The sequence below is a fragment of the Lygodium microphyllum genome, chromosome 15 (genome assembly GCF_053477565.2).
Source record: "Lygodium microphyllum isolate KBCC chromosome 15, Lygodium_microphyllum_v1.1.10, whole genome shotgun sequence".
In the NCBI taxonomy this organism is placed as follows: domain Eukaryota; kingdom Viridiplantae; phylum Streptophyta; class Polypodiopsida; order Schizaeales; family Lygodiaceae; genus Lygodium; species Lygodium microphyllum.
The window spans coordinates 144,714,651-144,988,349 of NC_141149.1; the positions used below are offsets into that span (position 1 = coordinate 144,714,651).

Consider the following 273,699-nt stretch of genomic DNA (forward strand, 5'->3'; position numbering starts at 1 on the left):
TAAGGAATATGGTATTTGTAGATGTGGCATATGGTCAAGTTGCTCTATCCCAATAGTCCCCTAGACTTAGCTAGGATAAGTGCATTGCTTAACTAGCTAGCTTATCTTTGTATTATTGAATCTTTTGAACTAATATATTTCTATCTTTTCGCGTTTAAGACTAGGTTGAAAATCAAAATCATATACTCTTTATATAGCTAATGCATCCAACAGTTCATATTATATATCTATACGTATGAAATTATTTATCAGACTAATAAATTATAGAAAGGAAACGAATACTATAAGATTTATGTGCTTTACAATATATAAAAATTATAGATGATACTTATTTAATAGCAATGCACTAGATCTTCTATGTAGCTCTTATTCTTACAAGAAACAAGGGATTTCGTAAAAGCTTTCTTAATATTTTTAAAGTTGGAAAAGTCTCAATATTTTCAAAAATATAAACTTTAAAATCTTACATCACACAAAAGGATCCAATTTGTTTTGAATTTAATTGTTGCATCAATATTAGACCAACAAACATTGCAAAAATTGGATGAAGTTGCAACCTTTACTATTTATTATTCAAAGGTTTGCTTGCCTATGTAGCACAAGGAGAAGAGGTTTGATATTCAAGAAATAAAGAGGTTTTCTTAAAAGGGTGATTTAATTTAAAAAAAGGAAAGGTGAGTCTTTGAAAAGTTAATATGTGGCTCTCTCTCTCTCTTGAGACAGAGAGATGATTAATTTTTTTTTGAAGATATAAGATGAAATGATATTGTAATGGTTGAATACATGCATGGAATGTATGTATACTCTAAAAACACTCACAAATATACATATTATAAAAATGTAAATTTTTTGATGAAATGATATTTTAATGGTTGTACATATATATAAACACACACACACACACACACACACACACACCCCATATATACACATGTATATATACATATGCACACATGTGCAAACACATACTCATGTATGTACATATGCACACATGCTTATACTCACATAAGATATGAGTGAGAAAAAAATAGAGAGAGCAAGATAGATGAGGGGAGACATACTAGAAAAATCTAGAAAGAGAGAACTATGAAAGAGAGAATATAGAAAATAGAGGACAGAGAATGGATACAAACTTATGAAACATGCACATACACATGCAAACACATACATTCATGCAAAAATCCACAATTGCACACATATTTTTGTGTACACACACGAGGCGAAAAAAAATGAGACATGGGACTCCAGAAAAACATAGGAGATGAGAGAAAAATGATGAGAGGGAGACAACGGAGATACACTTATAAGACTATATGAAAGGAAATATATGCATTGAATACACACATATATATATATCCATATACATATATGCATACATACACACATGTGTATATATATGCACACATATGAGAAGTACAAAGATGATAGAAAAGGGATTTGGGAAAAAAAATGAAAGGAGACAAGATAAAAATGATGCGGGGGAGAGAGTATATATACACTTATAAGACTACACAAATGAAAATAAATATATTAAATACACGTGTATATTTACACACATGCATGCACATATACACATATATAAAGACGTGTGTATGTGCATGTGTGTATGTGGTAAGAGAGAAGAAGAAGAAGCAAAAGAAGAGAGGATGGACATGAGAGCTCATGAGACCAGACAAATGGATACACGCATATAAGTCATATCTATATACATATATGGTTGGTTTCTTTCTCTCAACCACCCATGAACCTTCTTGCCCTATGAAATGTATACTATGACACAAAGTTTCCTAATTGTTATTAACACTAGTTTTTTAAACCCGATGCGAAGCACCAAAGGAACAATGGTGCAAAGCACCGAGAGAATCTAGGCATGGAGGGCCTAGTCTTTTGTATTGAGGAGTAAAAATCATATGTACAATAAATAAAATTTAAGTTATGTGTGTCATCTAAAATCTTATTTCATTATTAAAATTAACAATTACCAATTAGCGATAACTAATTTTATCCATGTTCTAAAAAATGAAAATGTAGACATGGCAAGCTCATTATCTAAAAAATGAAAAAGTAGACTTTGATCAAATGAATAATCACACAAAAATAAATTGTGAAGATTGTTTGCCTTTGTTGTAGATATAATGAAGTCGTAAGGAGAATAAAATAAACATATAGTATTATGTTTCATTTGAATTAATGACTTTTTTGAGCCTACTTTGTAGCTACATACCTTGTAAGCCTCGATCCTTCATTGTCACATCTGTCTTTACATTCACTGATGAACCTCCATTAATCAATGCATTCACTATAAAGCATCATTCAATCCAAACGCCGATCTCTAGAATACTGGGATCTAGAAAGGCATTAGTCACATCTACTTCTTTTATAGGTTCTGGAGCCTTATTGGACTTAGGGACTTGGCTTAAAGGTGTCTAGGTCTTTGACCAAGTCATACTCTTTAATAGGATTCACGAGCTTCTCCAATTGGCTAGCGAATGGGGCAACACTCACTTTTATCTTTCCTCTTTTATCTAAAAGTGGCAATATTTGCCCTTCTTTTCTCACTGGGATAGTTTTGTGTCCTCTATCTCTTGGACCTCTGGTTCTATCTCTGTACCTGCCTTTGTATCATTTTGTACTACTGGACTTCTCTATACTATACCATTATGTTCTTTATTGTTCTGTTTCTTCTTGGGCAAATTGAACAGTGGATTCTCTTTTCTTGGCACATGTTATTGTGACAAATTTCAATTCTACCAAATTGGAGGCAAGTTCTTGGGTCTTTTGTTGAGTATTAGGGGTAATTTTCACAAGAGCTGGTTTGGGACATTTTCTTGCAGTGTGGCCTTCTCCTTTGTATCGATTGCATAAGGGTCTGTAGTCCATGGAACTTCTAGGGTTTAGGCAATTTGGTAAGATATGTCTATTTTCTTTATATTTGTAACACTCGCGTCTTCTAATCTCTGGCCATTGCTAAACTATCGTTCTTCGTTACTTGAGAGAGAAACCTTCTTGGGTCAAAATTAGGACCGAACTCTCTAGGCTTTGGTCTAATATCTTGGGTGGTCATCTTGGATTCCAACAAGTTGAATCTTGCTTCATCTTTCTTCCTTCTTTCATGCATCTCCTTCAAAGAGGAAATATCCTCTATATGATTCAATATGAATAGAAGGCTCCGAGGGGGATAGTTGGTTTTCAAGTATATTTAGTAGCTAATGGTCCTGCTTGATGGCACTTTCTGCACCAAGTATTAGATCACATCACATCTCTTTCATCTCCTATAGGACTAGATAGGTCATCATATTCCTATAGAATTGGATATGACACTCTTCCTTAAAGATGGGCAATGTAACTACATTCGCTGGCGTGTCACATCAATATTTTTAGGATGGATCTGACTAGGAAGGAGACCTTGAGTCGCCATGGGGACTTCTGTAAACAGTGCCACAAGGGTGTCAAAGGAGGCTTCTGTTGTTAGCTTATTCTCAGCTTTGGTTTTTGACTTCTCTCTTCTCATTTACCTATGGACTAGTTCTAGTGTTTGTCTCTTAATCATGTCATTTATCAGGGAGTTAGCTCCACAGAATAGAATTAGAAGGGCTTCAGTCTCTGGAGGTCTCTCTTGCCAACATTTTTACTTTTTTCTTTTCAATGTCTGAATTTAGCTTTCATTTCACTATAGAGGGGAATATATTCAGTTTTGAAGGTATCAAAACTCATTCTTCTAAGAATGTCCATAATGCCATTGACTTCGGAGGGTTTCAATAGCACAGATTGTGAAGAACACTCTCTCTACTAGCTTCTAGTGGGTTGCCAATTGGACAAACAGAAGGTTGTCAGTGCACCAAGCATCCCACATATCTTGGTGTTGAGCATCCGCAAATAGATTCCAACTCATTTTCTTCTTGTCCTTGTTAACTTCAATGGAGCACGACTCCTGAAGCTTCTTCATGATCTTCCACTTAATGATGCCAGGAAATTTTTCAATGAAGGCCAAATCTCCCATGGGTGGTCATTCTCTCTGTTTTGTTTCTCTTTTTAATTTTGTGGGAAACAATTGGTTATTGTGATACAATTTTTTGTAGCTTCAGAGGACAGTGGGATAAGTCTATCACATAGAGCCGGTATCAAGATAGTAACATGCTTCCGATATTAAGGGACACTTATTATAGAAAGTGCATTTGGCAATGCATGTCTTTAATTCTTCAACATTTATAGGGACTCTCCAATCTTCCATTACTTTTCTTCATTTTCAACAGTGCCACTTTTTTCAATTTTCAGTCTCTTTTGATACTTATTGATGACAGTTTTTTCCAACCTCGCACAAAAAGCATGGAGCCCCAAGAGAGACACCAAGAAAATGGATAATCTACTGAAAGAAAATCTATATTGTATCATCAAGCATGTTTTTCATATTTGAATCAACCACAAGGAAAAGAATACCAATATTCTCAAATTTTCACGCAACATCAAATAATAATTCTCCCACAGATTTATTACAACAAAATTTTAACACATTTTTCATAAAGTCCATGAAAAGAACAAGAGAACACACAGAAATGTTTCACTTTAAATGAGAATTATCACATAGTATTTATTTTCAATGTCTTCATAGTCTCTCTCATGATCTCTCACTCATAGATACATTGTTTTACATGAAAAATTGGCTCTCTATCACTCTTACTCACTCTCTCTCACATACTCTCTCAATAGTACATTGAAATAATGAGGAATAATAATCCATAATCCCTCTTTGTTGGTTGTGGATACCCCTCCCAAGAGTTATGTTTGATATAAAGGGTCACCATAGCCATTACAATGTTCTTTTGTAGCTCAACAATATCATTGTCACTTCAATCTTCACTTGAGCCTTCAACAGCTACTTCTTCCTCTTCTTTGAGCTATTTTGAACTTGTATTCATCTCTTCCCAAGATTAGAAAACTTCCCTAAGCTATATATTCATCCCACAGAACACTTACAAAGATATGCAGAGCAAAAATAAAACATAGACAGAGGTTCTATAGAAGCTGTACAAACGGTCTATAGTATCATATAAAAGGTCATTAGAAAGCATTTAGCTTAACTAAAACCATTCAGAACCATCAAGAATCATTCAATAAGCTTTTAAACACTCTTAATATCCATCGATCATCATTTCAACCTCGCATACAAAAGAAAAATCAAAAGAAAACAGAAGCTAAACAGAACCAATTATAACATATCAAGCACTCAGCATAACCTTTTAGCACATAATGTCTCCATTGAAAAACATCATGAGCTTCTCAAACCTATTCAACCTTATCTAAAACTCTCTCAAACACTTTCAAACCAATCAATCATTATTCAAATCATACAAAAATTACCAAAAACTCCAACAAAAAACGACAAAAAACAGAGTCATATCAACCGTCAACACTTGCCTTTAGGCTTGTGGATCACTTTAGAGTTAGTTTAATAGATTATAGTCAATCTTTAGAGGTCATGGTTGGCCCTCTTGATGTTGTCATAAACTTTAGTTTTGAGTAGAATTTACTTACTCTCTTCAATCAAGGGATATCTCATAACGATTTGTGATCAGTAAAGAGCCGAAAGAGATAATTTTGGGCCAATTTAGAGGTAGTAGAATGCTTGAAAGGGGATAAGAACTAATAAATGGGAGAAATTTTTTTGTTGCAATTTTGGGTTGCAAGAGCCTCATCTTCATAACAATTTGTGATCAGTAGAGCCGAAAGAGATAATTTTGGGCCAATTTAGAGGTAGTAGAATGCTTGAAAGGGGATGAGAAGTAATAAATGAGAGAAATTTTTTTGTTGCAATTGTGGGTTGCAAGAGCCTCGTCTTCATGCTGCAAAACTAATTTTTGGTCATTATTAAGTCTCCCCTTGTAAGCCATGATTGCTTTTTAATACTTTACTCTCAAAATTTTAATATTTTACATTTTTTTTTCAAAACTAAGAATAAACATGATCCCATCTTCAAGCTTCATTTTTTGTCTAGACATCATTATTTAATGTAGAACTTCTTGCAACATGATTATTTAATGCCAAAAGCACATAATGTATGGGTTTATGGATCGATCACTTGTAAATTATTGTAACAATCAAAGTAAATTATTCTAATGGAGTCATGTAGATATTGTAATAAAGTTTACATGACAAGTGAAAAGTTCAAGATAATCTCACAAAAATATTCTTGTCACACATTCTAAATGTGTTGCAAATTTCCAATAAAATAGAATAAAACTAACATAATGAAGCAATAAGTAGAATAAAATAAACATATAGTATTATGTTTCATTTGAATGAATGACTCTTTTGAGCCTACTTTGTAATTCAAAAATCATTAAAGCAAACTTCTCTTGCAAATAAAATATTTGAACTAGTTTTTGCAAATGATTATCCGAAATCATGTAACACCTAATGTTTAGTCAAATTCTTACTTCAATGCCCCAAATCTTGCAAATCAACTCCAACTTCACGAGGAGATATTCCTTTTAAAGTAGATTAAACCTCCCAAATTTGATAGAAAGGGTAAAGATGTGATGGAGTCAAAGATATAGATAGAATATACAAAAGATTACTTTGTGGTAGTTAAGACTAGAATTGCCAAAATGGAGAAATGATAGCAAGTGAAAGTTTATAAAAGAGGCATAACTTTGGTGAAAGCAATGGTATAGGAACATTAGTACCTTTGAGGCCAATGTTACTTGAAAAAAGATAAAAAAGCCCATAAGATGACACTACTTGCTTGATATATATAAGCCCATTGGAATAAATGACTTTTTCAACCTCAAACAATAGTATTTGTCCCTAGAAGTGTAATATTCATGCTTGTCATGATTATTGTCTATGCAATGAAGTGACCCACATGATACACTTGTCCAAGTAAAACCTGTGGCAAAAAACTCTAACAAGAAGCCTAACCTCCAATATTATTAGGGGAAAAACAATCAATACAATGAGGGAAATCCCTTTCTCAAGAGCCAATCAAATTAGCAAATTGGCCAAAAGAAAAAGAGATGAGTAAATATTACAAACACTCACAAAATTCAACAAAAGTAATGACAACCTTGGGGATGCTGCAATTGTCACAAGACAGGCCATTTGAAGGCTCAGTGCCCAAAGCTAAATAATGGCAATGGATAAAGATATAATTAGATTGCAAAGATAGAATTAAAAATAGAGATGCATTTGGTCAACACAAAGGTTGTGTTGCTACAATCCAAAACTATGTTGACAAATAAGAAGAGAAGGGCCTATCTTAGAAGCAATGTAGAAATGAACTTGAAATGATACTTTCAATCTTAGATGCTTGATATTACAACAATATAGTTGGCCTCAAATCATATACATTACCAAGATATCTAGATGCTTAGGTATATTTAGAATGCATTGCAAAAATAATGGGCACTAGCTTATTGGTCTTAGAACGTAACAACAATAACCCCATGTTCTCTCTAGATAAAAACATCTTGATACAAGCAAAGAGGATGTAATGCGCCTATTCATAAGCCTATTTTACTTAATGAATGTTGGATAGTCACCCAATGACATTAAAATAATGACTTTTTCAACCTCAAACAATAGAAATTGTCCATAGAAGTATACTACTCATGCTTTGTTACAATTATTGTCTATGCAATGAAGTGACCCACATGATGCACTTGTTGAAGCAAAGACCCTAATAGAAAACTCTAAGAATTCCAACATCTAGTACTATCAAGGGAAAAACAATCAATACAATTAGTAGAAACCCTTTGTCAAGAGAAGCCAATCAAATTAGCAAATTGGCCAAAACGAAGAGACAAGTAACCCTTGCAAACACTTCGACAAAATTCAATAAAAATAACCACCGAAGATATTACAATTGTGACAAGATAGGCCATTTCAAGGCACAATGCCCAAAGCTAAATAATAACAATGGGCAAAGACAATTACATTGCAAAGATACTATAAAAAATGGAGACGCATTTGGTCAACACAAAGGTCGTATTGCTACAATCCAAAGTTACGTTGATGAATAATAACAAAACGATCTATCTTTGAAGCAATGCAAAAATGATCTTGAAATGATACCTTCAAATCTAAGATCCTTGATATTACAATAATACATTCTGCCTTGGATCATTTACATTATCATGATATCTAGATGCTTAGATGTATTTAGTATGCATAACAAACATAATGGGTCCTAACTCACAAGTCTTAGAACCTAATAACAATAATCCCATATTTTCTCTAGATAAGGATATCTCGATGCCTCTAAGCATATTTTACTAAATGAAACCAACTTATTTTAAAACTCACCTAGAAAAAACAAAGAGTAATGTTGGATAGCCACCCAATCACTTATGCATCACCACCCAAATCCCATGGAACACATGCTTAAATGGTAGACTATTATTGAGTCTACCTTGTAAGGAAAGTGATTAGGTTGATCCAAAAGGATCCAGTTGGGTTACTTTTAATTCAACTTTGATCTCCTAAATAGTATTTGATATACCCAAGGCATTTCTTAGATTGCTAATTATCCTAACACATTTAGCATGCACATATATAACTAGCTTTCTTAATTAGCCCTAAGCACTAGTTCATTTCGCATATTTAGTATACATACACGAAAACAATAGCAAACAATTTCAAAATAATGCTTTAGCAAAGTAAATATAGAGGTCATCAATCTATAGTTATATCTTAATCCTCAATTGGTCACAAAACTAGTTATAGGGGAAAACCTCCTTATACCGAGTTAAAATCTACCTTGGATAGAGTGCCTGATACCATGTAAAAATTACTATAGATTGGAACTATTGGTAACAATCTCCATTTATCCTTTGCCTAGTATGGGGATCTTTTGGATCTTTTCTAGGCTCCCAAGTCATCGTTTCTATCCTAGATTCGGTGAAAGTTTGCCTAGAGTTCTACAAGTTATTACAAATCTCCAATAATCAATTACATATTGTAAAGAGACCTCTTGTTAACTGGGCCGATCCAAGCACTAAGACAACATTCCTCTAGGTGGAAGACCTAGCTTGGTTGCCAAGCAAACTTTGAATTTCATTTCCTAGACATTGCAAATAACTAATTGAACATTGATTTTTGAAAATGGCCCCACATTGATGCATTTCCATAGCATCATTGTCATATGCTTCAATTCTTATGCTAGATTGGGGCTTTGTTACGTCCCACCTTATTAGAAATGCTTTTACATTTGACTCCACATCTTGAATTCATGGTCACTTTGGTCAAATTAGAGGCTTATTATTGTGGTAGTTGGCTGCTATGATATCAACAAGGTTTTTTTATCACTGTGACTACTTCATGGCCACAGGTTCGCATGACTTTGATCACTTTATGCAATGGTGCAAGACACTCTTAGTGTTCAAGGGCTTCAACAAACTTCCTTTTCTTGCAAGTTATCTTTTTAGTTGTGCACATGACTTTTGGGTTTTGGATAAATGACATGGAGTTCAACCACCTTTACTAGAAATGAAATGAAATAATTTTTTTGTCGTTTGCAAAAGGTCATATAAGACCATACGTTACAACCATTGCTAAAATGATACCACCGTTTGATAAATAAATAGTATGTGAAACGAATCCTAATTGCTGATTATAGAAGACCTAACTGGTACTATCATGAATGATGGAGGTATCCAACTATCCAGACACTATATGAAGATAAAAAATATATGAAGTGGACCCAAGAAGGTCACGAGGGTACATACCATCTCAAGAAATGTACATGGCTCCTGCTTCCATACAAGTGTTGGCAGCTTTGCATAACTTCCCAACATCCTCTGCTTGACAAACTCTCGACAGAGGAAGAGCTGCATGTTGCTAACAGGCTTGGCCAAGGTGATACCATCAAAGGCATAATCAATCTCCTCAACATTGAGTGCACAGAATGTACTCCAACCCTATAATGTTAACTTTCAAGCTGAATAACTTTGTACCACCCATTCAACAAATTTAATGGCCTGAAGTTTTCAATCTTGATCGAGATGCTTAATGCTCTGAGATTCCCATTGTTGAAATATGTGTTTTCCTATAGCAATCTTGAAGATTTTGTTCTAACTTTGGTGTTTAACTCAACCAAATCAAAGGTAACATTCAGTATAATGCACTGCCAGATTGATGGACCCAGATACGAATCAAGGATATACAGTACAATGGGAGCAATTATCTCTTAGATAATATTACTTACATATCTATGTATTGAACCTGAACATGTGTCCAAACCATGTGCTGGTGGAACTGATGAAGAAATGGCCACTATTAACTTCTGGTAAAAAGGTCTGCCTTCACAACATCCCCAGCTGCCATGAAAGGATAGTCAAGCTGTGGGTACAGACATTTGAACACTTGTAAGAGGGTTGCACACAGTTCACGTGTCCATCGACCTGGAGATATGCTATTCTGTTCAGTGCATCAGGCTTGATTCACCATACCCATCCTTGGGAGATCTCAACCTCTCACGGATTTTGGAGGAAGGGTCTTACCAGCTCTCTTTCAGTAGTGATATGCATTTTGCAATATAAACCTACCCTTGTTACTGAGGAACTTAAGGGTATTGCAAGAAAACTTTGACAGAGCAAATATGTTACGAGTCTCCACAGTGCTGATATCCTCCATAGGTCTTTTAGGAAGTACACTGAGCAATGTTTAAACTGTCTTTGTACAGGCATGATATCCGAGCAACCACCCTCAGATGACTATATATTTGTTTCTAGGATCAACCCAAGCAAAAATATGGCCAAGTTCTAATCAAACTTGAAACCATTCTAGGTCAAGGTGGGGTATGCCAAGCCCAAAATGCTTTTTAAAGCCTTTGAAGGTCTATCAAGAAACTGGTGTCCCTTAATTGCTGAGAAACAAATGAAGACAAATGGGTCAGCAAAGTTAATAATGATCACATACAGTCAGTAATGAATCTCACAAGCAAACCAAAAACAAAATTCTGTTTGCAAATAAGCTACAATTCACAAAGAACATATTTTCACCTCAGCTATGTGCAGTTACACATGTTTTCGTACACTTTTGTTTTTTTTTGCAAATAAAATGTGGCTGATTATATTACTCAAAAGACTGATTACAATGGAGTGCTCATGCTCAACAAACTAGCTGGGGCTAATGCAAAGTCACAAATACATCATGTATACAAGCCTCTCAAGGCAGTCTGGGGGGGATGGGGGGAAGAAGCCATGGAAAGGGGGGGGGGGGGGGGGGGGGGGGTGTATATCACCATCTCAGGCTGCTTGCCTGCATCACGAAAAACAGGTCTTGGCCACCCCAAGTGTGCATGAAATGACAACGGAGCTCCTGACGAGCCCTGGACTCGCCCTGCACCTGATCCCATCGGCTGCGGCGGGAGTGGATGAAGGAGGTCTAGAGCTATGCTAAGGTCACCTGTGCTGAAAGTCTCTCCACTGAAAGCCTCCTGACACCGCGCCTTCCAGATATGCCAGCCAATAAGACTCCCTATCATCTCCCATACCTCCGAGCGGTCTTCTGTGGGCTCTAGTACCTGGTGGATGAGTAGAGCCTCCAAACCGACCACTGCGCACATACAGAAGTTGACAGCTTTGGTTGACTGCCTGTCAGCAGAAAGCTCCCCATGAGATACATCCAAGGTTATGTGATATATAGCGAAGGATGGGGCATGCTCCTCTCCACACGAACTGCGCCTCCTCACACGACCAAAGGCAATGCTTTGGGGTTTCCAAAGGCTGCTGTATGCAATCCTTGCAACCTCCCTAATGCATCTGGGCAAGCCAACTTCTCACCGCCAAGCCTCCATGTGCCACAAGCCATAAGAAGTACGACACCCTCCTTGGTCTCTAGCTATCCCATAGGCGGCGCCGGAAGGCCCGTTAGAAAGGCTCCGTGATGCTGTGTTCTTCTAGATCCAAAGGCACCACTCCTTGAGCTCCATCCAGAAAACATAGGGGTCCAATCGCCATGTCTTTCCTTGAAGGTCCACCACCCAAATCCTCCTCTACGAAAGGGTAGCTATCCCCTTATCCTGCTGCCCTCTGTCAAGGGCCAGACGCCCCCCTCTCTTGGACGGTGAAGAAAGTCCCCTGCGGGGAGCCGCCCACTCTACTTGCCACCTGTAAGGGGATGCTTGTTGGTGAAAACCTAGCGGCCCATACCTCCTCGGGCTCTATCGGCTCTTGTATCGGGGGAGCAAGCCACTCCAGAGGTATTGCTGCGTCTATCTCCCTTCTCCTCAATTCCACTCCTCATTGGCAACCTGATACTTGCTGCAATACCTCCTCTTCCGCCATCTTGTATACTTCCCGCCATGTCCTGATGGTTCGAGCCAGGCCGGCCTCTCAACCAGCCCATTGGATGTGGGGGCGTTCGCCAATCTGTGCCCCTTCCCGATCTTTGACCTAGGGGTTCCATATCACCGGCTGACGGTCTATATCCTCCTGGCAACCTAGGGGGCTCTGAATTAGGGCCTTACGGAGGCCCTACCACATGCCGAGTAAGCTGCGTAGGTAAGGTGATCTGGGCTGATATGAAGATCCATCTCAAGGACGGCCTCCACTCACCGCCAAGCCTTGGTCTACAGTCCTGAAGAACCTCCTACAATAAGACCTTCTAGGTCTGCCCGCCTAGTGTGATACTCTGGGTCTATGATCCCAAGCCCTCCCTTTGACCAATGCCATATTATGGTCACCCACCCTACCTTGGCCTTGGAATCCTTGGAGCCATCTGATCCTGACCAAAGAAAGTTCCACACTAGGCAACGAAGTTGCAGTACGCAGGATAAGGAGAAGCACCAATACGAGGTGCTGTACCAGGCCGTCGCTAGGAGGACCCGGTTAACCACCAGGGCTCAGCCGGCTAGTGAGAGGCAAGCCGTGCTCCAGTAGGTCAGTTTTCTCCGAATAGAATCAAGGATAGGAAGAAACTACGGGGCAGAAGTGATGTCGAGTCCCACTTGGAACCCTAGGTACTAGACGGTTTGCCCTTTGCTTATCCATCTAAATCCTAGGTGGACGCCCCACTCCGTGCTAGAGTCCGGGTCTGTGAGAAAACCAACCGACTTTCGCCAATTGATTTTCGCTCCCGCTGCAAAACAGAACACGTCAAGATCCAGCCTCACTCTCTCCAGCATCAACTCATCGTCCTCTATATAGAGAGCTGTATCATCTGCATACTCTGAGTCTAACAACTCGGTCTTCTTTCTCACTGGAAGTCGGAGGCTGCGTAATTTGCTCACACGTGATCTAAGGAAGTGGGACATCGCCTCTGCAAAGGGTAGAAACAGGTATGGGGCCGGGGGCAGCCTTGTTGAACCGATCTCTCTAGTCGAAACTCCTCCCCTCGCCTTCCGCCTATGAGAACCCTGCTGGTGGCCGATTTGTAAAGTGTGGAGACCCTGCGAATCCAAATCTGGGGGAAACCCAACCTGATGATAGTGCCCTCTAGGAAATCCCAGTCCACCCTGTCATAAGCTTTCTCGAAATCCAAGAGTAGTACGGTCAGTCTCTGCGCACTCTGTCACCTCAAAGAAGGTGAATACATTGTCTAGGATGCTCCTATCCTGGACAAAGCTTGTCTGTGTGTCATGGATGATGTCTGGAAGCACGGGGCATAGTCGCCTACCAATCATCTTTGCCAGTGCCTTATAGGCCACTGACAATAAGGTGATCGGTCTCCATTGGGAAAGCTCCAACCAATCTCCCCCTTTGGGAAGAAGATTGATAAGGCATGCCGAAAGACTTCCTGGTATCTGTCCTGAAGTGGAAATCTCTTGGAAAGCCATTAGTAGGCGGTCCTTCACCAGTTCCCAGTAGGTAGTGAAAAAGGCCTTAGAGAGGCCATCCTCTCCTGAGCATTTCTACCCATCCTGTGTATGGAATGCCTCCTCTAGTTCCTTCTCTGTGAAGGGGGCTAGGAGGGAGTGTCCCATCTCCTCTCTGACGAGGGACGGAATGTGATCCCAGACCTGCTGTCTACATCTCTGTCCTCTAGCTGAAGTTGTCTCCTGTTGGAAAAGGTCCGTGTAATAGTCGGTGCCAATCTCCATCACCTCATCTGGGCTAGAACGAGTCCTCCCATATTGATCCTGAAGGATGTGAATCTGCTCTCTTGCAATGTGAGGCTGGTGCACCTAGAAGAACTCCCTGCACATTGTGTCCCCCTTCCGCGCCCAGAAGGCTGTTAAGGTGCAAAAAGAAAACTCCGAGCGCTTGTTCTCTAGGCCAGCCATGGTTGCTTGCGCGCGCACCTCCTGTGCATGGAGGGTGGGATCCCCTGGTGTGTCCTGCAATAATCTCTGCGTGGCTGCAAGGTCCCGCAAGAGTGCTCTCTCCTCCTCCCATCGGCTCTGCTGATTGGCTTGCATGGCTCCCTCTTAGCAGATTTTGCTGGACTCAGCTAGGACCTCTGCAACCTCCTTTGCAATCCGATCCCTCCTGCCCCACTCTCTAGTCTAAATCTGCTCTATCTTGTCACCTCCTCCCTCCTATAGATCGAGTTAGGGATCCGACAAGATCGTCTGTCTAGGGCGAATGCTGGGGGATCAAGTATCAGGACAACCGGGCAATGATCGCGGACAACGTGGTACCTTCCAACTGCTCAATCTGGCCTCCATGAGAGCCTCCCCACTCTCCCACATAAAAATCCAACCACTCCAGCAAGACTCCACCTAGCTGCTTGTATTCTCAAGAGAAGTCCAGTGATCTTTCCCTCTTGTGGAAGGCAAGGTCTCTCCAAGCATCGCGTGCTCCTACTGCCAGTAGCAAAACCTCCCATACCTCCTGCTCCTTCCAAACCATGCCTTGGTAGTTTCTACCTCTGCCCTGTTGGTCCTCCAAAGTCTCCAGGTTGTTGAAGTCTCCTCCAACGATCCAGAAGTCCATCCGTGATCTCCACCTTAAACCTGTTGCGTGCCCTAACCTCTGTAGAGGCATAGACATTGAGGACTCCAAGGAATGAGTCCCAAATATCCAGTCTGATCCATAGAACCCTCCCTGCCACTATCGTTCCGTGGTCTCGTACACAGGCGGTGAGATTCGGGCCAATAGAGGTGTATACATCTCCACTCCTGTCATGGGCACCTATGGCGTGCACCCAGTAAGTGTACGTGCTGCCCGGGAGTACCTTCCCAAGCCGCTGAGCCTGGGTGGGAGTGAGCTTGTGCTCCTGTAGAAGTAAGATGTCGATCCATCTGGCAAGGGCAGGCTGCAACTCTTGCCGAACAATCAACTTCTTGGAACCACGTGCCCCATTGTAGTGAAGACTATTCACATTTCAGGATGCAAGGTGTAGGCTCATGGGGAAACCTGTGACTGACCGAACAAGCATCTGTTTGGTGTTGGAGGCTGCTGATGAAGAGAAAGAACTATAGGACATACAAGTACGTTTTGCCGCCGGTCTATACGGCGAACTCTAATCTCCCATGGTGGCCCTCGGCTGGACCATAGGAGTGATAGATGCTCCAGGTGATACTATCAATGCATCTATCAACCAAGCTGAGAGTTGTGCCTCTATACACTGGTTGAAAAGGGCCGCCAGTGCCAGGGGCCACTCGATCACATCCTGCGGAGCTAACCACTGCGGAGGGGCTCGAAAAATAATGCTCAAGTTTGGGACCTCGGCACCAGCCCACCAGTTGATGTCCATTATCAATGCATCTATCAACCAAGCTGAGAGTTGTGACTCTATACACTGGTTGAAAAGGGCCGCCAGTGCCAGGGGCCACTCGATCACATCCCGCGGAGCTAACCACTGCGGAGGGGCTCGAAAAATAATGCTCAAGTTTGGGACCTCGGCACCAGCCCACCAGTTGATGTCCATCATGCAAGCAAGCCACTGCTCTGCAAATAGTGCTAATCCTTCTTCTCCCATCCACTGGGAGGTGTGGTCCGCCACCTAACTCTTCAGCTTCTCCTCTATTTGTGTCGATGTCCAATTCTCTGAGTGAGAGGACTGAAGGAAAAAAACATAGTTTGGTCCATCCGGTGGTGCTAGTAGATGGACCTTGCCCCTCCTTGATTTACAAACCACGAAGATTCCCACCTCAAGAGGTAGTGGAAACTCTCCACGCTCCGCAACTCTCAGGTAGAACCATGGGCCACTGTCTGCAGAAGAACTCCTGTGGCAGCAGCTGTGCATGTTTCGAGAAAGTGTGATGGGCGGTAGGGGTACATGAGCTGGTGGTTGTGTGGGAGGGAGAGCACTGTTGGCACGAGGAGGATGTAGGCGCGTGGCTCATCATCACCACCTGTGCGAGGAGGGGCGGTAGGTCTGGGGGGGGATCACCTGAATCGGGTGCGGATCTTGGGGGGGGATGCTCGATAGGGGAGGTGGTGGTGGGGAAGAGGGGGATCGAGGGATGGTCGGAGGTATGTATCAGATGTGGGGAGGGGCTGGTGGCCCTCACAGGGGGGGTTGTGGGCCACGGTTAGTGGGAGGGCAGGGGAAACGGAGGGGGAGGGATGTGGGGGCTGTGGGATCTCAGGTGAGGTGGTCTCTGGTGCAGGAGATGGATATGGGGGATTGCGGTCTTGTCGGGTGGGGCGGACAAGGGGGGATTACGGAGTACATTGCGGAGGGAGCGTTGCTTGCCCTCTTGCTCCTTGCTCACGAGGCTGGGTCTGAGGAGCTGTCTGCGGCCCCCCCTCCCGCCTCCCTCTCTATCTTCTCTGGACCCGTGTGAAGCCGTCAACGTCTACCTATGGGCCTGTCGACGGAACTGCCTTGGCCCCAAAACGCGTTCAATCTGCCGCATGATGCCCAAAGTTGTGGCACACATGCACTGCCCTGGTTGCCCAGTCACAATGACCTGTTGCCTAAAGGAGTGACCTCCAGCCTCAATCTCCAGGAACTTTAGTATGCTCTTTGTGTCTTTCACGGCCACTCGTACCTTTGGGACTCTTGCAGCTGTCATTGCATCCGCAAAGGAAGTAGGAAGAACTATGCCAAAGAGCCGTCCAAAGTCCTCCACTAACTGGCGGCACTCTACTGCTAGTCCCGAGAAAAGTAGGGTGACTGGGTGTCTGAGAAAACTGCTGTGAAGCGCAAATGACTCCACTGTGAAGCCGCTATACCAGGGAACATGTAGATGACCTCCTTCGTGGAGGCATAGGGCAAGCTCTCCACTAACTCACGGGCTACGTCCGTAGAGGTGAGTCGAGCCATGAAGATCCCTCGGCCCATGAGCACTGCCTCCCTGATCTGCGCTGTACCAATGCGCAGCGTGGAGTGGAGCCAATCCCATAGTTGGGCCCTCCATGGGGAGTGTCCAACAACTTGACCAAAGATCATTGTTTCTTTCAGCTCTAACTTTGTGGCCCAGATGTTCAAGAGCTGTTTCTCAGAAAGGATGATGTGCAAGGTGTTTGACTAGGGGGACACTCGTAGAATGCACTGGCATCTGACCAGAGGTTTCCATTGCACGTCCCTACTGAGAACGTGCCAGTCACACTGCTGAACTGCAGCGCGGGGGGGGGGGGGGGGGGGGGGGGGGGGGGGGGGTGGGGGGGTGGTAGGCCTGGAGCGATAAATAGAAACCGCAAGCTGGGGGAAGACAGCGCGTGGGCAGGGGGGTGCAGCGCGAAGGGGTTGTTGATGGGGGGAACCACAGGGCGGGGGGCGTGAAGCAGCGCTAGGGGGGGCAGCTCGGAGGCGCTAGTGTTTGGTGGGGAGGAGAGGTGCAATGCGACGCGGAAGGGACAGGCGGGCGAAACGGGTGGGTTGCGGGGGGCGGGGTGGCTGGTCAACGTTGACCGGCAGGAGAGGCGGGGCAGGTAGTGGGGCGCACATGGGGCAGGACAGCGGTGACGGGCAACGAGCTCCTCTCAAAAAAAAAGGAACATCCCTTTAGTTCTGTTTTCGTACACTTCTAGGGGACATTCTTACACTTTTAAGGGACATTGTAAATAGAAATGTCAATGCCATGAATACGAGTTCTTTCCAATCTGAATATGCAAGGTCCCATTTTCTTAATTGTTATCGAAAAAATATAGATTTTTTCAATGCTTGGATTGTGACCAGTTTTTGCATAATAATAATGAGGAATTCATACTATCCTGCTTATTAAATAGTAATGATTGCAGTTTCAACGAAAGTATAGATTGATTTCACATCGGCTTACCAGAAAGAAAGTTCTTGAATTCCTTTATAAAATCTTCGGACCTCATAGACGAGGGAAAAATCCCGCACATGCGTGCAACACAAACCTCTAGAAACACGGTCTTTTCCATTATGCTGAACAACACACAGCATATTTGTTTAGCCTCTTCCTCGATAGGTCTGTTTAGTCCTTGTGAGCAAACTTCTGAGATAATAGACATTGCTTGATCCTGTACGTATACAAAAATCATAACCATCAATTATTCTGAGATTGAACATTGCAATGCTTGTAGAGGTATGAAAATAGCAGAATGTTAGCAAAAACTAGAAATTCAAGACCCAGGAACTCATAAAATTAAATAATGATGCTTGATGGACATAGAAATGAGAGGCACCTGCAAGCCATAAAGAATTTCAGGTGCTGCAAACTCTGGAAGAATATGTAAGCTTGATAAACCTCCTTCACATAGAGATTTGACTGTATGCTGTGCTTGTTTGCACAAAAATTCCAACATTAGAAGGGCTACCTTGTAAACATCAGAAGCAACTGCATCTGAGTACTTTGTTGCAGTCATATGGTCTATCTCAGTTCTGTCACTAGCCATACAAGGAGGAAGTAGTTGATTGGGCTTTTGGCTGCTGGTATTTGGAGTGGTATTCCTGAGAAAGGAAGCACCCCTAGCTGTGATAGCAAACCAGCCACAAAAGCATCTTATTGAAGATGGCATATTGTGACTGTTTATTTCTTCACTTGTAGTTGGAGGACACAGTAGCTGATTCCCAATTACATTGTTTACATTCCGCAGGAGGCCTTCTCTTGCAATATAAGCTAGAAGATGAATGCACTTCTGACAGAAATCCATCTCTGTTTTTCCAACAACATGAAACCACTGTGCATTATGGCGTCTCAGTTCAATTAGTAAGTGAAGGACTTGCTGTGTTCTTTGCAGGGCTATAATGGAGGTCTGCGGATGTAGTAGTTTGGCTCTTTTGTTTCCTTCCATATCAAAAGAAAAGCTTGGCGATTGCAGAGTCTGTAGCAGCTGCTCCTTTTGTGACTCAAAAAAAATAAATGCATTCTCAATTGTTGGCCCATCATTATGACACACTGTCCGTGCAGAAGCTGCAATGATTGCCACACACAGGCTCCACAGCTCGTTTCGCTTTGCCCTCTTCCTTGACACATGAAATGGGCCTTCCATCAAAAGTTCCTCCTTCAGCTGTTCTGAGAACAGTAAGATGTGTGACAATAATGAAGCCACATCAAGAATCTTCACACCACCTTTGACATGCAAAAGAGAGAGAAAAAAGCTCAGAAGCTGATAGGATGTATCCATGTCTTCTGTCATCCTCAGTAATGATAAAGAAAACTCAATCCGAAAATGTGTCTGCAAGACTGGAAGCCACGCTTGGGGTGATAGGAAATGCCTGATGAGAAGTGTCATAGCTGCTGTGGCAAGTTTAGCATAGGCCTTAATTTCAACAAATGAGCACAGTACTGGAAGAAATTCCATATTAATTAGTGAATCTTCATTGCTCCATTGGTTGAGATTAGATTTGTGCTCAGATAACCGAAGCCTGTGATTGTCTAGCTGCATTACCTCTAAGCATAATAGGTAAGCACCAAGGAGGCTTCCTATCAACAATTTTGGGGCAAGAATAATGGTAGACAATGAACCCAAAATTGATTGCAAAGATTGAATTACTGTCCTTATGACTTTTGCAGAAGTTTCTTCAGTGTGTATGTTTGGCTGGTTATCTGCCCCACAGCTACAAAACCATTCAACCAACAGTAGAAGAAGACGTGACTGTGCAGCAATAAATTTGAGTATGTATTCAGCAGAATCCTGATCAGGAGTTAACAACTGTACTGAGATATCAAGTGCCATGCAAAGCTCCTGAATACAAGAACCTGCCCACATGCCCTTCAGTGATGCCAGTTCTCCATCCTATCCATGACACAAAATAGCTTAGAAGCTTAGAAACTGCACATAAAACCCAGATGCCAAATTGCCAAAGAGACCAAAATGCAGGCATACCGGTTGCTTCTTGTCGTCTGAAATGCTGAGCAGATTGTGCAAAGACTCCAAAGCAGAAATCTGTGCAAAAGTGAGGCAAGATATCCCATTTGCATGCTGCAAAGCATCAAGAGTACTTTCTGCTGCTATGTAAACAATGGATGTAGGTAAAGGACACCATTCCAATCCTAGATGCTGCCGCAAAGATGTGGTGTCATAGATATAATGATCAATATGCTCAATTGGAAGTTCTTGAACTTTTGTTTTCTTCCGTTGATGAAGTAATGGAATTAAGCTAAAGCTACCTACAAAATCTACCAAATTCTTAAAACATCCACCCGGAATTTGCCTGCCTGCCTCTAGCTCTCCTTGTAAATGAAAGTAGAGATCATTCAGGATCAGTGCTTGCAAGTCCTTGCCAGATCTACAATAGAACCAGTAAATACTATCATACTCTTGAAAGGTTTTGAAAAATCATGGATGTATATACTAGTAGAAGTCATACACATGCTCTCGCAACACACCTATGCCATTTTGTGTCCATGGATCTATGTAATACAGATGGTCATGCAGAAGTGCATATATATAAACCAAAAGCTTACCCATAGCCATGATATAAATATGTGCTCAGTATTTCTTGAAAGGAGGAATGGTTCAGAACCTGCCAAAGCTAGCAAAACTTAGTTACATGCAAAAAATATTGAAACCTAACACCATTTCCAAAACTTGGAAACATGTTTCATGATAGATCCCTTTTTTTTTTGTTTTGTGTTGGGGGGGGGGGTTCTTTTTTTAAATGTGTTGGTTTTTGGCTGACAGGCAATGTGTTTTAGTTCTCAGCTTTCAATTCCAGCCTTAAAAGAATACTTTTATTGCACATTGTAACTGATCATTAGTGATGTGGCTGCTCCACAGTTAGAGATTAATTGCACGACTTTGATCACTACTCATATGTGATGTTGTAGGTTATTGTCACCATTCTCAACAAGTTTTCTCTTTTGTGGTTTCACACTATCAACTTTAATTGGGTATCGTTTTTGCTAGTGGTGAATATGGCTTTCCCGTGCCGGCTTGACAGCCTCTTGTACATTTGATTGTTCTGTATTTCAGCAAACCTCCACAAGAGAGAGAGACAGGAGATTTGGCAGCCAGCTCTGAGAGAGGCCACAACAGCAGGATAGCACAGGTCATGCTTGCATCTAGCACTCAGAGGGGTCATGCCTGCATCATCACGACAACACAGCAGGACAAGTGCAGGCTGTCTTTTGTTTCCTGCAAACAGGTGCAGACTATGAACCCTAAACAGGCATGTAGCAAACAGACGTAGCCCAAACAAGTCTTCTGAAGGTATGCACAGACCTGGCAGATCGTGATACAACCTGGGGGCAGAAGCAAGCCATGACCTAGGGGCAAACGGCCTGGGAGCAGAAGTAGTCACGACTGCTGGTGACAGTCATGTGCAATCTGTGTAGCTGAGAAGTAGCCAGGCAGACCTGTGTTCAGACCTGCGTGATGTCTTGCTGATAGATGTGCACCACATACATAGAAGGGCGGCGCTCTCCATCCTGTGAAGTGTCAGCTCCTGGAGTTAGTGTTTTTCTGTGTGGCTGTGTTCTCCCCCTCAGGCCTCCTGCACAGGCTCCCTTCTGCCCTTCATGAACAGCCACCATGGGCTTGATGCAGTAAAGCTTGGCCAGAAGATTCAATGATCATTTAATTTGTCATTGTGGACTATATATCTTGGCTTTAGTACTCCACATGAATTATGAATGAAAGATTAATTTTTGAAATTAATTTTAAATTTTTAATGCTGTTCCTGTTCCCACGTCCCCGTTCCCTAGGTTTGGCATCCCCATCACCATTTCCCATTTCCGTTCCCCGTTTCATGTTTCTATGACTGCAAATGCTCTAGTCCTTATAGTACCACACACATCAGAGTGTTTGAGTTGCAAGTTCCGGACAGCATGCATTGCATTGTCCTTGAGAGTAAATCTGTGCATTTTCCCAAGAATAGAACCCTCACAAGCATAGGGAGGTGGAGTATCCAAAGTAGACAAAGCATCAACCATTTGATATCTCTAAAGAGTCATGAGACTGGCAAAGCTCATGTGACCATAGCAAGCATGCCAAAGCTCCACATTCTGCATAGTGGGTGTAAGAGTGTTTACTCCTGAAGCATTATAAGAACTCTCCTCTGTGTCCAGAAAAATAGACCCTTAAACATGGTACCTAACAATTGAAGAGCATAGTCCATCCCTCTGTCTCTGACAATACATTTATTAAGAAGCATGAAATCTGAATCATTTGCAAAGCAATGTTCAATAGTGAACCATTGCCACATACATCATAGTTGTTATTATTAGCACATGTAACACACTTCCCTGTAGGGGCTGAATGCAAAGATGTGAATAAACACTTCGATGAAGTGATGTGCCGAGATGCCCCACTGTCAAAATACTAGGTCTGATGTGTTTTAACAACACTAAATGCACTATCAACCATGGATGTGTCATAATTGCATATCCAAAATGCATAGTTCTCCTCTATAAAATTGGATGTAGTATCCCTATCCAAAGACCTAGTGGCCGATGTCTCCTGGACGGCCAAACCAAAGTCCTTTCTCTTCTCCTCCGCCAACCTCTTACAACATTCATCAATTCCATGTCCTTGTTTCTTATAGTCGTGGCATTTCCCCTTCTTCTTTGTCTTCTCTTTGTCTTGAGCAGCTTGTTTGATTGCTGTCCCTAATCAGCCTTTTGCTGCTAGCTTCATTATGAGCTGCAAACATGTATTCAAAGACATCCCAAGCTCCTTTGAAGGTCCTACATGACCGTATATGAGGTGTAATCGCTCTCTTAACTGCAAGGAAATCAGTGACAAAGCCTATGCATCTTTCGAGTCCCATCTTTTCCGATTTGCTATAGCACGAGGAGAAGTAGCAGTAGAAGCAACTAACTGTACTCAAGCACCATGCTTAGGTGTTTGAGGTGCAAGCTCACTTGCTCTTGATAATCACCTATGACATAATCCCACATATCCTTTGAAACGCGTAGATTGTGCTCCATAAAACTCCATAGAGGATAGTTGGTGCCATCTAGCTTCTCCTCCTAAGTAAGGACTCCCGAAATGTTGCTTTGATCTCGGGTTTTGTGATTTGACATTAATGCGATTTATGCACAAACTAAACACCAATGGAGTACCAAAATCCCAAGATGGAATACTAAAGCAAGTGCAAAACTATCAAAATTATCTCTCTTCTTGAGAAATGTGCCCAAGTTGCATAAACAACACCAAAACTGAAATTTACAACAATTCAATGTCATACAACTGCATATGCCTCAATATGCGTGCCCAACATTAATGTAGCAACTTCAAGGTTGTCATACCCGATGGCGTCCAATTAGTACCGTCCGATACTAGTACAATACTAATCCGGCTAATAAATATTGCACCTACGTCCGCTGACAAATTTTTAACATATATTTCAAAGTCTATACTTAAGGTTTGGACTTAAAACATATATTTAGAGACTTTACTCAAAACTAAGTGCAAAAGAGAGTAGAAACAAAACTTAACTTTGAAGACTCAAGAGTATAGTATGAAACAGTAAACCAACAACTTTATTATGAGCCAAATGGCAATCTCATACAAAAAATATCATTTTGGACATCGGAGCTAGAAGCATCCTCACCAGTACTTGAGGAGTCATTTCCCTCAATAAAATCACCTTCGCTAAGTACCACTCAGGCTCTCTAAGCTTTACACAGAAGGTAGTGATAGGTGTATCCTCGTGTGCCGCACTAGGAGTGCCTCTCAAGCCACTCCTACACCTCATATAGCACCTAAGGGCCCCACGATCACCACGGGTAGCTAGTGTCAATGTCAAAGTAGAAGCTCCACCACTAGCGGCACAAGAGCAAATGACACACCAGCGTGTACAAATGCGAGAGACCGACCAATCAATCTCCTCCAGCTCCAAATAAAGTGCACTAAATATTTGCTCCTCCTCCAAGCCCCTCTCACAAGTCATACTTTTAAGTGTGCTTGTGGAGAGCTTGAGCACAACATACTTTTAAGGATAAATAACTTGGAGTTAGACTTAATATATAAAACATATCTCAATATGTTATATGATTCAATTTCATATGGTATAGCTAACTTGCCATAGACATCTCGTGCATACTATGTGGCATGTGTGAATTGGAGTGACAATAAATTAGCTGCTCCATTGTTACGTACTAAGATTGTTGCGAATTTTTGTGTGCACAAGAGAATAGGAAAATCAATTCCTCTCTCATGCACCCGATGACTAATCCTTAACGCGCATAGAAAAACAAAATAGATTTAAACTTCAAAAATCAAAGTTACAACTAAAATCAAATTAAAAAAACTAAAATTTAAGAACTTAAAGATATTGTTGCAAACATGTGCAAGGATGCGTAAAGCACATTTTTTAAGGGGCAATTGGTAGCCAAACAACTCTCACAAAACAAGAGACTTCACCAATGAATCCCTCTTTCAACAAATCGTGGAAGCAAAAGTATTATCCTTTGATCACTATAGTTTATGAGCTTGAAGCAAGTCACCATAGCGCTCTTTTAGCAAAGCCTTTCGAAGAAAGGCATCACGACCCGCAAGGACATTGACGTAAATAAATAGGGAGGGCTTCTTGTTGGGTATTTTACTCACGCCTTACTTACGCCTACGCTCATATGGGAGTGTTGGTGATCAGTAGGACACTGGGGCACTTTTTACTCTCGGTAGGAGAGGTTTTTTCCCCCAGACTTATGGTCTTATTATCGTATGTACTTATGTGCTTATGTTACACACATTTAGGCACTTAGTGTGTGTCGGGTGTGAATACCCCCCTACAACCCTAAGGTTTAAGGGTTGTACTTTGTACTTTCAGATTACACTCATTCAGTCTATTCTCTTGGGTGTCATGCTTCAACTCTGTCTCTCACTCTCACACTGTCTACTGAATCCGAGCTGTACCTTGATCCTCTGTTCTCACATTTGGTATCAGAGCTCAGCTCTGAACTCAACTTCTGCAGCACACGCCAGTCCTGCTCCAGCGTCAGACGTCACGTCAACACAGGTACATCCTGTCGTCAGTCCTGTCAGCAGTCAGGCGCTGTTCCTCAGCGCTGCCTCAGCACAGTACAGCTCGTCGTCAGCCTCCACCAGTACCCTGCCCGTCAGCAGTCGTCCACGTCAGCAGTCGTCCGTCAGCAGTCGCTCGTCAGCTCGCGAGCAGCACCAGCAATCCGCCAGGGCCCGTTTCCTGCAAACGAGTTTGCCCTGCGCTCGTGACCACGAACTGCTCTCCGACCTACGTCAGAGTCGCAGCCCGCCTACACGCGTCAGATTCGCGACCTGCCCTGTCCACGCGCAGCCGGTCTGCCCATCGTGACTGGTCAGCCCGTCTGACGACCTGCTCCCGCCTGCCCGCCTGTCTACGTCACGTCAACAGCTCGCGACGTGCTTCACGCCCAGGTAAAATTTTCAAAATTATTGTTATTCCAGCCCAGAATAAAATTCTGGAAGCGGCGGTTCACACGCGGTTTGCACAGATCTACTGGAAAATAAATTTCATGCAAATTTCTGGACTGAATGGTCAGAAATTTTGGGGCTTTTGTGTATTTGGAGGACAGATGCATTTAAACTGTTGATACAGTCAGAACGACTGTTTTTGACAGAGATTTTGGCAAAAATTTTGGGGATTTATTCATAACAGTGTTGCACTGCACTGTTTGCACCTTGGGAAGCGTGCACTAACGGACAGTTTTCTGACAGAGTACGCCCTTGCACATCAATTGCAGAAAAGTATTTGCTGCAATTTCTAGAAATTTACAGATTTCCAGTTCAAACTGCTTTGACATTGCTCATATTGTCTTTGGAAATTTGTCATCATGGCAAATCAGGGAGGTGATGTTTTTACGTATGTATCCAAAGAGGACAGACTGGACGGAAACAACTATTCCCTTTGGTCATTTATGATGAAAAATGTATTAGTGGCCAAGAATTTATGGGATTATGTCAGTGGAGAGGAAACTCGGCCGGGAGTTGTAGCTCCCGCTACTCCTCCTCCCCATGGCGCACGTGGACAACGGGGACCTCAGCCCGCTCCACCTCAGCCACTTCCTCCAAGAACTGCAGCTCAAAAAGCTTGGGATACCCGTGATGCACAGGCCTTGTCGCTGATTGCTTTGGCAGTTCAGCGGTCCATCATACCTCATATCCGGTCGGCATCTTCTTCACATGATGCATGGTTGACTTTGGAGCATATGTTTGCAGGAAAAAATGAGACACGGATCTCTTTCTTGAAGAAAGAGTTGGAAACTCTGAAGATGCATGAAGGTGATTCTATGCAGGATCACTTAAACAAGATTCAGGACTTGAGGGAGCAGCTCATGAATGTAGATGAGTATTTTTCGGATGCACAGTTGATATCCACCACCTTGAATTCCCTACCTCCTTCGTACTTGTCTTTTCATACTGCATTGAACCTCACAATGAGGATTGCTGAGCACCCACTCACTTTTATTTAGCTCGTTAGCTTGCTTCTAGAGGAGGAGCAAACACGGAAAAATAGTGGTGTGGATGCTATAGTCTCAGAGCAGGCTTTTGTGGCATGACAGAAAGGCAAGAACAGCAAGGTGAAAAATGCTCCATAGAGTTCTGGCACTTCGGGCATATCGCAGAATCAGTCACAAGGGGGGATGCAAGCAAAGAAAGGAAAATGTCATTATTGTAAGAAGCCCGGCCACTATATCACTGAGTGCAGAAAGCGCATTGCCAAAGAGAAGAAGCTGGAGTCAGGAATGTCTGCTTCTACTACTCCTTCCACTGCTAGTGAGTCCGCGTCCTTTGTTGTGGACAGGGACTATTGTTTTTACACTTGCAGTTATGACATCTCTTGGGCCGATAGAGCACTTAGCTCTACAGAGGATGCTGACACTTGGTTCTTTGACAGTGGTGCTTCTAGACATATCACATCTCGCAGAGATATGTTTGCTTCAGTTAGTGCACCTCCCGTTAGGAAAACGGTACAGTGTGCCAATAATGCATCATACCCTGTTCGTGGTATTGGGGAGATTCAGCTCACAGCCATTGATGGCTCTATTCTCCGCCTGCAGGATGCTTTGTTTGTGCCTGGAATAAAGAAGAATTTGCTTTCTATTTCTTCTTTGGCACGTTGTGGTATGCAGGGCACTTTTGATGATGACCGTTGCATGGTTCGAGAAAAAGAATGCATGACATTGGTCTTGACAGGATCTTTGTGTCATGGTTTATATGAGTTGGATGGTCTTTCAGTAGATCAGTCAGCATACTTGACATCCACTCTTACTCCTGCTATGATACAGGCGGAGTTATGGCATGCTCGTTTAGGGCATGTAAACTTTGGCAGCTTGATGCTTTTACAGCGTACTCAGATGCTGGATGTCTTATCTCTCTTGGAGAGACCTCCTGAGCACTTATGCGAGGGATGCATTTTGGGGAAAATGCATCGTTTCTCATTTCCTCGTGATGTTGCTTTCAGGGCAACAACCAGATTGGAGTTGGTGCATTCAGATGTTTGTGGGCCTATGCAGACCATGTCATTGGGTGGTTGTTATTATTTTGTGACATTCATTGATGACTTCACACGTTTTTGTTGGGTCTATTGTTTGAAAAAGAAGTCAGAAGTGTATGATGCATTTTTTGGCTTTCAGTGCACTTGTTGAAAACCAATCTGGATGCCACATTAAGACTCTCCGTTCGGACCGAGGGGGGGAATACATGTCCTCTATGCTGAATTCTTTTTTGCAGCAGAAGGGCATAGTACATCAGTATACTACAGCTTATACTCCACAGCAGAATGGGGTAGCAGAGAGGAAAAATCGGTCACTCATGGAGATGGCCAGATGTATGCTGAAGGCAAAGAGCTTGCCTCATAGTTTTTGGATGGAAGCAGTCATGTGTGCTTGCCATATTTTGAACAGATGCCCTACCAAAGCCTTGAAGACCATCACACCATTTGAGGCTTGGAACAGACGTAAACCTTCTGTTGGTCACTTTCGTACCTTTGGGTGTCTTGCCTATGCCCATATTCCACAGGTACTTAGAAGAAAATTGGACAACAAGGCTGTTAAGTGCATTTTTATGGGATATAGCAATGAGAGCAAAGGCTACAAACTCTATGATCCCGTTACTAAGAAGGTTTTTGTCAGCAGGGATGTTTTTGATGAAAAATCAGAATTATCCTTGGCTGGTTTGGACACATATCAGGCTGCCCGTGATGTTTTTGAAGGCTTGCTGCCCATTACTTTTGGTGACTCAGCTGGAGGTTCACAAAATGAACCTAATGTTGAGCCAGCTGCTCCTATGGAAAGTGCAGAAATTCAGCCATTGGCTGATCGGAATACTCAGCATAATGCTGAAACAGAAATTCAGCAAGAGCTTGCACACAGTCAGGATGCTAGACAGCTACCTAGATGGTATTTGCAGACTATGCAAGATAGTCCTTTGGATGCACCCATGGCTGGTCGTACTAGAAGGCAAACTCGTTTGCATGATTCAGCACATACTATGGAGTTTATTATGGCAGCAAGTACTTTTGATAATGAAGAGCCTGAATGTTATGAGGATGCACAACACAGTGTGCATTGGAAGGCAGCCATGCAAGTTGAATTAGATTCTATTACTAAGAATCACACTTGGGATTTGGTGTCCTTGCCATTTGGGAAGAAAGCCATTGGAACAAAATGGGTCTACAAATTGAAAAGAAAAGCAGATGGATCCATAGATAAATACAAGGCACGGCTGGTAGCTAAAGGCTACGCACAGAAAAAGGGCATTGATTATGAGGAGACATTTGCTCCTACTTCCCGTATAACGACCATCAGGTCTATGATTGCTTTGGCTGCACATTATGGTTGGACAATTCATCAGCTAGATATCAAGACTGCATTTTTGCATGGGGAACTTCAGGAGGAAGTTTATGTACAGCAGCCCATTGGTTTTGCAGTTGAAGGCTCAGAACATTTGGTATGCAAGCTAAAAAAGGCACTATATGGTTTAAAACAAGCTCCTAGAGCTTGGTATGAAAAGATAGATGCTTTCTTGCTTGGTCAGGGGTTTCTAAACAGTTCATCTGAGTCTACCCTTTACGTATGTAAAGAAGGGGGATCTATGCTGATTTTATGTCTTTATGTTGATGACCTTTTGCTCACTGGAACACATGCTGATCAGATTTCAGCATTCAAACAAAATTTGCAGCAAACTTTTGACATGTCTGACTTGGGAGTTTTGCATTACTACTTGGGCATCCAGTTCATACATACTGCTCGAGGTATTGGGTTATCACAGTCGAGGTATATTGGGCAGCTTCTTGAGAAATTTGGCTTACAGGATTGCAAGCCAGTTTGTACTCCCATGGAACCTGGACTGAAACTGTCATTACATGATGACAGTGATTTGTTTGATATACATACATATGCTCCTGCAGTTGGATGCCTTATCTATCTATGCAATACTAGGCCGGACATACAGTTTGCAGTTTCAGCCTTGAGCAGGTATATGCATCAGCCACGTATGTCACATTGGCAAGCTGTCAAGCGTGTTTTCCGCTACTTGCAGGGTACTCGTTCTCTTGGGTTGCTTTATGCCAAAGGGGGACCACTGCATTTACATGCTTACAGTGATTCTGATTGGGCTGGTGATTATGATACATGTCACTCTACTAGTGGCAATTGTTTCTTTCTTGGCACTTCTTGCATTTCTTGGCTTAGCAAGAAACAATCCACTGTTGCCACATCGTCATGTGAAGCTGAATACAAGGCAGCTTTCACCACCACAGTTGAATGCGTATGGCTTAGACGCTTGCTAGCTGATTTGGATGTATCTGTTACTGAGCCTACTACTTTGTTCACTGACAGTCAGAGTGCCATTGCAGTGGCACGGAACCCAGTGTTTCATGCTCGCGCGAAACACATTGAGATTCACTATCACTTTGTCAGAGAGAGGCTACATGCAGGTGATATCAGCCTTGTCTATTGTCCTACCACCAGTAATGTGGCAGACATCTTCACCAAAGCTCTTCCTCATGACAAATTTGAAGCATTTCGCGATGCTTTAAATTTGATATCCTTTGGTGGCGGATGATCCTTGTACTCTTGATCACTCTTCACTCCAGGGGGGTTTGTTGGGTATTTTACTCACGCCTTACTTACGCCTACGCTCATATGGGAGTGTCGGTGATCAGTAGGACACTGGGGCACTTTTTACTCTCGGTAGGAGAGGTTTTTTCCCCCAGACTTATGGTCTTATTATCGTATGTACTTATGTGCTTATGTTACACACATTTAGGCACTTAGTGTGTGTCGGGTGTGAACACCCCCCTACAACCCTAAGGTTTAAGGGTTGTACTTTGTACTTTCAGATTACACTCATTCAGTCTATTCTCTTGGGTGTCGTGCTTCAACTCTGTCTCTCACTCTCACACTGTCTACTGAATCCCAGCTGTACCTTGATCCTCTGTTCTCACACTTCTTAAATGTAGGATGCAAGAGTATCACGAAACCATAGGTGTATCACTTCATCCATTCCCATCTCTTTTTTATCAAAAAGAGCCTATCATCTCTTTTTGGTGTGATGTCCAAGATGTCACTACAAAGGGATAAAAGAGAAATTTAGAGAAAGAGAGAGGATACAACATTCTTGAGACTTCGATGGTGGAAAGAGAAAAAGATAATGTGAATTCTAAAAATGAAAAGAAATTTGAATCATGATTTTTAAAAAATTTCTAAAAAAGAGATTACCACAAAGAAGCAACCTTCTTATCCAAGATGGTCAATGTTTCTATCTCTGCTATTGCCTCTACCATAAGATGATAGAGGAGGCCAATAGTGAATCTCGCCATGTCACTCGTGTGAAGCATCTTGTATATGCGTGTGACGGAAATGACAATGCCCATCATATCCATCCAAAATTCCTCCTTCAAGCAAAGCTGTTGAACGACCTTCAATTCTACTTGACTCTATCAAGACTCTCCTTCAAGCCACTCCTTGAACTTGTTGAACACAACTATCTCTTGGAGCTTGTTGCGAACGTGGTAGAGGTGCTCGAGGAGGAGCCACATGACCACAAAGCGCGTTTTTGAAGGCTTCTTAAACTCCAAGTTCAAGTACGAGCAATAAATCGCAAGAGCTCGGACCTTGTCATTGATGAAAGTGATGATTGTGCAAGCATCATCCATAATCCTCTTCACCCACTTCAACTTGCCTAAATCTTTCATAAGAAAATCTAGGCAATATATGGCGCATGCTATCCATACTATGAATGGAAACTTGGCCTCAAGTTTCCGTCCCATAGAGGCACAATTAGAGGTGTCGTTTGTGACAACTTGCACAATGTTTTGTGCACCAACCTACAAAAATCAAGAACATGCATAATGAAGTTAAAATCAATGTATTTGGGAATTTTCACGTAAATATATTAATAAATTTAAAAGTTGTAATAAATCAATTACCTTGATGATGGCTTGTCGTATGTGCCAATACAAAAATGAGCATGTGGTTCTCCTTCTGCTTGTGCCGATATCCATCGCTTGTAAAAGGTACATACCAAGCGAGCAAGAGACAAGGATATTGACAATCCCTCTTTGTTAACCGTTGCTTCATCCATCGCATAGGATAGAGGATCTGCCATACTTTGCCCAACCAACACACACGGGCTCAAGTGACTTATCAATTCTCTCTCCTCATCAAGCTTCCTTGTATGCATGTCATGGTATGTGACACCATACCATCCACTTTGGAATGTGGAAAGAGAGATTGCACTCAATTATGGTGCGCGCAATCTCTATTTCGGCTTGCCTTTGCCTCTTTTTGAGAAAAGAGAAAGGATAGGATACTTGGGCAGTTGCTTGGGCAAGTTTGGCTTGCCTCTTCGACATAGGTGCCCTACTTGAATGGCTCCTTGTTAATCGGATAGAGGAGGCCCCACCAACGGACAAAACGGAGATGGTTAGAGAGGGATCTTCTCTATGATCTAAGGCCCCATGATTGGGAGACACCACCTCCTCGCTTGCCCTTGAAATGCCTTTGCGGTGCTTCAATGGCAAGTATTTTCAACCACATTCTATGTGGACATCATCAAGAATAGCGGGGCATGGTAATAATGCCTTCCCTCACAATTTACATATGTGAATGAAGAGGCAGGTGATGGATGAGGTTTGGATCTTGGGGCAATACTTGCATTGCTACTTGCAAGTGTTGGATTACTCTTTCAATCGATCGAAATAGGCACAATGCAAGTGAAAGGCCCCATGAAGAGAACGTGCCATTGATGATTAGGGGGAAGTGAGAGAGAGAGAGAGAGAGGGAGGGAGAGACAGAGAGCTTCATAATAGAGGATGGAGACTCAAGAAGATGAATTTGGAGACTCGAGGGTGGAGTGATTGAGGGAGTAGGAAGGGTAGAAAGGTTGAGGAAGTAGAGATAGCTTGAGGGAGTAGAGAGCTTGAGATGGGGGAGAGGGAGAGATTTTTATACAGAGGGAGAGTGTTTTAGGATTTAGAGTTGGTGAGGAAGGAGAAGAGAAAAGGAGAGAATGGTAGAGAGAGAATGAGTGTATGTACTATGTACTACATGCAAAAGGTAAGGGCGATGGCCCTTCATGATTAATCCATGCCACATGACCATGTTTCCTTGAATCTTGACGATTGCGGGGGGGGGGGGGGGGGGGGGGGGGGGGGTGGTTTGGGAGTGGCTGTCGCATGCAAGATTTTGTGTCATGACACATCAACATGTGTGAAAGAAAAGGGGAGAAGAAAGAGAGCGAATGAGAGAGAGAATGTGATGGATAGTTAGTGATAAAGTTGTTGGAGAGTGGTGGTTGCAGCCTGCAAAAAACGTGCAGGGAAACGGGCCGTAGACGTGCAGGAAAACCGGCACAGTTTCCGGGCAGATGCACAACAGGGAACCCATTGGATGTATCGTACCGGAAAATACCAACCTGACAAATCGATATGTCCATTGAATGTAGACAATCTGGAGCAACTTAATGCTGAAAATCCCCAAATTTTCACTGTAATTTCCAAATTTACAAGAATTTCTTTGCCTAATGTCACATAACAACAAGATAGTGTCATTGTAGCACCTCTCTAGTGCTTTGGGATGCGTGCCACGCAAGGGTCCCAAATCTCGATGAAGAAACTTTGAGAAGTTTCAAATATTTATACTTGCAACCTAAAAAATTGATGGAATATCGCCTTGAGATACATGTCGACGGCAATCAAAAACTTTAGGATACCTTGGGATGCATGCCTGATGTGGGAATCACAAAAGCCCCAAATTCGTTGCGCAAATCTCGAGGAAATTGTGCAATGTTGACACTCCGGGTATTGAAAATCGCGTAAGACTTTGATTCTGGAAGAAGCCTCAAATTTCTGACTACATCCATCTCCTCAAGTTGCATGTTAGGTCATGGGGCAGAGCTATCTGCAAGAGCATGGGCCGAAGATAGCTAGCACAGGCTCTACAGTTGGCAGTGGTGTTGGAGAGAAGCGGAGAGGTCACGAAGGGCAGCGGCAATAGTGCACTTGGTGGACAAGGTGGAAAGCCTTGGATACTTCAGCCCACCCCCTTTTCCAGCTATGCACTCCTTCCCTAGCCCCCCTTGGATTCCATGTAGTTGGCAGCTTTGTTTGACTGTTTGATTCTTCTCTCATCTACAAAAGTTGCTCCTCTCCTCCATGCTTCCACACCAATTCAGCAAGCATTTGCTATTACCATCCCCCTCTCTTGAATCTTGAATCTTGGCGGTGATTTGTGATTCATGAAGCTCTAGCCTCTCACTTTTGCTCTTTCAACTTTACCCCAACCCTCTCCCTCTTTTTCAACTTTCAAGAGTCAAGACTCATGCATCTCACTTTCCTTCTCTCTTACTCTCCCTCGGGCCTCTCCATCCGACATCAGCATCTTGACTTCAGAGAAGCACAAGGCCTTCAATCTGCATGCCATCCATGTGGAGAGGGACACAGAGAAGTCCAACTTCGACCATTGGATGTGCAAGTATTGCAAGAAGCACTCTACAAGTGGTGCAACCTAGCTTCTCCAAGATCTTTCCAAGACAAGGGGGCAAGTTGCTCCATGCAAGAAAATCTCTCAAAACATTGTAGATGAGATTCTCACCAAGATGAGAGGGAGATCCCAAAAGAGGAGCAAGTGGTGAGTCAGCACCAACACCTATGCCCACTAATGAGGAAGCATCGAATGTGGGTATATCTTCAACCGATGCAAGAAACACCTCCACCATTAGTAGTGGGGGCTCCACATCCGCATCGAGCTCTAGCAAAAGACAAGGTGCAGCCTCATGCAGCAGCGAAGAGGCAATCCTCTCTCTATCAAGCTCCCCGTCATGTGCATGGATCGGTTGCCTTTCTTAGAGGAAGGCAATGACTTGCAGATGTTGAAATTGCACACATGGTGATCGAGTGCAATCTTGAATTCAATGTCCTAAAGTAAGAGCAATGAAATATGGTAAAAGCCATTGCCAATGTTGGTCCATGTGAAGGATGGACCGGTGTCACATACAATGGCATGAGGATGAAGAAGATTGATAAAGAGAAAGAGATGATTGATAGAGCCCCTAATTTCATTCGGGCCGCATCGATAAAATATGGTTGTTGCATTCTCACCGACGGATGGAGCGATTGTAAGAAACAGAGTATCATCAACATACTCGTCTCATATCCACTCAGCACATATATTCTACGAGTCCTAGATACTAGCAACAAGGGGAGAAAAGCAACGGATGCATTCATTTACCGCCATTCAACAAGCTATCACTAAGATATACATTGTCTTTGAAATTTGTTTCACTTTCTCTCTTATAATTTATGCACAACTATCTATCTCCCTATTCTCTCTAATATCTAACTCGATTGCTTCTTTCCTCCAAACTTCTATCTCTCTTGATTCTTGAACCTTCAAAGTTGAATCTTTCAAGGCTCAAGCCTCTCTTTCTCTCTCTGAAACCAACCTTCCTTCTCAAATAGGGTGGTTTAACCTGATTAAGCACTTAATTACAGCAATTAGCAAATGAACATAAATTGAAATGCTCACTTTACCTTCATAAACTTGGACAGTGGACACCCTGTTGGCCCCAAAACTGGCGCCCCTTTCGGTATTTCTTTAATTTCAATTGTTGATGGATAAATTACAAGCCGAGATTTCACAATCTCCTTGGCTGATTCAAAAGCCCCTTGCTGTTCCAATAATCAGCAAAGCATTCGGGCAAATTGCCCCTTGATTTTCACCCAAGACTTGCTCTAATGGAACCCCAATTGGTCAAATGTTGCCCCAGACTCACAATAGATGGACTCGCATCTAAAATCCTCACAATTCCATGAATTTCCGGTGCTGATTTCAGTGTACAATGCCTTTGACTGATGGCACGGGTCCCAAGATGGATATGCGCAAAACTTGGCCACTGTTGTCAAACCGTTGCATATGCGCAAAACTTATTGAAAATTTCCAGCCAGCAAAACATAATAGAAAACTGAAAAACAGTCCAAAACTGTTGCTAGAAACCATTGGATGCATCCATAACTCATGTTTCTCAACCCTTCCAACTTCAGAACCACAGTAAAGCATATTCTCAGCATAAACCATGGCTGAAACTCTCAATGACATTCGTTTACATGCGGCTGTCCATGGAATCAGCTGTAAACCATTAAAAACTGAGCATGACCTGATCATAAACTGATCATGGACTGATATGAGAACTGATCACAAATGGCTGCAAATGTAACTCCAACCTGATCAAAAGCTGATGGTGAAAAAAACTGATCAAAAACTGATCTCAAACTGATAAAAAATTGAGCTGAAACTAATCAGAAATTGATCTCAAAATTGAGGCAAAAATTCATGCCCAACTGGTCCAAAAATTCATGCATAAGTATAGTCTCAGAGCCGCGGTGACAACCATACTCATATATATGTATTTCACAGTGACTAGTACACGGAGTAGTGACAGACATACTGTCAGCACAGTACCTTGGATGCATGCTGAATACATCCGAGATCCACTACATACGAGAGCTGTCCAAAACCGGTGGAGTGGAAGTGCTACCTCCCCCTTGAGCATCAGGCAATTCTCCGAACGCCCGCTTTTCTGAACCTGAGTAAGCCCGATCCAAAGTCGGCTCTAACTGAAAGGCATCGAGATAAAGTTGCAACAACTGAGGAATATATTCTGGAAACTTTACCTCTGACCTTCCTTTCCTTATGTGCCAAAATCTGCTCGGGTACCAAAATCTCATCTAGTTCCTCAACCTCTGGCTGAATTTCAGCAGATACATCTTCTGGCACATCACCACGAAAAGATCTCAACAAACTGACATGAAAGGCATTGTGTATCCGCCAATGTGGAGGTAATTTCATGTCCATAGTATCTCATGCTTAACTTCGGATACAACCTCTCTCTTCCCTTCATCTTTTTCAGCCTTGCCTTTTCGAAACGCAGCAATACATAATCGCCCTTTGCAAACTACAAAGCACGTCGATGGCGATCAGCTGCCCGCTTTTGCTTGTCCTGTGACCTCTGAAGTGCATACTTTATCTTTGCATAGGCTGCATCCAAGCTTTCCACAAAGCATTCAGCCTCAAAGATCTTATCCTTAGTGTGCGAAATAGGTGGAACCTTCTTGCCATCCTCAACCACCTCAAATGGAGCCTTGCCAGTGGAACTATGCACCGTATTATTGTATGCAAACTCAACCAAGGGCAAATACTGCTCCCACTGTGTCTTGTGGTCTAAAACATAGCACCTCAAAAGATCCAACACTGTGGAATTTGCTTCCTCAGACTGATCATCTGTCTGCCAATGGAAGGATGATGAGAATTTCAGCGTGGTACCCATATTTTCAAACAACCCCTTCCAGAATAGACTGGTCATCCAAGGGTCTCGATCACTGATGATCGACTCAGGCATACCATGATACTTTAAAATGTGCTGCATAAATAATCATGCCATATGATCAGCCTTTATCTTCTTCCTCACCGGAATGAAATGGGCTTGTTTGGTAAACCTGCAAATAATAGTCTATATCCCATCATTGCCTGTAGGTGTTCTAGGAAGCTCAAAGATAAAGTCCATAGTAATGCTCTACCAAGGCCTATCTGAAATAGACAAGGGCTGCAACAAGCCTGGCATCTTTTGCCTATCATGCTTTAACTTCTGACATATAATGCATGCCTTAACAAATTGCTCCACATCATGCCTCAAAGCTGGCCAATAAAAGAAATGCTCCACTGCCTTGACTGTGGCATCAATACCTCTGTGTCTTGCATACGGAGGAGCATGACTTTCAATGATCACTCTAGGCCTCAACTGCTTTGTGATACACAATCATCCATGCATCAACAGAAATCCATCTCTTAGCATAAAATGCTCATGCCTTTGGCCATTGCAAGGCTGATCATAAACATTAGCAAAGTCCGAATCAGCAACATATTGCTCTTTCATGGCATCCAACTCAATGTGATAAACCATAGTGACGGCTGAAATTTGTGGCTTACGTGACAGTGCATCAGCCACAACATTCTTTTTACCACAAATGTGCACAATCTGAAAATGAAACATAGAGAGAAAATTTGCCCATCTCATATACTTCTCTTACAACTTTGTTTGCGTAAGAAAGTATCTCAAAGTCTGATGGTTTGTCTGCACTGTAAAATCAGCCCCCAACAAATAATGTTTCCACGTAGACAGTGCATGAATAACAGCCAAGAGCTCTTTCTCATAAACCTGTAAATTCCTCTCTGCACCGTGGAGAATCCGGCTCTCATAAGCTACAACTTGACCATCTTGCATAAGGACAGCCCCAATGTTGTTACCACATGCATCACACTGAACCACAAATGACTTCGTTAGATCAGGCAACACAAGCACAGGATCTGAAGTCATCTTTTCCTTCAACTTTTCAAATGCTGAAATTTCCACTGCTGTCTATCTAAATGGCACATCTTTCTTTTGCAAAAGCATGCAATGAAGATGCAATTTCAAACCCAAGAAAACTGCAGATCTCATGAACATTCTTCAAAGCTGGCCATGAACGTATTGCTTTAACCTTAGCAAGGTCCATACGAATAGCATCAGCCGATACAATATGTCCCAAGAAGTGGATTTCATGCAAAAAGAATTCACTCTTCTTGTCATTGATAACTAGTCTATGCTTACGTAGCTCATTGAAAACAATGTCCAAGTGCTTTCTATGCTCCGTCTCATTCTTTGAATAGACAATCATGTCATCAAAGAAAGTACCCGCAAATCCTCTATGTGGCCGAAAGAGAGGATCCATCATCCGATTAAAAGTGACAGGAGCATTCGTAAGTCCAAAAGCCATGACAAGAAATTCATATAACCCAAAAGATGTCATAAAAGCTATCTTAGGCACATCCTCCGGTCTAATGAGTATCTCATGATATCCACTTTTCCAATCTATACGTCTGAATATTGCTACCCCCTGCAATCTATCCACAACATCATCGATCCAAGGGATCAGAAAGCGATTCTTTATCGTGATCTTGTTCAGAGCACGATAGTCAATGCATATACGCCATGAACCATCTTTTTTCTGCACCAAAAGCACTGGAGAATAGAAAGGAGATGAGCTCGGCTGAATCAGCTCTTTTTCTAAAAGCTCATTTACCTGGCTCATAATCTCCTCTTGTTGGGCTGCACTGACTCTATAGGGTGGTTTATTAGGAGGGCTACTTCCACGCACAAGATCTATGCCATGATCTTCGGGTCTTTTAGGTGGTAACTGCCTGGAAGTGACTGAGAGAAGCAATCAGCATACATTTTCAGAAATGACATGCGATCCTTCTCTAATTTAGACATATTCCCAACACTCTCACTACCATCCTTATCCTTAGCAAAAACTAAATACGCTGAAAGATGAGTTTTCATTACTTTAGAAATAGCAACTGCAGATACAACAGGGACAGATTCCCCTTTCAACTTTACATCAAGTGTGACTGTCTTTTGGGCCTTTTACCCTGAGGATCTCCCTGATTTTCTGATTTTGCGGCTTGCTGCCTATTGGGACAGTTCTTTGCAATATGACCCTCCTGTTCACAAATAAAGCATTTATTTGCAGCCATCAATTCCCTACGTTGTACCAATGTTTTTTAGCCCTTTTTTTGCTGTTTTGGCCTCTTTTCAGGCTGGTTTTCAAATATGCCCCTTTTCTCAATCTTAAATAACTTTTTATTCGGCTTCTCCCCGCTCTCTTGGAAGCCCGAATCCATTCCACGTAGCAAAAGCATCGATTGTAGCAGCAGTCTCTATAAGCTGAAACATGCTAGACATGGTGGATTTTATGCAAAAATCCCTGATTCCTTTGGGCAGCCCACATACATATTTTTCCACTTGCTCATGAAGGGATACGGCACGATAAGAAGTGACGGGCAGCAATGCATCCCAAAACTTCTTATTGTATTGCTCTAAATTCTTGCATTCCTTAGCATGAAGCTTGTTCCAAGCTGTCATGATGTCCACCTCAAAGGTACTAGTCAACCAATTCGATGCAAACATTTGCTTGAATTGTACCCACCACTGCAATGCATTCCCCTTCAAGAAAGTGGCTGCCTTTCGAATCTTAGAGGATTCGGTGAAGTTTTCCCCTGAATAGGCTCCATCAAACTGCTGAATGATGGTCAAATCTTTTAGTCTATCTTGTGCACCACCGAAGGACTCAAACTTCACTGCTTTTCCACCCTCATTATAGTCTTTTGCTTCCCCTTTGGGAGTCAAGTTGTCATACACTGGCTGCTGCAAAAAGTGTGCATTTGCTGTATTTACATCATGACCAAGCCCAAATGAAGCATTTGGATGACCAACAGTCATTCCTTGAGCCCCGTAAGCATTCGGGGGTGCAGATGCATTGCCAAACATTCCACTTTGTGCCCCAGGCATCAAGCCAATGCTACCATACATAGGGTTTTGCACATTTCCAGCCATAACCGAAAACAATGGTCCTTGCACACCATGCATTGGCTGCTGCATACCATAGGGATTTGTGCCATATATTCCCATATGCGGCCCTTGGCCAACCATTGCATGAAAAATTGTGTTACCACCAAAGTATTCTGGCTGCCCCATCATAGCATGCATGCCCGGCTGTCCAAAATCCATTGGATTGCCACTTCCATAATGGCCTTGCATTTGCGTTTCTCGCCCCATATGTACCAACTGTTTAGCTTCATTGGCCTCTTTAGCAGCTTCAAGTGAAGGATTTGGCACTTCCTACGGTGCATCTTACTATCCCGAAGGTGTAGAAGTTGACTTCTTCTTCTTCTTGCCCTTGCTGTCCTTCTTCCGAGCATTCAAAAATCGGGTGAACTGAGGATCCTTTGCCAATTTAGCAAAGAGATTTGCTGCTGTCCTCATCCGATTCTTGAACTAGTCATCAAATTCCTCTTCACTTTGCTGGTCATCTACCTCATGACCGCTTGAAGGCCCTGCATCTTGCCCAACAGCAACATTTTCAGCTTGTTGTTCATCATGAGAGCCTTGTCCAAGATTAGGTATTGCATTTCCTTCATTCCCATGACAATGTCCATACTAAGAGGCATCATCACTGCTTGATTCCATCTCACTGTATGAAGACATGTTGTTGTAATTTCTCAGCTGAGCACAAAAATCAGCACTAGCACAAAGCTTTGGCTTGCAATCAGGTGCCTCGAGCTCACCAAATCAAGAGATTAAGTGATTATCCCGGCAATGGAACCATGAAACCAGCCTTCCTTCTCACATAGGGTGGTTTAACATTTGGTTGCTAACTCTTTCTAGATTGAATTGTTGTTGCCGGTGTCAAGACTGCTCTCTTGGGATGGGTAACATCAGGACCGAACCAAATTTAATCACATGGCACATCTTGGTTTCAATTTTGTTATTGATCCCACCCTGGTGAGGTGTAGCATGTCGATGTCCTTTCACACAGCCAAGAGGCTCTATAAGATCTCATGGGGATATTGTTACTTATGGGGCTAGATTCTGATGGTATTGCAACATAGGCAGCCCTTTCCTACCCTTGATGTTCATCATTCTTGGCAAGATTGGGACCTTGCGGGATAGCTAAATCTTGAAATGCCTCGCTCAATTAGGTGTATCATCTCATGATCAAAGATCATCATTGGCGCAAAACTAAGGCTTGGTGGAAAATCACATTGATGGCAAGCTCGCTCAACAAGAATCCATTCAAATGTAAGAAAATCTTTCTTTGGAGGGTGATGACTGGTAGACTTACCCTTGCCTCAGCTGTTTCCAAGAACAGAATCTCCAATGGCACCTGTTTCTATTGCACTACCAATGTGGAATCCCCTCATGACAGATTGATTCCCTACCCTGTGGCCAAAAAAATCTGGTCCTTCTTGTCTGATATTTGGAGAGCAGTAGTTGGGACCATCTCTACACTCCTCTAACGAGGTCTTTGCTAAGAATAAATTCCCCACTCCCGTGCAGCCACAAGTGAAGCTATTGTTCCACAGTCTCAAATTTCAGGGCTATTGATAAAACAGAGTCATCCAAAATGCGTTTGTTTTTTATTCAGCCTCTAGTGTTCAGGGACACATATGCAGGCTCAAGGGTCTTCTGCATTGGCAGTTATATCTCATTTGGCATGCTGATACCCTCCCTAGGGAAGACTTGGTTTCTTGGCACACGGAAATTTATTCTATTCATTTTCCATGACCTTTTGTATTCCTTATGTGATTTGATATAATATAAATATCCATTATGAGAGAGAGAGAGAGAGAGAGAGAGAGAGAGGCTATGTTGATCTTTGGGGCAGAGTATCTGATCTTTTGCAAGATCGGCAAACCTTTCCTATCCTCAATCCTAATTGTCCCTAGTAGGATTGGGATCTTGCAGGGTGCTGACCCTTCAGTCTTCTTCAATTAATCAAATCTGTCATTTCATGATCCAGGATTGCACATGGTTGGCCACCAAAGCCAATTCAATTTGGGGATTGCACAAATCTAAAGCCTAGTGGAAAGTGACGATAATGGAGGGATCTAACAATAAGATGTAAGCTGTTCATTTGGAGAATGTTGGTGGGGGACCTTCCCCTTGCATTGGCTCTTCACCGCAAGGGTATTTCTAGTGGGAATTGTTTCTTCTGTACCACTATGGTCGACTCTCCCAGCCACAGATTCATCTCCTGTCCTTTTGCTGACAAGGTTTAGGCCCTCCTCTCGAACATTTGGCACATTGTGGTAGACTAGGATGTGGGCACCTGATTGGGTGTTTGGTAAAGCTAAATATCATGGTCTGGTGCAGCCTCATACAAAGATTATGTTTCACTTTTTCAGATTTTGGGGTTGCTGAAGCTTAAGAGACTTCTTCAGCGGCAATTTGATCTTATACAACATGCTCATATCTTGACCAAAGATGGCTTAGTTTCTTGTCAGGGGGCGAGTGTGTACATCATTCAGAGCTTGTTGTAAGTATTCAACAAGTGTATTGCTAAGGCCAACATCATCACCCATAAAGATCTTCAACAACAATGCTACAAATAGTGCCCGCATTTCAGCCTGTACGCACAGATCACCACAGACTTGGTTAGTAATATTATAATTACTAGCTTTCAGCTTTGCATTTATGACCAAAGGACAATATCTTAAAACATGTTTTGTGTGCTTTCATGAGATAATCTTATTGTGGAACACTGCTCACCTTCGCCTTTAAAATACCCTTGCTGTCATACAGTGGCGTTACAAATGAAGAAATTATTCTTGAAGGGTGGATGACTTTGCACCAGTGTGCCAAAGGAAGTTCACTGGTCAATTTACTGTCTGTGTTATACAGAAAGCATTTCCTGGCTTGGGAATACATCTGATTTGTACCTTCTTTGACTAATTTGAACTGACGCAGGAATGTTTCATAAGCCATGATCTTCAGTGCTGCTGTTTGGCACTGAAACTTGAAAGCAGCAACCAGTATTTGTTCATCATCGTTAGGCTTTTGAGTAATGCTTCTTGACACATACCCTGTTAAAATATTCCAGAAACCATCATGATTTCGCATGTCCTCCAGAATTCCATGATATTCTGCACCTCCTTCCCAAAGACTCGCCAACAATGAAAGGATACCACATACTGTGTGCGGTTGACTGCAACCATCAGATCTTTCATGTTATCCACAGAAGAGCATTCAGCTACAGATTGCCAACATCCAAAAATGAACAACTGTACTCCTTACTACTCAGACATGCAGTTAAAGTCCAAAGATTCGACTGTTGCATTTAGCAAATTCCTTTGCCTTCATTAATACCATTTAGCTGTAGACAACATTTGAAATGTTTGTATCTTATATACTTACAGTCATGTAAATACAACCGTCATGTGGCATGGGGTTTCCACACCATAAATTTCCACATGGAGAACACACTCTGTTCTAACCAATCTTTTATGACATTGGATACTCTGCCATTACCACTATTTATCAATGCACACATGGAGTCATACCTCTCAAAGAGCGAAACCCCTTGCTTCATCATCTCCCTAATTGAGTCAAGTGGCCCATGATTGTTTTCCTTTTCTCCTGCCTGTTGCTTTTCTGTATGAGGTAGTGATTGAACTGCATCTTTTGTGTTGCTATTGTATGTCCGCAAAACTTCAGAGTTGATTGGAGAGAACAGCAGCTCTATCAGGGACGGCTACAAAGAACAAACCATTGAGAAACTACAATAACTTTCCTACACATCATAATTAGAACAACCTTTAATATCATACACTCTCTGTGGACCCATATGCATGTGTCTGTATTTTTCTGGATTGACAGTAAACACTCATCGAAATTACATTAAAAAGTGTAAATGGTACAACAGACTCAAAAGCACCTTATCGAACTATAAATTTGTCTGCTGCTCAAGTCATTGCTGATATTCAAGGGTACAGACTAAGCAACATGCATTTCTAATTGCCCAAATTTATTCAACTTCACAGTATTAAGAACGATACAAATTTCAAACATCTACTGTCTTCAAGATACAACCACCTCAGCTTGAAGACTTTATCAAATATGGGTGGAAATACCAGCAAAGGAGATCAGATTTTAATCCACCTCACAAAGGCATGAATAATAAATGGATTTATAGCAATGTCATCTTCTTAACTCGAAGTCCTGGAAAGGCATTCTTTCAGGTTCAATGTTGACTTAGGTATTATCTAGCCAAGGCATCAAAAACATTTTGAAGAACAGTTTACACTGGACCCATCATGGTTTTGCCCATAAGGAGAATCATCCATTATCATTGCAATGCGCATATGAGTGTAGAAAATGCCAAATGTAGGAACACTTGATACATATATGACGAATCCTGTACTCCTTTCATGTCTTATGGCTGCAAACAAATGTGTGATATATATCCTACAATGTGTATGGGTTACATAGCAGCATTTATTTCTGGATTCAGCTTTGAACATAGAAGACAGCATGTTCATTATTTAACGGATCAAGGTTCTGGGATAGAGATTAGTGACATCATGGAGATGGGAAACAAACCAGAACCAAAGTAGCCTAGTCAATGATTATGTGATACCACAAGGGGGAAGCATCAATGTTCAGCATAATTGTGCAAATTTGGTTTTAGAGCATTCAAGCTGCTCGTATCAAGCCTTCGATTCCCACCAATCATGCATACCAAAATTGAAAAATCGGGCATCTAGATAAGGCAAAGATAAGAGCTAGAGGTCATAGCACCAGCTTCCACGATCATTCACTCTTGCACAAAAAGAATTAGAGCCAATGTATGAGGTGCAAGAAACAATAGCCCTAAACCCACAAAACAATGCCCGGGTTGATGTTGAATTGTTTACATAGCTTAGAATACAAACTGTATTAGCATCTAAACCTTGAGTTAATACATGAAAGTTAGCAGCTGAAAAGTATCTCTGACTTAGTGGTAATCTAGACATCAAAAGGATGTTAGCAAATGTAACATGCTACAATGCTAGAAATGAGATCCCATCTATGGCTCAATCCTGCAGTCCACCAAGTCCTCTGGTAGTGAGAAATCTCAATCGCCTGCATCACATGGTCAAAGCTGTAGGAATTGCTCCCCTAAAATTCCACAGAGCCACAAGCTGGCCCTCTATCAAGTGCCCCAAAACAAGTGCACCACAGTTGGCTATCACTTCCTCCTAACTGCCCACTACCCCTAAACCATACTTATGGGAACTGGGAAGACAAATGAAAACGAGAATCAAAAATTAAAAAAGTGAAAATTTGGAGTTTCAGGAAATCTGCACTACATATGCCCTAAACACCATCTTCAAGGCTATCCTCATAGATCCCGTCCACTACAGGCCAATCATACACACATTGTCTTTAAGTCTCTCTTAATATCCCACTTTAACAAGAGACTTGAATAGTGCCATATCCAACCCAAGTCCCAACAACTAGAATGCCCTGAGCCAATAATCACAAAATCAAGATATCTTTGAGGATCAAAAAGTGTCATAAAATTTCTTCTCAAAATCCGTAAAGAATTGTTCTATGCTTTATCCATATCAATGAAGATCTGAAATTGAACAAGTGTCAAACATTCTTAGAAGGATGAAGCTAGGACCATGTATCTTGCTTAAGCTAGGTAAAAATCAACACATCCAATGACTAGCTGAGACGCTTGCAACTATTATAAGTCACTCACTACAAATCTCAAACAAACCATCCAAAGGCACTGCACATCTTCCCATAGTTGAAGATAGTCCGTGTATACATACAAGGCACCAGTCATTCTACATTCTATTGCTACAAAGCACATTCCTATTTCCAATGAAGACTATATGCCACACCTTGTAGTGCTTACTAAAGGGCTGAAACTCCCTTTAAATTATTTTGAACTATCTTCATATTCACCGAGGGAAGAAAAGCTATTCCTACCATGCCTTGCCCTTTGAAGTAGTATTTTTGCATGCTTACAATTCATAAACCTTGATTCTAATCCATCTGCAAGATCATCCCTTGGCAAACCAATAATGGTCACACTCAAAATTCGAATCTAGTCAAATTTGCAAGATCATCCCTTGGCAAACCAATAATGGTCCTGATCAAACCTTGAATCAAGTCAAATTTGCAAGGTCAGCCCTTCATAAACCAACAACCGTCGTCCACAAAGAAAAGAGGGTTGCGGGTCATCTATAGTTATCTCTTGGTGAGCCTTGGTCATAGTTGTCATCGTACAATGTACAGTACTGTTTGTACCGTACCGTACATATCCATATCGATTCGTAAGTTATTTTAGCCCCTTTCTGGCCACCTTGTCTGCGCGTCCCATGTCTCAAGTCCCGCATTCCCTACGGCCGTGCCTTTACTCTTGCACGTTCCACCTGCCTCCGTGGCACTTTTTTTTTTTTTTTTTTTTTGGGGGGGGGGGGGGGGGGTTTGTTTTGTGGTAAGTCTGGTATACCTCATCCCACCTCCTTTTCCAACCATCCACTCCCCCCCCATCACAAACTCATTGCAAAAATTGATGCACAACTAATCCAAAAAGTGACCATCAACAGTTCTCAAGTTGATCAAAAATTGAACTAAAACTGATCAATTTCTTTGTCTCAAAATTGAGGCAAAATTTATGCCAAATTAATCACAAGCTGATGCAAAAGTATAGTTCCACTGCCCAAGTGAAACTCATACTTATCTGCATACATCTCACTGTGACTAGTACACTAAGTAGTGATCTCATGGCCAACATACTGTTAGCGCAATACCTTGGATGCATGCTGAACACATCCGAGATCCACTACATACGAGAGCTGTCCATAACTGGAGGACCGAAAGTGCTTCCTCCCCCTTGAGCATCAGGCAATACTCCGAACCCTTGCTCCGCTGCACCTGATGGAGCCCGAACTAAAGTCGGCTCTAATTGAAAGGCCTCTAGGTAAAGCTACAACAACTGAGATGGTCTACCAAGTCATCCTCTTCCATCCATTTGGCATCCATTGGTGAATAATTCTGAAATTTCACCAAGTATCTCCTGAAAACTTTACCTTTGACCGTTTTTTTCCGTGTGTGCCAAAATTTGCTCAGGTACCAAAATCTCAATTAGCTTCTCAACCTCAGGCTGAATTTCAGCAGGCATATCCTCTGGCACATCACCATGAAAAGACCTCAACAAACTGGCATGAAAGGCATTATGTATCCGCCATTGCGTAGGTAACATCAGCCGATATGCCACATTCTTAATCTTCTGCAATACCTGGAAGGGCCCATAGTATCTCATACTCAACTTCTGATACAATTCTTCTCTTCCTTTCATCTTTTTCAGCCTTACCTTTTCAAAACACAGCAATACATAATCACCCTTTGCAAACTACAAAGGGAAGCACGTTTGTGGCGATCAGTTGCCCTCTCTTGCTTTTCTTGAGATCTTTCAAGTGCATATTTTATCTTTGCATAGGCTACATCCAAGTTTTCCACATAAGAATCAGCCTCAAAGATCTTATCCAGTTTGCAGAATAGGTGGTACCTTTTTGCCACCCTCAATCACCTCAAATGGAGCTTTGCCCATAGAACTATACACTATGTTGTTGTAAGATAACTCAACCCAGGGCAAATACAGCTGCCACTGTGTCTTGTGGTATGAAACATAGAACCTCAAAAGATCTAACACTGTAAAATTTCCTTCCTCAGACTCACCATCTGTCTCCGAATGGAAGGATGATGAGAATTTCAGCGTGCTACCCATATTCTCAAATAAGCCCTTCCAAAATAAACTAGTCATTCGCGGGGGACTCGATCACTAATGATCGACTTTGGCATACCATGATATTTGAAGATGTGTTGCAAAAACAATGGTGACATATAATTAGCCTTTATTTTCTTCCTCATCGGAATGAAATGGGCTTGTTTGCTAAACGTGCAAATGATAGTCCATATCCCATCATTCCATGTAGGTGTCTTACGAAGCTCAAAAATAAAGTCCATTGCAATGCTTTGCCAAGGCCGATCTAGAATAGGCAAGGGCTGCAATAAACCCGACAACTTTTTGTGAGGTGGGAGGATCGAGGTGCAGCTGAGAGTGCAGTAAACAGTGTGAGAGTGAGAGAGACAGAGTGAAGCACGACACCCAATCCAATAGACTGAAAGAGTGTAGAATGAAAGTACAAACTACAACCCTTAAACCTTAGGCTTGTAGGGGGTGTTCACACCCGAACACGGTAAATGCCCATAAGTGTGTAACATAAGCACATAAGCATATACAAAAATAAGACTATAAGTCTGGGGGAAAAAACCTCTCCTACCGAGAGTAAAAAGTACCCCAGTGTCCTACTGATCACCGACACTCCCATATGAGCGTAGGCGTAAGTGAGACGTGAGTCAAATACCCAACAAACCCCATTGGCCACAGGATGCGAGCACTGGTCCAAACGGGGTCTGCTGGTGGCGTGTTGGGACAGGTGGCGTTGAGGGCGTCTGGAGCTGCGCGCTGGCGAACTGACACGCGGTGGCGAGCTGCAGGAGGACACGCTGGTGATGAGCAGGAGTAGGCGGTGCTGGCGGGCAGACTAGCTGGAGGAGGAGCAGGTCGTCTCCTTCTGAAGGTTGAGGCTGGACCTGAGCAGACATTCCTGAATGCTGAATGGAGCTAAGCTGAACAGGGCCTTAGCTGAACAGAGCCTGCCCATAAGTGTGTAACATAAGCACATAAGCACATACGAAAATAAGACTATAAGTCTGGGGGAAAAAACCTCTCCTACCGAGAGTAAAAAGTGCCCCAGTGTCCTACTGATCACCGACACTCCCATATGAGCGTAGGCGTAAGTGAGGCGTGAGTCAAATACCCAACACTTTTTCCTATCATGCTTTACCTTCTGGCATACGATCCATGTGCTAACAAACTGTTCTACATCATGCCTCAAAGCTGGCCAATAAAAGAAATGCTCCACTGCCTTGACCATGGCATCAATACCTCCTGTGTCTTGCATACGGAGAGACATGACTTTCAATGATAACTCCAGGCCTTAACTGCTTTGTGACACATAGTCGTCCATGCATCATCAGAAATCCATCTCTTAGCACAAAGTGTTCATGCCTTTGGCCATTGCAAAGCTGATCATAAACATTAACAAAGTCCGAATCAGCAACATATTGCTCTTTTATAGCATCCAACTCAGTGTCATAAACCATGCTCACAACTGAAATTTGTGGCTTACGTAACAGTACATCAGCCACAACATTCTTTTTACCATAAATATGTACAATCTGAAAATGAAACATAGAGAGAAAATTTGCCCATTTTATATGCTTCTCTGACAACTTTGTTTGCGTCAAAAAGTACCTCAAAGTTTGATGGTTTGTTTCCACTGTAAAATCAATCCCCTAACAAATAATGTTTCCACGTAGACAGTTCATGAATTACAGCCAATAGCTCTTTCTCATAGACTTGCAAATTCTTCTCTGCACCGTGGAGAATTCGGCTCTTATAAGTCACAACTCGGTCGTCCTACATAAGAACAACTCCAATGCTATTACCACATGCATCACTTTGAACTATGAATGACTTCCGTAGATCGGGCAACACAAGCACAAGATCTGAAGTCATCTTTTCCTTCAACTTTTCAAATGTTGAAATTTCCACTACTGTCTATCTAAATGGCACATCCTTCTTCTGCAAGACATGCAATGGAGATGCAATTTCAGCAAACCCGCATAAATACTTCCTGTAGTAAGAACATAAACCCAAGAAGCTGTGGATCTCATGCACATTCCTCAAAGGTGGCCATGATCGTATTGCTTCAACCTTTACAAGGTCCATGCGAATACCATCAACCGATACAATATGCCCCAAAATGTGGATTTCATGCAAGAAGAATTCACTTTTCTTGTCATTGATAACCAGCCTATGGTCACGCAGTTCATTAAAACCATATCAAAGTGTTTTCTATGCTCTACCTTGTTCTTTGAATAGACAATCATGTCATCAAAAAAAGTACCCACAAATCCTCTATGTGGCCTGAAGATACAATCCATCATCCAATTAAAAGTGGCAAGAGCATTCATAAGTCCAACAGCCATGACAAGAAATTCATATAGCCCAAAAGATGTCCTGAAAGCTGTCCTCCGGTCTAATACGTATCTGATGATACCCACTTTTCAAATCTATACGGCTGTATATTGCTGCCCCCTGCAATCTATCCATAACATCATCGATCCGAGGGATCGGAAAGCGGTTCTTTATCGTGATCTTGTTTAGAGCACGATAGTCAATGCATATATGCCATGAACCATCCTTTTTCTGCACCAAAAGCACTAGAGAATAAAAAGGAGATGAGTTGGGCTGAATCAACCCTTTTTCTAACAGCTCATTTACGTGACTCATAATCTCCTCCTATTGGGCTGCACTGACTCTATAAGGTGGTTTATTAGGAGGGCTAATTCCAAGGATAAGGTCTATGCCATGATCTTCGGGTCTTTCAGGTGGTAGCTGCCCTGGAAGTGACTAAGAGAAGCAATCAACATACATTTTCAAGAAATGACATGCGATCCTTCTCTAATTTAGACATTTTTCCCAACATTCTCACTATCATCCTTATCCTTAGCAAAAACGAAATAGGCTGAAAGATGATTTTTCATTACTTTAGAAATAGCAACTACAGATACAACAGGGACAGATTCCCCTTTCAACTTTATATCAAGTGTGAGTGTCTTTCCCTTATGTTGAATAGTGATCTCTTTTGCATATGAATCAATCACTGCATGCTACGGTGGCACCATGGCATACCAAACAACACATCACAACCCTCAAGTAGAGCAATGTAAAACTCTTCACTGCCCACATATCCCTATATGTGCAACCGAAGCTTTCCAATGAGTGGTGTGACAGGTTTTGCATGACCCTTACATGCCATTCCAACTTCCCCCATGGCTCCCATCTCATCCTCTTTGATGCCTAGACGGGCTGCCATGTCAGTAAAGATGAAGTTGGCCCATGCTCTGCACAACTCAGTAGCATCATCATTGGGATGATCACTAACAACATCGGGCGCCAATCCCACTGATGTTTCGGGCTTCTTTCCTTAAGAATCTCCCTGATTTTCTGATTTTTCAGCTTGCTACCTATTGGGACAGTCCCTTGTTATATGACCCTCCTATTCACAAATAAAACATTTATTTGCAGCCATCAGTTCCCTACGTTGTGCCAATGTTTTCGAGCCCTGTCTTTCTTGTTTTCGCCTCTTTTAAGGTTGATTTTCAGATCTTCCCCTTTTCTCTGCCTAAACAACTTTTTATTCGCCTTCTCTCCACTCTCTAGATAGCCTGAATCCTTCCCACGCAGCAAAGCATCGGCTGTAGTAGCTGTCTCTATAAGTTGAGACATGGTAGACACCGTGGATTTAATACAAAAATCCTTGATTCCTTTGGGCAGCCCACAAACATATTTTTCCACTTGCTCATGAAGGGGTACGGGGCAATAAGAAGTAATAGGCAGCAATGAATCCCAAAACTTATTATTATATTGCTTCAAATTCTTACATTCCTTTAAATAGAACTTATTCCAAGCTGTCATGATGTCCTTCTCAAAGGTACTTGTGGTCCAATTCGATGCAAACATTTGCTTGAATTGTACCCACCTTGACGGTGCTCTACCTTGCATCAAAAAAGTGGACCACCACTATAATGCATTCCCTTTCAAGAAAGTGGTTGCCTTTCGAATCTTTTAGGACTCCGTGAAGTTCCCTCCTGACTAGGCTGCATCAAACTGCTGAATGAAAGTCAAAGCTTTCAACCAATCTTGTACACCACTAGAGGACTCAAACTTCACTCCTTTTCCACCCTCATCATGCTCTTTTGCTGCCCCTTTGGGTGTCAGGAGATCCATTGGATTGGCACTTCTGTGATAGCCTTGCATTTGCATTCCTTGACCCATAGATACTAACTATTTTATTTCATTAGAATCTTTGGGAGCTTCAAATGAAGGGTTTGGCATTCTCTTCGGTGCATCTTGCTGTCCCGAAGGTGTAGAGGACGTCTTCTTCTTCTTGCCTTGGCTGTCCTTCTTTGGAGCATTCAAAAATCGGGTAAATTGAGGATCCTTTGCCAATTCAGCAAAGAGATTTGCTGCTGTCCTCATCCAATTCCTGAACTGGTCATCAAATTCCTCTTCACTTTGCTAGTCATCAGCCTCCTTATGCCCTAAAGGCAATGCATCTTGCCCAATAGCAACATTTTCAGCTTGTTGTCCATAATCTAAGCCTTGTCCAAGGTCAAGCATTGCATTTCCTTCATTCCCATGTGAACGTTCATACTGAGAGGCATCATCACTGCTTGAGTCCATCTCACTGTATGTAGACATATTGCTGTAATTTCCCAGCTGAGAGTAAAAATCAGCACTAGCACAAAGCTTTGTCTTGCAATGAGGTGCCTCTGGCCCACCAAATCAAGGGATTGAGTGGCACCCGACAATGGAACCATGAAATCAGCCTTTCTTCCATGGATGGGTGGTAAATCCCTGATTACAACGAAATTACAGCAGTAAACAATCAATGCAAATCTGAAAATACAAATTTACCTATTAATCTTGGACAATGCGCACCCAATTCGCCTCAAAATTGGCATCCCTTTCCGTATTTCTTTAGCTTTATTGAAGAATAAGTTGAATTACAATGGGGTTCTCACAATCCCTTTCAGCCTTGCTGTGATGAATCACCTAATGGGCTATGAAAAAGGATAGTGACAGTGTTCAAAGGTGGAATATCCCCTAATGAGGCACCGTGATGTGAATATGGAATAGAGAATGAGAATGTGCTAGGATCAGAGACAAAAAGTAAGCTCCCAATGTGGTAGAGCCGGATGTGGATGTGAGGGGATAAGAGGATCGAGGTAGAGCTAAGAGTGCAGTAGACAGTGTGGGAGTGAGAGAGAAAGAGTGAAGCACGACACCCAAGAGAATAGACTGAAAGAGTGTGATGTGAAAGTACAAAGTACAACCCTTAAACCTTAGGGTTGTAGGGGGTGTTCACACCCGAACACAGTAAGTGCCCATAAGTGTGTAACATAAGCATATAAGCACATACGAAAATAAGACTATAAATCTGGGGAAAAAAGCCTCTCCTACCGAGAGTAAAAAGTGCCCCAGTGTCCTACTGATCACCGACACTCCCAACAAACCCCACTGGAGTGAAGAGTGATCAAGAGTACAAGGATCATCCGCCACCAAAGGATATCAAATTTAAAGCATCGCGAAATGCTTCAAATTTGTCACGAGGAAGAGCTTTGGTGAAGATGTCTGCCACATTACTGGTGGTAGGACAATAGACAAGGCTGATATCACCTGCATGTAGCCTCTCTCTGACAAAGTGATAATGGATCTCAATGTGTTTCGTGCGGGTATGAAACACTGGGTTCCGTACCACTGCAATGGCACTCTGACTGTCAGTGAAGAAAGGAGTAGGCTCCGTAACAGATACATCCAGATCAGCTAGCAAGTGTTTAAGCCATACGCATTCAACTGTGGTAGTCAAAATTGCCTTGTATTCAGCTTCACACGACGATGTGGCAACAGTGGATAGTTTCTTGCTAAGCCAAGAAATGCAAGAAAAGCCAAGAAAGAAACAATTGCCACTAGTGGAGTGACGTGTATCATAATCACCTGTCAGATGGGAGAGGATCGAGGTGTAGCTGAAGTGCAGTAGACAGTGTGAGAGTGAGAGACAGAGTTGAGCACGACACCCAATGCAATAGTACTGAATAGAGTGTTAGACTGAAAGTACAAATGATAACCCTTATACCTTAGAGTTATAAGGGGCTGTTCACACCCGAACACAGTAAGTGCCCGTAAGTGTGCACCACAAGCACATACAAAATAGTACACATAATCTGGGGGAAAAAACCTCTCCTACCGAGAGTAAAAAGTGCCCCAGTGTCCTAGTGATCACCCGCACACTCCCATATGAGCGTAGGCGTAAGTAAGGCGTGTGAGATACCCAACAAACCCCCCTGGAGTGAAGAGTGATCAAGTGTACAAGGATCATCCGCCACCAAAGGGCGTCAAATTCAAAGCATCGCGAAATGCTTCAAATTTGTCTCGTGGAAGAGCTTTGGTGAAGATGTCTGCCACATTGCTGGTGGTAGGACAGTAGACAAGGCTGATATCTCCTGCATGTAGCCTCTCTCTGACAAAGTGGTAGTGAATCTCTATGTGTTTCGTGCGAGCATGAAACACAGGGTTCCGTGCCACTGCAATGGCACTCTGACTGTCAGTATATAAAGGAGTAGGCTCCGTAACAGATACATCCAAATCAGCAAGTAAGCGTCTAAGCCATACGCACTCAACTGCAGTAGTGAAGGCTGCCTTGTACTCAGCTTCACATGACGACGTGGCAACAGTGGATTGTTTCTTGCTAAGCCAAGAAATGCATGACGAGCCAAGAAAGAAACAATTGCCACTAGTGGAGTGACGAGTATCAAAATCACCAGCCCAATCAGAGTCACTGTAAGCATGTAACTGCAGTGGTCCCCCCTTGGCATAAAGCAATCCAAGAGTTCTAGTACCCTGCAAGTAACGAAACACACGCTTCACAGCTTGCCAATGCGACATACGAGGCTGATGCATGTACCTGCTCAAAACTGAAACGGCAAACTGTATGTCTGGCCGAGTGTGGCATAGATAGATGAGACATCCCACTGCTGGAGCATAAGTATGGATATCAAACAAATCACTGTCATCATGTAATGACAGTTTGAGCCCAGGTTCCATGGGTGTACAAACTGGCTTGCAATCCTGTAAGCCAAACTTCTCAAGAAGTTGCCCAATGGTCGCCGCCGCCGCCGCCGCCGCCGCCGCCGTCGTCGTCGTCGTCGTCCTCGTCCCGCCGCCGCCGCCGCCGCCGCCGCCGCCGCCGCCGCCGCCGCCGTCGTCGTCGTCGCCGCCGCCGCCGCCGCCTCGCCGCCGCCGCCTCCTGAGCAAAAGGTCATCTACATATAGACACAAAATCAGCATGGATCCCCCCTCTTTATGTACATAAAGGGTAGACTCAGATGGGCTGTTTACAAACCCCTGACTAAGCAAGAAAGCATCTATCTTTGCGTACCAAGCTCGTGGAGCTTGTTTCAAACCATATAGAGCTTTTTTCAGCTTGCATACTAAATTTTCTGAGCCTTCAACTGCAAAACCAATGGGCTGCTGTACATACACTTCTTCCTGAAGTTCCCCATGTAAGAATGCAGTCTTTATATCCAACTGATGCACTTTCCAACCAAAATGTGCAGCCAAGGCAATCATAGACCGAATGGTCGTCATACGGGAGGTAGGAGCAAAGGTCTCCTCATAGTCAATGCCCTTTTTCTGTGCGTAGCCTTTAGCTACCAGCCGTGCCTTGTACTTATCTATGGATCCATCTGCATTCCTTTTCAATTTGTAGACCCATTTCGTACCAATGGCACGCTTGCCAACTGGCAAAGACACCAAATCCCAAGTATGATTCTTATGAATAGAATCCAATTCAGCTTGCATGGCTGCCATCCAATGCACACTATGTCGTGCATCCTCAAAACATTCAGGCTCCTCATTATCATGAGTACATGCTGCCATAACAAACTCCATGGAATGTGCTGAATCATGCAGTCGAGTTTGCCTTCGAGTACGACCAGCCAAGGGTGTTTCCAAATGACTATCTCTCATAGTCTGCGTGTACCATCTAGGCACCTGTCTTGCTTCCTGACTGTGTACAAGTTCCTGCTGAATTTCAGTTTCAGCAATGTGCTGATTTACTGCATGTTCCATAGGAGCAGCTGGCTGAACATTAGGTTCATTTGCTGAAGTACCAGCTGAATCACCAAATGTGATGGGCAGCAGCCCTTCAAAGACATCACGGGCAGCCTGATATGTATCAAAACCAGCCAAGGATAATTCTGATTTTTCATCAAATACAACATCCCTGCTGACAAAAACCTTCTTGGTCACGGGATCATAGAGTCTGTAGCCTTTGCTTTCGCTGCTATATCCCATAAAGATGCATTTTACAGCCTTGTTGTCCAACTTCTTTCGAAGTACCTGTGGAATATGGGCATATGCAAGACACCCAAAAGTACGGAAGTGGCCAACAGAAGGTTTGCGGCTGTGCCAAGCCTCAAAAGGTGTGACGGTTTTCAAGGCCTTGGTAGGGCATCTGTTCAAAATGTGGCAAGCGCACATGACGGCTTCCATCCAAAAACTATGAGGCAAACTCTTTGCCTTCAGCATACATCTGGCCATCTCCATGAGTGACCGATTTTTCCTCTCTGCTACCCCATTCTGCTGTGGAGTATATGCAGTAGTGTACTGATGGATAATGCCCTTCTGCTGCAAATAAGAATTCAGCATAGAGGACATGTATTCCCCCCCTCGGTCCGAACGGAGAGTCTTAATCTTGCAACTAGACTGAGTTTCCACAAGTGCACTGAAAGCCAAAAATGCATCATACACTTCTGACTTCTTTTTCAAGCAGTAGACCCAGCAAAAACGTGTAAAGTCATCAATAAATGTTACAAAATAGTAACAACCACCCAATGACTGTGTCTGCATGGGCCCACAAACATCCGAATGCACAAGTTGCAATCTGGCTGTTGCTCTAAAAGCAACATCACGGGGAAAAGAGAAACGATGCATTTTCCCCAAAATGCAACCTTCGCATAAATGCTCAGGAGGTCTCTCCAACAGAGGTAATCCATCCAACATCTGAGTACGCTGTAATAGCATCAAGCTGCCATAGTTTACATGCCCCAAACGAGCATGCCATAACTCTGCCTCTAACATAGCAGGAGTAAGAGTGGATGTCAAATATGCAGACTGATCTACCGAAAGAGCATCCAACTCATATAACCCATGACACAGAGAACCTGTCAAGACCAATGTCATGTGTTCCTTGTCACGGACCATGCAACGGTCATCATCAAAGGTTACCTGCAAACCACAACGTGCCATAGAAGAAATGGAAAGCAGATTCTTCTTAATGCCAGGCACATACAAAGCATCCTGTAAGCGGAGAATAGAGCCATCAATGGCTGTAAGCTGAATCTCCCCAATACCACGAACAGGGTATGATGCATTATTAGCACACTGAACAGACTTCCCAACGGGAGATGCACCAAGAGAAGCAAACAAATCTCTACGAGATGTGATATGCCGTGAAGCACCACTGTCAAAGAACCAAGTGTCAGCATCTTCTGTAGAGCTAAATGCTCTATCAGCCCAAGAGACATCATAACTGCAAGTGTAAAAACAATAGTCCCTGTCTGCAACAAAGGACGCGGACTCACTGGCAGTGGAAGGAGCTGCAGAAACAGACATCCCTGACTCCTTCTTCTCTTTGGCGATGCGCTTCCTGCACTCAGTGATGTAGTGGCCAGGCTTCTTGCAGTAATGGCATTTTCCTTTCTTGGCTTGCGTGCCCCCCTGTTTCTGACTTGTCTGTGAAGTGTTACTACTACCAGAACTCTGCGAAGCATTTTTCCCTTGGCTGTTTTTACCCTTCTGCCTTGACATAAAAGCCTGCTCAGAGGCTATACTATCCACACCACTGTTCCGTCTAGTTTGCTCTTCCTCTAGAAGCAAACTGACAAGCTGAATGAAAGTGATGGGCTCTTTCGAAATCCTCATAGTGAGGTTCAAGGCAGTATGAAAAGCCAAGTAAGAGGGAGCAAGTGAATTCAATGTCGTAGAAATCAGCTGCGCATCTGAGTAGTACTCATCCACATTCATGAGTTGCTCCCGCAAGTCTTGAATTTTGTTGAGATGATCCTGCATAGAATCACCCTCATTCATCTTTAGAGTCTCTAGCTCTTTCTTCAAGAAAGAGATGCGAGTCTCATTCTTTCCTGCAAACATCTGCTCCAATATCAACCAAGCTTCTTGTGAAGAAGCTGCTGAACGAATATGAGGAATGATAGAACGCTGAACTGCCAATGCAATCAGCGACATAGCCTGTGCATCCCGTGTATCCCAAGTTTTCTGAGCTGCAGTTCTTGGGGGAAGTGGCTGAGCGGGGTGAGGTGGAGGGGGCTGAGGTTGCCCTCTTGCACGTCCTCCTGGTTGAGGAGTAGCCGGAGCCACAACTCCCGGTCGTGCTTCCTCTCCACTGACATAATCCCACAAATTTTTGGCCACTAATACATTCTTCATTATGAAAGACCAAAGGGAATAATTGTTCCCATCCAATCGGTCTTCCTTGGACACATAGGTGAATACATCTCCTCCCTGATTTGCCATTATTTCCCAAAAGGTAATAGAGCAATGTCAATGCAGTACGGGCTGGAAATCTGCAAATTTCCAGAAATTGCAGCAAACACAAGTCTGCAATTAATGTGCAAAGGGTACTCTGTCACAAAAACTGTCACTGATGCACGCTTTCCAAGGTGCAATTAGTGCTCAGCAGCACTAAAACATCAAAAGCCCCAAAATTTTCTGCCCAAAATTTCTGTCACAAATGTCCAGAAATCTGCATGAAATTTATCCCCCCACTTGTTCTGTGCTTGCCGCGTGTGAACCTCCGCTTCCAGAACTGTGTTCTGGGCTGAAATTAAAAAAATTTGTTGAAAATTTTACCTGACGTGGAGCAGACTTGCGTGTGCTGGTCGACGGGCAGTTTGGCGCAGGACAGGCTGACGTGGTCGTCAGACGAGCTGGCTGCGCGTGGTCAAAACAGCGGGCAGGACGGGCTGATGTCAGACTTGCGGGCTGCACGTGACGTTGACGGGCGGGCGCAGGTCAGTCGCGTGTGACGGGTGGACTGACGGTGGTCTGACGGAAGTCGTATGGGCTAACAGACGACTTAGGCGGCGCCTGGGCTGACGAGGACTGCACTGTTGGACAGCGCGCTGGCATACGTCAGCGCCTGCAGCTGACGTGAAGCAGACTGATGTCAGACGTGACTGACGAGACTAACGTTGACGTGGACCTGGTGCTGCTCGCGAGCTGCTGACGGACAGGGTACTGGTGGAGGCTGGCGACGACTTGTACTGTGCTGAGGCAGCTCTGTGGAACAGCGCCTCACTGCTGACAGAACTGACGACAGGTTGTACCTGTGCTGAGGTGACGTCTGACGCTGGAGAAGGACCGGCGTGTGCTGCAGAAGCTGAGTTCAGAGCTGAGCTCTGATACCAAATGTCAGATGGGAGAGGATCGAGGTGCAGCTGAAGTGCAGTAGACAGTGTGAGAGTGAGAGACAGAGTTGAGCACGACACCCAATGCAATAGTACTGAATAGAGTGTTAGACTGAAAGTACAAATGATAACCCTTATACCTTAGAGTTATAAGGGGCTGTTCACACCCGAACACAGTAAGTGCCCGTAAGTGTGCACCACAAGCACATACAAAATAGTACACATAATCTGGGGGAAAAAACCTCTCCTACCGAGAGTAAAAAGTGCCCCAGTGTCCTAGTGATCACCCGCACACTCCCATATGAGCGTAGGCGTAAGTAAGGCGTGTGAGATACCCAACATCACCAGCCAAATCAAAATCACTGTAAGCATGTAACTGCAGTGGTCCCCCCTTGGCATAAAGCAACCCAAGAGATCGAGTACCTTGCAAGTAACGAAAAACACGCTTGACAGCTTGCCAATGTTACATACGTGGCTGATGCATATACCTGCTCAAAGCTGAAACTGCAAACTGTATGTCCGGCCTAGTGTTGCATAGGTAGATAAGACATCCAACTGCAGGAGCATATGTATGTATATCAAACAAATCACTGTCATCATGTAATGACAGTTTCAGTCCAGGTTCCATGGGGGTACAAGCTGGCTTGCAATCCTGTAAGCCAAACTTCTCAAGAAGCTGTCCAATATACCTTGACTGTGATAGCCGAATACCTCGAGCAGTATGTATGAACTGGATGCCCAAGTAGTAATGCAAAACTCCCAAGTCAGACATGTCAAAAGTTTGCTGCAAATTTTGTTTGAATGCTGAAATCTGATCAGCATGTATTCCAGTGAGCAAAAGGTCATCAACATAAAGACATAAAATCAGCATAGATCCCCCTTCTTTACATACGTAAAGGGTAGACTCAGATGAACTGTTTAGAAACCCCTGACCAAGCAAGAAAGCATCTATCTTTTCATACCAAGCTCTAGGAGCTTGTTTTAAACCATATAGTGCCTTTTTTAGCTTGCATACCAAATGTTCTGAGCCTTCAACTGCAAAACCAATGGGCTGCTGTACATAAACTTCCTCCTGAAGTTCCCCATGCAAAAATGCAGTCTTGATATCTAGCTGATGAATTGTCCAACCATAATGTGCAGCCAAAGCAATCATAGACCTGATGGTCGTTATACGGGAAGTAGGAGCAAATGTCTCCTCATAATCAATGCCCTTTATCTGTGCGTAGCCTTTAGCTACAAGCCGTGCCTTGTATTTATCAATGGATCCATCTGCTTTCCTTTTCAGTTTGTAGACCCATTTCGTTCCAATGGCTTTCTTCCCAAATGGCAAAGACACCAAATCCCAAGTTTGATTCTTAGTGATAGAATCTAATTCAGCTTGCATTGCTGCCCTCCAATGCACACTATGTTGTGCATCCTCAAAACATTCAGGCTCTTCATTATCAAAAGTACTTGCTACCATAACAAACTCCATGGTATGTGCTGAATCATGCAAACGAGTTTGCCTTCTAGTACGACCAGCCATGGGTGCATCCAAAGGACTATCTTGCATAGTCTGCAAATACCATCTAAGTAACTGTCTAGCTTCCTGACTGTATGCAAGCTCTTGTTGAATTTCAGTTTCAGCATTATGCTGAATATTCTAATCAGCCAATGGCTGAATTTCTGCAGTTTCCATAGGAGCAGCTGGCTGAACATTAGGTTCATTTTCTGAAGCTCCAGCTGAATCACCAAAAGTAATGGACAGCAGCCCTTCAAAAACATCACGGGCAGCCTGATATGTGTCCAAACCAGCCAAGGATAATTCTGATTTTTCATCAAAAACCACATCCCTGCTGACAAAAACCTTCTTTGTAACGGGATCATAGAGCCTGTAGCCTTTGCTCTCACTGCTATATCCCATTAAAATGCACTTAACAGCCTTGTTGTCCAACTTTTTCCTAAGTACCTGTGGAATATGGGCATAGGCAAAACACCCAAACGTACGGAAGTGGCTAACAGAAGGTTTACGGCTGTTCCAAGCCTCAAAAGATGTGATGGTCTTCAAGACTTTGGTAAGGCATCTGTTCAAAATATCACAAGCACACATGACTGCTTCCATCCAAAAACTATGAGGCAAGCTCTTTGCCTTCAGCATACATCTGGCCATCTCCATGAGTGACCGATTCTTCCTCTCTGCTACCCCATTCTGCTGTGGAGTATAGGCAATAGAGTACTGATGGACTATGCCTTTCTGCTTCAAAAAAGAATTCAGCATAGAGGACATGTATTCCCCTCCTCGGTCTGAACGGAGAGTCTTAATTTTTCATCCAGATTGATTTTCAACAAGTGCACTGAAAGCCAAAAATGCATCATACACTTCTAACTTCCTTTTCAAACAGTAGACCCAGCAAAAACGTGTAAAGTCATCAATGAATGTCACAAAATAATAACAACCGCCCAATGACATGGTTTGCATAGGCCCACAGACATCTGAATGCACCAACCGCAATCTGGTTGTTGCTCTGAAAGCAACATCACGGGGAAATGAGAAACGATGCATTTTCCCCAAAATGCATCCCTCGCATAAGTACTCAGGAGGTCTCTCCAAGAGAGGTAAGCCATTCAGCATCTGACTACGCTGCAAAAGCATCAAGCTACCAAAGTTTACATGCCCCAAACGAGCATGCCATAACTTCGCCTGTATCATAGCAGGAGTAAGAGTGGATGTCAAGTATGCCGACTGATCTACTGAAAGAGCATCCAACTCATATAAACCATGACACAAAGATCCTGTCAAGACCAAAGTCATGCGTTCTTTATCTCTAACCATGCAACGGTCATCATCAAATGTGACCTGCAAACCACAACGTGCCAAACAAGAAATAGATAGCAAATTCTTCTTCATCTCAGGCACAAACAAAGCATCCTGCAGTCGGAGAATAGAGCCATCAATGGCTGTGAGCTGAATCTCCCCAATACCACGAACAGGGTATGATGCATTATTGGCACACTGTACAGATTTCCCAATGGGAGGTGCACTAACTGAAGCAAACAAATCTCTGCGAGATGTAATATGCCTAGAAGCACCATTGTCAAAGAACCAAGTGTCAGCATCCTCTGTAGAGCTAAGTGCTCTATCAGCCCAAGAGATGTCCTAACTGCAAGTGTAAAAACAATAGTCCCTATCTGCAACAAACGACGCGGACTCACTAGCAGTGGAAGGAGTAGTAGAAACAGACATTCCTGACTCCTTCTTCTTCTCTTTGGCGACGCGCTTCCTGCACTCAGTGATATAGTGGCCTGGCTTCTTACAATAATGACATTTTCCCTTTTTAGCTTGCATGCCCCCTTGTGTCTGATTCTGTGATGTGCCAGAAGTACCAGAACTCTGTGGAGCATTTTTCACCTTGCTATTTTTGCCTTTCTGTCTTGCCACAAAAGCCTGCTCAGAGACTATAGCATCCACACTACTATTTTTCCTTGTTTCCTCCTCCTCTAGAAGCAAACTAACCAGCTGAATAAAAGTGAGTGGGTGCTCGGCAATCCTCATGGTGAGGTTCAAGGCAGTATGAAAAGACAAGTACGAAGGAGGTAAGGAATTCAAGGTGGTGGATATGAACTGCGCATCCGAAAAGTACTCATCTACATTCATGAGCTGCTCCTGCAAGTCCTGAATCTTGTTCAGGTGATCCTGCATAGAGTCACCCTCATTCATCTTCAAAGTCTCTAACTCTTTCTTCAAGAAAGAGATTCGAGTCTCATTCTTTCCTGCAAACATATGCTCCAAAGTTAGCCATGCATCTCGTGAAGAAGATCCTGAATGAATGTGAGGGATGATGGACCGTTGAACTGCCAAAGCAATCAGCGACAAAGCCTGTGCATCACATGTATCCCAAGCTTTTTGAGCTGTTAGAGGAAGTGGCTGAGGTGGAGTGGGCTGAGGTCCCCGTTGTCCACGTGCCCCTTGAGGAGGAGGAGTCACGGGAGCTACAACTCCCGGTCTAGTTTCCTCTCCACTGACATAATCCCATAAATTCTTAGCCACTAATACATTCTTCATCATGAATGACCATAGCGAATAATTGTTTCCATCCAATCTGTCTTCCTTGGATACATAGGTAAATACATCACCTCCCTGATTTGCCATGATGACAAATTTCCAAAGACAAATGAGCAATGTCAAAGCAGTAAGGGCTGGAAATCTGCAAATTTCCAGAAATTGCAGCAAGCACACTTCTGCAATTAATGTGCAAGGGTGTACTCTGTCAAAAACTGTCTCTAATGCACGCTGCCCAAGGTGCAAACAGTGCTCAGCAACACTGCAATGTCAAAATCCCCAAAATTTCTGCGAAAATTTCTGTTACAAATACCCCAGAATGTGCATTTAATGTGTCTCTGTCACAGATACAAGCACGTGTCCCAATGCAGAAAATTGACCCTGATGCTGCACGAACTCCTGTGTTTGAATTAAAAAATAAAAAATGTTACCTCTGCAGAATGATTGCAGCTGACTGATGACAACGTCTGCGCACAGGAACAGGTTGGTGAACCTAGTGGCGGGCTGCTGCACGTTCACGAGGCGGCGCCTGCAGACAAATGTCTCGTGCAGGCCAGTGGCGCACTGGGCAGGGTGGGTGGAGCTGTGCAGGCGGCTGGAGCTTCGGCACCTGCAAACTAGGCGGCACCTCCAGCTGACAGGTGGCGTGCTGGGCAGGGCGCGCGCAGGTACAGGTGGCGCGTTGACGGCGCCTGCAAGGTGGCGTGCTGGGACATGTGGCGCTGAGGGCGTCTGTAAGTGGCGCGCAGGGCAGAGAAGACTGCGCCTGCAGCTGGAGGGTGGCGCGCTGGGGGCTGGAGCTGCGCGCTGGCGGACTGACAGACGCAGGGGCACGCTGGGTAGACGCAGGGCAGAGGCCACGCTGGGCTGAGGTGGCAGCGCCTGCAGGTGCAGCGGCAGCACGCAGGTACAGGGCGCTGGTACAGGTGGCTCGGGTGGGGTCAGGACTGCACACTGCACACAGAAGCTGAGCTCTGATACCAAATGTGAGGGGGTAAGAGGATCGAGGTACAGCTGAGAGTGCAGTAGACATTGTGAGAGTGAGAGAGACAAAGTGAAGCACGACACCCAAGAGAATAGACTGAAAGAGTGTGATGTGAAAGTACAAAATACAACCCTTAAACCTTAGGGTTGTAGGGGGTGTTCACATCCAAACACAGTAAGTGTCCATAAGTGTGTAACATAAGCACATAAGCACATACGAAAATAAGACTATAAGTCTGGGGGAAAAAACCTCTCCTACCGAGAGTAAAAAGTGCCCCAGTGTCCTACTGATCACTGACACTCCCATATGAGCGTAAGCGTAAGTGAGGCGAGAGTCAAATACCCAACAGTGGAATGTAAGCCGAGGTTTTTTTAAATGAGTGTGATATGGATTCAAGAGAAGAGGGTAGGATGGAAGGGAGAAAAGAAGAGTAATTGACACGCTCAAATGAAACAGAAGATGCAGGTATACCTAATTATCAATGTCTGCTTCTTGAGCCCCTCTATTAAGATTTACATACATTTCACCATCTAGATCCTGCACACCAAAAGGTGAAATAGGAGAACCTAACATAGGGCTTGGCAAAGATGATGAAGATGGATCGACAACGCCCCAAATATCATATTACCTCCATGATCAGAAAGGTGGCCAACCTCACCAACCAGTCTAGAAGTAGCAGCCTTATCACGTGACATAGAAAAACAATATCAAGCAAGTATTTTTTTTTTTAACATTTCATCATTTTATCTTTCAAATACAAGGAGTTCCGCCCGTAGGCTTGTCCATAATCCGCCCGAAGACTATCCAGTAATCCCCAGGGATCACTATTCCAAGCTTCCACATGGGTGTAAACATAAAGGGTGATGGTGAGGGTGAATATGGAGTGTCGTCTTTCTCGTTGAGTCCATAATGCCTCCTCAAGGCCTCGAGTGATGGAGAAGCCTGATAAGGCATCACAGGATCACAAGAAGAAGGTGTCAGGGACATTATGATTCAGTTGCGACTCACATTGTGAATTTGTATGCCTCATGCAAAGACTAGCACTCCACAATATCCGCAAGATAATTTTTATAAGAGCACCAACTCTGATACCATGTGAAGAAGAGTGTGAAGGCACTGCTAGGGTTTGCACTGAGAAAACACATAGTGTACGACCAAGACAGAAGCACAATGAGACAAATATAGACAGAAAACAAAACTCAAACCCTAAACGCAAAAGTCAACACTTCAACACAAAAACTCAAAGATAAACAGACGCAAGGATGGAAAGAATACAACTTTGAAGTGAATAAACGTTGTAAATCAATGTAAGAGTCTACAGTGTGCCCAACGGAAGAGCAGTGTGTCGGAGAGTGGCCTCCACCCGAGACGGATCCCAAGTGTTCTGACCACCAATCGAAGTGACAGAGTTAGAGAAACACCAAATGTTGATCACTAGAGTGTGAGGAGACTGAGGCAACTACAAAGGATGATGCCTAATGATGTGGACGAAGCAGCAAAACGTAGCAGTAAAATGCCGCAATAGAATGTCGCAGTAGAACACCACAGTAGAACGAGGTGATGGCAACAATCGTGAAGGTTGGATCGCTGTGTAGTGGAAACTGATAGCTGAGATCTACACACAAGCATAAGAAACCTGCACGGAAGAGATGGGACTAAATGGGAGCGGCCTATCTATTTATAGATAAGGATGGATCCTCCCAAACTAGGGTTTCACTGAACTCTCTTGAGCCACTCCCTGTTTTATTAAATTAAGCTTGTCAGACTGGCCAGCAAGGTATATTTAGCATATTTCTCCTCTTAAAGAGCTTGGACTTTGCATTTCAATCACTCAGAACATGTGATCAACTCACCAAAGGTATCGCTTGCTTGTTGGATATATATCAATTGTTTCAACAAAGATTGCAAATGTTGCAATTCAGCTCGAACAGTAGATGCATGCTGAAGACCATATTGTCAACTGCATTATCCCTAAAAATAGGCCATGCATCAATACCTACAAAAAAACCTATGAACTGCATTATCCCTAAAAAAAGGCCATGCATCAATACCTGCAAAAAAGCCTATGAACTAAATCAAGCAATCAATTGTTGCTACACATAGCCCATAAATTGATCATGCAACAAAGAAGACTAATTAAAATGTAGAGGCAAGTGAGCAAGCCAAGCCTTGGAGACATGAACCAGCTGATATGTCATATACAAAACCAATCACTTCCACCAAATAGCAGATAACATAGAACAAATTATCCTTGCCAAAGGGCATGAAAGAAAACAGTGGTGAGACGTTTCCTTTGTGTGTGTGTGTGTGTGTGTGTGTGTGTGTGTGTGCGCGCACGCGCGCACACGTGCACGCGTGTGTGCACGGGCATGTGCACACACCCACACTTGCCTCTCAAGGATTGAGGGAGAGCAAGAATAAGAACAAATAGGATCCAAAGAAAAGCAACAAGTGGACAGCTATAATGACAAGAGTCACTATGAAGGAAGTGTTGTGCTAAGAAATGCACTTAGACACTTAAACAGCCCCAAAACATAGTTATTTTAGGCTTATTTTAGCCAAAACCCTAAAACGAGGAGCGGATCGAGAAAGTTAAGTGGGAGAGGATCTAGAATCCTAATTTTCTATAAATTGGCAGCCAGTCCTCTACTCTTTCACAATCTCGTTTTTCCAAGTTTCAGGTGTCACCAACTTGCTGCCTACACCCCGGTCACGGAGTACATCTCAGCCCTTGCTGTGTATCATTGTTCCCTACAGTCTGGCACTCATTTCCAACCCTCCACACGTTGATTGCTGCTATTTCTACCTGGCTACTGACTGTTGTTCATCTGCACTGCTGTCATACAGCCTGCCACTCCAACAAACTGCTACATTTGCAGGCTCCACCTTCCGCCCTGACAGTTCTCTCTATCCTGCCTGCAGTTGCTGTAGTTTTTCTCTCTCCTGCAAGCTGTCCTGCCTGCATTTTCAGTCTTTCTCTCTCCTATAGGCTCCGTTTTTAGTGTTTCTCTCCTGCAAGCTGTCATGCCTGCGTTTTCAATCTTTCTCTCTCCTGCAAGCTCCGTTTTTAGTCTTTCTCTCCTGCAAGCTGTCCTGTCTGCGTTGTTAGTCTTTCTCTCTCCTGCAAGCTCCGTTTTAGTCTTTCTCTCTCCTCACTACTGTCTGCATCAGATCCAGCTTCTCACTACTGCGTTTGTTGATGTTCGACATCCGAAGGCTGCCTTGCTGCAATTCCGGATCCGTTCGGAGTACAACACACTTTTCAACTCATTACCCCTGCCCTGATCCTAGAGATACAAGAGTTTGAGGTTCAGTATTCATTCACTGCATAGTGTGTTTGCTGCATGAGCATCGTACTATTAGTATTCATATCATTTCATTTATTCACTGTGTTCATTGTCTCTGAGTTACTCTAACCCTAACCTTAACTGTGTTCTTTTTATCAGTCTGTGCTTTGTCGTATGGTTTCTGTTTATGTTTCTGTGTTAGGGTATTTTTCTTTATATGGTACTGGTACTCTTTGAGAAACCTAGGCCTTTGATCTGAAAGCTCTTTGCAAGGAGCAAGAACAACAGTAGGTTCAAATGACTTCGAACACATCAACATCGATTCAATCTCCAGATCAGCCTATGCCGAGAACCGAGCGACAGTGGGCCGATCAGCTTGCTCCACAAAGTTCCAACACGGTGGGAGAAACATATGAGTACATGGAAGAAAAGATAGACAAGCTGACCTCTGAGGAATATAAACTAATCATAGCCTATCGACAAAAGAAGATTGAGGAGCTCGACCGAAGGATTGCCCTTCAAGAAAAGCTTCTAAATGAAGGTATGCATGGATTTCACTCTTCAGACGTTGCGTCTAAGTCTGATGATGTTGCAGGGCCGTTGAGACCTCTATCGGGGATGGGCCCATCCACATCTTTGAGTTGCCTCCCAACGAGGTTACTGCAGAGGCCCACTCGTCACAGCCGAGCACTTCAGCTCCAACTTGGATTGTAGGTGGAGCTACACATCACATGACTCCTATAGAGAACATTTTCCGTACCCGAGCCCCTGCAGTCAGGTGGGTCCGTGTAGGAAACAACTCCTCGATCAAGATTCAGGCTCAGGGTTGCGTCAGTTTTGCCACTAACAAGGGTTAGGATCTGGCTTCGCTGGACAATGTATATCATGTTTCTCAGCTTGGGGTGAACTTATTATCTGTTCAGCAGCTTTACCAATTGGGGCGAGCAATTTTCTTTACAGCAACCACAATCGAGGTCCTTGACTCTCTGACTGGTTTAGTGATTGCTCGCAGTAAGGCACAGCCTAATGGCCTATACCACATGACACACTTTCTGACCGAGCCGACCACCGAAGGCTCCGTGTTCCATAGCTTCCAAGCCTTAACCACATCTCGGGAGCCTACGCACAATGAGCATCTTTGGCATTTTCGCTTAGGGCATCTTGGTTATGACTCACTTTATGAGTTGTCACGCCGTGAGCTGGTTGAGGGCCTTCCACGCCTGAAGCTAGCTCGAGATGTCTATAAAGCCTGTCAGCTCGGAAAGCAGCACCGTACGCCATTTCATCAGCAGTCTACACATAGAGCTGAGAAGCCTCTTAGATTGATTCACGTTGACCTTTGTGGGCCAACATCCACTGTTGCTTTGAACGGTACGTTGTACTTCTTTTTTATAGTGGATGATCATTCTCGATACATGTGGGTGTCTTTTCTCAAGCATAAGTCAAATGCTTTCACTTGGGTGCCGCTGGTTCATAACGAGACTGGTCGTCATGTTAGGTACATGAGAAGTAATAGTGGTGGTGAGTTTATCTCCCACGAGTTTTCCGAGTTTCTACAAAAGCATGGCATTTCTCGCTAGCTTACCTCTACCAACTTCCCCTCTCAGAATGGAGTCATAGAGCGTAGGAACCGCACAGTCATGGAAATGGCACGCTCTATGCTGTTTGCAACCGAGCTTCCTGAGCACCTTTGGGTCGAGGCCGTTAACACTTCGGTTTATATCCTCAACCGGTGCCCAACTGCGACTCTTCCTCAAAAGACCCCATATGAGGCATTTTTTCGCTCTCGGCCTGTTATTTTCCATTTCAGAGTCTTGAGGTGTCGTGCGTACACATACACGCCTGATTCCACTTATCGAAGGATACCCTAGGACAACCCTTCGATGCACACACCTATCGTTCTGTTGTAGGAAAACTTCTTTGGTTAATTCACACTAGGCCAGATTTAGCTTACTCAGTTAGAATACTCACTCAGTATTTCACAGCACCTAGGATGTCACATTGGATTGCATGGCTTCGTGTGTTGCGTTATTTGCGGTGTACTTTTTCTTATGGCTTAACATATGGTTCTAGTTTATGTTTGCAGGGGTACACTAATTCTGATTGGGCAGGAGATCCTGACACCCCGTGTTTCCATGGCGTCTACCTCCTTACCTTGGGCACGTCTCCCATTCTTGGTCCAGCCGTAAGCAAGAGACGGTGGCAGCTTCCACGGCCGAGGCTGAGTACGGGGCTCTCTTCGATGCCACCACCGATGCCATCTATCTGAGGAATTTACTGGCAGCGCTTCATTTTCCATGTGACTCTCCCACAGTTGTCTACTGCGACAACCAGAGTATCATTGCCCTTCCGGGCAATCCGATCATCACACCACAGATATGACATGTGGGAGTCCACTTTCACTTTTCCAGAGAGCAGGTTGAGCTAGGCACTATTCGCCTAGAGTTTGTGCCTTCATCAGATAATTTTGCAGATATCTTGACAAAAGTGGTCAACTGGCCGGTTCTTCAGTACCTGCTACCCAGGATCAGCTTGAGACACCCTCCCCTACTTCTTCAGCTTGACGGGGAGAGGGTGCTTCCCTCTTGCTTTCCCTTCCAGTTTAAGAGGGGGCCGCTTCTACTGTTGATCGTGACAGTGATGATGCTTACAGTTTTTCAGACATTACATTCACTTATTCTTTTATATTGTATTATGGGCATTTGTAACTTCATCCACACTATCAGGATGACCTGATTGTAAAAGGGCACTTGGACAAGTGAACACTTCCCCTGCGAGGGCACTGTCCCATGGCACTGTTGCATAGCATATTGCATGAGCATCAAATCTTGCATCTCCCTTTGCATTACCCTTTGCATTGGCATTCTGTTCATGTCAACATGCATCTGTGCGCATTTATCCCTTTTCGGTCTTTTGGAGTGATCGACTCTAGGATCCACCATATTCATAGCATAACATATAGCAGTTCTCCTAAAGACAGTTTCCCTACCCTTGCTTGCTTCCTTGCTTTGCTTGTCTTGCTAAGCCCATCGCTTTTTTTAACCTCTCACATATTCAACACATGATTGACACATATACTCACTTTTATTATCCTTAGGCACTTATCATCGTCAATGCGAGGGATTGGCTTGCTAGTTTTGTGAATAACTTGGGTTTAAAACTCTCTTTATCTTTTTCTATTTGTCACTTAATCGGCCGCTGCCCCTATATTACTTATGTATTTTCAAAACACTTTTCAAAAAAAACAACCAAAAAAACAAAAAAAAAAAACAAAACAAAACAAAACAAGCAAGTCCATTGTTGACTCCATCCACCTTTGTAGGCCTTGGTAGGCCCTTGGGCAGCCGATGAGCACCCTTGGTCCGATGCCCTGACCTCTTTGGGGTGATCACTTAGGCTTCCTTGGTAAGATATCCATCGCCTCTGTAGTTTTGGTAGGCCACTGGGCAGCCGACGTGCAACTTTTGTCCAATGCCCTAGCAACTTTGGGATGGGCCGCCTTGACGTAAATCAAAATTTAGGCTGGCCTACTTTTCTCGCCCTATTTTGGGCCTGAGAGGGGGTGTTGTGCGAAGAAATGCACTTAGCCACCTAAACAGCCCCAAAACATACTTATTTTAGGCTTATTTTAGCCAAAATCCTAAAACGGGAAGCGGATCAAGAAAGTTAAGTGGGAGAGGATCTAGAACCCTAATTTTCTATAGATTGGAAGCCAGCCCTCCACTCTTTCACAATCTCGTTTTTGCAGGTATCAGGTGTTACCAGCTTGCTGCCCACACCCCAGTCACGGAGGATATCTCAACCCTTGCTGTCTATCACTGTTCCCTCCAGTCTGGCGCCTGTTTCCAGCCCTCCACACGTTGATTGCTGTTGTTTTTGCATGGCTACTGACTGCTGTTCATCTGCACTGCTGTCGTACAGCCTGCCACGCCAGCAAACTGCTGCGTTTGCAGGCTCCAATTGCCGCCCTGACAGTTTTCTATCTCCTGTCTGAAGTCGCTCTAGTCTTTCTCTCTCCTGCAGGCTGTCCTGCCTGCGTTTTTAGTCTTTCTCTCTCTTGCAGGCTCCGTTCTTAGTTTTCTCTCTCCTCACTGCTGTCTGCATCAGATCCAACTTCTCACTGTTGCGTTTGCTGGTGTTGGACATCCGGAGGCTGCCTTGCTGCGATTCGAGATCCATTCGGAGTATGACATACTCTCCAGCTCATTACCCCTGCCCTAATCCTAGAGATACAGGAGTTCGAGGTTCAGTATTCATTCACTCCATAGTGTGTTTGCTACATGAGCATCGTATTATTAGTAGTCATATCATTTCATTTATTCACTGTGTTCATTGTCTCTGAGTTACTCTGACCCTAACCCTAACTGTGTTCTTTTTATCAGTCTGTGCTTTGTCGTACAGTTTCTATTTATGTTTCTGTGTTAGGGTATTTTTCTTTACAAGGAGGAAAGTACATAATAAAAATTGGGGATTAGGAGGTGCGTGAAAGTTGAGGAATCTGCATGGTCGTGAATACTACTCCGAGGTGAACCATACTGCTGGATGCACCATGCCTTCGACGAAGAAGAACAAGTGGGAAGATATCATAGTAGCATACTTTTACTCCACAGCATATTCAAACCTTTTACATTGGAAAGAGCCAACGTTCGTGTAACAAAAATTATCCAAATGAATTCCTAATATTACTCTTTCTAGCACACCGTTATTCTTAAAACAAAGCAGAGTACTTAGTGTGACAAGTGCCAGCTTCCTTTGAGATGCCACTACTCTTACAGCACAGCTGACTACCTAGTGTAAGAAGTGCCATATACAATTGTGCAAAAAAAGGACAAACAAGTTTTAAGTATAGTCATTGAAGAACCTGACATTTTGCTGCACTTTTACTCAAGTCTATGGTAGCATCGAAGAGCTGCCCATTTGAGCATGATGATTCTTCCGAATACAGCCGCCCAATTGCCAATCTGAGTAGTCGTCTCTGTAAAATACCGCAGCCATAACTTGGATCAAACAGATATACTGAGGAGACCTCCATGATATCATGATATAACTCAACTCAATACAACACCCACCCCTCCAAACACAGAGAGAGAGAGAGAGAGAGAGAGAGAGAGAGACACACACAGCCATCCTGCATCTTGTAATCTTGCAATCTTATTTTTTTTAAAAATCGTAATTAATACAATTACCTATCGTGAAATCACAGCAATCATGGCCATCATATCAATCATCACCTTCATCCTAACACAAATCCTTACACTTATACACATGCCTTAACTCTCGGACATTTACCAAACCTTAATCATCTGTCTCTGTCATGTCTATTCAAGATCTGGAGGTATGCTATTCCACAAGAGTGCTTCAAATACATCTTTAACAGGTTCAGTTGAAACAATTATCCTCATTCCAGAGCATGAGTCAGTCAACCAGGCAAAGTTTAATTGATGATTCCTACCTGATCAGCATCTTGCAGATAGCTAGAAATGCTTATAGAATGTGGCTTCACTTGAGCAGCAACAACACACAAAACCATAAACAACCTGACAGCAGCCAGTTGTATATCCTATCAAACAGAGAAAATCTAATGAGGTCAAAAATCATCTCTATCAGAGTGCTCAGAAACCAATTAACATTTGCACTCACCGGATTTCGAAAAAACCCTACAAGGGATGCAATGCAACCTATAAATGACATTGTTCCAACTGCATGGTGCAACACGGCATGTTCTATTGGAGTCATGACACCTCCATCCTAGCAAACAGAGCAAACTGTTAGAACATAGAGATTCAAATTTGTTAACCACAGAATTAGGGTTGAAATTGATGCTAAATTCTGTCACACATTGCTATGACACAAAAAGTAGCTCTAAAATGCTGAAGATATATTACTTAACAGTCCAGTCTTTTAAGTATAAACTATGCACAAGCTCCCTAAGCTTTTGATCTCATCATGGCCAACTTCCCTTATAAACGCACTTGCATCTGCACAACGTCCCTAACCTTTTGATCTAACGAAAGCTCAGGCTTTGCATAACATTCCAGAATAAAGTTTCAGGCAATGTCCATTCTATGCTAAAGTCAGTTTCAGGAAAGAACAGATCTCATTGATTTTGACTCAGAACACTTAGATACACATGTTATTTCAGTTGCGAAAGCCTTGCATGCACATGCCTAAGTATATAAAACTGGCATTATACTAAATGCGCAATTTATTGTTAAATTCAGTTCACCCTCACACAACCAAGTAGGAACATACATAAATCAGTCATCACTTGTTCAATTTTATCCTGACCCATCCTGTAAAGAATATAGCATACATTCCATGAATGCATTCACATAAACACGCTCCTTCATGATGGATGAATTATACTGTTCCTAGTCAGGATGCCTCCCCCATTTTATGTTAATCAGTTGGCTCATCTATTCACTGACATAGGGTACAAATTACTCCATAAAACGTAATCTGCTTACAGCCGAATTTCATCTTGTTTGGCAACTGAAAATGAAGGATTAGCATCTTAAATAATTTTCAGTCACAACTGTTTTCAACTAATAACTCACGGTGATAGTAGAGAAATTTCATAGAGACAGCTTCCGTGTTAGAACTTTGCAACCCTCCTGCAAAAGAATTTATTTTTGCTCAAGGCTAACTCCCTTAGCGCCAAGCTTAGTTAGAACCAACATGATAGTGAAAGAAATAATGTTTCATGCAAAGTCTATTTACTAGGGGCCACGCTTAGTTAGGATTGACCTAGCAATCAAACATAGTTCCCCGAAACAGCATTTCGAGATGCCTGAAATGGCATTTTGGGCTGCTCGAAATGGAAATGGAAATTCAAAAAGCCCAAAACATTTCCTATCCAAATCCCAATTTTCAGTCATTTTGGTCATTTTGCCTCCTTGCATGCACTTTGCACTTGTTTTCCTCTACTCTTCACCCTCTTTTACTACTGCTTACTCTCCTGAGCTGTTGCTGCTATTCGCTTCCCCCCTTGCAGATCTATTGCTGTACATCCATCATCCTTCAGCTGCCTAATGCTTTTCCTTTCCTGTCAAGACTATTTGCAACTGCTTTCCCTCAGATTTCTAGTTGTTTTCCCTCAAATTTGGAAGAGGCAGAGTGACTCTTTGGATTATAGATGATAATAGATACATCATGATTCATACTAGATAGATCTGAGAATCGAGATCATGATCGTTTCTGCAGTACATTCTACACTGTACTTTGTAGACTTATTGATCATGTTCATGGCTCATTGGCATTTGGATGATGTTGCATGCATTTATTTTTTGTGTCGTTGTTTAATGACTACTCTCTCTTTTGAGTTTATATGAAATATATGATAATATGATTCTATGACTGTTCATTGTTGACTTCATCACTCATGCATGGCCTACTACAATCCTTTATATTGAGTTTTGAGTGCTAATCTTCAAAGTTTTTGAAACTCATGGACTGTGATTTTATGGACTTTGGTAGAATCATGTATAGTCATCAAATGTCTTCTAATGTACATGTATACTCTATATTGTAAAGGAATTCAAGTAGTTTGGTGTAAAGGCTCAAGTTACAAATCATATATGTCCAATATTAAAATATTCTTACAAATAGACATAAAATCCGCTTCCCCATTTCATTGTTTCGGACTCGGTTCGAAACTCCATTTCATGACTCCAACACATGTTTCCATTTTCTCATTTCTGAAACTCCAAGCAATTATATAATGAAAGAAATAAATTTTCATGCAAAGTTTGTTTAAAGCCCTACACAATCATCAAGTAGCATGCATATACACAAGAATAATTGAGAGTCAAAAAAGTAATTGAGAGCCAAACAAGAAGAATTAATCAGCCTCCTAGATGTTGTGAGCTTATTCATGTGCAGTTACTTACAAACAATGTTGAAATTGGAGCCTCGGAGAATGAGCAGCACAGTCGAATATAAAGGATGCAGCTCTATTGAGAGAGAGAGAGAGAGAGAGAGAGAGAGAGAGAGAGAGAGAGAGAGAGAATGGTAGAGTCCTTATCAGGGAAAAGTTTCTGTCTAGAGGTTGCATATCGGTGGTCTTCCTACTAGGGATGTCATACGTGCCCGCATGTCCTCTAGTGAGACAGATTTGGAGCTTTGTTTCCCATTTATGGATGTCCGCAAATCATCAGCAGCAAACGCCCATCCATTCTTGGGTCTTCGGCAAGATGCCTTCATTGTCTTCTTTGCACTTGAATTATGCCTGCCTTTTCCAATGTCTCACAATGACAGCTCTCTTGCACATTTGGCATATCATAATGCCTTCATGTTCGACTCTGCCTCAAGTACTCTTAGTCATGTGGCCTCAAGATAACCGCAAAACATTTCACCCATAAGGTTGCATTTCACCCCAAGACATTTCACCTTTGGGCAATTCCCAAGCGAAACACCATGTGAAATGGTTAAACAATATATGTGATATAGTTTTCCTTATAAATGATGAGTCGCAACTTACGCATTTATACCATGCAAACCTTTCATGTCAATAAATTATGTCTATTGTATATGCGGAGTGTTTAAAGACACTCAAAAAAGCACAAAAAAACAATTGGTTTTCATTTAAAAAATCATGTTTCATTCAACTAGTTGTTTCACTTTGGCCGTTTTGCGTTTCAGTGAAACGTTTCAAGCATTTCAGCCATTTCGTGTTTCAGTACCAATGAAACGCATTTCACAATTGCCACGTGTGGCCCATTGCTCTTTTGGCAAATATCTTTCATGATTTCAACAAATGTGGTCCTCCCTAATGTGGTTGCTCCTTGGCTAGATATTGTTCACTCTACCCCAATTCTAGAGCCAGCTTGATATTTATGTGTTATTTCATAGTAGCCTTTTGGCTTTGACTGATGCTTGACAAGATTTTCATGCCTGGCGCAGAAGACCTTATGTGAGACTTGTATCCTTTCTATTTGGATGGCATGAAGGCCAGATATAAATATTCCAACATTAATATACACTTATTCACGAAAAAAAACAAAAGAGAAAGAGAGAATGGATGGTTGAGCGTGTGACATGAAACAATAAAGCAAATGGGAAGGTCTTACCTCACAAGTGGCAGTGTTTGATCCCATACATGAGATTATTGATAAGAGATATACAAAGTAGAAAGCATATTTATAATTGGAGCTAGAAGTTTGCAAGTTCTACCAACGAGCTTACGAACTCAAAGTTGGGCATGAAACAAAGCTGAATGTACATGGCTCAGAGGCTGTTCATAGAGGCAAAGCGCACATGAGCAAGGGCCTAAAACCCAAGTATGGCATTTGGACTCAACTCAAAGGCAATGGGAACTAGTTACAAACCCCCAAAAAAGATGTAACTGCTTAGAATCCGCATTCTAGGGTCACCTAAGTGATACCTCTAAGAAAGAATGCTTTAGGCTCCAATATAGTTCACCAAAATAGATGAAGGGGACATTTGCACCATGACATCTAGCACACACAAAACAACCCAAGACACAACAACAACATGTCTCCTTTTGAGATGACGGAGGTGGCAGACCCCTGCCTCAATGGAGAAGCAAAGCAAAGTGCCATAGAAAATGCACTGCTACATCGAGGAGGAGACAACACCAATCATAGCAAGACTGCACATGTGATGGATACAAAATGGTGGAAAGAGACCCAAAGCAACCAAGAGTGACCAGCTGCCTCAAACCAGCAACCCACATGGATCCACAGCCCTAATAAATAGTCACACCTCATACAGAGGTGGAGCAACCAAATGACTTACAGACTGCCCAAACACTGACAGGTCACATGGTGCTACTACACTAGCCTCTCTCACATCCTCTAGTCACCAGGATAAGGCCTCAAAGCTACTTCCATCATAGGCCCCCAACACCCAGGAGGCCGTGGAAGTTGATGTCACGTAATAAACCAAACTGCAATCCAATGTTTCAGATACATAAACTGGAGATTTTCCTTCCTAAAGTAGAACATTGTCGAAGCACCCGCAAGGGCTAGCTATATCACTTGTCAAACAATCATCTTCTTGGGAATCTGAGCTCCACTTACGTGAAAGCTATTCACGTTACAACATGCTAGATGTATGCTCTTTGAGAAACTCTAGGGTTTGCCAAAGGGCTCTTGCTCCACATGGTCAGATGAGAGGAAAAAAAGGGAGAATTAAGTGCCATGTTGTGGAATTTGTCAAGCACCCTAAGAAGCAAGCTCCACTTCCCCATATTCTTCCGTAGTCATAGTAGGAGAGAGATGTTCACCCCTTGAACTACAGACTATGTGGTCCCTCCCAAGGTGGCCTCTCATGCCTTGGGCTGCTAGAAAGTTGTCTCACCCTTACACGATGATACTAAATCCTGGTCAATCCATCGTTAACAACTATAGGGTGAGGCTCCATCTCAGGATCAATCTCCTATTGAGCAGCCTTACATGAGAAATGAGTGCACAGTGCACTTGTGATGAGAACCAAAGGTGGAGATTGTGCAGCCGTGTAGATGACACGCTTCACGGATACCACATGAGAACTATCCATGTGCCCCTATGCCGCATGTGCAGAGGGAAGGTGAGTGATGAAAATCCCTTGGCCCATCAACACCATCTCCGCTATGCACGAGGTGCTGATGCTCAAGCTTGAACGAAGCCAATCACATAGTTGTGTTGGGAAGGGGAGGTGCACTCCTAGCTTGCACTAGGTGAACATTGTGAAGCGATTCTACCATGAGACCACATAGATAGCTCCCTTCGTGGACACCATATGAGAACTGCCCATCGGCTCCTATGCCACATTTGCTGAATGATGAAAATCCCTTGCCCCATCAACACCACCTCCACTATGTGTGAAGTGCTCATGCACAAGCTTGAATGGAGCCAGTCACATAGCTGTGCACGGGAAGGGGAGTGGACTAGAACTTGTGCAAAGCTTAGACTGTTTGAAGTGGTTCCACAGATACGATCGCATGCAAGGCATAAACCTAGGGGATGGCATGCACTAATGTCCAACCAAAGATGGCCATTGCAATGTTTTTCTTCTCAGACCATCTGTGTGAGCTTCTGGCTGGCCAACTCTGGCTGAATCCTGCTGCAGTGGAAGGAAGCAGCAGACCAGACTGAAAAAAACGGGAGGTGCAGGTAAGAAAAGAGGCTGCCGTGACTCAAAGGATGGGAGTGCCAACTGCTGACAGCAGATCCTGCATGGGTCACAGCAGATCTGGTGCAGTGAGTGCAGGCAGGCAGCAGTGAGGTAGGCAGATAGCCGTGAAAGGCAGACAGCCAGCGGCACAGTCAGACTGGGGCAAGCAGGCAGTGCACAGGCAGGTGGTGGCCAGGTAGGCAGGCAGCAGCGAGCCGCAAAACGCAGAGAGCCAACAGCACAGGCAACAGTCAGGCTGGCAACAGGCAGGCAGTGCACAGGTGGCAGCAGGGCAACTCAGAAAAAAGGAGGCGGGCAGGGCACTCTTTTTTATTCTTATCACTGTTTATCCTACAATCAGACTTCAGTCCCTATTGTGAAATAGTTTTTCTAAACTCTAAAGAACAAGTGTGGTATTGTTAACCAAACCACCTCTTTGAATGTTCGTGCAGAACTGGTTACAACTGACAATAGTTTCAGTCCACATGTAGAGATAATGTGCTAGTAACAGGTTCTGCCTGCTTAAGACAGACCAACTTTTTCACCTCATAAACATGTTTGAGTCGTTCGATTTACATGTTTGAACCATAAATAAATCCCCATACGCCTAACAGACTTTGTAATGTGGATTTTCGGGCTATAATGCTTACTCTGAAATGCAACCAACCAGGTAGGTTTAAGAGCACTAGATGAAGAAGAGTCGTGCCATAAGTAAGTGCCTTTTGAAACCATTCAATCTCTTTGGGGCTGGCATAATGATTGTTACACAAGTCCTGCACAAAATAAGAGTAGGATAATCAATAAACTGATATGATGGACCAAACAGAGGATTCAACAAATACGTGGACCAAACACTTTTGAAAGAGAATAGATGATGAATTTACCTCTAAATCATGAGCACTAACAGACAAAATTTTAAGAATAACGTCATGAAAAGATCCATCAACCACCATAATTTCTAGAACTCTGGACCTTAAATGTGCAGTTTTGGGCTCAGCAACATACAGGACTCTGCAAGCCAGCTGGAAAATCTGCACTGGTACAACCTTCACAATTAGGAGGCTTTAAAAAATTATTCCACACTACAGACCAGAATACATTTGCATTTTAGTCTATCTTTCTTTGAGCTGAGCAGCATTCAGCAAGTTCCACTCATAAAGTTCAACAAACAAATATATCTTCAACAATCGGATACTTTTATGTGATTTGTGTAAATGACAGCATTATTCTTGTGCCTACATCTTAGCATTCAAAAAACAAACCAGAAACAGCATAAGCTAGATTATATCACTAACCTTTGCTGTCATTCTCCAGCATTCAAATTTCTCAGCATACCTCCAGCTCAAGTGATTTACGAAACAGGTACCAACAATGTGAACCACTATATTGTTTAAAGCTTCAGATTGGACTCCTTTTTCAACTAGTTCTATTGATAACTCAACCACTGCAAAAGAAGAAACAAGAAGTGGTAGCTGGAATGTAGATGCAGTCTTGTTTAATGTATTTGATTAAACCTCTTTTTGTAAACAAAACAAAAGCCAAGTTACTAATCAACTTAAAAGTTCAAAGTCTCTATGCATACTACCTTTGCTCATACTATAGCAGCAGGCTACTACTAACTCTGCCCATACTTTTACTAGGCCAAAATTCAGAGCTTGTGAAAACAACAAAGTAGATCTTCTTCAAGGATGCTGGATTAGCTCCTTCCAAAAGACTATGAGATAAATCAAACCTCTGAAGATAGCAATCTTCATGTAGCCAACCATTGCCAGGTGGAGCTCCTTGCTTTCAGTCATGGTATGGAATGATATACAACGGCAGGCCATGGAAGAGGTTACCATGCGGATCTATGGCAGGGCCCCATCTGTGTATATTGAACAAGTATTATTTTCATGTATGTGACAAACGAAGCTCTTGCATGTTCTCCGAGAGAACAACCATCACAATCCAGATGGACAACAGGGTGGCTAGCAACTGTACACTTAATTTCTGGAATGACCCCGAAACCATCGAGAGTGCCATTGACAATTGGCATGAACCCCCCAACCTGGAGTATCTGATATGCCCTACACTTGTGTACTACTTGTGAGGGAGAGAACCCAATGAACTGATCCTCTGAAGGGGGAGACACAAAGGATGTGAAACACTCTATTAACAATTTGCAAAGGTACTCTCCAGAGAATCCAGGCAAAGTAGCAGCCCCACATAGTATGTTAGTGCTCTCCAAGGAATCCAGGCAAAGTAAACCCTACATAATATATTGGTGTGCCTCCATGGCAAATTTAGCATCACTGCCCATGTCAGGAGCTACCAACCAGACAACCACCAAAAGCCACTTCTAGAGCCAACAAGAAATGATGTGAGGTTGCCAACTGCTCTATAATCCACTTAAGGTCTATTCAAACTTCATTCTTAATCTGGTACTTTCAGACTGCCTCTCCTGTGTGGAAGTTCATCTCTGCTAGCAAGTGAGATCTGTCAGAGCTAAAGATGTGTCACTGCCAACTCCTTGAGTAACAGAGCTCCAGATCCATCCTCTCTAGACCAAGGAACCACCAAGGCACACAAATGGACTTACTAACACCAAACTCTTAAGGTCTTTCCAATCTACAAGGATCACCTTTCAATCTCTGCTCTTTTGTCTCTTTGGCTTGACATGACACCCACTTGCTTCAAGGCACATAAAAACAAGAGGAAGGCATCTGATGATCCTCATATTGCATTGTCATGATCTAAAATGATAGGGTTCCTTCCTATTGATCTCCTTGCTATCAAAAGATGCTCTCTAAGTCAACATGCGCATGAAATATCTTTGACTGCCCATCGAATTGCAACATACAGAGGCTCACAAGCAATGCAGAAGGCATCAAGTAATTAATATCTAAGCACAGGTAATTAAAAACCTCTGAACAACCTAAGACCTGTCAAAACAACTATTCCCAAGTCTGAGCTGTGAGCAAAGCCTCCCACAACCAGCTTGCCCAAAAAGGGCCTGGCCTTGCCGCTGAATCTAAAACAAACAATCCCACATTGGCCCTCAAGCCAGTTTCAATGTAATATCCTGACGACCTACCATCCCAGCCCACAAGAAGGCTGAAATAGGCCTTCCCAAGTGTCCTTTATCATTTAGAGAAAATGTAATATATAAATGATGCCTTTATGGATCTAAAATAAACACAATTTGCCCCGCAAGCCACTACGATTCTAATATCTCTCTGAGTCAACATGGGGAGGAAATATCTTTGACTGCCCATCAAATTGTGACATACAGAGGATCACAAGCAACGCAGAAGGCATCAAGTAATTAATATCTAGGCACAGATATTAAAAACCTCTGAACAACCTAAGACCTGTCAAAACAACTATTCCCAAGTCTAAGCTGGGAGCAAAGCCTCCCACAACCAGCTTGTCCAAAAAGGGCCTGGCCTTGCCTCTGAATCTAAAACAAACAATCCCACCTTGGCCCTCAAGCCAGTTTCAATAACGACTACCATCCCAACCCACAAGACGACTGAAATAGGCCTTCCCAAGTGTCCCTTATCATTTAGAGAAAACGCAATACATAAATGATGCCTTTGTGGATCTAAAACAAACACATATTAGCCCCTCAAGCCACTCCGATTCTAATACCTTGAACCCCATTATTCAGCCATAAGGAACTCCATATACATCCACAGCTACCTTAAATCACAACAACAAAGCATAGTGTGTCCAATCAGTGCCCAGAAGCACCTAGTACACCACCAACGTTCTTTGAACTAGTGAGAGGGGCCCCACTCCAAAAGTGAAGGATTTCTAGCTTCTACCAATAACCTTGCAAAGCATGAACACCTTTACAAAGGTGGATAACCCTGGATCCCTTGGTGAGGCAGTGCAATAAAATCCATGCTCTTCCATAACTGTAGAAGCCCCATCATTGTGAAACCACGGTAAATCCTGAATAAGTCACTCAATCCAAATGGATGTCCCATGGTGTCTAAGCAGGTACATTGAAGCAAGTGGTGGAGCTTGCAACCACATACAAGAAAAGGCAGAAGCAGCAAAAGGGTAAACCTGGTGAACATGACTACTCTCCCACAACAAAGACAAAGACAATGCAAGTAACTTTAGAGAACACTCCCAAATAGCCAGCTGCCTATTAGGAGATAAGACTGATGGAGGAAAACATGTTTCTCTGTGCGAGCAAGAAGTTCATCCATTGTTGTTGCATTGGTGATGGAATGCAATCAACTGTCAAACCAAATATCCCAAATTATTTTCCATTATTGTGGATTGGAAACAGATTCACCACTATTTACAATAAGCAAGTTCACCAGCATTGAGCTTTGGTCCAAAGTAAATCTTTGTGCATTACCACGGAACAGGGTTTAGAGACATGAGGGGCACCACCATGTGAGTACTGGTATTGTTGGATCTCCATAGAAAATTGTGAGACTGTTATTCATAGTTCTTTCTATAGTCGTATGGTTCATGAATCAAATGTTTGCAAATGTTTGAAAAAAAGACGTATGAAAAAATTAGCACACTTGACGCCAGGAAAAAATAAACTTTTAATGCTGAGTGTTTTGCAATTTGTTGTTGTAAACCTCATTGATCCTAATGAAACACCAATACATTGTTTCTAGATCTGTTGCATAGAAAATGAGGCAAGATTGCCACAGAAGAAGACAACTGCCACAAACAGCCACGAACATGCATCAACTAGTCATCTTGAAGTTGGTTCAAATTAGTGCTGCATGTGCACTTATAAAGAAAGGTTCAACTAGCCATTGTGGTCCATTTTGCGCTGCACATGAACTTGTAAAAAAAGGTTTGGAATATGTTCTTGCAATGCTTAAGTAGTTGAAAGTATGAAAAAGTTTAGGGCCATGCATGGTTCAAGGGGTAGCAAACCATACTTATTTCATGCTTCCATACCTACATATGTTCACCATATGGAAAAGTATGGGAAAAAACTATGCTGTCATTCATGGCAATCTAAACTTGCTTTCAAGAAAACTAATTTCCTGATGTACAGATGCAACCTTCTTGTGCAATACTTCACATTGCAACACCAGCTCCTTGTATAAAACGACCATGGTGTCCATTGTCCTTGCATGAACAGTTGCAGAAATCATGAAATAATACTTACCATGTCTTCAAATATCTAACTATTCACTAACCCATCCAGACTAACTACAGTCAGCTACTAGGGCCCTAATTACTACATTTAAAGAAATAAAAAAAGGAGTCATGGCAGAAATGATCATCATATTCCCTAATATGCAGAAGTAAACCATGTACAAGGGGGGTAGAAACTGAGCCCAAATCACCAGCAATGCTTGACAGAACAATCTAAATCCGGCAAGATTTGGTAGAATTAATACACCTGTCCAAACCAAAACCACACCTAAGCAATCTCATCCTCTGTGTCCACTTCAGATCTCAACATGGCAGCTAGGAACACTGCTCTCAAAACACTGAATGGCTAAAACCAGCCTGCCACAGAGGTCAGCAAGGAAGACGGACCCACCCCTGTCACACTACTACATGCACCTGAAACAACTGCAGTAAGACAACCTTAAATAAGCTAGGCAGCTCAGGTTGCATCCAATCCTAACTGTGAGCCCAATGTATTCACATCACTACCTAGCACTTCAGTACCTTGCTCACTAACACCACCAGTACTGCTTGGTACCTATCTGTCACCCATCCTGGTAGCCTGTCAACAACCAGGATTGATCCATGTCATTTTTACACATTTGGTTGGACATTAAGATAGTTGACGCCCATAAGTCTTTTAAGACAGCCAGCATAGGGTTGCCAAGGGTTTTAGAAAAAAGAGGTACGAAAAGGGTTTCCAAAGTTTCATAAATGTTTCCTAAAACGTAACAAACAGGCTGCTTTCAAGATGAAAGTTATTGAAATTTTATGTACATATTAATATATTTGAAGTCCCATGGGCTACAACAAAACATATATTGAACATGATTCAGCATTGTATTCAAAATCCAAGTGAACAAATCAACAGACCAACAATTTACATAACAGATAGATGGTAGATTGTATTCCACAATTCATTATCACAAGCCTCCAGGTAGGCCTTTGTACCATCCATGAATCACAAGCCCAAAGAGTTTCGCCTAGTCGATAGAGAGAGGGGTCAAGACCAAATGCAAGAGCAACTGCACGTAATTTCACTAATTGATAACGTCATGACCAAAAAGCACCAATCATGGACAGTACAAAGGGTAAGGAGGCTGCTTAAAATAGACCAAAATGTAGGATTAGATCTAACTCAAAAAAAGCATTAAATGAGAATCGGCCGACTAAAAATATGTGAGCACAAACATCGATGTGGATGTTTCCTACATTTCTGAAACGCCTACTTATTTCCTATGCTTCCTATGCATATGAAACATGTTTCCTGCCAACCTGCCTGCAAAACCAGAGGAAAGACCTTTAGGCTTCAGCCCTCAGCCGCATTTGTCACACTCATTGCAGCAGAAAAACATATTTCTCTCATTTAGCAACTTCAGAAATGTTTCTAGAAGTAAGAAACATTTCTATGAGTAAAACCTGTGGGGTTTTGTTTCTTTCTTCAGAAAGTGAAGCCCTCACTGAAACATTGCACGATGTTGCTAGACCTTAATCCCGACTTTCTATATCTTTTTTTTAATTCCAAGCTTCTGTGCTATTGTCTTCTTCCCTCTCCTCTAAGTTCTTCCCTCTTCTTTCATCTAATTTTTTCCCTCTCTTCTTCCTTCTTATTCTCTCTCTTCTTCTCTTTCTTCTTCCCTAAGTCCTAATTCTAGCTTGATCCATTCCACATTCCACATGATGTTTTGGAATGAGAATCATCATCTTTCAGCTTGACCCATTCCACATTGCACATGGGCTATGTAACATGCTTATTTCAATTTTCTTTGCGTAACATGTATGAATCATGATATTCAAGATCTGAATCATAGCACATCTTATCTAAAGACTACACTTCGACACAAGTCAATAATGGATGTGTAACATATTATGCTCAATCGACTTTCATGTATTATCACTTATGCTCAATTATCCTTTTTGTTAAAGGAAAGTTCCCTGGAGGTTTAAATCCTCTTTCTGTAGTTTAGAACAATTAAAAGTCCCCTTATGAAACAACCCAAGTTCCTTCTTTTACCTGCTGTTGAGAGAAAATTACAAAACATGTTTTTCACATTTCATTTCTAAATGTTTCTGATATTTCTAGCTGTGATGGCCACACCCCATTCCCACTTACAAGCTTCATCTATGAGTGGAGCAAACATTGTAACTTGTACACACAAAGAGGATCTATGTCCCTAGGCAAAGGTTAAAGTTCACTCAACAGCCTTCATTCAAGTAATTACTTACAAGGTCAGAAGAGAGTTCAGCATCTCCCATGCATAAGATAGAGCCTCCTCCAAGAACCTTCATTCTCTTTATTTGTGACTCACACTTTGTGTACTTCCTTCACCAAATACAAGATCATGAGTGGCTGCTATGCTGAGAGACAAGCTAATGGATATGAGATTAGCAAACCAATGTACTAGTCAAAGTTTAAGCAATTCATTCAGCAACCTTGATTGAAGTATCTTTTTAGGCACTCACAAGACAGGGGTTCAATATCTCCCACGTAGAGCTGTAGCTTGGGGGACAAACAAAGGCCTTGCATCTGGATATGAGGATGTTCAAGGAAGCTTCTCTTTTCTCATCGTTGGACAGCAGCTAAGCAAGGTTCCCACTCCAAATTACTTGCAAGCACAATGGACCAGAGGCCACTTCCAAAGATGGGAGCTATTTGCTGGTATTATTGCTTGGTGCATCTCGACCAAAAGATGCAGCCATGCCATAAACCTTTTTGGATGTATTTGCACCAAAGACACTTTCAAGGATTTGGAAAGAGTGTTGAGCTAAAATAAGCATTGCATGCTGAATTAGCCTCCTAAATAGCCCCAAAAATGCTTATTTAATGAAAAACCCTAACATTGGGAGTGGTTTGAGAGGTTTAAAATAGGTAGGCTGCCCTCCATTCAGCCCAACTTAGTTTTGCAGTTTCAAGTACTACCACCTCGCTATCCACACCCCATTCGCGGAGGGCATCTCAACTGAAGCTGGCCCACACTTTCTTCACCAACCAACGCATGTTTCCAGCCTCTATCTCGCAACTAGTCCAATCTCATTTTGCAGTTTCCAATTCTAGCACTTCACTAGCCACGTCCATTCACGGAGGACATCTCAACCGAAGCTACCCCACACTTTCTTCACCTACCCAGCGCTTGTTTCCAATCTCTACCTCACAGTCTCTGCCACTTCCTACTGTTTTACTGCAACATTTCACCACTGCATTCTATTACAGCATTTTATTGCTGCATTTTACTGCTCCGTCTATTACACATCTGGCATCTACTATTGCATTTGCTACTACCAAACATCTTCGAGGCTCCCTTGCTAAGATTCCAGTGACACCCTCTTGAGCTCATTACTTCTACCTTGGTTCTCGAGACATGAGAGTTCAGGGTATAGTTTTCATTCCTTGCACAGTTTGTTTGCTACATGAGCATTGTACATTCAATATTCATTCATTCATTCAAACCTTCATTGTGTTCATTGTTTCTAAGTTATCCTGACACTAATTGTGTTCTGTTGAGTTTATGCTTTGTCTGCTTGTATTTATGTTTCTACGTTCGAATACTTATTCACATGTTACCAAAGCAAGGTTCTCTTTGACGAAACCTCAGCCTTTGATCTAAAAGATCTTCGCAAGAAGCAAGAACAATAGGCGGGCAAGACAACTTCGAACATATATTCACCACATCATCATAACGCTCCCGAGCCTAGCACATCAAGACACGAGACGGAGTGGACCTCATAGCTTACTCCTCCAACTTCCGACATGGCCGGAGAGTCTTCAGACTACCATGGAATCCACAAACCATAGGAGATCTCATGAGCCAAATATAATCTCATCCTCATGTATCGAGTTGAACAACAAATCCCATGAGACGGATATGATCTCATCCTTATGTATCGAGTTGAACAATAGATTGAAGGTAATTTTGAGTTCTCCCCCTTAGATTCAATGCACCACTCTAATGATTCTGTAGGAAGGAAAAAAACTCCACAAAGGAGTGGCCATCTTGACGTGGAAACTCTAATGATTCTGTAGGAAGGACAAAAACTCCACAAAGGACTGGCCATCTTGACGTGGAAACTCGCATGGAATCCAAACCATTTTCTTCTCTACCACCTTCATCTCCATCTCTACTACTTTCATCACTTCCATTGACTTCCTCCTCCATTCACTCCTATGTCAAGTATGCCACATCATGGAAACATTTATATTCCAATGCCTCCACATCAATCGACACCCATTAGACAATTACAGCATATTTTTGCCTACCCACCTCCTCCTTATCCCCCCTCACCACCTCCTTCTTATCCATCTTATTCCACTAATCCGACACCTCATGGTTCTTCCTCCTCATCAACCAAATATATCTTTAATGACAAGATTTATTTTAACAAGACCAACGTCACTACTCGGTCAAACTTGATGAGACATGTCCTTGATTCACAAAACCTATGGGATATTGTGCAAGGGTTGGAACCCCAACCTGATCCCACACTTGTTCCATATGATGGTTTTTTGCTCGTGGAAGGCTAGAAATGCATCTACTATTGTCAAGCCAATGCAAGGTCTATTACCTAAATTTCATTTGCAGATTCAACATTTTGACTTATCATTCAAGTGTTTGGCACAAATGACCGACTGTTATGTGGCTCCAAGTAGAATCCATCCTATTAATTTGGATCATGAGCTCCAAAACTTTAAAATCATTGACCGGGATGACTTTAAAGTTAGGTTGACTGAGTATTGGCACCTTCTCGCTGACTTCCCTACCACAAGGGCTCCTAAGTCCTCGGACAATCAAGTCACACTGTTTCTTAACAAGCTGTTGAGGAAATGCTTCCATTTTATGCAATAGGTAATCTCACAATCCACTATGCCCACATTCTCTGAATTTGAGTGTCAGCTACTCTACTACGATCAACTGTTCGATCAATTTCATAATACGACCTCTACAAAGGGGGTTGTCGTTGCTTCTTCTCAGAAGGGGCAACAAAGGAAAGGCAAACAAAATCAAAACTCCAATCAAAATCAACAATAAACTCAAAATCAAAATCAAAATCAAGCTAGTGAGACTCCAACAAACTCCCTGTCATCTCTAAAGCACGAGTGGCCAAATGTACCAGAGAAAGATTGGTATTGTCAACATTGTCAAAAGGCTAGCCACTTTGACGTCGAGTGTCAATCAAACGCAAGAGACACAACATCAAGAGCTAAAACTCAAACCCTTGTCCCTCAGTCGGGCAATCCCCAAGAGGGGAGGCATGGTGGTAGCAACCCTCTACAGGGGCACTGGCAAGGCCAGATGCGCGCTACCACCTATCAACCATCACACTTGACAATGTTCTCAATGCCATAGGGCTTGTCTGATTGGTCTACAAATGCCTACATCATTTGTGTGAAGACATCTAAGAATACTAGTCTTGTTCACATCTGCGAGTTGCCTCCTAACAAGGTGACTATAAAGGCCCACTCTTCACAGCCAAGTACTTCAACTAGTCCTTGGATTGTGGAAAGTAGAGCCAAGTTCTTCAACTAGTTATCACATGGTTAAGTAAATGTTGCACATGTGAGATGTAACTAGGGATAGAGTAAATTTACGAGCCCGAGACCCGAGAAAATCACGGCATATCAAAGGCAAAAGTTGTTATAAGTTCTGTGCACAGGTGCTTGGTGGTATCTGGTGCCAATTGTTAGCCTAGGTCGTTCATTTGGCCATAAGTGTCAGTTGGTGACACTAAAGAAGTGGCGTTTAATGGTAGATAATACCAATCTGATGGTCAAAGATGGCGCAAAGACACTCGGGAATGGAAGTTGCCTAGCCAATTAAATTATTTTGGCCAGTAAGATTATTTTTCACGGCACCGAAATAATTATTCAAACTTTCTCGTGAGGAACTGAAGAAAGTCTATCATTTACTGCTGTTGCCCTGTCTCAACAACTTGTAGATGCAAACAACTAAAGAAAGCCAATCATTTATTGCTGTAGCTGTGTCTCAACAACTTGTAGATGCTGTCACCTGCTGTTGATTGGTATTCTCCAAGCCCTGGGTGCCTCAGAAGGTCCTCCAATGGCTGCAAATCAGACTAGCAACATCTCCTCTCTTTCTCTTGCAAGCTGAATACACTAAAAATGCCTCTCTCTAGCCTCTAAAGACGTTTTTTAGTCTTGCATGGGCATTTTTGACAAGTGGCAGCCTTTCCAAATAGTTTTGTTAGCATTATCCGTGATTAAATATTAGTTTTCAATCTTTAGGTAGTGCAACTGCATAATCGTCCTGTCCAAGGACTCACTGTAGATGATACATCATCTATTTGACCACTCATGGAAGTACTATGTGCAGGAGTATTTTCAGCACGACTCATACTGGGTGAGCCATCAGTAGGCACTACAACAGGATTCCCATGCCAGGATACTAACTCATCAAATACCACATCTCTGCTTATGAGTGTCTCATGCGTAGAAGGTACATAACACTTATAAGCTTTCCGTTCCTGTGCATATCCCACAAACACCTCTTCACTGCCTTAGGGTCCAGTTTCTTCCTCTTCTCATCCGGTATATGCACATATGCAATGCTGCCAAATACCTTCAAGTGCGAAATATCAGGTTTATGACTATACAGCCTCTCATATGGAGTGACATCATGAATCCCTACTGTAGGGGTTCGATTCAGCACATAGACAATAGTCATCACTGCTTCAGCCCAATAACCATTTGGTAGACATTTCTCATTCAGCATAGCTCTAGCTAATTCCATCAGGACCTTATTTTTCCTCTCTGCAATATCGTTTTGCTGCGGTGTATAGCTACATGTGAGCTGTCTTTTGATCCCATATTTAGTAAGATACCTGTCAAAGTAATTAGAGATAATTTTTTCTCTCCTCAACATTCTCTCTCATTTCCAAACCTCTCTACAATCTTGCTCTTAAGATTACAGCATTGAGATCACCGGACGCTAAGAAATTTCAGATTTCTCTACTATAAACCCTAATCTGCAAAGCAAAAATTAGGGTTTAGCAACAACCTCAGAAACTATGTCAAAAATTCAAAGCTCCAAGACTTGGATTCAACCGGGCTGAAGCTGTATCTTTGTATCACATCAACAATGTGTTCTTCAATAAGTGGACCAATATTGCACAAATCACACATGGCCTATAGTCACGCCTCTTGATCTTACTATCCATTTTTCTAAGGATACCCTAGGTTAATCCTACAACGAGCACAGCTATAGATCTGTGGTAGAGAAACTCCTTTGGTTAATTCGCACTAGGCTAGATTTAGCTTGCTCAGTTAGTTTGCTTACTGAATATTTCACTGCACCTAAGATATCACATTGGATCGCATCTCTTCGTGTTTTAAGATCTTTGCATATTGAATATTCTTATGGCTTGACTTATGATTTTGTTTTATGTTTGCACACGTACACTGAATCTAACTGGGCAAGTGATCCTGATACCCAATTCCCGTGACAGCTACCTATTTATCTTGGACATGGCCACCATCTCTTGGGCCAACCACCATAACCAAGAGACAATGGCAGCTTCCACGCCCAAGGCTCAAGATAGGGCTCTCTTCAATGGTACCATGGAAGCTATCTACTTAAGGAGCTTACTAGCAATGCTTCATTTCCCATGGGACTCTCCTATCATTATCTACTGCAACAACGAGAGTGCCATTGCTCTTGCGAGCAATCAAATCATTACACCACAGACACAACATGTGGGAGTCCACTTCTTCACCAGAGAGCAAGGTAAGTTAGGCACCATCCGCTTAGAGTTTGTGCTTTCATCAGACAACTTTACAAACATGTTGATCAAGGTGATCAATCACTGGTGCTTCAGTACTTGCCACCCATAAGGTTTATCCTCCTCTACTTTTTCAGATTGACGGGAAGAGGGTGATTTTCTCCAGCTTTCCCTCCTAGTTTGAGAGGGGGCAGCTTTCTTCTCTTTGAAGTGATGGGATGTTTTGAATTTCTTTTTCGGACATTATGTATATTCTACTTTTTATCTTTATTCACATCATCAAGATGATATGATTGTAAAAGGGCACTTAGGCAATTGGACAATTCCCTTGTGAGAACACTGTCCAAGTGGCACCATTGTATAGCATTATGCATGAGCATGATCATACCTACATTGTCTCTTGCATAACTCTAGTGCATTGGCATTCTCTTCCTAAAAAAATACATCTGTACACATTTATCTCTTTTTAGTTTTGTGGAGTGGTTCCACCATACTCGTGGCATTGTACATGGCAATCTCCAAGGTAGAGTGGTTCCACCATACTCGTGGCATTGTACATGGAATTCTCCAAGGTAGTCTCCCTTTCTTATTTACCTTTGCTAGCTTGCTTTTCACACACTTTCTTTTTTTGCCTCTCCACGTACCCTCCATTTTTGCTTCACACACCCCTAGCCCACTCCTTCGTCATCAACACCCAATAGTGGTAAGCATAGCTTACTTATTTTGTAAAGGTCTTGGGTCTTACCATTAGTCTCCTTTCTGCTACTTAATCGACTGCAACCCATCTTTTACACACATACTCAAAACAAGAAACAAAAAAAAGGGTCATTGTGGTTCCATCCGTCTTTTGAGGACTTGCTAGACCACTGGGCAACCGACGTGCACTCTTTGTCCCATGCCATAGTCTCTCTAGGGTGACCACCTGGACTCCCTTGGTAAGATTACCATCATCTCTATAGCTTTGTAGGCCAGTGGGCAGCCAACGTCCACCCTTTGTCCAATGTCTTGGTTGCTTTGGGTTGGGACCCCTTGGGGTTAAAACAAAAACCCATCACAATTTGGATTGGCCTTTCTTTCTAGCTCAATTTTTGGACCTAAGAGGGGGTATTGGGCTAAAATAAGCATTATATGCTGAATTATCTCTTAAACAGCCCCAAAAATGCGAAAACCCCTAAAATAGAAAGCAGGTCGAGAGAGTTTAAAACAGGCAGAGGTTCAAGGTCCCAAAACTTTCTATAAATAGATATGCTGCCCTCCATTCAACCAATCTCGTTTCAAGTGTTAGGTGCCAAAACTTCGTTGCCCCCACACCCCAATCGCAAAGGACATCTCAGTCAAAGTTGCCCACACTTTCTTCACCCATCCAGCACATGTTTCCAGCCTCTACCTTACAGCATGTGCCACTTCCTCCCATTTTACTGCAACATTATACCGCTACGTTTAATTGCTACATTTGACTATGGTGTTTTACTGCTGCGTTTTATTGCAGCATTTTACTACTCTAACTGTCACAGATCCAACATCTACTACTGCCTTTGTTGCTATCAAACATCTTGGAGGCTACCTTGCTGCAATTTGAGATCCCCATCAAGAGTACGACACACTCTCCAGCTCACTACCTTTGCCTTGAACCTCAAGGCATGAGAGTTCATGCTACAGTTTCCATTCCCTGCATAGTTTGTTTGATACATGAGCATTGTATATTCAGTACTCATTCATTCATTCAAATCTTCATTGTGCTCATTGTCTCTGAGTTATCCCAACCCTAACTTGGTTCTATTGAGTTTATGCTTTGTCTCTTGCTTTCATTTATGTTTTTGCGTTAGGATACTTCTTCCCAAAGAGGTCGTCAACACTCAGGAGGAGATGGGGAAGGACACAAGGAAGCTTTGAGAGGATGAGTACAAGAGAGACCTTCATGTGGATATGGGACTCGAGTAGCAACTCTTCACACAACCCCTCAAATGATCTCACATTACGACTCTTGACCTCAAGGGGCTTCTCTCCAAGGTGTTATTAATAGAATTCACCCTTCTTTAAAAACAAAACACCAAGGTGCCTAAAATGACTCTCATTTTGCCTGTAGTGATAAGCAACTTCCTAACTAGATAGGAGAGCATGACGGGCTCCCAATCTCCCTTAAGTTTTTGGAAGCAAAGTTTGCATATGCTACAGCCCAAGGTTGAAGTGTACGTAGTGTACTAATGTACGGTACGTATTTATACGTTGTTCCGTACAGATAAAATTTTTGTGTACGTAAAAATACGTACCATTGTAAAAGATATCAATCTATATGGCATTTCATATCAAAATAAACATAAAAAGATCCAAATACATTTTAAATTGTGAGAGAGACCTACAAGACAATCTAATAAGGTCTTAATACGCATTTCATTAGTAATCACAAAACCCTTGCCGCACGTTGTAAAACTTGTTGCTTCAGAAATCAAACATCAAATACTGAAACCAGTTTTCAATCAGAGATCAATCTTCAATCACCAATCACCACTCTTAGCTCTATATAAACTGATGAATCAGTGTTTATACAACAAAAGTTTTGACTCTCATCCATGTTAAAAGGCTGCAAATGCATCAAAGCAAACTGAATACAATGCACATACTACATAGCAAGCTGCAACACTACATCATAGCAATGTCCTCAAAAGGCCCATAAGGGCTACTCCAGATTCTAGACTCCACAATAAAACCTGATCTAAGAGTCAAAACTCCTCATCAGATGATGATGATGATGACGATGCACGAGAAGAGAGGAAGTCCCCATCTGTCAGGACATTGCCCTCGTCGTCATACTAGACTCTGCCATCACGGGCACATGTGATGATGTGAAAGATGTATCATGAGATCCTATGTGGAGGAATCACCCATCTCCCCCACAAGCGCATCATGAAGTGCATCTTGAGTAGTGTGCTGGCTGCCCCTTACCTTCTTTGAACCCTTTGTTGTTGGCGAATTCTCAGCAATGAGCTTGTCTCTGATATCCTGCGGCACATGCTTGCACCCACCACAATTGCTAGTGGTGCCAATACCTGTCGGGTGTATCACGACACGAGAAATTGTGCTCGTAAGGTCGAAGTTGCAATACTTGCACTATCATCTACGCGTGCCAAAACCAGCTTGGGTCGGCGTATTAATAACATACTTGCTTGCAATGTGCACAGTGTGCAGAGATAGAGAAACAAAGCGCTGCAGGTGAAATTCCGAAATAAGCCCAAATTCGTACGTTGAAGGTCAAAAAGGGGTTTTCAAAAAAAATAAACGTACGGATCGATCCGTAGGTACATACGGCTGCAACCTTAACCATCAACAAGTTTTTAAGATTTTTTGAATTTTATTAAGCAATCGTAGGGTTTCTCAGCAGCAATACAAAGTCCATGGCAAAACGGTGACAAAGAAAACTCAAAAACACAGAAGAATAAAGAATGATGAACACAAAGTCCTCCTAAAGAAATCATGTTGACACAATGCGGTTAAGGTCCAAGATAGCCACACTGTCCTGGTTAATCAAGCAATAAAACCTATGTTGAGCTTCAAAATGTATTATAGACTGATTAATTCTTTATTACAGCCCCAAAACTCAAAATCACCAAAGTTTTATTAAACCATGCAAGGTCCCAGTGAGCGTCTATGTTCCATAAGCTCGAACCCTAATTTGGGAGGATCCACACTTCTATAAATAGACAAGCTGCCTGCCCCTCAACCATATATCTATTTCCGAGAATGCTGCCGCTTGTCACTGTTGTCCCCACCCTATTATAGTTCAAGGAAACCGGGAAACAAAAACAAAAACAAAAAGGAAAATGGAAATGGAAACAAAAAGTTTTTTCTTTTGGGATGGAAAGGCCATGTCACAAAGGGGCAAAAGCAGGGGAGGAGGGCGAGCTTAGAGCCTAGGGTAAATGGGTGAACCCAAAACGTTACTCCAATCTTAAACTGCTTCCTTTAGTTTTTCTGAAGTTATCGTGCTTTCAGTGACTACTTGGTCTTTACACCATTGCTTCCTAGCTTCGCTGGTAAGCTTGAGCTTCGCAATCATAGCCTAGTTACAAGTGTTATTCCTGTTGCACTGAAGTAATCTTCCATAGATTCAATCCATACTTTGGCATCAACTTCAACAGTCTCCCCTTTTCTGTCAAATTCTGGTGGTTTAATTTGTTTGAGAACACCTGCTGTCCAATGCCTCTCTCCTTCCTGGTCACTGAAGGCAGCTGCTGTCCATATGAGACAACCTGTGTTTGCTGCTAATATGCCTATTCCAGCGTGCAATCTCCACTGTGCAGCTGTTGCTGAGTGCTCATGTCATCATACAGATCTGTATTTTCTATCTAGCCTTGCTGTAAAGCCTCCACGTCTGTCCTCATCTTGAAGGAATTGAGGCTGTTGTGTTTGAAGCACAATTTATTCCATCCAAACTGCATTACAATTATCTCAACATCTATTATATGATTAAGGATAGATACATTATATCAAGGAACTTTCCAAGAGTTTCAAGTTATCATGGTCTATTGCATCTTCAAAGGTTTGACCACCGGCCTCTAGTTCACCATGTATAGTTGTGGCTTGACCTATACCATGCACATAATTTCGATGACTTATTTTGTTAAGCTCCATTTTCTTGTACTTGAGCAAGGGTGGGGACATTCTAACTAGAAGTTCCCAAACTTAGTACACTAGAAGCATAAGTGAGTAGGATATGTTTCTTGAATGTGCCCTATCTCATGCCACTCAAAGCTTTGACATTTATCTTAATTGTTTTGAGCTTTAGCATCTTAATAGTTTCCATGGCCTTTCTTGGGATGAAAAACAAAAAGAAATTAATGGCTGAAATACCTTAATAGATTCAAAGGTATTTTTGTCAAAAATCAAGACAGTTAAATTTAAACACGAAAATCCCTTTGATGTTTTTAATTTTTGGTACCTTCAAACTCAAAATTGAAAGGCAATTTTCCAGAACTTGAAAGCGCATTTACATTAAACCTATCTAGCCCTCAAGATGGGCCATTTTGCAAACTCATGCACTCTCTTTGAGTTCTCTTGTGCGTACCATGTCGTGTTGAGTTGGTGACATCGCAATGCAGTGCGGCGAGACTAGTGCTCTTCAAGACTCTAGACGTGGTTATGGGAGTGACCTACAAGGGTTTCTAACCGTTGGATCATCACACTTAGTGTGACGATTATTCTAGCACCTAGAAAAATAATTCCACCAACCAATAATTGAATTGGCTAGGCCAGTTTGTCTCCCAAGTGTTCCTGAGCAATTATTGATCCCTAGACTGGCATTAATTAACTAATTAATGCCTAGTCCCTAATGTCACCACTGACATTAGATGGCCAATAAATTGGTCTAGGCCCCAATCTGATAGCAAGTACCACGTAGTACCTATCAAGCATAACTTATTACAACTTGTTCCTTTGGCACCAACTAATACCTTAAATTCATGCCTTTTTACCAACCCTTTTTATTCATGATGCTAGAGGCATTGAATTGCCATAATCCAATTATTTTGGTAAACTCCTTGAGAGATTTGGCTTCCACGATTGCAAGCCAATTAGCACACCGATGGAGACTAGACTCAAGCTATCTTTGCATAATGATAGGGTCTGTTTGACATTCATACATATGCTCCAATAGATGGATGTCTCATTTATTTATGCAACACACGGTTAGATATTCAGTTTGCAGTTTCAGTCCCTGAGCAGATATATGCATAGCCCACGCATGTCACATTGGCAAGCTATGAAGCATGTTTTCTATTACTTGCAAGGTACTAGGACTCTTGGATCGCTTTATGCCAAGAGGGAATTGCTGCAATTACATGCTTACAATGACTCACATTGGGGCGGTGATTTTGATTTACGTCACTCTACAAGTGGAAACTATTTCTTTCTTGGCTCATCTCGCATTTTTTGGCTTAGCAAGAAACAATCCACTATTGCCACATCATCTTGTGAAGCTGAATATAAGGCAACCTTCACTACTACAATCGAATGTGTATGGTGCTGAGACATTTGTTGGCTAATCTTGATATATCTATCACGGAGCCTACTCCTTTGTTTACTAATAGTCAGAGCGCCATTGCAATGGCACGGAACCCAATGTTTCATGCACACACAAAACTCATAGAGACCCCCGATCACTTTGTCAGAGAGAGGCTACATACAAGAGATATCAACATTGTCTACTGTCCTACCACTAGCAATGTGGCAAACATCTTTACCAAAGCTCTTCCTCGCAACAAATTTGAAGTATTCCGCAATGCTTTAAATTTGATCCCCTTTGGTGGATGATTCTTGTATGCTAATCACTTTTTACTCCAAGGGGGTTTGTTGGGTTTGACTCACGCTGACTCACGCCTATGCTCACAAAGGAGTGTCAATGACCCACAATAGGACACTGGGGCCCTTTCGACTCTCCTTACAAGAGGCTTTTTCCGCAACTTTTTACTTTGTTGGGTTTGACTCACGCTGACTCACGCCTATGCTCACAAAGGAGTGTCAATGACCCACAATAGGACACTGGGGCACTTTCGACTCTCCTTACAAGAGGCTTTTTCCGCAACTTACATTATTTTCTATTTTGCGTGTTTATGTTACACAATTCGGTCACTTACCGTCCTTTACACCTTTCGGATGTGAATGCACCTTAACAACCCTAAGGTCTAAGGGTTGTACTTTGTACTTTTACTTACACACTTGGGAATTGCATCATGTGTCGAGCTGTCTCTTCACTCTCACTCTCTCTACAATCTACTGTGTACTTTCAGCTGAGAGCTTCCATCTCAGATCTCACAAGAGTGGAGTAGGAGAAGGAATTAGAAGAGATGAGGTGGAGGTGGAGGTGGAGGAGGAGGAAGTGGAGTAAGAAAAGAGGGAGAAGCAAGAGGGGAAGATGCACAAGGATGAGAAGGTGATGGTGTGCACAAGGAGGGTGTGGAAAAAATGAGAGTTGAAAAACAAAAACAGCCCGAACATTCCCTTTTTTCCAAAACTCTGAAAAAACAAATCCATTTCATGAAAAAAATCATTTCATGGCAGTGTTTCATGTTTCCCATTTCATCAGAGCAAAACGGGTTTCTCGTTTACTATGTCATTGACTCAATGTAGGGCTCTCAACTGGAAATGAGTATGACAACTAACAGTACATACATATACAACATGAGATGGAAAACAATTGGCACCTAAGTAACTGTACGTTAAGCCGGGAATTGCAATAAGCCCTAAGACTGCTCTTCAGAACACACGAGGCCTATATAAACCAGGAAAATAGAAACCCTATGAGCCATGAAAATACACAATACTATGATTGGCCTGATTTAATTGTGCAATTAGACGTGCATTTGAAAATAAGGCATATAAAATACAGGTCAAAAAGTAGGGCAACATATGCCACGTGGCAGCTCACCATGCCCATTTAGCAAGAGTGCAAATGATTTTCCATTGCAATACTCCAAATAATTATTGCTAGAACTACTGCCTCTAATACGAAAACATCTACTTCAGTGGAACTTTCGGAAACTCCCCCAACAAACTGAAAGCCATGCAATTGATCTCTAAAGGATCATTGACGGGTATTGTATACCCTAACTCAATGAACTAGCTGGCCAAAAGGACGTAGAGAAAGCTTCTTCTGCCTTACAAAGAAAGAGCTAAGGGTGATTGAGGCACTTGGCTTTTCCAAGTCAGAATAGGCAGCAGAAGTTCAGCACTAAGGGGAGATGAGAGCCAATATTACCACTTAGAACATTTGGACAGGTAGATGCAGACAAGTACACCACCCAAGCCCCCAAGAGTATCACATATCACATCAGACATCCTGCATACTCTGAGAAGGTAGAAGGGAGAGATTACAAGGAGACACCAGTGATGCAAAGAGGATATGAGAGGCTTTTCTAGCTATCTGGCATACAAGCACCGTCTTCCACTGGAGGCCTCAGTTTATTTGGCATTATGCCTGCTAGATTGACCCTTTATTCATGCCACTGTACAAAACATCCCCCCTCGAGAATGGCTAGCTTACGTTAATGCTTCCTTTCCTATTTTTTATTGACAATGTTTAGATTACTCGTCCAGCTTAGCTGTTCATGGTGAAAAAAAAAGAGGCATAATATAATCTAGCATACTACCAATACAAGATTAGTATACCACCGTCTAATCCATGCTTTTTCTCAAATCTTTGCTGCTTCCCTATTAAATTGTCCTCCACCATTTTTGTAAAAAGAGAGTAGAATATCAGGTTCAGCATTCTCTTAAGTAGCTACCAAAACTTCTATAGCAACACGACTTCCAGTACCAGCTCCTACAGAACAGAAAACACTATAGAAAACTAACCACCACATGATATGCAAAGTACAAATGCAGTCCTTGTAAAACAAAGGAAAAAAGTGATCATTTTCAAACAGAAGATCATCTAAACAAATGTTTTCTTTCTAGCACTAATCGAATTAATTCACCTTCCATTGAACCTTAAACAGCACTTTCAGCTCTTAACATAGAAGGCATAAATAAACTACCACTACAGATGAGCTTCTGTCTTTGTTCTGACTGCTGCACATCCCTGGATACTTCTGCCAAAAGCTTAACCAGCAAGCCTTCACCTCTGTATCATAAATTTCAGCAACTTCACTAGATATCCTCCTACACAGAGTAAACGTTAAGACTTGCCTACAGAAAAACCAAGTTTTGGAAGTGTTACAAGTGTTTCTGTGTGCTCCATTGAGGTCCAGCTACTGTCAACTTGCTCAATTCGAACATGACTTTGGCAGGACAACTGGAAAAGTTACATTTCAAAGTGGCTCATGAGAATTGGCCTTGCAACAACTGTTTCTCATAAACCCAAAATAAAAAAGATTCAATGTAACAAAGGGGGTTAAAAATGAAGAGAGAACATAACGAAGAGGAATTTTTTATTAATCTCTAAATGCATTCCAAAAGAGAGATTGCATTTCTTCTTTTGCTTGCCAAAAAAGAGGAGTGAGCTTGATGATCTACACTATTAAAGAGGAGATGTTAATAAAATTGTAAAGAAGCATCAATCCATCTTACTACCTGGATTGATACGTCTCACACATTGGCCATAAAAATCAAGGGTGGGCGTAGTCACACAAGGGTGTATACAATTGTCCTCAAATGGAACGTGTCCATACAACAATTCTAGAATTCAAGAAATAATTCTGAGCCATCCACCTCTAATCTGAATCGGTATAGTTAATAAATTATACCAGGTATCTTCAAGAAATGTGACTCAGAATAAGCTTCGCCTTACCATAAATTGTCTGACTGATCGCACTACATTGTACATTCCGCCCAGTTCCAGAGGCTTTTCAATGCTATCACAATCAGGACAGCAGCTCCAACAAACTCACCTGAAGAACCTCATGAGCCCTCCGACAATCCATAAATTTCAAGGTAGAAGGATCCCTAGAACCTGTCAGAGAGCTTTCAAAGCCAGTTTTCCTTCTGCTTTCAACGAAACCCTAGAGAGCATACAGCCAGCACAGCATTGCAACAGGTCACCCCAAAGGGATGCAGCCCAGTTGAATGGGAGGCCATGGTGTTATTGCTGCTTGCACAAGTCTCAAGCAGGTGAAACCCTGAGGTATTGAATTTATTTGTCCTTTGTCTTTGTCTTCATGTTCCCTTTCATTGCACACTGTCACATGGTATCATTGCCAAACAAGAGGACACAGAGCTGTGTGGAGCTGCAACACTCCTATTGCTAAGGCGACCACTCCAGAGCATAGGTGACCATCCCAAACTGCTCCAGACACCTCAACAATTTGTGTTTTGCTGCCACACAGCCAATTCTCTTGCGGCCAGCCTGTTTCCTCCCCTCTTTCCTGTGTTTTGCTGTCAGCTATTGTCTACATCAGCCAACACACACTTTAGAGGAGCAGGCGACTAACCAGAACAGCAGGCAACAAGTTTCTACATCATCCTTTTCAGCAAGCGCAGCCTTTTGTGTGCACAGGACACTTATTTTCCTCCAAGCAGACCATCTACATCCAATCCTTCGTGATCCTGTAGCCGCTTTACACTATTCGAGTGCCTGTCTAGTCCAAATGCAATTTCTGTGGATGATTCTCTTGCAAGATATCAAAGAAAGATGTCTTCCAACCAGTTTCATGGCTTTGATAATACACATGAGGAGCCTTCTCAACACTCCTCCGAACGGTGACAAGATTATCACGAAGACTATCGTACAGATCATGAAGGACAAAGGTCACGTAGCGTGTTTGTTTGTGAACCCTCTCCTCCTCATTCTCTCCATGTTTCTTGGAAGGCCCGTTTTGCTAGCCTCAGGATGTCACCCATGACTCCCTTCATACAGGTACCTATACTGCCTTCTTTGCCCAAATAAGACCAGCTTGACAGTTCAAACTACTCCCTTTGGTTCTGTAAGGTGGAGTGTATCCTTAATACCTTCCATTTTGGGAGTTTGTTACCCATCCTATTCCCCTTCCGGTGGAATATCCCACCATTGGATCATCCATGGATCATGTAGCCCTATGGGATCGACTCAACTCTCAAGCTTGATAAGCTTACAAGATTCTGCCATAGTGTATGTGCACAGGTTGTGGGAAGCAGTGGAAGTGTGGGCCAAGCTTGCTTTTTTGTACCATCAAAAGACATTGCCCACCGGATTACTCTCAAGAAGAAATTACAAACACTCGTTGTTGATGATTCTCCTTCCATGAAGGATCATATCAACAAGTTGGAGAATATGAGAGATGAGTTTGCATCCCTAAGCAAGATGATCTCTTCAAAGGATATGGCCATGATTCTTTTGACTCACTTGCGATCTCCTCGGTTTGATGTCTTCTACACTCTTCTTCTTACATTGAGGACCCGTGAGAAGCTTCTATGGGAGGAGCTTGCCCTGCTTGTTTTGGAGCATGGCAAGCACGCTAAAGAGGTAGATGCTAGATCCACCTCCACCAAAGCTTTTGTTGCAGGATCAAGATGGGGGAAGAAGAAGAAAATAAAGTCAAAGACTAAAAGACATCAGAGTTTTTCAAGCTCTGACTCCAACTTGGAGAAGCCTAAATGCCCATATTGTGGAAAGGGGACACATCCAAAGGAGAAACATTAGAAGAAGTATCCTCACCTTGATCCAAGAGGGAACAATGGAGTTAAAACATCCGATTCTTCTACCTCTACTCCGACAGTTAATGATGAGTTAGTGTTTCTTTATATTGTTGCCTTAGAAAAGCCTTCTTCAGTGGTTGCAGACTTTTGTAAGGCCTTGACTAGTTGATAGTGGAGCTCCTAGTCATATGACTCCACGAGGTGATTTGTTGGAGGATGTATGCCCTTTTGAGGGTTTCATCATTGTTGGTCACATTGTATCGGTGCCTATTGGTGGCGTTGGCACTTTGCCTTTATTTTCCGACCACGCATCAACTCCCTTTCACTGGCCCTTTATGTTCCGAACTTGGGCTTTCCACTCCTCTCAATCTATGGTCTTACTAGGCTTGGTACCCAAGTTGTCTTCACTAACCAGGTCATTTGTATTGAGGATTCTTCTACAAGGGTTGTTATCACAACGATTGGCAAGACGGTGGGCTTTATAGGCTCCATCCCTCTTCTCTTATGCACGGTCCTCCGAGGTAGTTGTCTATTGCTACACTCGTTCCCGCTTCTGCACCATCTATTCCACATATTCCTTCCAATCCCCCACTCTCTCCTCGATGGTTCCCTCATACCCTCCATCCCTTTCAAAGAGGGACAATCAACATGGCTATGGATTCCTTGGCTCCTAGTGTTTTAGAGGGGCTTTTCCAAGATTGTAAGGAGCTTCTTTATCAGCAGTCTTCAAAGACACACTTCATCAACATTGGCACTTCTCTTGCTACCCGAGGGTCTCTTTCTCCCTTAGCCTTCTGCCATATCCAAGATATGAGACGAGGTGTTTGCAATCATGATTGTCATGCTTTGTTCTCTCCTGCCTGTGAGCCTTTAGTCCCAATCAAACGAGGACTTTAGGAGCTTTGACCTATTTGTCACTTGTTTTAATGGAGGAGGTAGCTCATTCTAGAGCAATCAGTTTATTGCCTCTCACTGCATTTTCCCCTCCAGCCGAGATTGTGTGTAATTCTCGAGTAGTTTCTTCATATCTTAGTTTGTCTCACATGCCAAACATTGTCCACTATTTTCAAGATTTTTCTAAGCACGTTTGGTATTTTTATCATAATGAAATGTTAGTCGGCCACTTTTGGGCCCAAATTGCTGCTCGGCTAGTTTTGGCGTTATTCGGCTATTTATAGCCTTTCCCACTCAATTGGCAAATCATCTTTCTTCTTCCTTGGCAAGTGCACACTCTGACTCTATTATCTTCCTCCATCTCTGGTGTTGTTGTCATCATCAACCTAATCTTGTCCCCTCACTAACATTGCAAGCTATGTGCAAGGAATGATCAGTCTTGTATTTTGTGCAGGTAGCTCATTCTAGAGCAATCAGTTTATTGCCTCTCAATGCATTTTCTCCTCCAGTCGGGATTTTGTGTGCATTTCCCGAGCCATTTCTACATATACGAACCTGTCTAACCCACCAAATTGTCCACTATTTTTGGGATGTTTTTGAGCACATTTTGCATTTTTACTATCATTAAATGCTGGTCGGCCACTTTTTGGGCCCAAATTGCTGGTTTGCTAGTTTTGGGGTCTTTCAGCTATTTACATCCTTCCCCACTCAGTTGGCAAATCCTCTTCCTTCTTCCTTGGCAGGTGTGCATACTCCGACTCAATCATGGTCCTCCCTCTCTAGTGCTGCCATCATCATCAACCTGATCTAGAGCCCTCACTTACACTCTAGGCTGAGTGTAGGGACTGATCAGTCCTCCTCCTATATTTAGCATTCTTTCCTTGTTCAGTGCAGATTTCTTTCTCTTCTTGCAGTCTTTCTCCATTCATTTGTCTCCATGTTTGTGTTTCCTTCTATTGCACACTCTCACAGCAACTAGCTCCACAAAATGGAGAATTGAGAGAGAACAATAAACATTCTCACCGTTCTCAAAGCCTATCACCATAGTTGCCTTCGTACGTCATACGGACAGATTCGTACGGTATGCATCCGTACGAATTCATACATTTTTTTGCACCTCTTTAGGCCACATTGCCTGTGTGTCCTATGTCCAACATCACACGTTTCCTGCGCCCCCGCTTTTACTCCGTCTGCTTGCGTGGCACTTTTTGGGGGGTGAGAAGCCTTGGATACCTCATCCCACCCCCTTTTCCAGCCATGCCCTCCCCTCCCCAGGCCTCTTTGGATTCCTTTTAGCTAGCAGCCCTCTCTTTGACCCTTGACCCCTCTTTGACTGTTTGAACTTTGACCCTTCTCTCATCTAGAAAAGATGCTCCTCTCCTCCATGCTTCTATACCAATTCAGCAAGCACTTACCATTCTCATCTTCCTCTCTTGGATCTTGATTCTTGAATGGACTTGTGATTTGTCATTCTCAAATCTCCCATCCCCTCTTTCCCACACCCTATCGAAGCATTTGCCATTCTCAAATCTCATCTCCCATCCCCTCTATCCCGCACCCTATCAAAGCATTTTCCATTCTCATCTCCCATCCCCTCTCTCTCACTCTTGCTCTTTCAACTTTACTCCAACCCTCGGGCCTCTCAAGTCTCCCTCCCTTCCAACTTTCAAGACTCAACTTTCAAGTTTCAAGAGTCGAGACTCAAGCATCTCTTTTTCATGAAGATAATTGAATTAAGTAGTAAATATTTACATCAGACCATTAGGTCAACATTCTCTCTGTATCTCTTAAATTCTATTACATCAAACCATCAGGCCAACATACTCTGTGTCTCTCACACTCACTCTATAGAATATTTACATCAGGCCTGCAGGCTCTCAGAACAACCAGAACAACCTATCACACGACCCATTATAATAAATCACGCAGAAGGAACAACTGGAGTAGAGCGAACAATCGCCAGCCAAGGAGCAGCAATATCCGAAAAAACCACGCCAGCTGACATCATAGAAGAGATTTGACATAACACCAATCCACGCGCACGGGCCACATGTCCATGGATGCCCGATACCGAATCAAAAATAAAGACATTGCGAGTACGCCATTTATGCCACAGGCCTGTCCATCTGAGGAAATGGAATAGGCAGGAACAATCTGAAGGCAAAGAGAGCATAGAGGACATATTTCCCAGAATCCATGAACGAACTGGTAAGTGGTGCTGAGCCACCGAGAACCACACACGGGAAATGAAATTCCAGATCTGTCGCGCAACAGGGCAGGAGACAAAAAGGTGAAGCAGTGTCTCATCACATGTAATACAAAAAACACAACAACCTGCAAAGATCTTTCGGGCTCAGAGCACTTCTCCTGCTGGAAGTCCCCCAATGAGCAGCCGCCACATAAACACTTTACCCTCATACGGAACCTCAGACTTCCAAAGCTGGATAAATCTTTCCCGCCACTTCTTTTTGCTATCCCTGAGATGCCAGAGCTTATTACCCTTACCCATGACCCATCTCTTAGCTTCCACCATTTGATGATATATCTGATTGGCTGACCTTTTCTCAAAGTCATCAGGTCGCACAAACATCCAATCACGCAATGGATGCAATGGCTGTAGCATAGGCAAAGAAGAGAACCTCTAAACATTGTCTTGTATGGACACCCAAATGTCCCTGTATCCACGAGGCACCCTAAAATACTGACGAATACGCCTAAAGAAATAAAGCCAGGGTTGCCCAGGGATAACAACATCACAGACTGTCTTCAACCCTAACCTAGCCATCATATTACACTTGTCTCGCTGCAAATCTTTATGTGGCCAATCCAACAACCTCGAGGAAGCAAGTATTTCTTCTTGCAGCGAATTTTCCTCCTTACAAATATCCGGAGGGCGCCAAACTGCAAAACGAAGTATCTCCTGCCAAGAAGCAATCAAATGCGAAAGCAAAAAAGACTGGGAAACCTTTATAGGCCTCGTAGAATTAAGCGCATGCCACCAGGAAGCATGAATAACTGTGCTACCATGAGAGATGCCAATCTTTTCTATGAAGAATTTGGCAATAACAAACCAAGGATGACATTGAATACATAGACTATGCAAAATGGACAACCTCAAAGCAGCAAATAGTGCAACTCGGCTTCTCCAACATCTTTCCAAGACAGGGGGGCAAGTTGCTCCGTGCAAGGAGATCCCTCAAAACATTGTGGAGGAGATTCTCGCCAAGATGAGAGGGGGATCCACAAGAGAAGGAGAAAGTGGCTTATCAGCACCAACTCCTATGCCTACTAACGAGGAAGTATCCAATGTGGGCGTATCTTCAACCGATGCAAGAGAGGCCTCTACCATTGGTGGTAGGGGCTCCACATCCGCATCTGGCTCCGGTAAAAGACAAAGTGTGGAGTCTCATGTGCTGCCGAAGAGACAATCCTCTCTCTCTCAAGCTCTCGATCATGTGCCTGGATCGGTTGCTTTTCTTAGAGCAACAACTTGCGGACATTGAAATTGCACGCACGGTGATTGAGTGCAATCTTGCATTCAATGTCCTAAAGCAAGAGCAATGGAAAAAGATCGTAAAAGTCATTTGCCAATGTGGGTCCATGTGAAGGATGGACCAGTGTTACATACAATGCATGAGGACAAAAAAGATTGATGAAGAGAAGGAGAGGATAGATAGAGCCCTTGATCCTATTCGAGCCGCATGGATAAAATGTGGTTGCTCCATTCTCACCGACGGATGGAGTGATTGTAAGAAACGTGGCATCATCAACATACTCATCTCATTTCCACTCGGCACTTACTTTTTGCGGGCAGTAGATACTGGCAAGAGGGAGACAAAAACGCCGGGTGCATTCATCTACTGCCACATTCGACAAGCTATCGTTGAGGTATACATTGCAATTTGCCTTTGAAATTTGTTTTACTTTCTTTCATTATGATAATATCATGATTCATAATTAAAATTTGATTTATGGATAATAGCATATGCATAACTATCTATCTCCCTATTCTAAAAATCAATTTTCTCTCTAGTATCTATGATCTATCTCGATTCTCTCTTTCCCCCCAAGCCGCAAGGCTCAAGTTTCAACTCTCTCTAGACTCTTTCTCTCTCTAACCTCCAATTTCCAAGTATTGTTACTCTTAAGTAATAAGTATACTTACTTGTAATTTGTAAATTGTGGTTGTAGATGGGCCCCTCAAATGTGATGCAAGTTGTTACCGACAATGCATCAAATTGTCGACGCATGGGCTGTTTGCTTGAGTCCAAGTTCGCAAATGATTGTGTGGACTCCATGTGCAAGTCATTGTTTGGACTTGCTCATGGAGCACATTGGGAAGCTCAAGTGGGTGAAGACGGTAGTCCGCAAAGCTACATCAATTGTCACATTCTTCACGGTAAGGTAAGGTGCTTGCGATATATCGTGAGCATAGCACACTGGAGTTGAAGAAGCCTTCTTCAACTCGCTTTGCTTACATGTGGTTATTGCTAGAGGGCCTTTATGAGACGCGGTTCGCCTTGTGCCAGACAGTGGTATCCACTCTATGGAATAAGTGGGATGAGCATGAGATAGAGAAGGCCAAAGCCATGCAGCGCTTGTGCCTTAATGAGCAGTTTCGGCAAAAAGTCCATGCCATTGTCATTGTCGTGACTCCCTTTTATAGGGTGTTATGTATGAGTGATTGCGAGGGGTCCACCATGGGCCTTCTCGTTGACTTCTTTAGAGCGGCATTGCTGGAGGCACGTGCTTGTACAGTGATCACAGAGACACATGTTTAAGAGATAGCAGAGAGGAGATAATCATGGATGCATAAGCCCATCCATGGTTTTGCCGCATCCGTACATCCGGCCTACAAGTCACCAGCGGTCATGGATGATAGAGAGTTCCATTCGGACCAACTTGCTTATTTGACTCGTGTGGTCCTTATGGATACCCACAATGCAATGCTGGAGGAGCTAGGATGCTACACGGATCAGAGAGGGCATGTGGCTTTTGCTTCTCCTACTTGTTGGAGGAGAGAGTCACTTGTGAAGCCTTTATTTTCGTGGCAAAACTTTGGATACGCATTGGAGACCCTTCATCCCTTAGCCCTGAGTATCCTTGCCTAGGATTGCTCTTCGGGTGCATGTGAGAGAAACTCGAGTGCCTATTCTCTCATTCACTCAAAGATTCGCAATCCGCTTAGCACACAACAATTAGAGCGGCTAGTCTATTGCCGCACTAACTTACGCATGATGAGGGCTATGATGAGCATGGGTAGTCCGAAGCAGATAAAGTTTAAACACTTAACCATAACATTTAAAATTTGTTATTTTAACTTTTAAACTTTGAACTTCGAAGTTTATACTTTACGATTTAGACTTAAACATTTACAATTATCAATCTTACATACATCACTGCATTGAATAGGTGAATGTTGATACATTGAAGTTGACAAGCGACACTCTTCAAAGTATACATAAAGAGGTGGACGAGGAGGAGATGATTTTTGCATAGCTCTATAGAGAGCTTATAGCAGCAGATACGTGTGACACTCGCAGTCAGCGTGCTCATGGGCAAGGAGTTCGAGTAGGTGGTAGCAAGGGCATGATCATTTGACGCCCTCCATCATCGAGGAGGGGTGGTTCAAGTGGCTTGCAGACACATGTAAGGCGGAGCTCTAGTAGCTCACATTGTATGCCTCATGATGGCGTCCCTCCCTTGCCTACACAACCACTACCTAGAGAGCCATCATTTGATGATGATGGTAACCTCATCAATGAGGATGAGGATGAGTATGAGTGTGTCTCATCATCAGATGTCGAGAAGTCATCTTCAAACTCTCTTGATGGGCACTCAAATGATTCTGATGATGATGATGATGATGATGATAGTGATGCCTCATCATAGATTCATATAACGTGGGTCTCTCTTTTTTTTGTATCAGATATACTAGACTGTAGTTGTATCGCATGTTTTGCGCAGCCCATGCGATCGCAATGGTCACTCCATGTATCATCTTATTCTGTAATGAAATGGCTATTTCCATTTAAACATGTATTCTATGATCTATCATTTAAAGATTTATAGTTCTTGTTATTTAAAAAATCATCTTAATTTTTTTTCGTACTAATACCATACCGTATCTTATAAAATCATAAGGTACCATTTAGTACCGTATTTTATCATACCGTACTGTATCGTACCTAACAACTATGCTTATCACTTTAGTGAAACTGAAGAGAATGAGATAAAACATTGTTGTCAAGTACAATACGATAAAATATGGTACTAAATGGTACCTTAAGATATTTTAAGGGACAATATAATAAAAGTACATTACTCCACTCTAAAAACAACTTCAAATCCAATTATATTTTACAAAATAAGGTAGAGAAATTATTTGAATCTCAAATAACCTAATCCCATGGAAGAGTTGTTAGTGTAAGGAACAATTAGCTCAACTGAGTGTTGACATATAACAAGCCACAACTCCCATTGCAAATACTATGTCATGTCAGGTGGCTATCATGGCATACATGTAGCATCAAGCTGTCCACTACTAATGTATGCGGAATATTGGCCATCCTAGCCCCACATCATCTAATTGGGGACAATCTACATGACTTACCTTCACATGGGAAGGTAAAGATTTAAGGGACACCAAGGATCTTAACATCTTGCATATGCAACTGCTCAAGTACCATGTGAATGTACTCCTGCGAAAGTAGTGGAGTCCCCTAGAGTAGTTGTCATGAGGACATGTATTTTCGCCAATGATCTTAGCATCTTGCATATGCAACTGCTCAAGTACCATGTGAATGTACTCCTGCGAAAGTAGTGGAGTCCCTTAGAGTAGTTGTCATGAGGACATGTATTTTTCAAACCTCACTTGACATGTGGATTAATTTTTAATCACATGATTAAGTAAATGTTGTACATGTGAGGTGCAACTAGGATTAGAGTAAATTTACTAGCCCGGGGCCCGAGAAAATCACGGGATATCAAAGGCAAAACTTACTATAAGTTATGCCGCACAGGTCCTTGGTGGTATCCGGTATCAGTTGTTGGCCTAGGTCATTCATTTGGCCATAAGTGTCAGTTGGTGACACTAGAGACGTGGCATTTAATGGTACCTAACATCAATCTCATGGTCAAAGATTGCACAGAGATACTCGGGAATGAAAGTTGCCTAGCCAGGGTTGTCTCCGTACATACTACGGACTGATCCGTGTGGTACGGTACGGTATGGTACGTATCAGTATGATTTAGTACGAAAAAATGGGCACTTTTTGGCACCTCTCCTTAAGTCTACAACTTTCTTTTTTTCTTTCTTTTTTTTTCTTCTTTCATTCTTATTTCTCCCCCAAGCCTCTCTCTCTCTCTCTCTCTCTCTCTCTCTCTCTCTCTCTCTCTCTAGCATCTTCCTCTCTCTAGTTGCACTAGTACCATGTACGAAAGGTTTGATACTATACCATACTTTAGGTACTGTACCTTACATATTTCTACCACAAGGTATCAACTCAATGGATACATCTTTCCCATTCGAACAGCACTCTCGGATGAGCTAAATGCTCCTTATATTAATATGATTCTCCCATGAGATTAGGTTATTTGAGATTCAAATAATTTCTCTCAACCTTCTCTCTCTCGAGCCCGCACTTCTCTTATTTTTATGATCATGCATGTATAATGTATCCACTCCCATCTATGTAGTTATAAGTCGTAGGTAGTAGTAGCACATGTTGCGCATGCAACATTAGGTTTTCGCATGTTACCCTGAACCCTCAAGTACTCATCTTATTTACTCTAATAGCATTGCTATTTAGACTTGAAATATCTATTCTATTATCTTTAGTCCAAAACAATCAAGTTATTTTTTTTCGTACTAATATCGTATCATACCTTATCGAATCTTAAGATACCATTTAGTACCGTATTTTATCGTATCGTACCTTTCGTACCTGACAACTATGTGCCTAGCCAATTTAATTATTGGCCAGTCATATTATTTTTCAGGGGCATTGAAATAATTATTAGAGTAATTTTTATTATTTAAAGACTGAAAATTAATATTTAATTATGGATAATACTAAAAAAACCATTTGCAAAGGCTGCCACTTGTCAAAAATACCCATGCAAGTCTGAAAAACGTCTTTAGAGGCTGAAGAGAGGCATTTTTAGTATATTCAGCCTGCAAGAGAGAGGGAGGAGATGTTGCTAGTCTAATTTGCAACCATTGCACGACCTTCTAAGGCAGCCAAGGGTTGGAGAAGACCAATCAACAGCAGGTGGCAACATCTACAAGCTGTTGAGACAAGGCAACAGCAATAAATGACTGATTTTCTTCAATTCTTCGCAAAGAAAGTCTGAATTTTCTCTCTCTACAGCTTTCTCTCTCATCTCCCAGCCATTTCACAACCTTGCTCCGAAGCTCTTAGCATTTGGAGCCTTGGAGACTGAGAAATTACAAATTTCTCTTCTGTAAACCCTAATTTACAGCAGAAATTAGGGTTTAGCATCAGCAGCCTTGGAAAGCATGCCAAAAATTTTTCAGGGCTGAAGGTGAATTTCAACTAAATTCAGGTGGAGGACTAGCCAACCATTGAATTTGGGGCATTTTCATTGGGTGAAGCCTAATTAAGTGCCCGAATCAAGGGGAAAACCAGATTGAAGACTTGCTGGTCACTTTGGATAGCAAGGGGAGTTTGGATTGCAAAGGGGATCGGGAGAATCCCATTGTAAATCAACTTTTTCTTCAATAAAGCTAAAGAAATACCGAATTTTGGGATCAATGGGGTGTGCATTGTCCAAGATCGGTAGGTAAATTTGTATTTTCAGATTTGCATGTATTGTTTGTTCCTAGAATTAAGTTGTAATCAAGAATGTACCACCCATCCACGGAAGGAAGGCTGGTTCCAATAGTTACGTGTAATGCGCATACCAAGTATATGACAAGCATGTCCCATTTCTTTCATCTCTAAGCTTCTCTTGAGTTGATTCTTCAAAGTATCCAACTCATCATGAGCACTCCCACCAATCACCATATCATCAACATAGAGTACCAAAATGATAAGGCTACTATCACATGCCTTCTTCATGTAAAGTCATAGATTTATAGTAGTGCAGGTATAGGACTATAAATGCATAAAGGCATCAAACTTATGGAACCATTCCCAATCCGCTTGTTTTTAGGTCCATAGAGACTCTTTCTCAACTTGCACACTAGGTGATGCCTACTCTTTTTCACAAAGGCCTTAGGATGCTATATATAGATGTCCTCATGCAAATCCCCATATAGAAAAGCGGATTCAACATCCATCTAATACAAGTCCAAATCTAACTGTGCAACCAAGGCCAAAACCAAGCAAAGGGTTGCCATTTTGACCACAAAAAAGAATATCACATCCAAGCCAACTCCCTTTTCCTATTTAAAACCCTTTGCAACTAAACGGGTCTTGTATTCTAGCTTAGAGCGACCAAGGATGCTCTTCAACTTATACACCCACTTACATGGCAATGTATATTTTCCATTAGGCAAGGAAACTAAATTCCAAGTATGTTTATTTTCAGTGAGTCAAACTCAAACTACATAGCCCTCTCCCAAGTTAAACAACATCAAAATCTCTCACCATGACGTCATAATATAAGAGGGCTCACAATGATTAGGAAAACACAAAACTCTAGTAGAGTGTTGCAAAAATGGTTGTGGAGCTAATACATCATGTCCTCTTTGTCCATCATCACCATAATCATACACAATAGGCGGATCCTAGGCTAGTAGAGCATCAACAACAACTATATGCTATCTAACTGGGCTCGGTTGTACACTAACAAGACTCAAGAGGCTCTTTCTAAAAGATCACCTTGCGCATCTTAATCACCTGCTCAGGTTGCTCATGCACCTTATCCTCATAAACCACAACACCATGGCTACAAATAACTTTCCTAGCCTGTGGATCGACAAACTTTGGATCCAACTTGTTGCACTCTTTGAGAATATGGCAGAATGCCTCATATCCAAAGACTCTTAAGTATGCATATGCGGGAGGTTTACTAGAACATATCTCCTCTACAACTCTACCAACAAGAGCAATGCATGGAGATCTATTGATCAAGTGAACTGCAATAGTAATTGCCTTAGTCCAAAAATATAGAAGGTAAGTCTACATGACTAAGCATACTACAAACCCTCTCCTATATGGTCCTATTCAAGAGCTCTACAAATACCATTTAGGGGTGGGGTATAGGGAGCAGTCAACTAACACTTAATGCCTTGATCATCACAAAATTGCCCAAAGACATGTGATACATACTCACTCCCATTATCTAATCTTAGGTATCTTAGCCTATGTCCGTATCACTTCTTAACCAAAGCAACAAAGCACTGAAAATTAACTAAAACCTCTAGCTTCTGCCTTATAGGATAAACCCACACTCTATGTGAAAAGTCATCAATAAACGTGACAAATTACTTAGCAACACCCAAAGACCGACACAGCATAGAACCACAAATATCCAAATGAACAAGAGCCAAGAGCTCACCCATGCACGTAGAACCAAACTTTTTGAGTATTAGATATCTACCAGCCACATAAGCAATGATCACAAGAACCAAAACATGGATTGTCCAAGGTCGAGAGATACTACAAACAAGTTAAAACTTTCATGGGTAAAGACTACCAATTTTGGCACCTCTACAAAAAAAGAGGTTACCATGAGTAATTTTCGATATACCGAAAGAAACATAATAACCAGCATCAACCTACTGTTCAATAGAGATAAAGCTTTTCATCAAAACCGAGGCATGAGATACATCATGCAAAACAAAAGAAGTACCAATAGGAAATGCAAGCATACATCACTGATGCCAACAATATGATATACACAATCATCTCCTAGACGTATTAAACCAAAAATGGTACGGTAAGTATGGAACCAAATGTAATGTATAGTCACATGACAGGAAGCCCCCAAATCAAGTAATCAACACTGAGAGAATGAAGACTGGCCATCAATCAGCTATGTGACACTAAGTAAAGAAGCAACCAACATATAATCATTTGAGTTGTTCTCCAATGCATAAATCTCCTCAATATTGGCATGGATTTAATGTTGCACCGATCGTCTGATGATTTAGCATTATCATTTACTTTCCCTTTGTCTTTATCGCATCTATCCCAACAAATCTTATGGCACTTTGGCCATATATATCCCTATTGCCCACAATAATGACATGTAAGAGAAGACTTAGGACTGCGAGATTTTTTGTGACCCTGCCCATGAGGTCTAGACTTAGATCTAGCATGAGAGGAGCAGAATGCATCAACATTCTTCCTATGAACTTCCTGAATGAGTAAAGCTCCCTCCATATTTGAGCATTTAAAAGACAATAATAAACCTTCCAATGGCTAAGCAAAGTGAGGTCTAATTCATCAATGGAGCATCCCCAAGCATCATACATTATCCCAACATTAAACCTTCAATGAATAAGCATCAAAGAGGCATAAACATTCAAAGATATGCTGCCCCAAACTGTGAACAACAAGTCTGTCCACAACTCTTGAGCAATGGCTGATCATTCTCTTTCCAAAAAGTGCCTGAGATGGAGTCCAATGAGCCGCAAGAAACCCCCAATACATGGGCAAAGCATGAGAGACGAGGCTGGAGGAAATGCCAGAGGCAGGAGCTGTTAGCAGTCATGTTTGTCATGACCTATCATCTCCTACCTGTGAGCCTCAGTCTGAGTCAGACGAGGACTTTAGGAGCTCTGACTTGTCTATCACTTGTTTTGACGGAGGAGGTAACTCATTCTAGAGCACTCAGTTTATTGCATTTCAGTGCATTTTCTCCTCCAGTCGGGATTTTATGTGCATTTTCCGGGACAGTTTCTGCATTCTTCAGCCTGCCTCACCTGCCGGACATTGTCCACCCTTTCCGGGATTTTTCTGAGCATTCCTGGCATTTTACCAGCATTAAATGCTGGTCGGACATATTTATGGCCTCAAATTTCAGGTCGGCCAGTTTTTGGGTTTTTTGGCTATTTATAGCCATTTCTCACTTGGCAGTCAGTTGTATTATCATCTTCCCTCCTTCTTTGGCAAGTGTACACTCCGACTCCGTCATCTTCCTCCGTCTTCGGTGCTGCCGTCATCATCAGCCTGATTTGGTGCCCTCACTGACGCTTCAGGCTGCGTACAGGGACTGATCAGTCCACAGTTTTGTATTCAGCATTCATTACAGTCAGTGCAGATTTTCTTCCTTCATTTTCTGCTTTCTCTCTCTCTCTCCCTCTGTGTTCGTGTTTCTTCTTCCGTTGCGCACTCTCACATGGTATCAGAGCCCAACTGAGAGCACATAGGAGAGCTTCCATTGCAAAGGAGGACACCATCAAGTACAGCCTTTCTTCCCTCCTTTCCAGCCCTTGGCGGTGCTGTCCAGGCTGAAACGCAGCCTTCCATACCTGCGTTTTGTTGTTTTGCAGCATCAGGAGGAGTAGGCGACAGTTTTCTAGGTGTTTGCAACCTGCGTTTCCATCAAACGCAGCAAACAGGAGGTGGTCAACATCAGTAGGGGAGAAGGCGTCATCATTTGGAGGATAGGCGGCAGTTTTTCTCTCCAGGCGGCAGCATTTTCTCTCTCCTCTTGCAGGCGGCAGCATCTTCTGGGTCTTTTCTGACATAGGCGGCTCCATCTTGACTGTCTGTTGGTTGCAGATTGTTTGGTGATTGCAGATATATATGAAGATGTCTTATCACCAGTTCTTTGCTGATTCAGAGGATGAGGTCTCTATTCCTTCCATTGAGAGACGGAGAGACTTTCGTGCTAGTTCACGCAACGACCGGAGGTCACCTAGCCCATTTGACCAAGATCCCTCTATTCCCCATTTTCCCCATGTTTCACAGAAGGCTCGTTTTCTGGCCTTCATATGCCTTCCATGGCACCCTCTATACAGGTGCGCGTACTCCCTTCTTTGCCCAAAGAAGAACGGCTTGATGGTTCCAACTACTCGCTTTGGTCGTGTAAGGTGGAGTGTATCCTTGATACCTTCGATCTTTGGGAGTTTGTTACCCACCCTATTTCCCGTCCAGTGGAGGATCCCACCGTTGAATCATCGATGGATCGTAAGGCCTTATGGGATCGGCTCAACTCATGAGCTCGATCTTTCCTCTTTATGAGCTTACAGGATTCTGTCCTAGTGCATGTGCGCAGCTTGCGGAAAGCAGTGGAAGTGTGGACAAAGCTTGCTTCTTTGTACCATCAGAAAACTTTTGCCCATTGGATTACTCTCGAGAAGAAATTACGGATGCTCGTTGTTGATAATTCTTCTTCCATGAAGGATCATATCAACAGGTTGGAGGAGATGAGGGATGAGCTTGCATCTCTTGGCAGGATGATCTCTTCCCAGGATATGGCCATGATTCTCTTGACTCAGCTGCCATCTCCCCGTTTTGATGTCTTCTACACCAGCCTTCTTACCTCGAGGACCCTTGAGAAGCTTCTATGGGAGGAGCTTGCCCCGCTTGTTTTGGAGCATGCTGAGCGCGCCAAAGAGGTAGCCAGTGGATCCACCTCCATCACAACTTTTGTTGCATGTTCAAGAGGGGGGACACAGAAGAAAGGAAAGTCACTAGCTAAAAGACACAAGAGTTCTTCAGGTCCTAACTCCGACTCGGAGAAGCCTAAATGCCCATACTGTGGAAAGGGGACACATCCAGAGGAGAAATGTTGGAAGAAGTACCCTCACCTTCGTCCAGGAGCGAAGGATGGAGCTAACACATCCGAGCCTTCTACCTCTACTCCAGCGGTTACCCATGAGTCAGTGTTCCTTCATATTGTTGACTTGGAGGAGCCTTCTTCAGTGGTTGCCTCATCTTCTGAGAGACCTTGGCTGGTTGATAGTGGAGCTTCTAGTCATATGACTCCCCGAGGTGATTTGTTGCAGGATCTATGCCCTTCTGAGGGTTCAGTCACTGCTGCTGACATTGTTTCGGTGCCTATTTGTGGTGTTGGCACTTTGCCTTTATTTCCCGACCGCGCGTCGCACTCCCTTTCCCAGGCTCTTTATGTTCCTGACTTGGGCTTTCCACTCCTCTCAATCTATGGCCTTACTAGGCTTGGTACCCGGGTTGTCTTCACCGAGCAAGCCGTTTGTATTGAGGATTCTTCTACAGGGGCTATTATTGCGACAGGTTGGCAAGAGAGCGGGCTTTATAGGCTCCATTCCCCTTCTCTTATGCAGGGACCTCCGAGGCAATTATTGCTACACCCGTTTCCACTTCTGCACCCTCTTTTTCACAGGTTCCTTCCCATCCCCCACCCTCTCCTCTGGTGGTTCCCTCGTACCCCCCATCCCTTTCAGAGGGGGACGATCTCGGTGATGCGGCTCTGGATTTCTTGGCCCCTACTGTTTTAGAGGGGGCTTCCCAAGATCCCGAGGAGTTTCTTCATCGGCACTCTTCATCGACGGACTTCATCGACCTTGGCATTCCTCTTGCCACCCAGGATCCGTTTCTCCCTTGGCCTTCCGCCACATCCAGGATCTAAGAGGGGGTGTTAGCAGTCATGTTTGTCATGACCTATCATCTCCTGCCTGTGAGCCTCTCAGTCTGAGTCAGACGAGGACTTTAGGAGCTCTGACTTGTCTATCACTTGTTTTGACGGAGGAGGTAGCTCATTCTAGAGCACTCAGTTTATTGCATTTAAGTGCATTTTCTCCTCCAGTCGGGATTTTGTGTGCATTTCCCGGGACAGTTTCTGCATTCTTCAGCTTGCCTCACCTGCCGGACATTGTCCACCCTTTCCGGGATTTTTCTGAGCATTCCTGGCATTTTACCAGCATTAAGTGCTGGTCGAATCAGCATTAAATGCTGGTCGGACATATTTATGGCCTCAAATTTCAGGTCGGCCAATTTTTGGGTTTTTTGGCTATTTATAGCCATTTCCCACTTGGCAGTCAGTTGTATTATCATCTTCCCTCCTTCTTTGGCAGGTGCACACTCCGACTCCGTCATCTTCCTCCGTCTTCGGTGCTGCCGTCATCATCAGCCTGATCTGGTGCCCTCACTGACGCTTCAGGCTGCATGCAGGGACTGATCAGTCCACAGTTTTGTATTCAGCATTCATTACAGTCAGTGCAGATTTTCTTCCTTCATCTTCTGCTTTCTCTCTCTCTCTCCCTCTGTGTTCGTGTTTCTTCTTCCGTTGCGCACTCTCACAGGAGCAGCAGCACAACCTCCTAAAATGCACCAAAAATTGTGTAGCCTGCTCTTGGGTCTTCTCTTGTTGTGGCTGACCTTGCAGAGCTGATGCTGACCTTAGATGGATGAAGACATGGCTGCCATGGAAAATTGATTGAAGGTTTCTTTCGAAGTGGAAGCAAGAGCTATGGCTATGGAAGTTTAAACTCGAGAGAAAGACCAGTGTCTGGGAACTTTAACTATCACAATGTGTGACCTGCCCTCCCTTTACTATTCTATCATAGTAAAAAATAAAGAATAAAGATGACATTGATGGGCGACTGCCACCTGTAGTGTGCAAGTGTACGGGCACTAACTACAAGGTAAATATAGGCGGTTAGGCACAGGCAGCCTTCAACCCCCACCAAAGGAGAGGTTTACTCATGAGATAAATAATGCCACCAATATATCACGAACATGAAGCTAGCCCTTCAGACCTGCTCACTTTTGTTATAGTGATACTGAGTCTTGAAATTTGCAGCTGGCTACTAATTCAATCTTCAGTATTCTGGAACTTTCCTATCATACTCCATGATATGCTTTAAACTGTTGCCAAAGGCCTATATTTTGGACATTTTCTGCAAATCTTCTATGGTTGTCCCTAATATTCAAAACGTCAATTTGCATTTCCTTGAAGTCTTCAGACATCTATTTGACTTTAGATGTGTGTTTGTTTAGCACTTGTCTAGCATTTTATATTATGGTAAATCTGAAATCAGCTGACACTTCCAAAGGAAGCATGTTCTTCTTTACCTACTTTCTTTAAAATACTTCAGTATAACAAGTTTAAAGCTGCTGAAATCATTCATTTAATATACTGTTCCACCTGCTTGTCCCACTTCCTCATTTTCTTCCATGCCCAGTCGCCAACACCACTCTCTCTCTGTCCCTTGTGGCACATTTCTATGCTTGGAATGCCGACTCCCATTTCAACCACCACTGGCAAGAACTCAGTAACATGCTGAGGAGTATAAAGCTACAACCCCAGTGAACCACTGCTTCAGAAAACCATCCTTAACATTAATGCCCGTCAAGAAATTCCAATTCCCTCTACGCAAGATTTCTAACCTCCCAGAAGATAACAAAAATCATCCCAGACACTATGCTCTTTAAAAAAGTCAGTCTGCTTGGAGTGACTGATATTAAGCATCATGGGAGAAACGTTGAGACTAATAGCCCATACCTAAAATCTTGTAGGCAGCCATAATGAGGTCATTTGTCTACAACCATATAATCTCTTATTGTCCCAATAGCTTTAGGAGTGAGGTGAAATAGTTCCTCAAACACCCTCTAAAGTATGAGTCCTAATTCCATGATCCTTAAAAGTTGATAGTGAACCCTTTACGGATGACATCCCGATGGGTCTCAAAGAATATCCTGTCTTTTCCCATCACCTCCAAGGCATTTGCCACCTTTCAAAGGTATTACAGATCTCACCAATTCCTGCTCCCGAGAAAGGAGCCAAAATAGCTGCTCCCATGCCATCTGTAACTATTTTCTTGGTGCTTTGCTAAATGGTCTGTCTGTTAGCTTCAAATCCTCCAAAATTAAGACCTGAAGACCATATGGACCAACTCATACACTGTAGCAACCTGTCCAACCTGCTAAGGCCTCTGAGCTCTTAAATTATTTCCTCTTTTGAGTCATCTTACATTATCCAAACATATGGATCGAAGTTTTCTGATTCTAATTCAAGCACAAGTATAAAAACCTACCAGCATGTGAATGCAGAAAGGATCTCGACAGAAAGGGCTGCTGCTGACATGTCCATTCCTCCATCCATGAGCTTATCAAGTAGGACACATATGACAGCCAATACGTTGATTCTGTCACCAGACACATTATATATCAGACATGAATTTTGAATAGAATCAGAATAAAGTGTTGGTCATTGCACATAACTATCCTCAAAAGAAACACAATATAACAGTACCTTGCATACTCATCCATATAGGCATCTGTATGTGCTGGAAGAGAGAGATCATCTAGTCCTAAAAGAGAGTTTGCTAACAGCTGCAAAACACAAGCATCACAACCTCTTTAAGATGTAAACAATCAATCAATACGTAAAAGTAGCATTCAAGCATGAAGCTTGAGGAGAGTATGCACATCAGATACTTTGACAAAATAAGTATTACTGATAAAAACCGTAACCTGACTCTTAACTGCACCTAGGCCCTCCCCCATTTGGCTTGGTATTTCCTATTACCAGTGGTGCAGAAAATTAGAAAGAAAACTGTTGCATTGCCTCAATGCAATGCTCCATGTGTACAAATGCTACAGACAGAATACCACATCTCCTTTCAGATTCCCTGGCCACTAAAGTATTCTCAAGACTTGGATAGACTTTCTCAAAGGTTGTATGCCAAATTTCATGTGCACTCATTTGGCTAATTCTCGTAGCTCCTAGTTGTTCAACCTGGTAAAATGTTGGGCTTTGTAGACAATTTGAAACCACAAAGGAACCATGCATTCTTGGAATTTCGGTCCTACAACCATCATCAAAGCTCGTATAATAGTTGCTATGTTGGTGATATAGAGAGTTCTTATATGAATGTGTTTTACAACTAGTGTGATCTTTTCAAAAATATGTTTGTTATGAACTCTACTCTCCTTGTATTGTAATAGCTAGTGAACAATGGTTCACAAAAGAGGACATGCGCATGCACGCATGCATGTGTCTTTGTGACATATAGCTCAACAAAATGAATGAATGGGTGATGTAAAAAATAGTGTTGAAGGTGTCTATTGGAAATTATCTACATGTTCATACCGAATAATGCAGTCCATTGTAATACATTATAATAGTTGTTTCTTCTGCTTACCATAAGGTGAACAGTGGATACAGGCTTTCATGTCCATTGCCATTGAGATATTCTGGAAAACCACATCGCGAAAATAAACTAAGCTCTCCAACCCTACACATTGGCCTTTAGTATCTTGAAGATTTATAATCATATACTAGCCAAAAAAGCTTCATTCATCATTAAAGTTGTTCAGTAAAAGCCAATATTGAAAGTGCTAGATGAGCTAACATCTAGGTAGTCAGGTACAATCTCTCCAATACATCCAATCCATGGACTTACTGCGGTACCAAACATACACAAAAAATGTTGGATAAAATCCGGTGTTTCATACGGTCATTAAGAAATACATAGGAAATTAAGGGTTAGGCTAGTAAATTTTACTTGTTTTAACATGAGAGTGGCTACCCATGGAATAGTGTCACAAGGCATTATCCATTCAATACTATTACAATTCACAAACCACATATCTCTTTGCTTTAATTTTCAACAATGAGTTATGAACATGACAAGAGGTTGAAACAAAATGTGAATCCAAGACTCTAGTTACAATGGAAAAAGGAATGCATCTAAGTGTCTCTCACCCTATCCACATTTACATCAATAGCACCCCTAGGAAGGGTACTTGAAGGTGCAATCGAGCCTCCCCAACATAGCAACAAAGAAATGCATTCTTTGCGTTCAAAACTTGCGAAACATTTCTTCAAACATTATTCTCTCAACCTTAAGGCATGCTACCTATAGGTGCAAGAATGTTGGGAATAAAGGGCCACTGTGCCTTTTGTATGTGCTCAGGTGAGAATACACCCTTAGCACTTATACTTTACATATAACTATCACAAAAACCTAAAAGAGATACAACTCATTGTACCCACACATCGTGCCTCTCTTTCACTCTTACTCTCTATCGCTGCTCATTGTTTCTCTCTCTCTCTCTTCGCCATTGCCATAGTTGAGCATCGCATCTCCACTACGCATCCATCTCTATATCATCATCATCATCATCACATTTAACATCACCTGACACTTTTTGTCAAAAAATCCATGTGCTTTTAATCCCAACCCAAAAAGTAAAGAAAAAACAAAAAAGACTCACGTGTTTTACTATAAGAAATGTTCAGCTAAGTTTAAGTATGTACAAAGGTGAAGTACATATACTATCCAACTTCCATCATCTGTCGGCAATGAGCAAACGACTCTCCTGAAAGACCCTTCATTAAAAGATCTACAAGATTATCATTTGTACGTACCTTGACAAGCTCAACACTTTTTCTATCAAGTACATCCCTGATAAAGTGATACTTCATTTGTATGTGCTTGATCCTTGCATGAAGGACGGGATTCCATGCTACCATGATAGCACTCTAACTATCACAATGGAGGACAAGGGTCTCAGTAATGCCAAGCTCTCCCACTAGACATGAAAGCCATAAAGCCTCCTTGCATGTCTTAGTGGCAACCACATACTCTACCTCTATAGTAGACAATGCAACATACTTCTATAGCCTAAAGATCTAGGAAAATGATGCCCCTGAGAAGGTGAATACATAGCTTGAAGTAGGCTTCCTGCAGTCAGCATGACTAGCATAGTCTACATCCATAAAGCCAACAATAGATGCCTTCTGCTTTACAAAGTAGATGTACAAATCCTTTGTGCCCTTAAGATATCTCATGACACCTTTCACTGCTTTCCAATGCTTTCTACCAAGATGGCCATATACCCACTAACTACTCCCACCGCAAATGCTATATCAAGACATGTAGTATAGTACAGGGGAGTTTTGGAAATGGAAAAAATGAAAACAGGAAAAACCCGACTTTCGGAGTTTTGATCAAATTTTGGAAACGAGGAAACGGCGTTTCGGATTGTACACTAAAATAAATATATTATTACATGGATATGTAAATATATAAATCCTACAACATGTATTTAAATTTTATACAAAATTTTTGAGTCTTCGTGTCATATTATCAAAATCATGATTCATTATATAAGTCACAAGTGAAGACTCAATAATTAAGCCAGATTAATATAGTTAAGACATAATTTTCAAAACTAACTTTAAACAAAAAAATATATTATAATTTATGACTCATGAACCATCTAAAGATTGATATTAAGAATGGTGGAACCAAGATGCATAATAAGTAAAATCAAGATGCATGTAAGTGTGTGATGTGAATAATGAGTGAGCATTGAGTACAACTAACTATTGAGTAATAACTATCAACAACAATAAACAATCATGATATCATCATGTACATGTGACATGTGTAATGTTATTGGTGACTGGTAACTAGCAACTGCAATGCTAAATTAACTCTTGATTCTTGAGGTATCATGAGTCTAAACTCTAGAGTCCATAAGTCATGATTCAGTAGTAGTAGAAGTAGTAGTAGTAGTAAAGAATAGTAGGAGATAATATGCTTGAGCAAGAGAAGAGGACGGTTGCATAGAAGATCGAAGCAAAACTAAAACCCGATTTGTCTGTCCACCGCAAGATACAAAAACGGCATTTTGCCGTTCTTGTTTCGGTCCGAACTGGCCGTTCCGTTTCGAAACCCCCAAAACACCGTTTCGGGGTACTATGACATATAGCAACCATAGTATACATCAAGCTACCCACAACTAAAGCATACGGAATCTTGGACATTTTAGTCTTTTCATCATCAAATATACGATTGTCCTGTGGACTGAGTTTCACATTGGAGGCAATGGGACACCAATTGCTTTTCCCTACTCCATGTTAAAACACTGCAAAATCTTGGATACACACTCTTGTTCTGACAAATTAAGAAGACCTTTCAATTTGTCCCTAAGTATACGCATGCCAAGAATGTGATTTGTCTAACCAAGATCCTTCATGTCAAAACTGTTATATAGGTTCTACTTCAATGTGTCCAAAGCATGAACATGAGATTGCATGAATATATCAAACTTATAATACCATTCATGCGATGTCTGTTTCAACCCATACAATCTTTTGCTAAGTTTAAATACCATCTTTTCCTGTCCCTTGGCCACAAAACCTTTTGGATGTTGCATATATATATCCTAATATAAATCACCATGTAAGAAAGCAATCTTGACATTCATCTATATGAGTTCCACGTAATTGTGTCCGCAGTGTTAATGGCAGCTCCTGCCTCTGCGACCTTTGTAGTTTTCTTCTTCGGAGCCATGGTCTTTAATCGCAAGATCACAAAAAGGGGAATTTGGCGAAGGAGCTTGGGGGTAATTAGATTGACGGAATTTTGATTGACCGGGGGAGGGGAGGAAGGGTGATCACCAATATTTCCCTTAGATTAGCAACACAGACTAGCTAAAAAGAACCATCAAAGAAGTTATCCTATGTGGTGGCTTGAACTATGTACCCAACTTAGGATAGCTACACCAGGAACAACTAGGCGAGGACTCCTATAGCCTGGTCGGTATATATTTTCATTTTATGATATTTTTCCTTCAAGTTTCCATACTCGAGCATGTAAAAAGAAGGGAGCTGAGCATGGTGACCCAAGGAGAATAGGGCATCCGTCTCAGGTCCTGACTCAGTACCCAAATACCCTTTTGCAACAAGTTGTACTTTGTACTTTGGCGAAGAACAAGAAGTGACCATCTTGTAAACCCATTTGCATAGCTTTATGGCATTTTTTGTTGTCTTGTCTGTCCATTGCTTCCCTGAAGCATGATGGTTCACCACAATCTGTGAACATTGTTGGGTATCTCACACGCCTTACTTACGCCTACGCTCATATGGGAGTGTGCGGGTGATCACTAGGACACTGGGGCACTTTTTACTCTCGGTAGGAGAGGTTTTTTCCCCCAGATTATGTGTACTATTTTGTATGTGCTTGTGGTGCACACTTACGGGCACTTACTGTGTTCGGGTGTGAACAGCCCCTTATAACCCTAAGGTATAAGGGTTATCATTCGTACTTTCAGCTAACACTCTATTCAGTACTATTGCATTGGGTATCATGCTCAACTCTGTCTCTCACTCTCACACTGTCTACTGCACTTCAGCTGCACCTCGATCCTCTCCCATCTGACATTTGGTATCAGAGCTGGTCAGCAGCTCTGTTCGGTTCCCGAGGACTTGCGTCAGCACTGACAGCTCGTCGGTACCTGTCTGGTACAGCTCATCGGTACCTGTCTGGTACAGCTCGTCAGTACCTGTCTGGTACAGCACGTGCAGCCTGTACCTTCGCCTGCAGCCCCGCCAACTCCGCCAGCTGCGCGCCACCTACAGAGGTCGCTGCCACCTGTGCGCAGCTCCGTCTGACACACCACCTGACAAGTGCGCCCGCCACCTGCTCCGCCTGACGCCGCCTCTGTCGCCTGCTGCGCCCCTGGACCTGCACGCCTGTACCTACACGCCACCTGTGCAGGGCCGTCGCCTCTGCACTCTGCTTCCGGCAGGCGCCAGCTCAGCCAGCGCCACCTCCCGTGGAGTCCGCCATTTGTGCAGTACCCTAAGGCGCCGCCGCCTCTGACGCGCCACCTCGAGATTCGTGCTAGTCTCGGGATCCATGCCCGTCTTCGACCTGCAAAGGTAACATTTCTGCATTTTTTATTTCCACACAGGGATTCGTGCAACAGCAGCAGGTTCAGTTTTCAGCATTGGGAAACGTGCTGTGTCTGTCTGTGACACATTGAATGCACATTTTGGGGCTTTTCTAACAGACATTTGTGACAGAAATTTTGGGCAGAAAATTTTGGGGCTTTTGATGTTTTAGTGCTGCTGAGCACTAATTGCACCTTGGGAAGCGTGCATCAGTGACAGTTTTTTGACAGAGTACCCTTTGCACATTAATTGCAGACTTGTGTTTGCTGCAATTTCTGGAAATTTGCAGATTTCCAGCCCGTACTGCATTGACATTGCTCTATTGCCTTTTGGGAAATAATGGCAAATCAGGGAGGAGATGTATTCACCTATGTGTCCAAGGAAGACCGATTGGATGGGAACAATTATTCCCTTTGGTCTTTCATGATGAAGAATGTATTAGTGGCCAAAAATTTGTGGGATTATGTCAGTGGAGAGGAAGCACGACCGGGAGTTGTGGCTCCCGCTACTCCTCCTCCAGGAGGACGTGCAAGAGGGCAACCTCAGCCCCCTCCACCTCACCCCGCTCAGCCACTTCCCCCAAGAACTGCAGCTCAGAAAGCTTGGGATACACGGGATGCACAGGCTATGTCGCTGATTGCATTGGCAGTTCAGCGTTCTATCATTCCTCATATTCGTTCAACAGCTTCTTCACAAGAAGCTTGGTTGACATTGGAGCAGATGTTTGCAGGAAAGAATGAGACTCGCATCTCTTTCTTGAAGAAAGAGCTAGAGACTCTAAAGATGAATGAGGGTGATTCTATGCAGGATCATCTCAACAAAATTCAGGACTTGCGGGAGCAACTCATGAATGTGGATGAGTACTACTCAGATGCGCAGCTGATTTCTACGACATTGAATTCACTGCCTCCCTCTTACTTGGCTTTTCATACTGCCTTGAACCTCACTATGAGGATTTCGAAAGAGCCCATCACTTTCATTCAGCTTGTCAGTTTGCTTCTAGAGGAGGAGCAAACTAGACGGAACAGTGGTGTGGATGGTATAGCCTCTGAGCAGGCTTTTATGTCAAGGCAGAAGGGTAAAAACAGCCAAGGGAAAAATGCTTCGCAGAGTTCTGGTAGTAGTAACACTTCACAGACAAGTCAAAAACAGGGGGGCACGCAAGCCAAGAAAGGAAAATGCCATTACTGCAAGAAGCCTGGCCACTATATCACTGAGTGCAGGAAGCGCATCGCCAAAGAGAAGAAGGAGTCAGGGATGTCTATTTCTGCAGCTCCTTCCACTGCTAGCGAGTCCGCGTCCTTTGTTGCAGCCAGGGACTATTGTTTTTACACTTGCAGTTATGATGTCTCTTGGGCTGATAGAGCATTTAGCTCTACAGAAGATGCTGACACTTGGTTCTTTGACAGTGGTGCTTCACGGCATATCACATCTCGTAGAGATTTGTTTGCTTCTCTTGGTGCACCTCCCGTTGGGAAGTCTGTTCAGTGTGCTAATAATGCATCATACCCTGTTCGTGGTATTGGGGAGATTCAGCTTACAGCCATTGATGGCTCTATTCTCCGCCTACAGGATGCTTTGTATGTGCCTGGCATTAAGAAGAATCTGCTTTCCATTTCTTCTATGGCACGTTGTGGTTTGCAGGTCACCTTTGATGATGACCGTTGCATGGTCCGTGACAAGGAACACATGACATTGGTCTTGACAGGTTCTCTGTGTCATGGGTTATATGAGTTGGATGCTCTTTCGGTAGATCAGTCTGCATATTTGACATCCACTCTTACTCCTGCTATGTTAGAGGCAGAGTTATGGCATGCTCGTTTGGGGCATGTAAACTATGGCAGCTTGATGCTATTACAGCATACTCAGATGTTGGATGGATTACCTCTCTTGGAGAGACCTCCTGAGCATTTATGCGAGGGTTGCATTTTGGGGAAAATGCATCGTTTCTCTTTTCCCCGTGATGTTGCTTTTAGAGCAACAGCCAGATTGCAGCTTGTGCATTCGGATGTTTCTGGGCCCATGCAGACACAGTCATTGGGTGGTTGTTACTATTTTGTAACATTTATTGATGACTTTACACGTTTTTGCTGGGTCTACTGCTTGAAAAAGAAGTCAGAAGTGTATGATGCATTTTTGGCTTTCAGTGCACTTGTGGAAACTCAGTCTGGTTGCAAGATTAAGACTCTCCGTTCGGACCGAGGGGGGGAATACATGTCCTCTATGCTGAATTCTTATTTGCAGCAGAAGGGCATTATCCATCAGTACACTACTGCATATACTCCACAGCAGAATGGGGTAGCAGAGAGGAAAAATCGGTCACTCATGGAGATGGCCAGATGTATGCTGAAGGCAAAGAGTTTGCCTCATAGTTTTTGGATGGAAGCCGTCATGTGCGCTTGCCACATTTTGAACAGATGCCCTACCAAGGCCTTGAAAACCGTCACACCTTTTGAGACTTGGCACAGCCGCAAACCTTCTGTTGGCCACTTCCGTACGTTTGGGTGTCTTGCATATGCCCATATTCCACAGGTACTTCGAAAGAAGTTGGACAACAAGGCTGTAAAATGCATCTTTATGGGATATAGCAGCGAAAGCAAAGGCTACAGACTCTATGATCCCGTGACCAAGAAGGTTTTTGTCAGCAAGGATGTTGTATTTGATGAAAAATCAGAATTATCCTTGGCTGGTTTTGATACATATCAGGCTGCCCGTGATGTCTTTGAAGGGCTGCTGCACATCACATTTGGTGATTCAGCTAGTACTTCAGCAAATGAACCTAATGTTCAGCCAGCTGCTCCTATGGAACATGCAGTAAATCAGCACATTGCTGAAACTGAAATTCAGCAGGAACTTGTACACAGTCAGGAAGCAAGACAGGTGCCTAGATGGTACACGCAGACTATGAGAGATAGTCATTTGGAAACACCCTTGACTGGTCGTACTCGAAGGCAAACTCGACTGCATGATTCAGCACATTCCATGGAGTTTGTTATGGCAGCATGTACTCATGATAATGAGGAGCCTGAATGTTTTGAGGATGCACGACATAGTGTGCATTGGATGGCAGCCATGCAAGCTGAATTGGATTCTATTCATAAGAATCATACTTGGGATTTGGTGTCTTTGCCAGTTGGCAAGCGTGCCATTGGTACGAAATGGGTCTACAAATTGAAAAGGAATGCAGATGGATCCATAGATAAGTACAAGGCACGGCTGGTAGCTAAAGGCTACGCACAGAAAAAGGGCATTGACTATGAGGAGACCTTTGCTCCTACCTCCCGTATGACGACCATTCGGTCTATGATTGCCTTGGCTGCACATTTTGGTTGGAAAGTGCATCAGCTGGATATAAAGACTGCATTCTTACATGGGGAACTTCAGGAAGAAGTGTATGTACAGCAGCCCATTGGTTTTGCAGTTGAAGGCTCAGAAAATTTAGTATGCAAGCTGAAAAAAGCTCTATATGGTTTGAAACAAGCTCCACGAGCTTGGTACGCAAAGATAGATGCTTTCTTGCTTAGTCAGGGGTTTGTAAACAGCCCATCTGAGTCTACCCTTTATGTACATAAAGAGGGGGGATCCATGCTGATTTTGTGTCTATATGTAGATGACCTTTTGCTCACTGGAACACATGCTGATCAGATTTCAGCATTCAAAAATAATTTACAGCAAACTTTTGACATGTCTGACTTGGGTATTTTGCACTATTACTTGGGCATCCAGTTTGTACATGATGCTAGAGGCATTGGATTATGTCAGTCAAGGTACATTGGGCAACTTCTTGAGAAGTTTGGCTTACAGGATTGCAAGCCAGTTTGTACACCCATGGAACCTGGGCTCAAACTGTCATTACATGATGACAGTGATTTGTTTGATATCCATACTTATGCTCCAGCAGTGGGATGTCTCATCTATCTATGCCACACTCGGCCAGACATACAGTTTGCCGTTTCAGTTTTGAGCAGGTACATGCATCAGCCTCGTATGTCGCATTGGCAAGCTGTGAAGCGTGTGTTTCGTTACTTGCAGGGTACTAGAGCTCTTGGATTGCTTTATGCCAAGGGGGGACCACTGCAGTTACATGCTTACAGTGACTCTGATTGGGCTGGTGATTTTGATACTCGTCACTCCACTAGTGGCAATTGTTTCTTTCTTGGCTCGTCATGCATTTCTTGGCTTAGCAAGAAACAATCCACTGTTGCCACGTCGTCATGTGAAGCTGAGTACAAGGCAGCCTTCACTACTGCAGTTGAGTGCGTATGGCTTAGACGCTTACTTGCTGATTTGGATGTATCTATTACGGAGCCTACTCCTTTATATACTGACAGTCAGAGTGCCATTGCAGTGGCACGGAACCCTGTGTTTCATGCTCGCACGAAACACATAGAGATTCACTACCACTTTGTCAGAGAGAGGCTACATGCAGGTGATATCAGCCTTGTCTACTGTCCTACCACCAGCAATGTGGCAGACATCTTCACCAAAGCTCTTCCCTGAGACAAATTTGAAGCATTTCGCGATGCTTTGAATTTGACGCCCTTTGGTGGCGGATGATCCTTGTACACTTGATCACTCTTCACTCCAGGGGGGTTTGTTGGGTATCTCACACGCCTTACTTACGCCTACGCTCATATGGGAGTGTGCGGGTGATCACTAGGACACTGGGGCACTTTTTACTCTCGGTAGGAGAGGTTTTTTCCCCCAGATTATGTGTACTATTTTGTATGTGCTTGTGGTGCACACTTATGAGCACTTACTGTGTTCGGGTGTGAACAGCCCCTTATAACCCTAAGGTATAAGGGTTATCATTCGTACTTTCAGCTAACACTCTATTCAGTACTATTGCATTGGGTATCGTGCTCAACTCTGTCTCTCACTCTCACACTGTCTACTGCACTTCAGCTGCACCTCGATCCTCTCCCATCTGACAAACATGACATAATGAGAAATATAATTCACATTAGGAACAACAGGTCTGGCTATTTGGTATTTCTGGTGGAGCTATGGACCCAATGATCAGCATTTGTTGACGGTTCCAGCCTGCAAATCTCATTAACAGCTTGCTGTTCAAATGGTTCAGCATGTTGTCCTACCTGTTCTGGCTATTCTAATGGCACATTTTCTTGCTAACATTGTGGTATATCATGGGAAACTTCTTACTGATCAATTTCAGCATCATTCCTTGCATTTATAGGGTCATTTACCACAAGTACTTACTGCTATACATCGAGCACTCTTTGTTGTCCTACAAGTATTTCTTCTCGAAACACAACCCTTTTGACTTCCTCAATCTTTTCAAGCTATTTATGCATGCGATTGTTGAAGGAGGAGATGGCACTATCAACTCAACACATAGTGTAGAGAGTAGAGAGATTGAGCGTGTAGACACAGCTCCACACACAATTAGATTCGAAGTGTGTAAGTCCAATACAAACTACAACCTTTAGACCTTAGGGTTATGTAAGTGCCTTGAGGTGCATTCATACCCAAAAGTGCGTAAAGTGCGGTAAGACACCAAACTGTGCCTTAGGGTTGTGTAAGTGCCTTAAGGTGTATTCACACCCAAAAATGTGAACGCACAAGTGTGTAAAGTGCGGTAAAACACCGAACTATATAACATTAACACACAAATTGAGAATAATGTGACCGGAAAAAAAAACCCTCTCTTACAAAGAGTCAAATGTATCCTAATGTTCTACTACGGATCACCATGGTTTGACACTCCTCTCTGAGCATAGGTGTGAATTAAACCCAACAAACCCTCCTAGAGTGAAAAGTGATCAACATACAAGGATAACGCACCAAAGCACATCAAATTTAAAGCATTGCAAAATGCTTTAAATTTGTCGCGAAGAAGAGCTTTGGTGAAGATGTCTGCCACATTGTTGCTGGCAAAACAATAGACAAGACTAGTATCTTCTACATGTAGCCTCTTTCTGACAAAGTGATAATGTATCTCTATGTGTTTCATGCGTGCATGAAAGACTAGGTTCCATGCCACTGCAATGGTACTCTGATTGTCAATAAACAAAAGAGTAAACTCCATGACAGATAAATCAAGATCAATCAACAAACGTCTTAACCATACACAGTCAACTATAGTAGTGAAAGCTGCCTTGTATTCAACTTTACAAGATGATGCGGCAACAATGGATTGTTTCTTGCTAAGCCAAGAAATGCAAGATGAGCCAAGAGAGAAATAGTTTCCACTTATAGAGTGACATCAATCAAAATCACTAGCCCAATATCAATCACTGTAAGCATGTAATTGCAACGGTCCCCCCTTGACATAAAGCAATCCAAGAGTCCTAGTACCTTGCAAGTAATGAAAAACATGCTCCACAACTTGCCAATCTGTCATGCACAGGCTGCGCATATATCTGCTCAGGGTTGAAACTACAAACTGATATCTGGCCTTGCGATGCATAAATAAATGAGATATCCAACTATTGGAGAATATGTATCAATGTCAATGTCACACAAACCCTATCATCATCCAAAGGCAACTTGAGTCCAATCTTCATCGGTGTGCTAACTCGCTTGCAATCTTCGAAGTCAAATCTCTCAAGGAGTTTACCAATATATCTGGACTGTGACAATCCAATGCCTCTAGCATCATGAATAAACTAAATGCCCAGATATTAATGCAAAAGCCCCAAATTTGACATTTCAAAAGTTTGCTACAATTTTTTCTTAAATGCTGAAATATGATCATCATGTATCCTTGTGAGCAGAAGATCATCCACATAAAGACAAATGGCTAGCAAGGATCCCCCCTCTTTGCAAATATAAAGAGTAGACTCTGATGGGCTGTTAATTCACAAGTGCATTAAAAGCCAAAAATGCATCATACACTTCTGACTTTTTCACCAATGAACAGACCCAACAAAAGCGAGTAAAGTCATCAACGAAGGTGACAAAATAATGGCATCCACCCAATGATTTTGTATGCAAGGATCCATATACATCCAAATGCACAATCTACAACTTGGGCGTTGCCAAAAACCATCTAACGTCTGAGTACGTTACATATGCCTTAAACTGCCATAGTTAACATGCCCCATGCCAGCATGCCATAACTCTGCCTAGACATAGCAAGAGTAATAGTAGATTCCAAAGAGACTAACTAATCAATCAAATGAGCATCTAACTCATAGAGTCCATGACATTATGTGCCAATCAATACCAAAGTCAAGAATTCTTTATCCCTAATCATGCATTTGCCATTATCAAATGTGACTTGCATTCCACACTTGCTAAAGAAGAAATCGACAACAAATTCTTCTTTATTCCTACCACGTATAATGCATCCTACAAACGGAGAGTAGAGCCATCAATGGCTTTCAAGACAATCTCTCCAACACCTCTAACAAGATAAGATGCATTGTTGGCACATTGCACAGATTTGCAAACAAGAGCTGCAACAACAGACGTAAACAAATCCCTATGGGATGTAATGTGCTTAGAAGAACCACTGTCAAAGAACCAAGTGCTAGCATCCTCTATAGAGCTGAATGCTCTATCCGCCCAAGAAGAATCATAACTCCAAGTGTAAAAACAGTAGTCACATTCAACAACAAACGATGCAGACTCTGTAGCATTAGCAGTAGAAGGTGCATCGGAAACAGATATCCCAAACTCCTTTTTCTCCTTGGCAATGAGTTTCTTGGATTCTATGATGTAGTGACCTAGCTTTTTACAATGATGGCACTTGCTCTTCTTGGCTTGCATACCCCCACTTCTTGTTGTTCCGTGAAGTGCTTGAACTTCCAAAACTCTGCAGAGCATTCCTAGACTAACTGTCCTTACCCTTCTGTCTTGTCTAAAAGCCTATTTTGGGGCTACAACATCCACCCCAATATTCTTCCTTGTTTGCTCTTCTTCCAAAGCAAACTAACCAACTCAAGAAAGGTAAGTGACTGCAGAGAAATTCTCATTGTGCGATTCAATGCCATGTGAAAGGCCAAATAAGAAGGTGGCAAGGAATTCCAAGTAGTAGAGATCATGTATGTATCAAAATAACACCGATCTACATTCATCAACTACTCACGAAAGTCCTGAATTTTGTTAAGATAATCCTACATAGCATTATCTTCGTCACATTTTCAAGCTCATCTTTCAAGAAAGAAATGTGTCTCATTTTTTCCAGCAAACATTTGCTTAAGTGTAAGCCATGCTACTCTTGAAGAAGTAGTAGATCGTCTATGCGAGATTATGGACCGCTGAACTACCAAGGCCATACATAGTGACAATGCTTGGGCATCCCGAGTGTCCCAAGCCTTCTATGCAGCTGTTCTTTGAGGTAGTGGATAAGCTAGAGCTAGTCTTTGACCACGTCTTCCTTGTGGAGGAGTTACGAGAGCCACAACTCCACGTTCGATTTCTTCATCACTAACATACACCAAAAGATTTTTTGCAATGAGCACATTCTTCATCATGAAGGACCATAGAGAATAGTTATTGTCATCCAATCTATCCTCTTTCGATACATAAGTGAGTACATCACTCTGTCCTTGATTGGCTATGATAAATGTCACTCTTCCAAAGGGCGCAAGAGTAATAACCGAAGCTGGATTAACCTAGAGATCTACAAATTTCCAGAAATTACGGCAAACATCAAGATGTAATTAACAAAACTATGACACACTTGGATCAGTATTGTCCAATGTGCTCAAATTTCCACAGATTTCAGCAAATAGCATGTTGTCCAATGCACAAGCAGTGCTCGCAACACAAAAAATGCAAAAGCCCCAAAATTTAACTCTCCAACGTGCAAAATTTCAGTCAATTTTAGATTGAATCTTCAGTACATGTGCCAATATCTACCAAACATGCACAAGCCCCAAATTTTTTGACCCAAATTCCAAGAAATTTCTGCAGTTTGTGCCCAAAAGCACTTTCCGAAGAAACCATGCACAATCCTTGCAAAAAGCCCCTTGATGTAGCTCTGATTTCTCGAATAAAATGATAAACTATACATGTCACATCCGAGACGAGCTGAAGAAAAGATCAGTGGATGCTAAAACTGCCCACACTGGTGGTAGCGACTTGGAGGAGCAGCAAAAGCTCACACTAGAGCTACTAGTGGAGCTAGTGGCATAGCTGGTGGCACATGTGGCACAAGATAGGGTCGCAAAGGTGGCTAGGATTGCCAACAGGCGGCGTTGGACTGAACAGGGAGCTACGCAAGTGGAGCACGGGACTCTGCAGCTAAACAAGGAGGCGAGAGGCGACTGTTGGGCAACGGCCACGGGGCAAGCAACGCAACAACCATTGACAGAGTAGGCTGCAAACCTATTGGGGTGGCAATGAGCTCCCTCTTAATCCCTTTGTTGTCACAAAAGGCCTCAAAGGCTTTGGACACATTCCCCACCATTGTCAGAGGAAAGACGCTTTAATGTCTTGCTGGTCATATTTTCAACAAGTGTCAAGAATTTTTTAAACTTATCCAAAGCCTCATCTCTACGATGGATTGGATAAACCCATACTTTGTGTGTGCCATCATCAATAAAAGTGATAAAATATTTTTTTCCACCCAGAGATAACCCTGGCATCTCATATACATCTAATTGTACCAACTCTAAGGATAAAGATTTTAATGAAAGAGACTTGTTATGTGATGTTTGAGCATGCTTGCCAAAATACAATGATCACAATGGTCAAGATCAGCATGCCTCAAACATGGCAAAAACCCCAAACGAGAAAGTACTTTCATTCTAGTTTGACTCATGTGTCCCAATCGGCTATGCCACAAAGACACGCTTGGTTGCTCGATTATGGCGAAAAACATGATCATACAGGTGAAGTCCATAAAGACAAAAGGGATGAAACCAGCAACCATGGATCCAAATGAGTGGGATGAGTTAGATGAGCTTGCATGCTCTATCATAGAGCTTTCACTGTTAGACACTTTGCTCTTCAACATCGAGAACTTGAAATATGCTTATGATATGTGGTAAAGACTTGAGGAATTATATGCTTAGAAAAGTGTAGCAAGCAAGGTTTATTGGTTGGAAAACCTGATGGACCTTCATATGAAGGTAGGTACAGCCATGTTTGTACATTTAAATGAATTTAACTCTATTTTCAGCCAGTTGATTGCTTTAGAGTTTCAAATTGATGAGGAGTTCAAGGCAACAGTTTTGCTATGCACTTAGCTTGAAAGTTGGGACACTTTTAGGATAGTAATGAGTAACTCCAATGCTATGCTGTTATATTCAGATGTGGAGAGTCCTTTACTTATGAAAGAGCTCAATAGGCAAAATATTTCAACAAATAAGTCTTCCAATGCACTGCATACTAGATGCAGATCCCAATAGAAGGGTAATTCTGACAACAAAGCAAGCAACAAATCTCGTGGAAAATATGTAGAGTGCTATCATTGTGCCAAGGAAGGGCATTTCAAGCAGGATTGTTTTAAGTGGAAGAAAGAGAAGGGCAAGGGAAAAAGCATTGATGATAACATAGATGAGAAAAAGGAGAACCAATGCAAAGAAGAGCAATGTGAAGATAGAGAAACTCAATGTAGTCAGTTATGAGAGTGATAGTAGTAGTGATGTACTCTTTGCTTATTCTTTTAGTGCACAATCATTGATTGCAGATTGTGATGATGACATGCACACTTGGATTCTTGATTCAGGTACTTCATTCCATGTAACACCACACTATGAGTGACTTTCTTACTATAGTGGTGGTAGACATGGTGTTGTCCACTTGGGGGACAACTATGCGCCTGACATTGGAGGGATTGGCAGTGCATAGTTGGCATTTCAGCATGGTTCAATGTTCACGTTGCATAATGTAAGGCATGTACCATAGCCTAAGAAGAGCTTGATAAGTATAGGACAGCTAGATGATGAAGACTATCATACCACTTTTGGAGATAGCAATTGGGAGATATGTAAGAGATCTAGGATTGTTGCTAAAGGCTCTAAGAGTGACATCTGTATGCATTACATGCATCTAGCATGCGTCAAGGTACAAAGCAAGTACCAACTAGCAATGAAAAAACAAGTAATTGCATAAATTTCAAATCTGCAAATTGATTTTTAGAGACATAAAATGTGTGTTATAGCACACCAGAAGTAATTGCAGCTGTTTGTTCCACGGGCTAATACATCAAATTGCATGAGAAAGCCCCAAATTATAGCTACAATTTCTGCTCCAAATGCATCCACAGGCACAAATTTAACTCTCACAGTCAAAAGCCCCAAAAATTTTCTGCTCAAATTACATCAAACATAACTCGTAAGTAGATTGCACAAGCCCATTTTGCCAAAATTTCACAAATTTTGCAAAAGCCGCAATATTGTTCGAGGTCCAATGTGCTCAATTTGCATCAAAATTGCACTGCAAGTACATACCATGACAGTTTTACAGAAGCCCCAAGTTGTGAGGGGTCCAATGTGTCAAAAATTTCAAGAAATTGTACCTCTCCCACCACTGCAATTTCCACAATTACATGAAAAGCCCCAATTTCTGAAACCCGCGAGTGTGCAAAATCAACAAATTTTAGTCAGCCAAGTAAAGCCTTCAGGCATATGTCAAAAGCCCCAATTTCTGAGAGTAGATGCATGCCCAATCTTTCAAATTTCTCAAACTATGCTTGCACACACACGACAGCCCGCAAAACTTTAACCAATGATAAACCTTTTTTTTAAAACATGATTTTCTTTTATTTTAAGGGAACGGTTGATTGTCGGTGGCTGCACACAACCTGTGCCAACCTGGCCTGATTGCCCCGTAACCTGCACCGAACTGCCCCATAACCTGTGCTGACCTGCCAAGACCTGCCGCCTGACTGCCCCGTGACCTGCACGTGACCTGCGCTCGCTGCAACTGACTAGAAGGACTGCTGCCTGTTGGACAGCTCCTCATGACCTGAGACATGCGCCTGCACCCTGCACCTGACTCAAATTGACGACCTGCTGTTGGCACAGCTTGGGCTGGCTCTGAGAAGCACATTCAGGAAGACCTTCAGTTCTAATACCAGTTTGTAGAGACAGGTGCGTAGTGGAGATGCAATGTTCAGCTATGGCAATGCCAAAGAGAGAGAGAGAAAGAGTGAGTGGTAATAGAGAGTGAGTGTGAGAGAGATGCATGATGTGTGGGTACAATGAGTTATACCTCTTTTAGGTTTTTGTGATAGTTACATGTAAAGTACAAGTGCTAAGGGTGTGGTCACACCCAAGCACAAATAAAAGGCACGGTAGCCCTTTATTCCCAATAGATGATGATGATGATGGCATTGAGTCCAAGAAGTGAAGTCATGAGGGCTCAGGATTTTGGATGAGAGACTTACTTTTTCTGGATTGTTTACTTATTGGACTCTACAATGATGATGGTGATGATGGTGATGATGTCATTGAGTCCGAGTAGTGACTCATGGGGGCTTCGGATATTGGGTGAGAGACTGACTTGTTTGGGATTTCGTTTAGATATTGGACTCTGTGACTCTAGTAGCTATTCTTGTCTTGAGAACTCATCATATGAATTTAGTCTCATTTATGAGTTCTCTACGATATATCGTGACTGATTCTGCAACTTGACATTTTGTAATTTTGTTTTCAAATGAGAATCATGATGTTGCAGCTTCATCCATTCCATATTGTACATGGGCTATGTCACATGTTTATCTCAATTTTCTTTGTGTGATATGAACGAATCATAATGTTTGAGGTCTAGATTATAGTATAGCATGTCTAAAGACTAAACTTTGACATAAGTCAAAAAAAGAATCATGGACGTGTAACATATTATTCTCAATTGACTGTCATATCTCATCACTTATGCTCAATTGGCCTCTTTTTGTTTAAGAGAAAGTTCTATACAGGTTCAAAACCTCTTTCCCTAGTTAAAACTATTAAAAATTCCTTTATTAAAAAAGCTTGTCTTTCTTATTTTACCACCTCTTGAAAGAAACTTACAAAACATGTTTCTAACATTTCCGATTGTTATGCTCCCCAAGCAATCAAAGGTGGTGCTTGCCACCATTCCATGTTCCATTGAGTCTTCAGATACCCACTTTGAGAAATTGGTCAAGGGCAAGGATGAATCCTCGCTCAGTACCATGTTATCACCATGATTTTCCCAAGGTGTCATAAGCACTTCATACCTAATATCCCAAATTCGCACCACATTGGACCACATTATCAAGAAGGATAGGACCTTTACTAATGCAGTTTCAAAGGGCTCTCTTCTATGCCCATCACTAGGGCTATCAGCCCTACTGCTTCTATCGATGCCTTCCTCCAAGTGTCAAGATTTTTTCCATCAAGAAGGATACCGCATGCAGCTAGTTCCTTACTCAAGTATCCCAAGGCAATGCTTTGTCTACAGGATGATGGGTCATCTCGCAATGAATTGTCCTAGGACATGGTAGAGAAGTTTTTAAGATTGGAAGGCTGAAGATCTCAGCTTGGCAAGAGAAGTAAGTGAATTGCAAGGCTAAGGACAAGAACACAATAGACACAAAGAATAGGCACACCATGAGCAAAGAAAAGTACAAACGAGATCGCAATAGTAGAGACAAGTTAAGGGAGATTGCTCAGGAGGAGCAAAGGAAGCTAAAGCAAGAGAACAAGTGTTTCACATGCAAATAGATGGGGAATATTTCCAAGAATTACCCAACAAGATTGACGCAAGGGACGAAACTTCCAAGACAAAAGTCAAAACCGTGAGGACGGCTGCAACCTTTCGTCATAGCTTCTCCCTTGAAGATAGCAGCCTTGGGAGATGTGGACTCTTCTTCCTTGGGGTGTCATGATCTTGTGGTCATGCAAGCAATGCTCTCAAGAACCATCCAACACTTTGCTTGGTGGATGGTGGAGCATCTAGAATTTTGATCCAAGACTAGTTGTTGAGAAATATCATCTCCACACAATACTTACCAATGTGGCACAAACTGTGGAGCAAGCTTTTCGGCATAAGAGGAAGACCAAAGCTGAGAAATACCACTTAAGGGAGGAGGTAAAGGATGTAGCTATCCATATAGAAGATCTCAAGGTGCGTGATACTTTGAAGGTGGCTCCTCTCATCAATGTCGATGTGATCTTAGGTGGCCATGGCTCTTTGACACATGGGCTTCTCTCTCACTATAAATTGATCTACCAATAAGTCTGGAAAGGCACATTATGATCATTAGCAAAGAGTCCGATAATTATTGCAAGAGAATCAACTTTTCTGAACAAGAAGAAGGAATTCTACATGATATCAGTCTCTTATTTGGGGCATGTCCTTTCAATGGGAGTGATTTCTACGAATCCTAAAAAGGTCAAGGCAATCATGGAGTGGCCTTGTCTTAGATAAGCCTCAAAGATGTGCATGTTCTTGGAAGTCACAATGTTGTATAGACTATCACAAGTTCTTAGAGCACTATGCATGGGTGACATTGCTCCTTACACATGCCACATGACAAAAGTTCCAATGGACATGGACGCAAAAGATGGACCAAGCTTTCAAGGAGTTGAAGCTATCTACTCATCGAATCTTGTGTTGAGATTGTGGAATCTCAACGGACATTTTTGTTGGGTATTTCACTTATGCCTACACTCACATAGAAGTGTCGGTGATCAATAGGACACTAGGGCACTTTTTACTCTCGGTACGAGAGGTTTTTCCCCCAAAAGTATTGTCTTATTTCGTATGTGCTTATGTCGCACACTTAGGGGCACTTATCGTGTTCGGGTGTGAACATCCCCTTAGAGCCCTAAGGTTTAATTGTTGTACCTTGTACTTTCAAACTACACTCTTTCAGTCTATTGCATTGGGTGTCATGCTTCACTCTCACACTGTCTACTGCATTCTGTGCTGAGCTTTGATCCTCTCTCACTCTGTAACGTGCCCGCCTATTGGCTATCTAAGCACGTTTTACCGATCCATCGAAAACGAATCTAAGCGTCGCCGCCCGGCACTCCCATGAAATGTTCCGAGGTTTATCGCCTAGGGTTTCCCGAGTCCGCCTCGCAACGGAACGTTCACGGCCGAACCCACTAGGATCGACCTGAAATATGGGTCAAGGTCTCCTGACAACATTCTAGCATCGGATTTTGGACATCCTACTTTACGCAGAGATATCCAATCCGAAGTAGACCCATGCCGCACTTGGTTCAAGGAGAATGGGAAAGGAGAGGAATGCGTTGCTCAGCCTCTCTACCCGTAGGGCATAGTCCCATTCCGGCCCCCTAAAACGGCATGAATCAGGTTCTAACTTAACAATACCTAAAGGTCAAACGGTGATAAATCCTTGTGAGAAGCCTCCCAGTTCTCTGGGACCACCCTGCCGTAGGACGGACCCGTCGAGGATTCCGTCCACCCGCTTCCCTTGATAGCTTTAGTTTTCTAATTAGGTCCTACCACATTTATGTGCGACATTTAAAATCAGCTTCATTAATTAAGCCTTTTAGGAAACAGGATTCGTTCGCATAATTTACAGCATAGACACAAAAACAAAACAAGCAATCCTTTTGACAAAAGTTCCTTAACTTAACTTCAAGTTAATCTTTGTCTCCTGCCCATACAAGAGAATTATGTATCCCCTCTGTCCAACAAAAGTCCCGGTCCAAATCACATGGCACCAAAATTTCCATCCTTTATCTAGAATAGGATCTTTCAATACCTCCAGACGTTGGGCTTACGGCAGTCTACAACTCTGTTCTGAACTCGATAAGGGGGTGTCCAGAGCTTCACTGACCCCAAGCGACCTAGGCGTGAGACACAACATCTGTGGTTGGCCTTTTCACCACTCGACCATCGGCTCGTGAATCGAGCAATGCCCTCTTGGGATAATCCACGGTGCGATCTTGGAGATGATCTACCCGTGCAAACATACTTTCTTAATTAACTAATTAAGAATCAAGCATAATCAAGAAAATCAGCCCTAATATCATCTTCTAGGAAAACATTCATTTATTCCCATGGCAACTTGCCATTACAAACCCCTGCCATGCATTTGCCATCAACACAAGCCTTGGAATATTTATCCAAATCACAATGCAACAATCAATTGATTGAAAGAAAAACATTTAGGATGTTGTTCAATCAACCAATAAAACTAATTGGATTTTTCCCAAACAATACAAGAATAGACGCAATAACAATTTTATCGTATATTCACTCTCCCCCTTGGGACCAAAGAGTAAAATTTACCTAACATTTCCTCCTTTTGGCTAAGGCATATACTAAGGGTTCAAATACTATACACGAGGTAAGTCCTATCATTCCAATGTGAATTAATCAATCTAGCAAGAGCATTTATGCCTCTTCTCTAAGTGACATTTATCTTTTAGCCTTTCCCTACTGTGCAACATTTTATCCTGGCTTTATCTTCCTTTCTCCTAAGGCAAGGAGTCGCATGTCATTGATATAAAGTTCACATAATTTATCCCATGTATGTACCATCTATATGCATTTGTGAACCTTAAACAATATTGTCCTCGGTAAAGATTAATCAAAGACTCATTGATGCTCAATACTTTAGAGTCCCATATGCTGCTTATGCTATGCATGGATTCATCGCATAGCAGTTAGGTGCAATTTAACTCCCCTACAAGAAATTCACAAACTTCATACTTGAATATTTGAGATGTGATTTATCCTTTTTAATGACCTATTCTAGCACAACAAAGTACGGAGCCTAACGTATCTCATGAGAGAATCAAAGCAAGCATCTATCGATTTAGAAATACCTTACTTACGACTAGTACCGCAATTGGATTGACAGTGATGCCTTCACCCGAAGCTTCGTTGTTGGTTGTAGAATTGCCATCCGCACACGACATTCTTCGCTTGGAGGCCATCGTCTGCAAGTAGACTCAAAAGATTAAGAAGACGGAATAGATTTGAGATGGGAGAGCGTAAGAGAAGATGGTTAAGTCGAGGATCGAGATAGAGGGAATTGTGCAGCCTCTCGGAGTAACCTCTCTCTCTCTCTCTCTCTCTCTCTCTCTCTCTCTCTCTCTCTCTCTCTCTCTTGGAGGGATATCCTTCTCTCTACCTCTCTCTCGCAGCCTCTTCCGATCTCTTGCTCCCTTGTGCCTCCCCATGCCTCATATTTATAATGAATTAGAGAGGAGGGGATAAGGCTGAGAACAAGAGTGGAGGGGCTCTTGGAAGACTCAATGATCTGATGCTTAGATCATAAATCTGATGGTTGCATTGGCTCCAAAAGGGGGGTAAAACCCCAAGACACTTGCTTAGAAAGCTCTCAGTTCACTCCTTTTCTTTGTTCAAAGTGCTATCTACTGCTTGTAGATTGCGATCGTAGCACGCGCAATTTTTCCAATCACTTTTCTTTATTTTTTTCTTTTTATAAAATCTCCAAAACTAACTAAAACATCACTTGTCTTTTCTTTTAAATGACTTTCAGTTCTATCTTTTTAGGATAATATCTAAAATATACTAGTTTTCTTTTTGCCCAAAAATTTAATATTTTTGGACCATCCAAACTATATACATTAATAACTAGTGATTAATATGGCTCATAAGTCTCGTTACCGTTGTAACCTCTGTGAAGGGTGGCTACAGTCATTATCAATCCGAGAAAAATGTCACATTACGACTCTCGGTTTATTTTAAAATATATTTTTAATTAAATAAAATTTATTAGCTATTAACGTTAGTTAGTTTTTACCTTACTTAGTCTTTAGTTAGTAATCTTATTTGTAACTGACTAACCAACTTTCAAACTAACCAACTAACTTTTATTGCGAGGAAATATTACGGAATCTCACATTTGGTATCAAAGCATTGGCTTTGTTTAGCTCAGCTCAAGTTCTGCTCAGTTTAGCTCAGCTCTACTCAGCATCAGAGCACAATTCTTGCTCAGTTCAACTCTGCCCCCTATCGCCACTATCCTCGCCAGATTCACCACGGCTTGCAGCCTGTACCTGCATCAGATAGCCCGTCAGTCTTGCCTACAGTACCTAGCACTTTATCTTGCACCCATCAGGCCCTGTGCTGCACCACGCTGGTCTACTGTACACGCCCCTGTGGCCCCGTCTTGGCAACGCTGCCCGCCAGACTAAACGCCCGTCATCGTCCCTATGCCCTGCACTGTGTCGCCAGATACAAGACGTCTCCCCGCTTGAATCTCAGGTGCATGCCGTCTGCGCCTGAGAACGGCCACCCGCCACACTGCCGAACGCCCCGCCAGTGCTTGTCTCCAACGCCACCGTCTGGTCCTTGAGCCGCCACCTGGTCCCTGTACTTGTGCCGCCTGTCCCTTCTTGCACCTGTACTTGCGCCTGTGGCCACCAACTTGAGTAATCAACTGATTTCACATGTTTTTTTTTTTAATTCTGCCTTTTCATTCCAGAATTCATCTCTGGACAAGAGGGCTTCAGGCATAGAATTCTGAACACGTGTCAGAGACATGATTAATGAAAACTTTTAGACAATTTTATCAAATATTTTGAAGCTTTTGACTTTTTTGCGAACATTGGCACATATATTGCAATCTCAATCAGTGATAGACTGTTTTGAACAAATTTGGGGCAATAAATTTTGGGGATTTTACTAATACAGTGTTGCTTAACACTGAATGCACCTTGGACTGTGTACAGTTTTGACATAGTGCACCTCAGTGTACTAATTGCAGCAAGTTATCTCCTGTAATTTCTGGAAATTTTGAGATTTCCAATTTAGTCCAGCTTGGATATTACTCTTTTGCTTCTTTTGGTAATTGATTATCATGGCAAATCAGGGAGGTGATGTCTTTACCTATGTATTGAAGGAGGACAAACTGGATGGTAACAACTACTCACTTTGGTCCATGATAAAGAATGTGCTTATGGCAAAAAATCTTTGGGATAATGTCAGTGGAGAAGAAGTTAGGCCCGGAGTTGTGGCTCCAACTACTCCTCCTCTAGGAGGACGTGGACAATGGGCACCTCAGCCTGCTCCACTTCAACCACTTCCCCAAAGATCAGCAGCTCAAAAAGCATGGGATACACGGGATGCACAAGCTTTGTCATTGATTGCATTGGCAGTTGAGCAGTCCTATATCCCCCATATTTGTTCAACAGCTTCTTCACGAGAAGCTTAGCTAACTTTGGAGCAGATGTTTGCAAGTAAGAATAAGACTTGCATCTCTTTCTTAAAGAAAGAGCTACAAACATTGAAAATGGATGAGGGTGATTCTATTCACGATCACTTGAACAAAATTCAAGACTTGCGTGAAACACTTATGAATGTTGATAAGTACTATTCAGATACACAAATGATATCCACTACATTGAACTCATTACCTCCTTCATACTTGGCTTTTTATATGGCCTTAAACCTCATCATGAGGATTTCCGCACAGCCGATAACTTTTCTTCAGTTAGTCAGTTTGCTTCCAAAAGAGGAGCAATAAGAAGAAATAGTGGTGTGGATGCTGTTAAAAGATAACGTACCGATGACGACAACCACGAACCACGAACCGCAATGTACTCCTGAAGGGGTGTGAGGGTAGTGGAGAGGCTGGAGAGAAGAGGTGACGGACTGAATGAATCAGCCATGAAGAATGAGTGAGAGAGTGGCCTATAAATAGACACAGTCAGTCTAGGATGGCGCCCCTTTTTGGGGTTGCAAACCCTAAATGCAAAACGCACAAACGCACAAACACAAACTGTAGGTGAAGGGTGAAGCCACGAACCACAAACCGCAATGTCCTCCTGAAGGGGTGTGAGGGTAGTGGAGAGGCTAGAGAGAAGAGGTGACGGCCTGAATGAATCAGCCGTGAAGAATGAGTGAGAGAGTGGCCTATAAATAGGCACAGTCAATCTAGGATGGCGCCCCTTTTTGGGGCTGCAAACCCTAAACGCAAAACGCAGAAACGCAAAAACACAAGCTGTGGATGAAGGGTTTCTCAACACCCCCTCTCAGGCCCAAAAAGGGAAACAAGAGAAGAGTGAGGTGGAGATGGAATGCTACAGGCTGAAAAATGCTCATGCAGCAGGTGCCACTTGGACAGTGTCTCTCGTGGAAAAATTGTTCACTTGCTGAAGTGCCCTAGTACAAAGATGATGAAAACATGCAATGCATAAGAGGTAGAGGATCCCTAAGATCCGAGATTTCCATCGGAAAGGGAACCTGTAGTAAAGAACAGTAGACAAAGTGAACTTGAGAATCCAAAACTCAACCTCGTGAGAGAAGCCACCAGCTCCGTGCATCCATGCTTGAAGGAATACGAAGGCCTCGTCACCAAGTCGCGGCTGAACGTCAGATGTCTCGATCTAGGTGGTACCTGAAGATCCTGGGTATCAAAGAAGAGATGACTGGTCAAAGACAGCCACCCCAAGAAAGTAGAGGATGGGTGAACAGCTTCATGTGGAGTAGGTTCCCCCTCTGAGGTGGGAGGTGGAGAGGCCCCCGCTGAAGTCGAAGAAGTAGATGCCCCCTCTGAGGGCAAAGAAATAGCATCCCCCTCTGAATCCCCCTCTGAAGTGGATAGAGAATCCAAAAACTCATGGATCACGGACTCCCAAATGTTTGATGACGAAGGAAGTGCCGCCGGTCGTGCCGAAAAAGATATCTGGGGTGCCGAAGAGCTCCCAGAGGTGGCCTCTCGAACCTTAGGAGTCGAATGTGGGAAAGAGTGGGGCTCAGAATGAGCAAGAGGTGGGCAACAATCGCTGTCTCTCAGTGGAGCAGACTGGGTAGCCGAAGAAAAGGAGTCGTCGAGCAACCACTCTCTCTCGAAGGAGCAGACTGACGAGGAGACAGTATCAAACAATCACTGTCTCTCGATGGAGTGGACTGTAGATCCGTAGGTTGTGGAAGCCACTGTACCTGAAAATAAGTGGGAGAAGACTGCCGCTGACATTGCGACGATCTCCAAGAGGTCATAGCGCCAATCGATCCTCCATGTGCTCGAAAGAACTTAGTGCGCATCGGATGCATCTTATTGCCTTGAGCATAGTACTCTGATAGCCCATGTAGAATGATCTATGTGGCCCAGAAAGGAGAGGTGGCACAAGGGGTGCCTGGTGGAAGACGCATATACTCCAGGGGGGTGGGGAGCAAAGGTCGAAGTCGGCAAGCATCGGTGGTGTGTCCGGTGATACCATAGTAGGAGCACCCAATAGTCTGGACATCTGTTGGTAAAGAAGCCATGGATACCAGTGTGCCTCGCTAAAGAAGGAAGAGGTCAGCCACCATAAACCACGAACCGCAATGTCCGTCTCAAGGGGTGTGAGGGCAGTATGAAGCACGAACCGCAATGTCCGCCTCAAGGGGTGGGAGGGTAATGGAAGGGCTAGAAGTGAATTGCCAATGGGAGGAGGATGTGACCAGTAGTAAGAGATTGCAACCAGTAGAAAAACGTAGGTGAGGAGAGAGAAAGACTAAAAACGCAAGCAAGACAGCCTACAATAGAGAAATACTAAAAACGCAAGCAGGACAGCTTGCAGGAGAGAGAAAGACTAAAAACGCAGGTAGGACAGCTTGCAGGAGAGAGAAATACTAAAAACGTAGACAATAGGTGAGAGAAATACTAAAAACGCAGGCAGAACAGCCTGCAGGAGAGAGAAAGACTAAAAACGCAAGAAAAAAACAGCAGCAGCAGTCAATATGCCGAAATCAGCTCCGAACTGTGTGTGATAGGTTGGAAACAGGTGCTTGACTGTTCTAGACAGCAATGGCCAGCTTGGACCGCGATGTCCTCCGCGTTTGGGGTGTGGGCAGCAAGCTGAAATACTTGAAATCTGCAAAAACGAGATTTTGATGCAACGGAAGAAGAAGAGAAGTGGATGCCGAACCCACCACCGGTCTTTGCCTTCACTGGAGTGAAGGATCTTCACTGCTAGGTGAGCAAATCCAACTCTAATACCATGTCAAAAGATGACGTACCAGCGAGAGAGTAGGGTTGGCGGAGAGGAACACGGAGTGAACTCGGCAAACATGGAGAGAAGAAGAGAAGAGAGAAGAAACTTTGATGAATGGAATGATGAAGTTCTGAATCATGGAGTGAATGTGATACAGGGAAACAACGGTGCCGTAGCACAAGGAAGATGATGAAGACAACCACGAACCACGACCCGCAATGTCCTCCTGAAGGGATGTGAGGGTAGTGGAGAGGCTAGAGAGAAGAGGTGACAGACTGAATGAATCAGCCGTGAAGAATGAGTGAGAGAGTGGCCTATTAATAGACACAGTCAGTCTAGGATGGCGCCCCTTTTTGGGGCTGCAAACCCCAAATGCAAACCCTGAACACAAAATGCAGAAACGCAAAAACACAAACTGCGGGTGAAGGGTGAAGGGTTTCTCAACAGATGCCATAGCCTCTCAGCAGTCTTTTATGGCTAGATTGAAGGGCAAAGGCAACCAAGTAAAGAATGCTCCGTAGAGCTCTGGGATTTCTAGCATCTCACAGGGAAGTAAAAAACAAGAGGGAGCGCAAGCCAAAAAGGGAAAATGCCATTATTGCAAGAAGCCAGGCCACTACATCACTGAGTGCAGAAAGCACATCGCCAAGGAGGAGTCAGAAATGTTTGTTTCTAATGCTCCTTCCACTGCTATTGAGTCCACGTCCTTTGTTCCAGACACGGACTATTGCTTTTACACATTCAGTTACAACACTTCTTGGGCTAATCCAGCATTTAGCTCTACTAAAGATGCAAGCACTTGGTTTTTTAATAGTACTGCTTCTAGGCATATTACATCTCGCTGAGATTTGTTTACTTCTATTGGTGTAGCTCCAGTTGGCAAGTCTGTACAGTGTGCCAACAATGCATCATACTCTGTTAGACGTATTGGGGAGATTGTACTCACAACCATTGATGGCTCCATTCTCCGCCTACAGGATGCTTTGTTTGTGCCAGGCATAAAGAAGAATTTGTTCTCTATTTCTTCTTTGGCACGTTGTGGATTGCTAGTCACATTTGATGATGACATATGCATGGTGAGAGACAAAGAACACGACTTTGGTCTTGACTGGCACTTTATGTCATGGGTTATATGAGTTGAATGCTCTTTCAGTTGATCAGTCAACGTACTTGGCATCCACTCTTACTCCTGCTACGATAGAGACAGAGTTATGGCATGCTCGGATGGGGCACATCAACTTTGGTAGCTTGATGCTCTGACAGCGTACACAGATACTAGATGGATTACCTCTTATGGAGACACCTCCTAAGCACTTGTACGAAGGATGTATTTTGGGAAAAATGCATCGGTTTTCATTTCCCTATGAGGTTGGTTTTAGAGCAACAACTAAATCGCACTTAGTGCATTCAGATGTCTATGGGCCTATGCAAACAAAGTCATTGGGAGAATGTTACTATTTTAAGACTTTTATTGATGACTTTACACGATTCTGCTGGGTCTATTCTTTGGTAAAAAAGTCAGAAAAGTATGATGCATCCTTGGCTTTTGTTGTACTTGTTGAGAACCAATCTGGTTGTAAAATTAAGACTCTCCCTTCGGACCGAGGGGGGAATACATGTCCTCTATGCTGAATTCTTTTTTGAAGCAAAAGGGCATTGTCCATCAGTACACTAGTGCTTATACTCCACAGCAGAATGGGATTGCAGAGGAAAAATCGGTCACTCATGGAGATGGCCAGATGTATATTGAAAGCAAAGAGATTGCCACACAATTTTCGGATGGAAACCGTCATGTGTGCTTGCCATGTTTTGAACAAATACCCCACCAAAGTGTTAAAGAAAATTACACCTTTTGAGACTTGGACCAGCCAGAAACCTTCTATTGGACACTTTGTACCTTTGGGTGTCTTGCATATGCACATATTCCACAGGTACTCCAAAAAAAGTTGGATAACAAGGCTATCAAATGCATTTTTGTGGGATATAGTAGTGAAAGCAAAGGCTATAGACTATATGATCTTGTCTCTACAAGGGTGTTTGTCAGTAGTGATGTACTATTTGATGAAAAATCAGAATTGTTCCTTGCTGGTTTAGACAAATATCACGCTGCCCGTGATGTATTTGAAGGGCTGCTGCCCATTACATTTGGTGATTCAGCTGGAGTTTCAGCAAGTGAACTCAATGTTCAGCCAGCTGCTCCTTTGGAAAATGCAGAAAATCAGCCATTGGCTGATCTGAATATTTAGCAAAGTGCTGAAACTGAAATTCAGCAAGAGCTTATGCACAATCAAGAGGCAAGACAAAAGCCTAGACGGTATTTACAGACTATGAAAGATAGTCATCTGGATGCACCCATGGCTGGTCGTACTAGAAGGCAAGCTTGTATGTATGATACTGCACATACCATGGAGTTTGTTATGGCAGCAAGCACACTTGATGATGAGGAGCCTGAATGTTTTGAGGATGCACAACAGAGTGTGCATTGGATAGCAGCAATGCAAGTTGAATTGGATTCTATCACTAAAAATCAAACATGGGATTTAGTGTCTTTGCCTTTTGGGAAGAAACCCATTGGAACAAAATAGCTCTACAAGCTGAAACGAAATGCAGATGGATCCATTGACAAATATAAGGCAAGGCTTATAGCTAAAGGCTATGCACAGAAGAAAGGCACTAACTATGAGGAGACATTTGCTCCTATCTCCCGAATGACGACCATCAGGTCTATGGTTGCTTTGGCTGCCCATTACGGATGGATTGTGCATTGGTTGGATATTAAAACTGCATTTTTACATGGGGAACTTCATGAGGAAGTATATGTACCGCAGCCCATTGGTTTTGCAATTGAGGGATCGGAACACTTGGTTTGCAAGCTAAAAAAAGCTTTATATGGTTTGAAACAAGTTCCTAGACCTTGGTATGCAAAGATAGATGCCTTCTTGCTTAGCCAAGTGTTCATAAACAGCTCATCTAAGTCTACCCTTTACGTATGTAAAGAGGGGGGACCCATGCTGATCATTTGTCTATATGTTGATGATCTCTTGCTTACAGGGACACATGCTGATCAAATTTCAGCATTCAAACAAAATTTGCAGCAAACTTTTGACAAGTTAGACTTGGGGTCTTTGAATTATTAGTTGGGCATTCAGTTCATACACAATCCTAGAGGTATTGGTTTCTCACAGTCAAGATACATTGGTAAACTTCTTGAGAAGTTTGGCTTACAGGATTGCAAGCCAGTCTGTACACCAATGGAACCTAGACTAAAGCTGTCATTACATGATGACACTGATTTGTTTGATATACACACATATGCTCCAGCGGTTGGATGTCTTATTTACCTATGCAACACTATGCCGGACATACAGTTTGCAATTTCAGCCCTAAGCAAATATATGCATCAGCCACGTATGTCACATTGGCAAGCTGTTAAGCGTGTCTTTTGTTACTTCCAGGATATTAGATCTCTTGGATTGCTATATGCCAAGGGGGGACCATTGCAGTTACATGCTTACAATGATTCTGATTGGGCTGGTGATTATGATTCATGTCACTCCACTAGTGACAATTGTTTCTTTCTTGGTTCATCTTGCATCTCCTTGCTTAGCAAGAAACAATCCACTGTTGCCACATCGTCATGTGAAGCTGAATACAACACAGCTTTCACTACCACAGTTGAATGCGTATGGATTAGACATTTGCTAGCTGCTCTGGATGTATCTGTTACGGAGCCTACTCCTTTGTTCACTGACAGTCAGAGTGCCATTGCACTGGCACAGAAACCAGTGTTTCATGCACACACAAAACACATTGAGATACATTATCACTTTGTCAGAGAGAGGCTACATGTAGGTGATATTAGCCTTGTCTATTGTCCTACCACCAGTAATGTGGCAGACATCTTCACTAAAATTTGAAGCATTTAGCAATGCTTTAAATTGTCATGTAAAGCTGAATACAACGCAGCTTTCACTACCAGAGTTGAATGCGTATGGATTAGACATTTGCTAGCTACTCTGGATGTATCTGTTACGAAGCCTACTCCTTTGTTCACTGACAGTCAGAGTGCCATTGCAGTGGCACAGAACCCAATGTTTCATGCACGCACGAAACACATTGAGATACATTATCACTTTGTCAGAGAGAGGCTACATGTAGGTGATATCAGCCTTGTCTATTATCCTATCACCAGTAATGTGGCAAACATCTTCACTTAAATTTGAAGCATTTAGCAATGCTTTAAATTTGATCTCCTTTGGTGGCGAATGATCCTTGTACTCTTGATCACTCTCCACTCCAGGGGGGTTTGTTGGGTATTTCACTTATGCCTCACTTACGTCTATGCTCACATAGGAGTGTCGATGATCAGTAGGACACTGGGGCCACACTTACGGACACTTATCGTATTCGGGTGTGAACACCCCCTATAACCCTAAGATTTAAGGGTTGTACCTTGTACTTTCAGACTACACTCTTTCAGTCTATTGCATTGGGTGTCTTGCTTCTCTCGCACCGTCTACTACATTCTATGCTGAGCTTCGATCCTCTCTCAATCTCACAATTTTGTGGTGGTTTATAATACCAAGATGTAGTGTAAGAGTGGTGCTGCAACAACAATAATTATCTAGTGGCTTACGAGAGTCAAATCCTCAAGGCAGCTTAGTTCAATTATTCCACTCTTAAAAAGAACTCTTGGCCATTGTGCATGCCTTAAAGAAATAGAGAGACTATTTGATCAGGTGAGATTTTCGTATCAAGTTTACTGAGCAAGCTCTATATTATTTTCTCACTCAATCACAACTAGATATGTATCCTCACTAATTGCATTACTGGCAAATTCTTGTCTCAATTCACTTTCAAGATTGAGGCAAGAGAATGGATTAGCAAATGCATTGAGCCATTAGGATGGTAATTACTTCCATGGAGTCAAAATTCTTCTCTCCTATGATGGAGCTCTATCAACCATATCTAGATTTTGGACAAGAGATACGCAAATGCAAGCAGAGTCCTCGTTCAAATTATGTGCTAAAGAATGGGTGGATGTATTTTTGTCACAGGCTTTATCTTGTTGCTGCACGATCTTACATGACCGTTGTACTACAGGAGGCACATGATGCACCTATTATCGAGCATGCCACACAATCCCAAATCTCAAAACCCAATCATCACAAGGTGGTAGGGAAGCTACAACCATTACCTATTCCAAATTTTCCCTAGAACGAGATTTCAAAGGATATTGTTACCAGCCTTTCAACAAGCAAGCGGTTCCAAAATGATGTCATCTCTACAATGGTGGACAGGTTCAACAAGCAATTCATGTTGATTGACACAAATCCAAGATGTGACAGAGATTGCATTGTTTTTCTTCAAAAAGATTTTTTGAGAACATGGCTTGCTAAAGAGGATCATGTTTGATTGTGATTCTAAAGTTCACTAGTGGGTTTCAAAAAGCTTTATTCTATGTCCTTGGCACAAATATAGCATTCTATACTGCTCTTTACCCACAAACTGATAGATAGGCAAAGGAAGAATTCTAATCATACCATGATTGCCATGTTTCGCTACTATTGTCACGATCATCAAGCTGCATGGAAGGAATATCTACCATTGGTCGAGTATGCAATGAATGATATGATCAACACCTCTACCAACAAGCAAACCCGATTTGAGATAGTTTATGTTCACTCCCTTAGCAATACCTTCTACCATGCTTTGGAGCTCTCTACTAAAAACTATGTGGCTTATCACATGATGGTGGATGTGGAGTAGTAAAAACAGGTTCACAAGAATACCCAATGGACGCGGCAACAACAAAAGGAGGCTAACAAACAACAACATGAGTTGATCTTTCAGGAAGGTCAATGGTGCTATCTCAAGATCTAAAAGTAGTATTTCCAATAGTTTCAAGAGTTTTCACCTAAGCTAGCACCTCAAAAGAAAGGGCCTTTTATCACTATTTAGAAGCTCAGTGATGTGATTGATCGATTGGAGCTAAACTCTAAGTGAAGGAGACATTTAATGTTTCATGTAAGTGACCTTATGGAGTATCATGGACCTAATCCTACCACAACCCCAGATGAGGAGGAACAAGAGTGTGTAGATGTCGGCTTCAAGAGTTGCTGGTGCAAGAATGTGTTGCTTCATAGGTACAAGAAGGGTACATGGAGAAAGGACTAAGGAGCTCCAAAATTTTCTCAACTTTCAAGGTTACCCCATGCATGAAGCAATATGGTTGCATGGGTCTTAGTTTGGTGAAGACTTTTAGCTATTGTTTTAGATTACCAAGAAGCTATGAGACTAGGGAAAGCTGCAATTTTAGTGGAGGAGAATACACCTAAGCACCACCCACAATCATTTGCTCATACGTCAGGCAAGCGATGGGACAATCAGAAGGCAAGATGTGTGTGAGAGTCAAGACGCGTGTGCAATCACCAACAAGTTTGTGAGGGCAGCTAATGATGGTGCAAAGTAGTGGGCAGCAGGTCATTTGTTTTCTCTTCGCAAAGGCTGATGTTGATGATGTGACAACATTAAGGCTGAATTACTCATCAATGTGATGAATCAAAAGTGTCAATTGTACATAACGGCTGAATTACTCATCAATGTGATGAATCAAAAGTGTCAGTTGTACATATCTTCCAAGACGATAAGAACAGGCTGATGACCACTTATGAAGGTCAGTTGTACATAACGGCTGACTCATCAATGTGATGAATCAAAAGTGTCAGTTGTACATATCTTCCAAGACGATAAGAACGGGCTGATGACCACTTATGAAGATCATTGCAGCGATCTTCTTCTTCCAAGACGATAAGGACGATAAGAACAGGCTGATGACCACTTATGAAGATCATCGCGCATAACGGCTGAATTACTCATCAATGTGATGAATCAAAAGTGTCAGTTGTACATATCTTCCAAGAAGATAAGAACGGGCTCATCATCATCATCATCATCATCTTCTTCTTCTTCTTCTTCTTCTTCATCAATATGGTTGGCCATATATGGTGGCTTTATATTTAAGGTTCGCCAATGCTAAATCTCAAATGCAGTTCTTCGCTTTGCTTGCTTAGCAGCAACTTTTATCTATTACATGAGCAATCCACTTTTCATGCAACTAAACAGAGTTTCACTAATAATGATCAGCAGAAGCTTAGGAAGTGGCAATCGTGCGCCACATAAAAACCCCTTCAAGATAAAGGTTCTTCATCCAAGCATTCTTCAAGAGTTTTCATACCTCTAGAAGGATGTGCCTTCTTTACTGTGTGTTACATAGGATCGTAAATTGACAGAGAATAAGCAAACAGCTTAATGATGTGGTTCACACTTATTTTACTGATTTAACTGTAGCTCCCAAACCTCCCTGCCCCCCCCCAAAAAAAAAACCCCCCTCTCCCAATGAAGTTGCAGCCTGAACTATCTTTCTCAACATTGCGCATCCTATTGCTTCTATGAATGAGGCAGCTAATTTGGAATTGCAATATGCACAGGATGAACTTGATGCTATGTTATGCAAGCTGAAACATTCTAGATCCCAAGGATGGGATGGGCTAAGAGTTGAATTCTCTGCTCAATATCGGCATCTGCCTAGTCCTATTTTATTGTGGATGATAAATGAGGCTTGGAAAACAGACCATATGCCATGTTCATGGAAGCAAGGTTTGCTGGGAATGACGTCAAAAAAGGAATTTTGTGAGAGATGATTGGATCCGCATCTCATGACACTTACACCTGTTGTCTATAAGCTGGTTTCTAAAATGTTAATCATACATATTGCTCCAAAATTATACAATGGTTTACGCCTGCGCTAATATGGTTTTATGCCTCATACACAGATCATGCATAACATTGTGAATGTTTACGTAGGCATTGAACATACCAAGTATACAGATCAAGAAGTTCTTTTACAATTGGATATTCAAAAGGCATTTGATACCATTAGATGGGACTATTGCTGATGTTATGCGTCACAAGGGATTTGACAACAATTTTGGCAAGTCCTGTATTGCATGTATAAACAAGACTCCGCACAATGTCTGCTTTCCAATGCCTTATCCTCTTCTAGGTTGATCTAATGGACAAGCATGTTCTCTTACTGCATTGTTATATGCACTACTTGAAGCTATTTACTTGGCCCTTGCATGTTCAACTGAGAGTTATGTAATCTCTCATCATGGTATGCATGGTATTTATTGCCTTCAATATTGTGGACCAAAGCTAAACGTGATACTTTCATGTCCATGACAATGGAGCTATTATGGAAAACTGAGACGTAAGAAAGTTGTTGAACTTGTGGCTATGAAAAAGCTGCACTTTCCAAATTGCATGGTGAAGATTGGAGGTTATCAACATCATATCCGCATGTTTGTCTCAAAATAGTGCAATCCAGTATAACGGTTTATATCTAATTTTTCTTCTGATTATGATTTAGAGAAAAGTGAATAGATTTGCTTTTATACTCATGGCCATTTCAAATTATTTGAAAAACTACAATGAGAAAATAGACACAAATCTGATTCACTAAATAGATTGAGCTCCACAAATCTGCATGGCAGGTCTAATATCTTGAACACCAACTACCACACGCTTGCAAGAAAAGCTTCCTTGTGGTTGAATATATTCAGCAAAGACAACCTTGGTTCCAAACTCCCCATGCAGTTTGCACAAATATACAGCCTTTAGGAATTGGATTGTCTCCCATTGGAAGGCCATTTTTTTGTTGCTTTGCAGGCAAACTACATGGGTGCCCTTCTACCCAATCAATCGACTATGAATTGAACAAATATTCTAGTGAAAATACAGGCCCATGCCAAAGCAGCAAGTTGATTCTATGTGTTGTGAAAAAATCCATTAAGCAGGTTATTTAAAACCTGTTTTCACATACAAGAACCAAGGGGAGTTTTTTTCATTGCAAAGACAGAAATTGTTTGTATATAAGATGTGGTGAATGATTGACTTTGTATGATGTCGTTTCTTGCTGCCTCTAACCAAGATGGCTTGAACATGCAATGTAAGCCATTTTGGAGGAGAATCAAAGAACTCATGTGGCATTTTGAACCAGTTCCCCATGCCGCAAAAAAAGGGAAAAACAGCAGGCACAAACATCAGGATCTCATTTATAAAAGCAATGGAAGCCAAAGTTAAAAGGAAGAAGGAATGCTGAAGCCAACTTATTGAATTTGCAATGTTGCCTATTCCATGCATGTTTCATTTAGTGTGCTTCCCCTACCCCACCCCCAAGACATTCATTCAAAAAAGAGACCATTATCTTTGTTGTTTTTCTCCTCATTGCCATACCCTTGCTTCTCTAGCCTTCATGGAACAGCTTTGAAATTCCTGGCTGCAAAGTGCACATGTACAAAGCAAAAGCTGGGTGCACAAAAATATTCGTAGTGAAGAAGCAGAGGCTAAACACATGGTCCAGTATACTCATCTCAAACTAAATCAGTTTCATTTGAAACACTAGCATGCTACTTATGTAACACTTCAATGCTTTACCTTGTTAGAGGAAAGCATCTGATGCAACAAAATAACAATTGTCTCAACCTCCGGCCATGAATTGCTCAAACAACTTGAGTCCATTAAGCAAGCCAAAAGGATCGCCAGAGCATTATATTTGCACTGCATTCATATGATAAACAACCAGAGTGAGAAAACTCGTCAGAAAGAAAAACAGCTACTCTTCCAAACCTGTGTTGCTGGGACTCTAAATGACCTCTAATGCGAAGGAGCAGAGGTTTTCACTTAAGAGCTTAGAATATATGAGCCATGGTCTCCCAAACTCTCTAATGTAGCCACAATATGATACTAGCTGTCACGGATCACTGGAAACACGTAAATAATTCAAAAGGTCACATGTAACATCCACACTATAATTCACCAATATGACACCAAACTGATTCATGTCAACGAATAAAAACCTTGAAATCTATCTCTTGAACATATTCTTCTCTAAGGAACTGTTAGTATCATATGCTAGGACAAGATGTTTGATCGTCATGTTAGCTTTCTTCTCAAATATGAAAATGTTTATTATTTCCTCAAGAGTAAATTCCTTTGGCTTGCTGTCATTAGCTAAGATCCAATGTATTACTACTTGACACTAACACAAATAGAACAAGGCTTTCCATGTAATCAATGAGAGCTTTTTGCAAACCGTTTTATACAGACTGACAAGGGTTCAGAAAAGTAGGCACAATGAGCTCTCACCATTGTCATCTCCCAATAGATCCTCATTCCCCACATATCAAGTGGGTTGCAGTGTTTCCAGGCTTAAGATCTTGTTAGTAGAAGTGTTGCAACCAAAGGGGCAGTAGATTACATGTGCAACTAAAGCAAGTTGTTGAGAAAACGCTCAGATTGAACAGGTTCCAAGGGCTCTCTAACCATAAAACTAATTCTGCAGACATTCATACATTAATGCTCACCATTGCTATCCAACTTCAATGTATCTTTAAGACTCTGCATAAAGAAAGGATATCCTTATCGAGACTCCAACGAGGGTGATTTGGCATGAACCTTTGAATCCTCCTAAGCAGTCCCCTTTTTCAGCCGTTGGCAACAGACAGCTAATGTACCTCTGGCATTTTCTAATCAGGTTTTGGCACAGGATCTGAGCCCAGGAAAGCGACCCTTTCATTAGGCAAATGACCTACAGAGCTCTGGCAGTACGCTCATGGCATAGCCAGCAAGAGGTGATCTTCTTGAACTCTGCTTTAGATCTGGCCACCATACAGAAATACAGAAACATTGCCCAAAGGATTGCACCTCAGCTTAGGAGATCTGGCCAAAATCCGTCAAAATGGTATTTGGTAAAATGACAGTAAGTTTGACAGAACTGACTACAACTGGCGACTTTGTTCTGAATATTTCTCATAAACAACAGGCAGCCCTTGAGATGCAAGCCATCTTTTAGCATTCTTGTATGGCATGTCTGGAACAGGAGAGCAAACAACTGATTAAGGAGCAGATAACTCCAGCAAAGATTATCTCGGCCATTTGTCTTGACATCATCTCTCCCTTTTAAAGGCCATTTGGGGAAGCTCCAAGGTATGACAGGATGAGGAAGAAGCAAGAGGCTTCCCTAGCCATATGACCTTGCTTTCTTCAGACAAAGAGATTAATTGGGACGACCAAATAGATGTGCGCAACTTCTGTACAAGGTAGATAACCTGCAGAGCTACTAACCTCAACACCAAGTTTTCTCCATTTATCAAATTTTCCCATGTACAATTCTACAAGAATTATTCATTTCTTTACAATTTAACTGACAACAGCATTCTTTCCTTGGGGCAAAAAATGCTTAAGCACTAAAAATCTGACTTGGCTTGACCCTTACGGAAAGAAAGCTACTAGCAGAAAGGTCAAATCTGTAGATATTTGTCTCTGTTTTTTGTAGTTGCTTTTGTAGCAATATGTTTTGATTCCACACGTTAAACAAAAAATGATATATTCAACCAAGTGCCTCGAATCATCTCAAATAGCTATTTACTAGGCCCTGCATTTCCAAAAACTTGCACAAAGTTACACTGTATCTATGAGCGCTGCTTTATCAGGGTATTAATTCTATATATGGACAAGACGTATAGACCATGGAATAAGTAATTTAATATAGACAAGTAGTTTCTGTTTTGCATACTTTTGCGAAACAATAAATAATGGCATGAATTATTTCCTCTTTAAACTCCTTGACCAGAACAATCACATGGATCATTTTCTCTTTGAATTCCTAGACCACCACAACAACTTTTCAATGTTGGCACAATGTGGAAAATGAAAACTTGGGATAATGCCACATTGAGGAGACTGTTGAGTGTATTTCAATTATTTTAAAGAACATTACCTTCCAGCGAGCTATAACAGTTTGTTTATCCATGACCTTAACAATGTGTCCATTGGTGCCTGCAGGTATGATCAGACCTGAAGCACCTGGAACTTCCAAAGGTAAGGTTGTTACTATCGACTGTCCATCTTCAATAGGTGAACCAGTCATGCAGAGTAGGTATGGTGATGCAACATCACTCATTTTATACAGGAAGCCAAACCTGCACAAACGATACATCCACCTTTAACACCTCATCCTTCAATAAAGAATTCAAGAGGGCACATGCAAAACCTCAAGAAGATGTCAAAACAGTAACAGGAGACAGTCCAGCTGCTGCAAATCCACAGTTTTGATTGCCAAATTATTTCAGGGCGCATTTACATGGACATATTACAGTCCATCATCTTGTACTGGAAATCTAAAAAGCACACCCAGAGGTGAAATGTTTACACCACTACAGCTGTCTACAATCAACTATGCTAATAACAAAGCCATATCACATCCTGCTATTATCAGCACAGCACTTGTTAGGATTTTCCTTCATGATAACTGCGTTCAATCAAAAGCCATTTGTGCACAACGAATTTAGAAAGTTCTGATGCACAAAGATTCTTTCCTTTGGCTGCATTTTGCACATCTCGGTTGCAACATGCATGTCTTGTATTATGCCAGGGAACTTACAGGAGATTTGGGTTTTGTAGGTGTATGCTCAAGAAAATTTAGTTTACCCCCCACCACAGTTGTCTTCATACGTAGTACGAACTGATCTGTATGGTACAGTATGGTACATATCCGACAATTTAGTACGAAAAAATAGAAACTTTTTCGCCACTCTCCTTCAAGCCTACAACTTTCTTTTTTTCTTTCTCAATTCTTTTTTTTTCTTCTTTCTTTTTTATTTCTCTCGCCCAAGTCTCTCTCTCTCTCTCTCTCTCTCTCAACTATAGTTGCACTAGTACCACATACGAAAGGTTTCATACTATACCATACTTAAGGTACCGTACCTTACGTATTAGTACCATAAGGTACCAACTTAATGGATACATCTTTTCCTATTCGAACTGCACTTTGGGATGAGGTAAATGCTCCTTATATTAATATGATTCTCCCATGAGATTAGGTTATTTGACATTCAAACAATTTCTCTCAACCTTCTCTCTCTCAAGCCCACACTTCTCTTATTTATATGATCATTAATGTATGATGTATCCACTCCCATCTATGTAGTTGTAAGTTGTAGGTAGTAGTAGCACATGTTGCGCATACAGCATTAGGTTTCGGCAGTTTACCCTCAAGTATTCATTTTATATACTCTAATAGCATTGCTATTTAGACTTGAAATATCTATTCTATTATCTTTAGTCCAAAATAATCAAGTCAAGTTTTATTCATACTAATATCGTACCGTACCTTATAAAATCTTAAGGTACCATTTAGTACCGTATTTTATCGTACCCTACCTTTCGTACCTGACAACTATGCCCCACACTGGGTTTGATAATTGAAGAGCAAGCACCTGAATACAGCACAACCAAATTTGGAGGGCACCTCATAGGTCTTGGTAGCTTAGAAAGCAGAAGAACTAGTCGTTGTTGGAAGTTTGAGCAAGATATTCAATTATGAGGTGAGAAACAGCACCCTGACTTTAAGTCCCATGCTAGAGTTGTGCAATGTTTATGAATGCCCTTAATACTGATCACTCGTATAAATTCCAGATGCGAGCAGCCAGGCAGCAATTTGATGTTGAAATAGGGCTGCGGATCAGCATTTGACCAAAGGAGGGCAGTGCACCACCTAGGCAGCTGAAAATGCAGCTGTCCGCAGCTGTATTAATGATGAGGCAGTCTGGACAGCAACATGCACAGTGTCAAAAACAGCACCAACAGGAGAAACAGCAGTTGTGGATGCAGCAAAATGCTGTATTTTGGTTGTCTGATCCATTACAGCAGCATTTGTCGAGGATGTGGCAGCAGCGTGAATAGCTACTACTATCGTGGGAGTCATCATGCAGCAACAATGGGCTGCTAGAGCCAGAATTTTGCTGCAGGATAGGAATGTGCAGCAGCACAGAACATTGCGAGCCAGCAAAGGAATTAAAGACTAATGAGACTGGCAATGGGTGACTGGAGCCAAACTGGCTGGAAGAAAGATCACAGGGGGACAAGGAATGGCCTGACCCTTGCTCCCTTTTTATTGAACTTCTGGGACCTTTGTCTAATTGACCCTTGTGGGAATTTTTTTCATGGAATTAAGCATGAATTCCTTTTGGGGTTATATGAGAGCCAAACAACATTAAGGCCTTGTTTTAGGTACTTTATCACTCTAATTCCATAGTTTCCTTGCCTCTCATGCCTCCAGCTGCTAATGAAGATGACTTTGAGCCCTGGAGGCAGAATCCAAGATGAAAGCATATTGGGTGACCCAATTGTGCCAACATCCCCAAAATCTCAGAAAATGAGATAATATTTTCATATGTGGCTGTGCCGCAGTAGGATATTCTGCCTTGCTGAAGAACCAATCTGATGGACAGAGGGACAGACCCACCACAGCCCTCCAAATGTCAAACAGCATAGACTAGATCTTCCTGGGCAATGGGCAGGAAATGAATCTATGATAGAAAGATTCCACACAGGTATGTTGAGAGTGTAAGCATGTGAATCCTCCTTATCCTGGAGGGGATAAGGGTAGCTGAATGTGAATGGTCCATAGAGAAAGGGGACACCCTAACCCTAGCCATTTGGGGCTATATAAACAACCCATGGATCTACATCAACTAATGAGTGAGAGTGACCCAAGTTGTACTTTCATAAGCAACTTAATAAGCAAGACTTGTTCTTGTCCTTTTGAGCTCTTCTCTCCCTCTTGTGCACATCTCAATGTTGCTTCACTCTGAATTTGCACATGGTATCAGAGTCATCTCTGATCTCCTCAACTTCCTTTAGCATCATCCATCACTAAGTGCACATGAGCCTTCATCTTCTTCATGTTATCCCTTGATCTCCTTAGCCATAGCTTGACCTCTTGACCTTGGTGGACTTGGTGCAAGCAAAGGAGGCAATATTTTGGTACACTGTCTTCTGGAAGATTGTTCCCCGTCCCTAGACACACCTAGTCATCAGCTCAAACACCAACATTGGTTACGCAGAACTGCAGCATCGCAGAGATTCCAAAACAAGGGGACATTTGAAGGCAACGACTTTCGACCTGTGACGCATGCTGATAAGGACACAATGTGGGCGGCTACCACGGGGCATCGTTAGCCCCCCTAGTGGGCTATCTTCGTATGAAAGGGCTCCCTAACTATGTACCTTGTGGCAGCCATAGCCACAAGCTTGAAAGCTTGACACTCTTGCTTTTTTCTCTTTATTATTATCATTAATAGTGATTTTAATCACTGAAGCACTTCATCCAGAGTGCATTCCATGTCTAGAGACCCTCGGCTAAGCTTCATTGATGAGGTCGAGTACATTGAGGCCGACTATTCCAGTTATGGTCAAGCATTACACTAAGCTTTCAACTAGTGTTTGTTAACACTAATACTAAAGTGTTTTGTCATATTTCTAATTGCTGATATTCTATGGTTTGATTCTCTAAATCAGCAAGCTTAAATCAGTAAACCACTTCCTATCAAGCCTCTTCCATTTTTTATGATATTTGTGTGTCCACTTATAAGCACACAAATACTTGCTCGCCTTGTCTAAAACATCTTGTATTAAACTTGCCGGCATTGAGCTATTACTAGCCTATTGTAAAGAATTAGACACTACTACTTGCACTTAGCAAGGAGTAAGACCTTTCTATGGCCTTAGCCTATGCTGACATTCGTCCACAAACCTGAAAATTTGATTGAAATGACTTCCATCCATGGCAAGTGCTTATCAAATACAATATGAAGAAAAGAGGTTACTCGCCTCTCATCACGGGGACCAGACCTGTTAATCTTTCCAACCCAAATGATGTGGAAGACGATCAATGAGCTAAGGCTATTATCATGCTCCACCTTGATGAATCTTTAATACACCATATAGATCAGCACTCTACTATCAAGGCCAAATGGGATGAGTTGGAAAAACACTATGGTGCCCATAGAAAAAATTCACAAACTTTTCCTCAAATTGAAATTTTCAGCCTAGAATATAATGAAGGGGAGGATCTAGGAAAATTTATCTCCCATATGAAGGCGCTTATGGCCCAACAAGCTTCCATACAAGTACCAATAGCAAAACCTAATGCTATTGCTATCCTCCTTTTGAAGACCGTCAAAAAGATTTTTCCTACTCTTATAACAACATTAACAAGCATACCAAATCCCAGCTTGGAAGGTACCATCCAATCATGCCTAGATGAAGAGAAGAGGAACCATAAGGAGGGCACTTCAACATCTACTTCCCCTGAGCAAGTGTTAGTTTATACAGTTTCAACAAAGTATTCTTTCTCTAATAAAAAAGGGCATATTGTAAGTAATTGCTAGAAGAAGTACCCATAAAAATTGAAATACAATAAATGCAAAAAGGCTAGGCATATTACCAGCGTCCCAGTGTTCCAAAACCACCAAAGGAATTGGAGGCTAACTTTGCCTCCCAATCAATTGAAGATCGACTCTTTTGAGTCTTGTAACCTCTCTACCTATAACCATCTTTGTAGCCTAATTTATAAAGACATCTCATTGTGTATTAAGGAGGGGCATCCTATCATGCTTTGTAATCCAATGCCATCGGGCATTGAGGGGGGCTATTGAGAGCATAAGCATGTAAATCCTCCTTATGTTGGAGGGGATAAGGGTAGCTGAGTGTGAATGATCTTGAGGGAAAGAGAAAACCCTAACCCTAGCCATCTGGGGCTATATAAACAGCCCATGGGTCTACATCAACTGATGAGTGAGAGTGACCTAACTTGTACTTTCATAAGTAACTTAATAAGCAAGACTTGTTTTTGTACTTTTGAGCTCTTCTCTCCCTCTTATGCACATCTCAATGTTGCTTCACTCTTGTGCACATCAGTTAATGTAGACCCATGGGCTGTTTATATAGCCCCAAATGGCTAGGGTTAGGGTTTTCCCTTCCCCTCAGGACCATTCATACTAAGCTATGCTTATTCCCTCCAATATAAGGAGAATTCACATGCTTACAATTTACACATGGTAGTACAAAAGAAGTACTTACCATTTGAAATACAATGCTTGAAGAGGGCGAAGGCGAGGAGCACACCACCAATCAACATTCTCCAAAGAAAGAACTTCCATTTGAACAAGGTCTTATTAAGCCACCCTTTCAATGCGGTTGATTTTCACCATCCCCTACTTTTTTGTAAGCCCCAAACAACATTGGTGGCCACCAACCAAGAGCAATCTCCGATCGAGAGATGATAGATCTAATTGACAGAAGCAACTTTGTTTCTTCCAAAAAAGCATCCTCCTTAACTCTTGTAACTTTTTGCATTTGAGCTCCAAATTCTCTCTCTTAATGAAGTACATTCAATATTTCCAAATTGGCTATAGGCATAGCTTGAGTTGCTTTTGCCTCGGAGTCCAAATTTTGGGTTTCTAGATCATCATGATTCTAGATCTTGATTGATTCTAGCTCCTAGGGCAGGGTTGAATGGGGAGTGTAGAACCTAGTACTACTAATTGATCTATAGCACATCCATGATAAATGGTTCCAAGTGGGTGTTAGCTATCAAGAATGCAGCTTCCTCATTATCATCCAGGTCATCCACTATGCTGATGATTTTTACAACTACTCGTTTGTAGGCTACTAATGGAGGTGGAATCTTCTTTAAATAGATTTGGATTTTGTTGTGACCTCAATTATCTAGGTGCAACCGACCCACAAGTCTCCAATCTTGTCAGGTATGATCCAAATCAAGAGTACGGAAGGGGTGGCAATCCTATAAATGCATGGAGATCATGGTCCACATATTACAATATCCACAAGGGATCCGGAAAACCTATTTGGCTATGCAAAAAGACATGAACAGGCTATGAGCTGATAGGGTTGCATCTGCAATAGAAATTAAGCCATAACACGCTATTCCATTGAACTTGGAATGGTCTTCCTATTTCCCTCCCCATGAGATCAAGCAAGACATAGCCAATAATTCCATCTGCAAAGAATTAGCATGCAATCTATCCACAAGTGGATGCCAAGTCACCTTCTAAAGCATTGTCTTCCTTGAGAATATCAAATGGGTCAATAAAACAAAAGATGAAATCAAGAGTGGGGAGTCATTATTGAGTATGTGCCACCATGAACCCTAAATTTTAGTATTACCACGCACAACTCCTCGATCTTCCACACAAATGCAAGCAACAAAGACCGAGGGCTGATGACAAGCACACATGGCTTGAAATAGTGACCAATGGAGAGTAATCATGTGAGTCTCAACCTCCAAGCCAACACCTCCACCCATGTTCTTTGGAGTACAAACATGGCCAAGAAATACCAATATGCACTGAATCTTTTTTCCATAGCACGAAATGGGTATGCTTGGTAGGGTCGTGCAAGCTACTCCTAGGCCAAGGTAAAAGAGGCAAATAATAAGCATGGGCAGCATAATAGCCTATGCAACTTTTGACCAGTGGGGTGGGCAGCCTGTTTCTGATTATTGCCGGCATTTTGCACTTCATCCCCATCTGGTCGGCCAGCATTAAATGCTGCCAACTGCAGCTGGTCAGTCAGTTTTGTCTGGTTCTAGCTATTTATAGCCCTCCCCCACTTTTGGCTGATTATTCTGTTTTCTGCAGGTGGACAGCACACTTCGTCTGCAACCTCTCCTCCGTCTCAGTGTTGTCATTGGCATCATTGTTTAGGCTATACATGCACAGCCAAAGGGTAGCCCAAATGTCAAGCATTATGACCACATGGGATCAGTGGCAATTTGGTGGCTTTAATTTGAAGGCCCGATACATGGCCAAACAAATCCCAAACGTCCAATGCTTTACAGGGGTTGTCCCTGCCAGCTTTCAATACCATAAATGTGTCACCAGCCAGTGCTTGCCCAATCAAATGTTGATTGAAAGGAAGGGACAAACCAGCAGTCTCAACAAGATAGGCCAACATAATGAGAATCAGATGGGTGGCAAGGGCAAAATACAAAGGGCTGAGAGGACAGCCTTATTGGCCTGACGTTGCCAAAGTAAATGGCTGAGTAAATTCAGCATGACATGCGAACAGGCATTGCTACTCAATTAGGACATACGTGGCCCAAAACCCATGGTTTGCATAAGTTTCACCAAAAAAGACCATTCCAAGTAATCAAAGGCCTACTCCAAATCTAATTGGACAAGAACCAATTAGTTGGAGTGTTGTGCATAATTGATGCCCACCCACACATTTAGAATATTATGCAAAATCTTCCTGCTCTTAATGAACCCATAATGATGGGGATGCACAACGGACAGGAGGTGCTCATGAAGACGATTAGCTAGGACCTTTGAAAAGGTCTTGTACATAGTACCCATCAAGGAAATCAGCCGCCACCAATGTTTGAGTATTGAAGGGGAAACAGTTACGTCTCTTTAACCCCACTGATAGACATTAGGTTACACTTAGAACATTAGGTTCAGGGTTTATGCATGATGTAGTGTACAATCGCAGTTTGCTAAATTTACTCAGCATCCTAGCATTTATTATTCCCCACCCTTTCAATGGAGCTTTCTTTTGACCCATTTGGCGACCTTGCAACATTTACCTTCATACAGAGAAAAACAATGACTAACTGAAATGGTTTTATAAAGAATTGTATCCACAGGATCGTTGGATGTTGCTTTCAACACCAATAAAACCAAAATATGTTCAAGCTTGAATAATTGAGAACAGAACTGCCACTCTTATCCATCTCACTTAACCACAGAGCCTCAGAAAATGCACTCCTTAACAATCAAACATACTACATGAAATCGTTTTATAAAGAATTGTATCCACAAGATCGTTGGATGTTGTTTTCAATGCCAAAAAAACAAAAATATGTTCAAGCTTAAATAATCGAGGACAACAGAACTGCCACTCTTATCCATCTCACTTAACCACAGAGCCTCAGAAAATGCTCTCCTTAACAATCAAAACATACTACATGAAATCGTTTTATAAAGAATTGTATCCACAAGATCGTTGGATGTTGCTTTCAACGCCAAAAAAAAACAAAAATATGTTCAAGTTTAAATAATCGAGGACAACAGAACTGCTACTCTTATCCATCTCACTTAACCACAGAGCCTCAAAAAATGCACTCCTTAACAATCAAAAACAAACTGTACAGCACAAATGTATCAAGTGTGACTATATACCAGGAACTAAACCAATATTTGACCTCCAACACAACCAATCTTGTAAGTAGCCAGCAGAAACTCAACAAGAAAACAGTTTGGACACTTAGTGAGCTGAAAATAACCAGAAAGGGAGACTGACACGCATTCTGCTGGCCAGGTGCCTTTTGCTAGACCCGCAAGAAGTCGAAGAAAAGGTCGCAGACGATATGGGAAATATTCTCGTAAAGCAAACAGCAGGTTTCGCACAGGACTATCAAGAGCATTATCTCGGTCCCAAAACTCAACACAAAGAATCTCCTGCAAATTCAGATCCCATTACTGGTATATTAGAAAAATGAGAACATATGAAAAAATGACTGAATTTGAATTCCTCCAAAGGCATGGTGATCTGATGCAATACAGACCTGCTCTGAGTAGATTGCATAGAAAATATCAACTAGAGTGTCCAATAATGTAGAATCGGTCTGCTGCAACAAGTCCAACAAAAAGGCACATGCCAAAAAACAAAATAAATAGTCATGAACACTGCAAACACCTATATTTATATCTAAGACTAGTTCTTGATTAAGTTGATAACTTACATGATTAACAATATCAAAGGCAGTTATAAAACATGTTAACAGGCTTTTAACCACCCCTCTGTAGCCATCAATCTGCATCAGTCAAGAAAGCATGAACATAGACATCAGGTTGCTCCCTTTATTGGGTCACATTTGTTAAGAAAGTACCAAATCACATCAGCAACAAGAAACCTACACTAGATTCTTGCATGCCTTTGTGATGCAGCATGTCAAGCAGGTATTGAAACGCCCCTGCTTCATACGCTCGTTGGATGTGGGTAGTATATTCGATTTCCTGCAGTGCAGTAACTCAGTAAATTGAGAGGGGTAATTTGCCAAGCACTGAGATTTATGAAAAAGAAACATTGTATCTAAACACATGGAATTACATCCCACGTGATTGTTTTGGTACACCAGCACCACATATTTTCAGAGGTAACATACCAGGACCTTCGTTTGATTATCAAGCACAGGGAGAGATGACACTAGGGAGCAAAAGGTACCCCAACCCAGTAACAGTGGGGCAGCTTCTGGTACATCAAAGGCCTTGAAGTTAGCAAACAAGCCATCCATCTGCTGTAACTCTTCCATAGAAAATGGGTGGTTATCATGGCTGCAGAAGTTCATCCAAGAATGAGTCAGCCCAGAGCATTTAGCAACTACAGACTCCAATTACGAAAGTTTGAATCACCTGAATGACACTTCATTAAAAACCAGAAGGAGAAGCTTGTCAAAGTCCAACGTCTCAAAAAGGATTAGAAGAGCCTGATGCTTAACATGCTTGGCTAAACCTAATGCTTCTGCTGTTAGAGAGAGTCTCTCCAGGCTTTTTCCGTTAAAGATTTGATCCTGCACAGCAGCATCTACTTGTCAGAAAGGCCAAAATTGTGACTTTCACAACCAGAGAGTTTCAAATACAAGGTGTACCATTTACAAGGTAAAACTCACAAAGACCTCAGACACATCAAATTCCATCACTCTTTGGCAATGGCATGATAGAAAAAACATACATCACATATTTAAGAGCAAGAGACAAACTAACCCACTATCCATAGGTATGGTAATTATGACCAGCATTATGACGTGATGTTATTGCAGCTGAAGTGACAACTGGACAGACAGTTGACCATCAAAAGGCTACCAGACAGGCAGACTGCAACGTGGCAATCAGACTGTCAAGAACAAACCTTGTCAGACAAGGGTAAAAAAGTAAACCAGTTGCATTTCCTAAAGGTGTGGCCTATAAAATGTTGCCAGACCTCATGTTTTCTTCGGATTGCATCAAAAATTTGCACTCCTGAGTTGGACTGTCAGATTTCGTAGTGTGCCTCCCCTCTACTATTTTGCCTGTGCGGATCATTCCTGCAATGTATTCTGAGAGGAGCCCAGATACATTTCAGCCACCGCATGCTCAAGCAAGAGTGAAAGCGTGGGCAGGCAGAACAGTTATTTTCTTCTACAATCGCATCACCTCTCACCAAGTTGTATTAGAATGTTGCTTCTGTAAGAGAACTATTGTTCCCCTGCTGTTGGTCCCCACAACTCCTAGGGTATGGTATGCATATTTGTCTCTTAGAAATGGGCATTGGTAATGACCATTGACCACCAAGGCATCATGCACTTGGGATGGGTTAAAGTCATGCTAGCCTATGGATCAAGGTTAAATGGCTTTCTTCCACATGCTTTGGGAGATACTCTAACAAGCAGAAGACAGAGAAAAAGTCAGACAGAAAACATTTGAAGGAGGTTTGGCACAAGATCTAGAACACTTTCATACCAATTTTCTGTGTAAAGCTCGAGCTTTAGGAGGTGCAGGACTGGTATAGTTCATTCCACTTATTCTCTTCCTCCTTGCGGAGCATTTGTATGGTGCTTTTGTGTAGGAATGCCTGAAAAGTGTTCACTAGGAAAAAAAGGCAGGCCTATTTGCCGCTATGTAAAAGTGTAAATATTGGATTAAATTTATCAAGCGTATTATTTGAAATTTATATATGAGACAATATCTTTAGTTATTTACTTTTTGTTGTTTGAGGACTCACCTATAGAAGCCTGATCAGAAAAATGATGAACACTAACCATATTTAATCACTCTTTGGAGTCAGCAGTCAATTTAGACAACACACAGTGTTTCTCTTCAGTGTTTGGAGATTTTTAGCACCAAAAGTGATAATTCCACTGTCTGTAGAGGCTCAAATACTACAGATAGGACTTGTAGGCTTCAGCTAAACAATCTAACCAAGAGCTTTAGATTTGTTTTCTGATAAATAGATGACAGTCACTTGGGCAAAAATAGCATGGCACATGACCTAAATCTAAGTTCGAGTTAGGAATAATGAGGACCTTCCAATCCATTTAAGTCACTAGACACAGTGTGACACTACTGGTATGGGGTAATGTCATGCCAACCTCTGGATGGAGGTTATATGGCTTTCCTCCACATGCCTTAGGAGAGACTCAAACAAGCAGAGGACAGAGACAACATTATCCAGAAGACACTTGGAGGAGGTCTGGCACAAGATCAAGAACACTTTTATACATAGAATGGTGGCCTTGATCAATTACAACCTATAGAATAGTACTGCACACAGATGAGTAGGACCACTTCTTTTTCTTAAGGATTGTTCTAAACGTGACCATGCCCTAGAGGCTCAAATACTACAGATGGAACTTGACTTCTGCTCAACAATCTAGCATAGAGCTTTAGAACAGTTTTCTTATGGATAGATGACAATTACTTGGGCTAGAATAGCATGGAGCATGACCTAAATCTAAGCTTGAGTTAGTAATAACAAGAGCCTTCCAAGACACTAAAGTTACTAGACACAGTATGAAACTACTAGTCACTCCAGGACTCCACGGCAACAAAGTGACCAACAGAAGACTTGAAGGTGGGGAAATGATAGTAAAGGTTGCAGGCAACATGCAAGTAAGAGATCAGACAACAGACTACCTTCCAATGAAGCTGATCTTATGTGATGTACCAGTTACAGTCTCTGCTTTTAAGATCTCTAACACTGATTAGACAAGCAAGCAGGGAACAGACCTTTCAAAAGAGCTGATCTCATATAACTGTTGGAGACCTCTCTTACTCTCTCCAAATTGTGAACTCAATGGTAAATTTGAAAGGACATGCTGCAAACAAACATGTACAGAACAGTACCTGGAACATGAAAAAAAGTTCATTCCACCGATTGAAACTGCATGGACAGAGTGGTTCATAATAGATGAGGAACAAGATATCCATAACAAGATTGACTTCTGTGATGATTTCCTCTGCCCATAAATGTGAGATATCCAAATCCTGCAGTCAATTTCTAAAGTTAGTAAGAATATCATCGGTCCATCCACTCATGGCAATTATAACAATTGTTGAAGTCCAATAATATTTGTTTCAACACCATACAATATCATTAACATAGATCATAGAAGTGGAAAGACGCCTCAATTCTGACATGCAAGAATCAAAGTGACACTCACATGAATCAAATTACTGAACATATAAAGTTGGATTGCCTCTTTGTTGACATAGTGAAGGGACCCTATAATGCACTATGCACCATTGTTAATCACGTGACTTCCCAAACATATCAATTAACTTGTGCACATGGTGTGCACTTGGTGCATTTCAATGGCTTATGCAGATATGATTGTTTGGGAGGTAAAACGTATAACCTACATCAGCAGTCACATGGCACTTCATCACTAGAATAAATACTAGTACAAAATCCCAACATTTGCAAAAAAATAAGGCATATAGGTCACCAACACCTTTGCAACCTGCTCACAAGAGATGTCTAATCAGAGGCTAATAGGATACTTTGTTCAGCAACCTATAATGCCAAACCATAGTGGTATCCATAAGTGGAAGAAGATGCCAAAATTCCAGATTGTAAGGACTCATGCTTCATGCTTATGCACTCTCAATCACTCTGTAATCTCTCCTATCTGCCTCTAACAGTATCAATGTTACGGCCATATATATTTTGAGAAGAGAATCCTTTAAAATGTATCTTTGACTCTATGTTTGTAGACAGTAACCCTGACCACAATAGTCCTTAATGGCAAGGACAGGATAAGGGAGTATTTGGCATGGTGGACAATGAAACCAGCTTCCTTTTTACAAAAGGGTGGTGGAACCAACTGATTTATAGTAATTCACATCAAGCAATAAATTCATTAAATATATGCAAAAACCAAAATTGAACACTTTACCAATCTGGGCTAGATTGCCCTCAAGAAAATTGAGACAAACCAACACCTTGCTGGCCCCAAAACATTGGTGCCTCTTGCGGTATTTCTTTTCACATTAATTCCAAAACACTTGTTATGCAACTAAGAATTGACAAATCCATCCAACAACATTTGGAATAATAACAATCCATCCTTTGTAATGAGCAACCACCAAGTTCAATTTGCCCTTTGATCCAATGTGCATCTGCACGCAAATTGGATCGAGAACATTTTGTGTGCATGTCTCCAATGGCCAACCACATCAGGCCCCAAATTGCCCCTAGATTACAAGCACATGTGAGCACAAATTGAGTCAAAAACACTTGCATGCAGGTCCTAAATGACCAGCAACATCAAGCCCCAAACTGCCCCTATATTCTTGCATGCAAATCAGCCAACCTCTACATCCAAAATCTTAGCTATTCCGATGTCCACAAGCTGAATTTACATCAGCAACCAACTTAAATCACTGAGGCACACATGCATGTATTCCAATCCTGCCATGTAGATCCTATTCCTCACTGGTTACAAAATCAAATCAGCAAATCAGCAACCACAACACAATCAAATTCAAATTAGAGGCTCAAATTTCCAATTTCCTTCATCAAATGACACATGCATGAACTTTTGGTCTATCACAAATGACCAGCAGCCTGAATTCCCAAATTGCCCCTTGATTACAAACACATTCAGGCACAAATTTGGTCTTGTACACTTGCATGCAAGTCATCTTGGCTGTGAATGAGCAATACTTCTCAGATCTGCTATAATTTCTCAGATTTCCAACAACTCCCCTAGTTGCATGACTGAGATTTGGTGGCACACTTCTTGAGACAGCTGATAGACCCTAAGTTTTGCAGAAATTCAAAATTGGACCAACAAATTAGAGCTGAGAAATATCAGATTTACTGATGGAGAAGAGATGAGCTGAAAATTAGAGAAATATCTCTTTCTTTCTCACAACAAAAACGCTCGCATAGCAGTTGACTTGCTGTTCCAGCCCTAGAAAGTGTCATATATCAAGTCTCTTTGATGTTCCTAATAGCTCAATTGCTCTTTCTCAGCCCACCCCTCAATTCTCCGCCATCAAATATGCCCCAAACTGCCCAAAATGGGAGAAAAACAACCCAACATGGAAGATACACTTGCATGCAACCTGAAATTGTCCCAAACATGACACTTGGCAAATTTCCATTTTCACTAGGGCTTCCACATGCAAAAACGAGTTGCCTAGCCCTTTGGCCCTACCCTCAATTTTCAAAGCATTAAATGGTGCCTAACCTCAATTTTAAAGCCTGACCTCTTTGAACTTGAAAGTGTTGAACCTTTTCACAAACCTTAGTCTAGGACATTAAAACATTTAATCTCTAACCCCCATGACATGAAAAGTCATTTCTATGGTGGTTAAAATAGTGTTGGGTTTTCGCTTGTGAATTCATCCCTTATGGCTTTGTTATTCGTTACGATTCATGTATATTGATCGTCACTAGTTTAATTGATTGAAATTTTAGACATGGAGGGGGCATGAGCATGGTTAAGCATTAGGTGCACATGTTCACTGCTACACAATCAAGGGCAATTGCAAGGATTCAAAAACAAGGTTTATCACAAGGACATGAATTTTTAACTTTTTCTTTTTTTGATAATTAAGTTATAACACTTAAGTTGTGTACATGTGAGATTAAGTTAAATATGCCTTAAGTTGACAGGTAATCCTAGCTTGGGTAGTGGAAAACATTAGTAGAAGTAGTTGTGGATAGCTGCCAGTGGAGTGTCTAGGATGGATATTAGTCAATGTGTCAAGTAAGTATAAACAATGCCATATAGCAATGATGTACCACATCATACTCAAGCAAAGCATACATAAGCTACAAATCACATGTATCTCATGCAAATGTACTTCTCTTACATAACTTGCAAATGTACATTGAATACCATCCATATGTCCCGTACATGCCTTGCAAATATACATTAAAACCAACCTTCTCCTTGGATAGGGTGGTAAATAACCTGATTAAGCACTACTTATACCAATTAACAAATTCACAAGATTAAAATGCACACCTTATCATATAATCTTGGACATTGAACACCCTATTGGCCCCAAAACTGGTGCCTCTTTTTTTGGTATTTATTTAACTTAATAGAAGAAGTAGTTGATGCGCAATGGGATTCTCCCAATCCCTTTCCGTATTCCAACTTTCCTTGCTGTCCCAAATGACCAGCAAGTCTTCAATCTAATTTGCCCAATCAATTGGACTTCACCCACTCTGATGGAGATGTGGAAAATGCCCCACATTCATTGATTTGCTGATCCCTCCACTTGAATTTGACTAAAAACAACTTCAACCCAAGTGAATCCAAGTCTTGGAGCTTCGCATTTCTGACACGCTTTTCGAGGCTGTTGTTAAACCCTAATTTCTGTTGTAGATTAGGGTTTACAACAGAGAAATCTGAAATTTCTTAATCTCTAGTGATCTCAATGTTGTAATATTTGGAGCAAGGCTGTAGAAAGGATAGGAGATGAGAGAGAATGCTGAGGGGAGAGAAAATTCAGACTTTCTTCGCAAAGAATTGAAGAAAATCTGCCATTTACTCCTCTTGCACTGTCTCAACAGATCGTAGATGCAAATAACTAAAAAAAATCAATCATTTACTGTTGCTGCCCTATCTCAACAGCCTGTAGATATTATCACCTACTGTTGATTCGTCTTCTCCTACCTCTCACTACCTCACAAGGTCCTCCAATGGTTTCAAATCAAACCAGTAGCATCTCCTTCCCCTACCTTGCAAGCTGAATACACTAAAATGCCTCTCTCCAGTCTCTAAAGACGTTTTTCAGTCTAACATGGGCATTTTTGACAAGTGGCAGCCTTCCCAAATGGTTTTTCCAACATTATCCTAATCAGATATTAATTTTCGGTCTTTAAATACTGAAAATTAATCTAATAATTATTCTTGTGCCCTGCAAAATAATCTAACTGGTCAATAATTAAATTGGCTAGACAACTTCCATTTCCGAGTGTCTCTGTGCCATCTTTGACCATCAGATTGGCGTTAAGTACTATTAAACGCCACTTCTCAAGTGTCATCAACGACACTTATGGCCAAATGAATGACCTAGCCCAACAACTGGCACCAGCTACCACCAAGTACCTATGAAACATAACTTCTAGCAACTTTTGCCTTTGACATCCTGTGATTTTCTGGAGTTCCGAGCTCGTAAATATACTCTAACCCCAGTTACGCCTCATACGTGCAACATTCACTTAACCATGTGATTAAAAATTAATCCACATATTAAGTGGGATTTCAAAAATACATGTCCTCATGACAGCCCTCCCCCTTAAAATCCTTGCAATAGTCCTCAATTGCACTGCCAGATGCATCAAAAGAAAAATAGTGAACTAGTATTTCCACAATGCATTTTTGCTTAACCATTCCATATGCCCAACACATGCTGAAAATTACCAACCAAATCATAACATAACATAAGACTCACAAAGAATCTCAAAAAACATTGCCAAATTATCATGTAACATGTGAAACCAACCTTCCTCCTTGGATAAGGTGGTAAATAACCTGATTAAGCACTATTTACAGCAATTAGCAAATTCACAAAAATGAAATGTACACTTTACCATATAATCTTGGACATTGCACAACTTGTTGGCCACAATACTGGCGCCCCTTTTTTTAGTATTTATTTAACTTAATTGAAGAAGAAGTTGATATACAATCCAACATCCATTGATGTCCAAAATGACCGGCAAATCTTCAATCTAATTTGTCCCTTGATTTGGGTAGTCAATTGGCCTTCACATGCTTTGATGGAGATGGAAAATATCCCAAATTCATTGATTTGTTGATCCCTCCACTTGAATTTTACTAAAAACAACTTCAACCCTATTGAATCCAAGTCTTGGAGCTTCTAGTTTCTAGCACGCTTCCTAAGGTTGCTGCTAAACCCTACTTTCTACTGTAGATTAGGGTTTATAAGAGAGAAATCTGAAATTTCTCAGCCTCTGGTGATCTCAATGTTGTAATCTTCCGAGAAAGGCTATAGAAAGGTTGGGAGATGAGAGAAAATGATGAGGAGAGAGAAAATTCAGACTTTCTTAGCAAAGAACTGAAGAAAATCTGTCATTTACTGCTACTGCCCTATCTCAACAGCTTGTAGATGCAAAGAACTGAAGATCGGTTGCTATTGATTCGTCTTCTCCCACCCCTCACTGCCTCAGAAGGTCCTCCAATGGCTCCAAATCAAGCCAACAGTATCTCTTCCTCCTCTCTTGTAGGCTGAATACACTAAAATGCCTCTCTCCAGCCTCTAAAGACGTTTTTCAATCTTGCATGGGCATTTTTGTTAAGTGCATCCAGCCTTCCCAAATGGCTTTTTCAGCATTACCCATAATTAAATATTAATTTTCAATCTCTAAATACTAAAAAATTTAATCTAATAATTGTTTCCGTGCTCTGAAAAATAATCTAGCTGGCCAATAATTAAATTGACTAGGCAACTTCCATTCCCGAGTGTCTCTGCGCCAGCTTTGACCATTACATTGGCAGTAAGTACCATTCAACGCCACTTCTCTAGTGTCAGCAACTAACACTTATAGCCCAATGAATGACCTAGGCCAACAACTAGTACCAAATACCACCAAGTACCTGTGCGGCATAACTTATAGCAGCTTTTGCCTTTGAAGTCCCGTGATCTCCTTGGTCCGGCCTCATAAATTTACTCTAACCCTAGTTACACCTCACATGTGTAACATTCACTTAACCATCTGATTAAAAATTAATCCACATGTTAAGTGAGGTTTCAAAAATACACGTCCTCATGACAACCCTCCCCCTTAAAATCCTTGCAATCGTCCTCAATTGCACTGCCAGATGCATCAAAAGTAAAATAGTGGGTTGGAATTTTCACAAGAGGCATCATAGTTAACACAACGTTGCACAATATTGCTCAACCATTCCATATGCCCAATACATGCTGAAAATTACCAGTCAATCATAACATAACACAAGACTCACAAAGAATCTCAAAAAACATTGCCAAATTATCAAGTGATGTGTCTATTTGTCATGAGCTCAACTCATCTAGCAAAACCAAACCACAACATAGCATAACCAAGCATAAACCATGGCTCAAACATCAATAGCAACATAACATGTGCTGTTGTCCATGGAACTAGATGTAAACCATTGAAAACTGAGCATAATCTGATCATAAACTAATCACTTACTCATCTAAGAATTGATCACAAACTGTTGCAAATGTGACCCCAAACTGATCACAAACTCACTGCAAAAATTGACATAAAACTGATCCCAAAAGTGACCATAAATGGTTCTCAAGCTGATCAAAAACCGAGTTGAAACTTATCAGAATTTTTATCTCAAAATTGAGGCAAAATTCATGCCAAATTGATCATAAGCAGATGCAAAAATATAGTTCCAGTGCCTAGGTGAAACTCATACTCATCTGCATACATCTCACAGTGAATAGTACACTAAGTAGTGATCTCATGGCAAACACATTGTAAGTGCAGTACCTTGGATGCATGCTGAATACATCCGAGATCCACTACATACGAGAGTTGCCCATAATTGGAGTGGAAGTGCTATCTCCCCCTTCAACATCAGGCAATACTCCGGACCCCTGCTTTGTTGAACCTGACAGAGCCCAAACTAAAGTCGGCTCTAACTGAAAGGCATCTAGGTAAAGCCGCAACAACTAAGTATGGTCTGCCAAGTCATCCTCTTCCATTCATTTGACATCCATTACTAAATAATTCTGAAATTTCACCAAGTATCTCCTGGAAACTTTACCTTTGACCTTTCTTTCCTTATGGGCCAAAATTTGCTCGGGTACTAAAATTTCATCCAGCTCCTCAACCTTAGGCTAAATTTCAGCAGACATATCCTCTGGCACAACATTATGAAAAGGCCTCAACAAATAGACATAAAAGGTATTGTGTATCCGCCAATGTGGAGGTAATTTCAGCAGATCTGCCATATCGTTGATCTTCTTCGATACCTAGAAGGGCCCATATGTCAGAAGTGGAGCAGCGGTGGAAGCATAAACATGTGCTGAAATAAACTGCTGAAACACAAGACAAAAAGAGAAAAGAAAGAACACGATACAGATGAGAACTCAGATGTATGCACGGGAAATGGAATCCATATATCTGAACACGAGACAGTCGCATACAACAGTGAGTCACTGGCTGCGTGGGCACTGGCACTGGCACTGGCTCCTCTCTCCACAGAGTCTGCAGATGGTGAAGATGAAGTGACTGACTGAGGAGGAGCCACTGAGTATAAATAGGCTGAAAAAGTGGGGAGCAATAATGCTGGTCGGACAGCATTAAAGCTGGCCGACTGGTGCATAAAATGCTCCACTGGCATAAAATGCCACACCAGAAAAATACCTAAAATACCTAATAAAAAATGCCCAGCCCAGATCAAGCTCAGACTCACACATGAGCTGACAAATACTCTGCTAACACCCTCTCTCAAATCATGAGTGATCTGATACAATACAATAGTACAATGAAAAGGGATCAGAAACTATATAACATAGAACCACCAAGTAGAACCATGGATACCCAAGCAGTGGGTGATCAAGCCACCACCAAGGTGCCTCGGAGAGAACCTAATGTCGATGTCGATCGTACCAAACACCTGAAAATAGAGAAGATCATAGCATGTCTCTGTGTCCATCACCAATGTCTCGCAGTACCATACAAGACCATCCTGTCAAAAACGCCCCTGAACATAGGTGACCATGGATTCCCGCCTTTGGCCAGACCGCCAAAGTGTCCCCTCATGTGAGCTCCAGACGAAAGCCTCCCGCTCTCTGTCAGATAACCAGCTCAGCATGAACCTGGATGTCAATCCCAGCTCCAGGATTTGATTCCGCCAGACTGAAGTCGATGCGTCAGGGACGTCCCTCTCTGGAACCTGTGCACCTGTATAAAAATATAGATGAGGCGCGGCTGCCCCATCTGAACACCCGCTCACACTCCCTCTCTGGCACAAGAGAGTCGTGAGGGATGACCTCATCACCACCACTAGAAAGCAGCCGAGGAAGGGGCCACCAAGCCCTTCCCGCGATCCAAAGAAGAGGATCCCTTCCGCGCCTTGGACTTCACCTTGGTCGGAGGATCGGAGTCGGAGTCTAACGAAGGAGAGGACTCATCGGTAGAGTCAGCATCCCGCTTCGTCTTCTGCTTCTTCTTCCTGGAAGCCGCTAACTTCTTGCAGTCCTTCCGCAAATGTCCCTTCTTGCCACAGTGGTAACACTGGGCCTTTGACTTCTTCTTCCCGTCACCCCTCTCTGAAGCTACATAAGCCTCACCTCCATAATGTGCCGGAAGCCGCCCCTGTAATCTCAAGGATGCCTCATGCTCAAGAAGCATCGAGGTCATATGTGTAAAACTGACAGGAGTCGATGATGTCTGCGCCCGCAAAGCATTGGCCATTCCATCAAACTCCAGGGAGAGCTTGTAGAGAACCGTCCCGACAAGATGCACCTCGGGAAGAGCAGATTGCATGTGCCGAAGCTGGTCCTGTACCTGCGTAACACGAAGAAGAAAAGACTGAATAGTATCTTTCGGCTCAAACTTCACCTGCTGGAGCTGGCCATAAAGTGTGACAGCCCGCATGGTGGAAGGTGCCTCGTACATCTGCTGCAACTTCTGCCATACTTCAGGAGATGTCCTACAGGAGGTAACCGCCGGTAAGACCGCTTTAGAAATACACCGAAGCAACGCCGAGTAAGCAGGGGCATCGTCCGAGTCCCATGTGAGCACCGCTTCCTCATGGTTGTCCTCATCAAAGTCTTCACGAAGAGGAAAAGGACGGAGAGGTCGAGCAATAGCTCCACAGACGATGTACCATAGCCGCTTCTGCACAAACCAAGCTTTCATGACAGCACTCCATGTGAGATAATCAGGTCCATGTAACTTATCATCAGTGGAAGTGCACGGAGGAGCCATATGGAGAGGATAATAAGAGAAGTAGAGAAGAGATGGAATTTAGAGAGGAAACACAGCCAAAACACAAGCACAGACTACAGAAAATGAGAGTTCACATGCAATAGAACCCAAAATCTGATCAATAGAAGACAAAATCTGCTGCAGAAAGTCAAAAAATCAGTCAAAAACTGCCAAAAATAGAGAAAACGGCTTGAAGTAACAGTCACCCAGCCACGAGAGATGCTGAATCAGCAAAAAGCAGGCTGTAAACTAGAGAAAAACAGGTAGAAAACTGTCGCCAGCAGCTGCAGATGAAAAACGCAGGCAGCAGAGGGTGCGTAGGCAGCAGAGGGTGCGGAGGCAGCAGGCGATGGCAAAACTGCAAAAAACGCAGGCTGAAAACAGCCCCAAAACAGGTCGCCTGGCTGCGACAGCAGTCGTCTGATCAGCAGGGGTACAAAACAGTCCTGAAATCAGCAAGAAAACACAGCAGAAACACAAATCCTAAAAACTGATACCATGTCAGAAGTGAAGCAGCGGTGGAAGCATAAACATGTGCTGAAATAAACTGCTGAAACACAAGACAAAAAGAGAAAAGAAAGAACACGATACAGATGAGAACTCAGATGTATGCACAGGAAATGGAATCCATATATCTGAACACGAGACAGTCGCATACAACAGTGAGTCACTGGCTGCGTGGGCACTGGCACTGGCACTGGCTCCTCTCTCCACAGAGTCTGCAGATGGTGAAGATGAAGTGACTGACTGAGGAGGAGCAACTGAGTATAAATAGGCTGAAAAAGTGGGGAGCAATAATGCTGGTCGGACAGCATTAAAGCTGGCCGACTGGTGCATAAAATGCTCCACTGGCATAAAATGCCACACCAGAAAAATACCTAAAATACCTAATAAAAAATGCCCAGCCCAGATCAAGCTCAGACTCACACATGAGCTGACAAATACTCTGCTAACACCATAGTATCTCATGCTCATCTTCTCATACAATCTTTCTCTTCTTTTCATCTTTTTCAGCCTTGCCTTTTGAAAACACAGCAATACATAATCACCCTTTGCAAACTACAAAGGGAAGCACGTACGTGGCGATCAGCTACCCTCTTTTGCTTTTCTTGTGATCTCTGAAGTGCATACTTTATCTTTGCATAGGCTACATCCAAGTTTTCCACGTAAGGATCAGCCTCAAAGATCTTATCCTTAGTTTGTAGAATAGGTGGTACCTTCTTGGCACCCTCAACCACCTCAAATGGAGCTTTGCCTGTAGAACTATGCACTGTGTTGTTGTAAGCAAACTCAACCGACGGCAAATATTGCTCCCACTCTGTCGTGTGGTTTGAAACATCCCACCTCAAAAGATCTAACACTGTGGAATTTGCTTCCTCAAACTGACCATGTGTCTGTGGATGGAAGGATGATGAGAATTTCAGCGTTGTACTTATATTCTCAAACAAGTCTCGATCACTAATGATCGACTCTGGCATACCATGATACTTAAAGATATGCTACAAAAATAATCGTGCCATATGATCAACCTTTATTTTCTTCCTCATCGGAATGAAAGGGGTTTGTTTGCCAAACCTACAAATGATAGTCCATATCCCATCATTCCCTGTAGGTGTCTTAGGAAGCTCAAAAATAAAGTCCATTGCAATGCTCTACCAAGGCCTACCCGGAATAGGCAAGGGCTGCAATAAACCCGACATCTTTTGCCTATCATGCTTTACCTTCTGGCATACGATGCATGTCTCAACAAACTGTTATACATCATGTTTCAAAGCTGGCCAATAAAAGAAATGCTCCACAACCTTGACCGTGGCATCAATACCTCTATGTCTTGCATACAAAGGAGCATGACTTTCAATGATAACTCTAGGCCTTAACTACTTTGTGACACAGCCGTCCATGCATCATCAAAAACTCATCTCTCAGCACAAAGTGTTCATGCCTTTGGCCATTGCAAAGCTGATCATAAACATTAGCAAAGTCATAATCAGCAACATATTGCTCTTTCATGGCATCCAACTCGGTGTGATAAACCATCCTAATGGCTGAAATTTGTGGCTTATATAACAGTGCATCAGCCACAATATTCTTTTTACCATCAATATATACAACTGAAAATGAAACATAGAGAGAAAATTTGCCCATCTCATATGCTTCTCTGATAACTTTGTTAGCGTCAGAAAGTACCTCAAAGTTTGATGATTTGTCTGCACTATAAAATCAGCCCCCTACAATAATGTTTTCACATAGACACTGCATGAATTACAACCAAGCGCTATTTCTCATAGACCTACAAATTATTTTTTGCACCATGGAAAATTTGGCTCTCATAAGCCACAACTTGGCCGTCCTGGACAAGAACAGCCGCAATGCTGCTACCACATGCATCACATTGAACTATGAATGACTTCCTTAGATCTAGCAACACAAGCACAGGCTCTGAAGTCATCTTTTCCTTTAACTTTTCAAATGCTGAAATTTTCACTATTATCCATCTACATGGCACATGCTTTTGCTGCAAGGCATGCAATGGAGATACAATTTCAACAAACCCGTGTAAATACTTCCTGTAGTAAAAACATAAACCCAAGAAGCTACGGATCTCATGCACATTCCTTAGCATCCAGCTTATTCCAAGCTGTCATGATGTCCACCTCAAAAGTACTTGTCAATCGATTTGATGCAAACATTTGCTTGAATTGTACTGATGTTAACGGTGCTCTACCTTGCATCAAAAAAGTGAACCACCACTGTAATGCATTCCCTTTCCAGAAAGTGACTGCCTTTCAAATCTTCAAGAACTCCGTGAAGTTCCCCCTGAATAGGCTGCATCAAACTATTGAATGAAAGGCAAAGCTTTCAACCTATTTGTACACCACTGAAAGACTTAAACTTCACTGCTTTTCCACCCTCATCATAGTCTTTTGCTGCCCCTTTGGGTGTCCAGTTGTCATACAATGGCTGATATAAAAAAGCATTTGCTGAATTAACATCAAAACCAACGCCAAACAGAGCATTTGCATGACCAGCATTCATTCCTTGAGACCCATAAGCATTCGGGGCTACAAATGCAGTATCAAACATGCTACTTTGTGCCCCAGGCATCAAGCCAATGCTACCATACGTAGAGTTTTGCATATTTCCAGCTATACACGAATACATTGGGCCTTGCACACCATTTATTGGTTATTGCATACCATGGGAATTTGTGCCATACATTCCTGTATGCGGTCCTTGTCCAACCATAGCATGAAAAATTGTACTTCCACCAAAATATCCTAGCTGCCCCATCATAGCATGCATGCCCAGCTATCCAAAATCCATTGGATTGGCACTTCTATGATGGCCTTGCATTTGCATTCCTTGCCCCGTAGGTACCAACTGTTTTATTTCATTAGCATCTTTGGGAGCTTCAAATGAACAGTTTGGCATTATCTTCAATGCATCTTGTTGTCCCGAAGGTGTAAAAGACGTCACCTTCTTCTTGCCTTTGCTATCCTTCTTTGGAGCATTCAAAAATCAGGTAAATTGAGGATCCTTTGCCAATTCAGCAAAGAGATGTGCTGCTGTCCTCATCCAATTCTTGAACTGGTCCTCAAATTCCTCTTCACTATGTTGGTCATCAGCCTCCTTATGCCTTGAAGGCCGTGCATCTTGACCAACAGCAACATTTTCAGCTTGTTGTCCATGGTCAGAGCCTTGTCCAAGGTCAAGCATTGCATTTCCTTCATTCCCATGTGAATGTTCATACTGAGAGGCATCATCACTACTTGAGTCCATGTCACTCTATGAAGACATATTGCTGTAATTTCTCAGCTAAGAGTAAAAATCAGCACTAGCATTGCAATCACATGTCTCGGGTCCACCAAATCAAGGGATTGAGTGGTATGCCAGCAATGGAAACATGAAACCAGCCTTCCTCCTCGGATAGGGTGGTAAATAACGTGAATAAGCACTATCTACAGCAATTAACAAATTCACAAGACTAAAATGCACACTTTACCATATAATCTTGAACATTGGACATCCTGTTGGCCCCAAAACTGGCACCCCTTTCATTATTTGAATAACCTGACTAAGCACTATTTACAACAATTAACAAATTCACAAGACTGAAATGCACACTTTACCATATAATCTTGGACATTGGACACCCTGTTGGCCCCAAAACCAATGCCCCTTTCAGTATTTATTTAACTTAATTGAAGAGAAATTGATGTACAATGGGATTCTCCCAATCCCTTTCGCCATTTCAACCTGCTTGTCCAAAATGACCACCAAGTCTTCAATCTGATTTGTCCCTTGATTCAGACAATCAATTGGCCTTCAGTCGCTTTGATGGAGATGGAAAATGACCCAAATTCATAGATTTTGCTAGTCCCTCCACTTAAATTTGACTAAAAACAGCTTCAGCCCTAGTGAATCCAAGTCTTGGAGCTTTCCATTTCTGGCACGCTTCCTGAGGCTGCTACTAAACCCTAATTTCTGTTGTAAATTAGGGTTTACAACAGAGAAATCTGAAATTTCTCAGCCTTGGGTAAGCTCAATACTGTAATCTTTGAAGCAAGGCTATAGAAAGGCTAGGAGATGAGAGAGAATGCTGAGGGGAGAGAAAATTCAAACTTTCTTCACAAAGAATTGAAGAAAATCTGTCATTTACTGTTGTTGCACTGTCTCAACAGATTATAAATGCAAAGAACTGAAAAAAATCAATCATTTACTACTGCTGCCTTGTCTCAACAGCCTGTAGATATTGTCACCTGCTGTTGATTCGTCTTCTCCTACCCCTCACTGCCTCAGAAGGTCCTCCACTGGCTCCAAATCAGATCAGCAGCGTCTCCTCAAGCCGAATCCACTAAAATGTCTCTCTCCAGCCTCTAAAGACGTTTTTAGATCTAGCATGGGCATTTTTGACAAGTGGCAACCTTCCCAAATGGTTTATCCAACATTATCCATAATTAAATATTACTGAAATTTAACCTAATAATTATTTCGTTGCCCTGAAAAATAATTTGACTTGCCAATAATTGAATTAGCTAGGCAACTTTCATTCGCGAGTGTCTATGTGTCATCCTTGATCATCAGATTGGCGTTAAGTACTATTAAACGCCACTACTCTAGTGTCACCAACAACTGACGCTAATGCCAAATGAATGACCTAGGCCAACAACTAGCACCAAATACCACCAAGTACCTATGCGACATAACTAACTTATAGCAGCTTTTGCCTTTGACATCCCATGATTTTCTCCGATCCTGAGCTCGTAAATTTACTCTAATCCCAATTACACCTCATATATGCAACATTCACTTAACCATGTGATTAAAAATTAATCCACATGTTAAGTGAGGTTTCAAAAATACATGTCCTCATGGCATACATCACATCCAAATGTATATTCCATGTATTCCATACATGTCAATAGCCTTGCAAATGTATAATTTCAAAGTGTAGAATCTAGATGCAAACCATATGCATTTGTAAACCAACTCACGATGACCAATATATTGAATAGTGATTCCAATGGGTGGCAGAAATAGTATCAACAAACAATACCCTAGATGCATAACCGAGTTGTGCATCACTAGGGGGGTGGAGATGTAACCTCGTCCTTGAGCATCAAGCAATACTCTTGACCTTCTCTTCTCTGCAGAGCCTCAATGAGCTTGATCCAAAGTCAACTCCAATTGAAACACATCAAGGTAAAGCGCAACACCGACAACGATCTGCTAAGTCACCCTCCTCTATCATTTTGCATCTATCCATAGATGAAACAATCCTAAAACATTACCAAGTAGCGCATGAAAACTTTACATCTAACTTTACTTGCCCCAAGTCCTACACTAGGTTCTAGGCCTTTCTCCTTTTGGATTACACAAATCCTCGAAACTTTCACATTGCTGACAAATATGGTGCTATTTTGGAGATCATGATGGCCCCAATGAGGAGGTGATCAATCTTCACCCTACGAGTCGGACAAGTAGACATTGTGGACTCATATGTCTACCTAGGGGTCACTTTCAATAAATCCACTGGAGATTCACCATAGCACACGTAGCTAGAGACCGACTCATACAAGGACATGCATCATTGGCCATAATGGAGAGAGCGCCACCAAGAAAACTTCCAAGAGCCTTGCACACGAAGGTGGCTATCTGACGCATTGGTCACACCAGTGACCAAGCATGATGTATAGTGCACCTATTTAGACCCTTGGCTTGGCTACATACCTATGGACACAAATTGAGAGACCACAAATCATCATGCTCTCACGGATGATCCGCAACAATACCACATCAGATTATCGAAGCCGAGTTTGTTGCACCCCCCATGATAATGGAGGCCCTTTTTCAAACTATCAGCTTCATACACAGAGTACATGATATGTATCCAAATAGGCTACCTAGGAGAGCTTTCAAGGCCTCTAGGCAGCTAGCTGAGGCAAGACAATAAACTTCATTGTATGCACAGGTCAACCAATGGCTTACAGGATATGGGATACAATCTCCCCTCCTTTCAGTATAACCCTGACTCCCCCTTTATACACCTCTCCTACACAAAGAGGAACTTGGTCATGTGACAGAACCTTTACAGTTGTATATACACCATACATGGATTTCACTCAAGCAGCCCCTTCTCCCAAAGATGTACTACAAAGACAACTTCATGAAGACTGCTACAGCAAATGGCTTCATTGAGAGACCTAGTTTCACGTCCCCGTGGCTCATTGAAAACAATGTCCAAGTGCTTTCTATGCTCCGTCTCATTCTTTGAATATACAATCATGTCATCAAAGAAAGTACCCACAAATGCTCTATGTGGCCGAAAAATGCAATCCATCATCTGATTAAAAGTCGCAAGAGCATTCGTAAGTCCAAAAGGCATGACAAGTAATTCATATAGCCCAAAAGATGTCCTGAAAGCTATCTTAGGCACATCCTCCGGTCTAATGCGTATCTAATGATACCCACTTTTCAAATCTATACGGCTGAATATTGCTGCCCCCTACAATCTATCCATAACATCATCGATCCGAGGGATCGGAAAGCCGTTCTTTATCGTGATCTTGTTCGGAGCACGATAGTCAATGTATATATGCCATGAACCATCCTTTTTCTGCACCAAAAGCACTGGGGAACAAAAAGGAGATGAGCTGGGCTGAATCAGCCCTTTTTCTAACAGCTCATTTACCTGACTCATGATCTCCTCCAGTTGGGCTGCACTGACTCTATAGGGTGGTTTATTAAAAGGGCTACTTCCAGGGATAAGATCTATGCCATGATCTTCGGGTCTTTTAGGTGATAGCTGCCCTGGAAGTGACTGAGAGAAGCAATCAGCATACATTTTCAGAAATGACATGCAATCCTTCTTTAATTTAGACATATTCCCAACATTCTCACTATTATCCTTATCCTTAGCAGAAACTAAATACGCTAAAAGATGATTTTTCATTACTTTAGAAATAGCAGTTGCAGATACAACACGGACAGATTCCCCTTACAACTTTACATCAAGGGTGAGTGTCTTTCCCTTATGTTGAATAGTGATCTCTTTTGCATATGAATCAATCACTGCATGCATACAGTGGCACCATGGCATACCAAGCAACACATCATAACCCTCAAGTGGAGCAATGTAAAACTCTTCACTGCCCACATATCCCTGTATGTGCAACCGAAGCTTTCCCAATAAGTGGTGTGACAGGTTCTGCATGACCCTTACATGCCATTCCAACTTCCCCCATGGCTCCCATCTCATCCTCTTTGATGCCTAGACGGGCTACCACGTCAGTAGAGATGAAGTTGGCTCGTGCACCATTATCAAAGAAGATCAATGCATGCTAATCCCTAATTTTGCGCCATGCTCTGCACAACTCAATAGTATCATCATTGGGTTGATCACTAACAACATCAGGCACCAATTCCACTAATGTTTTGGGCCTTCTACCCTTAGGATCTCCCTGATTTTCTAATTTTGCAACTTGCTGTCTATTGGAACAGTTCTTTGCAATATGACCCTCATGTTCACAAATAAAACATTTATTTGCAGACATCAATTCCCTATGTTATGCCAATGTTTTCGAGCCCTTTCTTTGCTGTTTTGGCCTCTTTTCAATCTAGTTTTCAGATATGCCCCTTTTCTCAACCTTAAACAACTTTTTATTCGACTTCTCCCCGCTCTCTTGGAAGCCCAAATCCTTTCCACGTAGCAAAGCATCGACTGTAGCAGCAGTCTCTATGAGCTGAGACATGGTAGACACATTGGATTTTATGCAAAAATCCCTAATTCCTTTGGGTAGCCCACATACGTATTTTTCCACTTGCTCATGCGCGATAAGAAGTGATGGGCAGCAATGCTTATTGAATTGCTCTAAATTCTTGCATTCCTTTGCATCAAGCTTGTTCCAAGCTATCATGATATCCACCTCAAAGGTACTAGTCGACCAATTCGATGCAAACATTTGATTGAATTGTACCCATGTTGACGGTGCTCTACCTTGCATCAAGAGCGTGGACCACCACTGCAATGCATTCCCCTTCAAGAAAGTGGTTGCCTTTCGAATCTTAGAGGATTCGATGAAGTTTCCCCCTGAATAGGCTGCATCAAACTGTTGAATGAAGATCAAAGCTTTCAACCTATCTTGTGCACCACTGAAGGACTCAAACTTCACTGCTTTTCCACCCTCATCATAGTCTTTTGCTTCCCCTTTGGGAGTCAAGTTGTCATACACTGGCTGCTGCAAAAAGGGTGCATTTGCTGTATTTACATCATGACCAAGCCCAAATGAAGCATTTGGATGACTAGCAATCATTCCTTGAGCCCCATAAGCATTCGGGGGTGCAGATGCATTGCCAAACATTCCACTTTGTGCCCCCAAGCATCAAGCCAATGCTACCATACATAGGGTCTTGCACATTTCCAGCCATACCCGAATACAATGGGCCTTGCACACCATGCATTTGCTGCTGCATACCATAGGGATTTGTGCCATACATTCCCGTATGCGGCCCTTAGCCAACCATTGCATGAAAAAATGTGCTACCACCAAAGTATCTTGGCTGCCCCATCATAGCATGCATGCCTGGCTGTCCAAAATCCATTGGATTGGCACTTCCATAATGGCCTTGCATTTGCATTCCTTGCCCCATACGTACCAATTGTTTAGCTTCATTGGCCTCTTTAGCAGCTTCAAGTGAAGGATTTGGCACTACCTTTGGTGCACCTTGCTGTCCCAAAGGTGTAGAAGTTGACTTCTTCTTCTTGCCTTTGCTGTCCTTCTTCGGAGCATTCAAAAATCGAGTGAACTGAGGATCCTTTGCCAATTCAGCAAAGAGATTTGCTGCTGTCCTCATCCGATTCTTAAACTGGTAATCAAATTCCTCTTCACTTTGCTGGTCATCTACCTCATGACAGCTTGAAGGCCCTGCATCTTGCCCAACAGCAACATTTTCAGCTTGTTGCCCATCATGAGAGCCTTGTCCAAGATTAGGCATTGCATTTCCTTCATTCCCATGAGAATGTCCATACTGATGGGCATCATCACTGCTTGATTCCATCTCACTGTATGAAGACATGTTGTTGTAATTTCTCAGTTGAGCACAAAAATCAGCACTAGCACAAAGCTTTGGCTTGCAATCAGGTGCCTCGGGCTCACCAAATCAAGACATTGAGTGATTATCCCGGCAATGGAACCATGTAACCAGCCTATCTTCTCGGATAGGGTGGTTTAACCACCAAATTTGGCTGTACTCTACTACCAATGGCTGAGAATTACTGAGAATGCTTGAGCATAGATTGGAGGAGATAAGAGAATGCTGTAGAGAGAGAGAAAATGAGCTGAAATGTATCTTTTGATTCATAGCTCTGATGACAAATCTAATGGCACCAACAGCTTCAAAAGGGGGGTAAAACACCAGCTCAACTAGCAAGCCCTCCTCTTTTCCCGCCGCCTCTCTTGATGCAAAAGAGAAAACCTGTTGCCCCTTATCCTGTCGCGGCCCGCGATCAGTCGTCGTCGCCTCTCAAAGCCAAATATGATCACCTCCTCTCCCTCCACCAAGCTCAGAATGACTGCAATTCAGCTTCCACCACCCTCCAACAGCCTTCTCCCTAGTTGCATGGGAAATTTTTGCCAAGTGGCAGCCTTCCTAATGCATTTTCAGCCATCAAATTAATTTTTCAGAACTAATTAATTCTAAAAATTAATTTCAGCCCTTTTGACCCTGCCCAAAATTAAACATACCCATCTGTAATGAAATTGGCTAGGTCATTTGCAACTTGGAGTGGTTCCCAACCTCTGTTGACCCTTAGACTAGCATTAATTAATTAATTAATACTAGTCCCTAGTGTCACCACTGACACTTAATGGCCAAACAATTGTCCTAGAATAAGGTCCAACCTGGCACCAACTGACCACCAAAACCCAGTTGGCATAACTTAACACAATTTTTGCCTTCAACACCCACTGCATCCTCAAGGTCCTTGGCCCGTTCCCATGAAATAACTGCCATGTGCATCACATATGCTAAATAACCTTGCACATTTGATTAATAACTTAGTCAAATGTTACTAGCAAGATTAAAGCATCTTAAAATTTCACTTTCCCGTGACACCTAGATACCTAGATGCATACATGCCGCATGAGAGGCAAATAGCCATTGGCCAAATAAGGATATCCTCTCACCAGTTTGAGATTGAGATCAAGAGGGCAGCCCAAATTCCCCGAGCTAAGCAGATTTACAAACTATGCCAGGAAGAGGTAGAGAGCGAGCAACACTACATCTACAGATGCATAGCCTATAGTGCAATCCGAGCCAAGTACCCCGTGCTATTTGGAGGAGACACTCCCCTTAGATTAATCATGGAGTCGCCACACCAACGCCACTTGGGCCAATTCCTCATCAAATTTCAAAGGCTTTGCACATCACTACTACAAGCTAGCACAACACACAAAGGGAGACATCAGTTACACAGCCGACCGATTTCTTCCAAACAGTGACCACATACACAATACCCACACAAAGAGGGGGTGACAGTCCAAAGAGCAGAGGAGATCAAAGTAGCACGCCGCCCACGGATACAAGGGTACCAGACATAGATGCTACATTAGAGAGAGATGAGAAAGATCCGCCAACGACACGAGCACCAGCTGACAGAATTGAGAGCCCAATCCAGATGCTACCCTCATACTATTTCATGTGGGATGTATGGCATATTCTATCCATTGATCCTAACTGGGTGGAACTAGATATAGGGATATGATTCAGCCACACAGCTAGACATGTAGTACCTCATCCTCCCATTGTATCCCTATATGAGCACTATTTTGTTTTGTACATCACCTTAGCTTCTTTTAACAGTATATCATTGACCATCTTTTAGTGTGTCACACTTTGATATCTAGTGACAATCGACATTATACATGGTTTTGTCTCATAGGCTCTGATTTTGGCCTCAACACGCACACACACACACTCTCTCTCTCTCTCTCTCTCTCTCTCTCTCTCTCTCTCTCTCTCTAGCAATTTTGAATTAAGGAATAAAAATATTTACAAAGGGCTTTTTGACCAAGACAAATGAAGGCAATACAAGAAGTCAAAAGGCTACAATGACAACAAAAGTAAATCACAAAGTGGATACAACCAGCCTAGAAAGGATCATCTCCATCCACAAAGCAGCCAACTATCTAAGGGCCACACGAACAAAAAACATGAAGCACACCTACCATAACAATAGTCCTCCAACAAGACCCACATGACCACGCACATCTACGGCCAAGTCAAAATGAATCTCAAGTATGCCACTTGCATGACCATATGTATGAAACAATTGTCTACTTGATGGTAAACTCAATAAGTGCATGCATTTGCACATCCTACCATCCCAACACAGATGCTTTGCAAAGGGAGTAGTGATTGTGAATGAGATTATGTGACATTTGATAAACTAGAAGAAGTCAATACATGATTGCTGCCTCCAAGCATGTGTCATCATGTAGCCCACATGGTAGAGTTGGTCTCATCCAACTTATCATCCAACAGACAACATGCCAAGCAAATTGTAGTTATTTTCAGCCATAATCCCAAATGTATGCGCCCAAAAGGAAATGAAATGATTTATTAACATCTACAAAAGGCCAAAGTGACCTATGAGACCATGAGTGACAACCATCTATGTGATGATACAGCTGTTTGAAAAAATAGTAAATGTAAATGAACAGTTAAATGAAAGCTAAGAGCAATAGAGCAAAAAACTAAAAGAAAGCCCTACAGCTCATACAATCATGGATGATAAAGCCTAATACACATGGACCAAGACTAGTAATATCATGGAGGTACATGGGGCATGGCTCTAGCCGAGCAATAATCTCTTGTATTCTCACATGCATGTGTCACCAATGCATGGGTCAAGATCTAAGACATCTGGATCGGCCAAGCCAGACTGCTCAATGACCTGCACACCTCCCTCCAAACAAATTGTTCTCCAAGGCTGATTTCTACCCACAAACAAGGGCATTTACTACAACACGGAGCCCTAAACACCTTTGATGAGCAGAAAAGTTGCCAAAAAGAGAAAGAGCATGGCACACAGGCCTGACCTGACGCACATCAGCAATTCAATGCAAATGGGCAAGGGGGGTGGGGGTGGGGTGTGACACTATGGACCTTCCCTAATGATCATGATGTTAGAATTGCAAGTCAAATCCTATACCTCAGCGCTCCATAGCCAGGAATCAACTATCCTACTTCAACGTGGCTCTGCTCAGCCAGCCTACAACCCAAAATGACTGCTCCAGTTTGCACGTAATCCTATATGGGAAAGATCTAATGAAAATGGCAACTTTAACTTTCCGATCAGGCATGCGAAAATCCCATGCTGATTTTTAAGGTGTTTATTTATTCTCAGGTTGCCCAAACTTTCAAATGGGCTGCCCAAACGTAAAATTTAAGGGGCTGGACTAACATAAAATTTATAGCCAAACTTCGTCATTAAGTCTATTCTCCTCATACATTGATGAGCTAATGAACATTGGTTTCTCGGCGATAAAGTGGTATGAACTGCCTAAGACATGAACAGCAACAACATGCCACACTTATCAATAACAGTGAATCAATTTGTTATGTCATATGAAATCAAACTTTAGTTGCTTATTCCACCAACAAAACAACAATTCTACTTGTACCAATTGCAAAGGTCGATCCACCTTGAGCAATCTGCTCAATATTGCATACTCTTTGTTCTCAAGGCCATCTTTGGCTAACTTTCTCGCCGTCACCTCCATCATCTCCACTCTTGTTTTGTCCATGGCTTCCGCTACTACAAATGAATCAACATTGGAAATGTTTAAAATGACACAAAAATGCTTTGTAAAATCCCACCATTAGTGATAGCTTGTGACCCAAGTAGCTTAAATTTGCAAATGACTAAAAGATAGTCTACACATAACTATGTAGGTAGCTCAAAAGAGTAGACATTATTATGACAACAATTTACATAAATGCAATTATAGACAATGAAACTTACCAATCCACACAATAATGACATTTTGTTTCAATGGATGGAAATGTATTAAAGCAATCCATACTTTTGAGATTGAGATATCAAACTAAACAATCGACATTTAAAAATGTGCAATTTTACTTAAGATTGTACTTCTAGTGTCTTAAAGAGTGGCTTGTAAAGAAATCCTAGGGAAAGCACAGATAATTGCAAATGTACGAATGCAATAAACACAGTGATGAATGCTCACATGAACCAAGGGGGCTCAAACCTCCATTCACAAGGTCCGAGGCAGAGGTGAGCTGAGAGTGGTGTCAAAGGCACTGAGAACAGCTCCAAGAGTGTTTCATACTAAAGATAGATCCCAAGATGCACCAGCAGCAGTCCATTGTGTAGACTAATGATGTGGCAGCAATGGAGTGAGTAAAACCCAGTCTTCTGGATAGCAGGATGTAGGTACAAACTCTAAGCAGCAAAAATGCATATGTCTGCTCGCTGAAATGTGGCTTCACAGGCAGCAGACGATGGCACAGATAATGAAATCAGGACCTGTCCTCTGCAGCAGCCAAATGCAGGCTGCAATGATGAAACACAAGCTGCAGCAGTCCTAAGCTGAAGCAACCGACCACAACATGGGTCTATGCATCTAGAATATGCTTGTTAAGAGCATTCAAGGTAGTGGTATTCCAAGGCAGGAGTGGCAAAAAGTAAGCAAGCACGGGTAGCATTATGGTCTGTGCAACTTTTAGACATATATGAAAGGGCCAAGCATGGGACTTCCAATAAACAAATTTAGCCCACAACTTTTGCAAGATCCATTCTAGAAAGTGCTTTGGCTAGACATTAATACCCAAGGGGTACCTAGATGTCTAGCGACATTGCCACGGGATACTAACATCCCCTGCCATTCCAAGGACTGAAAATCAAATTCAATGTAACTGATGAGGGAGGATTTCGCAGCATCTCTCTCTCTCTCTCTCTTGGACCAAGAAGTCTGTCTTGAAATTGGTGCAGCCCATCTGCATTATGTTGTGAAGAAAGAAAGGGAATCATTTGGACCAGGTGTGGATTTCTTGGCAGCATGTTACCACTCCAAAACGGTTGGGGAAGTAGCTTTGTTGGATGTTAATCTCCATATGATAGCTCTAACAATGGCGCTTTTGCAAGCTCTATGTGTGAAGAGACATCCTTGGACTAATATTGTGAAATGTTTTATTGAGGAGATTTGAGCTAGGATTCGATAGGTTTGTCTAGATAGAGGTTATCTGACTGAAACAGCAAAAAACAGAGTTTCGGAGTTTATGCCAGTTTTTGAAACAGCGGGACGAGTTTAATATATCAATGCACATAACACCACTTAAGTTTTACACAAAACTCCGAGTCTTTGTGTCACATGAACTTGTCTCCATCTCTAATATCAAAAGAACTATGACAAGTTGAGAGTTTCAAGCCTTCGTGTCACCATTTGGTAGCCACAACTAGCTAGCCAAAGTTCACAGTTAGTACTACCTTCTTAGTTATGTAGATCTTTGTCTGACCGCTTCCACCCTCTCACTATAGATGGCTTTACTAAAGAGAAATATGCATGCAAACACATGCAATAATAGTGTAATTTTAATGCTAGAATTAAAAGCTGAGAAATAAAACACATTGCCAGTTGGCCAAAAACTGAAACACAAGTGGGTAAAGTTCGAGACCTCTCCCCCCTAAACAACAACCTTCGCCTCCCCCAAGAAACCAAAAGAGGAGCTTTTCCCACTTGCATGGGCAAATTTTGCGAAGTGGCAACCTTCCAAAAATAGTTTCCAGCTTTATCCAGCTTTATTCAATTAATTTTCAGAATATTATTCCTGAAAATCAATTTAATAATTTTTTGTGGCTCAAAAGAATAATCTAACCAGCTAACAATTAAATTGGCTAGGCCAATTTATCACCCCAATGATCTGGAGCACTCATTAGCCTTGGAACTCACATTAATTAATTAATTAATTAATGGCACTTCCCTGGTGTCACCACTTACACTAATGGCTAATTAATTGTTGTAGGCCAAATTCTGACACCAGGTACCACCTAGTACCTATCCAGTATAACTTGTTACAACTTTTGACTTTGGCACTAACTAATATCTTACACTCCCAAGTCCCACATTGTGAACTAATCGACCTATACTTCACATGTGCAGGTCAGATTTGCACATTTGATTAATAAAATGCTTAAGCAAAGCATCAAGATTTCACAAGATTTCACGTCCTCGTGACATGTGGCTAGTTGGAGGAAAAAGTAATGGCTAATGGCTGAGAATAGAGGATGATATAGTGGGATAAGGATGGATGCTCACATGTCCTTATGTAGGGAATTTTTGGGCATATGTCCTGCTGTCTCAAATAAAAAAGCATTTTTCACAAATAATTCTGTTTGGGATTGTTATTGTGGAGTTAAATTAGGCAAAATTGCATGACATTTTTCTCTATTAACTGAGGAGTTTCGAAAGGCCTCAACATGGCTAATCATAAACTCAACGAACAAAAGAGAGGAAACAATGGGCTCCTGCCTTATAGCAGCATTGCAGCAGAAAAGTGAAAAGGGATACCATCCAAAAATATATCATATGTGCCCTTAGCATGGCAATCCAGGATGGCAGCAAGAAGCTGGATAAGAGGCAGTATAAATATACCAGACTTGTGCATACTGCAACAAGAAAAACATCTGAACAGGCCATGTGGGTCACAACTATTCACGAAATGGCAGCAGAGCTTCAACAATAGACAAAGGTCCTTCTAAGATTAGGATTGATCCCAATACAAGGGAGACAGCACTCAATACCTACAAAAGGTAGCAAGATATTTAGATGTGCCAACAAGTGAGACTAGCCACCATTTCCAGACTCCCACAATATGAGTTATCTAAGAATTCCAGAATGTGCATGTTCAGAATGGAACCATCTTCTAGTCCAAACAGCCCAATATCTCTGACTCGTCAATGCTAGAAACTGAGCATAATCAAGCACTCCAGGGGGAAGTGTACCCAATATCCAGCACTGTCAAGAAAATTCCTGTGTTGCAAATGTGGCTTGCAAACAGCCAGATATCTGGTCCAATTTTAAAACATGATGTAAAAAATGATCCGGTTCAATTTTCCAAATAATGTTAAAAAGGTGGGGAACCACAACCAGCTGCTGCCCATCAAAGTCAGCAGGACAGCTGATAGCAAAGCATAAACAGATTGCTGCATAGAATGTCCCAAAGAATGTTACAGCACCAAAACACTCTGTATGAAAACCTGAACAGCAGAACAAACTCGAACTGAATCTGAAAAGCCCAATCCCTTGTCCACACTACAAATTGAACATAAATGAAGCAGTGCAGGGGAAGTGTACCAAACTGTTAAGACCCCAAAGTCAAATGAAAAACATTAGAGGTGGCAGAACGAAAGCATATGAGAAACAAACCTCACAACCAAAAGTATGTCTATGAATTGCTTTACAAAGAGATCAAGCATGATGCATTGATGGCAATCCGTGTCATTCCTGTGGTGATTATGCCATGATTCTGTCCTTCCAAGTCAAAGAGTACCACCACTCCAGAGGTTTTGTGAGGCACTGCAAAGGTCGTGTCTCAAGGTTGGTGGTCTCCCTTAGTTTACTTGCCTAAATGAATGCTACTATAAGAAGTCATACCTTGGAGCAATCTCATGATAAATATCGGGCCACTGCCAGTACCACCTTGCTCAGTGATGCTGGTCTAGGTTTGAGTACAACATATTTTGTAAAGATAACAGTCTGAGGCTTCTTGTCAATGTCTGCTTTCATATTGAAGAAATGCAGCTAGGAACAGTGCAATTAATGATAAAATACCTGAATACACAGCACCTATGCATGCTAATTAAGTTAGAAAAGTGAAGCTTGGTGGTAGGGCACCATGAATAGGCTTGGCAGCTAACAGAAGTCGCCAAAGAGTGGTGTGGGAGGACATGTAACACAGCAACTATGCACCACAGGGCAAGACCTGAGGGGCATGTCAAAGCAAGCAAACACAAACTGTACCATTCAGGGCCCACATAGCCACATGGGTGTTGGTCAAGGCACTGGTTGATAGACTTACTGACCAAGGCATCAAACAAGCAAGTACAATTTCTTCTGTTAAATTTAGAAGAAGTTCCACTTCAAGCAGACAAATTCCAGAAGCTTATCCTTCTGTGCACACTCCATATATCCTCGTATCCTGTAATTGATCGTTGTCATAAGCACTTAGCCTTGAACTCCTTCCCCCTTGTACATGCCACAGTCCCTACAAGTTGGGCAGGGTTTTTCCAAAGCACTGCCTTCCTTCAGCTCTTTTCTCACTGTAGAGTCCAAACCCACTGCCTATTTGTGTCGTGTGCACATTTTTTGTGCAAAGTTCACAACAGCAATCCAAATATTAAGAAATAGGTTGTGGACCAAGATTTTGCAGTTTCTAAACCTGCAGGCATAGTAAAAATCTGGTAGTGCGCAATGCCATACTGATAGAGTCCATCTGGTACAGCTGAGGTCCTTCAAACCACATAAATCTACTATGTGCCTATTGAAATTAGAAAATCTGAATAACTTCCAGGAAGCATGAAGCATTGTACATCCAACATGCAGAACAAGTTGCTCCAAACATAATTAAAGGTCTTAAGAATCAGATTTTACAGGGAATGTTTTGATCACTAGATAGCAGTTAGAGACGGTTGTACTATCTTGTGCATTGAGCTATTATCATTGAATTTTTCAATATTGCAATATACATTCTCAAGAAACAAAAAATCAGGATCCTTTTGACAAAAAGGCTTAAGTAAAACCTACACATCTGGAACTTCGTTGAACAAAGCTAACTAAAGAGTTTTGACATAGTGGTCAAAGTGAATTAGACAAGAAGTTTGAGTAAATCAGAGTTAAGCAAGAAACTACCCAATGATGGTGGCATGGAAGACAATATACACAAACAACAATCATCACTATTACCCAAAACATCTTTGACACCACGCTTTCCATTTCTATTAATACCCACTGATGCTGAACATCAATATGTAATTGATACTGAGACGAGCAAAAAGTTGGTGGCCTTACAATGGGATAGCAATATTAGCCGGGTGCACTTGAGCAAACATTGTCGCTCCATAAAGTAATTCATTGTTATCTGCTGTAACCAAAACGAAGTTTCCATGTCAATGCGCACCACCTCACTTTAATGTAATGATCAAATCGATGTAACAACTTTGTGTGATTCGTGGAATCTATACCATGTCAGTACAGAAAATTTAAGTACTCGGTTACTTATAGTTATGACAATGGGAAGCCATGTGCAAAATGCTTTATGAAGTCGTGTTAACAAGACCCTGACCTTTTGGATAGAAATAAAGACCTAGCCAAATGCCCTCTAGGAGACCAACATAGCTTGCTTACTGCATTAAAAACTCATTCATTCTAACCTTTGTTCAACATCAACGTTCTTAAAAACTCAAAGTTGCTGGCAATATTCTTCATCACTCTTGAGGAAAGTTGAAATCACAAACACAATTAAGGTTCAGATGGCACTTATATGGCCCCTTCTTTTGCTGGGGGCATTGCTTCAACTTGAAGCAGTTGAATATCTTCACACATGTAACCTTCGATAAGGTTATTGGAAACCAAGTTTCACAGAAGTTAGAATATTACTTACAAATATGTGACTTAAGGATGTTTTCAATATGGAATTTGTCCAGGTCTAGGGCATAACTGACAAACAGCAAAAATTCTTCAATTGGTTGTGGGACTTAAGTCTCAATGCTCCATACATCCAAATGTCACTAATAAAATTACGCAAGGCTGGATATGAAAGCATTAGCAAAAACATTGCACAAAACACACATAGTGTTAATTGAAATTTGAATGTGATTTTTGCACCACGAGCAATGAAAATCCTTCTCATTTTTTTGCTTTCCTTCCCCATGGCTACACAAGTGTGGGGGTTTATTTCTGAAGTATGGACTTCGATGACATGATAGAGCACCACCACCCTTCCCAGATCTTGGGTAAGATGTCTTCAACAGCCAACTTCTAGCCAAAATATCCCCATCCCTTTCACTTTTCCCATGAGACTAGCCTTTGGGTAAGATGTCTTCAACAGCCCAAATATCCCCATCCCTTTCACTTTTCCCATGAGACTAGCCTTTGGCATGCCTGAACAACACGATATGCCATTATTTTTTATTTGACCAAAGTTATCCATGGTCATATTGGGCAGGTTCATGGATTGTTGTTGTGGCAAGTGGCTTCGATGGTTTTCTCTTGGTGTTGTACTGAGAGAGGAAGCTGATCCATGGACAGATATTATCCATTCTAGTTCAGTTGTGCCTCCTTCATTGATCTATCTTTTTTTGCTGGCAGCATTGTGGCTCCTTAGGTAGTTTTGTAGCTGTCTTTGACTATACTTGGTTGGCCACACAGCCCTTTGTAAATATCTCTATTCATTAACTCAACAACCTTTACAAAAACAAATCATGAATGATGAAAATAAAACAAGGCCTCATTGGTTTGAATCAATGTGCTAAATCACTGGCATGAAGAAATGAAAGCTAGGAGAGCAAGCTGATTGGACTTTCACACTTACAGAGGCACACCATGCGTGAATGGGGTGCAACTTCAAGGGACTCTAGGATAAGGATGTGACCCCTATGAACATGCAGCTAGCTTGGACCCTTAATTGTAGTGAGCACTTCACATGTGCATAACTTTAATGTCAATTTCACAAACTCAAGCCACATTTCACCAGAGCAAATCCACACAAAGAGCCTCAAACCTCTTAATTCACCACTCACCTCCCAAGTTGAATGCCTTCCAAAGGTTATGGGGTCTACCCTAATCACATTTCACCATAGACAACACCACACAGAGAGCCTCAAAGCTCTGACTGCACCACTCATCTCCCAAGACAAATGCCTTCCAAAGATAATGGGATGTACCCAAATCATAGGAAGACAATTAAACAAGCCAAAATTAGGAACACCTGGTCTCAAGCCTTCCTTGGGATGCAGGCGGCTTAGACGCTTGCTTCATAGTTGGTCCCCTCATCCCACCAATGTGTCTCCAAGCATCACATACAGCCATTCTGTAGACATTGAACAATGGTTTGATCAACCATAGCTGCTGGTTGGTCCAAGATTTGATAGATCTGATAAGGCAAGGGTGCCTAGAAGGTTAACAATAGGCCTAGACCTAACTTGAACAATTGATGTCATCAACGTGTGAAAGAGAGATTTGACAAAAAAATCCACTCAATCTTATTTGTATTCCTAGATTGAACATCAAGTATAATCATTTGGGTAAACAAATACAAGAAGAGTGAAGTTGCCAGAGAAATATGATGAATGCTAGGCAGCAATCACATTCGTAGACACTTTTGCACAAATCAACTACAAAAGTTACTTTCAGCAGAATTGAAGCAAATGTGCTTATGCATTTGGAAAAGAAACAGAAGAAACCTGAGGACTTTTAAGGCACCTTATCAGTTATGAATGAAAACAGCTTAGACAACATAAACTAAATGCAAGAAGCTTGATTTCCCCAAAAAATTAGTCAGATTCATGTTCAATGCCTTTGTTTTTACCCACCCCCACAAATATTGAAAGCACGAACATGATTAGGACTAGCCCTCATTAATCATCTCCAAGAACATGTATAAACATCCTGATTCCTCAGCAAACTAAGAACCAAATCTAAAAGTTTGGCAATAAGTTAATACTTTTTGAAGCAGACCAGACTTCAAGGAAACGGCGTTGTTACTGCAGAATCTGTTCACCAAGATATAAGCCTGAACTTCATCGAGCACCTGGTAATAGGGAACACCACTCTGCTTCTTATATGAAAGTAAGAAAGCTCCAAACTAATTACAAGAAAGATATTTTGCAGTTTCTATTGGCTGATCAAAGTGAGTGCATTTGTAAACTGCATCTATAAATTGAAAGCTAGAAATGAACTCGTGTATTAAACAATAGAAGGTGCATCCACACACCTACAAGATTATCCATGTACTGTTTCCATAAATGTGAAGAAACAAGTTGTGTTTACCAATTTTTTGCTCAACTCTAGAGCGATGCTCTTCATTTCTGCATTTATCTCTAAAGTGTGGTCCCCCAGAACTACAGTGCCTACATCTAAAGCTGACTGTGACTTTGGACTAGGTTCCTTGAACTGTAATAACATGTTCAAAAGCCACAAATGATTTGCCTGCAACTTCTGTACCTGCAAATATAAACAAGAGAGAACAGAATAAGCCCACAAGAAAAGTAGCCCTACTACGATCAAAACATGTTTGTTTCATTAGGGTTCAGATCAGTTACAAAAACAAAGCATCATTTGTAAGTTTGTAACAGTGGACAAGTTTAAGATGGCACTGGCTACCATACTGCCCCATCTAGGGCATATATGAAAACAGAGGCTGCTTGCTAAACCACTCACAACAACTTTCAGGAGTGAGCAGAAAATAAGTTTTTGATTTGGTACTGCAAAGTGAGTTACAACCTTCGCCAAGTGTCAAAAACTGATACAAAATACCCAGTAAACAATGCTGTTTATGGTTGCACTAGGTTGGTACAAGAAAGAACAGAAAAGAGCGCAGGTAAGACTCATTAGCAATTACCAATTAAACTTACAGCTCTCTAGAAATGTCCAAGCTCAAACTCCACCATCCAAGCCAAGCTTTGGCGTCTCATTGGTCCAATGTGACATCCATGATCTGCTCAACCCTAATTAGAACATAGAACTACATACAGACTTAATGCACAATTTAGATTGAATGCAGGGGACCACTCGTAGCCTACACCATTGTCTTTTCTCCCCAAGGATATGCTCAATCTTTAAAAAAGAATTGAGATGCCCCACTCCTTGAGCACCCTAAGTTGTATCCCTTCCCTTCATCAGCCATGCACTGCCAGCATCCATTAATTCATTCTTCAATTTCTTATTGTTCTTTTGTGTTCCTGTCTGAGTTCACTATGTGTTAGTCGTGTTCGTACACTCTTAGTGTTTTCTCCACAAACCCTAGTGTATATTCACAACTAGTACGATGATACTTTTCAAGTAACTTCAATTCTGCCAGTCCATTACTATAATTTGAAGTCCATGCTCTGAAGTCCAGTGTGCAATTCCCTATGTTAGCTTCACTAGAGCCGTAACTGCTGTGTTTTACAAGCGGCCAGTGAAACCAGCCTTCCTTCTTGGATAAGGTGGTGGTAAATAACCTAATTAAGCACTTAATTATAGCAATTAACAAATTCTCAAAACTGAAATGCACACTTTACCATACAATCTTGGACATTGGATAGCATGTTGGCCCCAAAACTGGTGCTCCTTGCAGTATTTCTTAACTTTTATTGTAAATGGATGGAATACAACCAAGATCCTTTGACCTCCTTTGCTAATCCAAGTGCCTCTTGCTGTCAAAACTGACTAGTAAGTCTCCAAACCAATTTGCCCCTTGGTTTACTTGGGGATTGGCCTTCACCATGTTCCTTGGAAGACAAATCCAACCCCAAATTTGATATTGGCTTGCTAGTTTCTTGAATCTCCCTGAAATTCCTCAAATTCAACTGCTAGAATTCAAGTCTTGAGCCCTCAATACTAAGCACGCATCCCGAGGCGGCTATGAAAACCCTAATTCTGTTGTAAATTAAGGTTTGCATAGATTGACCGAAATCTCTTCTTCTAATGGCTCAAACTGCTGGAAAATGCTGAGAGAACTTGAGAGATGGCTGGGGGATAAATCATAAGAGAAAATGTTGCCTTGCTCAAAGAGCCATGGAAACTGTCACCTACAGCTTAGAACCACCAAAAAAATTGTTACCCCCTCCTGTATGCTGTCATCTCACCAGAAGGACCTTGGCTACTGTCACCTACTCCTAAAGGGCTCCAAACTGCTATCACATGATGTAGGACTGATCCCTGGTGGCTGCAAAGCACATTAGTAGCCTCTCCTTACTCTCTAACAATCTCCTCCTCTCTCACAAAGGCTAGAATAGACTTTCACCATCCCCTAAATATGTTTTTTCTACTTGCATGGGCAAGTTTTGCCAAGTGGCAACCTTTTAATCCCATTTTCTAACAATATCCAAGCATATTCTAAAAATTCAAAATTAATTTAATAATTATTCTAGTGCTCACAAAATTAATTCCATCAACTAATAATTAAATTGGCTAGGTCAATTTGTCTTCCAAGTATCCCTAAGCAATTATTGACCCTTAGACTAATTAATTAATTAATGCCTAGTCTCTAACGTCACTACTAACATTAGTAGCTAATAAATGGGTTAGGTTCAAATCTGACATCGTGTACCACCTAGAACTTGTCAGGCATAACTTATTACAACTTTTGCCTTTGACACCCACTCTATCCTCGAGCTCCTTAGTCTATTACCATGAAATAACAACCATGTGCATCACATGTGCTAAAAAATCTTATACATTTGATTAACAATTGAATCAAATGTTATCAACAAGATTAAAGCATCTCAAAATTCACGTCCCGATGATAGCCAACCTTGGACCCCATCGGGAGTTTGATTGCAGGATCAGCACATTTCTCCAATGTACTAACCAAATAGTTTCCAATCGTGTCTTAACACTTATGCTCAAGATCAAGTGTTCAAGCAATCAACCAACTACTCCAATCATTGATCTAGATCTCCAATAGTGAATCAGGAAGCAAATACTACCTTTCCCTTTTTCTCTTTTACTTCTTTTTTGGGTGGTGGGGGCTTGGGGGGAGGGATTGAGGTTTAATCATTTTTAATCCTTCTTTGGAGTACTTAAACTTTGAAAGATGCCTCAAGGAATATATCCAAGGTGTAAGCTCACACAACCATGTACACATCCACATGCTCAAGCCACTTGAGTTACAATCCCATTGGCGCTTCCATCGAATATAGAGACCCCATGCAATGTTATGAGTACTCTCTCTCAACCTACACTATTTCATTTCAGCTCATTATTTTGAACTGTCATTGGAAGCAAAGTTGATTATGTTCACTAAGGGGACCGTAATTGCCTATCAAGCTTTTGCATGTGACACCTACAATTCTAGTGGGAGGGATTGTGATATGCCATAAGTGCTTGCATCAGATCCAAGCATGTCGAACATATATAGAAGAGGCAGGCATAGGGGGCCATGGGTACGAGCTCAAGACCCGAGAAAATCGCAGGATGTCAAAGGCAAAGGTTGCTGTAAGTTATGTTACACAAGTACTTGGTGGTATCTAGTGTCAATTGTTGGCCTAGGTCATTCATTTGGCCATAAGTGTCAATTGGTGACACTAGAGATGCGGCGTTTAATGGTACCTAACACCGATCTAATGGTCAAAGATGGCATAGAGAGACTCGGGAGTGGAAGATACCTATTGGCCAATTAGATTATTTTTCTGAGCATCAAAATAATTATTAGATTAATTTTCAATAATTAAAGACTGAAAATTAATATTTAATGTTGGATAATATTGAAAAAACCATTTGGGAAGGCTGCTACTTGCCAAACTTGCCCATCCAGGCTGGTAAAAGGCTGAAGAAGAGGAAAAACGAGATCATTCTTACTGTAGCAAATGTGGGAGAGTTGTGAGCAGCCATGGCCAACCTATTTTCAGTCATTGCAGCCAGCCACAAGTGAGTTCTAAGGAGGCGATCACAGTTTCGGACTCTCCATAGTTAGGCGATTGCATCTAGGTACAAGGTGACAGCTGATTCGAATGTCTCAGCTGTAGGCGACAACATAAAATGCTGTTGTGGCAAGGCAGCAACTGCATTTGACTGATTTTTCAGTCATTCTTCGCGACAAAACTCTGAATTTTCTCTCTCTACAGTTTTCTCTCTCATCTCCCAGCCATTTCACAACCTTGCTCCGAAGATCTCAGTATTTGGACCCTTGGAGACTGAGAAATTGCAAATTTCTCTACTGTAAACCCTAATTTACAGCAGAAATTAGGATTTAGCAACAACCTCAAGAAGCGTGCCAAAAATTGAAAGCTCCAAGACTTGGATTTTTCACGGCTAAAGGTGAATTTGAGCTAAATTCAGGTGGAGGACTAACCAGCCATTGAATTTGGGACATTTCCATCGTCTATGAAGTGGGTAAAGGCCAATTAAGTGCTTAAATCAAGGGGCAAAACAAATTGAAGACTTGCTGGTCACTTTGGACAGCAAGGGAAGTTTGAATTGCGAAAAGGATCGGGAGAATCCCATTGTATATCAACTTCTTCTTCAATAAAGCTAAAGAAATACCGAAAGGGGCGCCAATTTTGGGGCCAATCGGATGTGTTTGCATTTATTGTTTACTACTGTAATCAAGTTGCAATCAAGGATTTACCACCAATCCACGAAAGGAAGGCCGGTTTCACCTTCAGCTAGGGTGCTTCATCCACATCCTTCTTCATGGTTTTCAATACCACATGATGACCAACATCAGGTTCCTCTTTCTTATTCAGCATTGGCATCCATGGTTGAGAGGGTTCCTACCCTTCCTTGGTATTCTACAAGCTTCAGCATTTGTCCTCGACATCGACCTTCCTTCCCTATTGTACCTACCCTTCACATTGCATAATCATCATCATCTTTGTAAAAGGACACTTGGCAAGTGAACAATTTTCCCACGAGGGATACTACCCAAGTTGCACTTGTTGCATTTGCATTCTCATCATGTAGCATTACTCTTTCCATCTCATTGTACAAAGCACCCTTGAGACCACATTCTAAGTTGTCTCCATTGGCCGTTCTCCTACCACCTTACCACCACACCTCCATACTTCACCCTTTACTTCTTCATCTTTGTACTTCTTCACTGACACCCATGGATAGTTGGGACAACTTGTCTGTTTTGTGATGTGGTGGATCTAACCATCCCTTTTCATTCTCCCCCTCAAGTAAGGTTACTTAATAGGATGAAAACTTTATTTTAAAACCCTCCAAAAAAAAAAAAAAGATTCAATGTGGTTCCATTCACTTTACCAAGTCTTAATAGGCCACTAGGTAGTCAACAAGCACCCTTTGTTCGATGCCTTGGCCTCTCTAGGGTGATCACTTGGGCTCCCTTGGTAAGATAACCATCGCCTCTATAATCTCAATAGGCCACTGGGCAACCGACATGCACCCATCGTCCGATGCCCTAGTTGCTTTGGGATGGGACGCCTTGGGTTTTTGGACTTGAAGGGGGGGGGGGGGGGGGTTGTATTGAGCTAAAAATACATTACAAATTGATTAGCTCTTTTAAACAGCCCCAAAACTTAATGTTACTAGACTTTCATTAAAAAGAAATGCGTTTCTAGAGAGTTTCTATGTCCCATAAGCAAAACCTACCATTCAGCCCATCCTTGGCTTGCAAGTTACATCAGTCCACACACACATCATTGCTATTGGCACCTTGTTTCCAACCTTCAGCCCTCACCTATCTGCTTTCCAACCATCATCACCTACAACCATGATTGTTCCAACCCCTAGCACCTGTTTTTCAGCTATCACCCAGCTGTCAAGAGGTCCCAAACTGCTGCGATGCTGCCAGCTCATCATCGCGCATCTAACATCAGTTCAACCTGAGTTTTTGTTGTTGTGCAGACGCCCTGCATCAACACACCTTCAGCCTACTATCACCTGCTGCTTAAAACCTTGATGATCAGGTTTCCAGTCTCCGGTGTGTGTACACTGCTGTGTTTGCCAGATTCAACCTCCAAACTACTGTGTTTTTATAACCAGCCTACTGTCCTTCCACATTCAACACTCTTTGAGCTCCGACTAGTGGTTATAGCACTTGGGATCTCTCTCTAATGGACGTCACACTCCGACTACATTCACTGCTCTGCCTTTAAGCATTTTGTACACTCTTTCCATCATTTATAGCATTGATTCATTCACTTCAAAGTTCTCTTTATTCCTCTATTTGTGTTTGTGTTTCTGTGCTTTGCATTTAGTGTTTTTGCGTTTATTGCACCTCTATCTAAGTTATTGTGTTTTAGACGTGTTCGTAAATTCAATGTTTTCTTACTACAAACCCTAGCATATCTTCACCCTAACCTTATGAAACGAGTTTCTTGGCAACTGTGTGCATGACACCAAATGTAATCCAAGGAAAAATTCAATGTCCTTGACTAAGATCTGACTTAGGCACCCCACTAGCACTAATCCATCACAACTTCTGCCAATGTCCCCCATTGCCAAATCAAGGATTGTCTATCACTATGACACATATCTAACTTAACCTCATATGTGCGTCTTACATGTGCAAAACTTAAGTATCGCGTTTTAAGTTTCTAAGGACAATTAAGTTAAACATTCACGTCCTCGTGACATGTGAACCATATGTAATGTTGCGTTAAAATGTGCTTTACAACTTATTAGCATTTTTAAACAGCCCCAAAACACGCTTAATTAATGAAAAACACAGATTTGGTGTGTGGTTCAAGAGAGATTCAGTGGTCCCCCAAAACCCTAAATTTTTGAGACACTCTTCAACATCTATAAATAGACGGGCTACCTACCATTCAGCCTCATCCTTATGTGCAAGTTTCTCACTCTATTGTGTAGATTTCAGCCATCAACCACCTACCATTTGCTGTCCAACCATCACCGACTACAACCCATCACTATCCAGCCCTAAGCGGCCTGTTTTCAACCATCACCCTACTGTTTGGAGGTCTCCATCTACTGCATCATTATAGCACCTAATCAGCCTGCGTTTTCAACATCTACTGCCAAGCAACATCCTACTGCGATCTCTCCCACCAGGAGACTACTACAATACCTACGTTTTTGCTATCCACTAGGCCGTCTACATCAGCCAACACCTCTCCTATTGTTGCCTCAGTTCCCTGACACTCTAGTGATTACTGTTTGGTGTTTCCCGCACTCCCACACTCTGACTAGTGGTCATAGCACTTGGGATCCGCCTCCGATGGATGTCACTCTCTAAAAATGAATTGCTGTCCACTAGGCCGTCTACATCAGCCAACACCTCTCCTACTGTTGCCTCAGTTCCCTGACACTCTAGTGATTACCGTTTGGTGTTTCCCGCACTCCCACACTCTGACTGGTGGTCATAGCACTTGGGATCCGCCTCCAATGAATGTCACTCTCTAAACATGATTTGCTATGTCCTTTGGCATTCTGTACACTCTTACATTCATTTACAGCATTCATTCACTTTAGAGTTTCTTCTCTCTGTGTTTATCTCTATGTTTGAGTTTTGAGTTTTTGCATTTTGCATTTAGGGTTTGAGTTTTTCTTGTCTCTATCTAAGTCTTTGAATTTCAATCTTGGTCATACATGTTGTGTTTCCTCAGTGCACACCCTAGCATATCTTCACATGGTACCAGAGCTGGTGCTCTTCTAAAGAGTATCTTGCAAGGATTGTGGAGGCTAGTCTTTGTGCAAGACTCACACGCAACTCAATTCTAACTCATAATGTCTCAGGCACCTTCTTCTTCGGATCGTATGATACCCTATCACGCTTCTCCATCATTGGAGGCTCTAAGAAGACATTATGATCTCGAGAAGGAGATAGACACACCTTCACCTTTACCATCTTCTTCTTCTCGTTTTGATCATCTTACAAATGAAGAGTTTTCAGTTTACACTTCCCCAACGAGTGCTACAACTCCGTCTAAATCAACAAACTCGCCATCTCTCTAATCTTGGAGGGACCACAACATTCGGCACGTCTGGCAATCCATCTCCTTTATCTTAGCCAAGCCTTATGTCAAGTTCGTATAACCCCTTTGAGTTGTATGAACCAAAACCCTCTTTTGTTTCTCCTTTTGGTGTATAGGAACCAGATAGTTTTCAATATGTTCACTTTAATAGAGGAGGCTCTCGAAGTAGGTACCCTTTATCAAGTATATCTCTATCATCTGTTTCATTTGAGCAAGTAAACTACACTTCTCGACTCCCTCCCATCCCACCACTATCTTCTCCACATTCTGATCTACTCACATCTTCATTCCCAAATCTTGAATTACATTTCACTGCTGCTCAAAGCACACTAGGGGTTGGATCTTCCATCTCTGCTCCTTGGGCTCCATAGGCGGTTACCATGACTATACCCAATCCGCCCTTGCCCACATTTGGATCCGCAATGCATACTTCTCATATGCATGGTGGACACTCTGGGATTACTTCCCAAGTGTACTCCACTCCACCTCCCTATCCACCCTACCCCCATTACACACCTCCATCTCTTAATACTACCACTCCTATTGCAATGGCCAAGAATGTATTCACGGATAAGACTCGTTTTAACGGGTTAAATTTCACTACTTGGTTGAACTTTATGCAATAAGCACTCAAACTTTAGGGACTTTAAGACCTCATCGTCGATACCAAGCCTATATCAAACCCTCAATTAGCCCATCATGACCACATCCGTTAATGGAGAACCCGCAATGCCACAACCAATGTTGAGTTTATACAGGGGTTGCTTCCAAAGTTCCACTCTCAATTACAAATTTTCCCCTTGCATTTAAGCGTCGGAGTCATCTCATTGATCACTATGCGGCTCAAGATCGCACTCGACATATCAATCTCGATTTTGAGCTACAGGAGTTTTCCATTAAGCCAGGGAATGATCTAAAAGTCAAGTTGGACGAGTATCAATGTTTACTAGTCATGTTTACTACTACTAGCTCCCTGAAGTCAACAATTAGGTCACGTTCTTCTTGAACAAGTTGCTCAATAAATACTTTCATTTTATCCAACACATTATCTCACTACGTAGATTGTTGACCTTCTACGAGTTGGAGTGTCAAATCTAGCATTCCGTGAGGTTGCATGATCAATTCTATAAGAAGTCCTCCACACACATCCATTCAAAGGGATAAGGGTTGGTTGCCTCTTCGAGAGAGGGAAAACCAACAGTGGCAAGAACTCGCAAGATGCGAAGGCAAGCCAAAACGAAGGTGACACCACTTCCTCTAACAAAAACAAAGAAACACGACCCCTTTGACAACAAATTCTTAAGAAAATTAGATTTTGCACACATTGCCAGAGGTCAAGCCATGTGGATGAGGAGTGTCATACCAAGACCCAAGGTCTTCCTCCTAGAAAACCACTGCAGACTGCTATGATTGCCTCCACTTCGACTGGCCAGTCCAATGGGCGCTACGCCTCCCACTGCTACACCATCTACTTCATCTATCCCAGTGGCTACTAGACATGTGACACGTGGACAACCTTAACAGCATATCTCCTTCACTACTCCTAAAGGATTGGCTGAATGGTCTCCTAGTAGCTCACCTGTTGTACTTTACGCATCCATTCCTAGGGTATCACTGCACCTTATAGGACTACTTCCCTACCTCGCCGTATGCAATGGTAGCCACACACTTGGCCTTTTTCTTTTTAGACTTCCACTGCATACTTCCATACTCATTGCATTGCCCTTAGCTCTACTTTCTTCTATTTTATTTTCAATTTTGTTTTTTGAAGCATCTGACTACTCACATCTGTGCTTGCAAATTTTGATCTCTTTTGCAAGGTTTTGTATTTCAATGTAGGGCTAACATGCAAGCTTACATTAGTCCTTTCTAAGCTGAAGACAAGAGATGCACGTCGTTCCTTTCATGGTTCCATCTACTTGGAGTTTCGCTCTCCTACCAGCATGGAGGCTTTCCCTCTCGCGGCTGATCATGCAACATCTCTCTTGATACTATCATGGCGGTGACTTCTATCCTTGCTCTTCCAATAGGGATGCTTCATCATCTTCCTCCACATGGTTCTTGGCACCACATGAAGACCGGACATCCTCAAGAGCATCCGTTGGTAATTTTGTACTGCTATTTTGGTAATATTCCAAGTTGCACTGCTATTTTGTCAAGAGCATCCGTTGCCACTACGAGAAATATATGATGGCATTGTAGTCAAACATGTGCACCTATTGCTTAACCATGCTCATGTTGGGATAAAGGCCCTTCTTCACCTCCGTATATAATACACGTGCATTATTTAGTTGTACATATGAATGCACCCTTACGTGCCCTAAGTATAAATCCATTTTATTCTTTGTGTACCAAAACATTTTGTTGGTACACCTAAAATCGAATCGTACTTTCACACACACACACACACACTTTTTTTTTTTCGTAAACACACACACACACACACACACACACTCTCTCTCTCTCTCTCTCTCTCTCTCTCTCTCTCTCTCGTAAAAGGTAATTGTATTAATTACGAAAAAATACAAGATTACTTGATTACAAGATACACGATGACACTAAGCCATCATGTGAAGAGGTTCTCTCTGTCTCTCTCTCTCTCTCTCTGATTACAAGAGACACGAGGGCCCTAGGCCAACGTGTGGGAAATCCCCATAGTAATGCACTAAAAAGGTTACACCAATCATGGCAACGACCCAGAGGCAATTGCCATATGCCAAGGATGCAAATCCTCCCGAGGGAGCAAGTCGGAGTGTCGGATGAGATCTAGCTGCCAATGCAAGAGCCCTTTAAGCCTGGCAATATGTCTCGGTACATTAAAGGCCGAATCAAAGAGAAAAGCATTGCGCGTGGTCCAAATGTGCCAGCATCCCCAGTATCTGAAAAAGTGAAATAAGATCTTCATATGCAACTGTGGCGGTGTGGGATACTTCGGGCGCACAAAAACCCAGTCGAAAGGAGTTAGTGAGGACCCCACCACAGCGCGCCAAATTTGCGACAAGAGTGACCAGATATTCTTGGCCAGCGGGCAAGAAAGAAAACGATGCCGAGCCGATTCCGCCGTAGTGGTACAGAAGAAACAATTGCCATGCGAGATTCGATGCTTGGCAAGGGCCAAGGCAAGAGGAAGACCACCAATCATTCTCTCTCTCTCTCTCTCTCTCTCTCTCTCTCTCTCTCTCTCTCTCTCTCTCTCTCTCTCTCTCTCTCTCTCTCTCTCTCTCTCTCTCTCTCTCTCTCTCTCTCTCTCTCTCTCTCTCTCTCTCTCTCTCTCTCTCTCTCTCTCTCTCTCTCTCTCTCTCTCTCTCTCACCCCTACTCACTCGTTAAGCTATGGCTTCACACTATCAACGACTGGTATAAGAGCAAAGATTGTGTGCGCTTCTCGAAACCACACGCATTAGTTGCCAATTGCAAGACTGACTGACACAGTCGGCTCGCAAGCAGGTCGAGCAAAGAATGGCTCGAGGCAAAAGGTCGATCAGGTCCAACTGACCAGGCAACAGGCATGACCTACAACCAGCGCGGGACAGACGAGCAGGCGGCGTCACGCAATGCGCCTGACGGGACATTCGTGTCAAAAATTGCAGACATTGTGCATGTTGACCTCAATCAAATTGGGGATTTTGCCAACTTTGTTGGAATTTCGCTCTTTCAAGTAAAATTTCTTGACATTGGACCCTGAAAAATTGGGGCTTTCAATATTTTGATGAAATTTTGCTCATCTAGGTCAGATTGGCTAACATTTATGCACTGTTGGACCTGGAATTTTGGGATTTTGTGCAGAATTTGGTAAATTTCTGCAGTATTTGCCCGTTTGGTGGCTTGTGTATGTATAAACAGCAGAGATTTATTATTGTTTGAGGAAGAACAGCAGTGTATTTGCTGGTTCAACTTGTGCTTCTGCAGTTCAGTGCATTTACTCTTGTGTTCGTGATAAAAATGGCTGCAACTTCTTCCAATTCAGACATTAAGAGTTTGATGGTCATGGCTTTGACCTTTGGAAAGCCCCTACAAGGCATATTGTTCTTAAAGGATTGTGAGGATACTTTTTGGAGGAAGATAAACCCACACAAATGCCTAATGCAGATTGAGCCAGAGTTAACAAAAAGGTTGTGGCTTATATAAAGATGGGTGTCACTGATGACATTTTGACAGACATTAAAGGTTTAGATGTAAGTTATGCAATATGGGAGAAGCTGAAAACTACCTATGAGATCACCACACTTGTTAATCAGGTGCATTTAATGCGCAATGTGGTGAATATGCGACTTGGATGAGTCAAAGCCTATAGCTGAGCACTTGAGTGCATTTACTGGTATCTTAAATCAACTCAAGGATGCAAATTTGGATTTTGATAATAAGTTGAAGGCAATCTTTCTAATCATGACACTACCTGATTCTTGGGAGACCTTGGTAGTTTCTCTAAGTAATAACCCCAATCTCTCATATGATGGTGTGAGGGGTTCAATCTTAAATGAAGAAATTAGACGTATGTCTAGTGGAGAAGGCAGCAACTCAGATTATAATGTAAGAGACACGGCTGAAAAGAAAAATGCAAATGCTAGACAAAGAAATAGAAGCAAGAGCAAAGAAAAGAAAAAGAGTGACATTACTTGCTATCACTGTGGTCAAAAGGGCCACAAGAAGCCTGATTGCAAGTACTACAAGAATGAACAAGAGAGAAAGAAGAATACAGAAGACAAAAAGAAGAAAGAGGATAAGATAGATGCATCTGAGGGAGCCAAAGGCAAGGAAAAGGCCAATGTGGTCTCCAGTGTGGTCATATAGGAGCTTTCGCTTACAAAGGCTGATGTATTATGTGCAGTTGATTATGACACCCTTGTATGTCACATGCAGGATATGCAAATTACCAAGGCTGATGCGATTGATGCACTTTTGTTAGTTGATGATGGTGTCACTCAGACTTGGATTGTAGACTCTGGTGCCTCTTTCCATGTAACTCCTTGCTTGGAGTAATTCGCTATGTTCAATGTAGGTAGTTATGGAAAGTATACCTTGGAAATAACCATGATTGCAGCATTGATGGGATTGGCATTGTACACTTGTCTTTAGACAATGGGCAAGAGCTTGTATTGAAAGATGTCAGATATATGCCTGCATCAAAAAGAGTTTACTATCTGTTGGTCAGCTTGACTTGCATGGTTACACTACACTGTTTGGTGGTGGTTTGTGGAAATTGAAAAAGGGTTCCATGCTGATTGCAAAAGGAACCAAGAAGAGCACTTTGTATTGTTTGCACTGTAAAGCTTTGAATGGCAAGTTTCTTGCACTTGCTGAAATTGGTTGTCATTTGGAGTTGTGGCATAAGAGAGTAGGCCATATGAGCCAAAAAGTACTTGATGCCCTTACCTCTTTGAAGAGGGTTGATGGAAAAGACTCTAAACTTGACTTTTGTAATGAGTGTCAGTTTGGAAAGCAAATGAAAAATTCATTTTACTCCGGTGTCTTTCGTAAGTCCAATGTCTTGGACTTAGTGCATTCTGATGTATATAGTATGCCCGTGAAATCATTGGGTGGTGCTGCATATTTTGTCTCTTTTATTGATGATTGTTCCAGGAAGATTTGGGTTTATCTACTGAAAAAGAAAAGTGAAGTGTTTGCTGTTTTTAAAACTTTTCATGCATTTGTGACCACTCAGAAGGTAGAAAGCTGAAATGCTTGAGAACTGATCATGGGGGTGAGTTCACATCTGCTGAGTTTAAGTCCTTTTGTGACTTGCATGGAATTACGAGAGAGCTTACAGCTCCTTACATCCCTTCTTCAAATGGGGTGGCTGAAAGATATAATAGGACTTTATGTGAAAGAGTGCGGTGCATACTGTCCACTGCTAATCTCCCTCATGAATTTTGGGGAGAGGTACTTAAAACCGCAATTCACATTTGCGACCGCTCTCCAAACAAATCCTTAAAAAATAGCATTCCTGAGGAGATTTGGTCTGGCAAATCGGCCTCATATGACCATTTACCAATTTTCGATTGTGATGCCTTTGTGCATGTTAGAGATGAGCTGAGGAACAAACTTGACCCAAAATCCACCAAAGGCATTTTCATGGGCTATGGTGATGAGGGTGAATTTGGTTACAAAGTGTGGCTACCTCAGTCTAAGAAAATTATTCGTAGCCGTAATGTTGTGTTTAATGAGCCAAAAATTCAAAATTGTTGAAAGGAACTTTAGCCTCCAATGAAGACATGAAAATGTCAAATTTCAGAATTTGCAGCCACCTATTACTTCAAATGATGAGCCTCATGGTGCTGTACCACAAGCTGAAACTGATGATCAGCCGGTTACTTTTGAGCCAGATGAAGATGAACAGCAAGTAGAAGCACAAGGAGGTCATGGACAGCAAGATAGACTTGCTAATTATGAAAATGTAGGTGCTGGTAATGAAAATGAAGGTGCTGTACAGCATGAACAGCATGCTCGAAATGGCTTACAACAGCCAATAAATGCTGAAAATAACATACCTCTAGATATAGACCCAATTCCTGAAAATGTATATCATTGGGTACGCAGGTCTACATGTTTAAGAAGGCAGCCACATAGGTATGACCCCTCCTTGCATTATGTGATGCTTACAAATGAGGGTGAGCCTCTTACATATAAAGAGGCCAAGTGATGCAAATTCAGCAATAAGTGGAAGCTAGCTATGCAGGAAGAGATTAAATCTCTGTATGCTAATGATACTTGGGATCTTGTGTCATTGCCCAAAGGAAGAAAGCCTCTTCCAAACAAATGGGTTTACAAAGTATAGATAGTTGATGGGAAACCCAAGTACAAGGCAAGACTAGATGCCAAAGGGTATGCACAAAAGAAAGGGATTGACTTCCAAGAGGTCTTCTCACCTGTTGTGAAGATGACCACTCTAAGTGTACTTTTTGCTCTCACTGCTGTATTGGACTTAGAGCTGCACCAAATGGATGTAAAAACACCTTTTCTTCATGGTGACATTGATGAGGAAATCTACATGAAACAGCCTGAGGGCTTTGTAGTTCCTAGAAAAGAGCAGATGGTGTGCAAACTAAAACGCAGCTTATATGGGCTGAAGCAAGCACCACGGCCGCAGCCATACAGATCATTGTTTGTACATGAAAAAGGATACAAATGGCAGCCCCATCATACTTGTTTTATATGTGGATGATATATTGCTAGCTAGGAAAAGAAAGACTAGCTTGGATGCTCTCAAAGATCAGCTGAAATCAGCATTCTCCATGAAAGATTTGGGGAATGCAAAGCATATTTTGGGTAAGCCTTCTCCATGAAAGATTTGGGGAATGCAAAGCATATTTTGGGTATGAGGATTCGCAAGGATAGAATGAAGAAATTGCTGTTTTTATCTCAAGAAAAGTACATTGAAAATATTGGAGAGATTTAACATGGCTGAAGCTAAGTCTTTTGGGGTGCCCTTACCTCCATATCTTAAGCGTAGTAAAGCCAACAGCCCAAAAGATGGCGTGGAAGCAAATGCTATGAAGGGAGTCCCTTATGCATCAGCTTGTGGCTCTCTTTTGTATGCTATGGTTGCTACTCGTCCACACATTGCTCATGCAGTGGGAGTTATTAGCAAGTTTATGTCAAATCCTGGCAAACCACATTGGGAAGCTATCAAGCGTATTCTTCGATACCTAAAGGGTACACAAAGAAAGTGTATTTGCTATGGGCAGGGTGCACTCAATTTGCAGGGTTATTGTGATCCAAACATGGCAGGTGACTTGGACACTCATAGATCCACTAGCAAGTATGTCTTTACAATTGTTGGTGGGGCCGTTTCTTGGTGTTCCAGGTTGCAGAATATCGTAGCACTGAGTACTACTGAAGCTGAATACATATCAGCTACTGAAGCTTCTAAGAAAACTATATGGTTGAGCAGACTTGCAGAGGATCTCGGCATGTCTATGAGTACTACAGTATTGGGATGTGATAGCCAGAGTGCTGTGTATCTAGCTAAAAATGCCATGTATCATTTACGCACAAAGCATATAGATGTGCAATATCACTTTATCAAACAAATTCTGGAAGATGGTCTAATTACATTGACCAAGATCAAAACACAAGACAACCCTGCAGATGTTCTCGCTAAAAGTCTAAGCAAAGCTCAACATGAGCATTGCATACAACTAGTGGGAGTTGGTTAGAGGTTCACTTTGGGCCTTTAAGTGGGAGGTTGTTGGGATAAAGGCCCTTCTTCACCTCCGTGTATAGTACACGTGCATTATTTAGTTGTACATGTGAATACACCCTTACATGCCCTAAGTATAAATACATTTTATTCTTTGTGTACCAACACATTTTGTTGGTACACCTAAAATCGAATCGCACTTTCACTCTCTCTCTCTCAGTTACTCTCACTCACCTGTTCACTCGTTAAGCTGTGGCTCACACTATCAACAGCTCATGCCCTCTGCATGTCTGAAATTCCAATTACCTAAACCAGTCACATGATACACACATGAATCATAACCATTGTCAAAACCATAAGGGATACATCCACATGTCAAAACCCAACACTTTTTTACCACCAAGGCAAAGTAATGCATAAACTAAGTATAAATAGTGCCTCATAGCAACATGATACTAATGAAAAGCATATATCAACTACAAAACCATGTAACTCATGCAAATGTACTTCTCTTGCATCACTTGCAAATATACATTGCGTACTATCTATGTGTCCAATACATGCCTTGCTAATATACATCACATTCAAATGTATATTCCATGTATTCCATATATGCCAATAGCCTTGTAAATGTATAGTTTCAAAACCTAGGTGCAAACAATAAACATTTGTATACAAATTCACAATGACTAGTACACTAAATAGTGATCCCAATGGCGGAAATACTGTCAACATACAATACATTGGATGCAAACCAAGTATATTCAAGATCCACTATATAAATGAGCTATCCATCACTAGGGGAGTGGAGGTGCAACCTCCCCCTTGAGCATCAAGCAATGCTCTAGACCTTCTATGCTCTGGTAAACCTAAATAAGCCCAATCCAAAGTTAACTCTAACTAAAATAGATCAAGGTAAAGTGCAACACTAAGAATACTCTACCAAGGCACCCTTCTCTATCCATTTTCATCTATCAATAGATGAAACAATACTAAAAATTCACCAAAAAGCACATGGAAACTTTATCTCTAACTCTTCATGCCCTAAAACCTGCACTAGGCTCTAGGCCTTTTTGCCTCTAGAGCATGGAGATCCTTTGTACTTTGATATTACTGCAATTTTATCTTAACCTACATGAAACCTCGCATCCAATTGACTAGCCCCTCATGCATAGCTAAGATGCTAGGAGCACCATACTTTGGAACATTGCAATGTGACTATGCATGGGAATTTGCATACCACTATCCATACCAAGATATTTTCCCATACATACCAAGCATTAGTAGCTGCATTTTTCTCACAACCAACACTATCTAAAGCATTTGCATGACTAGCATTAATACAATGAGTCCCAAACACAGTAGATTGCATATATACATTGCCAAATATGCTAGCTTATGACCCATGTATTAAGCCAACATTAGTATATATAGGATTTTGTATTCTACTTGCCATACCCAAAAAGTGCTTAGATCCTATTACACTAGCTCAACTACTCTATCTCAATCCACCACTTAATTTCCCACCCTCAAATATGTCCCCAAACAGCCTAGAATGCGAGAAAAATAGCCCAGCAGGGAAGATAGAGTTGCATGTAACCTAAAACTATTCGAAACTTGACATTTCACAATATCCTATTTTCAATGGGGCTTTGACATGCAAAAACGAGGTGCCTAGCCCTTAGGCCCTATCCTCATATTTAATAACATTTAATGCCAAATACTGTCATGATCTTCTTCACCGAATAATTCTACCATGTTTTACACACCACCTGATGCCAAAAGGTACAAGCTATCGTGTACCCTAGCAGTAAGGGCAATCACATGTGATTTTCGTGCCTCTATATACGTACGTTCATCGCCTAGTATCTACGTAACTATTATCAATTGCACACAAATAGAAAGGAGGATCGCTGTCACTTACCAAGTTGTCATGGGGGACCTTCCGGCTCTCCGAGACGAAGTCGTCTAAGTCGTGGAAGAGACGTTCGTGAGAATCCCACCAGAGGCTCTCGTCGACTGCGCAAGAGGCAGCTTGTTCGATCGCCCTCGCCACGCTAGCCATGCAAGCAAGCGAGCCCGCGCGGGCGAGAGAGAGTGTGTGTGTGTGTGTGTGTGTGCGTGCGCGCGCGCGCGCTTCCTATTCCCGCCGTTCCCCCACTGCCTTGTTCAATTGTTCGATTGCTCGTTACTAACACTGTGATTTACAAAGTTACTAGGGGTTTTTTCGTCGTACAAATGGCCACCAAAACTACGATAGTTTAGGAGCTGTTCCTATGAGAAAGAAAGGCAGAAATGAGTTCACGTGGCTAGGTTTTGGAAACCAATTATATTGTCAAATAAATAGTCCTTCGAGTTCACTCTATCCAGAATTAGGTAATATGTGCATCAGTTTTGAAATGTCATTACCTTCCTTCGTCAAATTTAATGCTCTATCTCTTTTTTTCGTGAAGATAATTGAATTAAGTAGCAATATTTACATCAGACCATCAGGTCAGCTAAGAAAAATAGAGCAAACACAAATCACCAAGACTCTATTAGAACACACAAATATCACACAGAAAGGATAGTTGGTGTGAAGCGAACAATATCCAGCCAGGGAGCAGCAATGTCAAAAACCATAGAGGATATCTACCATAACACTAAACCACAAACACAGGCCACATGACCATGGATGCCCGAGGCAAAGTAAAAAATAAAAGCATTCCAAGTACACCAAATACGCCAGACTTCATTAGGGAGAGAGAGAGAGAGAGAGAGTCTCTCTCTCTCTCTCTCTCTCTCTCTCTCTCTCTCTCTCTCTCTCTCTCTCTCTCTCTCTACCACAGCTCTTACTTGTGCTCGTGTGCTTCCCACTCCGGGATCACTCCCTTCATCCGGTATCAAAGCTATCTTCCCCCGAGAGCTCAAGCCCGGACCCAACATTGCTTCAGCTTCCATTCGAATAACAGTTAACAATTTGGATATCGATTAAGAATCCTTATGACAATTAGAGTCCTACATCTCAAATGTATTGGCTAAAATAATTGATGGACCTTCTCATGAAAAAAATAAACTTCTATGTCTATACACTTGAATGAGTTTCACTGCATCATCAACCATTTTGCTTGACAAAAGATTGAGTTCAAGGACACTTTGCATCCTTTATTTATGCTTAGTACTCTACTTGAGTCGTAGGACACTTTTCATACGACTCTCTATGCTAAGGATGGGAGTTGAAATTGCAAGATGTTGAGAGTGCCCTCTTGATAAAAGAGGCGAATAAAAAGAATGTGGATGCTTCCCATAAATGAAATTGGATTGCCTTTCATTATTAAATGAATGTAAAACTTTGATAAACTAAGAAGACCATTGACAATGATCTATACAAGTGAATAATTTGGCAAAATCTCACTTGCAATAATTAATTACTCCGTAATAACTTTGGTCTTTGTTAAAACATCATCCATGTTTTCACTCTGTACTTTCTTGCAAATGGTGAGCAAACATGAACCTCATTTCTTTGTGCATTCCATGCTTCTTTACTTGTCTTACATGAGTGAATTTGTGGGTTCATAGTACGTCTAACAAGTTATGCAACCAAGGAATGAGATTATGCATCTCTACAACTACTAAATTTTCTCAATAGTAGGTAGTGGTGCTCTAACATTAATTGGAGTAGAATTGGGACCTACAACTTTCTTAATGGCACTTGTAGCTTCTATATAGTTAACAAGAAACAAAACCTCCTAGCAATGGATAAGAGTGTCTAGATGTTCATAAGTGTTGCATCTCATTATCAAAATATGGTAATAGAAATTGCCACTCACACCTTTATTTTACCAACTTGCAGAAGCAAGCATTTGTCTCAAATCTTGACTTTCATTATGAGCTCTAATTACTATGAGCTCTTATCAAGCCACAACCACACTTGATAGCAAAACAAGTACAAAACTTCTATTGTTTTAAGAGCTCGAACCCCATCCAAGGTTAACTAGCTCTCACCCAATCACTCACCTCCCTTCTCTTAACCATTAGTTGCTCTCATAGTCAAGCAAAAGTAGCTAGAGATTCCGAGATTGTACTAGATGCACCTTGACCTTGCTTATCATTCCAATCTTGTTGAGATGATGATAGTGGACTCACAATCCTTGTGCCACCACCCCAACCTCCAAGCTCTCGATCTGTACATCTCAACCTCATCCAAGCTTGTTACCATAATGAGAAGGTTATCAAGAAAGGAAGAAAATAATGGACTTGTTGAGCACTTCACCTATCATACCTCATGTTCTCACTATAGCACTCAATCCCTCTCTCCCGCTATCAATAGCAATCAATAACCAAGAAGCAAGAAGCGAAGAGTGGAGATAGAGAACTTAATCATAAGTTGGCACACACACTAGAATAAGGTCATCTATTCACTTTTTAACTTTTATAGATTGGTTTCAAATTTAGGGATTCCATCAAAAGTTGGACACCTTGCCCATCTTATTGACATTTGATTAGTCCTCTTTTGATTTATGTATGCATCTTTGGCCAGTTGGACCTGTTCTAGCCTAAAGCAAGTAGAAATCTTATGCTCACAAACTCACATCCATTGTAGGTCTTCCTAACTGACTCTAGGGGATGTTACAAATTGCACGAGTGAGCCCAACTCTCGAATAATATTACAAAATAATAATGCAACCATAAGAAACATTTGAAATATATTGTAGTTACATGTTATAATTGACAGTGTGCCTAAATTAATGTAATGCAACTTGAACAAATAATCCTTTCCAAAATGATTCTAGCATTTTGATTCATATGCTTCTACTTTGACTTGACATGACTTTTACATCCTTTTTCATTTAGGGTTAGCTTTGCACCCCCTCCCCTTGACGAATGTCAATCCCATAACACTCACCATTGTAAGTAGCATACTTACGTGCACACCAAAAATGGAGAATTCTTGAAATGTTGGGATGTTGACCTTGGAGGAGTGGTGGTATTTAGGTTGATCATGAATGCTACTTGGTTTGTGGTGGTTAGTGTTCGAAAGTGTTGGCGATGATGAAGTTGTTGAAGAGACTATGGTCATCAGTGGTACCTTTGACTAATGGTTCCTTTTGGTGGCTAAGTCTTGCATGGGTATAATAGTGTAGATTGTAGCTGGTGGATGAGTTAATGTTGATGGCTTAGGAGTTATCATGGTCTTCCATACTTACAATTAAAAACCTATTGTCTCACTAAGGAGAATGCTAGTCTTTTGTTTATGTATAGGACATAATTTGTTGGTCTGGGAGATGGATTGAACTCCAAGCAAGCTTGGAGTATTTGTTATAGTGATTGTGTTTCTCCTAAGTTTTGGTGTGAATACTCCCTTATCCACGAGCACTTTTTACCTTCTAGCCAGAGAAGGGTTTTTCCCCTATGTGAACACCCGTTAGTGGATGTGGTACTTAGTACTTTAGGATTGTACTTTCATATCATTCTCATGTAGTGGATGCGATCTTTTAGCACTCTCTTCTCTCTTGTTGTTCACTTGTTTATTACGAGTGTGTGAGTGTGCATGTGTTGTTGAACCCTAACCTAAGAGTGGTATCAGAGCCGTACCTCTTCTCAGTCTCACCACTTTGCTCATGTGCCGCTAAAGTCATTGTTGGGCCCAGAGTTCAATTACTCTCATTCTTCTTAGTTTGAGTGGCATGTGCTACAAACAATCTCTTGTGTGACAAGTCATCTCAGCTTGCTTCTCTCTTGACTAAATTTTGCTTTGTTTCGAATGCTAACTATTGGTACCATGTTACTTGTTTGTGAGGTCACCTGTTGTGAGAACTCTTAGCATAGTCGATGCACAACTTGTCCAAGTTACCAACAACCCATTTCTCCATGCGCAACCCATCCAGGTTGCCACCAACTCTTTCCCCACGTGTAGCCTAACTACACCGCATCACACAAATGTATGCATGCCATGCTAACATGCAACCCAAATAGGCTTTGTCATGTCTGCTCATCAAAATTTCCACCTAATGCCACATAGTCCAATAGCCCACCTGCCATGTACGATTGCCACATTAAAGGCCCTGATAGCTTGTGCAAGTCCTTCACTACATACCCAATAGTCAACTATTAAATTATTACTCTTCCCAAGTCTTAGGTGGCATCAAGCCACATAAAATAGCTCTTGTTTGCGTGTAGTTCTCCTAACAAGAACAAATTTTGGGGATTTCACAACAAGCCTCAATTTTTGCAATTTCTTAAAGAATTATGGGGCTTTTACTTGAAAATCCCACATCTCACCAAAATTTTGGGGATTTCACATACGGTGCAAGCTTCTAGTAGAGTTGACACACAACTCATCCAAGTCACCAATAGCCCATTTCTCCACGTGCAACCCATCCAAGTTGCTGATAGCCCTTTCCCCACATGCAGTCTGACTATGCCACATCAACACAAATATGTGCATGCCATAGTGACATGCAACCTAGATAGCCATCACCACATATGCCCATCAAATCTTTCGCCTGATGCCATGCAATTCAATAGCACCTACCATGTTGTGACTGCCACATTAAAGGCCCCAACAACCTATACAAGTCCTTAGTGCACACCTAACAATCAACTATTCAATTATTACTCTTCCTAAGCCTTAATCAACATTAAGCCACATAAAAGAGCTCCTGTTTGTGCACAATTCTCCTAACAATCACAAATTTCAGGATTTCACAGCAAACATAAATTTTTTTCCAATTTCATTGAGAATTTTGGGGCTTGTGCCTAAAAATCCCAAATCTCACCAAAATTGTGGGAATTTAGCTTGTGATGCATTAAAATTCCTCAAATTTGCGCAAAAATTTGGGAATTTTTACATTCAAGCTCAAATTTCAGTAAAGTTTAATAACCAAATTTAGGGAAATTGTGAAAATTTCCCAAATTCATCAACATTGAGACCAATTACACCTTCTACATTGACATTCACACACATGGGAGCCCTTTCATGCTAGAAATTCTTCATCAACACCATCAATTTTCTTTTAAAATGTAAGTTTTTAAATATTTTATTTGCTCTATTTTTATGCTGGTAAGTTTTTAAATATTTTATTTGCTCTATTTTTATGCTGCCCCCACATTTGTCGTTTGGACAATCAATGGTCAAAATACCAGTAATTTCAATAAACAAGCAATGACAAAGCAAAATGATTTTCTCAACATGTTTGGGGACTTAGATAAATTAGATGGTACTAATTAACCCATGTGGCTATACATGATAAAGCGTGTTATTGTTACCAAGTAGCTTTGGGATTATGTATGTGGTTTAGAAGTTAGGCATGCAAGCTTTGGCTACATAAAATGCTACAGTTTCTAGCTCATCCACTATCACCAGTGAATTTTCCACACCAACTCCTCATGTACCTCCCATAATAGATCAATTGAGATGGAATGGGTGTGATGCCCAAGTTCATGCTTTGATTGCATTTTCGTATAAGAGATAGGTTAGCCTTCATATTTGGTCATGCACAATGGCCAAGGATGTTTCAGATAAGCTTGCTTCGTTGTACTGGGTGCCCAATGAGGCTTATGTAGTCTATTTCCATAAGCTGTTTGAGATAGAGCACATGGTAGAGGGTGATTTTGTGGATGCATATATTACACATGTCAAGGACATCATGGAGCACCTTGCTAATATTGATGAAATAACTTTTGATGCCTCTTTTGTATTTATAGTCTTGGTTGGTCTACTTGATACTTATCAAAGATTTGCCATTACACTTTACTTATTATAAACAGAGATTCTAATGCATACGCATTTGATGCATTGGTATCACCATTCTTTCAAGAAGAGTGATCAAGACTGAATTACTCTAACATTAAGTATGGACAATCAAGCATTTGCAGTTGGCCATCGAAACAAAGGGAAGTCATGGCAACCTTCAAACTCAAAGGATAAAAGTAAACTAACTTCTTCTATGAACTCTTCAAGCACCAAGGATGACGATGCTAAGAAAAAGAGATGCAATTGGCTATCTTGTTAAAGTTAGCAAATCTTGCAATGGTTCTTTTTAGCCAAGACTCTCTAGCTCAAGTTGATATTTCAGTTGCTTCAATGATGTACTGTTAACTGTCTATTGTAGGAAAAGGGGCATGTTATTGAAGAATGTAGAAAGAGGATGGCAAGTGAAAAGAAGAAACAATTGGGCATGAATGTTCCTAAAAATTCAGCAAATGCAAATGATACAACTGCACATTTGGCAAGCTTGGACATTGGTCACTCCTTTGCTTTTATTGTGTGTTGTTTGTACGATCCTTATTCGCATGAGCATGGTCTTTCAATTGTTGAAAATTATAGCACATGGTATTTTGACAATGGAGCTTCCAAGCACATAATGCCCTTTCTTGACTTGTTTGTATCGTATGTAAATGTACAAAAGGGGGGGGATTTGTTGTATGTGCAAACACTCCTTCATATGTAATCCAAGGCATTAGTTAGATTCCCATTATTGCACTAGATGGAAAAACTACGTTACTTGAAAAGGTCTTGTATGTGCCATGCACAAAGAAAAATTAGATTTCAGTTTTAGCCATTATATGTGCTAATTTTGTGGTTAAACTCCACATGGACCAATGCCGTGTCTATGATTGTAGTGATGGGGATGCCCTCATTGTCACTAATACATTGTACAATGGAATCTATTAACTTGATTGATATGAGAGAAGAGCATTAGAGGATGCGCTACGGGTTGATGCCATCATTGTGGATGACACTGAGTTATGACATGCTTGGTTTGGCCATCTTAACTATCCTTGATCTCCCTCCGTTGTTGAAAGCACTTACTCACAATATATGTGAAAGTTATGTACTTTGCAAAATGCATTTGCTTCATTTCCCAAAGGTCGATCTATGCATGCTAATAAAAAATTACAAATTGTGCATTGTGATGTTTGTGGGCCCAAGCATGTCAAATCTATTGAGGGATACTTGTACTTTATTACCTTCATTGATAACATGACCCATCATTGTTGGGTATATGCTTTGAGGCACAAATCAGAAGTGTTTGCATGCTTAAGAACCTTCTTAGCCTAGCAAAAAATGGTAGGGGATGCAAGCTCACTAGACTATGTACCGAGTGAGGGGGGGAAATCTATTTCATGGGAGTTTAACTCTTTTTTCGCTAAAATCGACATTATACATCAATGTACTGCACCTTACACACCTCAATATAATGGTGTGGCTAAAAGGAAAAATCGCACTTTGATGGAAATGTCACATTGTATGCTGTCACATGATAAGCTTCCCCTAAATTTTTTGGCTTGATGTTATCATGTGTGTAGCGCATGTGTTGAATCATAGCCTCTAACTAGAGCATTGACTGAATGTACACCTTATGAGGCTTGGAATGGCCAGAAACTAGTGGTGTAACATATTTGTGTCTTTGGTTGTTTGGCACTGCTTTGATGCCAGCCCCACAAAGTCATAAACTACAAGACAAGGCTATCAAATGCAAATTTTATTGATTATAATACAAAAAGTAAAGGGTATCACTTATACCAATCTTCCACCAACACAATATTTGTTAGTAGAGATGTGGTATTCACTAAACATGTTGGTCAACCCTTCATGGATAGCAAAAATTAGACCAATGTGGGGCCTATGGACATGTTTAATAGTTTGTTGCCTTTATTTCAGCAAAGTGTGCCTAAATTTGGTTAATTTCAACCACTTGTTGAGGGTTTACAATAGCAAAACTAGTAGCAAATACATGTTGAATAACAACCTGAATTTTAGCCCATTGATTAAGGCATTGTAAATTATGAAGTGCTGATGAGAGGGCTACTATTTGGGAAGCTAGAACATTCCCTAGATGGCTATTAGATACATCATGGGACAATAAATAATATGTTCCCCTTCTTGGCAAAACTAGAGTAGCCACCCACTATGCACAGGGTAACTTGATTGTGCAGGCACTCGTAGCTACTCCGTGCAATGAGAAACTTGATTCTTTATACGATGCTTTACAAAATGAACATTGGATGGCAACTATCCAATAAAAAATAAACTATTTTTATAAAAATGGCACATGGGAGTTATGTGACTTGCCTATTAGCAACAAGCGTACCATAGCCACAAAGTGAGTTTATAAATTAAAATGCAAATCTGATGGTAGCATTCATTGCTACAAGGCACATCTTGTTTCAAAAGGGTATGCCCAATAACATGGAATTGATTGCAATAAGACATTTGCATTCGCTTCACGCATGACCACCATTCGTAGTTCATCACTTTGACTACTCATTATGATTGGCATATGCATCAATTAGATGTGAAAACTAATTTTCTAAATAGTGGTCTTCATGAGGAGGTTTATGTCACAACCTCTTGGCTTTGTTCAGAAAGCAAAGTGTGCCTATTGCATAAGGCCCTCTACGGTTTAAAGCTGGCACCTAGGACATGCTATGAGAATATATATACATACTTGATTGCTATTGGCTTCAATAATTCACACATTGAAAACACACATTATGTCCGTAAAGATGGGGATAGCATCTTGATTCTCATTCTTTATGTGGATGAAGTGTTTTTGACTCGACCTCATGAGACACATATTTCAACCTTAAAAACTAAATTGCAATATGCATTTGATGTGATAGATCTTGGCCACTTGCACTACTATCTTGGCATACAGTTTATTGCAATTGAGGGGGTTTTACACGAGGATGTAGGAGAACCATTTGATGCTTCTTATCAGTAGGCTGTTGGCTGTTAATTGTATTTGTGTAATACATGACCAAATATTCAAATTGGGATCTCTTGGTTGGCACACTTCATGCACAACCCTAGTACTGCACACTGGCAATCAATTAAACATGTCTTTCGTTATCTCAAAGGGACTCAAACATTGGGCCTTTTCTATCCAAAAGGCACTTCTCTTTGCTTGCATGCATTCATAGACAGTGATTGGGCTGGTCGCTTTGACATAAGGGTGTCCACTAGTGATAATTGTTTCATGTTTGGTGATTCATGTATTTCTTGGTTGAGCAAGAAGTAGTCTATAGTGGCAACGACTAGTTATGAACCTAAACACAGGGCAACATTTATAGCTACATTGGAATGTGTATGACTCAGACACCTTTTGGTTCATCTTACTATGGGACAATAGTCACCCACTCTTATCTATACTAACAAGCAAAGTGCCATGGTAGTTGCAAGGAATCCAAATTTTCATGCTCACAAAGCACATTGAGGTGCATCATCATTGTGTCAAAGAAAGGCTCCATGCAAGGGAGATCAACTTGTTCAATGTCCCTACACATGACATTTACCTATTCCCTATATACATTCATATTATTCACTCAAGGGGGGTTTGCAACATCGTGTTCCTCCCAAGTTTTGGTATGAATGCTCCCTTATCCACCATTGGCATTTTTTACATTGTAGCTAGAGAATGTGTTTTTTCCCTATGTGAATGCATGTCAATGGGTGTGGTACTTAGTACCATAGGGATTGTACTTTCATAGCATTCTCACATAGTGGATGTGAACTTCTAGCACTCTTTTTTCTCTTACTGTTCATTTGTTCATTGTGAGTGTGCACATGTTGTTGTAGTAGAGCTACAGTCTTGTTTGATTCGAGTTGTTGGTTGTTAGTAGTGGTGCTCGATGTTGGTGGGGTAGCTGTTGACTATTGCTATCTCAATGAATTTTGATTTTCATCAAACCCCTTGAAGGAGATGCAATGGCAGTGGAGAAGGAGAAGAGGAAGATGTGGGAGAGAAGAGCACACACAATGTAGGTGCTGTCCAACTGAACTAATAGCCTTATTGCACTATCATATTATATATGAATAAAGAATGGGCAGTCACAGCATACAGGGGTAGCCCCAGAGGCCTTTTACCCCAACAACCTCCCACTAAAAGGCCAATGTGGCTAGGGAGTGAAAACAAAGAAAAGAAAAAAAAGACAAGGTGAGGAATCATAACATCTCACCCAACGCCCAATCGGAAAGCGAGCTGTGCAAGAAGTGTCAGGAACCTATGTAGAAGAAGAGTCAAGCATCCCCGAGTCCATGACATCCAGGAGATAAGCGATCCCGCAGCTCCATACAATGGAGCAATCCAAGAATGCTTCTCATGAAGCAAGCACAACTCATCAGTGCACGGCTGTAAAGCATCAAAGTCACGCATAGCATCAGCGTGGTGCATATAAGACAGCGGAGACCAGTCAAACTCTCCAGAGTCAATCACTGAAAGAGGACCAACATCCCGGACACTCGTCCAACGGGGTCTCAAGACTACATGTGGCCTCAGCGAAGCAGAAGACTGACATATGGCTGGTTGTCTAGCCTACAAAACTACAAGAAAACAACTCTCATGAGCCTACAAGGGGTCTAGCAACTGACCACCAACATCCTGACCCAGACTACTATGGATAGCTACGTCATCTAGGCCAATAACTGCCTCATTTTCAACATAAACACCTTGCTATAATGGCACTGTAGCTGCTGTAAAATCAGCCATAAAGTGTGCTGAATGCTCATCAAGAGGGCTAAGAGGTGTCGCGTCTCATAGAAGATAGCATGATGGCTGCGTATGACCTGCTGGGCACCCAAATCCCATAATCTGTAGGCCTTGAAGTCACCATCTCCATAACCAAGGAGGATACATCTACGTGACATAGGCCCATGTGGCATACGTATAAATGCTTGGCAGCCAAACATCCTCAAGTAATCATAGGAGGATTGCATGCCACTCCAGGCCTCATGGGGTGTAATACCACCCAAGGTCAAGCATGGCGTCCTGTTAACCAAATAGACTACTATCATAAGGGCCTCAGCCCAAAAGCCATAAGACAACCCAGCTGTGGTAAGCATAGAAGCAACCTTTGCCTGTAAGGTCTGACACATGCCATGAGCAATCCCATAATACCGTGGGCACAAGAAATCAATGCCATACTGTTAACAAGAGGTCTGAAAGCTGGGAGAGAGAGCATGACTCTCATAATCCATCTGCAAGCACCTAGGCCTGCTACCAGCAGAATCCATAAACTTGTCAAGCATAACTGCAGCATCCTCAATCTGCACCAAGGGAAAAGCCTAAACACGATGGGTAGCATGATTAACAAAGGTCACAAAGTACGATGCTCCACCAAGTGACTGGGAAGGCATAGGTCCATATACTACACAATCGACAAGATCTAGAGGAGCATGCCTCATATGATCGCCATAAGCCAAGGGGCTCTGCAAGGACCAAGAGTACAATCAGGGCAAGCATCAAGATCTGTAAGTGACATAGGAGGCAGCAATGAGTTTGAATGAGACAAGATCTCCATCTCTTTGTGGTGCATATGGCCTAGGTGATAATGCCATAACAATGCATGTGGTATCCGGATAACTGCAACCATAGAATCTCCCACATGAGAGACATGCACTGGGTAATGAGAACCAACTCGAGAACCTTTGGCCAAAACCAAGCAACCATGACAGATCTTCAATGACCTATCGTGAAGAGAAATAGAGTAACTTGCATCATGCAACTGACTGACAGAAATCAGGCTCTTACTGAGCATGGGAACATGTAGAACATCCCTGAGCATAAGAGAAGTCCCATTAGGCAAAGCTAGGTGTATGTTCCCTATACCAACAATAGCATAAGTCTGCTCAAGGCCCAAATCAATACATCCATCAACCTCCCTATAAGAAGAGAACCATGCTCTATCAGGGGTAACATGACAAGATGCCATAGAGTCGAAAAGCCAATCAAAGGCATGGGCATGATCATTGAGCAAGTAAGCTATAGGGAAACTAGATGACAGGAGGACATGCTCAACTGCATCATCATGGGTAACTACATGTACCTCACCACTAGAAAGAGTGGTAATACCTGCTGTATCGCTGACTCTCTGCTCATGTCGAGTTTGTCTCTGTCTCTGCTGCTCTCTAATCCATCTAAAGCATTTTCTTTGAACATGCCCAAGCTTCCCACAATGGAAGCAAACAAAATCTAAAGTAGAAGAACCTGTAGAAGATGACAAGGAATCCAAGTCATCATGAATAGGGCTATCCATAGCATCCACAGAGCTCAAGCAGTCGAGGGCTGTCCCAACATAGGGAACCTGCTCATAAAGACAATCATATGCTAGTACATCAGTGGTAGAAGCATGGTGCAAATGCTCATGAAACCTCAATGGATGGGAGGACATAAAGGCATCAATCAAGGATGCAAAAGCTCCCACATGAAGAAGAGTCGTAGCCAACTACATGACATAACCAACCACAGTACAGTAAAGCATAAGACATCTGTCATAAGGGACATTTGCTTCAATGATCCTTGACTTGTGGGTTGAAGATATGTTGGATGTATATACTCTCGAATGTATTTATGATGTACTTGGGCTTCTCGAATACTATGACATTTATTTCTTGAGCTTTGCTTGATTACTTTACATTTTGGATTTTCCTCCAGTGGGAGATACTTGTATTTACTATGCAGAGCTCAATTCTTTATAGACAGTGGGGATCTATTGCCTATGTACATGCTCAATTGCTTTACACCATACATTGTTCTTATAGATACTGACTCTCGTGGACTAATTTGCTTTTGAGCATTTGGATACCTTGTACCTATCATTGGCAATGGATTGTCAATTGTGGATGCTTGATATGCATTGGTTATATGCATATATATATCTAACACTCTATACGCTTTGACAAATTTTGGTACTTGGTTGCTATACTACTAGTTGCATTCTATATATCTTGAATTGCTACTCAGATATTCCTAACAATGGGAGCTTCCTCTGCTGGTCATTTGATTATTGATGTACAATCATTTATTACTATAGTTTTATGGACAACAAGGTTGAATATTGTTAATGAGCAATTTCTGTGGGTGATGATGCCTTGTTTAAGCACTCTATTGCTTGCCTATTGTTTATGGATAGTTGTATACCTTGTTGTTCCCCACCTCTTGCCCTCTTCTTTGGCTTAGTTTTGGGGCTATTTTTCTATACTTATAGTAGCCCATGCTCTTGTACTTTGTAGTCATTTGCACTTTTGTCTAGGCCATTTTTGTTATGTGTGCAACGTGGATAGACAATTCTAGGTAGTGCTTTGCTTGATGGTATGAGATACATGCACGCAACACCTATGTCTGCTATCCATCATCCTCACACTCCAATCACTCCAAAAGCTACTCAACTTTTGTCAATCCATCGTGCTTACACTCTATAATCTCTCTTGAAGCCAATCAACCTATAGTCATTTGCACTTTTGTCTGGGCCATTTTTGTTATGTGTGCAACGTGGATAGACAATTCTAGGTAGTGCGTTGCTTGATGGTATGAGATACATGCATGTAGCACCTATGTTTGTCCATCATCTTCACACTCCAATCACTCCAAAAGCTAGTAATCCATTGTGCTTACACTCTATAATCTCTCTTGAAGCTAATCAACCTGTGTTTATCAATTGTCCTCAGACTCTAGCAATTGCTTTTGAAGTAGTCCATATACCATCATTCATCTTGAAGTTGCTGAGTTGAGTAGCTCATGCAAGTGGATATGAATACTTGCTCACCACCATTGTTGGGCTGATTTGAACTAGATGCCATGTAGTTGGTATTTGAAGCTCTTTCATTTAGTAGTTCTCTTTGAAGTAGGGGTCTCTTTCATTATTATTGGTTAGTCCTCTTCTTTCTATAATCTCTTTCCCAATGGCCTTCATAGCCACAATAGTTGCATTGGCCATGTCTTCTCGGTAAATATCCTCTTCCTTTTCTTTGCATATAGTTGCCTTTTCCTCTTTGTAATTATTTGGTGGTTCATGTGAGTTGATTTTTTTAATATTCTTCTTGATTTTGGAGTCTTGAGTTTTTGCTTAGGTGAGTCTCTCTTCCTCTTCCATATCTTCCTATTGTGGTTGTTCTTCCTCCTATTGCCATTGCAAGCACTGACTCTTGTCTTTTGTAAGTAAGTGTGTTTTTGTTGAACCTTTCTTCTTCTTGAATGAGAAGGGCTTTGAGATCTTCTCAAGTGAAGGAAAATTTTCATTGATGCTAATGGAAGCAATAAAGTGCTTATACTCTCTCTTCACACCTTTGAGAATAACCTATGAGATCTCTTCATCTTCTCATCCTAAACATAAAATCTTTGTTCTTTCTTGTCACATTACCATTGTCATGGGATACATTTCGTACTACTATGAGTGTAAATCCTCTTGAGGATGGTTTTAAATGCAATGATGTAGAGAGTGCATTACTTATAAAAGAAGTAAATAAAAATAATATTGATGCAATCTGCACTTCTCATGCATTTATTGTTAGAGGAAGAAATGGTGGAAATGGTAATAATAATGGTATACTCACTGCCCAACAGTGGCAAGTCTAAGTCTCATGGAAAATGTTGTAGTAAGTCCCATGGTCATAAGTCCTCTTTGACATGTCATTATTGTGGGCAATAGGGTCACATTAGGATGTAGTGTCATAAAATGTGCAATGATGTGTGCAAAGAGAAAGGTAATGGGAAAGTGCAAGTAAACACAAAGTCCACTAAGTTTTTATCTAAGTCTAGTGTGAAGATAGAGAAGATAAATGACTTGGAGTACAATTTCCATGATTACATACTTGCTACTAAATCGCTTGATGCTACTTAGTTGATTGATGCTATATCCTCTTACTCTTAGTGTCAGCTTCTTGATTCAAGGGCTTCATTCCATGTTACTCTACATCGTCATTTGTTTCAGAGCTACCATAATGTTATGAGTTTGGTTAAATTGGGAGATGGCATTGCATTTGGATATCATTGGGATTGGTGATGGTAGATTGTAGTTTGGTACTAGTGCCCCTTTTGTGCTTCATGATGTATGTCATGTCTTAGCTTTGACGAAAAGCCTTATTTCAACTGAATAGTTGGATGATGACATGTACCATGTAGCTTTTGTTGATTCTTTATGAAACCCATGTCAGTATTTTTTTGTTAGAGGTGCCAAAGTTGGTAGCGACCCTTTGCTAGTTTTTGGGACTATTGAGCATGTCTTGGCTATGCTTAATCTTCCACATATATCTATATGGCATTGTAGAGGGAGCTCACGCTCAACCGCCAAGACCCACGGACCGCTTATTGCTTCAAGCATTTCAAGCGAGCTCTAATGGCTATCTCTCACTTAGCCGACGCGCCGTCGATCCTATGAGTGTAGTGAGCTTACATTGATGTCGATGTGAGTAGCCTCCTCCCTCGCATACCTCGGTAGCTCCACGATTCTTGATGCAAGCTCAAGCATCCTCAAGCCTCCTCCATCGCCAAGCTCCATCCTCCATAGCCGCGCGCGCGAGAAAAGAGAAGAGAAGAGAAGAGAAGAAGAGAAGAGGAGATGGTGAAGAGCTTCACCCTCTTGATCCCTCACTCCCACACACTCACTCCCTCATACTCTCACACTCCCTCTCTCAAGAGCACACACAAGCAAGAAGGAAGAGAAGAAGATAAGAGCTCTTCTTAGCCACACACCAAAGAATGAGCTTCCATTCATTTTTTTGAACTTTATATACAAGCCCTAAAATCCCATGGGCACCCATCCCCTTTTTTACATGATCGGCCATTGTGGCAAGGTCCTTTTTCCATTTTACTCTTCTAGCATTATGCCTTTAGCCTATACCCGTCTAATATTTTACAATTGGCACAGGAGGGAGCCTGGCGCTCTTTTACAAGAGTTTTCCAAGTTTTTGAGGTGTCTTTAATTTAAAATTGCGCTTTTTGTCCTGTCTTAGCTTTAGCGGTCGCCTCGTCTCTTTGCTCCTTTTCCGTGCTTTTTCTGCTTTTTCCTTCATTTTCTGCCATCTTGACTCGGGGTTAACATTACCCCCCTCCTAGATGGGTGCCAGTCCCATGGCACTTGTGTGTTGTTGCAGAGTGGTAGGCAGTTGGACAAATGATGATGTAAAGGGGAGGGCCACGTGGAGATTCAGGTGCTCGTGGAAGCTAAGGAAGGATGGTTGTCGGAGAAGTTAAATGGATAGCGAGTGGTTGACGAGGCCTCCGAAGTTGGTGGTTTATTGCTTTCTGTGATGCCTAACAGGAGAAGGTGCTGTGCTCTACCTAAGGGGAGTGTCTACCGTACCATGTTAGTGTATTGTGCTCGTGTTAGTGGAATGGGGAGGTGGGTCTAACCGCAGGCAAGCCTGGGTGATGTCCCACACTTGAGGATCCCATTTGTGCCGAGGGAGGTGCGGTGTAAGTGGCTTAGGGCGATAGGTCTAACCATAGGCGAGTGTTACCTCCCTAGGTATGTCCTGCCCTTAATGTGCCCTAAGCGTGAAGTGGGGGAGCAAAAGGGGCTAGGGGGTTAGGAGCGGAGCCCGGCCGATTGAAGCCACCGGGCATGCCTAACTTGAGAGCCCCTAGGTGCAGTGATAGTGCTTATGTGGTGATTGAGTGCTTCTACAAGTGAGTGCTTGTGTTGTCATGCTTTCTGCTTTGCCTTTCTTTCTTAGCTTTTCTCTTTTTGTACGTTCTTTGCCTTTCTTTTCTTTTCTTTTCTTTTATTCTCTTTAAAAAAAAAAGTTGTTAATAAGGAAAGAAGTTACAGAGGAGGATATGGCTACTGTTGCTCACTCTGATCATGTTGGAAAGGAGGTTGGGGTTTACGGGATCTATTAAGGAAGGGTCGGCTTTGCAGATACCTACGTAGATTGAGGCGGGTTTGGAGTATGGTGGTGGAGAGGAAGGGATGATTACAAGTCGAAAATCGGCTGTCGCTCATATCCTCTAAAAGGGCTAGGCAAAATGAGGGTAGGAGCGTGGCTCGCATCATGAGACGGGCCATGGCACAGCTATCAATCATGTTAGGATCGAAGAAGAGAGGGGTAAGTTGCGCTCTTGCGGAGTGGGATCTATCCTAAGGAGAATTCTAAGTAGGCGAAGGTAATTACGAGTGGTGATAAATGTTGGGTCAAGGCAAGAGGAGAATGTCTATGAAGTGTACAATGGCATTACATAGATCGCTAGGGGTGAAGGTAAGAGTATCCTCGTAATTTGTACAATTAGGGTTGTAGATGATTGGGAGATCATACCTTCCATGGGCACTTGGGTCAAAATCGACTCCAATCCTCTGAGGGTACGACATGTGAGTGGGATCTTTACGCTCGGAGGGGAGTGAGTTGCAAAAGGTCATCCAAGTGTCCATATTCATCAAACATAGACTTCTCCTCCACAGAGGCTGGCTTTCGAATCCTGGCACAGATCTTGGCGGTCTGAATACCTTGTTCTGCCAGTATTCGCTGTCTACATTGCTCCATGCAGTCGGATGCTGCTCTCTTTCCAGCAACCACCTGTCTCTTAGCCTTCTAGCGACACCTATGACTTCGTCCACCACTTTAATGGGTAAAACTCTTCTTAAGTTCGTGGGGAAGCTGAAAGCGAAGTCATAGGGTTGTCTATTCAGCTCCTACTACTCCCAGGCGGTGATGTCTGCTTGGAAGCGCGTAGGGCGCTCTTCTAGGGTGGGCAGAATTGGCACTGTGGCCGCTATCACTGGCCGAGCCCTCTGTCTAGCCCTGACCTCTTCAATAAGCTTCCTCTGCCTTTCTTCTTGAGCGGCTGCTCTCTCTGCGGATGGGTCAGTGTGGGCGGCTGGTCTTCTGGTGGTGGCGAAGGGGGTAGGTGGACCAACTCCTCCTCTTGAGGCCCCATTTCGAAATTGAAGTTGGTCTCATCCCCCTCTTACCGTTGCTCTTGCTGCACTGCCTCTGCTGTGAAGCCCAATGAGTCTATCTCCTAGGGAGATAGCCCTGCCTTTAGTAGTGAATTACGTTGTTCTTCCAAGCTTGGGCTAGCTCTTGTCATTCGAGCCGCCAGCTGTAGTCCTGCTTTTAGTGCTCTGCATGCCATGCCTAGTTTCTTGCAAGCTGTTTCCATGGTCTCGTTGTCTTCTGGCACTGTTACGTCCAGCAAGGTGGTTATGAAAGCACATTGTTGAGCATTGAAGCTCATGGAGACGGCACCTGCCCTATTTTTTGCCATCAGTTTATCTTTCTCCAGCTGTCCTAGGCATTGGGCGAGAGTCTTCACCTGCCTTTCATTGTGAGCGGCCCACTCCTCGGCCCTCTTTCTCATATCCTCCAGACTCTTGCCTTGCCTTTGAGCCAACACTGTCAGTCGCTGCTCTTGGTCTTGCATGTCCTTCTTCAGCTGTACCTGTTTCTCTTGCTCCACACTTAGCCCCTGTTTTAACTTTTCTATCTCTTGCTCATACCTACGAGCTCTCTCTTCTCGTACCACTTCCAGGTCATTTGTAGCCTTCTGAATCTTCTCCCCCTGGGCCTGCAGATCCTCGCAAAATACTACACGTTCATCATTTCGTTGTCTTAAATGTGCCATGACCTCGGCGTCTTCACTAGCCTTGGTCTCATACTCGGCTTTCGCATCCTCCTTTTCCTGGAGCTGCCCTTTCAGCTCATGTAGTTCTCTCTGAGCTGCGGCTAGCTGCCTCGTTGTTTCCAGTTGGAAGGCAGCTCTAGCCTCTTTCTTAGCTTCCAGCTCAACAGCCACTGCTTTCTTCTCTTCCTTTGCCTTTTCCAGCTGAGCTAGCAGTTGCTTCACGTATTTATCATATTCTTGTGCTGGCATGCCTGTTGTGGGGATGGGGGTGGTGGAAGTTTCTATTTTTTGTCTCTTTGGGTCCCTTTGCAACTCTACATCAGCAGCTATAGGTCTCTTAGTTCCGGGTGCAGAGGGCGTGACCTCTCCTCCTCCTTAGCCCATCTGCTTGTCAACCAAAAACTGCACCCACTCCAAGACATTGCTGAGATCAACCTTGGGAGTGGAGCCTTGGGTGGTGGTGGTAGTGGGCGTTGTCGTGATGAGAGTGGCTGGTGTGGTAGGTACAAAAAGAGGGGGAATTGGCGCCATTGGTTCTTTGTCTTTTCCTTCTGCTGGGGGCGGGGGTGTGATTTTTGGCACACTGGTACTGGAACCAGGTGCTTCTGTTCTGCGTGGGCTCTTTGCGCCCTCCTCATCTCTTTTGTGCTGCTCCTCAATGGAGCATCGGGTGGCCAGCGCTATTTCTTCCTCTTCTTTTCTTCTCAACTCCTCTTCAATCTTCTTCCTCTCCTCCTCTGCCTTCTTTGATTCCATCTCAGCTAATCTTGCCTCCTCTTGCTCCTTCTTTTTTCTCTCCTCCTCATCCCTGAGCGACTCCCTCCGAGCCCTCTCCAGATCTTCTTTTTCTTTTTTCTTGCGCTCTTCTTCTCTCTTTCCATGCAGGGCTTTCGTTCTTTGTTCTGTGTGCCTCTGTGGGCTGCCCTGGGACTCTCCCTCTTCGTCTTTGTCAGTCTCTGTTTCATCTGAAGACCTGTGTTGTTCTTCTGTGTGAGGTGGGGGTTGTGACGGTGACTCGTCACTTCCTTCTTCGTCTCCCTTCTTATCTTCTTCTTCCCATCCTTGCCCTAGTGCTTCTCGGATTATGGCAGTAAGGACGCCTCCAAACCCTATGGTTGAGGCCTTGGAGGACGATGCTTTGCGTTTTGATCTGGACGATGGGGATTCTCCTCCAGCGGCTCTTCCTCCCGTTGCTAGAGCCTTAGCTAAAGCCTCTATGGTTCTCCTCACAAACCTGTTTAGGTTTACCTCGTCCAGTGATTGTGCCGCAATGCTGTCGAGCAGAGGCATGTTGATCGGCTCATTATGGTGTTGTACCTTTGGCTCGAGAACAAAGTGTGCACCATTTTTACTTGCAGCTGGATATCTGGGTTTGGGATGTCTGCCAAGCTAATCCCATCGTTGGTATGGACCTTCACCTTGTCCATTCCCAACATGGCGTAGACGTCCCTCTTCGGCTTTCTTTCCACTTTAGTTTTGGCAGCCCCAGTGCCCTCTCCACCAATTCCGGGGTCAGCTCAATCTGTACTTGCCGGGTGGCTTCATTCTCCCGCACCGTGATGGTGTCTCTGTTTCTGTTAAAGGTGCGCAAAAAGTCGGCGCACTGGGTGTAGTCCACCCTCTGGCCCACTGCATGGGCATCGGGTAATTCATAAATGATACCTTGTCTAGCGGCTTCTCCCGTGGGGATGCATGACATGTGATCAGCCATGTAATGTTGTTTTCCCTTTCGTACTATCACGGAGAAATCGAACTCTAGAAGCAGAAGGAGCCATCGAGCTATGCGTCCTGTAGCACAAGGTTTGTTTACGAGATAAAGCAAGGCTTGATGGTCCACGAAGAAGGTAAAGGGTGTGGCCAAAAGATAATGCCGAAATTTATTCACAGCGAACACCATGGCTAATCCCTCTGTTTCTGTTTTCATTTCCGTCTCAGTGAGTTGTCTGCTAGCAAAGCTCACTGGATAATCTAAGTTGTGCTCACCAGGTTGGCACAAACACTGCCCCCACGGCAAACTTAGAAGCATCGATGCACACGTGAAAGGTAATGGTCCAATCTGGGGCTCGTAGAATTGGTGCTGTTGTTAGAGCATCTCACCTGCATCTCCATAACAAAAAAAATGCATTTTCTAGACTTAAGATCCAACTTATTACACTTGTTCTTAGATACGTAGCAAAAAACATCACAAGCAAAGACAAGCAAATGAGCATATGAGAGGTTTTCAAGACCGTACCTCCTCTACAATCTAATAGTCAAGAGCAACACATGGAGACTAATTCATCAAGTGTACGACAGTAGTAACTGCCTCAACCCAAAAATGCTATGGTAAGCTTACCTAGCTAAGCATACTGTGAACTCAATACTAAGTTGTCATATTCATATGCTCAACCATACCATTCTAGGGTGGGGTATATGAGGCACAACAAATGCTTAATATCTCTCTTGTCACAAAACTACTCAAAGGCTTGAGAGACATATTCACCCCCATTATCTGACCTGAGGCGTTTCAACCTATATCCAAACTGCTTCTCAACCAACACATACCAACACTGAAATGTAGCCAAGACTTCTTATTTATGTTTAATAGGATATGCTTAGATATTATGCGTATAATCAAAATACAAAATACTTCATGCCACCTAATGATTTGCACAATATGGGATCACATACATCCGAGTGAACAAGAGCCAATGGCTCACCCATGCGTATTATATCGGACTTTTTGTGCATATTATATATTTATTCGCCATATAAATAATGATTACAGGACTCAAAGCATTATAATCGAAAATTAAAAAAAATACTACAAACTAGTATACATTTTCATTCCTTTCAAGAACATATGTCCAAGGCAATGATGCATAAGAGATACACGTGAAACTACATTCACTTCCAAAATATGATCAACTCACCTAAATATACGTAAGAGACATAGTATTGGACTTAGCATCACATTCAATGACATGATTTCCACAAATAATCTTCCATAAGGAATCACCAAAAGAAACTACATAACCTACATTATTCAAAGTGTCAACAGAGATAAGGCTCTTTTTTAGACCTGATAATGATGTACATCATAAAGAGTAAACATACTATCTGAATCAAACTGCAATTGGACATCACAAATATCAACTATCTCTAATGCTAGATAATGAATCCAAATTGACAGATCCAATCAAACTACGATAGAAGTGAAACCTCTCTATAAGGAGTCCCATGAAAAGAAACCTCTGAATATATCAACCAATACTAAGTACACCCTGCAAAGCATCAATCACCTATGAAGTATTAAGAAAATAAGCTACAAGTATAAAATCATCATCAAAATCAGTTTGTACAACATTAATCTCTTCAATCTTAACATTGAACTTGCTAGGGATAATACTACGATCATCATTTTTATCCTACACTTTACCCTTAATCTTTTTCTTATGCATGTCCTATATTTTATGGTAGTGTGGCTTTCCTATAGTAATCACAAGTTAATAAGAACTTATGGTTACAATACTTACTGTGAGACTATCCATGTGATTGAGAACCAGAGTGCTAAGAGCCTCTCCCACGACCAATATTCATGTGTCTACCATTATTGTCTCGAACTATCAAAGCATGAGAGGTGCAAAAAGCATCGATATTCTTTTGGTTAACCTCTTCATTCAAGAGTACACCCTAATTCAAGTTGTGTAATCAAGAGAAATAAAGAGAAAAGATTGCCCTTCCAATAGCTATAATTAGTACCATCCAACTTGTCAATATTAAATATATCACTATCCTTAGAACCACCATCCATACTAAGACCAAGTAAAGGCATAAAAGGGTAAAATATATTATAATAATCTGCAAATCAATCCCAAAACCATTCCCAGATCAAGCTGAAAACAAGAGAAATTATTGAAGTAAGAAGCTATCTACAAAGTACGAACAAATGACTATCAAAGGGAAGTGATTGCCCTCATGAAAATTGCATGAATCTACAAGTACCGTTTGTTGTGAATAAAGTACAAAATTAAGAAAACCAAGCCAAAACTAAGCTATCATTGATACATGACAAACTAAAACTGCCAAGTAATATCCTACATTATGCAAGATATATAAAAAGACTCTAGCAACTAGCATACATAAGTATCCACGGCTGTCAACTACAATCTGTCAATGTGAAATACATCAATTGACATACCAATCATGTATATAGTAGGTATCGGGGCAAGAGAAGAGGCCAACCAAAGATACAACTTATTGAGTAGAAGTAAGAGAAGCTCAATAAATCGTCAAGATAGATATGTACATCACTAACAATGACCTGACACAGGTCTATGTGAATCCAAGACAAGATCAAATCAAATTAGTCCTCAAGGCATAAACTATAGACATATAGCATATAAAGAGAGCATGTACATATGAATATCCCACTATGTCAAAAGTCAAGCTCAACTGCATAACTAAAAGCTCTATGTAACATAAGTGTTACTGAAGTTGCTCCCACTGAAAGAAAAGTTAGATACGAAATGAGCAAGCAAAGCTCAAATATATCAAATACATACCATCTGACATCTAAGATGCATCCGAAGCATCCAAGTCAAAGTAGTTGGCAAAGCACCCATTGTAGCCTCCAAATCCAAGTAGGTGACTGACAACCAAATTCAAGTGTCCAAAGCTCAAGATTAACCCAAATGCAAGTCACTGACAAAGCCCAATGTCCATCAAGCATAGCCAAGACATATAGCATCCATAGCAAACATAACATCCAAGAGGATTGATGCCCAAGTATCAACCAATGATAATAGACATAAACTGTCTCAAAGAATGCTTGGTGTAGGCAAATGACAAATAATATCAATTAAGATGAGCTTCAATCACTACTCAAAGGCATTTCAAAACCATGACATAGCATGTGACATCAAGCATAAGCTTCGGTATATCATCTTGAATAGTCAGTAAGCACTCGAGAAGCAACAAGCATGTATTCCACTAACCAAATGAGCTTCAACCTTGCTTATTACAGCAACCAAATCACTATCAAACTGAGTGAGAACTATGCTCAGATCAGCTCCAAAACGAATCTCAAAGCATAGGCATATCATTCATAAACATGGTAGCATCATACATAGCCATTCGTGTATCAAAGAAGCATGCCAATGATCATGAGACATCAAAGATGGATCCGTTTGGGGTAGGGGAGACCCACCTTGTGAAGCTCACATCATGGAGTATTACCCACCACTCAACGTGCTCACAAGCTCACGGAAGCGTATCATGACACGGCATGAGGATACAAGTGAGAGGGGGCTAAAAATGGAGGGCCCGAAGTTGTATTGCACGATGGCACAAAGGCACGAAAGCTTTTTACAAGGCGCGAAAGCGCAAGACACAAGATTCATGGGCAAGGGTTGGTGCAATATCAACCTACTCTCCAATACGACTTGACATCGTGGATGAGGGAAGGGCTTGAGCGGCTCACATCCCTCATACACACACCCCCCCTTGAAGAACTGGATGTCCTCGTCAAGTCCCCAAAAACCATTAGATTGCCCAAGGGGTGGCATTATGAGTTCAAAACTTTGGGGATCTTAACGTGCCTCACTATCAAGGAGGCCATTGTCTACCCGCTAGACTCTTGGACTTCAAAATTGGTGGGGATCTTTGCCGACTCGCTATCAAGCCAGCTAGATGCATGCCCATTGACTTGATTACAAGTGTGTAAGATGGTCCTTTCAGACTACAGTAAGATAACCTCCCACTGACTCAATTACAAGTGTGGAGTAGCCCAAGGGCACTGACTAGGAAGAACTTTTATTGTGCACTTCAATCCATCCATCTGCTGACCATATTTACAAGCACATAGTGGAGGGTAACTCGGCTAAGGCAAGTCATGCACACTTTCCCTAACACAAGGTCCTAGCAGTATGAGTATGCAGACCATGCCAATGGACTTGGAGGTAAGGCTATCAATCCGCGTTTAAGGTAAAAGAGAGCATTTGACCACGCTGGAGTGGCCATATCTCTCCACCTGCATGAGGCAGCATTTGACCACCGCAAGGTAGCCCCATGCCTTGTTATCCTCCAAGGGGTGCGCTTTGAGGTCACACCCCCTTGAAAAGGGTTGGGCCTTAGTTTTCCAAATCTTTGCTTTGGTGCTTGCTTTCTTGAGGTGGGCCTTGGTTGCCCAAATTAGCACTTTGGTACTTTGAGCTGTCTTCTTGAAGAAGAGCCCATACCATCGTCTTGTAAAGGTGGCATGTCTCTTTGTGGAGAAGGTGCAACCTCAGTACGTTGCACCATCCATCTTCTTTCACTTGGACCTTCGTGGGATGGGAGCACCTTGAATAAGAATGCGCCAAGGAACACGTGGTGCTACTGCATGTCACCTTGAGTGTTGCAAGAGATCCACTTCTCTCGCATCAAGCACCCTACCTCGCGTTGAAGCACACGTGGACACTGAAAGGTCAGGTGGGAGCTCGTCTTGCATGGACTGTGTAGGTGGAGTACCTAGACAAAGCATTGTGACTTGATGGGTTGTATCAAATCACCACGCCTGCAAAGCAAGGGTCATCTCCCCTACAGTCAAAACCATTGGGCCTTTGTCACCTAAATACATCGTTATCAGAACCGAGTTTGGTAGACAGCCCTTAGGGAGATCTTTCCATGTTGTGCTTACATGTATTGTAAGGCCTTTGATGATCAGCTCTCACGTTGGGGCATAGGTTGCAAGTAGGATAGTCAAATGCATATCATCGAACTGCCTAGCTTGCATGGCACGGGCCATAGTCTATGCCATGACAACTCTAAATTGGCCCTCAACGGCCATAGCATACTTGGAAGCCACCTACATCTCTTTGGGACCTTGGCTGTCCAGATCTATCTTCAGGACGCATGCGCAAGCTAAGTCTTCACATCTAGCTCATTCCAACTTGTCTTGCTCCATGATGAGTTGTATCAAGCATTAGCAACCTGGAGGGTGAAGCCTCCTTGGAACCAACTTAGTTTTATCATGATGCCAACCAACTACCTTGATCTCACCAAGAAGATTACACCCTTTTGGTCTAGAGACCAAAATGGGCTTACACGAGTAGACCTTTTGGGCAAAGGGATCTCCTTGAAATTCACCTTCATGGTGAGCACGGACTCTACATCGACGTGTAACTCAGCCACTTGGGATCCATTCACAAAGCCCCAATCACCATGATCGATCCACACAAGAGGCACCCCAACAGTTGCCTCTGCTTTGCTGTGTGAGGGCTCGATCCCCTTTGATTCAACCATTTGGGTATGTGGAATTCTCTCCTCATCACACTCATAGGAGTGTATGGTCACTTGCATAGCAAATGTCAGTCGCTTTCTCCTAATCACGGACTCAAATTGGGGTGCAGGAGTTAACTTGGGAGTCTCATCCTTCACCTTGGGACAAGGAGTTGAGTTGTCTGGTTTCGCATCCGCTCTGATATTATTTCTCTTCTTAGAGCTCAGCTTTTCTCCTTTTGTCCTTTCCACTACTGGCATGTGGTTGCCCTATTATTAGACTGTATGCTAAATACATAGTCAATGAGCTGAATATAAGCTGCCCAATCTCAATGCCAAGGGCTAAGGCCAATGCCAAGGTCAATATAAAAGTCAAAGAGTATTACTCAAGTTGAGTATGAGCTGCAAATGGCTATGGGCTACTGTGTAAGAGAAACCCGTAGGCAAGCGCAAAACAGTGTGACTTGTTAAGATGTCCTCAAGATCCATGATTGTTAATGAGCAGCTTGAGAGGATAGGGGATGCACAAGAGAATGCCAGTGAAGCCCTTAAATAAGGTAAATCAATGGTTAGAATAGGCTCAGCTTCAATAAGAAGCTAAGCTATGGATGCCTTGTGAAAATTGAACTATTGACTTGAGAATGAGCTATGACATGAGCTCAATGGCAGCTCAAGAGTGCCCTAACCAAGCTCCAATACACCTTGAAGAGTGCTCAAACAAGAAACGACTGATACAAACCTCGAATGGTAAAGTAATGGCTACCAAGAATGAAACCTTGCAGTAGATAGCTCAAATGCAAGCTCAAACAATGTTGAACTAAGCTCGAGCTCACAAAGGAGTCTGACACTAGTTGAAGGGAGGTGAACCCTGAACTGAAAGCACATCAGCGAAAGTAAGAGCTAAGGTAGAAGGAGCAAGAGCAAGAGAGAGACATACAATGTGGGAACTCCAACAGTCAAAACGTGATCGACATTCCCTTTATTGAAATGTCACTGAAAGAATAAAGAATAAAATGACAATAATGGATACCCGCTACATGTAGTGTACATATGTGTGAGTAACTAATATACAATGTAGATACTCGTAGTGTAACTAATAAACTAGCGACTAAGCACAGGCGCCTTTACCCCCAATAGAGAGGTCTCAAGGGACATACCTACCTAACCCCACTCCCAACACAAAAGGACTTGATAAGAGATCCATTAATTGAAATGAAAGCTTGTCCCTCTTCAAAAAGAAGATGAAGCAAATTGGCAATCTTTGGGTAAAATCCCATTCTTAACATAACTTGTCTTAGGTATTCCCAGCTCACCCTATCAAAAGCTTTCTCCACATCAAGCTACATTAGTACAATCTTTTGACCTGAGATGGGAGCCCACTCTGATGCCATTAGAACATTCAAAATATTATCAAGTAGATTCCTTCCTTTTACAAAACCATATTGACACATGTTTATGCACCTTTGCGGGATTGGCCCTATCCTACTCGGTAGGACTTTTGTAAAGATTTTATAGATAGCACCCATCGATAAAATGAGCCTCCAATGATTCAACTAGGTGCAAGAGTTACGAAGTCTACCTTCAGCCCAATATTGGTTCACCAAATCAATTACATGTTGCAACTTCTCCTAGAAATGCATCATAATCTCTATTGAGATTCTATCAAATCTTGGTGACTTCCTTCCATCGAACCTTTTTAGTGAAGTTCCTAGTTCCTTGATAGTAATTCTATGGAGCAATGTGGCATTGTCATCATCATTGACTACTTTGATGGCTTGTTCTAGAATCGTGTCTTATGGCACATTGTTTTACACCCTAATGACACTGATAGAGGGCTTGAAAGTACTCCTTGCAAGTGGCTGCCATGTTTTATTGGTTTGTCTCCTAGCTTTCACTTTCCTTTTCAATTTGGTTACACTTTCAGTCACCTCTTTTCTTTTAAAGGAAATTGGAAAATCTGACAGATGTGCAATGTTGGTCCCTTATCAACCTCTTGATGTAGAGTAGATTGATTTTCTTGACGTCCCTTATAAGAAATTCATACCTAATCAACTGAGCTTCCTTGACTTCCACCTTGAAATTTGTGAGTTGTCTCGAACAAGCAGCCCTAGCATAGCTAGTGAGGACATCTTCAGCCCAACAAAGTTCCAATCTCTCTTTCTTAGAAAGCCACACCCCTTGTAGGCAAATGCTTTGCTAGGCCATGTTAAACTTCCCCCATGGGTCAACTTAGCCATGCCTTACATCCTTTTCCATCACATCAACAGCTCCAACAATCAAATAATTGAGAGGGATGTGAAATGCCTTTGATTTGCCACCAACCACTTATGTTGTCTTGAAAAGTGATGTGTTTCGAAATGACTTATTGTTAAGTAAACTAGCAGATGATCCGAGAACAAAGTGTTGCAATCTACCTTTAGCTTGAACATTTGTGGTAGCCACTTCCCCCCCTTATGAAGCATACCACCGATCCAATGTGGCCCAATAGTAGGGAAAGCTAAGGGAGTTGTAAGTTTGGATCCCTTCAACTTTGTACAAGAGGTCATTTAGATCCATCAAACCCCACTTACTATGCACTATATTGAAATCTCCTCCTACTAGACTTCTCCCTACTTCTAGGGTTGATAGCTCACACCAAACCTCACTTTGCTCTCTTGCATTGTTTGGTCCATAGATATTAATGATTTCCAAAGGTTCATTATTTCATGTGATACTTACCACCTGGAAGCCCTTCTGCTAGCAAAATTGAGCTTCAAACAAGAAGCCTTCTTAATTTTGATTTTTATGGCACGTCCATATTCTAGTCCTACCATGCCTCTATAAAAACAAGTGTATTCCCCACGGAAACCAAATTATTCCACTTCTAGTATGCAACTTATGCTTTTGCAACAAGATGACATCCGACTGCTGCTGGCGTGCCCACTTTCAAAAGAGCCCTTGCTTGGCTATGGCAATAAGGCCCTTGGTGTTAAAGCTTGCCATTTTAATGATGTCTAAACTCATCGCCGGGTAAGTTGTGATTGCCTTGCTCTTTGTCAAAACTCCCAGTTAGCATGATCATTGAGCCATTCACTGACAGATTAATCCCCCCTAGAATGGCTTGTTCGGCACTAGTACGAGCTATGAACTAGTTTGGATCCTACCATTTGATGCCATGAGGGTCAGTGGCCATATGAATCTTGGCATCCAAGCCAGGGCAGGGCAGGGCATCCATGCTCCACGTGTTCCAGAGGAACTCTGCTAATATTTGCAAATGCGTTGGCTCGACCCCGACTCCCCCTCGGTATTGTAGCCTTAGTGCAGAAGTTTCTGAGTTGAGGTGGCCTAATTACCCGAGTGCTGTCTGGAACATCCAGCTTCTGTCTGCATGTTGGCAGCTTGATTCTCCGATTGCGGACCAGCTGCCATTCACCATCGCTGATCTCATTGTTCTTAATTGCTCCCTTTGGCCACCTCTTTTCCACTACCTTCTTCAGCCATCGAAGCTGCCCGACACCCTGTTTTGTCCCCGTCGCACGCTCAGCTTCATCATCCTCCTACAGAGATGAGTTGCAGTTGCAGCTCACCAACGCATGGGACACTATTGTCCATAAATTTCGGTTTCGGCTCAGCCTGGCTGTGTGCCCCACAATAGAGTGCATATCATGCTCCTGCCCGGAATGCGCCAGAGGAGGAATATACTTGAATGGCTGACCAAACCCTTTTGCAATATCCGACAAGAAATTCCAGAGACAGGCTGGCAAGTCTGGAGCTTCCACCCATACTGGGTAATCTTTCCATGGGCGAGAGCGATCCATTTCCACTGCACTGGCTGGCGCCATGGCGTAACATCAACCATTACTTTTGCACCTTCTGGAATAGTTGGTATCCATTACTTTTGCATGTTCCTCTGAAGGTGGCTTGCCAGGATGTCACATACGATTTGGGGGTTCGCCTCCAAGTCAGGAAGGATATCTTGCTCGGAGTTGATGGACTTCCACTCCACTAAGTCACCCGGAGAGCTATATTGACCTTCCACAAGCGGCTCGCTGTGCTGCCGCCTTTCCTGATGTGTACTGCTTGCGGCGCTGATATTGGTGTTGGAGCCGTCCTCTTCGCGTTTGCGTTTAAGCAGGATCCGACTTCCGGCTTCTATTTGCAGCAGCTCTAAAGGACTCGTCTGCCATCCTGCTCGCTCAGCCATTCCGCACTAAGCATGCAAGATCCCATTGCATGGGAAGGGGGGGGATGCCATGTGGCATGTGGAGAGAGGCGGAGTAGTGGGAACACGTGCGAAGTTAAAATCGACACGTCTCGCCCTTCGCAGCTCTTCTCGAAAGCTGTATCTTAAATTAAAACAGCGACCCTTCTTCCTAAAAGACCTAAGACAAACCGAAAAGTCCTTCAGCTTGAGCAAGTGATTTGCATTTTGGTGTGCAAGGTTGCCTTCCGTGCAACATTAATAAGTATCTTCTTATTATTATTTATATTTATGCCAGAGGCCGGCCCTAAATTGAATGCATCCCCAAAGTGCATGCAAGTCATATTCTAGCTTCTTCACCTCACAAAAACAAGATAGGAGAGCAATGGGCATATAAATGGGACAACTTGTCCTCAATTGGCAGTTGCACCAAAGAAGCCTATTATTAGTACTTCGGGAGAGAAAGGGGTGTTATAAGCCTTCCAAACTCTTTGCAACGATGTCCCAAGCCTAGTCATTTGATAGCCACATCATCTTCCATGCATTATTGTCATTATATTCCGGTTTCAAAAACCACCCACCATCTTAACTATATATAGTTGCGATCCCGCAAAGCACTTCTATTCCTGGCCTCTGCACCAATGGGAATTGGAGTCCCTAGAGTTCCATAAGAACTATAGAAGCATGTGCTCTAATTAAGCCTTCAAGGTTTGCTTTAACAAAGGGGAAAGTCAGAGGCCATCAAAAAAAATATTGAGGTCATGCAAGGCTTGCATGATTACTAGCTTACCAGCCATGCCCATTTTTTTTAGCAGTGGCTCTGTAACAAGGGTGAAGAGAAGGGGTGTTATGGATGATAAACTCCCTTGACAGACTGACCTCTTCAACTCATAATCCTCTTCCAAGTACCCATTGATTGAGAAGCTTAATATTGCATTTACCAAAAAAGTAGAAATGAGAATACAAAACGACAGGACTAGCTCGTTCCTACCCTAGAGATATTGGCTTCTTTGCTCCTCTCTGCTCCTTTATCCATTTCTGAACGTGAACCCTTTGATTGATGAAGTGGCTGGTGACCCCTTATAAGATGCGAATGACATTAACACTACAAGATACATGCCTCATATCGACGTTCAAAGCGACGAAAATGTTCATTAAAAAAATTACCCCTATCATCGCTAAAATGTGTTAGTATTAGCGTCTCCATAAAACCATTGGTATTTGTGTCACTATTAATGTCGCAATTTTTGTTGGTTTTGTGACGCAAATAGCGACGATTTGTGACACGTATTGCGACGCCAATAGCGACACGTGCAGTAAATTTGTGGCCCTAATAACATCAGTTATAGAGAAAAAACTTTGTGGCAGGGCAGCTTGTTACCCTACCACATATAGCACTATGTATTGTATTTATATTCTACAAATGGATTACATGTTAAGTGTGCAATGGTCGTCAAGACGAGCATAAAATGTATCCCACAAGACTGATACATAGAATAAGTACAAGATCGTTGATGAAAACTCATGGAACTATTGCAAGATACAAAGGATGGTAACAACATAGTACATAGAAGATGCCTACATAAATTACAAGACTAAAAAGGAAGAGGACGTGCGCTCCACAAATCCAAGCGCGAGCTATAGATCCTTGCCATCCAAAAGCTCATCCTGATGCAAAGGAGCATCGAACGGACTCTGCAAAATGAACAACTATACATCACTCCACCATACATAATGCATTTTAATAAAAATAGTAACTACAAACAAGAAAGATGAGTAACTTACTGGGTTGCCGCATGCATACAGTCTATCGATCAATGCAGTGACACCGTGTCTCTCTGCATATTAAGTCTTCAGGTTGGTGGGATTGCACTTTGTAATGGAGTGCTGCAAGGAAAATAGAATACAACTATTAGAAACACGATTGTTAGTACAAGTGATATTGCAAATAAGATCGTGTCTCTCTATATATCGAGTCTCCAAGCCGGTGGGATCGCGGTCTGTAATGGAGTGTTATAAGAAAAATAGAATACAACTGTTAGAAGCATGATTGTCGGTACAAGTGATATTGCAAATAAAAAAACAAGAATAACAAAATAAAAACTTACAAAATCCTCCAGATAAATCATGTAGCCGCCACTCCCAAGATAATAGACCACCCCTGTCCTGCCTCCAATCGTGCCCTCGCTGCCTCTTACCTACTATTGCCAACGTCCTGGAGAATCTGTAGCCTCCTCCCTAAGTCTCTTCCAGTCATCTATGTCTAGCCACTTGGGCTTTGAGGCACCACTCTTGAATGCCTTGCATGTGTCTGATCATATGTGATGTGATATGTACACACACATGCACTCCATCATCCACCTAGTGGAAAACCTCTCTGCCCCAGTGGGTATCAAAAACTCCTTATGCAAGGATACTACTATGTAGTCATTGCTCCCCTTAGGTATGTTCTTCCAATGGTCCAAGACATTGTGCCGAAAAACTTGTTGACACAACTCTCTCATACAAGACATCGCCCTCCTCCCCTCATCATTCATGATCATGGCTCATGTTCTATCATCTACAAGGTATCTATATCCCTTTGGGGTATGTCTAAGGTGTGTCCTCTTCCACCTAGGACCACACTCTTGGGCATAGCCAAGAGATGTATGTACATTTGGTGTATCCATGGGGGTGGTATCTCTTACAGTAGCACCCATAGGGATGCCACCTATGGATGGCTGATTCACCGGAGTAGATGTCCCCACAGATGTGACAAATCCTACATGTGACACGCCTCCATCTCTCGAACCACCTGAGCCACCCTCTCTCGAACCTACACGAGAGCGAGGAGTAGCACCTATATCTCGAGCCACCCTCTCTCGAACCTACACGAGAGCGAGAAGTAGCTCACAACATTCACATCTCCGTAGTATCCCCTAAAACCACTCCCTCCATTCGAGCCCAGTCTAGAGTGTCGATCTCATCTACTAAAAATCAAAACATCAGAGCGTATCAAAGTAGATTTAACAGAACGGCCTGATAGTGTCCAAGACAGCTCCTGGTCTACCATATCTTCGAATCGCACCATCTGATCTGGAGACATATGTGTGAATATCTCCTGCAACTCCTCATCGCTCATCCCTCGACTCATCCTGCTCTCCAAATATTGTCAAAGGTCACCTGCACAAACAGAAAATGATGTTAGCATAATCAATATAAAGATTCAAGCAAAGCACGGTAATATAACTCTTTAAAAAATGATATTACCTAAAATGTATATTCTAAAGTACCCTTATAAGTGATTCATCAACGAATTGAGTGGGCGGATGCTGTAAGTATAATGTAGCCTATGGTCCCATGTCAATCTCCTGGCACAACTCCGCATACACTGGAAGGTCAATATACAGGTCACTACAAAAGGATGAGTCTACCTCATTCTCAAAGAATTCCTAGCCTCTTGTCTTTCCGTCATCGTTACCCAATTTTGCCTCCTCTACGCACTCTAAGCCATCTTCGACCTCCACCCCTTATAATATCAACCCCTCCACCTGCATACTCTCCTCATCTATGCTGGGAACATTGCTTTCATCATACACTCTCACACTTCGAGAAGCTAAAGACACAATATACCACCATCGAGGTTATCAAGGGTGTATATAGAAAATTACATGTTCAAAATCACATATAAGAGAGATTCAACATTTGTGGCATATCTGTATCGTGAATTTTTAAAAAAAATAATTCATGCACATGTTCATAATGGGCCGGCAAGACAAACATGTCACCACGTAAATCCGTCCATCTTTTCTCGGAATCTATTTTGAGAAATCTAGATGGACCTCGCCAAACGGTTGCCCCTGACTCCTTCCAATACCACTTTGAACTATTGCAAATCGAATATGATCATGGAGAAGCTATAGTAATCCACTGAGATAAACACTTTGCAAATTTTCAAAATACTCCATCTCATCTATAATGGTATTTGGATCTATGGCTCACCGTCGACTCTCTTGCTCGAACTTTACCATGACACCACAATCCATTATGGAGTGTATTTTGTCAATGCGTTCGATGAGAAAATGTCGCCCAAGCAACCACGTCGCACTGTATATTTTGTAGTATACATTGAAACGGTTAGATTAGTTGTCACATAAAAAATCTAGATACGACAGCTTATAAAACATGTAGTCACCTTTGGGCTACATTCCCTCAAGAATTCACACTCCTCAGTAGAGACCTCCACCCCTTCATGAGAAGCTGCAATCAAAGCTCCAGGTAAGCATCTCATAGACATAATCTATGGCATCTTCTCCATGTCCTCAAGATATCGAATTGGTTGATGGCGCATACTGCGTCAAAATTTCGATCGCACTTCTTTCTAATCTTTCATTGCGCACCTAGCAAGTCACGTCTCCATGGATGCATTGTACAACTACAAAAACAATTTGTTTTCTCCTCCATTGCAGCATCCATCCTTTTTTCTACCCTATTTCCAACCACCACATCTCTGGTCAGTCTATCATCGTCCTTTAGCGACCATAGCATACTGTTGTCTAAATCCACCTTTGGTAGCCACTGTGAAATATGCACTAACCCCTTCGACACCAGCCAACCTTCATCCATGCTACATTCTGGCCAAGCTTGTTGTCGCACAAATCCTTTCAAAATTTTCATGAAGTGCTCTAAGAAGAACATCCATTGCATACCGCAATCTCCACTTCATCTACAAGATGCACTAAGAGGTGGGTTTGTATCGTGAGGATGCTGGTGGGCAGATACTTCTTAAAGAGACAAACCATCTCCACTGCTTCTTGCCTTGCAGATTCAATAGAGAATGTCTTGATCTCCTTCTGTGAGATCCATTGCACTAAATTTAATAACCTGTAAATTGTTCCATGTATTTCTGGAGTGAGGCATCCTGCGACCGCGATCGGTAGTACAAAAACTGCCACAAATGAAAAAGCATTACGAACACCGAATAGACACTAAATAGCAAAATACGCAAGTCACTTACAATCGAGGCTAGAAGGTACTTGACATATGTTATGCCAATCATGGGATTTTAGCCTGATAGCTAGTCATCTTTAGAAAAAGTGGATATGAGAGAATGCATCATACTCATCAAGGTGCAAATAGACCTGATAATTTGCTTCACAATACACTCTTCTTTAGTGGATAGAACCCAAGGAGTGTGAGGTAGTTGCAAGCGACCATCAGCGCTTCCAAAAAGCGCCTCTATCTTGCCTACCTCCTTCAAATCCATTCGTGCCCCTACAATGTCTCTCTTTCCTGTGATGTGGTCCCATAGTAAGTTGCCCACATTCTCAAAAATATGTATGGGATCCAACAAGTGGTTGATTTGTAGTGGGTCCAATACGGTAACTCATAGAAAGCCAAGATCTGTCGCATTCTGTTTGGATGTGACTCCGTCTGGACCATTTTAAACTCGTACTAACTTTGGGCATTCATTTGTGCTAAAGATCGTCCAAGAAAACCTTTCTTCAGTTCATGACCCTCCAGCAAGAAAGCAGCGTGTCCTTGATATACCATTTTCTTCATGGTTCGTGATCTTTGGGAGTCTCTAACTGTGGCCCACACAATGGACATGCATGATAACCTGAGGTAACCAAACATGTCCCAACACCCCTATTTAGTGAACACAAACTTGAATGAGCTATGGTAGATATCACCAACGAGCAAGGAAGCCTACTTACTTGAGCACTTCCCTAATCCCAGAAAGTCATGCATGGTCCATATGAGAATGACTCATATATTAGCAGACCATCGACCATCACGCTTGCTCATATCTTCCATACAACAATCCCCTCCTCCCACAAAATCTTAAGCTCATCAAATAATGGACGAAGATAGATGTCCATATTCTTAACTTTGTAGCACCTAGAAACGAGCAAGCTAAGAATCAAGTGTCCTTTCTTCATAGAAAGCCATGATGGGATGTTGTAGTTGACTACATGCCACACATTATAAGAAGTTGAGTAGAGACCAAATGGGTTCACGCTATCCATAGCAAGGCCGAGCCAAAGATTCCTTGGCTCTCATACAAAGCCTGGAAAGGTAGAGTCAATGTGGCTCTATACGTATGAATCCCCTGATATTCGTTGGACTCCATTTGTGGATCTATTCTGCACATGCCACATTGTCAAGCTCACCATGCTCGACATACAAAACGTGTGATGTATATGAGGGATAAGTGGAAAGTGTATAAAAACTCTTTGAGGGATAGTTTTTCCCTTGCAAGTCCTGTCGATACTTGTGAGCACCACACTTTGGACATATCTCCATAGTCCCATACTCTTCTCAAAACAGCATACAATCATTAACACATGCATGGATGCTGTTGTAGTCCATGCCAAGCTTTTGGACATGTCACGCATCATCACGAAACTCATGCATGGTATTTCCAAGTCATAAAACACCTTGAAAAAGCACAAGTGTTTTTTATGATGGTGCCGAAAAAAAATCAATGGAGCGTACGTAGAATGTATCTGAACAACTCGGTCACACTCGCATTGCTCCACCCATATTTTGCATGCACACTTAGGAGAGCAAGCAACGTCTTCAGGTGAGATACTTGGTACCCATTATATAATGATATGGATGCTTCCTCTCTTAGCGAATCAGATGTCTCGACATCCATGGGTATCAATGCATCGATGATTGTCTCCATCTTAGGCTCCAAGATTGGAGGAAGGTCTGAAAGGCTGCATGTCTCCTCTGTATTGACAGTATAGACTGAGTCGTGCCTTCCCACTGATGGATTGGCTCAGGCACTCCATCCATCACAAGCCCACGAACTCTTCTAACTGGCCACAATAGGTGCATTCCACCTTGGGATGAGACGTCACATCCCTATATAAATTTAACATCCACGTCTAATTTTTGTTGTATATGATATTCAATTAGTTTGCGAATGTAAGGCATGATTGATACACACTTTTTTTATCGTTTGCTCAAAGTTTGAGATCACTTGATCAATGATCTCCGATTGAAACTCATCGAAGTGTTGTACGTACTCTATAGACAAGCAATGCTTTCGTCTGATTGCCAGCTTGCATTAAGAGTAAGGACACGGGACACGTTGATTAAGATATGTATCACGATCTTAAACATCACGACCATCATCATTTTCCATTTTGTCTACGTTACGACAAACAATTGGTTTTTGTTCTCATTCTCTTTTTCTTTTTTAATTTGTTTGAGAAGAGATTTCTTCTCTTGTAACTCAATAGAATTAACGTCAATTGAAATGTCTTGGTTTACAACACATAATGAACTAGTTTAATATACATTATAAAGATTTCATATAAACCTTCTTACATTTTAACATAAATTTTTAGGAGCTGTTGAGCTTACGCAAGTAGAAGGCAAAGAGTCATCTTTTATTTAAGTTTTTTCAATATTTAAGAGGCATCACATCATGATAAGAATCTTATTGTAAAGATTTACTCATGGAAATTAGATACATTAATAGTATGGTTAACCCTAGATTCCTTCAAAACAAACATTAAACAATTTTTAGATTTTCCATCCACTATATATACTTAAGATTGACTCTAATATAGGGAAGATGATCGACATTGAAAAAGAAATACATGCCATTCCATATCTAACACCGTTCATAATGGAGAAAGATCATAAAGTCAATCTAAGGTGTGCACAAATTGATCCCTTTTCATCCAAAATCTAGAGAGTGCATGGCCTTGCAAATCTAGAGACTATAGTTATATCTAGGTGCATATCTATATTTGTAACATGTCTATCCATTGAATCCTAATGGCACAAATTTATCAAGAGATAATCAATGTAACTTCTGCTTAAAACTCCCTTGTAATAATCAAACTGCATTACCTCAAACTACTTAAGTCTACCTTGTAGGAAAAGTTCCACCTCAATCGCACAAGAATAAACCTGAAGCAAGTCTAAATCGTGACTAGTCTCCTACCATGGTTATCTAACATAAGCTTAAGATACTACTTTGCTATCATCTCTCAAACTTAAGTAGAACATTACATTGGTCTAAAGAGAGTGAGAAATGAGGGGGAGTAATATGCATCAACCACTTTATTAATAAGGTATAGTCTCAACTCACGCCCCCTAAAATAACATTGATTTGGATCTAGGATGACATACTAGGATAGTTGACCTTCGATCATTCCTAACTTGACCTAATCTAGCATTTCAGATTTTTAATGGAATTCTCTTGGCTAACCAAGACCACTTTGCTGTATAAAAAATCCATGGGCAATTTAAACACCCCCTTCCCTCAAAGAGTAGCTTTAGTTTTCTAACTAACCTAACACAATTTATCCACCTCTCTGCACTCTTCGTTTCATGTTCTCTCCCCCTTCCCTTTCTTTCTCTCTTTCTCTTTCTCTATTGCCCCACTCTTTGTTTCTCACCGCCCCCTCGTGTTTTCTCACTCATTCTCCTCTCTCCCTCCCTTTCTCTCTCTCTTTCTCTCTTTCTTTGTTATGGTTTATGTTTATTCTTTCTCTCTCTCTCTCTCTCTCTCTCTTCATTTTCCTTTCTTCTTCTCCCTCTCTCATTTCCTCTCTTTCTCCCTCAATGCACCTCATTCTCAAGAAAAAAAAACAAAAGAAAAGAATAAAGAACAAGAACAAACCAAGAGGAGGCAATTTACTTACCGCAAAGGCCTGAGGATGGATTCTTCGTCTCCTCTTTGCGATGGCCCCCCTCTTCTTCCTTCATGCACTTCTCCCTCTTCTTTGCAAACGGCAGTAACAGTAGTGAGAAGCTCTCCTTCTCGCTCTTTCTCTCTTGCTCTCCCTCTCCCTCCCAAAGCCATGATCTCTTTCGCTCTCTCTCAAACTCTTTGTGGCAAAATGCTACACTCGAGTTTTGCCCACTTTTTTTTCTCAGAGTGGTGTTGCTATTTGTGTTGGAAATGCTTGTCGCTATACCCCTATTTCCTTGTAGTGTAAGAGTCTCATGTAATCTTTTACTCACAAGGACCAAAAGTGCGCTCAGTTGAACTATGCTTGAATTCCGACAGGACCCATAGCTTTTTTTTTCTTGAGCCTTAAGACAATGCTTTCAATCTCATATCTTGTGGATGGCCTTGATAGGAGGGCAATTATTACTTAGGCGCAATACTGTAGAGATCACCCGCGCAGCTCTGAGGACAACCTCAATTTCCTTGCAGCGCTCCACTTCATTGTCGTCCATGATTAGCTGCGAATTCTTGGATTTAGCTGGGGCTTGCACGACATACAAGTTGGTTGAGGATTGAGGGAGGCTAATTAATTGCCATCCAACAACCACCTTCCACGCAGTTAGCCTATTGTGGTTGCTTTAATCCATCCAACGACTGTACAAAGTTCCCCCAACAATTCTACTCTATTGTATTGTACATGTGTATTATGTTCACCAGCCCATGGGCACTTGCCAATTATCACTATGTCTACTTATTCCTTTTCGCGTACTATATTGTGTATCATGTGTGGCATGCCATCATGTGAATATGTATCTTTTACATACCACATGATCGTGCTCAAGTCTCTTCACCCTCTAGGTGCATTCGCTACTAGTACTGATGGCTTCTCAAAGGAAATCCCCAGCACCTTGTATGTTGACCCATATGTTCAAGGCGTTTATATATATATATATATATATATACCACATATATATATATATATATATGTATCTTTTACATACCACATGATCGTGCTCAAGTCTCTTCACCCTCTAGGTGCATTCGCTACTAGTACTGATGGCTTCTCAAAGGAAATCCCCAGCACCTTGTATGTTGACCCATATGTTCAAGGCGTTTATATATATATATATATATATATATATATATATATATATATATATATATATATATCACGATACAAAAAATGGAGCCCTCTCTCTGATGTCATCGAAGATACTAAAAGTGAGTGTTCTCTCTTTATCATTGATGATGTCATAGAAAAGGCTAAAAAGCAAGTGTTTTCTCTTTCCTCCCCCCGATTACTATATAAACAGGGGTAGAGTGTCACATCCAAGAATAACCCATGCAGAAGTCTCTCTGTTATTGATGTGAGGAAGCTCTGCTGCAATTAGTCGAGCCTCTCTCTCTCCACACCTACACGAAAGCGTTGCTGCTTAAATCTATCAAGCTTCTTCCATGGCTCCCAAGAGAGGTCGAGATGCTGATGACGAAGGTCATGGTCAGAGACCTCCCAATCATGAGGAAGTAGTCACTACTGAGGGAACTCAACATGAAGTTGAAGCGCAAACGGAAGTTATCCCTGAATCCATTCAACTCGAAGGACCAGTTATTCCACAACAAACCAAGGTTGCGATCATAACTCATAATCACGATGGATGGCCAAACGGAGATAATCAGGAAAGGATTACCATTTTACACCTACACACAAGCACTGCTGCTCAAATCTATCATGCTTCTTCCATGGCTCCCAAGAGACGTCGAGATGCTGATGGAGGTCATGCTTGGAGAGCTCCCCATCGTGAGGAAGTATCACTGCTGCTGAGGGAACTCAACACAAAACTGAAGCATAAGCAAAAATTACCCCCAAATCCATTCAACCCAAAGGACCGGTTATTCCACAACAAACTGAGATTGTGATCATAACTCATAATCATGATGGATGGCCAAATGGAGATAATCAGGAAAGGATTATTATTTTTTCTTATTGCTTTTTTTGCATCTTACAATAAAATGAGGGATAAGTTAGTAATGTTAGAAAAGCCCATAGGATAAGTGTGTTACATAGATTACGATTAGTTAGAATAAACTTAAACTTAAATAGTATTATCAATTGCTTTTTACAAAAATGTGTTAGTATTATCAATTACTTTTTAGAGAAGAACACATGAATTGATGAGGGGGATAGATCCTATGCATCGCATAGAATGAGAAGTGTGTTAAAAATGTTTTATAGTTATCATGCTTCTTCCATGGCTCCTAAGAGACATCAAGATACTAAGGGAGGTCATGCTTGGAGAGCTCCCCATTGCGAGGAAGTATCACTGTTGTGAGGGAACTCAACACAAAACTGAAGCACAAGCAGAAATTACCCCTGAATCCATTCAACCCGGAGGACTGGTTATTCCACAATAAACCAAGATTGTGATCATAACTCATAATTACGATGGATGGCCAAATGGAGATAATCAAGAAAGGATTCCTATTTTATGTTATTGCTTTTTTTGGATCTTACAATAAAATGAAGGATAAGTTAGTAATGTTAGAAAAGCCCATAGGATAAGTGTATTACATAGATTACGATTAGTTAGAATATACTTAAACTTACAAAAACATGTTAGTATTATCAATTACTTTTTACAAAAATACGTTAGTATATATATATATATATATATATATGCAGCACATCTACTTCGTATCCATGGCCTGTAGGAATGCAGGCTTTGGTAGCTGTAGCTATAGCCACAAACAACATTTTCTCCAGAGCTTTAACATAATATATTAATGGCCTGACACTTTCACCTTCAAGCCCTAAGTAGGACTCCGGGAAGGGCCACGCCATTCTATTGGGGGTAAAGGTGCCTCTGCCTAGCCGCCCGTGTATTATTACACTGACAGTCATCGCCACTACACACTACAAGTGGTGGGCGCCCATCACCGTCACTTTATTCTTTATTCTTTTAGTGACATTTTGAATAAAGGAAGGCCCGGTCACACATTGTGACTGTTGGAGTTCCCATTTCTAGTCTCTCCCTTTCTTGCTCTTGCTCTCCCGCCATAGCTCTCGAGTCCAACCTTCGATCCGCCGCTCCCTTTCAACTGGTATCAAAGCTTTGCTTTCCGACTCTTGAGCTTGGTTCGTGGCATTCTCAGCAACCCATCGACTCCCTACTTGCATTGGGTCTCCTTCACGGAAGCCATATCCAACTCCTTCGAGCTCCCATCGCTCCCTGGCTTCCCGAGCACCTTCCCGGCATTGTTGGGCACCTTCAGGGCATTATATTAGAGGTATTTGATTATTTTCTTCAGGGTTTACTTCAGTTCTCAGGTCTTACAGGCTGTAAATAAGTTGTGGACAGCCATAGCTCACACCTCTTGGAGCTTCCTTCACCTAGATCTTGCTTTCAACCTATCAAGGCTTGCTGAGGCTTGGTGTAGGCCTTCTTTGGCCCTCATTTGTGCCCCCTTTGGGCCCCATTGTTGACGCGTGGGACAGCATACCCCCCCAGCTAGCTCACATTTTTTTTGCGCATGTTTCAAAATCTGGCCCAAAAATCACTCTTTTTGTCATATCTCGGGCATTCGGAATCTGATTCAGGCAGGGTAAGAGTCTAAGTTGGGGTTTTGGCACGCTCCAGACGCAATGGTGATGTCGGATTTGCCAAATTCTGATGACAGAATCTTCTGCAACAGATTTCAGGTCTGAGACAGCATGTATTTGTATGTCTATGCTTGTTTGGGCATGACTACATAACCGGTTTGATGCCTATTGTATCCCGATTGATTGGGGGATTAAAGCTACATATAGTGCTATGATTTTGGTCTGATTTTGGGGCTGGAAATACACAGTTTATAATATAAATGCATGCAGAATACTCTTGGGCTGAAGCTATCTTTCATGCTTTGACATATGCCTATTGGTTTCGGATGTATGTCTTGGGTTATGCAATGATGTATTGATCATCGACGGACGACTTTGAGCTTGTCATTGAATCCGGATTCTTTTGGAAGCTTGAGCTTATTTCAGCCCGTACTTATTGACATTGGTACATGCTTTGACAGTGATGCTTCTTGGGTTTATGCATGCCCATTGTCTACGGCTTGATGCTCATGTCACAGTTGATTACCCTATGTATACGTTGAGCTTGAGTGCTCATTGAAGCTCCACCTTGGATGCATTTCGGATTATCTAGAGTAGTCTTGGATGTTACTTGGCTTGTCAGAGTTTGGATTGGGATGTATTTGATGTCTTGCATACTTACGGATGCTCTACCGCCTACATGTTCGGGATGTACTATTGATGTATTGTCTTGGACTTATGTCATTGGCACTGTGTCTTGCCTTGGCTTGAGCTCTTGAGCTCGTACATACGACTTTTGTGCCAATGGGAGCATTCTTGAATGCTTATTAGACATTGAGCAGGCGGTACTTTTATGCATTGAGCTGTTACATGCCATTGAGCAGTTACAAACACTTGAGACTTTGGGACTTCTTATCTTTTGGGATGATACATCAAATGTCTTGGTTCACTGTATGCTTATGAGCTAAGTCTCAGTTTTGGATCCGTATCTTTGTGAAGTGACACCTACTTGTGTCAAGTTTTGATAGTGGCAGGAACACTTTGCCCCGTTGACTAGGGGGTGTGCCTACTCACTGGCATATGTTTGTACGACATACTTGGGTGTTGGATTCATGCTTATCGACTATCATATGCTTATGCTATGCCCGCATGATGTTGGCTTTGGTCTTGGCAGTATCTGATTGCCTTGGGATTCGATTTTGGCACTGTTAACTCTCTTTTACTGAAATCTGAAATTTATTACAACAAGCATATATATACGGACTGACATGGATTTTTCATGCTGAAACACTTTGAAATGATATACTTTCACTAGTACTTGGTGGGCAGCAGCTTTAGTTCCACTTGCTTCGCAAATTTTCCTCGATTTTGGTGATTTTTTTGTCATTTTCTACAGTAAATAGCAAGTAGTTTTGAACTGTCTATAGTCTTCCAACCTGCATTATGGTGAGTTTGCCCACCGATCATGCTATTTTCAACATCACTAAGCTTGATGGTACGAATTACTCTTATTGGAAGAGCCAGATTTGGCAGGTGTTAGTGCAGAAATCGCAGATCAAACCTTTGAGGTTAAGCGGACATCTGCCTACAACTATGCCAGATGAGGAATGGCTTGAGCTTGATGAGTTATGCAAGTCCAGCATTGTATTATCTCTCACAGAACAGGTTCACTACAATGTATTTGAGGAAGAACAGAGTGCATGGCAGTTGTGGGATAAAACCAAGAATCTCTATGACAAGAAAAGTCCAGCGAGTCAAATGTATTGGCAGAAGCAGCTTATGGATCTGCGCATGAAGGAGAATGTGACTATGTCTACTCACTTGAGCCAGTTCCATGCTATACTTAAGAACTTGACTTCGCAGGACATCACTTTTGCAAAGGATGTCACTCCTCTTTTCTTGCTTGGTACTCTTAATGAGTCATGGGATATATTCTGCACTGCATTATGTGCCTCTACTGCTACCTTGAAATTATCTGATGTTGAGAGTGCTCTTTTGTAAGAAGAGGTTAACCTAAGAATTTGGATGCCTCTCGTGTGTCGCATGCTATGACAATTAGAGGCAGGAATGATGGATATGGAAAGCATGGCAGTGGCAGTGGTCGTGGACGGGATTCTCAAAAATCTCGATTCAAGTCTCATGGGAAGTCACGTAGCAAATCCCGTGGCAGGAATGCAGATGTTACTTGTCACCATTGTGGGAAAAAGGGCCATATTAGGCCACAATGCCATGAATTGCGCAATGAAAGGCGCAAAGATAAGGGGAAAGACAAAGTGCAAGATAAGTCTTTTGATCACAGCATAGTGCTTGCAAAGTCGAGTGTTAAAATTGAATAGATCAATGTTATGCAACCTGAGGATGTTGATGATGATGATTATATCCTTGCAGCTTCTTCTAGTGCTTCACAGATGACAGAGATACACTCTATGTATGCACAGTGTTGGCTCTTGGACTCAGGTGCATCCTTTCATGTGACACCTTGCCGAGAGTGGTTTCATTCATACCGTACTGTTTCGGGTACTGTGCACTTGGGTGATGACAGCTCTCTTGATATTGTGGGCATTGGTGATGTTAGGCTGCAGATTCCTTCTGGCAGCAGTTTTGTTATGCAGGATGTACGTCATGTACCTGCTTTGGCACGCAGTCTCATGTCAGCTGGACAGCTTGATGACGCAGGTTATCATATATCTTTTGGAGACTCTGCATGGAAGATCACTCATGGCAGACTTGTGATTGCGAGAGGTGCCAAGGCTGGCAGTCTCTACCCCTTGATTGTATCAGCTTCTTCCCTTGATCATGTTTTGTATGTGGGTTCTATCCCACATGTATCTCTTTGGCATGCCCGTTTGAGCCATATGTCTTTGAAGGGAATGGAAATGTTTTCTGGTTTGCAGTACTTACTGCCCCTTGATTATGCATGTTTTGATTCATGTGAGCATTGTCTTTATAGCAGGTAGACTAGGTCTATGCATAAGAAGTCTGGTAGACCACGCATGAGTGAGCCCTTGGCATTGGTACATTCGGATGTCTGTGGGCCCATGCCTTGTCAGCCTATGGGTGGTGCAAAGTATTTTGTTATGTTCATAGATGATTTTTCACGGAAAGTTTGGGCTTATCCGACAGATAATGGGGGTGAGTATGTCTCACGTGCTTTTGAGCAGTTATGTGATGAGAGGGATATTAAGCGTCGGTTGACTGCCCCCTACACCCCCCCCCCCCCCCTAGAATGGTTTGGCTGAGCGGATGAATAGAACTATCTAGGAGCGTGTATGCAATATGCTCAGTCATGCAGGCCTACCACAGAGCCTTTGGGCTGAGGCAGTTAGTACAGCTGTGCATGTCATAAACAGATCACCTTCTAGTGGTTTGGATTTTCATGTTGCAGAGGAGGTATGGACTGGAAAACCCCCCTCTTATGCGCATCTTCGTGTCTTTGGATGTGAGGCATTTTGCCATGTACCCAGGCACAAGAGAAGTAAGCTGGATCCCAAGAGTGTCAAATGCATTTTCCTTGGTTATGGGGATGCAGGCGAGATGGGTTACCGTCTCTGGGATCCGCAAGTGCGAAAAGTCATCCGCAATCATGATGTAGTCTTCCATGAAGACAAGATGCATAGGCGGCCTGAGAGAGTTGTTGAGATCCGCAGGATCATATTTCAGAAGGAGCAGAGAGCTCCCACACAGCCAGTTGGATAGTCTACAGCTGCAGTAGATGCTCATGGTCAGGGCGTTGGACAAGCAGTTGGGCAGGCAGCAGAGCCTGCCGTGAGACGGTCTACTAGAGACAAACATCCACCAGATAGATTTCAGCCCTCGATGCATTATGTCTTGGTTACAGATGCAGGAGAGCCTTTCACTTATGATGAGGCTATGCGCAAGGGTGACAGTCACTCCTAGGAGACGGCTATGCAGTCTGAGATAGACTCCTTGCATAAGAATGACACTTGGGATTTGGTTTCCTTGCCTACGGGCAAGAAGGCTTTGCCATGCAAGTGGATGTACAAGCTAAAAAGTACCCCTGGACACCCCAAGCCGGCATACAAGGCTAGATTGGTAGCAAAGGGTTTTAAGCAGGAGCATGGTGTGGACTTTGATGAGATCTTTTCTCCTGTGGTTAAGATGACCACCCTACGCTTAGTCTTGGCTTTGGTTGCTCAGCTTGACTTGGATTTATACCAGATGGATGTCAAGACAGCTTTCTTACATGGGGACTTGCATGATGAGATTTATATGGAGCAGCCTAAGGACTTCACAGAACCTGGTAGGGAGCACCTAGTGTGCAAATTGAAGAAAAGTCTTTATGGCTTGAAACAGGCACCTAGGGAGTGGTATCATAAGTTTGATGTCTTTATGCAACCACGGGGCTACAATCGGAGTGCTATGGATCCGTGTCTTTACACGAAGAAAGCTCGTGATGGTTCTTTATTGATTTTGGTACTCTATGTGGATAATATGTTCATAGCAGGGAAAGCTCATGATGAGCTAGATGCTCTTAAGGCTGAGCTCAAGAAGAGCTTTGAGATGAAAGATCTGGGACAGGCTGCTCACATACTTGGTATGCGCATTACATGCGACAGGCATCAGGGACTCCTCTACTTGTCACAGAGGGAGTACATTCATAAAGTCCTTGAGCGCTTCCGCATGCAGGACATAAAGCCTATTGGCTGTCCATTGCCTTCTTATGTGAAGGTATCACAGGCTGATTGTCCACAGACAGAAGAGCAGAAGGCCGAGATGGCCAAGATTCCCTAGGCATCCATAGTGGGCAGTCTTATGTATGCCATGATAGCCACTCGTCCAGATATTGCCTTTGCAGTTGATGTTGTGGCACGCTATATGGCTACACCTGGCAAGAAGCATTGGGATGCCGTGAAGGGTATCATGAGGTACCTGAAGGGAACTGCAGATATGTGCATATGCTATGGTAGCCATGATACAGGAGTCGTGGGGTACACTGACTCTGATTATGCAGGACATGGAGATAGTAGGAAGTCCACTTCCGGCTATGTATTCACCTATGCTGGAGGTGCTGTTTCTTGGATGTCCAAGGTGCAAAAATGCACGGCCCTTTCTACTACAGAGGCTGAGTATGTTGCCCACTGAGGCTTGCAAGGAGGCCATTTGGTTGGGTCGTTTAGTTGCTGACCTTGGTATTGATGCTATCCCTACACTGCATTCGAAAAAAGGGCCATATTAGGACCAACTATAATATACTAAACCAAGAATAAAGAACATCACGGAACGATTGAACTACTATTGTGTAAGAAAATGAACTTAGAACAAGCAATCATAATACAAAAGAATGATTTTTTGCATTTGGAAATATAAAAACTAAAACAGTTATCACATATTAAACTACAACAAGCAAAAATAACATCAAATCAGGCATGACTTCGATACTATATCGATTTTCCAAGTTTAAAAGAATGGAAACTACAACTATTAGCATGTAGATCTTTTTTTCAACTCAATTAACATTACACTTGGTAGCAACAACTTTAAGAGAATGAATAAGTTATTCATTATTTAGCTAAACAGGTCTTGAAACTAAGACTCAAATAATTAAACATTATGATTGGCAGCAACAACTTCTAGGAAAATAAATATTATATCCTATTATTAACTTTCAAGAAATCTTGAAATTAATAATTAAAGTTTTGAGAATGTTAAAAACTTGATTTGGTGATTCATACTCAATAGGGTTTATGCTTTCTGCTTAAGTGAACTCATTGTTAATAGCAATAGGTTTTAAGAGAACCGAACCGAACCAACCATTTAACTGCTAATGAGTAAAGGCAAGTGAAAGTTTTGATGTATGATATTTTTTCTTTTCGAGATTGGAAAACTTGGTTTGATGATTCTAGATCAATAGTAGAAATTATCATGATTTAGTTGAATGTAAAGGTGTCCAAAAGATCAATAGCACTCTAATGGTTTCAATAATACGTGAGCTACTGCTAATCCCTCCCTATTTGAATGTTCATTAAAGGCACTCCCCTCTACATATTACTTGATGCGATGACTTGGTTAGGTGAATTGTTGTTGGCCCAAGATGATGGTGGTTGTAGCTTGGTAAATAGAGCTACCCAATCGCTTGCTTACATCAAGATGGTCTGGTTCTAAACACTCCCATGCAGACATACAACAATAGCTATCGAATGGAATTCAATGGATTTTTTGGCCTGAAATATAATGCAAGTCACAATCTTTGTCTTACGGGCTTGGGAATCACGGTATTGGCTTAGCCATGTAAATACCTAACAACTCTCACCATTGGAACAACCAAGTGAGTCCAATGGTTACAAAAAATGGAGAGAATATCAGTCTTTTGCAGTTAATAAACATCTAATATTATCCACCATTGCCTAAATTTATTTTAGTGTTGTGCCATATCATGAACCAATGATTATCTAACAGGATGTTAGATATACAAACTGATGCCCTTGACAAAAGCTAGATGTGGAATTCAAAAATAGACGATTTGCAATGCCTTCTTCAATATGTCTTGTACCTCTTAAAATTCAAGGTACATTTGGATAAATAGCTCTAATGTGTGAAATATATGCTAAGAATGCGCACTTACCAACTATATTGAATCAAATGTCATCACTTAGAAATGCAACACAATCCTTATGGGGTTAGTTTCCTAGTACAGTTTAATTGGCACATGGCAATTGTCTTTGAGAATATTCTTCTCCTTGCCCTTCTTGTCAACAATCACATTCTTCTTCTTCTTCTTCTTCTTCTTCTTTATCGACCATGTTGCTTCACACACAATCATTGAAGCCTAATCTTGCTAATTTCTAATCTTTGACATAATCGTAATACCAAAGAACAAGAAGCTCTTTGACTTGTTAGCCCGGTGCTAGAACATGTGAATTTTCTCCCATCAATGAGTACAATTTTTCAATGGCCTTCAACTTAGTTACACGTGTGGTTGTGTCAAAATTTGATTCAATTGCTACAAGATGTTGAAGCATAAAATATATTGCATTAGTAACCTATTTTTTCTATGTTGACTTTTCATTACACTGTAACAAAATACACCTCACATGATGGTTTTGTTAGGCAATGTAGCAATCCATTGTAAAAATGCAATTAAAATGTATAAACTAATCTAATATTAGCACAATCATTCATATTGTTGTGTTCTATAAGCTATTTATAGTCTGTACTTAGCCACAATGCAAGTTAGAATATAAAAGTTTACATCTACATTATCAACTTGTGCAACACCATTTAAAGTTAGGGCATTGTCATGAACCTCATAACTAGATCCATCTTAATCCTCTTCAAATCCAAACTCTCCAATTATAGAACACAATCAATAAAACTCTTGGCAAGCAAAAATTGCATTATTATCTTATGAAGCATAGTAGGGAATCTAACTACATTGAAGGGGTTGAGAGGTTTTTAAAGTATATTAGGCAATCTGATGTGTAGAGTTGGATTGCTTCTAGATCCCCTTCATAATTCTTTCTCTTCAGACTTCTACTAACAAATATATATTTATTACACACTCCACCATATGTGTTACCGATTTCAAAGGTGCGTAATATGGCATCCATTGTCTGTTTGTGAGTGCTCTTAAAATATTAGCTGCTACCCATTATGCTTGCCTTTGCCATGGTCTAAACCAAAGAGAATTCATATAAGAAATTACAGTTTACAAATATCATATTTGCTCACATGACACTTTATGGTTGTTATAATGCATAATGTCGCTTATCATGCTCCTCTTATACGTCAATCTATAATTAGTATGTAGCCATATCATATGTACTCACTTAATTTTTTTCGAGAAAGGCTCGTGTATTTTTCGATTTGGATGCTACTTTAAAGGTCGTAATTTGTGCATTTATAGAGGGTTATCAAGCATCTTCCCTGTGTTTATGGTATGCTCTTGGTTGCCCAAAAGGTGGATTTTGTTTTGTGTTAAAAAGACATTATAATATGACTCTAAAGATGTATAATACCATGAGTTTCAATCTTTCCATGAAAGCCTTTGAACCATACATAATGATGTGTAGTTGGTTTAATCTAGGGGAAGACCGATTTATGATTCTTTTACAAAATGATAATTAGATAACATCAATGCATGTGAGCAATAATATATTATATTATTTCATGCATAATTTTTGCATAGCCATAATGCACATTAGAATATAAGAGCTTGTACCTTCCTCATTACATTGCAACAAACTACAAAGTTCTTTGCCAATTTTGGAAAGATGGACCAATGATTCTTCTACAAAATGATAATTAGATAACATAAATGCATGTGAGCAATAATGTTTTCTTAGCCTAGTTTTTCTCTTATCCTAATGAGAGTCCATGATATACTACTATTTATTCTATTAACAAAATTAGGATTAGAGTTATTTGGCTTATAAACATGTTAAAATTTGTCACCAACAACAAAATTGTGTATCAAAACTTTTAGTATAGTCCATATCATACCACAATTTAGTCCATTGCAAAAATCATTATTAGAGTGATTTACTTTTACACATGTTTAAAAATGAGGCATGTGCTTAATTTCAATGTGCAATGTAAATTTCTGTGTTTAGAAGTAAATTTTTCAACGTATGCATGTGGAGTTTATCAAGTATTTGACAAATCTTTCTAACTATCATTCAAAATAATGTACTCTGATGATGGTATAAAAACTCCACCTAAGACTTATGGTATCCTAGCATATATGTATGTATAGTTATTACTACAATATCTTGGAGAATTAGATAGATAATGGTCATAATAGATGTTGTGGCTTTTTATTCAATCTCTTTCATGCTATTAACTTGTTTTCTTAGAGAGAAATGATTTATCTTTTGGTTACTAAAGCATCCACAAGCATTTTTTGAGAACTATTTTCTTCTATGCTTTAGCATTAAACCATACTCCATCTCTGTAACATTGCACCCTTTCTTAATTTGAAGTTATGGAAGCTCTTTCTCTTGAAATAAGATCCTACTTTACTCTCGTCTATACACTCATAATCATTCAAAAACTCACATTATTGAATACATGCATTTTAAACACGAGAGGTATACCAAAAGATCAAACCATCCTAATGCACCACAACGAAACAATGAACATACTAAAAGCACCAAAATGCACCCCAAGTTTATACTAGATTGACAACCAAAGAATGCATATGTATCACCTCTATTGAAAATAAAGCCCAAGTTTACAAAATGTAAAGGTGTTAAAATTAAAGTGCTTTAGTGTAACTATAGTTTGCTAGCAAAAACCTATTTAGCATCCTTAGGGAACTAGAAATTAAGCGCACCAACATGATGTTAATCTTTCATTGCTAGGTATCATAGGGTAAACAATACACAAACTTGAACATTTATCTACCCAAAACTTTCTATTGAAAGTGTTAATAGATATTATTTTTCAAAATTATTAGTCATATTACATGCTTTGTCTTTGTATACCAAACCTTACACTCTTCAATTCTCTTAAAACACAACCTATCCCTACTGAAAATAAAGCAAGTTTACAAGTTTAAATGTGTTAAAATTAAAGTGCTTTAGTACAACTACAATTTGTTAAACAAGAAACTGTTTGGCATCCTTTGGGAACTAGAGACTAAGCATAGCAACGTGATGTTGATCTTTCATTGTTAGATAGCATAGCGTAAACAATACACAAAACATTTATCTACCTAAAACTTTCTATTTAAAGTGTTAATAAATTTTATTTTTCAAAATTATTAGTCACACTAGATGTCTTTGTATATTAAACTCTTCAAATTTTTCGATTCTCTAACACAATCTAGCATTTTTTTAATACTAACATTGAAGAATACAAGTAAAGCAAGCCAAAGTTTCCAATAACCCAAAGATGAGAGAAACAAAGTGCAAATATCTACTTATAAGGCTATGTATTACTCATACAGAATCATAGACTAAACACTTTAAAGTGTGATGCAATCATTGATACAAAATTAATGCAGTTAAGACTACAACAAATAGATACAATCATTGATGGAAACAATACACCTAAGCCTCTAACGAATAAGTACAAAACTTATGTTAATATGTGAAGTTACTACACCCATGCATTGACATAAGAGGTTAAAACTAAAACTCGACTCTCTCAATAAGACCAACGCAAATCTAATGGGAATCATTTGATGATAACAATGTCATCCCTAAGTGGTTGATTCAAGACTCCATGTAAATGCTTTGTGCTAAGAAAAGGGAGAAAAACTACCCTTATTATTGGAGGCTAGATAGATATCTATATTATTTGTGTTTCCGTCAAAATTCTCAATGCAAGGATTCTATTGTTACATGATTTGTACTAGACCCATGCTAAAAAACTACTTTTAAGTCTTCAATAATTATAGACTATATATTATCCTTGTTCTTTTCCTACAAATACACAATTGCTTAAGAATTATAGAATGTATAGCAAAAATATTCTCTATAAAACCCATAGATTTAAAAGTTGCAATGTACAAACTACGTAGAATCCATGCTCACTTTGATTTGTGTTTTGCACTAGTGTCGTTCTTTTTTAAAAAAAAAGTCTTCTCAAGGTCCTAGATAAATAAAAGCCACTACCAAGTATCTAGATGTATAACAAAACCAACCATAAAATGACAAAACAAAAGGGTCTACATGCTCTTTATTTTATGAATGACCTTACACACAACTCAAAAGAGGAAGCAACACTACATAGAGAAGGTGTTTTCAAGCTAGAAAGTTACCCAAGTAACCAAAAAAAGTGCATATACACATATGTAATATTTTTTTGAGGGGAGGGGGAGGGGAGGGGATCGTTACCATTTCTTCACAAGCATTTGTGCATGAATATCCAAATGTATCAACTATAAAAACATTACCTCGTACATATATATTGGGAATTAGCAATTGTGCATTATATACACGATGATTAGAGTGCAACTATGACCTTCACGTATGCAAGAGATCTATAAAGTTCACAAAAAGATTACACATGAGATTCATTAAACTTACTAAAAAATCATATATCAAAATTTGACTATAAAAAGAGCATATTAAATTTTATAGCAAAAAACCCTAAGCTTCTTTATCAAAGATCTAAGGATGCCAACTACTCTTCATGCAAACCCGCCCTTTCAATGACAGCTAATAGACATAATAAAGAATGGTCAAATAGTATTTTACTATTAAAAGAAAGTTTTTTATTTTGGAAAACCTATCGATACCCTCTTATAGTTCAAGTTATTATTAGTCATTTCTTAATCACATGGATATATCTATATTCATAACAACTAGAAATGTTAGAAATGAAACGTAAAAAATATCTTGTAAATTTCTTTAAAAAGGAGATGAAATAGAAACATGTATTTTTTAAAAAAATTAAATAGTTTTCATTAGAGAGATTTTAAACCTCCACAGAACTCTTAAACAAAGAAAGGCCAACCGAGCTTCAGTTATAATACATGACAATCAATTGAGAATAATACGTTACACATCCATGATCCATTATTAACATATGTCAAAGTTAGTCTTTAGACAAGCTATACTATGGTTTAGACCTCAAACATTATGATTCATATATATCAAAG

The 273,699-nt window shown here is 41.9% G+C and overlaps 1 protein-coding gene across 4 annotated transcripts; it reads right to left on the reverse strand.

Moving 5' to 3' along the window:
- Nucleotides 1-9,478: 9,478 nt before the first annotated feature.
- On the reverse strand, nt 9,479-220,350 carry LOC148025178 (nucleoporin (DUF3414)). 4 transcript variants are annotated; one of them, XM_087694951.1, is made up of 33 exons: nt 220,064-220,350; nt 202,388-202,561; nt 202,062-202,148; nt 199,409-199,478; nt 194,003-194,136; nt 171,743-171,883; nt 169,274-169,431; nt 169,027-169,195; nt 168,779-168,877; nt 168,604-168,675; nt 168,427-168,489; nt 168,162-168,319; nt 159,775-159,976; nt 157,431-157,553; nt 142,812-142,925; nt 120,688-120,767; nt 120,470-120,580; nt 100,247-100,321; nt 100,065-100,150; nt 79,962-80,110; nt 79,551-79,697; nt 79,317-79,439; nt 73,192-73,299; nt 73,004-73,111; nt 72,413-72,526; nt 43,625-43,815; nt 42,834-43,269; nt 42,584-42,691; nt 20,708-20,766; nt 20,127-20,529; nt 18,483-20,036; nt 18,110-18,317; nt 9,479-10,861 (listed from the first exon to the last, which is right to left on the reverse strand). In XM_087694951.1, the coding sequence occupies exons 1-33, from the start codon at nt 220,202-220,204 to the stop codon at nt 10,779-10,781; spliced, it is 6,048 nt and encodes a 2,015-aa protein (XP_087551077.1). In that variant the 5' UTR covers nt 220,205-220,350; the 3' UTR covers nt 9,479-10,778. The 4 variants fall into 4 exon arrangements, with proteins under 4 accessions (XP_087551077.1, XP_087551076.1, XP_087551075.1 ...); XM_087694950.1 differs by having other exon boundaries at nt 168,427-168,486; nt 199,409-199,481; XM_087694949.1 differs by having other exon boundaries at nt 199,409-199,481.
- Nucleotides 220,351-273,699: the final 53,349 nt, after the last annotated feature.

Bases quoted from the DNA above. Each gene is read 5' to 3' on its own strand.
- LOC148025178 (XM_087694949.1), bottom strand. From the start codon at position 220,204: ATGGCTAGCGTGGCGAGGGCGATCGAACAAGCTGCCTCTTGCGCAGTC. The intron at 80,111-100,064 runs GTAGTTTATTTA...CTTCTTTTGCAG, and splicing joins ACAGAAGCTCATCTGTAGTG to TGGTTGAGTTATCAATAGAA. The intron at 73,112-73,191 runs GTGAGTGCAAAT...TCTGTTTGATAG, and splicing joins TAGGGTTTTTTCGAAATCCG to GATATACAACTGGCTGCTGT.